Raw genomic sequence first — 288,358 nt, 5'->3', positions numbered from 1 at the left:
GACAGGTGGGTGACCAGCCTGCTTCTTTCAAGCTCCCAACTCCCTCGCATGCTCTGGCTAAAAATAATACCTCCCAAGAGACCTGCCGCTGTTGGCGCGGGCGGACCATGCATAAAACATATAAAACATCGGCCGCTCAGGTTTCCTCCTCTGAATGGCTCCATTCAGAGCATGCAGGGGTGAAAGGTTTATGGGAGGGATCACTTGGCTTCCTGGAAGGACTGGAGCAGACTGGCCTCTGCCTGGGCCCCAGCCTCCCTAGCACCTTGGCCCCAGTGGCAGCCTGCCCGGAAGGTTCCCAGGCAGGGGCTGGCTGGGGGCAGCTTTCTTCTCCCAATTGTCTTTTCCTGGACCCCCTTAATGAAGAAAGAGAACTGCCCTGGCAGGTGTCAGACAACCCTGAATTTGAATCCTGCTTCTTCCCCATTCCAGCTGTGTCCAAGCACACTCCACGTAGCAGGTGAGGAAATGCGCTCAGAGAGGTTGAGTGAGTTACACAAAGACACACAGCCAATTGTCTGACTCTGAGCCATTTACTGCTGCACACTTCAGTCATGGTCCAAGAATAGAGTAATTTAAGGGAATGGGCCATGGAGGGAAGAAATGTCCAGAGGAAACTCATATGGGCTCCATGATTCCTGAGAGACGTGGAGTCAGGACCTTCCCACAAAAACGGTTCTCTGCTTCCTTTCTCCCTGCCTCTTCCTCTCTTCCCTTTTCTTTAATTCATGGTGTTTCCTTTCTTGACTTTCTCTTTTATTCACTCAACAAAAAAATCCTTATATGTTCTTAATAATAAAAATACATGCTCACCAATAAAAAAAACTCCAGGTTTCCAGAAAAGTAGAGTTAAAGGATAAAAATTTCCCATAATCCCCCTGTCCCGGTTACCTGTCACCGTATAACAAACCACCTCAGATTTACTGGCAGAGAACAACCGTGTAATCATGCTCACAGACTCTCTGAGTCAGGAACTTGGACAGGGCACAGCAGGGATGGCTTGTCTCTGCTCCTTGATGTCTGAAGCCTCAGCTAGAAAGACTCAAACAGCTGGAGACTGGAACCATCTAGAATCTTCATTCACATGTCTGGCTCCTGGGCTGGGATGATTCAGCTGAAACTGTTGACCTAATAAGTGCCCATTCATGGCCTCTTTATGTGGCTTAGGCTTCCCCACAATATGGTGGCCTCCAAGGAGTTGTACTTGTTACCGAGAGGCTCAGGGCTCCAAAAGAGTAGGTTCTAGCAAATGAGGGAAACTCCATAGCCTTTTATGACCTAGTCTTAAAAGCTGTATAGTAAAGGGGCACCTGGCTAGCTCAGTTGGCAGAGCATGTGACTCTTGATCTCAACGTTCTGAGTTGGAGCCCCCTGTAGGGTACAGACATTCCTTTAAATACAGAAACGAGTTACATGGTGTCACTTCTGCCATATTCTAGCGGTTACAGCAGTCACGAGCCCTCCCGGATTCAAGGGAGAGAGGCCATAGGTTCTGATTCTCAGTAGGAGGAAGGTCAAAGGATACGAGGTCTTGTTTTAAAATCACCACACCCCCAGGGTGCCTGGGTGGCTCAGTCAGGTAAGCGTCCGACTCTTGGTTTTGGCTCAGGTCATGATCTCACAGTTCGTGGAATCGAGCCCCGCGTCGAGCCCCGCGTCGAGCTCCATACTGAGTATGGAGCCTGCTTGGAATTTTCTCTCTCTGCCCCTCCCCTGCTCACACACTCTCTCTCTCTCTCTCAAAATAAATAAATAACATTTTTTTAAATAAAATAAAAATCACCACACCCTCGTTCCAAGATAACAAACAATGAGGTCATGGCATATACTTCATTTTGTGTAGGTGAGCCAAAACTGCATAAACTATTTATGACCTAATTTCTTTTTTTAACTTCACTTTGGATTACAAGCATGTTCCCTTGTCATCGAAAAGTCTTTATAAACATCCTACATAATAGTTTTTCTGACTCTAAAGTAAATACGTGTTCATAATTGAAATTTTTTTAGTATTTTCTTTTAGAAATTTTTTTTAACATTTATTCATTTAGAGAGACAGAACCTGAGCAGGGGAGGGGCAGAGAGAGAGGGAGACACAGGATTGGAAGCAGGCTCCAGGCTCTGAGCTGTCAGCACAGAGCCCGACACGGGGCCCGAGCCCACAAACCGTGAGATCGTGACCCGAGCCGAAGTCAGACGCTCAACTGACTGAGCCACCCAGGTGCCCCATAATTGAAATTTTTGTTAATTATGAGAAGCCTAAACAAGAAATAAAATCACCACTCTCTCACCTACCACCCGAACAGTTTTGTCTTAGCCCGTTTGAGCTGCTGTAACAAAATACCACTTACAAACACCAGGACTGGAAACAACAGAAATCTGCTTCTCACAGCTCTGGAGGCTGAGAAGTCCAAGATCAGGGAGCCGGCCCGGGTGTGTTTTGGTGAGGACCTGCTTCCCGGTTCATAGCCAGCACCTCCTCTTAGTGTCCTCACTGGTGCAAGGGTTGCGGATCTCTCTAGGGTGGGGTCCACCCTCTAGACTCAAGTACCCTCCGAAGGCCCCTCCTCCTACCGCCATCACCTTTGGGGGTTAGGATTTCAACATACGATCTTTACAGGGATACGTTCGGACCATAGCAAGTTTTAATCCCAACTTCTTTTCCCTTAACATGATAGGACAAGGAAGCTCCCGCTTCATTCTCCTACAGCGTCCTTTCGAATAGCTCCCTCTCGTTCCGTGGTACAGGTATCCAGAACTGACATTGCAAAGATCGCAATGGCAGAGGCTGAAGTTGCTTTTTTTTTTGTTAAGTTTATTCTGAGAGAGAGAAAGAGTGCACAAGCAGGGGAGGGGCAGAGAGAGAGAGAGAAGGAGAGAGAGAATCCCCAGCGGGCTCCGTGCTGTCAGGGCACAGCCTGACGTGGGGCCCGACGCCATGAAACACAAGACCTGAGCGGAAATCAAGAGTCAGACGCTTCGCTGAGTGAGCCCCCGGGCGCCCTGAAGCTGCTTCCGATTTAGCGCTGTTGTAAGGGTCGGCAACATCGGACTCCTTGAGCACTGACCAGGTGCCAGGCGCTGCGAAGAGCACTGTCTTCTCAACAGCCTTGTGATCACCAGCCTTTTTCTGAGTGCTTTATGTGGATAACTCATTCAAATCCTCACTACCACCCATGAGTCAGGTGCCCCTACGTGCCACAGACAAAGGAACAGTTCCAGTAACGGTGGAAACTGCACCCTCACCTGGGTCTCTCTGACTCCAAAACCGGGTCTAAACCCACTGCACCAAGCACGCTGGGACTGGCTTCTACCGGGAGAGGCTGGCCCTCAGTGCGGAGGAGAGCGGGTCAGCTCCCCGCAGTGCCCGGGAGGGAACAGAGGCAGGTCCGTCCTCGGGAGGCTTGACATGACCCTACCTGGGCATCTGGAGAGAGGCTGGCTGGGAGGTGTGGACACAAGAGGGGCTGTGTCCAGCACAGAGCTTTCTTGGCCTTTGGTGGCTTTTAGGGACAAAGAGGTGCAGAGAAGTGAGTGTGGCTTGAACAGACCCAGCTCGTTCTCTGTCCCCTCTATAGGAATTTGGGGCCAGTGATAGTTTCCATCGCGGCAAGGCCTTTCAGATGCACCCGCTCGGCCTCCGAAGCGCTGTAAGGCCTGGTCCCTGCCCACCTCTCCAGCCCCATCTTTCAGTTCCCTGTCGCTCTGCACTCCAGCCTCACCCGCCTTAGCTCAGGTCCTTGGGGTCACGAGGCTTCCTCCTGCCACCAGGCCTTTGCAAGTGCTGTTCCCTCTGCCTAGAAAGCTTGTCCCTCCCTTCTACACCCTCATAACTTCCTCCTTGTTCAGGTCTCAGCTCAGGCACCCCCCAAATCTCCCAGAGTGCCTTTCTCTGACTCCCCACGCAGTGAAATCCTATCATGGAGCAAGTTCGAGTGTCACAGGGGATCGTGTCACCTGACACCCCGCTGGACTGTAAGCTTTATAAGGGCAGGGACCACATCTGCCCTCCTCATTGGTGTGCACCTGGCAAGGCCTAGCAGGTGCCCCCAGAGATCTGTCTGGCTTGGGGGTAAGGGCTAACAGCTACAGAGCCCAAGGGTATGCCACACTCAGCTCTCTGCGTTTGTATCAGCCTGTTTTAATCCTCACAAGCGCAACAGGGATCGTTATTATTGCCTTCCCCGGTGAGGCTCAGCAAGGTTGTCGCTTCCTCAAAGTTCACAAGTCGCTGAGGTTGAGGGACAACGGCAGGCTTGGCAGAGTATGGCTTTAAAGCTGACGCGTGGAAGGGGCGCCTGGGTGGCTCAGTGGGTTAAGGGTCCGACTTCAGCTCAGGTCGTGATCTCACAGCCCGTAAATTCAAGCCCCGCATCAGGCTTTCTGCTGCCAGCACAGAGCCTGCTTCGGATCCTCTGTCTGCCTCTCTCTCTGCCCCTCCCCACCACCTCCCTCAAAAGTAAGTAAACATTTAAAAACCTTTATAGAGCTGACGGGTGGAGCCATTGTCCTCAGCGGCCATCCCAGCTGGGCCCATGAGTGCCTGGAAATCCCAGCACCACCTGCCGCCAGCCGGCCACCGGAGTCAGGTGGCCGATGGCTTTGACGACGTGACTGTGGGGCCAGGGCGGCCCACACGTGGACAAGCCCTTCTTGTTTGCTTTGTCTCCGGTTCCCGCTCGGCAGCGCCTGCCAGGGCCTGCCAGGACTGCGCGTTTTCTATCTAATGGTTAAAATTCTTAGAAGTATTATTCTCTGCTTTGCTTGGCACGGCCACAGAACATACCTCTGATGCGGCAGGTAACTGGATAGGGTCTCGGTCACAGCAATTTGCTGAACACGAGGTTTTGTGCACAAAAACACATTACGGCACTCGGGGGTGTCACTCAGGAACACCGCCAGTCGTGGTCGGAATCTTGTGCATCAGAGAGGAGGGAGCAGGGCCAGGGGGCCCAGAAGAGGGAGGCTTGCACGGAGGATGTAGGAGTCCCAAAGATCTCAGCAAGGTGGGCCACAGGACCCACCCCAATATTAATATTCAGCCTAAGCCAGTCAGATGGGCTTGGGATGAGAACCCAGGCCTGACATCAGATGGGCCAGGGCTTGGGTCTTGCCTGACTGCTCCAGCTGTGTGACCTCTGAAAGACAATTAACCTCCCTGAACCTCAATTTCCTCAAATGTAAAATGAATAAAATCAGAGGCCTTACCTCCTAGGGCTTCTGCAAAATACACACAGGGCAAGAATTTTTTTTTTTCAGTTTACTTATTTATTTTGAGAGAGAGAGAGAGAGAGAGTGTGGGAGTCGAGGAGGAGCAGAGAGTGACAGGGGTGGAGAGAGAGAAGCACAGTCCAGAGCCCGATGCGGGGCTCGATTCCACGAACCTCAAGATCATGACCTCAGCCAAAGTCAATGCTGAACCAACTGAGCCACCTAGGTGCCCCGGCGTAAGATTTTTGACTTTTGGGTCACCGCTGTATCCTCCAGGCCCGGAGCAGTGCCTGACATGCAGTAGAGATTCACTCAATAGATATGAGTTTACAGACTCGAATTGCTCAAAGCTGTGTTCCCAGTGCCCAGACCAGTACGCAGCACGTGGTGGGTGCTAAAACCATATTTGTCGAATTGACTTAATTATTCCCAGCTGTCCCCGAATACCAAGCGGAGCACAGGGCAGGTAGTCCTTACTCCAAAGCGTTTTCCGGGGCGCCTGGGTGGCTCAGTCGGTTAAGCGACTGACTTCAGCTCAGGTCATGATCTCGCGGTCCGTGAGTTTGAGCCCCGCGTCGGGCTCTGGGCGGACGGCTCAGAGCCTGGAGCCTGCTTCGGATTCTGTGTCTCCCTCTCTCTCTGCCCCTCACGTTCTGTCTCTCTCTGTCGCTCGATAAGAAATAAACTTTAAAAAAAAAAAAAGCATTTTCCTGAATGACTGAATGGAAAGCATTCAGGAAAGGACGAAGGATATAGCGCTTAAATGACGTGAGCTGTTATTCATTGTCCATTCAGCAACTTTTCATTGAGGGCTTGTATGCGGTTGCTTTCTGATGCCAACTGGGTGTGCGACGATTCCATTTAACTCTGACTCTGAGTGCCCAGAGTTGGCACCGGACTCCACAGGTTAAGGACTCAGCCCCACGAGACCACCCTCACTTCCGATGCCAGCCACCACTGGGGTCCCCCAGGGACCCACACTTCCACCCCAGCCACTAAAATTCAGCACAAACCCCTCCTCGGACTCTATAATTCACAGAAGTCAGGAAAGGGGGTTACTTCTGATCGCTGGTTTATTTTAAAGGACACAGCTCAGGAACAGTCCAATACAAGAGAGGCACAGGGCAAGGTGGGGGTGGGGGCAGGCACAGAGCTTCCAGGCCCCCTCTGGGCACACCACGCCCCCTCCCCAAGCAGCTCAAGGTGTCTCCCAGCCCCGAAGCCCTCCGGAAGTTCTAGTTCAAGAGCTCTTATAAACCAGCCTCCAGTTCCCTCCCCAGAAGTCCGGGGTAGGGCTGAAAGTTCCCACTTCTAGTCACTATTGGGTCTCTCTGGTGACCAGCCCCCCCCCAAGCCTCCTAGGGGCCCCACCCTGTGTCACCTCATTAGCAGAAACTCAGGTGTGGTCAAAAGGGCCCATTAGGAAAAGACACTCCTGTCACTCAGGAAATAACAACAGTTCCAGGAGCTCTGTGCCAGGAACCAGGGACAAAAACCAAATCTACCACAGCGTTTATTACACCACAGCCTGCCACATGCTGTCACCATCCTGGTCACTGGATGAACAAGCCGGAGCGGTGTGGGGGGGGGGGGGGCAGCGGTGGGCGGGGTGGGGGGTGGTCCAGCCTCCTATAGGTTACAGGCCATCAGACTCGATCCCCAGCTCCCACTCATCACAAAGCTTCTTGTCAGGGGTAAGTCTCTGCGAAGTCCCAGCGCATTGCTGGCATTGAGAGAAAGACAAGAGAGGGACATTGTCCCTGCCCTCTCTGAGCTCACACCCCTTGGCTGGAGAGAAAAGAATGGCACAAAGGAAATCATCAGGAGAGGGGAGAAGAAAACCGGAAAGGAAGAGCAAAGAGGGAGGAGATGCAGAGTCTCTCTGAGAGCCAGGAGATGACCATGGGTCAACCCCAGGGTCAGCCAGTTGGTGACTGAGGCTGTGGACCTGGAAAGGGCTGCGGGTCCAACCGAGCCGGTCGGTCTCTGGAAAACTCCATGGAAAGAAAACATATCTTGTTATGGGGTGGTTGCCATGGCGTGGTATCCAGCTGACATTTTTGTGCTTCTAATTGAAAGAATTGCAAACACTCTGGGCATCACCAGTGTGTTCCAGAAACTGTGGGCAAAAAGAAGGGAGTGACGGCAGACAAAGAGACAGAGAGGAACCGAGGAAGAGAGAGACATCGGCCCCTCCTTGACGCCCCACCCAATGTGCTCTCCATCTGTCCTGTTGCCAGCTGGGTTCTCTGGAAAGCAGCGCTGAGAAGTGAGAAACACAAAGTCGTTATTTGGGCCAATAAACCCAGGAAAGGATGCTCAACCTCATTAGCCTGCAGGGAAATGCAAATCCAACCACAGGAGAGATCACTTGACACCCACAAGGATGGCCAGCATGAAAAAGACGAATAAGAACAAGTCGGGGAGGAGGAGTGCGCAGAAATCCGAACCCTCCGGCATTGCTGGTGGGAACGCCAAAGGTTGCAGATGGAAAACAGTCTGGCAGTTTCTCGAAAGGTTAAGAGTTACCATACCACCCCGTCATCCTACTCCTCGAGAAACAAAACTTGGACATGAATGTCAGAGCCACATTCTTCATAACTGAAGAAAAAGCGGACAGGGCACAAAGGCCCGTGGACTGGCGAATGGGTAAAGCGTGGCCGAGGCGGACGATGGAATATTACGCAGCCAGGAAAAGGGGTGAAGGACTGGTACAGTCTGCGGCGTGGATGAAAATGTTAGGAGAAGGAAGCCGTGAAATGCCCAGAATAGGCAAATCTATAGACAAAGTACCGTCGCGGTTTCCAGGGGCTGGGAGGCTAGGGAGGGGAGGCGGGAGGGGGGTGTGACTGGTCACGAGTCCTAGATCTCTTTTGGAGGTGATGAAAACGTTCTAAAATTGACTGTAGTGACCACCGCACCCCGGTTTGAATATACTACAAACCACTGAGGGGTTCCCCTGCCTGCAGAAGGAAAGGCAGGGCAGAGAAGCAGGACTGGGGGGCCGTCACTCCACAGTCCCGCCTGAGGAAAGCCCGCCAGCCCCCAGGGAGCTCCAGAGCAAAGACTGCCGGGTGTGACCAGGTTCCGGTACCACCCCCCTGCTCAGTCACTGGCGGGGTAGGGAGGGGGATCCCCAGAAAGGTGCGAGGTGGGCTGGAAAGCAGAGGCGGCGGCTGCGGGAGCTCACAGCTGGGGGCCCGTGATTCAACCCTGCTCCTTGCCGCTGGGCCGGATCCCCCTTCCCTGCAGCCCGTCATGATCAGCGGCCCCGAGTCTGCCACACCACTGTGACGCCACACCCCGCGGAAAGGGGCACAAGGACCCCTCCCACGGGCATGGCGCCCCACAGCTCCCAAAGGACATTCCCGGGAGGTATTCAAGCCACGCGGCCGAGCCCCCCGAGGCAGTCTGCAAGCACTCAGTGAGCCTCTGCTGCGTGCCAGGGTCCGGTCCTGACACTGGGATACAGATGCGGTCCCCGCCCGCACGGGGTTCACGTCTGTGGTGGTGCAGCAGCACCCACAAAATGTGTGGGCCCATCAGCCACGGGCTGTGTGGCCCCCGCCCTGCCCTTGCGCCCCAGCTCTGGCTTCCACCTGCCCACAAAGCCGCTGGAACTGCCTGAGGCCTGTACGCAGCCAAAGATGCCCCCCCTTATGTTCCTCCAAGGTCCCGCGATGGTGCTGGGCTCTGCGCAGGGGTGGGGGAGCACTTTCTCCCCAGCCCAGTGACACCCTGAGTCCCATGGGCCCGAAGCCTCAGCCGGGCGCCCAGTCTCACAAAATCTCCCTTGGCGGCCTCATGAGCTTGCACCTCCAACTTCTAGCTCCCTGCAAAACCCAGAACTCAGGACAGCCCAGAGGAGCAGACGGTGGGCACCCCATCTTCCCCTCTTTCCTGGCTCCTGCTTCCTTCCAAATATCCCATACCCAGGCCAAACAGAAGTTTCCCTGTATATGTTAATGGAAACCTGGAAACCTGTGAGTGTGTGCATGTGTGTATGTGTGTGTGGTGTATATGTGCATCACGGGTATGTCTCCAGTCAAAAATGTCCCATTCTTCCCAAGGCCAAGACTACACTGTATACGCTGTATGTTAGCTAACTAGACAAGAAATTATTTTTTTTAAATGCCCCATTCTTGGGGCGCCTGAGTGGCTCAGTCAGTGAAGCGTCCCATGAACTTCAGCTCAGGTCACGATCTCACAGTTCATGGGTTTGAGCCCCGCATCGGGCTCCACACTGCCAGCACAAAGCCTGCTTGGGATTCTCTCTCTCTTCCTCTCTCTCTCTCTCTCTGCCCTTCCCCCACTCTTTCTCTCTCTCAAAAGAGACAAATTTTTTTAAAAAAATGCCCCAGCCTCACCCATCAGACTGAGGGGGAACTAGAGCTCAGGAATCTGACTCTAATCCAGCGTCTGCCCCAGAATTATCAGGCAGGGAGGCACCGCTCACCCCACTGCTTATCTGGCCGGCCGCAGAGGTCACTCCTGGAGCACAGTGCTGGGGTGGAGGAGGGGTGCTGCCGACGTGGGGGTCTCTGTACGGGGAGCTGAGTGGCCGCAGCCCTCAATGGGGCCTTCTTGCCCCCAGACACAACCTGGCTTGTCCCCCTCCCCTGGCTCACCCATCTACTTTATGAGCTAAGATCTGGTCTTTGGGCCCCAAGGACAGTGGCAGTCACTGGGGGGCAACTGGATGGCCTGGGAGGCTCCTTCCTGCCTTTTCCCAGGATGGATGTGAGGGCCACCCAGGCCTGTGCAAGGCTCACTCAAACCCCCTGTTTCTGTGGTTCTGGACCGTATGTCCAATAGGGTCAAGAACATCACCTAGGGCAACCAGGAAGGGCTGTACTGAAAAGAGTCCAGCCCTTGGACTCTGACGTGGCCCCCCGAGTGCTGGGCCCCCACCCCAGGCCAGGGCTCTGGATGCTGCCTGTGCAGCCCGGCTCTAACCCTGGTTAGGAGGAGTCCTCGCAGAAGACCATCTGGAACCAGGGTGGAGAGGGACCCAAGTGCCACACACTGCTGAGAAGGTAGGCTGGGGTCTGGCTGGGGTCAGGAGATCTGGGTTCAAGTCTCCAGCTTGCCCCAGGGCCCCCTCTCCCTCGCTAGGCCTCAGTTTTTCCCACCTGAACTATGAGACGGCTTGAAGTTCCCTGCAGCCCTTTGCAGCAGCGATGCTCTAGGATGATAAGTAGACCCACAGGACATCCTGGCAGTGACCAGTCCCCAGGGATAGGCCAGCCCAGTGAGCTCTCCAGGCTGGTGGTCTGCCTCTCAGCCTAGCAGGATCCCCCCCCCCCCCGCAATACACCCAATGCATCAATCACTCCTGAGTCTCCAGGCTCTGAGAACCCCCACACTGCTCAAGCTCACAGAGGACAAGACACATGTACATCCGGGAATACTGACCAACAGTAACCTTGGGCTAACAGAGGGCTCCGTGCACCTCAACTGTTGCCACCCTCAGGGGCAGAGCAGGGTTCTGCCCAAGGGCACAGGGAGAGGATTCGGTAGGAGGAAGAGGAGACAAGCTTCAGACTTCTCAGAGATCCCCAGCCCCAGTGGCCCACTCTGCCCTTCCTGCCCTCCTGGCAGACATTGCTGTTAGATCACCCTCTTTCCTGCAACCCTCCAGACTGTCACAGTCCATCCATCACCCGCAGCACTTGAGATGAGACCTCAGCTTGTTCTCAGGGGTTGTCGCTTCGATAGGAATTAGAGCCTAAAGTCCTCACACAAAAGGAAAATTCCACAGTGTCAAAGATCATCCTTGAAATCTCCTGAATCTCAGAGTACAGGGTAGGTCAGGTTCTTTTTTTTTAAGTTTATTTGTTTATTTTGAGAAAGAGCGTGTGTGCACGAAAGGGGGAAGGGCAGAGAGAGAGAGAATCCAAAGCGGGCTCTGCACCATCAGTGCTGAACCTGACATGGGGCTTGAACTCACAGTCCATGAGATCATGACCTGAGCCAAAACCAAGAGCCACCCAGGCGCCCCAGGATAGGTCAGATTCTTAATGAAACTGACCCAGGTGGTTTTTCCTTCCAGCCTCGCCACGGATCGCTGTGCCATTGGTGGAGCGCAGGATGATGGGCTCGAATGCAGTTGGTCGGGAGTCTGGAGCATATGACAATGCCTGTCTTTGAAAGCTACTCTCCCTCAAGGCCGTGGGAGAGGCACTAGGGGCCGAGATCAGCAAACCGACAGCAGAAACCAAGCCCTACATCTTCCTGTTCTCTCCCTGGGAAGAGCGTAGTCGCTGGTGGGGCAAACCCGCCTGATCCGGATGAGCTGTTAGCTTTCTCTCTTGCAACCAAGGAGCACAGCGCTGAGAGGGAGTGGGGAGTTTGCATGGGTTAAATGTCACATGATGCGAATCCACTTAATTGGCCATCCCCACAGTATCTCATGGGCACCTGCCGGGCACACTTACATATTCCTTGTCTCAGGGACCTTGTGGTACAGACCTGTTAACACTGGAATAGATGTTTCTTGTTCTTAAGAGGGGGGTTCCCGGGGCGCCTGGGTGGCGCAGTCGGTTAAGCGTCCGACTTCAGCCAGGTCACGATCTCGCGGTCCGTGAGTTCGAGCCCCGCGTCAGGCTCTGGGCTGACGGCTCGGAGCCTGGAGCCTGTTTCCGATTCTGTGTCTCCCTCTCTCTCTGCCCCTCCCCCGTTCATGCTCTGTCTCTCTCTGTCCCAAAAATAAATAAAAAACGTTGAAAAAAAAATTAAAAAAAAAAAAAGGGGGGGTTCCCAAGTCCGACGCCTCTCTGGGAAACTCCCCACCTTCTGGGACCCAGTGAGAAGCTGAGCCCACCTTCCACGACAGAAACAAGTGCCAGGTGCTTGCGTTCCTAGACACCCTTGCAGCAAAGGTGCAAGCATGTGACTTGAACACTCTCTCAGGCAACCAGACGTATGTCTCCAGGCATAAAGATGCAGAGATTTAGAGGCACCTAGGTGGCTCAGTCAGTTATGCGTCTGACTCTCGATTTCCGCTCAGGTTACAATCTCCCGGTTTGTGGGATGGAGCCCTGAGCTGGGCTCTGTGCTGACAGCGTGGAGCCTGCTTGGGATTTTCTCTCCTTCTCTCTCTTTCTCTCTTCCCCTCCCCAACTCACATGCACACACGTGCACTTTCTCTCTCAAAATAAACTTTAAAAAAAATCTTTTTAAAAAAAAGATGCAGAGAATCAAAGACACTACTGGGTGGGGGCTGTGGTGATAGCAGGGGCACTGAATTTGCAGAGGCAGCCAGGAAGCAAAGCAGTGAACCCCACACATCAGTAAGAAAAGGACTGATGACCCAGCAGGAAAAGATAAAAATGAGCGGGCAAGTCATAGCAAAGGGAAGCAAGTGCCCAAGAGACGGGCAAAGAGATGCCCAACCACACCGGTAAGCAGGGAAGGAAAAATAGTGATGAGACGCTATTTCTCACCCGTCAGCTTAACAACAATGTGAAGGTCCAGATGCCGTGAAATGGCATCTCCTTAGAGTTCTGTAAAACAGATGCCAATATATAGACAGCTGGCAATGTCTATACCCTACAGCCAGCAGCTCCTCATCTAGGTATGTATGTACCAGATAGAGAGTTCCAGCCCTTGTGTGTAGGATGGAAATACTGATCCTTTCCGATCTGGGGGCAACCCTGGGGGAGAGGGTAACGGGGGCAGCCTGAGCCCCCTGCCCACTGCAACTCAACCAGCCTACTTCTGTTCTAAACTCTGTCCCGTTTACCCCAACGAGACGTACATGTTCTGTTTATGCCGCATGATGCGCAACAGGCAGGACACCGAGATGGGCAAAGGTGGCCATGACCGCATTGTCATAATAGGGGGACATAGAAACCATTTGCGTCTCTGTAGTGGAGACTGTAGTGGGCTGCCTAGACCCCCTGCAGTCTGAGACACTCATTGCCCATCTCCTGGGATTGTTGGCTGCTAATGGCTCATAACTGAGTTCTTCTCTGAGAATGGCCTTTGGTGGAAGGGAGCTGCCTTGCTTATAGGCCCTCCCTGGGGAAGCCTACCTCCAATGCCCAGCCCCTTTGTCTCAGTTCGGCACAAATCAGTAAGACTACCCCAGCTCCAGCACTCCCCACAGGACCCGTGGAAGCCTCTGAAGCATCTGTATTGCAGCCCACCTTCTCTTCCAGCCAAGCCTGCCTCCCACGGCCCCTCCTAGGTAGGAGTCCTGCGAGCACTCTCTCATGAACCACCTGCATGCAAATCTCCATCTCAAAGTCTGTTTCTCTGGAAACCTACTTGTAACAGACGTGGTCCAAGACCGGGCCCTCTAAATCGGGAGTTTAGAGCCAGATCACCCTACTTGGCAGATGGCAGTGAGGACCCCATCACTGGGGACGGGTGGAACACATAAGTACCTGGCATGGGGAAGTGTTAAAAATTTCACAGGGGGTGAAGTGGGATAGGAAAATGGTAGAAAGGGATGCGCCGGTTGCTACAACACCTCACGCATTCGGGAGAAGCTGGATGGGTCTTGTTAGGTGCAGTAAATACACTGGAGAAAGCCAATGAAAGACTGAAGGTGATTACTTACCAACTTATAGTGAAGTGTACAACTCTCATCTCCTGCAGCAAGAGGGCATAAAAAGCTCAGAATCAAGCCCAGGACTTACTTATAAAAATAGCAGCACTCCGAAGAAAGTAGAATTCTCAACCAGTTCTGACAAATCTGTTAATGCCAAAATTAGCACCCTGGGTGGGCAGGGGTGGGACCTTGGCGCTTAAGATAGAGTCCATGTGCTCAAGAAAAATGAAATCCTAGGTCTTCCTGAGCCCTCTGGCCTCACAGAAGTGGCCCCTCCTCCCCTTTAAAGGTGCTTCCCTTTGCTTAAAGATGGTGCGGAGACCTCTATCTTATAAGATAGGATTTACACCTACCTCTCCTGGCCCCCACCAATAACTAGAGCCTGGGTCGGGTGCTGGACCTGCTAAGGAGGGAAAAGTACTATACCCTGAAGGTGCTGCAGGATCTCGTCAGTCTACACTGGCAGGAGTAGATCCTGAGGGTTCTTAATTAAGGATGGGCTATAAAGTTGGCTAAAGGAGAGTGTAGTGATATGGGAGCACTGTCCCATGATCAGAGTGAACACCCTGGCACGGACCTTGGGAGATGGCACTAATGTGCTGCTAGAATAGATCTTATAACCCTGGAGAAAGTGATGGACCATCCAAAGTGAAGGACAAATGCCAGAGCTGTCATGGCAGGTGGTAGAGGAAGGAATCAGAATGCTCATAGACACCGGCATGCTAGAGAAGATATCCTAGGTAAAGGTGGAACACCACCAGCTGGCTATGTTCCATGGAAAGCCCAGAGGGCACCACATTTTCCAACATGATAAAGAATAATATAATGAGGTGGCCCCAGCGTCACTCAGAAGTTTACTGGTGGCAGACCTATGGAGACCAGGGCCAAAGGGAATAGACTCCCTCCTTGCAGTGGAGATGATGAGGTCTTGAGTAGATGCTTAACCAAAAGAAGCACAATGGTAATCATTGTAATGCAGAGCAAAACTGCAATGGCAAAGAAAGATTAAGGAAATTATTAATAGACTAAGACATCCCCAGGGGGAAGGTAGATGGGCAATTTATACAACCAAAAGAAATCAAGGATGGATTATCAGAAAGCTGACAGCTGCCATCCTAAGAAAGTCACAGTTCCTTGGCCAATTTCTGGACCTGAGCTAGTTCTCAGACCCAGAAACCACTGACTGAAGGAGAAGCCAGGTCACCGTGAGGAAGAACCCTGCAATGCCATGGCAAGAATAGATGGTAATTATTCCTCCAGATTTTCTCCAAAGGATCTATAGTCATTCACATGGATAACCATACACTCAAGGAAGAAGAGTGCTCTGGGGTGCCTGGGTGGCTCAGACAATTGAGCATCTGACTCTTGATTTCTGCTCAGGTCATGATCCTGGGGTCATGGGATCGAGCCCCATGTTGGGCTCCGCAATAAACATGGAAACTGCTTGGGATTCACTCTCTCTCTCTCTCTCTCTCTCTCTCTCTCTCTCCCTCTGTCCTTCTCTCCTACATGCGATCTCTCTCCCTAAAATTAAAATTAAAATTAATTTTAAAAAGAGAAAGAAAAATGCCCTCACATTTCAGTGACTTTCATATACGGGATCTGAATTGACATTGATACTCAAGGAATTGAAGGGGTATCATGCCCCACCACCACCACCATTAAAGGACATGTGGGGACCAGGCAATGATATGTGGCTTGGTTCACATCTGATTCACAGTGGATTCACTGAGCCCTAGACCCAACCAGTGGTCATTCCCCCAGCCCCAAATGTATGATGGGAAGAGACATACATGGTGGTTGTCACAGCCCCCCATTGGCTCCTTGGCCTACGATAAGAGCTAGCACAGTGGCGGGGGCCAAGTGAGAAGCCCCTGACACCACCTTCCCATTCTAGCCAAGGATAGCAAGTAAAAAACAAGACTGTGTCCCAGAGAGAATGACAGAGATAGGTGCCACCCTAGAAACCTAAGGGATGTGTGATCTCCATCATAGTCCCATTCAATTCCCTCGTCTGGCTCCTAAATGACAGGTGGTCCTGGAAGATGACAGTGAACAATTGTAAACTCAAGCAAGTAGGAGCCTCCATTGCAGCTGCTTGATGATGTGCAGTCTCTGCTAAACACAGCCCCAAGTGCACGGTATGCAGCCTTTGATCTGGCAAATGCCTTCTTTTCCGTTCCTTTCAAGAAAAGGATCAGAAAGATTTCCCATTTGTGGAAGAAGAGCAATAGTATACATTTTCAGTCTTCCCAGGGCTAAGTTAACTCTCCTGCTGTCTATCATAATACAGTCCGAAGGGACAGGCTGGACATCCCACAGAAAATCACAACGATCTACTCTGTCAGTGACATCATGCTAAGTGGATGAGCAAGCAATGGCATGCATTGTGGAGGCTTTTGTAAGATGTGTGTATTTCTGGGAGTAAGATACAAACCCTATCGTACATTCAGGATGCTGCCATACCAGCGAAGTTTCTGAGAGGCCACCGGTCTGGGACATCCCCTCCAAAGTTAAAAAGCAAATGAGGGGAACCTGGGAGGCTCAGTCAATTGAGCGTCTGACTTCAGGTCCTGATCTCAAGGTTTGTGGGTATGATCCCTGTATCAGGCTTTGAGCTGATGGCATGGAGCCTGCTTTGGATTCTCTGTCTCCTCTCTTTGCCCTCTCCCACTCAAGCGTGCATGGCCAGTCTCTCTCTCTCTCTCTCTGTCTCTCTCTCTCTCTCTCTCAAAAATAAATAAACATTTTTTTAAAAAAGCTAATGAGTGCTACCTATACCTCCTACAAAGGATAATGTCTGGTAGGACTTTCCAGGACATACTTGGGAATATTGCGTGATATGTTAGGTTGCTAGCCCCAAGTGGGACCCAGAGCAGGAAAATGCTCTACAGCAGATCCAGACTGTAGTGTAAGCAACTCTGCTTACAGTTGAGTCAAATAACTCAACAGACCCTATGGTACTAGAAGCGTTTGTGAGGGAAGAAAGACGCCATGTAGAGTTCATGGCAAGCCCCAACAGAAGAGCAAGAGTGTACCATTTGCAACAGAGAAGTCTACACATTTTATAAAATAGCTCCTGAAGTGCTACTGAGCCTAGTTAGAGATGCACCATCTGACCTTGAACTTCAAATGACCATGCAGCCCATCATGAGCAGAGTTCCATCAGACCGGCTAGGTCAAACAGCAATTGGCCATACAATGGAATGGGACATCTCAGATCAGGAACAAGCAAGGCCTGAAGGTCTGAGGAAACTGCATGAGTGGGGAACCCACACGACCACGTCATTCACCTCTGTTGCACTGGTTCCTCTCTTTTGGCTCACATCAATGACCTCTTAGTTGGGGGGAAACTTGACCAGCTGATGGAGAAGGAAAAAGCCCGGTTGTTATTCTACAGCCTTGGAAGTGGTGACACTCTTCCCAGTGGCAGAGCTTTGGGGGCATGCCTGATCATTCCATTAGTGCTGGAAAAGAAATAGCCTGAGGTTAGACTCTACATGGATCCACAGGCGGTGGTGAGTGGCCTGGCTAAGAGGCACTAAACAACTAAGCAGACAGAACAACTCGGCCAGTCAATGTCAGCCAGTCTCTGCAGTTGGCCACCCCAGTGCTGGTTAAATGGGCTCATGAATGGAGTGGCCGTAGTGGCAGGAATGGAGGCTGTTTATGGGCCCAAAACGAGCTTCCACTCGCCAAGGTGGCTCCAGCTACAGCCGCTACAGAATGTCCATTCTGCCGACAACAGAGACCAACACTGAGCCTTCAGGATGACACTATTGCTTAAACAAAACAGCCAGTCACTTGGTGACAAGTTGCCTACACTGGAGCCCTACCACCCTGAAAGAGTCAGCAAATCTTCTTGGCTGAAATCAATACATATTCTGCATATGGATTTGCCTTTCCTACCTGCAGGGGCCAGTCAATACCACTACCCTGGGATGTGCAGAGTGGTTTGATCTACTGACATAGGATCTTGTATGACATCGCCTCGATCAAGAAACCCATTCAACAGCAGAGAAGGTCTAATGGTGGGCAAATGACCATTGGATCCCTATCACAAACTGCACCATTGAGAAGGTACTGGCCTGAAAGGTGTAGCCGAGATCTCATATCGGAGAGCACATCCTGTGAGAATGGTACACCATCCTGCAAGATAAACTCTAAAGCAGTGACCACCATGCATGGAATGAATTCCCAACAGGTAAAGGAGGTGAGTCCAGGAACCACAGATGGAAGTAGGAGTGGCCCAATTACATCATTTACCATAACCTAACTGGGGAATTTGGGTTTTTCATTCCTTCAAATTTAGACTTCGTGGATCTAGGAGTTCTGATTCCAAAGAGGGCATGCTCCCACCAGGGGACACAGTAAAGACCCCATTAAACTTAAAACTACAGCCATCACCTGGTTACTTACGTTTCCTTATGCCAAGAGACCAACAGGCAAGAAGATGAGTCACTAAACTGACAAGTGTAGTTTTGCTGTTAGCAGAAGGACGTAGGGCTGCCCTTGTATAGTGAGAACAAAGAAAAATACATTTGGAAGCCAGGTAATCTACTGAGCGTCCCTTAGTATTTCCCAATTCTGATAGCAAATGCACACGTATGGTAATTATGGCCAGGGAAGAATATGATGACCAAGCGTATAGTCCCCCAATGATGACAGTCAGGGTCACGCCAGCAGGAAAGCCACCTAGACCAGCGGAGGTGCTAACAGAGGATGAAATGGACATAGAATTGATATGAAATGAACACGAATGGACAGTAGACATGGGAGATGATGAGACCCTGATATGGCCTCAACCCTAGCCATGGTGGCAGGGGCTACAATTTGTCCCACTAACTTCCCTTTTGTCATTTTCCCTGGAAAAGTCCTGGAGGAGCCCCTCCCAGGGGCGGGGCTTTTACAATATGAAGCAGGTGGATCCAAGCAGCACAAAAGCTGGACTGTATTGGATGCTGTGGTCACCTGAGCACAGAGGCGTTCACTCCCCCTCCCCAGCTGCCGGAAGTGTTGGCTGCAGATGGTCCCCTTATGAGTCCTCTCTGGGACTTGACCTTCAACAAACAGAGCTGCCTCACCCAATATCATGTCCCCTTCCTGAAGGCAGCCTTCATCCAATGACCAGACAATGAGGGATCCAACCGCCTGGAAACTTGTCTTGACGGAGGACAACTCTGAAAGTCTCTCCCGGCTCCAGCACTCCCCGTGGGGATCGGCCGAGGTCTCTCTCCCAACTATGTCACACTCCCACCTCTCTGTGCCCAGTTCTGCTGCCCTTGCTCCCTCCCACGTGGCGTTCCTGAGAACGCTCCCCGGGACTCGCTGCCACCAGCCTCTGCCTCCGCATCCGCCTCCTGGAGAACCTAGCCAAATGGATTCAATGGGGAAAATCTATGCACTGTGATTTATTCTGAAGTGGAAATCCATACAGATCTTAAAAGGAATGAACGAGAACCAGGTGAATCAACAACAATGTGAAAAATGTAATAAAAAATGTGCATGAAGTTCCTGTCATGCAAGATGCGTAAGTTCTTAAGATCTGTTGGAGAGCATAGTGCCTGTGGTTGTAACAGTACGGTTTTATGAACTTGAAGGTATGTCAGGAAAAGATCTCATGATAAATGTTATTTTTAAACAACACACAAAAGAATATCAGGAAATTTTTGGAGGTGATGGATAAGTTTAATACCTTGGTTGTGATGATGGTGTCATGATGTATGCATTTGCCCAAATTCATCAAGATTCACACACAATATGTGTGCTTTATTTTGTATAGCAAAGATACTTCAGGAAAGCTAAAATGAAATGAAACAAAACAAAAATCAGTTGGTGCCAGGAAGTCCCGTTTGCAGGGAGCCCTTATCCCAGATGATTTTACATTAAAACAGATTCTTTCCTCTAGGAAGAAACACCTTGCTTTGGCCTTGTGACACCCTGACCAGATGAACTGCACTGTGCTTGGACTTTTTCGGAAGAAACAGCAAGAAAATAAATGGCTGTTGTTTTAAACTGTATTAAATACGCACTGATTTGTTACGGCAAAAGAAAATGTAAAAAAAAAAATGAACTTGTGTGAAAAATAAACAAGAAACTGAGAGATATGAGCATGTAAAAATGTCATACACGAGAAACAGTATCATGTGCTATTTATTGCTGAACAAAACTGTAATAAAGGTATTAAAACACAGGCCGGCTCACCAAATTTATCATACTGGCAGCTTCTGTGGAGAAGAAGAGACTAAATATAATGGACTTCAGAAAGGACTTTAATGTTTTAAGTGATATATTTTATGTTTTACTCTTTTTTTAATTCTTTTAATGTTTATTTTCTAGAGGGAGAAAGAGTGTGAGCAGAGGAGGGGCACAGAGAGAGGGAGACACAGAATCTGAAGCAGGCTCCAGACTCTGAGCTGTCAGCACAGAGCCTGACACGGGGCTCGAACTCACGAACTGTGAGATCGTGACCTGAGCCGAAGTCGGACACTTAACCGACTGAGCCACCCAGGTGCCCCTTTATGTTTTACCTTTTAAAAAAGAAAATTGAAACAGAGATGTCAAAATTTTGTCATATGTTAGTTCTGGGTGGTGAGTATATTCGTTATACTGATTTACCTTTGCTTTCTGTATTAAAATGGTTTCCAAGCTTAAAAAAGTGCAATGCAGTATGATCAGCATTCTGAAAAGTATGAAGGTATGCAGTGTTCACGTAATCGGAGTGATCCTTGTCTCTGGGGGATCAGGAGAGAAAGACTCCATCAGGTGGAATCCCAAGGACAGCATTCCAGACCCAGCAGCATCCAAGCCCAGCAAATGCTCCCAGACCAAAACACACCATCTGGTGTGGCCAGACAGAAGGCATGGGTAAAACAGTGGCACAGGAGGCTGGGCAGCCCGAAAGGAACAGATCAGGCAGAGCCCCAAACACACACACACACACACACCTTGGTTCTTCCTAGGAGCTGTTACCCTGATCTGGGGACTTCACACAGATGCACTGGAGACTCTACAGAGAAGAATAAGTTCTAAACTGTGCAAAACGGGGCCACGTCTGGCCCAGGCGTACGTTTTTCTGGATCTGATGTCCTACAATAAAAACGCTAAATAACATATCCTGTCAACACAATGACCCACGTTGGACCATGACCCTGGAATCAGGCCAAGCTGGGTTCGTATTCTGGCTCCACCATCAATGATCCGATTGGCCTTGAGCAAGACAGTGACCTCTGAGCAGTGACAGTGGCCTTTCAGTTTCCTCATCTGCAAATGACAGATGGCAATAGACCTTCCTGTGGTTGGGAAGACGCAGGGAGGCGGCAATCGTGCAGCGTGGTCAGTGCCCGGCACGGAGCGGGCCCCCCGTCGATGCCCACGTCCAGACGCCCAGGGAGGACTCTCCCAGAGCCTCCTGCCAGGTGCCCTTCCCGAGAAAAAGTCGCTCTGCCTTGGGAATTCGTGAGGAAAGGAGCCCTTCCTAGACAGTCCCCAAATTCCTCACTCCTCAAACGGGAGAGGATAAAAGGGCTCCTTAATTGGTACCACAAAGACTTTTCCACAGAGAAAGAAATAGAACTTCTAAATTAAAGGCAGATTTCTCTGCAGGAGGGGCAGCTGGCCCGGAGCCGGAGCCATTCTCCGGGAGGGAGGCCAGGGTGGCGGGAGGAGCGTCTGGGGAGTACACGCACCCCACCCAGACTTGCCCGAGTGTCTTCATGTTTGTTATCTGATGGGCACCTCACAGGCGGGTGGCCGTGCCAGTGCTGCCCGGCCGAACCCGCAGCTGCAGGCTGGCCCAGCTGGTTCCCTGCGATGGGGCCCCGGGGAACAAGATAGGCTCTAGGGGAGTCCGATCCAGCGGACGGACAGAGAGCTGCCGCAGGAAGCTACAACCCCAGGCGGAGCCCGGGCTGGCTGGGACCCTGGGCGGAAGAGGGGCGTCAGCATATCAAGGTAGGCTCCCCGTGGGAGCAGGTACCAGTCGGAAAGCCACTGAGAGGTCCCTCGAAGCGTCGCTGGGCCTCCTGGATGGCCTCTGGTCAAGAAACAACTGGAGAACCGAAAGCCAGGTGCAGATTTCAGGAAGCTCGGGAGCCCCGTGTTCGGACCAGATGAACATTCAAGAATGCACTTACCGTGCATTCATACGTTCATTTGTCGAGAAACCCTTGGGAGCTCCACAACACAGCCCAGGGCCTGGAGATTCAGCAGTGACACGGCCTGGCCCTCCTGGAGGCTTCAGTGAAGTGAGGCACGAAGCCTGACTTGCATGCAGGCTGACATGGGACTCGGTCTCCCGACCCCTCCCATCTCAGGACACCTCTACCCCTAGGCCTGGCAAGAGTCTACTCCAGATGGTCCCCGCCGAGGGGAGGTCAGGCCTCCAAGGGCCAAAGCCGGGTAGATTTCAGACCAAGCTGTAGCTTTGCAGAGCGGAAATGCTGGGTCAAAAGTCCACCTTCAGCCTCTAATGCAATCACTGATCCAGGCAAGGATTATCAACGAATGTGTTAAAACTACACGGTGAATTGTCAGTGAACCACTGGACATTCACACTGTACAAAATAGACCCTACAGATTTCCTTGTGGCCCAAGAGGAAGAAATGGAACTGGAGAAGTCAGGCTGTCCCTACCCCCTCCCAGAGTCAGTCTTTCACTAGACACAGTGGGACAACCAGAAATCTTGTGTCTGCCCAGTGATAACGCTTGAAGCTGTCAACTATCTCATAATATGCACCAGCCAGAAGATGTTTACTGGGTCCATCAAACTGCAGATTTGACTTCCAGTTCACAGGATGTAAAAAGGGATAAAGGAACAAGATAAATAGTAACAAAAGAGGGACACCTGGCTGGCTCAGTCAGTTGAGCGTCCGACTTCAGCTCAGGTCATAATCTCGGGTTTCGTGAGTTCAAGCCCCGCATCGGGCTCTGTACTAACAGCTCGGAACCTGGAGCCTGCTTCGGATTCTATGTCTCCCTCTCTCTCTGGCCCTCCCTGGCTTGTACTCTGTCTCTCTCGCTCTCAAAAATAAACATTTAAAAATCGTAATAAAAAAAAGAAAAAATCCCACTGATCATCTGCCAGATGATGGACCCACTCTCTTCAACCAGCCACAACAGAGAGCATTGTGCTAGACGGAAAGCAATCCAAGGCACAGGTGCCCACAGGCACTGCAAGGTCCTGGACAATCTTCTGCTTCACAAACTGGCTACAACACATTGCTAAGACAACTGATTCCCTCACTAAATACGGACCAGGTATAAGATGATATTTAGATGTGATTTACTTCATCAAGTGGGATAACGTTATTTTAGCTCAATAGAAAATGCCCTCATCTTTTAAAGATGCACACTTGAGTAACATAAAAACTCTAGAATGTTCATAGTTCCTTGTGGTAGACACAGTTCCAAGATGGCCCCCAAGAGTCTCATCCCCTGGTGTACATGCCCTGAGTGTGAATATGATGGGATATCACTCCTGTGATTCGGTTACATTAGGTGAAAAAGGTGAAGGAATTTTTCAGATGTCCCTAATCAGCTGACTTTAATCAAAGGGCAGATTATCCTGGGTGGGCCTGACCTAATCAGTTGAGCCCTTTGAAAGAGAGCCTAGAGATCAGAGATAGAAGACGTCAGAGAGATCCGAAGCAACAGCAGATATGTCACCGTTGGCCTTGAACAAGCAAACAGCCATGTTGTGGAGAAGGCCACACGTAGGGAACAGAAGGTGGCCTCTGGTAGCTGAGGACTTCAGTCCTACGAACAGAAGAAACTGAATTCCACCAAAAATTCTCTAAACTCTGTAGAGGTCCCCAGGGTTCATAGGAGACCCAGCCCTGTCAGACACCTGGCTTTTAGCCTAGTGAGACCCTGAACAGAGGGCCCCTAGCCCAGGTCTGGACACCTGACCCACAGAAACTATACGATAATAGATTTGCATTGTTTTTAGCCATTCAATGCATAGTCATTTATGATGCTTCTTTACTCATAGTAGCCAAAAGCCAGAAATTACCCAAATACCCCTCAACCAGAGAATAAATAAACAAATTGCAATTCACCCCCACAGTTGGAATACTCAGCAATGAAAAGGAATGAACCTCTGGTACATGTCACGGCTTGGGTGAATCTCAAAAACATTATGTTGAGCAAAAGAAGCCAAACACAAAAAGACTGTAAGCCTATGTTTATATTCCATGATTCCATTTACATGATATTTAAGAGCAGGAAAAAAAAAAACTGATCTGTTGTGTTAGAAATCAGGACTGTGGTTGCCTGTGCACGGGACAGAGGAGAATTCACTGGAAAGGAGCTTGAAGAACTTTCTGGGGTGATGAAAATGTTTTAGATCTTCATCTTCGTTCGGGCATGGATTACACAAATTTTGCTCATTTGTGAAAGCTCATCAAACTGTATACTTAAGATCCATACCTTTCATCGGATGTAAATTACTCCGCAACTTAAACATAACACTAATTCTACCCCCAGGTGTTTAGAGCTTGGCAGACAGCTCTTCCTGGACCTGGAGGCAAGAGAACAAGCAGTGGGTGGAGGGGATGATTCTTCAAGATGCTCACACTCACATGTTTGCACACGTGTCTGCACACACACGTGAGTGTATGTGTGCGCACGCGCACACACGCACGCGCGCGCACACACACACACACACACACACACAGATGGTGGCATTCCAGGCCAACTCAGGCTCCCCTTTGGCCTTTGCCTCGTTTAATGTGGAAAAGGCAACTGCCTCCCAGCTCCCAGGTCACTGCCCTGTGTGTCCGCCTGTCAAGATAAGAAGTCGAAGGCAGATGCTGCTAATTACCTGGTCTGTCAAGGGGTCCCCTGGCCTCACATCTGGCGCCATCTCCAACATCCAGCTTGAGCCAATAAAAGCCACATGAAATCACAAAGGGCTAATTTGGTGGTCAGAGCTCTGACAGGCTGCGCATGAGGAGGTGTGAGGGCAGGACGGGGACACGGCTGGGAGCGCAGGGCAGGAGAGACGTCTCGCTGACCGTGCCAGCAGGACAGAGAAGTGAGAAGGACACCCTTTCCCCATAGCAAACTGCTTCTGCTCCGGCCGGGCCCAGGGCAGGTCCTCGGAGAATATCGGCTGCTCGGACTCATTTTACTGAGCAGCCAGGGAGGGAGGCCCTGCTTTCCAAGCCAGCCGGCGGCCGGACCCACCTTGGGAGTTTCGTGCTAGATCCGCAGGTGTGGAAACACCAAACGGGAGCCCCGGCATTCCAGCGGTCCAGCCCCTCGTGGGCACCCCGCTTGTGCCTCCAGCGGGTGTGTCGGAGAGCAGGCATCTATGCCCGATATCGCGGGGCGGGGAGACCGGCCCCAGGAACCACCTGGGGCAAGGCCGAATGGAAAATCACCCAGCAGCTGGGAGACTTTTGGAAAGCCCTCACCCCACTGCCCTGTCACTTTGTCTGAAATGCCACCATCGAAGAGAGGCATTTCTTTGAATTGTAAAGGCTCTGCAAGTCCGGGGGAGATGTCACCGCCTCAAGACTCATATCTCGGGGACTAACATTCTTAAGTCTTGGAGGAGAGAGGCTGCAAGTAGAGGAAAAGATCAGTGCCATCTGTGTGATGGACCTCAGTTTCCTCATCTGTGGAACGAGGCCGTGGAGTTGGATGACCTCCCAGGTTAAAGCGAAAAGGGGAGGCTGCCCTCCCCGTTCCTTATCTCTGCCGCGTTCATCGAGAATCGCCAACGGGCGGCCCCTCGAGGCAGAGTCAGCCAGCAGACATGTTTGGTTTGGCCTGCAGAGCCTTTGAAGAGAATGTGGGCCAACAATTTAAAGCCGGACAGATTTCACATTTTAAAAATGCCAAATGTCTTGCTTCTTTTGGAAAATGGGAAGCTCTGAGGGCACTGGGCCCACATTCCACAGGACAACAATTGTTCCGTGCTAGGGCCAGCCGCCCGGTGTAGAGAGGGCATGCAGCCTTCAGTTTGCTCCAGTCCCCACCATGCCTCAGTGTCCCCCACCCCCACCCAGCTCACCTGGCCCTCTCCTTTATTTGCCGGACCCTTGCAGGCACCCGAGCTGGCGAGCGCGTTCTCGATGGTCCCGGCCAGCAGCCCCTCACAGCACGGCGGACGGGTGACCCCGGGCCCCACATCCTCACGGGCTCTGCGCACGGTTCGCCTCCCTCTTTGGGAAGCCAAAATAGAGCTGGAGAGAGCGGGACGCTGAGAGCCCTTTGAAGGCCATGCCGTGGGATTATTTTGCTAAACATAAAAACCCAAAAGCAGCAGGGCCGCTAATGTGTTTTCGCAAATTCCGGCAAATTAAAAAAATGTGCGTGCAGCCTTCAATTGGGGGCCAGAGCCTGGCTTTCATGAAAGAATAAGTTGTTGGCCAAGACAAAGCAGCAGATTAGCTTTTATGGAATATGTTTCTCTCCAGGATGCGGCTCCCACAAGCAGGCTCCTCGTGTCTGTGACGAGAGATGCCGCTTCAACCTTTATCTGCAGCCAGTTGAGCCGCCGAGGCCAGCGGCAAGCCTGTAGTAGGACTTAAAATGGCTCGGCAGCAAATGTCAAAACTGTTTGATCTGCTTTTAGAAAATCACCTTTCAAGGCGCTGGAAGATACTTGACACTTTGCAAAGAGATTAGGAACTTTTCAGCTGACTTGGAAAAAGACACCAAGCAGGTTTGATTCCCGTGCAAGCAGGAGGGGGACCCCAGCAGTGCCCAGGGCCAGTAAGTCTGAAGCCAGTGGCCTCACTTTAAAGGAAAGAGCCAGCTCCCAGCAGGCCCCGGGCTGCCAGCTCCTGCCCTTGGCATGTGGGATGGTCCCAGGGAGTTTTCCTTCCTGGGCTCTCAGGGAGAGGCGGTGGGTCCAGGCAGGGTTCGTGTGCAAAGTAGCAACCGGTAAGTTGTGGGCATCAGCACGCAGCCAGCTGAAAGCATCTCCCCCGCCATCGCAGCCCACCAGCGGGTCCGGAGGCCCCGGAGAGATGTGCAGAACTCGGGGCAGGACCTGGGCTGGCTGGACCACAAGAGCGCAGTCAGATCAGTCTGTACAGGTGACTTGAGGCTGAGAGCCGTGACAGCAACTATCACGGTTCCCCAGCTCCCCCTTTCCCAACTGCAGCCCGGAGCCTGGAGCCTGCTTCAGATTCCGTGTCTCCCTCTGTCTCTGCCCCTCCCATGCTCATGCTCTGTCTCTCTCTGTGTCAAAAATAAATAAACATTAAAAAAAATTTTTTTTAACTTTCTGTCTTTTCCCTGATAATAGTGACTATTTTCTGCAGCTTATCATTCAGTTTCAGTCACGTGTTTCACATGGTTTAACTAGTTTCACACAACCTCTTTGTTATTGGCCTCATCTTATATCTGAGAAAATTGAGGCTTGAAGAGATTGATTGGCTTTCCTCGGGTCACAGAGAGTGAGGGGGACTCGAACTTGGATCTCCTACCTCCAACCACGCACAGAACCTTCGGACCACACCCATGCTCCCTGTTCTCATGCAGCCTTGCCAGAAAAGCCACATCGTCTAAAACCATGGCAAAGATCAGTGAGACCTCAAAAACAGGCTACATTCACTCACACACCACCAACAGCCCATCTCCATTGTGGAAATGATGCTTTAAAAATGTAGGCTCATAGGATTTCAGGCACAGCAACCACGGAATGAGAGATACTCTGAGAAAAAGGATCGTGCTGGCAACCCTTGAGGACCCCACATCAAGTCGGCCCCTTTCAGAAAGCTACACATGCCGCTAAAAGTCAGCAGGTAAGAATCCAGACAAGGGATCAGGGATGTGTGTCCCGTCCCTATTCCTAAAAGTAAATTGGTTTTTGACGTCGGGCAAGCTGCCGGGGCTTAGTTTCCTTACGTAGAAAACAAGGATGATAGCACTGCCTGCCTTTACCAGTCAGGATAGGCTAGGTAATGCTTCACTGATAGACAAGCCCCCAGATCTTGGCAGCCTGCCGCAGCAAAGGTGTATTGCTTGTGTACATGACATATACAGTGAAGGTTGACAAAGAACTGTGCTCTCTCATTGTAGTCATTCCTCAAGGACCCAGGGTGACAGAGGCCCCTCAATCTGGAACCTGGAACCAGCATCTCAGAGCAAGCCTTCACAGTTCCCTGCAGCAAGGGAAGAGAAGGCTGGAGGGCAAAACAGCAGCAATTAAATTCGTCAGCCCAATAACGAATGACGCCTGTCACTTCTGCCTACACTTCATTGAGCAGAACTTGCCACAGGACCCTGCCTAACTTCACAAAGCCTTAGAGTCACAGTCCCGCCTGCCACAAAGCAGGTTAAGCAGTGGATTGGAATGAACATCAGCCGTGTCCATCACACCTGCCCCTCAGGTTGCCGTGGGCACCCAACGGGCTTCCGAGGAAAAGCGATAGGGGAATCAGCTGAAGCCGTGATTCTGATCCCAGGTCAAGTCCTGCTTCAGAAAGTGATCTTGGGCAAATGCAGCCCCCCAGTTCCAATCTCCTCATCTGTGATGCGGAGATATTAGCAACTACCTCATAGAGCTATTGTGGAAACAAGATAATGCATGACAGACCCTGAGCACGGTGCTAAGTCCTTGACCGATGGTTGATGGCATGGATGAGACAAGATGGGTCATGAGTTGATAATTTTTAAAACGTTATGAATTCATGGGACTTTATTAAAATACCCTCCCCACTATTGTGTATGCTTAAATTTCTCCATAATAAAAAAAAATTTTTTTAACCTGGGAGAGGTTAAGTGATGGCACACAAAGGGAGGAGTAAGGAGTAAGGAGCTCTAAGAACTGATTCCTCCACAGAAGCAATAATTAAACTAGCAAAAACTAACAAAATCTATTCTTTTGGAACACTAGAATGTCCGAAGAAGAAGAAGAAGAAGAAGAAGAAGAAGAAGAAGAAGAGGAGGAGGGGAGGAGGAGGTGGAAAGGGGTCTCCTGCGTGGCTCAGTCAGGTGTCCGACTTCTGCTCAGGTCATGATCTCGCAGTCCATGAGTTCAAGCCCCACATCAGGCTCCATGCTGACAGCTCAGAGCCTGGGGCCTGCTTCAGACTCTGTGTCTCCCTCTCTCTCTGCCCCTCCCCTGCTCAAACTCTCTCTCTCTCTCTCTCAAAAATAAACATTAAAAAAATAAGAGAAAAATAAAGAGAAAAGGAAAAAAATTACAGCAACTAGGGTGTAGCAGTTTTGCTTACCTGCCTATCATCCCCCATCCTCCAGCTCAGTGGCAACCACAGGGATGGCAGCCTGCATTCCTAGTGTGATTTGCTGAAGTTGAAGGGCAATGCAGGTCTTGCTCTCAAAAATTTGTGGTTGTGCATTTTGATTTGCCTGGCAGTTCCCTGAGAGACCAGCATGAGGCTGACCTTTGCTTTGTGCCCCTACGGCTGGAATGTCTTTCTAGGGTGAACCTGTAGAAAGCACTATCTGTAGCCACTTGCCTGCCACTACCTGGGTAGGACAGACAAGGCAAGCATAAGTCTGGGAAGGAAGAGACTAGAGAGTAAGATCCTTGGGGCACTGAGGCCTTCAAAGGACTCCTATGTATAACAGGAAAACTGGAGTACAATGTGCGTTCCCAGGGCTGGGCATCTGCCCAGAAAAGATCTGATAGGACCGTGTGCCTCTCCCTTAGGCTGATCTTTGGGGCCTGCACAAGAAGGAGGTAAAAGCCCAGGCAGATGTGTATAGCCTGGTTCAGCACTGAAGGAGTGACCCGGCTTAGAGCCATTCTGCAAAGAGTAGGAAAGTATTTTTCTTCTTTTTGATTCCAGGCATTTAAGAGAATCTCTCAGGTCACTGGTTAACCTCTGAGGTAAAGGAAAAGAGACTTCAGTGACCATATACAACAAGGAATACAGTCTTGGCAAAGAAAAAAACAGTTGGGAAGAGTCATTAACAAAAAAATGGCTGCAATGCTCAAAAATCAACAACAGCACACGGGGTGGGGGGGGGCGGGTGCAGGGTGGGGGGGATTTGACTTAGACAGTTCCCATATTACAACATTCGAAATGCCCACTTGTAACAACAAAAAAATTACAAGCCATCCAAAGAAACAGGAATGTATGGCCCACTCACAGGATAAAACAATATTGCTGGAAACTGTCCCCAAGGAAGCCCAGATATTAGACTTACTTCATAAAGACTTTAAATCAACTATCTTAAATATGCTCAAGGAGCTGAAGGAAACCATAGATGAAGAACTAAAGGAAACCAGAAGAACAAAGTATAAACAAAGAGAGAATATCAATAAAGAGAAAACATTAAAAAAGGAGTCTAGATTAGGCAAATTCACTGAAACAAAAAGGAGGATGGAGATTACCAGGAACTGGGGCAGGGGGAAGGGGAAGGAGGAAATGGAGAGTTATTGTTTAATAGGTACAGAGTTTCTATCTGGGATAATGAAAAAGTTCTGGAGTAGATAGTGGTGATGGTTACACAACACTGTGAATACAGTTAATGCCGCTGACTTGTACACTTAAAATGGTTAGCATTGTAAATTTTTTTTAATTTTATTCATTTTTTGAGAGACAGAAAGAGACAGAGTGTGAGCAGGGTAGAGGCAGAGAGAGAGGGAGACACAGAAGCTGAAACAGGCTCCAGGCTCTGAGCTGTCAGCACAGAGCCCGGCACAGGGCTCGAACCCACAAACCATGAGATCATGACCTGAGCTGAAGTGAGACGCTTAACCAACTGAGCGACCCAGGCACCCCTCGTAAATGTTATGTTATGTATATTTTACCATAATAAAAATAGTCAATTAAACCAAACAGAGAAAGAAAAATTAAGAGATTCCCAACCAAAAAAAAGCTGAGGGACAGTTCGTCACTAGGAGACCAGCCCCACAAGAAATGCTTAAAAGGAGTCCTTCAGGCTAAACAATAGGACACTAGACAATAACTTGAATCTATATGAAGAAATAAGGAATTTCAGTAAATATAACTACAAAAGTAAAATAAAAGCCAGCGTTATTACGGTTTTTTTTCTAACTCCTCTTTTCATTTCCTACCTGATTTCAAAGACAAATGCATAAAACAATAATTAAAATTCTATGTTAATAGGCCCACATATATAAAGATGTAATTTGTGACAATAACAGCATAAGAGGGAGGGGACAGAGATGTACAGGAACAGGGATTTTGCATGATATTGAAGCTAAGTTGGAATCAACTCAAACTAGATGGTTACAAATTTAGGATTTAATTGTAATCCCCATGGTAAAAACAGGGGTAACCTTATATTTGGCAGTGGAGTCTTAGATATACCACAAAAAACCCAGGCAACAACAACAACAACAAAAACCCATAAATTGGATTTCACCAACTTTTAAAACTTTTGTGCAACAAAGGACATTATCAAGAGAGTGAAAAGACAACACACAAAATGGGACAAAATATTTGCAAATAATATATCTGAGAAGGGATTAGTATCAACAATATATGAAGAACTCCAACAACTCAACAGTAAGAAAACATGTAACCCAATTCAAAAAGGTGCAAAGGGATCGAGTTGACATTTCTCCAAAGAAGATCTACAAATAGTCAATAAGCCGATGAAAAGGTGCTCAATATCAGTGATCATTAGGAAAAGGCAAATCAAAATCACATTAAGATAACCACTTCACACCCACTAGGTTGGCTACATTTAAAAACAATAATAATAATTGGGGCGCCTGGGTGGCTCAGTCGGTTAAGCGGCCAACTTCGGCTCAGGTCATGATCTTGCGGTGCGTGAGTTTGAGCCCCGCGTTGGGCTCTGTGCTGACAGCTCAGAGCCTGGAGCCTGCTTCAGATTCTGTGTCTCCCTCTCCCTCTGCCCCTCTCCTGTTCATGCTCTGTCTCAAATAAATAAATAAATAAATAAATAAATAAATAAATAAAACATTAAAAAATAATAATAATAAAAATTAAAATAAAAATTAAAATAATAATAATAATAATGTGTTAGTAAGGATGCAGAGAATTTGGAACCCTCAGATTTTGCTGGTAGGGATGTAAAATTGTTCAGCTGTTGTGGAAAACATTTTAGCAGCTCTTCAAAAAGTTAAACATAGGAGCACCAAATGACCCAGAAATTTCACTTCTAGCTAGATACTTAAAAGAATTGAAAACAAGAACTCAAATACTTATACATGCATGTTCACAGCAGCACTATTTTTTGATAGCCAAAGGGTGGAAACAACTCAAATGTCCATCAGTGGAGGAATGAATAAACAAATTGTGGTATATACATACAATAGCATTCAGCCATAAAAAGCAGTAAAGTACTGATACATGCTATGACATTATGAATTAAATATTATGTTAAATGCCAGAAGGTAGTCACAAAAGGTCACATATTATATGATTCCATTTATTTGAAATATCCACAATAGGTAAAGTCATAGAGGCAGAAAGGTGATTAGTGGTTTCCAAGGGTTGGGGGGAAGGGGGAATAGGGAGCTTTTGTTTAAGGGGTATAGCGTTTCCACTGGGAAGATGAAAAATTCTGCATTTGGATGGTGGTGACAGTTGTACAACATTACAGATGTACTCAGTGCTACTGAATTCTTCATTTTCAAATACAGTAAAACCTTGGTTTGCGAGCATAATTCATTCCAGAAACATGTTTGACATCCAAAGCACTTGTATATCAAAGTGAATTTCAAGAACCATTGGCTCAGTTGTGATCATGTGACATTCGGCATCAGGTACTACTTGTATTGCAAGACATCTCTCGTTTATCAAGTTAAAATTTATTAGAAATGTTTATTTCATTTATTAGAAATGCTCCTCTTGTGGAACATTAGCAGAACAAGTTACTCACAATCCAAGGTTTTACTGTAATTTATGTGCTGTGAAGTTCACCTGAAGAAAAACAAGCCAAAAACAACAACAAAAAAAAACCCCAAAAAACCTAGAAGACAGATTTCAGTATTCTTTATTTACTGATGAGAAATCTAATGTCCCAGGGGCCAAGTAACTTGTTCAAGGTCACCCACACCTTTCTTAGCAGCCAAGGTCAGGAATCACAGCTTCCGAACCTAAAGGCAAGCCGTGGTCTGCCTCAGCTGTGTAGGTGGTGACAGGAAAATCAAGAAGATGGGGGAGAGGTAAGACACAATTTGTAGACTCCATGTGGATTTTATAGGTCTAGTGGGTTGTTTAGTTTTTCGGTTTTTTCTACAACTTTTCAAGGGCATACTCACCTTTCCAAGGGCGCACATATATTTCTTGCACAGGTGCCAGAGTGTTGAATGAACTACGTAAACCCAATCATAAACGCTGGCAATGACTTCCAGAGAAGCTGGCGAGCCACCATCATGGGATATCTCATGCACTGTGGCAAAGTCACCACCTACCACATCCAGACTCTACCACCCACGTCTCCCTCAAGTTACTGTTGCTGAGGGAGCCACAAAGCCAGTATTTTATGGATTAGGCTTTTCTTTTTTTCCTGAATCAGTCACCTCCCCTCTATTTTCACTGTTTGCGACCATACTATTAAGAGTTTTAAAGGTTTTCACATGCACTGGAGGGGCACTTGGGTGGCTCAGTCAGCTAAGCCGAAGTGCAACTTCAGCTCAGGTCGCGATCTCATGGTTGGTAAGTTTGAGCCCCACATCGGGCTCTGCGCTGACAGTTCAAAGCCCGGAGCCTTCTTCAGATTCCATGTCTCCCTCTCTCTCTGCCCCTCCCCTGCTGTGCTCTCTCTCTCTCTCAATAAATAAATAAATAAATAAATAAGAAAAAGAAAAAAACATAAATAAATAAATAAATCATCAATAAATCAATAAATGGTTTTCATATGCACTGGAATATTGTTGTTTTCCAGTTTTTTAAAGATATGTTTGAATAAACTGGAAAGTGTAGAAGAATGGACATCCATAAACCTCCTTCTGACTTTAACATATTTGTTTCTCTGTATTTTTTATTAAATTGCAGACATTATGACAGTAGTGCTTCAGCATGTGTTGTTGAAAAGTAAGGATACTAATCAACAAAACTAAAAGGCAACTGACGGAATAAGAAAAGATATTTGCAAATGGCATATAGGATAAAGGGTCAGTATCCAAAATCTATAAATAACTTACCAAACTCAACACCCAAAAAGCAAATAATCCAGTGAAGAAATGGGCAGAAGACATGAATAGACACTTTTCCAGAGAACACATCCAGATGGCTAACAGACAGATGAAAAGATGCTCAACATCACTCGTCATCAGGGAAACGCAAATCAAAACAATGAGATACCACCTCACACCTATCCAAATGGCTAACATTAACAACTCAGGAAACAACAGATGTTGTCAAGGATGCAGAGAAAGGGGAATACTTTTGCACTGTTGGTGGGAATGCAAATGGTGCAACCATTCTGCAAAACAGTATGGAGCTTCCTCAAAAAGTTAAAAATAGAACTACCCTATGACCCACCAATTGCACTACTAGGTATTTATCCAAAGGATACAATAATGCTAATTCGAAGGGATGCATGCACCCCAATGTTTATAGCAGCACTATCAACAATAGATAAATTATGGGAAGAGCCCAAATGTCCATCGACTGATGAATGACAAAGAAGATGTGGCATATATATACCTATATACAGATATATGTACATATCTATATGTACACACACACACACACACACACACACACACACACCACAATGGAATACTACTCAGTGATCAAAAAGATCAAAAAGAATGAAATCTTGCAACATTTGCAACAATGTGGTTGGAACTAGAGTGTATTATGCTAAGCAAAATAAGGCAGAGAAAGACAAATATATGATTTCACTCATGTGTGGAATTTAAGAAACAAAACAAATGAACACAGGGGAAGGAAAAGGAAACTAAAATAAGATAAAAAACAGAGGGAAGCAAACCATAAAAGACTCTTGAAGTATAGAGAACAAACTGAGGATTGATTGGTGGCGGGTAGGGGTAGGGGAGAGGGTAAAATGGGTGATGGCCATTGAGGAGGGCACTTGTTGGATTGAGCACTGAGTGTTATATGTAAGTGATGAATCACTAAATTCTACTCCTGAAACCAATACTACATTATATGTTAACTAACCTGAATTTAAATTAAAAAAAGAAAAAGTAAGGCTACTTTCCCATTATATCATTATCTCGTCTAACAAAAACAACATTAATTCCCTAGTAGCATCTAATAATCAATCAATATTCAAATCCTTATTTGTTCCAAAAATATCTTTTCTGGTTGTTTAAACCAGAACGCAAAGACCCCCTCTTGCATTTGTTGTGTCTTGTAGGTCTTTTTGGTCTAGAACAATCTCCCCTCAGTCTTATTTTTCCCCCACGACATTTACTTTGTTAAAGATACTAGACCTTTTATCTTAAGGGATAATGCACAATCTATATTTGTCTTTCTTATTGTTTCCTTGTGACATCATTTACTTGGTCCCTTTGTCCTTTATATTTTCTATAATCCAGAATTGGGGCTAAAGGCTTGGTTAGGAGCAGGTTCAACATCTTTAGCAAGGATCTCTCAAAAGTGAAGCTATGGCTTCGTCATGATATCCCATCAGGAAGCCCAGAACAACCCTACATTAGTGACACTAGATAAATTTGATGCCTGGGTAGAGGGGCAGCAGCCAGACCTTGCCAATAGGCAATTACATATTTCCTTTTGCAGGTAGACCGTGAGGTCAGCAGCTCGACACTGTGCAAAAATCCAGTGCTTGGTCAACTTTCCAACTAATGCTTGCAACATCATTGATGACCCTTGCCTGAATCAATAAATTTTATTAATGGCTGCAAAATGGCCATGTCCTAACTGCCTCATTCCTTTACTTAGTAGCTAGTACTGTTGCATAAAGAGGTACTTTCCCTCCACAACTGGGGCTACTTGGCCACACCGAAACACGGCTCCTAAAGGAAAAAGCAGCATAAGCGTTCAAACATAGTAAGTAATCTTGACAGGAAATGCAGAACCAGAAATTGGACAGCAGTAGTGGCTCAGCAGGGAGAGCAAAGCCCAACACTGTGAGGGATGGGCGGTGTGGAGGCGCTGGGTGTCCCCAAGACCCACCAGCCTCTTCCCTCTGTTTGACAGATGACTACAACCCCAGGTGAGCTGGCAGATGGAACAACGGTCAAAGCAACAAATTGTCAGAATAGGTCCCTGGGTTTCCTTTCTTTTTTGTTTAATATCTCATGGATCCTTTTTTCCGCTCCTGGGTAATTTGGCCACACTTTAAACTATTTCTGCCAGTTTTTAGGATTTGGGGAAGCTCCTGATTTCTCTGGTTTCTGCTCTCATGCAACAACAACATTTTTTAAATGGACTTGTCACTCTTTTTTGTTCATATTGAAGTTTTTTTCATCCCAAAATCATTTTCAGGCGATCTTGGCTGCCACAGTGGCTTTCCAATGTTGTCATTATTGTAGATGCCCAAATGCTCAAAATGAGTTTGGCCAAAATGAACATTTTCATTGATCGTTTCAGCAGCGCCCAATGGTGATTCTTTTTTTTTTTTTACAATTTTCTAAAACGAATCTCAAATCTATTTTTGTGTATTTATTTGTTTGTTTGTTTGTTTATTTATAGAAAGCAGGGGAGGGGCAGAGAGAGAATCTCAACCAGGTTCTATGCCCAGCACAGAGCCTGATGCAGGGCTCGATCCCACGATTGCAAGATCATGACCTGAGCCGAAATCAAGAGTCAGATGCTTAGTCAACCAAACCACCCCTACTTTTTCATTTTTAGATTGTAAATACATTTAAGCCCAATACTGCTTGCCTTATATATTTGGCAATGCTCCTCCCTTTCTCTAACATGTTGAGTTTGTGTTTAAGTCGTTTTCCTAAAGAGAAACAAAACAGCCAACAGTGACAACGGCATGAACAATCTTTTCTTGGCTATTCCTGAAAACAACATTTAAAATTGTAAATGTTATCTTAAGACTGGAATGTGAACTAAAGAGGTGAGAAATTGTTGCATGAATTATTTCCAACTTCAGCATTCTGTTCATCGGAGTCGTGGCTATCACTCTCTCTCCCTGTGTGTGCTCCTCACTGTTAGATGGCACTATGACTTCGGTTGGACAGATCATTGTCAGAAAAGCACTGAGCCCTTCATTTGGCAGCAAAGCCACTACAATGAAAAAATAACTCGGGGCACCTGGGTGGCTCGGTCGGTTGAGCGTCTGACTCCGGCTCGGGTCATGATCTCACGGTTTGCGGATGAGAGCCCCGCGTTGGGCTCTGTGCTGACAGCTCAGAGCCTGGAGCCTGCTTCGGATTCTGTGTCTCCCTCTCTCTCTGCCCCTCCCCTGCTCGTGCTCTGGCTCTCTCTCTCTCAAAAATAAATAAACATTTAAAAAAATTTTTAATAATAATTCAAGACGCAGACTTACTAAGGGCATCCTGCAGTGAGTTGGGGACGCCCGCACCAGGCTTCCTGGTCACCCTATTGGTGCCCACTAACTTACATGGGGTCAGGGTGGGGGCTGAAGGGCTTCCCAGGTGAGGGCCAGGATCCAGAAGATCCTCTCTCTCCTCTCTCTCTCTCTCTCTCTCTGTCTTGCCCTCCTCCCCAGGATCCAAACACCCTTCCTATTTTGGAGAAACGTCCCCCATGGAGTCTTGGGAGAGTCTGGGCTCCACTTCAAAGGACTCCAATCTTCTCTTGATTCTATGAGCTGCCCAATACTCTTCTGTGCCTTTTCTTTCATGCTTGTGTTTGCCAACGCCCGCTTCTGCTGCATAAAACCAGAACCCAGACTGAACTGGGACCCCTAAAATATAAATCATCTTGAAGGAAAGAAAAGTCTGATGTTATGAGCCAGACTGCAAGTGGGGGAGGAATAATAGTTCTTGCCCTGCTGGCTCTTATTCAAGCCCCTTGCAAGCCAGGGATTGTGGCAGCAAGAACTAAGACCCCCAGGGCTCAGGTAAGTCTGCCGTGGGATCCCGCTGACACCGTGTGGGGCCCATTCCCCTTACCCATTTCCCGTGGGACATGAGCAGTAGCTCCCAGATGACAGTCTAGGGAAGGCCAGGGGAGGGTGGCCCAGACCAGCACCAGATAGTGGCCTGGACACCAGTGACACACTGCTGGCAGCTGCCTGAGCAGAACAATGAGACTGGGCCTTTCGTGGAGGACCCACGGGAGGAGGAAATGGTGGCCCAGAGACTGAGGTGCAGGAAGACTGAGCTACGAGGCACTGTGAGATCAAGCTTAAGGAGAGAGGCTCTGAAGCCAGATTTCATGGAGTTTAATAGTGGCACTGCCACTTACCAGTTGTGTATCCTTGAACAAGTAACTTCCCCACTCTGTGTGTCAACTTTCTCATCTGCAAAGTGGGCTGATTATTGTGTACCCATCTCAAAGTGTTGCTGTGGTCATTAAATAAACAAATTCTTTTCTTTATTTTTTTAATGTTTATTTTTGAGAGAGAGAGAGAGAGAGACAGAGTACAAGAAGGGGAGGGACAAAGAGAGAGGGAGACACAGAATCTGAAGCAGGCTCCAGGCTCTGAGCCCTCAGCACAGAGCCGGACACGGGGCTCAAACTCATAAAGCACAAGATCATGACCTGAGTCAAAGTCGGACGCTTAGGGACTGAACCACCGAGGCGCCCCTAAATCAACAGATTCTTGAACAGCACTTGTGCCACATACATAGTAAGATCTCCATAAATGCCATCACCGTTAGTGATGGACAAGTACACTGTTTTAATACCTATAGCTCTGTGGAGGAAGGCAGGAAGAGGAGGGAGCTGTCTGATCAGGAAGCACCCACTGGATGTGTTAAGGGCCCTCATTTGAACCCACACTTCGGTGAAGCTTGAAGACCTTCCAAATACCTATGAACTCAATAGCTGTTTGCAAGCCCTGATGTAATCATGGGTCTAGAGAAAACAAAACCCTCATGCACTGGGGTGAGACTATAACTTGTTTGGCAGTATCTAACCTGAGCTAAAGATTTGCTCTTCTAGGACCAAACTCTTCTACTCCTACGTATATACCCATTCGATAATTGTGTAAATGGCCACTAAAAGATACATATAAGAATGTTAACAGCAGAATTATGTGGAATAGTCAAAAAAGGGAAACTACCCAGATGCCCAACAACAGTAGAATGGATAAATCAATTGTGAGATAGATAGATAATAGATGATAGATAGATAGAAAGATAGATAGACTATATAGTCTCACGTATATAGTGAGAACTGTATATATACAATGTATGCATCATGAAATACTTCTCCAGGAATTAGAACAAACGAAAATGACATTCAAACAATGTGGATGAATCTCAAACATAATGTTGAGCAAAAGATGGCAAACAAAATAAGATAACCCATCGCTGATTCCATTTACATAAAGTTCAAGTTCACAACCGGGCAAAACTGCTTTATGCTGTCAGAAGCCAGAGGAGTGGTTGCCCATGGGAGGTGAGATATCTGGCGGGGGTGTGAGAAAAGCTTCCGTGGTACTGGTGAAGTTCTGTTTCTTGATCTGCGGTCTGAGGGGTACGTTCACTTTGGAAAAATGCATCGTACTCAGGACTTGCATACTTTTCCATATGTGTGCTATATGTCAATGAAGACTGGCTGGAAAATATCACTTTTAATTCATTCATGTTCAAGCAGTATTTGCTTGGCCAAGTAAATGCCAGGCATAGAACTGACGACAGAGTTCACAGACTGGACCAAGGTGGTCCAGACACGGCCCTCTCTCCCGCAGGGTTCGGGTCAAGCCTCACACTGGGCACATGTGACCGAGCCTGTGCCCTTTCTAGACCTTCCCCGAGCCCAGACCTGGGTCCCAAGCTGCTGACTCCACAGAGGAGTTTTCCACCGTGAGCATGACCATCCAAACCGCCAGAGCAGGATCCTGAGCCAGAGCCGCCCCTACCCTCACCAGGTGTGTAAGAGTCAAGTTTCCCATCAGCTCCCTCCCTTTCTTTCCCTACATGCCCCACCCCCACTTGAGCTTTCCAGACCTCTTCTGCCGGGCCCCGCCCTCTTCACAGATCCCCCATGAGAGAGGGACTAGGATGGAATTGGACTTGACATTAAACAGATGTGCTTTCATGTACTGGTTCCACCTCGTTCTTGTCGTGTGACCTCAGGTGAGTCATTCCACCTACCTGAGACTTAGTTTCCAAAATCTGGAAAAGGAAATTCTCCTCGTACCTACTTCACAGGGTTGTTGGGAGGAGGAAAGGGGCTGACACACATGAAGGGCTTAGCACAGCACCTGGCACACAATAAATGGTAGTGACAACGGTTCGAACGTCCCAGGAACACATTAACTTAAATTTCATAGGGAAATGTCTCCACCAAAAGATGCAGATGTCCCAACCTCGCAGTGAAAGGGAGTCGTGACCAGAGAGCGAGGGCAAGAAAGACAGAGGATGAGGGCAGGGGGACGGGCCCTCTTTCTTCTCTCTGCCCTCCAAATCCATGACTTGGAGAATCACGTCATGGACTTATGTGGAGAATAGTCTGGGAGTAGCTAGTGGTATTCGGCAACAAGTGTACTTATGACCTAGTGTGGGGGTCTGCAAACTGGCAAGCCCAATCTGGCCCACCCCGGTTTTTGTAGATAAAGTTTTATGAGAACACAGCCACCCACACCCATTAACATGCAGCCTATGGCTGCTTTAGTGCCACGACGGCAAAGCTGAGTAATTGCAACAGAAATCGTATGGCCCACGAAGCCAAAAGTATTCACTGTCTCACCGTTTATGAAAAATTTGTGACCTCCGATCGGGGACCCGGTGACCCCTCTCGTGCGGGCAGAAATCTCCCTACTGGTCTGCAAGGGATAGAGCTCATGGCCGCATTGCCAGTTAGGGGTCCACCTCTGAGGAATCAAAAGATAAAATGTGGGCAATGCTCCCTGTGGACTACAGTCGAAAGCAAAGAACCAGAAGCACATGTAGCAGCATGGGTGATTCTCACAAACACTGGGCTAAGTGAGAGAAAAGAAAAAGTGAAAAACAGAATAATAAAAAAGAGCTGGCATTTTTCGAGCCTTTCGCATCTGCCAGGCAGCGCTCTGAGTGTTTCACAAGTGTGAGCTCATTTAATCCTCTGGACAGCTGCGCAAAGCAGGAACGAGTGTACCATCGCATTTCGCAGATGGAGACACCGAGGCGCCCAGTGGCTAAGGAGCCACTAGCAAGTGGCAGAGCTGGGATTTTGAACTCGGGCAGATTGAGCCCAGAGCCTAGACTCTTGGCCGCTAAGCTACACCGTACGGAACACAGTGTCTCTCTGTTCACTAATATCACGTAGAGTACAAAGGTAAGTTTTGTGTTAGGCGGTTTTTACCGTAATAAAAAAAAGAAACCCATATCCACATACAAAGCAACAATATGTATTCAAGGGTATTTACCCAACACATGGGGAGGCTGCCTCCATGCTGGCGGAATGGGGGCAGGGATGAGGGCAGGGAGGTGTAAAATACATACAAATGGCCTCGGCCCCCTGTGAACTGGGCAGGGTGATAAAGTCCATTCCGTGCACCTAAGATCCAGAATGTTTCCAGCTTTCAAGTTTTTAGAATTCTTGCACTCCCAGTCCAGCACGGGGGTCCGGTTGGAGGCTGTGGCCGGCACGGCTCGTCCCCCACCCTCCTCGACCTGCTCCTGCGGCCCAGCGGCTCAGCGGGCTGTCCCGGCAGCCGCTGGCGGTGCGGGAACCGGGGTTGGCACAGTGGGCATGACAGGGTGCCGCAGGCTGGCTGCCTTATCGCGCCGGACAGAACAAACAGCGTGAGGCCTGACACGGGCCCTCCCCGTGGCCGCAGCGGGCAGCCGGCTTTTTCTCCTGACCATCTTTGAGCTCGAGATCAGACACAGGGAAAGATTAAAACAAATATGAATTTAATCAAGGGATTCTGCTATCCTGGGGTGGAAACAGGAGCCTGCTGACATATAGAGGCTGGAGCGCTGGGGAGCCAGAGTCGAATCAAAGCCGCTTGCTTACCACTAACTGCTCAGATGATCCATATCATAACAACAAAAAAGAAAAACAATTATTTATTCTTTTTGATGTTGCAGCTCAGCAGCAACTTGCTTTTTGAAGAGAGCAAGGTCAAAACCAAGTTATTGTTTTTGCCTGAAACTTTGACAGGGACTCCGAGTTCTTCCGTGTGACCTACTTAGATGAGAGATGTAGCAAGGTTGGAAATGTTCATTCCTTCTGGGCCACGGATTAGGGCTTCCTTTCTTCTCCTGCCCTGCCTCCTTCTCTCCACCTCTCTCCCCTCTCTTCCCATTAAGGACCTGAAGAAGATGTCGTGGGGAACACAGAGGCCACCAAGCAAAAGTTCTGTCTCCTCCCGGAGAGCTGGGAGTCAAGGTCTCTGGCTGCACTCTTCCGGGGCAGGCCGGAGAAAAGTCACTCTTTGACTCCCTGCTCCACCGGCCAGGCGTTCGTAGGGCAGCTTCAGCCCGAAGTGCCAAAGATACGCCCGGGAACAAATCAGACGGGGCCTGCTAGGGGAGAGTCCGCCTTTCCCAGGAGAGAGGGGATTAAGTAACTGAATATAATTCAGGGGACCCACGTGACCACCGGGGTCCATGAAAATAATGGGCTCTCGTCCCCCAGGCCCAGGATTCAGAGGTTTCCACGGAGTGGAAGTGGCATTTAGGCTGAATCTGAAAGGATGAGTCTGGGCTGGCCAGAGGGAGAAGGAGGAAGAAAGTTGCAGCAGAGAGAATAGCTTTAGCTCAGGCCTGCAGGTGAGAGCATGCAGATTCCAGGAATGGAAGGCAGTTCTGCTCCAAGGGCAGAGCCCAGACACCACAGACTGGGCAGGGAGCAGCTCCCGTGGGGCCTTGTGAGGCCCCGGCCAGGAGTTTGGGTTTCCTCTTTATGGGGATGGGGAGCCACAGCAAAGGACTCTTCAGTAGGGAGCAATGTGGCCAAGGTTGCTTCAGAAGGAGGGGCGGCGGGGAGGCAAGACCGGGGTGAGGGATGATAGGAGAGGAGGCGGGCTGGGTGTGGAGGGTTGGGAAGGACTCATAAGTTACATTTTGAGCTTGAGGGGTCCAGCCGGAGCCATCCGGTCAGATGCACGGTCTAGGGCTCAGGAGACAGGGGGCCGGACACAGAGACTTGGGAGGACACAGCACATATAGATTTGAATTTTCACATTCTTTGACTCTTTGACCGGATGTTGGAACCCTGCTGGGCCCCTTTGGGAAACCAAAAAGCACCATGAGACACCACTTCAACCCTATCAGGCAGCCTCTTTCAGAAGCCAAGAGGGGTGCCCCGGTCTGAGTTCCCCCAAAGCAGAGCGTGAGACACGGATGTTAAGTACAAGCAGCTTATCAGGGAAATGGCCCCAGGAAGCATCTGTAGGGGTGTGGGGAGCTGAGGGAGGGTGGGGAAGGTGGCCAGTACAGGATGGGTTACTGAGCAGGTTAACTGCTGTGGGCAAAAGGCATTCAATCCCAACCAGAAGCTGAAGGATTCGTCCACAATTTCCCAGTGGTCCTCCACTAAGGGCTGCTCCTAGGATATGTGGGGCCTGCCCCACGTGGTGCTGGTCACCCTTGTGCATCCAGAGAATGAGTCCAGGTAGGTGTAGTTCTTTGCCGGAAGAAGTCAGAGGTGGGAGCTGTGAGCGGCAAAGGCATCGCTATGGGGCACCCACCGTGCCTGCTCCATGAGGCAAATCATGAAAACGAGTAGTTTCCAACGAATGAATGGATTTTAGCTATTAACAACAACAACAACACAACAGAGAGAACTTTCTCCAGGCTTCCCAACCCCAAGAAAGAGACATCAGAGGGTCTAAGAAAAAGCAAGAAATAGACATAAGGTGACCCCATTCCTACCCCCAACGAAGACAGGTCTGAAAACATTCCAGAGAAACACCTCCGCATCCAGAGAACATCAAAATGGTATATCACTGGAAATGTTAAAGGATGTTTACTCCATTTCCCGTAGGGAAGCAGGTAATGTTTCTTTCCTTTTGTTTTTTTAATTTGTTTTCATGTTTATTTTTGAGACAGAGCATGAGCGGGGGAAGGGCAGAGAGAGAGGAAGAGAGAGTATCTGAAGCGGGCTGGATGCTGTCAGCACAAAGCCCGACGATGATGCGGAGGCTGGATCTCAAGAGCGGAGCCATGAACTCCTGACCTGAGCTGAAGTCAGATGTTCAACCACCACCCAGGTGGCCCGGTAATGTTTCTTTCCACGAGGGGGTAGTATGCTAAGGGAGAATGGCCCTGAAGCTGGTGAGGGACGCTGAAGGCTGGCCTGTTGGAGGCCGCTGTAAGGGATTCAGTGGGATGACCTCATTCTCTGCTGGGAACTCTCCCAGGGCTCCCGCGGTGGACCTTACCGCCTCTGCACACACTGGCCCATCTTGCAACATCCAGCCCCACGGGTCTTGTCCAGAAGTACCAGTCATTTACCATCCCCTGAGGGATAACTGGAACTGATGGCAGATGGAGAGCCGGTGAAGGAGCACCCCAGCCCCTTGCCCTTGAAGGGGTAACGTGAGGGCATATGGCACTCACCACTGCCAGCACCCAGGGGCACTGAGCGCTAGGGGCTTACAGTGACGACTGGCTTGGTTATGCTCCCTTTGCCAGCCCACCCCCCATCTCGGTCTCGCTCGCCACGGCCACCAATGCCACACAGCCCATTCTACCCACCTCTCCCCCGCTCCTCATTCACATGTGTCATGTCAGCCGCTGGAAATCAACCACGGTGGGAATTTACACTGTGAAATTGGCAGACGCTACAGATCGGGGTGTTGCTTTTTGGGTTTGGGTGGGGTGTTTTGTTTTGTTTTGTTTTTTCCCTAAAGAACCAGTTTACCCGCATGCTATGGGCTCATTTTCCCACTTTCTTATTGTTGCTTCTTGGCACCACCTCCCAAATAAACTTATACTCAAACCCTTTCTCAGGGTCTGCTCCTGGGGAAACAAAAATGAAGACAGCTCTGAGCCTGCAGACCAAGGCAGTTAGTTATCTGTCTCACGCAAGTGCTGTCACAGAGGCAGTCATGTCCTTACCTTATACTCTAGCCTCTTCTCCCCCCTGCCCTCCTTCTCACCCTCTCCCTTCCCCCTACACACACAGCACAGCCCAAGCCATCCCCACTCTCCCTAACACCCTCAGTGCACATTCATTGTTTATACCCACCCGGCATCCGTTCCCTTTTTGCTATCGACAGCACCCTGGTTTCCTCCAGGGACGGTGCTAAGTTGCTTCAGTGGTGCCAGTCCTTCTCCCCTCTCCACATCTAAACCTTCCACCATCAGACTTTATGGTTTATCTCACTAAAGAAGCCAAGTTTACATCCCCGCCCCTTGGGTCTGGGCCCAGTCCTGTGGCTTGGGAAAAAGAATGAGGCAGAAGTGATGGTGTGCCCAGTCTGAGCCTCAGCCTTGTAAGAGCATCACTGTTTCTTGTCTTGTGGCTTTGCCATCAACCCAAGGAGGACATTCGGGGATGATCAACTGGTCCCAGGAGGAGAAGATGAGAGGAGTGGCGGGGAAAGCGGTCCCAGCTAACTGCCTCAGACAAGCTCAGCCTGGCCAGACACTCCAGCCAAACCACAGATGTGCACGCAATAAACACTTCCTGTTCCAGGCAGCCAGGTTCTGTGGTTGTTTGTTACAATAAAGGGAACCATCCCCACCCACTCAATCCATACGGTTCAGGTGGAGCTGACCCCCATCTCCCAGCTCCAGAGAAGACATGTGCCAGTCAGTATAATCTGCACCCTGGTACCCTGGCCTCAGTCACTATTTCATAAATGGGCCTGTGGTCCAAGCCAGGCCAACGAGACCCAACCCTGGGACATTTCCTGGAATTCCTGGGGAAGAAGTACTCGCTTCCCATTTGGGTTGCATAGATGGTGGGAGGTCAGCCAGCTGCTGCAAGCAGCCATCTTGCTACTGCAACGGTAAATGCCTTCTGGAGAATGGGGCCGTCACGTGCCAGCGAACTGGCTCTCCTCCCACAGAAAATAAAAATTTAAAAGGCCCTGGGGAGGCTGGGTGGCTCAGTCGGTTGAGCGTCCAACTTCGGCTTGGGTCATGATCTGGCCGCTTGTGGGTTCGAGCCCCGCGCCGGGCTTTGTGCTGACAGCTCGGAGCCTGTGGCCTGCCTCAGATTCTGTGTCTCCCTATCACTCTGCCCCTAACCCGCTCGCATTTTGTCTCCGTCTCTCTCAAAAATAAACATTTAAAAAAATTTTTTTTAATTAAAAAAAAAAAAGGCCCTGATTTGTAGTGTTTGCCAATTTCCATGATATAAATACTCCTACCACGGACAATTTCATGCTACCAATGACTTAACTGTTCGAGATTCCAGAAAGTCTTACCATTGGCTCCGGCACACCCCTGAAGTGGAACGTATACCGTGGAAAACAGAAGCAAAAGATGAAGAGATAGACAGTGTTCTGGAGATGTTATGTGAGCCCCTACACCTAGCCATTAGTCCCTTGGACTGTACTCATATGTGAGCCAACAATTTCCTTCTGTTTTTTCTTAAGGCAGTCTGATTTGGGTTTCTTTTACTTGCAACTGAAAGATGACTAATACACACACACACACACACACACACACACACACACACCATGAACCTCCCATGCCTTGAAAAGTAATAATACATCATTAAAAAAATAACAGTAGTGGGGCACCTGGATGGCTCTCAATCGGTTAAGGGTCCAACTCTTGATTTCGGCTCGGGTCATGATCTCAGGATCGTGACATTGAGCTCCACGTCAGCCTCTGCACTGGGCATGGAGCCTGCTTAAGATTCTCCCTCTCCCTCTCCCTTTGCCCCTCCCCCTCCTCATGGGCTCTCTCTCTCTCCCCCTCTCTAAAAAATAAACTAATTAATTAATAATAAATAAATAAATAAATAAATAACAGCAGCAAGGCAAGTATTTAAGCACCAACTATGTGCCAGGCACCTTGGAGACACATAGACACATCCTGCTAATAATTTCCATACCGCCCTTACAAGGTAGACGTCACTGGGTTTACTCTTCAGATGAGCAAACTCGCAGAGAAATTGAAGGACTTGCCAGTTGACATCAGAGCCTGTGACTCCACCCACCTCCCTCTGGGGCCCCTCTTACTTTAGCCGCCAGCCAGTTCTTCTGCCAAGAATGTTTCCCGCCTCTTCTCTACCTGTTGCTCCCTGACTCATCTTTTAAATAACTAAGTAACTTGGGTCAGGGCTTGGTCTCACTTTCTCCATACGTCACCCTGCTTTCTTCCGTGTGACTCCACTCTGCCTCCAGGAAGCCTTTAAAGCTCCAGACCCATTGCCTCTCTGTCACAAGTCCACTAGAAAATAAAATTCCCTTTCCCAAACTCATCCTCTGAAAATAGTGGGCCTGGGGGCTCCTGGGTGGCTCAGTCAGTTGAGCATCCAACTTCGGCTCAGGTCATGATCTCACAGTTCGTGGGTTTGAGCCCCGCATCAGGCTCTGTGCTGAGTGCTCAGAGCCTGAAGCCTGCTTTGGATTCTGCGTCCCCCCTCTCTCTACCCCTCCCCCTCCCCCGCTCATTCTCTGTCTCTCTCTGTCTCTCAAAAGTGAATAAACATTTTTAAAAAAATTTTTTTGGGGGGGTGCCTGGGTGGCTCAGTCGGTTGAGCGGCCGACTTCAGCTCAGGTCATGATCTCATGGTCAGTGAGTTCAGGCCCCGCGTCGGGCTCTGTGCTGACAGCTCAGAGCCTGGAGCCTGTTTCAGATTCTGTGTCTCCCTCTCTCTGACCCTCCCCCATTCATGCTCTGTCTCTCTCTGTCTCAAAAATAAATAAACGTTTAAAAAAAAAATTTTTTTTTTTTAATAGTGGGCCTGACTCTCATTGAGACCCATCCTTGAGCCATTTAGTGTGGTGGAGGGACGGATATATGAGTTGGCTTAGGCCAAGTTCACATGCCATGCCCTAGTTTGTCACATGCGTGCCCAGACCACACAGACTGAGGCCAAGGTCGGATGCCATGCCTTAGGACTAGGTGATGTGGGCTGAGTGTCACCCAGACCATATAGACTGAGTTTGAGGGAGTAGTGGTTTCCCCAAGGAAAATGAGGAAGTTCTTAGCAGAAGTGAGAGTGGATGCAGAACATAAAAACAACAAATTCCCAACATACACATCTCCATTCTAGACCACCACCCAAAGCTAGGCGGCCATTATTTCTCATCTGGTTTCTAACTAACGCCCTGACTTCAGCCTCCATATCTTAACCATCCTCTGCACAGCTCTGAATCTTTCAACTTCCACTCAAAAACAAAACAAAAAACTTCAATGACTCCCTACTGTCCAGTCCATAAAATCCAAGCTCCTAGACCTGAAACTCAACACGTGCCCTGCTCTGACTCTGATGGAACTTTCCAGTCTCCTTGCCTCCAGTTTCCCTTTTCCCACTTACCTGACATTTCAGCCAAACCTATCTCATGTTTTCTCTCCTCTGAGCCTTTAGCTCACCTGGAATGCTTACTGCTCCCCTCTCCCTTTCTCCAAGACCCCAAAATCAAGCCCAGCTCCATGGCCATCACCACCAGGAAGGCTCGTATTCTGCTGAATCCACACTGACTCCAAGTCTCCAACCCAGCCACCCCCTGCCTCTGCCCCTCAACTCATCAGCGGGTCCTCCTCAGCACCCTTCTCATGGTGTGGCTTCTGTTGGGGAGAGTTTGAGCTCCTGCGAGCAGGCCTCCCAGGTAGTCAAGCCAGCCCCACCATTGATCAGGACTCTTTTAATTGTGAGAAACCCACGTTGAATCTCTTTAAGTGCAAAAGGTCACTGCTCAGCAGTAAACACACACAGAACAGGGGAGCCAGCAGGCAGGATTCGAGGTACTTGTCTTTCTCTCTCTCTTTCTCTCTCTCTCCACTCCCCCCTTTCTTTTCTTATTTCTACTTTTCTCGACGTGATGGTCTCATTTCCTACTGTAGCTGGAGAAGAGGGCTTCTGGTGATTCTAGCTTACATCACGCTTAGAACTTGGGATCTCAGAGAATGGAAGACCACCTTCCCTGACAGTTCTGGCGGCAAAATTCCAGGCACGACACTGGCCTGGCTTAGGTCATATGACCTTCCCAGAGCCAATCAGTCCGTGGCCTGAGGAATAGGGTTCTCTGATTGGCCAGGCCTGTGTCACGTGACCGTGGCAGGCTTTGCCCCACCTTTGGAGGTTCTACTCGGAATACGCCCCCCAGGAAAGAACGTTGGTTGCCAGAAGACAAGGCGGAAGAGAGACAGAGAGAGAGAGAGAGAGAGAGAGAGAGTCGCTAACCTCAGAACCCCCGCAACACCCAAGCATGAGGACTGGTTCACATCGTGGATTCTCCACTTAGCTGTTACCCACAACTAGTGATGGCTGAAGAGCCGTGGATAGGGAGAACACCAGCTCACGCTTGGCCAGTACCAGTGTGCCAGGCACTTATTCTAAGCACTTCCACATGTTAACTCACTCATTTCTCATGACAACCCTAAGAGCTGAGGACAATTATTAGGTGAGAAAAGTGAGGCCCCAAAAGGTAAGCCACTTGCCTAAGGCCCTCCAGCTAAGAAGTTGGGGCCCAGGGGTGTGGTCCCAGAAACCTATGCCCTCCCCCCTGAAGGATACTTTGGACAAGGGGACCTTGGTGGTGGCCAGTGCGCCCACACACAGGAGAGCTAGAGAGTACACACATGTACAGGAGTACATTCCGGAGAGCCAGAGAAACCTGCCCCCACACGGTCATAACCTCCAACCTGCCCAGATTTTTCTTCATCAGAATAGCCCAGGAGCCTGGCTGGCGGTATCTGTCTGTCTCTGCCCCAAGAGAGGAGGCGTGATACGACACCCCAGCCCTCACCAGCTTGCCAGCCCCTCCTGCTCCAGCTAGTCTGGACTCCTCAGTCAGCTGGGGTTCTCCACCCCTGGACGCCCTGAGCTCCTCCCTCAGCGACAGGTGCAGCAGGGGGCAGGAGACAGGAGGCCGTGGAGGCCCCAGTGACAAGAACAGAAACCAGAGCCCCAGGCCAGGACAGCACTGGAGAGGAATGTGGAGGAGACAGACAGAAAGAGAAGAGGAGGAGACAGACGGAAGGAGACAGACAGAGGAGAAGACACACAGGAAGAGAGCAAAGGCAGAATGTAGGAAACAGAGATGGGGCTGCGTCCTCCCTCGCCCTTCCCACAGGCAACACATCTCTCTCTTGTCTCGGGGCTGAAAGCAAGAAGGGGAGAGGGAAGACCTTGTAAATGAGGCAGGTGAGAGTTCTGCAGCTACATGTCTCAGTTTCAATTCTCTTCGAGTCCCTGATGCAGAACGAGCACCTCCGGAGGGGAAGTGAGTGAAGATAGGTGCCCATGGGAAATACCCCTCCCTCAACCCCGCTTTGGGCAACAGGCCCGATGCTTAGAGGGCCCCAGAAACACCTTCCTGACAGGGCTCCAGAGACCAAAGCCCATGGCCACTGAGCCCTGCAAAGTGGCAAAAGGAGAACGCAGAGGGACACATGCCAGACCCTGCCCATGTCTCCCCAGGGATCTGAATTCTCTTCCCACTCCACATCACACAAAACCCCCATTCTCTCAGAATATCTGATACCTCTCGTGGAACAGGAACTTGAGGTCTGGCTTTGTCCCCAACCAGCTGTATGACGGTGGTTAACCTCTTCCCTTCCGAAGACCTCAGTCTGCCATCTCCATAGTGAGCGGCCCTTTGGGGGCTGGGGCTCTGCGGTCCTGGGACTCTGTTGGCCCTCACCAGCCTTCAAAGCCACTGGTGCTCTCAGAAGGATGCTGGTCAGCCTCCCGCAGCTGTCCACCCTACCCGTCTCCCGGAAAGCCCCCTATCCTGTCCAATGTCCCACCTCCTTCTAGCAAACTGTAGCTGGCCCATGCCCTCCGGGCCTTGCAAGGAGCTGACCACCATCCACAGAAATAAGAGGACCCGACGTGAGACGGAAAGTGAGAGCGGCTGATTCCTCCCTACTGGAGAACACAGCGGCACCAGGCCGGCCTGGCCTTTTGCTTGACGGCCCGCGTTTAAGACAGTGCGTAATGCGGCCACAGCATAGGCTTCCGCACCCCTGACTCCCTAGAATAGGAATGATTTGCAGAAGAGAGTAAGTGGAGGCCTAGAATGGCAGGTCAGAAACCCCTGCCCAGATGCCAAGAGACAGCCATGAAGGCAGGGGTGCCGGGTGGGGAGGGAGGATGACCCGTGGGCACACTGGCCTCCTTCTCACGGATGCCCCGAGGAGGGCGCTGGGAGCAAGTCGCGTCCCTTAACCGCAGCCTGCGCCTGGTGTCAGCCGCGTGGCGCTGCGCAACACCCCCCCACCCCCGCCTGTCCCCGAAAACCAAAGGCGCCCCTTCCAGAGAAGAAAAAGGAGGGAGCCTCATCATTAATAGCGCTGGCGGCAAGGTAAAGCCACCCGCCCGCTCCGGCGCACCCTCGCCCATAATTATGCCAGCGAGGCTTTCATCCCCACGCGCGCACGCCGAAAGTTTATTGTTGTATTTCGGCCTTTTGTTCAGTCTCCTGTGCCTTTTATGCAAGGGGAAGGGTGCTGAGGGGTCAAAGCATCCTCCCCCGGCTCCTCTCTCTGTCAGTCCTTTTAGAAAAACACCCAAAGCCATAATTTGTCTTAGAATTTCTTTTGAAACAGCTACAAGAAAGACTCGCGACTGCTCTTTTCCCTCTGTTTCTGATTCCAGCCATCCCTTTATCTGGCTTTCATTAGAGCCTCGGCCGCGCCTCTTTTGTGGGAGAGACTTATGGGAACCCAGGCAGTTTCCCAGCCGCTGTGATGTTGCTAAAGATTAAAAAGGAGCTTTGAAGCTGTACCAGTTCTCTCTGCGCCCCCTCGGTACAGGGCCTCAGAAAGACCCAAGCCATCTGGCAAACCTGACATAAAGACAAAATAAAGTGATTGAGACTGGCTCTTCAAAGCCACAATGGCAGATTTGTTGATTTGGGCGTTATCTTTCATGCAAGGCCCTCAGAAGTCACCAGAACACCTAGGTAATCTCGGGCAGGCCTCACTGGACTGGACAGGCCGAGGCTCAGAGAGGGACCCGGCAGCTCCTGGTGGGGCTGAGGGATGGACCGAAGGCTGCTGGAGGTGGGCCCCGGGAAACTGAACAGTTGGAGCTGGAACCGGGCCCTGGCCGTGGTTTACAGTGAGGACTGCCAACCTGGCCCCCGCCTCGTGTCCCATCTCAGGAGGGGTGCCTGACACCGGCCAGACGGAGTCAGAGCGAGAAGCTGATGTGAGGCTGTCCTGAGCAGGAGGGGAGCGGCAGGGAGATGAAAGGCCGCTGCCCTAATTGCAACCGACAGCCCGTTAGTAACGCCCTGGCAGCTTCCATATCGGGACCTGCTTCTCACGGCTTCCGGCTGGGCAAGGCCTGGGGCAGATGGCTGTCTGCCGGGGCCCACGGGAGGATCTCCCTTCTGACTGATGCTGGGACGAGCAAAGATCCTGGAGGGAAAGAACCAAAAAGCAGCCCTGAGCCAGTCCTCCATTAACACCCCACCTGACCCCCAAGTAACCTGGAGCTTGGCCCTTGCTGGACCTCAGTTTGCCCTCCTGCAAAAGAGACCTAGTGGACACTCATGGACAGAGTCTCTCCTATCCTGTTGGGGAGCAGTGTCCAGAGCCAAAGCCCTGGGTCATGGCCGCTCCTCTGGCCTGGATGGGAGCCTGGAGGAGATGATGCCAGAGCCAGCACTACACATGAACAGACGCCCCCCACAGACTGAGCTTCAGTGCAGGAATCTGGGGGACACCCACACACACACCTACTACTGATGTGACCTCACGCAACCCACTCCCCTCTCAGTGCCTCGGTTGTCCTCATGTTCAGGAGCTGGAAGTTCAGGAGTTGGAATACACTAGAGATATTCAGGTGCTGGGGAGAACTGGGGTTCCATGAACATTCCTGAGGGGGCCAAGGGGAGGTCAAGAGGGAGCTGAGCAGGTACTACTCTGGGGTCCTCCAAATAGAGCATTCATTTGTTATGCACACTGAGCTTCAATAAAATCTCCAGGATTTTTTTTTTAAGGTTCCGCTGATTAAAACACACATACAACTTAAAAGCCACAAGTTGAGAGGGTCTGCTCCTTCTTTCTGACCTCCCCGAATCTGTGATTCACATCGGACCGCAGTGAGCTCAACCAAGAGCTAAACTTCATTCTATCCAGTTTTAACCAAATGATGAGCTCCCAAAGTCTGACCATGGATCAGCAACCAAGTCTCTATTGAAAATCTACTCTGCACTCGCACCGGGGAGAATGTAACACCTGCGTGTCCTCAAACACCAGACCCAGAAAAGATATCTAAGGGATGTTCACATTCACAAGGGACGGGATAGATCAGCATCTGCTTTCTAAACCAGAGAGAGGTGGCCACTGATCACAGGCCTGGGGGACAATTCATCTATCCCCATATTCCTGTGCCCCCTCCCTCTAGCCAGATGCAGGACTGGGGCCCCAGCTCTTCCTCCGCTGCCCTGTCCCTTTCAGAGAGTCCAAAGAGGAAACGTCTCAGTTTCCTTTCCATCACAGCTGGCCCCAACCACCCTTCCTTCCTGTGAAGAGCACAGCTGGCGCCAGGGTGGGAGGTCCACAGCAGAGACTTCCTGGCACCTTGGTAGTGACGTGCCAACATGAGATTAGGCTTCATCTCTATGTCCTTCCAAAGAGAGAGAGGAAGCCCAGCTCCTGGAGAAGTAGGGCCACAAATGAGCACATGTGGGAGGGGGCATCCTGCCCACCAAACCCTAAAGGGAGTCTTCCAGAGTAGTCCCTCCTTTTCTAATCATGCCTCCCCAGCATCTGGTGAACTCCTACTCATGCTTCAAAACCCATCCCCAGTGTCACTCCTGCCTTCAAGCCCTTCTGAGCTTCCCTCTCCCTCAGCTCATATGCTGCTTCATCCACATCTGTCTTGGGTAACTCTGAAATTAAATGGCAATAGTTTTTTCAGGAAGCAGGCACACATCTGGAAATCAAAGGATCTCGGTTCAAATCCTAGCTGTCTTATTCACCAGCTGTGGGACCTTGAAGAGGTCCATTTTCCCCTCTGAGCCCCAGTTTCCTCATTCATAAAGTGGAGAACACAGAACTTACCCTCTAGGGTTGTGTTGAGGGTTAAAGAAAGCGATATATGTGAAAGAGCTGAAAATTCTGTCCAACACAGAGAGGCACTCAAAACGAGTGAGCTCCATTCCTTCCTTTGTAGAAAGTGACCTTCTCAAGGGCAGGAACCAGGTCTTCATTCACCTTCTCATTCACTCATTCATTCATTCACCCACTCATTCACTCGTTCATTCAGCCATCATCACTGAGCTCCTGTAGAGGAGCAAGCCCTGAACCAGAAGCTGGGTTCTGCAGCAAGTCACAAGACAGACACTTTCCAGGTGCCCATAAATCTCCCAGTTGGTCGTCCTCACCCATGTGTTGTAGAACCCGCTTTGGATGACACTGACTCCACCCTTCCCAGGCGGCCGGACCAAGGGCAGGTCTGCAGGGTCCAGGCTGGAAGTTGCCAGCCCCACCCCAGGATCATCAGCAGACCTCTCTCCTGCAGTAGGTGTCTTCTGGAGGCAGAGCCTTGTCCAACACTCAGGGAGAAGAGAAATGAAGACACGCCATGCTTCCACTCTCAGGGAGCTGCTGGTCTGGTGGGGAAGACACCCGTTTCATCCCTGGGGAGTTGTCAGCCTGATGGAAGAGACTGACATCGTTCTCAACCTTGGAAACTCCCAATCTGATGGGAGAGTCCTAATTTCCTGATTTGGGGAACTTCCAGTCTGAGGACAGAGAGCAGAGTCACATTTTCCCTGATACTGGTGGCTCTTAGTTTGATGGGGGAGACACATTTATCTCTGATTGTAGAATTCCCAGTCTGATGGAGGAGACACATGGCTCTTGATCTTGGACCAGTCTGTCACCGATGGAGGAGTGTGGAAGGGAGGGGTTGTTCCCATCCCAGGAGGGCACCTCCTCTGATGGGAGAGGCAGTCTGTGCCCATAGATAGCTTGAGAGGCAGATAAAACAACATATATGGAAAAAAGAGATCAATGTAGAGTCCCTTTGAAAAGCTAGCTGTGCAGTATCTCTATCTGTTTGTAGACTCAGAAGTGATATTCCTGGCTCTGCTGACACACCATCCTAATCCACAGGGCAGGACACAAATGACAGAATCATTGCCTCACAAGCATCCAGCCAAGCCCCCTCACCAGAGAATCCAAGCCAGAGCTGGCCTGAGGCCCCAGTCGCTGGCATCTTGTGCCAGTCTTTGCCAGGGGAGGGCTTTCTCACGATCAGGGACATCTGGGCTGGCCCAGCTCCCAGAGGCCACCGACATAAAAAGCGAGGGGCTCAGCGGAAACACCATCTGCACATCATAAAGCCGCGTGGTGGTTCCCAGAGGCTGCCTCCAGCTGCGCCCGTGCTGCCCGGGGAAAAGCAGAGGAAGGCACCAAGTGACCAGGAGGGGCAGGGGGAAGGATGGCCAAGAGGAGAGAGCCAGGCCGTAACTCCTCTCCCTAGCACCCTGCGCCCTTTGGAAGTTAACGTCACCTGGTTTGGAAGTTAACGTCACCTGCCCGGGATCACAGGTTCTAACCATTCCTGAAGGTGACCTGTGACGCGAGCAGTATGCAGTGGCGGTGATGCACTCAGATCTGAGGGTTGAACTGCCTAGATTCGAACCCTAGATTTACTCATTAGGACAGGAGACAGACTTCCCTGAGCCTCTTTTCGGGCCGGTGCCTTGGAGAGGACAGTAACCACACCCGTGTCCGGAGGTTGCTGCGAGAACTAAAAGAAGTAATACACGTATTGAGCTGTACCCTTAAGATGTGTGCACTCGTTACACTTTAATAAATTTGTATTACAATAGGTGTCCCGTGTCTGCTTTGCCCGATTTCAAGAAATGTCTGACACTATTGGCTCTTACTATTATCATTGTTACCTTCCCTCCCACACACTAGCCTCAGGCTTCTGGAGGAGCAGGCACCTGTAAGGGGCGGAGGCGTTGAGGATATTTCATTGGCCACTCTCTCCAAGGCCCCGCCCCCAGCACCACGGCCACAGCTGATTGGACAAGGGGTAGGACCTGGCCTAAGGAAAGTTTACCTATTGGCAGTTGCGCAGAGCCTGTCCGGTTCTCTGGGGAATTTGAACTCGGGATCAGGCGGTCAGGTGTAGCGGATGGAGGATCACATCGGGCCGCGAAGAGCTGAGGAAGGAGAAAGAGACGAGTGACTAAGAACAGCAGAGATGAGAGAGACACAAGGTTCCGGAAAGACAGAAAGAGATGACAGACGGGGGGTGGGCAGGCCTCCAGTGCCCGGGTTTGGGTGCGCACGTGATTTCCCAGGAGACAAGGCTGTGCTGCGTCTCCTGACTTTGGAGCCTAGGAGATGAGTTTGGCCAAGAAGCACAAACACACCTACACACACACACACAGGCCAGACATGCACACCACATCCCACCCTACCAACATGCACGCACCGCTTTCTACATTTTCTTTACAATTCCCTGCCCATGCCTGAACGACTTCCAGAATGGTGACTCCCAAAGGAGATTAATTCTGTCGTGTGGCTCTAGGAGAAAAAATACCGTTGCACGGAGAGACCTAATGGGGCGTTTCATAAAGTGTCTAAACTGTGGTGTAGGAGCCTTTGCGTAAAACTTCATTAAAATCACATTACCTGCCGTCTCTCGGTCCTGCTCTCCTCCATGCCAGCTCGGAGGGTTTGACCCTCGTGGCTAGCGAGACGGCTGCTGGCAGCTCCTAGAGCTGAACCCTCCCTTAAACACAGCCAGCGGGAGGGGTCCTTGGGTCTCGGTTTGGGCTCCCCTGAAGGGAACACTGAGATAAAGATTTGAGGACGAGCGGTTTACTGGGACGCGATCACAGGAAACACTGGTAGGGAATGGGGAAGCCAGCCAGGGAAGGGAATGAAGCCAATAAAGGATGTGTTCTGAAGCCAGTTATCTCTGTGGGCGGCCGGAGCCTGATCTCACCGGGGAGCTGTGAGAGACAGGGTCAAGCATGCACTCGGAGGGGGATCAGGTCGTTCATCCACCAGCCTCCGTCAGCCCCTGGTTGAGGGCTGCATCAGGATGGGGTCTAGAACTCCTCACATCCCGCACACTAGGCACCTCACTCGCCTCGCCGTGGTCCCAGCCCTGGCTGCTCCTTGGTGGCACTGATTCCCTGACACCCTGGCCTGCCGCCTGCATGAACCCGGAGGGCTCAAGCAGCCTGAGAGAGCCCTCCGGAAGAGTCCCAAGGACTGGCAGTTGGAATCTCAGCCAGCGTTCATGGAAAGAGCAAATGCCAAGAGCACTAATGTCGGGGCACAGACAGAGGCTGTCACATCGCCAAAAATCTCATTGTATCTCCAAGGTTCTGACCGGATTGTGTTTGTCCCTGGACCTATCACTGACACCAGAGGGATGTTCTGTGCCAACTGAATCAGTCTGGAGCGGTGAGATGGTGGGGCAGGGGCATGAGGGGGTGGTGAGGAGGCGTTCCCTTGTACTACATCCAAATGAATGGGAGTGGACCACAGCAGCTCTTGGAAATAAGGGAAATGGGTGCTGGGCTGCAACACGAACATGACACACAAGTGACCACCCCTCATGCCCAAGCCGCCAAATTAAGTGGAAGGTGACAAGGTCAAAGGTTCTTCCAGCCAAACCTTTAAGCTGGCCACTTGCCCTTATTAGAGTACAAATCGTTAATGGAGCGGTGACTTGTGCCAGACATCGTCCAGGCTCCGGGGAGGCACCCGCGAAAAGGTGGCGCTTCTGTTCCCTGAGCGTTCACGGGCAATGGTAGCCGCAGGGGAGGAAAGGACAGCAATTACTATTTCAAGTACGATTGCATCAAATCCACTCACGAGATGCTGCTGGTTGCAACACACAATTATTTGGTGGACCACCAAGAAAAACGAAAAGCCACCAATTAAATGATGTTATACCGTGGATGGCAATTCATCCCAATTTCAGAAATATGAAATGTAAAAAAAAAAAAAAAAATGCCCATCTTAGAATTGATGGGCTTGTGGTTATATTTTTATCAGTTTCGTTTGCGAAGGGTGTTTTCATAGACACTGTCTCGCTCTCTGCTCACCACAAACCTACTGAGGGCAATATCACTGCTATTTTCCACTCCATGAAACTGTACTCAGAGAGGGCAAGTGACTTGCCCGAGGTCACTGAGCTACTGACTGGTCAAAGTGGAAGTCAACCCCAGGTCTTTCTGGTTGCAGAGCCACGACACCACCAAGCCTCCTGGCGAGCTTCTTGGACTCTTGATTCTTCTTTTTACAAAATGTGGGCCCCTATCTCCCCTTCCCTCCTCCTCAGGACTGACAGGGAGCCCCACAAGCACCTCTTCTCTCTGCTCCCAGCGACACACAGGCCCACACTTGAGATATTTGCAGTCCCAGGAACTCTCTTCCTTCCAGACAAGAGACCACGGGCACACAGTACCATATTCCACTCACCACCAGCTCCCTTCAAGGGTCTTGCCATGGTGAGCGCTCTTCAAACCTGGGTCCCTGCTGGAGATTCTATTGCTTTTTTTTTTTAATTGTTTTAATGTTTATTTCTGAGACAGAGAGAGACAGAGCATGAGTGGGGGGGGGGGGGGGGTTGCAAAGAGAGAGGGAGACACAGAATCTGAAGCAGGCTCCAGGCTCTGAGCTCTCAGCACAGAGCCCGACGCGGGGTTCGAACTCACAAACGGTGAGATCATGACCTGAGCCGAAGTCGGCGGCTCAACCAATTCTATTTCTATTTCTATTCTATTTCTAAGGAGCCAGGCCCTTGCCCCTTGGAACAGCTTACACTACAATGATTTCCTAGTGGCTTCCGTGGAAGTTTCCTCATATAAAGGCCTAAATGGCTGCAGGCTGAGAACCAGGGCTGGCTTTATAGAGCAAGCCACCTAGGCAGTTACATGGGAGTTCACACTTAGCTTAATGCTCTGGACCCCACAGATTACATAGCAGATCCTGCTCCTGCTTAAAAGCATCTGAGCAAGGAGCCTGCCTTGTTACTCCCCACCCCCGAGACTCCTGAGGGGAGTCCAGGTCACCTCTGTGTGCTCTGGGAACAGGCAGTGCTCTGTTCCCAGAGCAGAGGGAGTGCTCCATTAGTACTGAAAGTACTGAAAGAAGTGTGTGTGTGCGTGTGTGTGTGTGTGTGTGTGTGTGTGTGTGTTGTGCACTCTGAGGTGCAAGTAACAGAAATCCAGTTCAAAGTAGCCAAACTCAAAGAGGGAGTTTATTTTCCCACTGGATTGAAAAGCGTAAGAGGCTGATGATCCAGAAACTCCCGTACTGTCAGTCACCAGGATATTTGCTCTAGGCCCTGCTTTTTCCACGCTGCCTTTATTCTCAGGCCTCGACAGCTCTAGGCTGACATGCTACAGCTTAGCAACCTCGGGAGAAACCTTCTCACCAAAACTTCCCATCAAAATCAAGCCTCAGTCACCCGCCCACCCCTTGCCAATCGTTCAACCAGGGGCTGTGATATTCTCATTGGCCAGGCCCCAGTCACATGCCTACCCCTGAGCCAATCACTGGCCCTAGAAGCTGTGATACTGCCATTGGCCGGGGTAGGTCACATGACCACTCCTGAACTAGTTACCGGCCCTGGCAGGTGAGATGCCCTCATTGGCAGGCTTGGGTCACGTCAGGGAGAGGAAGCTCCCCAGATGGAACTCAGGATACGTTCTCAGGGAAAAAAAGGAACTTGGTGCCAGACGGTCTTGTACAACCACTGAACCCTGAGGCTTCTGTCTTTGTCCTCGCTTGTCTCAACTGTGGGCAACCTGAGACCCCTGTTGACTAGGAAGGGTGGCCTTGGGAACCTGGCAAAAGAGGAAGTTCTGGGAAATATCACACACCAGACAAGCAAAAAGCCAAAACTGGGCAGAACAGGCAGGGGCTGAGGCCAGGTGGTCATTCTGCACAATTACCACCAGAGGGCAGGCTTGCCTAGAGATGATGGAAAACAGGCCGTGGTCAGAGGGCAGCCGTTAGGTGAGTCTGTCCCAACCCTCTGATCATAGCAGGTGCCTACTGCTATACTTACTGCCAAGCCTTATGAAGCCCAACCCTGTCCTAAGCACTTTCCATGCATCAACTCACTGAATTATCAGCAATGACGTTGGCACTTTTTTTTTTTTTTTTTTACCCCATTTTATAGATGAGGAAACCAAAGCTTTGGAGAAGTTTTAAGCAATGGGTCCAAGGCCTTACAGCCAGAAAGGGGAAAGTTATGCAACTGTTCTACTAAACCCTGAGCTTCCTGAGGTCAGGGGTTGTGTCTTGCTCTTGTCTGAGGTCCCCACAGACCCTAACACAATCACTATTTGTTTAATGAATATCTCTTAAAGTGAGAATGTGGGCTCAAGGACTGTCCAGATGTGCTGCGTCTTGGAAGATGAGTCTTAGAGGCTGTCAGGGACCAGAGGGACCACAGCACACCAACAGAAGAGGCAGTTGTAGATTGGCAGCGGCTTGGCAACTCTGAAGTCTCATTGTAGGTCACTATTTATGCCTGTTCCAGGGGTGGCTAGCTGTGCAGATAGGAGAGGAAGAGCACGGGGCCCCCACTGTGGGCTAAACACTATGCTAAGTGCTTCGAGGGAGACAGAGGTAAGTGTGACACAAACCCCTACCTCTGCTCCCCTCTTGGGAGAAGAAATCAGTCTTGGCCGGAAAGAAGAACCCAGAAGTAAGGTCCTGACTCCCATAAGAGCAAACTTCAACCCTCTAATCAAAAATGTGTTATGTACATGCTAAGTGCCAGGTGCAGCAGATACAGCAGTGAACACAGCTGAAAGATAGACACAGCTCAGGGCACCCAGGTGGCTCAGTCGGTTAAGCATCTGATTCTTGATTTTGGCTCAGGTCATGATCTTAAGGTTCATGGGATTGAGCCCCACATCAGGCTCTGCACTGATAGCACAGTGTCTGCTTAGGATTCTCTCTCTCTCTCTCTCTCTCTCTCTCTCTCTCTGCCTCTCCCCCACTCGTTCTCTCTCTCTCTCTCTCTCTCTCTCTCTCTCTCACACACACACACACACACACACACACACAAACAAATAAATTTTTAAAAAAGTTTAAAGGAAATGGGGAAAGTACAAAGCGCTATGAAAGAGACTAAAAGGAGACTCATTTAAGCAGGGTTTGGGGAGTTACCTTTCTGAGGTGACAAAAGATGAAAAGGAGCCAGCCATATGAAGAGTGTGGGAATGGCATATCTGGCAAAGGGAACAGCCTGTAGGGAGGTCCTGCATGGTAGGAAAATGTGGCATGTTCAAGGGACTAAAATTAAGAAAATTATTTCTGGAGTGTAATGAGTCAAAGTGGGTCACGGTGCAAGATGAATCAGAGAGGAGGGCCAGGGCAGAACAAAAGCTCAGGTTTTATCCAAGTGTAAAGGGAGACCACCAAAGGGTTGTGAACAAGGCACTGGTTCAGTCTAAGCTGATCTATGTTCATAAAGGTCACTCTGGCTTTCACGGGGACGGTGGTTTGAGAGTGGGGCAGAGTGGAAGCTGGAAGACATGGCAGCTCCTACTAAGTCAATGTCAAGAGCACACAGACGGGTGACTCTTTCCTCCTAACGGGGGCATCTAGAAAGGCTTTGAGGAGGGGTCTTTACCCCAACTGAAAACTCAACAGGCGAGGATGAAGGAGAAGGCTGCATCCCCCACTCCAATCTTTTCCCTTCTGAATAAAGGAGAAACTTCTGTTTTTCCTTTCCTGCCGCAGAAACCAGAAAGAGATGGCCATTCATCAATCAGTGCCTTCCGAATTACCTACGTGTAGGGCTAACCAATAATTACAACAAACCATCAGCAGTTCCAAGTGTGAATGGCTCAATGACATTGTAAAATTTGGCATAAATAGATCTGGCTGAGCCTCACACATTTTCTCATGGGGTTAACGATGTCAGCAGTTCCGAGTCTGATCCCTACTGGCCTCTGAAACACAAGATCACAGAAGAGAAAGAGGCAGAAAGGGCTTCCCTGGTGGCATTTCCCCAAGCAAATGGGCACATTTGCCTCTCGGATGAGCAGGGCAAGAGTCAACCAGGCCAACCAGAATGTGATTAGTCAGAAAGAGTCTCTCTGTCAGCTCTTTATCGGTGACCAGTCTCACAAGGGGCAAGAGTTCACGTTTTGTGAAGCCTGTTGTGTTTGTTAAATACGGTGTGTTTTTACTCAACCAGGTACTGCCTGCCAGCCAAGTTTATACGGCAATGTGCCTCCGGGCTCCGTCCATCTCAGACCAGTTACTGGTCCTCCCTGTTGTACACATCGTCCTCTTATCAGGTCCTCATAACTGAAGTCCCCTCAAAGCAGATAGAGAACTGAGTTTAGAAACTGTTTTTACTTCTACTGAATTGCTTTGCCTATCCACCATTCATTCACCAATCCTGTGGTAACAGCATCTTAATTTTTCTTGGGGACCTCAACTTAGGCCACATGGTTTGGTGGCACAAGCCTCCCACTAAGGCTCCAGGACTAGACAAGATTTGCCTTGTCATTGAATTCTACCACCAGCGTGACCAACCCCAGCCCCACCCCCACCCTTTCATGCTAATTGGTTCAGAGTCGGCACAAGATCTAAATTGGCCGGGTGAGATAACCTCATGAGTTTTTGCTGGACCACTAGGGAAAGAAACATTCTCTTTTCTCTGAACTGGGATTTATGAGGATGGCAGCCTGGAGCCATGATAGCCTGTCTGAAAATAGGACAAGTGCAGAGGAAGCAGAGCCCAAAGGCAGAGGAAAGCATGAATCTTGTGGCATCATTTGAGCTCCTGGAGGTAGCATTACCTGAAGCTCTGCCTCATTAGGGGTGGGTTTTAGATACCACCAAAAAAAAGCATTCTGATGATCACACAGACCCTGAGCAATGCAAGGGCGAGAACCAGAAATCCTGAATTCCGGTGCTGTGTTCTTACCCTGTCTTGTATTCCAGATGACTGTATCCAACCACATGCCCAAACTTGACAAATCTGCATGACTTTATGGTTTACTAAAAGATGGATACTTTTTTTTAAACATCTGATTACAACAGTGTTTCATCTAACTGAATCACAGAGTCATGGAAGGGCCCCTAGAGATCATATCATTGAGCGGTTTTCAAAGATTTTTAACAACTTCTCATTTCAAACAAAGTCATAAGCAGAGCTCCTGTATATAAGAAACAAAAGCAGTGTCTTGTTAGTGCAAATGTGTTTTATCTTTTTGGTTACAAGTTTTAACATTTACTTTTAGAATCAATGAAAACTCAAATTTTGATTTATTTGTTTCCAAGGTATAAAAATTGGTTATATAGGAAACCAATAAAGAAAATCAATGAGCGGTGCCTGGGTGGCTCAATCAGTTGAGTGCCTGACTCTTCATCTTGGCTCAGGTCATGATCTTACAGTTTGTGAGTTCGAGACCCGCATTGGGCTCTGTGCTGATGGTGTGGAGCCTGCTTGGGATTCTGTCTCTCCTTCTCTCTGCCCCTCCTCCATTTGTTCTCCCTCTCTCTCAAAAAAAAAAAGAAAGAAAAAAGAAAATCAATGAAAACAAAATTGGTTCTTTGAAAAGATCAATAAAATCAATGAGCCTCCAGCCAGCCTAAGGAAAAAAGAGCAAGGACAGAAATTACTAATGTCAGAAATGAAAAAGAGGACATCACTACAGATCCTATGGACATTAAGATGATAAAGAAATACTGTGAACAACTCTATGCCCATAAATTTGATAATCTAGATGAAATGGACAAATTCCTTGAAAGACACAATTTGCCAAACTTACAGAAGAAGAAATAGATGATATGAATAGGACTTTATCTATTAAAGAAATTAAACCAATAAACAAATAAAACCTTCCAAAAGAGAAATCACCATTCCCAGGTGGGTTCACTGGTGAAATCCATACAACATTTAAGAAAGAAATTATATGGGGGCACCTGGGTGGCTCAGTCGGTTAGGCGTCCGACTTCGGCTCAGTTCACGATATCGTAGTTTGTGAGTTTGAGCCCCGCGTCAGGCTCTGTGCTGACAGCTCAGAGCCTGGAGCCTGCTTCGGATTCTGTGTCTCCCTCTCTCTGCCCCTTGCCCGCTCATGCTCTGTCTCTCTCTGTCTCTCAAAAATGAATAAACATTAAAAAAAATTTTTAATTAAAAAAAATTTTTTTAAAGAAATTATATGAACTCTCTATAATCTCTTTCAGAGATAGAAGCAGAGGGACTACTTCCCAACTCATTCTATGAGGCCAGCGTTACCCTAGTACCAAAACTAGACAAAGACATTACATGAAAACTAAACACCAATATTTCTCATGAACATAGATACAAAAATTCTCAACAAAATATTATCAAACCCATAATGTATAAAAGAATTATATCCTATAATTGGGTGAGATTTATCCAAGGTTACAAGGCTAGTTAACAATCAAAAATCACTTAATGTAATTCATTGTATCATCAGGCTAAAGAAGAAAAATAACATGATCATATCAGTAGAAGTAGAAAAAGCATTTGACAAAATCCAACATCGATTCATGATTTTAAAAAAAACTTTCAGGAAAGTAGGAATAGAAGGGAACTTCTTTATCTTGATAAAGAAACCTATAAACCCAAAATAGATGAAAGAAATGGACATAAGACAGGAAGCCATCAAAATCCTAGAGGAGAAAGCAGGCAAAAACTTCTTTGACCTTAGCCGCAGCAACTTCTTACTCAACACGTCGCCAGAGGCAAGTGAAACAAAAGCAAAAATGAACTATTGGGACCTCATCAAAATAAAAACCTTCTGCACAGCGAAGGAAACAATCAGCAAAACTAAAAGGCAACCAACGGAATGGGAGAAGATATTTGCGAATGACATATCAGATAAAGGGTTAGTACCAAAATCTATAAAGAACTTATCAAACTCAACACCCAAAAAACAAATAATCCAGTGAAGAAAAGGGCAAAAGACTTGAATAGACATTTCTCCAAAGAAGACATCCAGATGGCCAACAGACACATGAAACAATACACAACATCACTCATCATCAGGGAAATACAAATTAAAACCACAATGAGATATCACCTCACATCAGTCAGAATGGCTAACATTAACAGCTCAGGCAACAACAGATGTTGGTGAGGATGCAGAGAAAGAGGATCTCTTTTGCACTGCTGGTGGGAATGGAAACTGGTGCAGCCACTCTGGAAAGCAGTGTGGAGGTTCCTCAAAAAATTAAAAATAGAACTACCCTACAACCCAGTAATTGCACTACTAGGTATTTATCCAAGGGATACAGGTGTGCTGTTTCGCAGGGGCACATGCACCCCAATGTTTATAGCAGCACTATCAACAATAACCAAAGTATGGAAAGAGCCCAAATGTCCATCAATGGATGAATGGATAAAGAAGATGTGGTATATGCACATATATACAATGGAGTATTACTCAGCAATCAAAAAGAGTGAAATCTTGCCATTTGCAGCTATGTGGATGAAACTAGAGGGTATTATGCTAAGCGAAATTAGTCAGAAAAAGACAAATATCATATGATTTCACTCATATGAGGAATTTAAGATACAAAACAGATGAACATAAGGGAAAGGAAGCAAAAATAATATAAATACAGGGTGGGGGACAAAACATAAGAGACTCTGAAATATAGAGAACAAACAGAGGGTTTCTGGAGGGTTTGTGGGAGGGAGGATGGGCTAAATGGATATGGGCATCAAGGAAGACACTTGTTGGGATGAGCACTGGATATTCTACATAAAGGATGAATCACTGGAATCTACTTCTGAAATTATTGTTGCACTATATGCTAACTAACTTGGATGTAAATTTAAAAATTAACTAATTAATTAATTAATTTAACAACAAAAAAAAGAATACCTAACAAAAACTCTACAGCTAGTTAACAGCATTCTTAATAGTAAGAAAATCAAAGCATTCCTTCTGAGACCAGGTACAAGACAAGGATGTCCCTTCTCACCACTCCTTTTCAACATCATACTGGAAGTTCTAGCCAATGCAATAAGACAAGAAAAGAAGATACAGCTTGGGAAGGAAGAAATTGTCTTTGTTTGCAGATCATCTATGTATAAAATCTGAAAGAATCAACAACTAAAAAAAATGAATAGTAAATGATTATAGCAAGGTTTCAGGATACAAGGTTAATATATAAAAGTCAATTATTTTCATATAAGCCATCAATGAACAAGTGGAATTTGAAACTAAAAACATAATACCATTTATATTCTCATGCAAAAAAAATTAAATACTTATGTATAAGTCTAACAAATCTACATGAGGAAAGCTATAAAACTCTGATGAAAGGAATCAAAGAACTAAATAAACAGAGATATTCCACAGTCACTGGCAGGAAGATTCAATATTGTCATGATATCAGTTCTTCCCAACACAATCTACCTATTAAGTGCAATCCACATCAAAATTCCAGAAAGTTATTTTGTGGATATAGACAAACTGATTCTAAAGCTTACATAGAGAGGCCAAAGACCCAGAATAGCCAACACAATACTGAAGGAGAACGAATTTGGAGGACTGACACTACTCAACTTCAAAACTTACTATAAAGCTAGGGTAATTAATACAGTGTGCTTAGGACGCCTGAGTGGCTCTGGGTGGCTCAGTCAGTTAAGCATTTGACTTAGGCTCAGGTCACAATCTCGCGATTTGTGCGTTCAAGCTCCATGTTGAGCTCTGCACTGACAGCTAGAGCCTGGAGCCTGCTTTGGATTCTGTGTCTCCCTCTCTTTCTCTCTGCCCCTGCCTCGCTTTCACTCTGTCTCTCTCTCTCTCTTTCTCTTTCTCTCTCAAAAATAAGCAAATAAACTGGAAAAAAAAGACAGTGTGGTATTGGCAAAAGAATAGACAAATAGATCAATGGAGCAGAATAGACAGCCCAGAAATAGATCCACATAAATATAGTCAACTGATCTTTGACAAAGGAATAAAAGCAAGATAATGGAACAAAGATAGTCTTTTCAACAAATGGTGCTGGAACTGCTGAACATCTTCACATAAAAAAAAATGAATCAGGACACAGGCTTTACACTCTTCCCAAAAATTAACTCACAGTGGATCACAGACCTAAATGTAAAAATGCAAAAGTATAAAACTGGAAGATGATATGGGAGAAAATGTAGGTAACCTTGGGTATGGCAATGACTTTTTTGATACAACACAAAAAGCACACAAATTCATGAGAGAAATAATTGATAAGCTGGACTTCATTAAAATTAAAAACCTCTGATCTGTGAATCACAATAAAGTCAATGAAAAGACAAGCTACCAACTGGGAGAAAATATTGGCTGAAGGCTCATCTGATAAAGGACTGTTATTCAAAATGTACGAAGAACCCTTAAAACTTCACAATAAGAAGACAAACAACCGGATTTAAAAATGGAGGGCCTTAGCAGGCACCTCACCAAAGAAGACACACAGATGGCAGGTAAACCTATGAAAAGATGCTCCGTATCATATGTCCTCAGGGAAATGCAAACAATAGTCAGGTACCACTACACCTGCACCACTACACCACTATGCCTACCACTGGCCACCTATTAAGGTGGCCAGAATCCGGCACACTGACAACATCAAATGCTGGTGAGGGCATGGAGCAACAGGAACTCTCATTCAGTGCAGGTGAACCTTCTTACAAAACTAAACTTACCCTCACCATCCAATCCAGTGATCGTGTTCCTTGGTATTTATCCAAAGGAGTTGAAAACTTATGTTCACACAAAAACTTGCACATGGGTGTTCATACTAACTTTATACATATCTACCTAACCTTGGAAGCAACAAAGATGTTGCTTCAGTTCAGTAGGGGAATGGGTAATCCAGACAATGTGCTGATCCAGACAATGTGGTGATCCAGAAAATGGAATATTCTTCAGTGCTAAAAAGACATGAGCTACCAGGCCATGAAAAGATGTGAAAGAATCTTAAATGCGTGTTATTAACTGAAAGAAGCCAACCTGAAAAGGCTATATCCTACATGACTCCAACCAACCATATGACATTTTGGAAAAGGCAAAACTATGGAGACAGCAAAAAGATTACTGGATGCCAGGGGTTGGGGGTAGGGGGGAGACACCTGAATAGATGGAGCTCAGAGAATTCTTAGGGCACACTCTGTATATCATGCTCTGTATGATAATGCCATAATGGATATACATCATTATATTTGTCTAAACCCATAGAGTACACAACACTAAGAGTGAACTCTAATGGGAACTACGAACTTCAGGTAATTATGATGTGTCAATGCAGGCTCATCAATTGTAACAGATGTACACTTCCGTCGGGGATATTAATAATGGAGGAAGCTATATATGTGTGGGAGCATGGGGTATATGGGAAGTCTATGTATCTTTCCCTCATTTTTCTGTGAACCTAATACTTCCCTAAAAATTTATCTTTTGGGGTGCCTGGGTGGCTCAGCTGGTTAAGCATCCGATTCCAACTCAGGTCATGATCTCATAGTTCGTGGGTTCCAGCCCCACATTGGTCTCTATGCTGATAGCTCAGAACCTGCAGCCTGTTTCAGATTCTCTCTCTCTCTCTCTCTCAAATATAAATAAATAAACATTTAAAAAAAAAATACTAGGCCCTCAAGAAAATAGGATGAAGTGAGGCAGGGAGGCTGGGAAGGAGGGTTTGGGAGGGAGGCAAGGAGGGAGACAGGGTGTGGGAGGGAGGGAGGAAGGTGTTTGATCAGGGGCTCCAAGTTGCTCTCTGTCTGGTAGAATCTGAGTCCAAATGACTTTTGAGGCTGTCAGCAATGGGCACCATGGCTTGGACTCACTGCCCTCCAGCAAAGAGCTCTGAGGCCATGAGAGCAGGGGAGGCACAGGGATCACCACACGGACAGATGCCATCTGTTGCCTTTCTTTTGTTCACTCAGAGGCAGACAGCTGGGGCGGCACCACCTGTGATCGTGAGCAACCCTGGAAGCTGCACTGTCAACAGCCTGTCACAGGGAATCACCTCAGGCCACTGCCTCCCCAAAGAGCTGCCCAATGAACCAGCCTCTGCCCCTCGGGGTCTCTCTGCACAGCGCTAACAGGCTGGGGCCTGACCATCCTGCCCGCGCCGCCAGACTCGGGCACCGCTGCAGTTGCTGGGGGCCTGGGCTCAAGGGATGCCTCCTGTCTCCCTTCCGCCTGGGACAGAAGGCAGGGCTCCCCCAGAGTATCCAGGAGAGCCAGCTCTTTCCCTCCCCCTTTCTGACCTTTCACACTTGGGGAGGCCTTCACTGTGCAAGAAGCCCTTGTCCCCCTCCCTTTCCCCGACCCTCATGCCAACCACACTGGTGCCCACGGCTGGTTCTGCCAACTCCTCAGAGAAGGCAGAGGGGTTCACACAAAAGAAGACAAGAGAAGCAAGTAGCCCACGGACAACCGGCCTTGGGAGTTCCTGGCCCCACCTCACAGCCGCATGAGGGGGCTTTGAGAAACACCAGGGGGCAGCGGTGGGGGTCTCCAAAGTCCCTGAGGTTCAGGGTTCAGCATGACGGGAGCATGGGGTCAGTTCCCAGTAAGCCCCTTTCATCTGTCGGACCTGTGAAGAGTCTCCACTGGGTCTCCCAGAACTGCGCAACCAAGGGAAGCCACGCTTTACTACAGGATCAGGTGCCCAGGCCATCAGCTGTGTCCCAGAGCTCTCTCCATAGGGGCGCCAAGTTCCGAAGGCCCAGCTGTGGTGGTCGCCTCGCATGCTTCCGGGTCCTGGGGCTGCTAAGGGCCCGGCTTGCCACAGCCTCACACCCCCCTGGGCAACAAGTCCTCTGCAGATGGGCCTGGCCCTGAGAGAGCTGAGCAGAGGCCATTTCCTGGGAAAGCCACCCCCCCCAGTGGCCAGCCTTCCTCACTGCCTCTCTCCTCCTCCTCCTCCTCCTCCTCAGGCTCTAGGAGGCCACCAGTTACCTCCTGTCCTCAACCAAAAGACCCTCAGGGGAAGAAAGTGGGAGGGCATCATCATCATCATCATAAAACAGTATAAGTATTCATTCACTCATTCATTCATTCATTCATTCATTCATTCATCCAAAAATTATTTTTTGAGGGCCTGTGCCAAGCCTGGCTCCGTGCTAGGCACAGGGGACACACCTGTGAGTGATACAGGCCCCAATCATGTCCTCAGGGAGCCAGGAGTCCCATGGGGGGGAGACAGTTGACAAACATGCACACAGACATGTAACAGATACATAACATTATGTCGGTGGCCACATGTGCTATTAAGAGAAGCAAAGTCTCTTGAGGAGGTGTTACTGTAGATCTCTGGTCTGGAAGCTTCTCTGAAGCAGTCACCCAGGAGACCAGAAGCTGGGACCCAGGAGCTGGGCCAGGAGCTGAGGGGACAGTGCTCTAGGCAGGGGAAAGAGCAGAGGCAAAGGTCCTGGGGCACAGGCAGGCTTGTGCATCAGAAGCAAGTGAGGAGGACAGTGTGGCCAGCCTCAGTGACAGGAGTAGGAAGTGGGTCTGGAGAGATGATGGGGCCAGATCAGGCCTGGAAGCCAAGGTAAGGATTCGGCTTTGATTCTGAGACAGTTTTTACCAGGGAAACAACATTACCTCAAGTATGTTTTCAAAGAATCACAAAATACAAAATTTTTTTCTGATGTTTTATTTAGTTTTGAGAGAGAGAGAGAAAGAGTAAAAGCTGGAGAGAGGCAGAGAGAGAGGGAGACACAGAATCCGAAGCAGGCTCCAGGCTCTGAGCTGTCAGCACAGAGCCCGAAGTGGGGCTCGAACTCGTGAACCGCGAGATCATGACCTGTCCTGTGCCGAAGTCATGCACTTAACAGACTGAGTCACCCAGGCGCCCCAAGAATCACAAAGTTTTTAAAAACTAATATCAGCATCTGGCATTTATCGAGCCCTTACTCTCCATGTGGTCTTACGCTTGGCATTTTGACCACATTATCTTCTTTCATCCTTACAACCACCTTATGAAGTGGTCGGCCTGATTCCCTTGCCTTGTTCCAAGAGAGACAACTGAGGTGCAGAGGGGTGAAGTGATACGCCCAAGGTCACACAGCTAGAAAGCATGAGCTCAAGACGAGCCAGGCCGGCTCCCTCCAGAGCCGTTGGGTTACTCTGGTCCTGATGTTAGGCTGCCTGGCTTCCAATTTTGACTCCCAGCCACCAGCTGTGTAACATAGCTGGCTCCTGTCTGGTCCTGACATTGCCACAGCTCCAGCCTCTGTAAGACGGACACACTGCATCCTCCTCCGGGGGCTGCAGAGAGGACACTGAGCAAGGGTGCGGGCTGGCGGTGGGTGGGAGGCAGATGGTCAACAGGTGTGATGGCAGTTACTCACCCCCAAAGCTTTGGGGGCTGTGGTTCTAGGGACCTGGTGAAACATATGAGGTCAATCCACCTTGGAAAGAGGAGACAGCCGTTCGGCCTCCACTACAGCTGCAGCAAAACAGACTGCGAGGGACGTGACGGAGGCCCCAGACAGAGGAAGGTACTGGGTGGGACTAAGCAAGGCACAGAGTCAGCCTTGCCCTCTCCGAAGACTGTCCTCTTCCTCTACAGCCAATCGGGATGCACGAGAGAGAAGTCTCCATCGCCTTATGGGGGACAGCTAGCTCCTGCCACGAAGCCTCCCCACACTGCCCAGGTCAGAGGCAGCGGTGCCCAGGTATCACGAAACCAGAAGTTCCTCCATTAAAGCACTGCTCCGTTCAGCACGGCAGTCACCTTTCATTGTTTGGGCTCCCTTTGTTCATTTAGCCTCATGGGACCCCAGAAATCCATAAACAGCAAACAACAACGATCTCCACTCTTTAACTTCTCTTCCGATCCTTTCGATGCACAAACATCCCTTCCTACGTGTTCGTGTGAGCGTGTGAATCCTCTTGCAGAATTTATCTCTATCTGACACTATTCCAAACATGCAGGAAGAAACCTGGAAGGTTTCTGGCCCTCTTTTAGAAGAGCAGTGTGGCCTCATGGTTAGAATGTAGGGTTTGGAGGTAGACCGGCATGGATTCAGATCCCGGAGAGGCATGCTATGTGACCTTGGATAAGCCACTTGACTTCTTCGGGCCCCAGTTTCCTCACTGGGACAGGGATAAGAGTGTTCCTCTCACCAGGCTAGGAAAAGGAGAAAAGGGAAGAGACAGTGTGTGCAACACTCTAGCCAAGTACCCTGCACAGGCAAGTTGTTCCTTTACTCTCACTTTAGTCCTTCTTATCGAGATATGCAGCAGGCTCAGAAAGTTCCCTCTTTGGGATAATATTTGTATATGCTATCAATTGCTGTGTAACAAATCCCCCTAAAACTTAGTGGTTTAAGTAAGCACACATTTATTATCTCACAGTTGTTTCTGTGGGCCAGCAGTCTGCCCATCACTTACCTGGGTCTCCTGCTTCAGGGTCTCTTGAATGCTGCAATCAAGGTATGAGGCAGGGCTGAGGTCTCATCTGAGTGCCCCATAGAGGAAGGATTCAATTTGAAGTTCAGGTGGTTGTTGGCAGGGTCAATGGCTCAAGAGCTGCTGGGCTGGAGGTCGCCCTCAATTCCTTGCACATGAGCCTCTCCAACATGGCAGCCTCCTTCCTCGAAACATGCAGGCCAAGATGGCAGTGCAGTTGGCTAGCAAGACAGAAATCACAATCTTAAGTCACTGAATCCCAGAAGAGACATCTCATCACCTTTGCTATATCCTAATGGCTAGATATAAGTCTCTAGGCCTGTCCACACACAATTGGAGAACATAAATACCAGGAGGCAGGAGTCTTCAGGGGTCACCTTGGAGTCTGCACTACACAGCAAGGTTCAGTTCAGCTAGCATTTTCTGGGGCCTTTTATGTACCAGGCACTGTCGTGGAGCTGGGAACTTACAAAGTGGGGAAGCCAGGGTGTCCATCTCCCAGGAACTTCTGTGAGATGTTTTCTGCTTCAGGCTCTTGTTTTTCACTGCTGTGAACACTTTGGGAACCTGTGTACGATCTCCGTTGAGGGGAGGAGGACAATTACTCACTCCATAGTGTGAATGAGTTAACTAGGCCCTTTTCCCTCCATCCCAGGCTGGTCAGGGAAAAGAAACACACACACACACACACACACACACACACACACACACACAGTGAGCTAGCTCTTAGGGGTATTTGCAAAGTAGGGGTCACTGTGCTGGCTGCTATGGAAACAAAGAGAATGAGACCAGACCCTTCCCTGGGGAAGCACACTGGGGGATGGGGAGCAAAGAGGGAAACTCATAGGTTCGGCCTGGAGTGAGGCATGCCACACTGGAAGCCAGATCCGCATGGGGAGTTAAAGCAAAGAGATTATAGCCAACAGCTGAAAAGTTGAACCAAGCTTTGCCCTATACTTAGTGGACAATGGTGGCTTGATCTCAGAGCAACCAAGTTCCCTTCCCCAACACAACCCCCTTCCCCCACTCTGACTCCACCTCGCAGATGCCAGGGGGGCTTGCTACAGGGAGGCAACAGACACAAACTTCCTTTGTTCGATGAACCTCATCTTCCCTGGCTAACCATGGCGGTCTGGTGGGGCCTGATGGTCACAGACTAACTCCTCTTGGCCATGGGGGTGGACTGGATACCCAAGCTGGATCAATCTTCCATTCCCTGGCCCATAAGACACATAACCCAACCTAAGCCAATCAGAGCCTTTCTCTGGCATTTCTTCCTGGGTGAAGCTGTTAGAGAAGAGACTATCTTCCTAGTTATGCAGGAAGCAGCTACTAGTAACCATATTTTTAGCCATATAGAGAGGGAAAAAGGTGGAGCCCTACGTACACAGAAACAAGACAGAGAGAGAGAGAGAGAGATACACCAGACAGTATCAAATTTCTGGTGCCTGTCTTCAAGCTTTACTTGAAAATCTTTTTACTTGAAAATCTTTTTACTTGAAATCTTTTTATTTACTTAAAATAATTCAAACTGGGTATCTGTCACACTCCAACCATAGGGTCCTGAACTAGAAGCATAACATTTTACCGTTGGGAGTTCAAGCTAAAGCTACAAATCTTCCTGGGAGATGTGATCCAGAGGTCCAAATTCTTACTAAAGTATAAATGACTAAGATCCTTTCTTGAGAGAAGGCTGTGATATGGGTTTATCTGAAAATACACAGGGCATCATAAGGTTAAAAGTAGAGGCTGTCAAGACATCCTTCACCTTATTCATGTGTACAAAGAGCTTGTGATTCAAATCAGAAAAACTTGAATTTGAGTGCAGGCTCTGCCACTAACTGGCAAACCTACTTCACTTCTCTGGGCGCCCATTTCCCCATCTTTAAAATGGGAATAATAATGTTTCTGCACTTCCTGTCTTACAATGCTGTCATATAGAAAAATATCAACATTATTTTGTTTCCCTGCAGCCAATGTCCCTAGATGTGCTATATTAAATACATCTTAATACTATATTTGGGTAAATGCCAATGAACAGAAATGTGAACAACATCTCTCCAGTAGGACTCAGCACCTGAGGATAAGAGTGAGTGAGAAAGTCTTAAAACAGCCTCAAGGGGTATATGTCCATCTACAGAGCAATGGTGTTAGTCTGGGCCCTCACTTGGTAAAGTCTGACATACTTTCATCGGTTTGTGTGTGTGTGTGTGTGTGTGCAAATTCATACTTTTCTAAATCGTCTCTTTCTTTTCATTTTTAAAAATTTCACAGGCATGTGATGGGGCGCTTGGGTGGCTCAGTCGGTTAAGGGTCATGATCTCACGGTTTGTGAGTTCGAGCCCCCCGTCGGGCTCTGTGCTGACAGCTCAGAGCCTGGAGCCTGCTTCTGATTCTGTGTCTCCCTCTCTCTCTGTCCCTCCCCAACTTGGTCTCTGTCTCTCTCTGTCTCTCAAAAATAAATAAATGTGAAAAAAAAATTTAACATGCACGCGAGAAAAAATGTCAAACAAAGAGAGAAGCATAAAACTAAAACAATCCACTTCAGCACCACTGGAGCCTTTTCATCCAGATCTTAACTTTTATTTCTATATATGGATCTTACCAAACACACTCGGCTTCATACTTCGTTGGTGTTGTTTTCGTTACAGTTTGGGAGGCCTTTACATATCAGCATATAAGTTTGGTGGGTTTTGGGGAATTTTGTTTGTTTTGTTTTGTTTTGTTTTGTTTTAAAGATTAGAATCCTTCAGTTACCAGCATCCTGGGTTTGCTAGATCTGGCATCCAGTACAGGGTTCAATACATATTGAAGACATAAACAAGGGGAAGAGGGAAAGAAGAGAGAAGTCAGGGGAGTGGGAAGGATGATAAAAAGAAAAGAAAAGGAAGGGGAAAAAAGGACAAGACGTAGGAGGATGGAGGGAAGGGAGAAAGAGCGGGAGAAGAGGGAAAGAGAGGAGGGAGGAAGGGAAGGAAGAAAGGGGAAGGGACACAGAGACAGAGAGGAAAGGAGGGAGAGAGCGAAAACAAAGGCAGATAGAAACAGAGGAAGAGAGGGAGAGAGAGACAGAGACAATGAGACAGAAAACAGCGAGAGAGCAAAGGAAAGAGGGACAGAGAGGGAGGGAGGGAGAGGAGACAATCAGACAGACTGAGTCTCAATCTCAGAGAGACAGAGAAAGGAGAGAAGGGAGGAAGGGAAGAGACACAGAGGGAAGGGAGGAAGAGAGGCGAGAAGAGGGAAAGAGAGAGGAAGCGAGAGAGAAGCGAGAGAGAAGTGGAGAGAGAAACAGAGATAAAGGAGGGAGGGAAGAAAGACAGAGATGGAAGGAAGAGAGGGGAAAAGAAGGAAAAAGAGAAAGGACAGGAACGGAGGGAGACCTGAGAGCAGAGGGCAGGGGGACTCTGAGCCATGGACGCCGCCCCGCCCCCGGCCCCGCCCCCAGCCCCGCCCCCGGGGCGCGGGCTGCGGCGCCACCTCCAGCCGCCAGGAGCCGCCACGGGCAGCCAGCAGCACCCTGCGCGCTCCGCGGACCCTCTCTCCCGCCTCAACGCCGGCCGCTCGCCGCCTCGCCGCCGCTCTCGGGCTCCGGCCGGGTCTCGCGCGCAGTCTTCTGGTGAGGGGCCTCGCGCCGCCCGGCGCACGCCGTCCCCCTGCCTCGGGGCGCGGGGTCTCGCGGGCCCCGCTCCCGCCCTCCGCTCGCCTGGCCCGGACCGGAAGCGGCGCCGCACGGCCTGGGCCTGGCGCGGGGGGCGGGCACCGGGGCCCGGTCCGACATGGGCAAGAAGCACAAGAAGCACAAGTCGGACAAACACCTCTACGAGGGTGAGGAGCTGGCCGCGGTGGGGGGCGGCGGCTCTGGGGAGTGTGTATGTGGCGGGGGTGGGGGGGGCGGGTTCTCGCTCCTTCGAGACCACCCTCGAGCTCCCGAGGCGGGCCGGGGGCCGCACCTCCCACGGGCAGGCCGGGGACCCGCGAAGGGGGCGCGGCCCGCGGGAGGCCGCGCAGACCCCCCCCCCCAGGCGGGGGCGGCATTCGAACCCGGGACCCCTAACCCCCCCCCCCCCGGCGGGGCTCTTGTTGGGAGGTGTGAGACGGCCCCCAGAGGCCCGCAGCGTTCGGGGCACACATTCGGCGAGTGACCGTCAGTCAACAGGTGCTTCGCGGGGCGCCCACTGCGCGCCCAAAGCCGCCCCGGCAGTGGCTCCCCCTTCTCCCCCTGCCCGTCCCCCTGCCCGCGGTGCCTCTGCATCGTGGATGCTGGCCGGCGCGTCCCGCCCGTAATCGAGGCTCTGTCCTTTTGTTTAAGAGTATGTAGAGAAGCCCTTGAAGCTGGTCCTCAAAGTGGGAGGGAACGAAGTCACCGAGCTCTCCACGGGCAGCTCGGGGCACGACTCAAGCCTCTTCGAGGACAAAAACGATCATGACAAACACAAGGACAGAAAGCGGAAAAAGAGGAAGAAAGGAGAGAAGCAGGTTCCAGGAGAAGAAAAGGGGAGAAAACGGAGACGAGTAAAGGTAAACGTGGCTGCGGTGCTTCGGCTTTGCTGGTGGTGCCACTTTTTAAGAGTTCCCGCCTCCCGCTGCCAACCTAACTTGATTCTCTCTCTGTGTCTGGCGAGACGCTGAAACGCCTTTACGGCTGTCTTGTTTTGAGGAAGAGCAGGGCAGCCTAGAAACATGAATCATTTGGGAGTTTCAGCAACTCTTGATTTATTTATACTTAGTTACACTCACAGCTGAGTCCTGATTTTCAAGAGCCGCGTCAAAGAGCATTTGCCCATCTAGGAAAAGTAGAAGTCGTGCTCGAAGCAGCCTCAGCTTTGTCAACAACAATAGTCGTTTCAAAAGCGAACGGGACGCGTCGGGGTTCAGACTTTGCTCCGAGGTCAATACTGTAATGCCAGATATATAATGAGCAGTTTGCATCTTAAAACGTGAATCCGTTGAAGAGGAAATCTGATCAGAGACCTTTAAGGGACGTGACGCCAGTGGTAAAAATTGGCATTTTCCTAACCATCACAGAAAAGGGGGGGGAAGGTAGCCGCTGTCTTGGTTCACAGGCTCGGCAAACGTGCCCGGAATTAGCCTAGACTTCTGCACTTCCCAGATTTAACCTGTCACTGAGTGGTTTATTAAATCAGTTACTGTACCTTGAAGATAGATTTCCATAAATTAGTTTTATAACTTCTATGTGTATATACGTAACAGAAGTGTTCTATTCCATGTGATTAAATACCTTGATAAGTCACGAAATCTTAGAGACCCTCTGTTTAGAATTTCCTAAATCCGTTATTTTCTGCCTCAGTTCTTAATTGCCTTTGGCTGGATTGTGACAATATATAGAACTATATAATGTTTTCTTTTGCTAAGTTATAAAAACTATTACGTGCGTGTGATTTTTTTTTTTTTAAGAAATTCAAACAATACAGAGTGAACCAAAAGGAGGAAATTTTTCCTCACCCTAGTCCCTCATACAGTCCCTCCCACTAGAGATAACCAGTTGGAGGGCACCTGGGTGTCTGACTCAGGCAGCAGCTCGTGAGTTCGAGCCCCGCGTCGGGCTCAGAGCCTGGAGCCTGCTTCCAATTCTGTGCCTCCCTCGCTCTCTGCCCCTCCCCGGCTTGCACTCTGTCTCTCTCTCAAAAATAAACATTCAAAAAAATTTTTAAAAAGTAACAAGCTGGGTTTTTTTCTTACTTGTAAAGTAGTTTGTGAACATAGTTTTTAATTTTTTTTTTAATGTTCATTTATTTTTGAGAGAGAGAGGGAGACACAGAATCTGAAGCAGGCTCCAGGCTCTGAGCTGTCAACACAGAGCCCGACGCCAGGCCTGAACCCACAGACCGTGAGATCGTGACCTGAGCCGAAGTCGACGCTTAATTGACCGAGCCCCCCAGGCACCCCAATGAACATAGTTTTCAAAAGTCAAGAGTACTTCAGAGCTTTTACACAAAAGCAGTCTCCTGCTCCAGTGGAGAGTTTTACTTCCAAAATGTTTTAGTTTTTTTCCTTTGGGTATTTGTGTCCTTTTTTAAATGTAGTTTATGTTATTTCCTGACTTATCAGTACACCTTTTACTGGTAAGTTACAGAAGGTGAGAACTTAAGTCAGCAGTCCAGTACCGCTTCACACCCCCGATTTCCCTCCCTCCATTCTTCCAGCGTGGATGTATCACAGTTGTTGGTTAAATCAGTATTCAGTGTTTCATTGTTTTTCACTGGTGACAAGTATAGCAAATATAGAGCCGAACTTGGTCTTTTGTTAATTGCTTTCATTTGTTTGGTTATTGTGTACCAAATCTTCCCAAACTGACAGATTTATGAAACCCGTCTGATTTCTGTTTTTCACATGGTCAAACAGTTCTCCTTTTCTTGAGACCTCTATCTTGGAGCCCTCTGTGCCCTCCTGCGCTGTCTAGTCTGGTTGAGTCCTCTAGGCCTTCTGGGATCCTCCTTTGCTTCTTTCCTGGATCCCATGTCTTCTTGATTTGCTCCCTTATTGTGGTGGATTCTTAACTCTAGGAAGTTCCTAGGAAACCATTCATAGGAGGTAGGTTTTGGAAGTCCTTATGTGTTTGAATATCTTTATTCTACATCCTATAGTCTCATATAGATGGATGGTTTGACTCCGCATGGAATGCCAGATTGAGACTTATTGTGTCCTAGAATTTTAAAAGCATCTTGTTCTCGGGGCGCCTGGGTGGCTCGGTCGGTTGAGCGGCCGACTTCGGCTCAGGTCATGATCTCGCGGTCCGTGAGTTCGAGCCCCGCGTCGGGCTCTGTGCTGACAGTTCAGAGCCTGGAGCCTGTTTCTGATTCTGTGTCTCCCTCTCTCTCTGCCCCTCCCCATTTCATGCTCTGTCTCTCTCTGTCTCAAAAATAAATAAACGTTAAAAAAATTTAAAAAAAAATAAAAGCGTCTTGTTCTCTAGTCCTTTTTTTAAAAATAATAAATGTTTATTCATTTTTGAGAGAGCAAGTGTGAGCGGAGGGAGGGGCAGAGAGAGAGGGGAACAGAGGATCTGAGGCGGGCTCTGCGCGGACAGCAGCAAGCCCCGTGTGGGGCTCGAACTCATGAACCGTGACATTATGACCTGAACTGAAGTCCCAACACTTAACCAACTGAGCCACGCCGGCACCCCTAGTTGTCCTTGTTTTTATAGCACCCTGTTCTTATTTTTCTATGCAGTATCTTCTTTTTTTTCTCTGAGGATATTTTTTTTTTTTCCTTTTAAGTTTTCTTTTGCTCCTTGCTTTGTATCTCCAGTTCTTCAGTTTATTTTCTTGGTCTCCTCCTTTTATGTTAACGGCATCCCTTAGATACCTGTTGCGCCTTCCTAGTCTGTATTTCAGTGTGAAACACAAAAGGGCTGATTAATAAATACTTTAATTAAAGTACTTAATTAAAGTATGAATAGGTACTTTGTATTTAGTTTTCTAGCTCTAGAGTCACTAAACAAAGACCTGATCATTCCATTGGGGAACCCCCAAACGTCTGTTCTCCAGAGAAAAGTCCCTTCTTGGACAAGGATTTTACCTGGCTGCTGGTATTTTGGGGGCCAGCCAGGGAAGGGGACTGAAGGTCCTACCACCCAGTGCTCTGCATTCAGTCCAGCATCTCTCCCCACTTCTGGCTGGTATGCTGTCTGGAGACTCTGGTCCCTTATGTCTCCAAGTGTGAGCTTTCCAGGTTTCTCAGGTTTGAACTTTTCTCTAGCTGTCCACTTCTGCATGCAGGAGGTCTCTTGCTTTCCGTGATCTGCACGCTCCTACGCTTGCCTTTCATCTCCCAAATGTGTGGGTATCTTTCATCCCCTGTCATCTCGTCTGTACTTTGTTCATCTCATTTAACTGGAAGTTGAGGTCACCCCTTTTAACCACTTCTGATTTTAGTTCTGGCACCATAATGCCAGCTGATACACTCATGTTCTTCATTTCTTCTTTTATCAATTGTCTCATTCCTTTTATTAACTGCGTAGTATTTTGTTATATTGATGTACCATATTTTATTTGATACTACATTTAAATGTTACAAGTAAAGCTTCATTGAGCCTTGTGTACACAAATCTTTGTATACTTTTGTAAGGATATCTTCAGGATAAGTTCCTGGAATTCTCCCCTGTGTTCCAGCCACTCTGCCCTTTCTTGACTGTGGCTCGAAATGTCATTAGCCTTCATTATATTTCGATTACCTTGTAAATTAAGATGCTTTTGCATCCATAGTCTTACTTGGACGTAACACCCTGCAGAATAGGACAAGTAGGTTGGTTTCCGTTTTATAAAAGGTAATGTGGAAACTCAGAAGTGAAGTGAATTTGCCCAAGGTCCCGTTTCCCCAGGACTCAGAGACCATGGGACATTCCAGATTCTCTGGGGTGTCATTGGTTCTGTAGAGGCTGTTTGGGCCATCCCTTCTTTGCAGGTCAGACCAGGGATGGGGGAGGGGGTTCTTCTACTAGTGTTGTCTAGGAAGGGAGACTTCCGGACGCTCCTCTCTGAGCTACGTTCTGGATCTCTAGGGAATTTTAGGAACAGCAGTTGCCTCTGGTCTCTTCTTGGGGAGAAGCAGCTGTGTAACAGACATGGGCCTGGAAGGGGCTGGGGTATGTGTGGTTCTAAGGGACTGGTGATTCTTTTGGCCATTCTATGTGGCAGGAAGAAGGAAGGATGCAGGGAAAGGATAAAACTTGCCATTTTAAAGCGTTTTTCTGAAAGGCATACATAACTTCTGCTTGTGTTTCATCAGCTACAACTTAACCACATGGCCACCCTAGCTGCTAGGGAGGCTGGGAAATGTCTTTTAGTTGGAGAAGGAGGTGGGGCTTTGTACCCTAATAAAGATCGGGAATCTGTTACTTAGGGAAAAAAAGGAAAAGGTAAAGTTTGGGGGAAGCACACACACTTACAACATAAAACCCTATAATTTTTCAAAGGTGTTGGAGTTAAATGAGTTTCTTCTCTTGAGTAGGAAAGGCCCTGGTTATATTAGTTTAAAATGGCCAAGCAGTTACGATCGATAGTATTTCTCTGTGTAGCATAGTGGCATTTAATACCAGCCAGAACATTATGAGTACAGCATCCCTTTGTTTTAATCAGGCCATGATCTAGATACCACCCCTCTGAAAGTGTGTTGGCTAGTTTTTCCCCCTGAGCATTCGAATGCTGAGTGATTGGCAAAGAATTTGTGTGCTGGCATAACTCTTAATGTATTTCCTAAAGATTCAGCTTTACATTTGCAAGTCCTTTATTTCCAATTTCCACATCATATAAAAAATATATAAGGCACCTGGCTCAGTCAGTTAAGCATCTAACTCTTAATTTCAGCTAAGTTCATGATCTCCCAGTTTGTGAGTTCGAGCCCCTCACTGACAGTGTGGAGTCTGCTTGGGATTCTCCTTCCCTCCCTCTCTCTCTGCCTTTCCCCCTCTCATGCATACACACACTGTCTCTCCCTCTCTCAAGATAAATAAACTTTAAATAAATAAAATAACAGCTGATGAATAAATGCTCCTATCATTTGGTCTAGTAATATAAGCATGAGAGGACAATGAAGTAAAACTGAGGGGCAATAAGTAAAATTCTGTGGGATGCCTGGGTGGCTCAGTTGGTGGAGCATCTGACCCTTGATTTCAGCTCAGGTCTTGATCCCAGGGTCGTGGGGCTGAGCCCTGCGTGGGGCTCTGCACTGAGTGTGGAGCCTGCTTAAGATTCTCTCTCTCTCTCCCTCCCCCTCCCCCTCCCCCTCCCCCTCCCCCTCCCTCCCCTCCCCCCCTCCCTCTCCCTCTCCCTCTCCCTCTCCCTATCCCCCCTCCCTACCCCCTACCCCCTACCCCCTCCCTCCTCCCTCCCTCTCCCTGTCTCCCCGCCACCCCCGCTTGCATGCTCTCTCTCTCAAATTAAAAATTTTTAAATGTCAGTGGATTTTTGGTTTGCTTCTATTTCTTGGCTATTGTAAATAATGCTGTTGTTAACCCGAGTATGTAAGTATCTCTTTGAGAACTTGCTTTCAGTTCTTTTGGATATATATCCAAAAGTAGAAGTGCCAGATCATCCTGTCTTCTCTTTTACAGATGAGAAAACTTAAGGCTCAGAGAGCTTAGTCACTTGCTCAGAGTTGCATAATCAGTGCCAGAACAGGAACTCAAACCCTGCCCCTTAAATAGGTCTGTAGTGTGAAAGAGTTGTTAAAATGGACACTGACCTCCACACCCTTCACAGTACATGGAAAATTAAAATCAGTGCCCTTAACAGAGGGGGCGTTCCAGTTCTGAGTCTCTTGAGAGTCCCTGGGGCTGGGTGGGGGGAATCACAGAAGATTTTGCTTAGGCGGTTGCATTTGAGCTGGTCTTGAAAAATCAGAATATAATGATGTTACACCACATGTTCAAGCAATGGGATAAACTATGTACTCTGAGCTATTATTGTAATATAGGGATATTCTTTTCATCTTGTACGATTACAGGTAAGGAATCATGGGGCACCTGTGTGGCTCAGTTGGTTAAGCATCCAGCCTCGGCTCAGGTCATGGTTTCAGTCCATGAGTTCAAGCTCCACATTGGGCTCTGTGCTGACAGTGCAGAGTCCACTTGGGATTCTCTCTCACTTTCTCTCTTTCTTTCTCTCTCTCTGCCCTTCCCCTGCTTGCATGTGCACATGCCCCCTCTCTCTCTCTCTCTGTCTCAAAATAAAAAAACAACAACCAAAAAAAAAAAATTAACATTCGAGCGTTTACTGTATGCCAGGCACAGTTCTGAGTTCTTTACATTTACTATTTTAATTCTTACAAATAGCTCTGTGGAGTAGGTGCTGTTAGTATCTCATTTTACTGCTGAGTTAACTAAGGCATAGAGGATGAGGTAGCTCATAACTAGAGAGAAAAAATGGATGACTGTAATCATTAAGCAAAATGGAAATTCTGTCAAAACACAACTCATTGATTTGTTTGGTATGACATCTGCCAAAGCCAGGATCTCCCAGCAGAAAATCCTCCCACTCTGGTTTCCTCTGGAGGTTGTCCTCTTTTTAAAAAAAAAAAAAAAAAAAAAGGTTTATTATTATTTATTTTTATTTATTTTTTTAGTAATTTCTGTACCCATTGTGGGGCTCAAACTTACAACTCCCATAACAAGAGTCACATGCTCATCCAACTGAGCCAGCCTGGTGCCCCTAAAGTTTGTTTGTTTAAGTAGGCTCCACACCCAGCGTGGGGCTTGAACTCATGATCCTGAGATCGAGTCAAATGTGCTTCCAAATGAGCCACCTACATGCCCCTACTTTTTTATAGTAATCTCTGCACCCAAAATGGGGCACAAACCCACAACCCCAAGATCACGAGTCACACGCTCTTCCAGATGAGTCGGCCAGGCACCTCTAGAGAAAGAAAGACTGTTATGAGTGTAAGAGTAGTGTTGCTTCTCTGATGGAAAGGCTGTTTATTCATTTATTTACTCAACAGACGTTTACCAGGCACCTCTTACATGCCAGACTCTGTTATTAGACTCAAATGATGAAGGTAAATAAAATACAGTTCCTGCCCTACAGGAGGAGCTCAGAGTTGGGCTGGGGAATCAGATGTGAAAGGAGAGCTAAACTTCATGGCCTGGTAAATTCTAGTAGAGGTATGAATAAAGGTATGTTCTGGGAGTCCAGGGGAAATTGTTTCTTGTTTTCCCTTGGGGAGCCGGGGAAAGGCATCATAGGTACAGACTAAATAGGCAGCACATGCTGTCTTCAATCTAAGGCCAAAAATGAGGTGTCACTTTGAGGTAGTAAGACTGATTTTTCAATTAAATTCAAAATCACCTGTTAAATTCTAAAATTGTTTTGCGGATTGGGAGCATTATTTGAGTATAGCTAGAAATCTCTGTATCTGTATCTATATCCCTTCCAAAAGTAGCTGAAAGACAGTACTTATCACTAAGGACTTCAGCTGTTAATTTGTGTGCTTTCACATTCCCATTCCATGCTGCCTCCTGTAATTAATTAATTCTGCAAGTATTATGCATAAGGCATTGTTGAGCTTGGAGGTACAGCACTAAAAATGACATGGGACCCTGCCCACAGGAACTCTAGTGAGGAGGCAGATGTGTTTATAGTGCAATGAGTGTTAATAATATTAATAATATGAGCAAAGATTTGCTTCAGAAGGGTCATTCACAAATTAATAACTTGCCATTGAGTTGTGAATAAATTAGAGTCTGAAATTAAGTACAGTGTGTTTGTAGTTACAGAAATAGCCGCTGTTCCTCTCTCCTGCCTGGACCTTCTTGCGCACAGGATATTTCCTCTGCCTGGAATGCTGTTTCCACCCACCCACCTCCACCCCCAGCCTGGCTAAATTCTGTCCTTCAGATCTCAGCTCAGATGTTACTTCCTCGTAGAAGTCTTCCCACACTTGTCCAGTCTAAATTAGATTCACCCAACAGTTATTCTCTCCATGGATTCTGTTTGGGTCTTTTTAATGAGTTGTTTAATGTGTGTCTCTGCTGTTACACTGTCAGCTTCCTAAGGGCAGGGCTGTGTGTGTGTGTTCTCCACCAGTGTTTATCTATACGGTAGAACCTTATTTTTTTATTGAATGCATGAATGAATGTACAGTATGGGCAAGTGCTTCGCTGAAATTTCACATATACTGTCTTATTTCATCCTCAGAACAATCTTCTGAGGTATGTATTGTATTGCAAAGATAAGAAAATTAGTCCCCTCCCCCAAATTATATAGTTTATCCATAATTTCATGGCAAATAAGTGGCAAAGCCAGAATCTGAGCCTATTTATAAACTGTAACTGTAAACCCTTCTTCCTTGGCTACCTAAAGTTAAATGGCTCCAGTATCTTTGTGTCGTTTTCTATATGTAATTGGCAAAATGCGTTAACTGTTAAGCATAACTGTATTAAGTTTTGGTTTTACATATCTGTGAGACTTTAGTAAGGGACGTTCTCAGTAAGATTCTTTAACTATGTTCTGAATCATGAAGAAAATTAGAAGGTTGGAATCAGAATTTTAAGTGGAGAGAGAAGTGTAGAGGTCAAAGCCTCTTGTTTTGTGGGTGAAACTGAGTGAGTGAGTGGGATAACTTGTTCAGGGTCACATTCTGGTAAACTAGAAGGCAGGTCTCCTAATTCCTAGTCTGGCAGTAACATGTTACTGAATATCCATGCAGTTTAGGGTGCTTTCCAAGTATAGGTTTTTGTATTCTTTTTCTCTTTTGGACTGTAGCCCAGAAGGTTATGTTCTCTTGCCATTCTGAATATTAAGGTGGTTAACGTAGACCAGGCTGACAGGATAAAGTGACCAGGTAGCACCATCCTTTGGTATTTTTTCAACTTTTCTATTTCTTGACCTCATTTCACCATTCCATTGATTCTAAGATAGATAAAATCAACAGTTAAATCTCTATCTTGTGGGTGATGAGAGGCCTGATGAGAATAAGTGAATTGCTTAAGAAGGTCACTGTGTGTTAAGGATGAGGCTGGGGCTAGAACTTGAGCCCATAGACCATGGGTCAGCAAACCATGGCCAGTGCACCTGGGTTTATAAATAAAGTTTTGTTGGAATACGGCCACACCCATTCATTTATGTATTGGGTAGGGCTGCTTTCACGCCACAACAGCAAAGGTTAGTAGTTGGGACCTTAGGACCACACAGCTAAATTATATGCTGTCTGGCCATCTACCAAAAAAAGTTTGCCAACTCCTGCTCTAGATTCCTGGCACTATAGCCCTGGTTCTTTCCACCTAGGAGAGTGCTTATTGCCTTGCAACTGTCCTCACTTCACAATTTACATTTCATAGGAAGGAATCTGTGTCTCTAGGGGGTCTTTTTCCATTGAACAGAAGGAAATTTTCCAGCCTACAAAAGATTGATGCCAGTTGTTCTGATTGATGGCAAAAAACCCACAAAACTTCCCAGAATCAAAATTTGCTGCTCTAGAGTATGGCATGAAGTCATAAAAATAGACACCAATCAACTTGATGATGACTGAGATCAAGAGCACTATGAGTACAGTTTATATAGCATTTTTCTCTGGAGCCTTTAAACCAGTCATATATTCTGTATTAGATGCTTTGGACACTGAGAATAGAAGCTCTGTATCCGTGATCCTGAAAGTGTGATTCCTATAGCAGCAACACCCACAAGGCCTGGAAACTTGTTATTAATGCAGACTCATAGGCTCTGCCTTAGACCTACTGGATGGGTAATCCTGGAAACAGGGCCAAGACATTAGTGTTTTAACAAGACCTTCAGATGATTCTGCTGTACACTGAAGCTTGAGATCCATAATGGGCACTCAGAATTTGCACTTCTGGCAACTTCCCAGATAATGCTGATGGTGCTGGTCAGGGAGCACACTTTGAGAACCACTGCTCTGGATACTAGGACAATAAATTAGGACATAAGCCAAGAAAATAGTTTTGGAGTCGATAAGATCCTATTGAGAAGCTTGATTCTCAAAGGCATAAAATAGACATTTTTAGACAATTTTAGTAAAAATTTAATTTAAAAAAAAAAACACAATAATAAAACTAGCACCTGGATACCAACCATCCAGCTTTAGCTTTTTTTTACCTTTTACTTGATTTTTTGGTTTTTGGCTTTGGCTTTTTGTTTGTTTTTGTAAAGAAATAGGGGCACCTGGGTGGCTCAGTCGGTTGAGCATCTGACTCTTGATTTTGGCTCAGGTCATGATCCCAGGGCCATGGGATGGAGCCCTGCTGACAGCACAGGGCCTGCTTGGGATTCTCCCTCCCCCTCTCTCTGCCTTCCCCTGTTCACCTGCTGTGTCTTTCTCTCCAAATAAATACTGAAAGAAAGAAAAGGAAAGAGAAAGAAAGAAAGGAAGAAAGAAAGAAAGAAAAGAAAGAAAGAAAGAAGTGGAGAGAGAGAGGGAAAAAGAAAGGGAGAGAGAAAGGGAAAGAGAGGAAGAGAGAGAGAGAGAGAGAGAGAAAGAAAGAAAGAAAGAAAGAAAGAAAGAAAGAAAGAAAGAGAGAGAAAGAAATTAGAATATAGATACAGGTGAAGCTTTCTGTGTATTCTTCCAGAATCCCATTCCTCTCCCTCTGTCTCCTCTCTCTCTGCCCTGGAGACCACCATTATTGTGAGCGTCCTGTGTATCAGTTGCATACTTGTTTTTGTAATTTTACCACTTCCACATACATCTGTAAATAATATACACTTACACATTTTCAAACTACAAAACCAATATTGTAACAGTATTCTCAACTTTTATCTCTAGAAATTATAGTTCTGAACACTCTACATCTTGATACAGTGTAACTGTAGCTTATAAATTTTACCTGCTGTGTAAATGTCCTAATTTATTAATCCATTTTCCTTTTAGTAGGCATTGGATTGTTCATAATTTTTTACTATTTCAGAATGTGGCAGTAAATATTCTTATACCTGCCTTCCATGTAGAGAAGTTTCTCTAGGGTATATGCCCAGGAGTAGAAAAGCTGAGAAGTAGGGTAAAGGCATCTTCAGCCTTAAAATATTAATTGTTCTCCTAATGGTTGTACTTATTTACCTACACATCTGCAAGGTGTGAGAGCCCTATTTCTCTGTTTTCATCAAAACTTGACATTTTCAGGCATTTTATTTTTTGTCACGTGGAGAGCTAGGAAATGCCTTGTAGTTTCAAACATTTATAATCCCCAGAGTTCTAGGCAGCTTGAGTTAGTTGGCATGTTTTTTGATATTTCAGGTTTCTGGGAATTACCTGTGATATCCTTTACTCATTTTCTATTGGGTTATCTGCCTTTTTACCTGAATAAATGCCCTTTGCACAGTTTTTGTTAATACTCTTGAGTTTTCTGTGTTTCAAGTACTTTATCTCAGTCGATAGCTAATCTTCTCTACTCTTGGGTCATAAAGATCCTTTACTTTTATCTGAAATTTTAAAGCTTTGCTTTGTACATTTAAGTCTTTAATCTGTGTGGAATTTCCTTTTGTGTACAATATGAGGTAGAGATCTAATTTTATTTTCTTTTTCATGTAGATAACCAGTTGTGCCAGCACTGCCCTTTTGTCCTTGATTTATAATGCCACCCCTGATATACCAAGACTTGTCTGTGCACGAGTCTGTTTCTGTGCTCTGTAATCTGCTCTATTGGTCTGTTTGCCCCAGTTAGTATTACAAATACTATCTGGTAAAACACATCTTATTGTGACTTTTTTCAAAACTGTGTGGATTATTCTTGATGATTCACTCTTCAAGATAAATTTTATGATTGGCTTGTCAAATTTCATGAAATTCTGTCTTACAATTTTGATTGACATAACATTTTATTTATTTATTTTTAAATGTTGAGAGAGAGAGCGAGTGCACAGGCAGGGGAGGGGCAGAGAGAGAGAGGGAGAGGGAGAATCCCAGGCAGGCTTTGCACTGTCAGTGCAGAGCCCATTGCAGAACCTGATCCCACGAATTCTGAGATCATGACCTGAGCCGAAATTAAGAGTCAGTCGCTTAACTGACTGAGCCACCCAGGCACCCCATCATAACATTTTATTTGTAGATTACTTGGGAGAGAATTGACTATCAATTCATGAACATGGTATATCTCCTTTATTCAGGTCTTCCACAGTGACCTCTCAGTAATGTTTCATAATTTTTCCCAAAAGGTATTGGACATCTTTGATTAGATTTATTCCTAGGTATGTTTTCTTTTGTGAATAGTATTATTTTTCTAATTGATTATTTCTGGGATATAGAAGCACTATATAGAAGCACTACCCTCCCCCCCCAGCTGTTATTCTCTCCTTTTCCAGTAGATGGCAATAAAATACATTAAGATTTCATTATTAAAAATCTGTTTTCTTTTAAGTAGTGTCTTGTTTTTGTTTTCACTGAAATTATTTGTTTTAAAGGTATTAATTCTGAAGTATTTCTAAATTGTTTCCCTTTGTTCCATTTAGGAGGATAAAAAGAAGCGAGATCGGGACCGTGTGGAGAATGAGACAGAGAAAGATCTCCAGTGCCAGGCCCCTGTAAGATTAGACTTGCCTCCTGAGAAGCCTCTCACAAGCTCTTTAGCCAAACAAGAAGGTTGGAATAAGTCTGAATTAACTTACTTGAATGAGGAAGCTGAAATTATTTTAAGGGTTGTAGCCCGGGAAGGTGACTGGGTTTTAGCTTTTAAGATTAAAAGCTGTATAATTGAATTTTTTTTTTTTAAGTTTTCTATTTTCTGTCACTGCATAAGAGCTTTAAAGTAGCTTCCATTTTGAATTGATACTCTAGTACTTCAATATATTTGTAAGATAAATGAAATTTCTGTATGAGACATTTAATGATGAGTATGAGGTAAGTCATATGGAAAGAAATCAGCTAAACAATACTCTTTAGAATCTTCCTTTTGAAAACACTCTTTTCCTTTCTCCTTTACTTTAGAAGTAGAACAGACACCCCTTCAAGAAGCTTTGAATCAACTGATGAGACAATTACAGAGGTAAATGTTCTTTCCAATATTTTTTAACTTGGAAATTAAAATGAGAAATATAGGATCCAAACCACTTCTCTATTTTTGATTATTTAAAGCCACGTTTTTATGGCCTAAATCCAAATGTACTTGATTTTAAAGTGGATGATAAATATTTTGCCTGGCAATAGAAAGTACTTTAAGAAGCTGACTTTTAAATGTTCTCCTTTGGTTTGTTTTAACTGGCAACCTGAAGAGTGTTACATAATATTCTTAATGGCAGATTTCTCTTTAAACTAACTTCTGATGTTGAAGCTTTAAACCAGGAATAAATAATACAGATATTTTCACTTTGCTAATAAATGAAAATACCTTCTGTATATTTGTTTAATGCTTATCATGCTGTGAATATTCAACAATAATTAAGTCTGGGAGAAGAAACTAAGAAGGATTTGTGGCCCTCTCTTAAATGCAAAATTTTGTTCTAAAAAATTCAGTATCTAGATTAAACCAATGTTAAGTTCTTAAAGAGGAAAAGAATAACTCAGTCTTCATTAAAATACTTATTTTTGCTACTTTTCTTTACTCAGAATTTGAGTTTTCAACCCAAAGACATTTATATTATTTGCAGAGGATTCGTGGGTATAGGCCATGCATTCTAAATACTGAATTTTCTTCTCACTGTTATACTTCTGTGTCAACCCCAGAACATATTATAAATCATTTTGTAAGTGAAAGCCTCTAGTGCTATCTGTATTCAACACCTGTTCAGCTTTGCAGTTAAGATCAGAAGTTAGTGGCCTCACTCCCTTTTTGGTGTTACAGAGTAATTGAGAAAATTATATCTCAAGTCTTTACACTTGAATAAGTCATTCACTGTTTGTCCCAAAAATATGAACAGGTAAGCATTAGGTATTCCAACTCTATTGTAATGCTCGACTATGAAGTGTTGGGGTTGCCTTTTAAATTTTTCTTCTTATGACATGATCAGGATGTAGGCTAATGATGTTACCTTAAAAGAATTCTACTTAACAAGGTCTCTCTTAGTCCAAGGATATTCACATTTCTCAGAACACTTTGGGAATTAGAACCCAGAGCCGCATTTTTTGAATAGTCTTTAGAGATCCGTTATCCTTAAGACTCAGCACAAATGCTGGTAAATAATGTAATTGATTAGGACCATATTAAAATGACTGATTTTAGGGGGTGTAGGTAATTTGCTCTGAAGAGGTCCTCCAGAGATGATTAGTGTTGTTATTCATAGTAACTACTGTGGACAGCACACAGTTGTATGTAGCAGTTCCAGACTGAGTATTTTTGCTTATTCTTTATTTTTTAATCTCATTGCTTAGGCATCCTGCTAGAGAAGAACAAATATCTAAGGTTATATTCCAACTCTATCTTTTATCACATTTATGATCTAGAACAAATGATTTGCCCTCTGAGCCTTAGTTTTCTCATTTCTAACTGAGAATACCACCACCTGTGTGGCTTTTATAAAGATTACATATAAAATAAATCAAGTACTTGGTCTGCATGTGGTAAATACATATTAAAAGCTGCTTTTATTATTTTTTAAACCATTTTTATTAATAGAAGTATTTGCAGTATGAAAACTTTGGTATGCCAAATTGCCAGAGGAAAAAAAAATCAGTCTAATGACCTAATTGTAGAGCAATGGTTCTCAACCCTGTCACTACTGGAGTTACCAATGCCAAATATTCCAACACTAATAGGAATACTCAATCATACAAGTACCAATGTCTGCACCAGCCCTCCTTCCCCAAAGATTCTGATGTCATAGGTCTAGGCTGAGCCTCCTCCTCCCCTCCCTACCCCCCAACTAGAATTTTTTTTTTTTTGTAAGGCTCCTCTATTGGTTCTGATGCACAGCCAGAATTGAAAACCTGTGATAGAAAGCACTGGTTCTTAAGTTTGGGGGTAATTTGAGGACCTTTTTAGTATCAGGTTTTTGAGTTCTCCCCTGTAGATGAAATAGAAGTTGGATCCATTGATTAAGAAAATATACATATTTTACATAGATGTATTAATCCTGTGGCCCCCCAAGAGTCCAAGCTTATAGTTATAAATCAGCATGGAAGATTGCAGATGTGCATTTATAGTCACTATTTCTGCCTTTTCCCCTATGGTTGATAAAAGTACATAGGGTTTACGTCCCAGAGGCCAAGACACTGGTCAGTTAGTCTAGATTTTTTATTTTGTTTCATTTTTCCCTATGTGGGAGGTGCTACCAACTAATTAGATATGTATATCTTAAAAGATTCTGTCTTAAAGGTACAACTAGTGTGTAAAACATCTTCACCTTGTTATTAGTTGTTAGTCTTTGAAATCATTCTTTCACTTTTCAGTGAAAAGTATGTTAGCATACTACACATTCTTTTTACATCTGAAAGTTTTCCTGTGACTTCTCCTAGACCAGTAGATTTGTTTGTAGTAGAAATAAGATTGCTCTTTGCGTATCTTCACAGAAAAGACCCAAGTGCTTTCTTTTCATTTCCTGTGACTGATTTTATTGCTCCTGGCTACTCCATGATCATTAAGCATCCAATGGATTTTAGCACCATGAAAGAAAAGATTAAGAACAATGATTACCAGTCCATAGAAGAACTGAAGGTAACTGTAGTTATTTATGTCGTGATTGGAAAATAGACGAACTTAGGATACAAAGTAACATGTCTGTTCAATTGAGAGTCTTGGATACTGTATGTACAAAATCTTGGTAGAAATCTACATGTTTGGTATTAGGAAACTTTCTAATTGACCTTTTATTTTGCAGAGAATTAAGTTTACCTTAATATCCAAAATCTTTGTATTTTTTTTTGTCTCAGAGCTTGTTGATAGGCAACCAGGCAAACTAAGCCATCTGCTATCTTTTATTATTTTGGGACATTTTTAGAAAAAATTTTGAATTTCATATGTTCTACAATATATATTCTCAACCTTTAAAATGAAAAAGTATCTGATTTTTAATTTCAGACTAGTGCAGATAAAATTGATACTTAAATTTGTGGCAGAGTAGTTTCCTTTTCTGTTTCTAGTCATGTCTCTCAAATAGAGGATAAGTTGGCCTGTCCAGAAAATAGTCAACAAAAGTTTAATTACATGTTCTAGTTTGATGAAAGTCAGTTGCTTTCTGAGTTCAGTTTGGCTAGACTTATTGAGCATATTTTCTTCAAAAGAGAAGAAGGAGATTAAAAACTTTAAAAGTGAAGGGGCGCCTGGATGATTCAGTTCGTAAGCTTCCGACTCTTGATTTTGTCTCGGGTCATGATCTCATGGTTCGTGGGTTCAAGCCCCACATCAGTCTCTGTGCTGACAGCAAGGAGCCTGCTTGGTATTCTCTCTCTCTTTTCTTCTTTCCCTCTCTGCTCTTCACTTGCTCACTCTCGAAATATGTAAATAAACTTAAAAAAAAATAAAAATAAAGAAGCTATAAGCCACCAGGATGATGTGTGTGTCTCATGTTACAATGGGAGTGTTTTCCATCTTTAAATAGCCTTGGTATATGTTGATTTCAATGGTAAATTTTTCATTTTGATCCTCAAAGAGAAGGAACCACGTGGTTTTTGAAATTTTCTGTGTCAGACCACCACAAACTTAACTGGTTTAGATAATATCTATTTTGCCTTTATTTCTTCTGCATGAACGTTGTAGTATTCACCTGATCTAAATACTAGACTCTAGTCAGTTACAGATTATCTTTACCTTTTCCTTTTTTCATCCACGTATCAGTTGAGATTTATGAATAAAACCAGCATTTAATTCTATCTTTGCTATCCATTTGACTACATAGATAACATTCCACTTACTCTGAAAAAACTGAATTACGTTCAGAGAAATGGAAGCTTTCCCAACTTTTCATCTGGTGAAAATTAGACTAGAACAGTTTATTTCAGCATATTTCTGACCTCCTTATTGCTTAATGGGAAAAAATTTCACAGGTTTTTTTTTTTCTTTTTGTGAATAGTTTTCTTCTGATCTTTCTCTTACGATGACAGGAGACCATAGAAATGGGCCCCCTAAGTGTTTTTGCACAAATGATTAAGATTTGTCATAAGTGGAATGAACTAATATTTTCAACGTTTTAGAGTTTTCTACATGAGTATGTTTTCTTTTGGGGAAAAATCCAGTAGTCCAATGTAATATTAATTAGCTTATTCAGCTTATTAGGCTGTTCAAGTTGGGTTTTTGATTTTTTTTGTAATTATATGGAAAGTATGCAGAAAGGTCATTCAGCTTTTTCAATGACCAAGTGCCATTACCCCGAAGTCCAATAAAGCCTAGCACATGACAGTTAAGATTCATGGAATCTACAAATGCCTTATCAGATCCAGTACTCTCTTGCCAGTTATAGGCCCAGTGGTCATTTAGTATAAGTAATAGCCATCTGATGTCCTCCCTCACTTGCCTTGTTTCCCAAAATGTATATTTAGTAATTCTTTGTTTTTTTAATGTTTATTTATTTTTGAGAAAGAGACAGAGCACAAGCAGGGGAAGAGCAGAGAGAGAGGGAGACACAGAATCCAAAGCAGGCCTCAGGCTCCAAGCTGTTAGCACGGAGCCCAATGTGGGGCTTGAATCCATGAGCTGTGAGATCATGACCTGAGCCAAAGTCGGGTGCTTACCACCCAGGCACTCCCTATATTTAATGATGCTTAATGGAATAGCAGCTTTTCCTACTATCTGTAACAAGGGTCCTTAACCTGGTGTCCCCCGGATAGAAGCCACAGATAAGCCTTTAAGGGGAACCTAGTAAAATGACATGAACAATTTAGTGTTCAACTCGGTGTGCATATATATGCTTGAGGAATGGATCCATGGCTTTCATCACATTCTTAAAGCTCTGGGATGTAGCAAAATTCTGAACTGATTAGAGACTTGGCCAGACACTGAGGATCCAATTTAAATCCAGTTTAAATTTAACACCAAATTTCTTGGGACCCTTGAGTCTGTCTTCTCACATGCTTTCAAATAATACTAAATCTACCTGTTTTTATCCCCTGTAAGGATTCTAAGCTGTCATCACTAGTTATTAAATAGTGAGATTTGAATATTTGGTTTGAATTTAGAGGAAGACAGTTTGTTTAGAGGGATTCTTTTTTGTTGGGTTTTTACCATTTTAACTCAGTAAGGCCTTGGTATAATCACTGCCACATTTATACAAAGTAAAAAATTACTTGACCATGAAAACATGCAGTGGAATTGAGCTCTCCAGCACATGTAGGTACTTTGAAATTTAACCCAAAAGTACAGTTTTGATAATTTGGCTATTCTAGTTACATGTTTCAACTCCTGGAGATTGTATGGTTTGTGGCACGTCGGCATGGTTTTGCAGCATTCTGCAAGTTCTGTTTAGCTTACGATAGTACCCACATATTAACATTAGTGTAAATGTGTTAGTGTCTTTGATCAGTTAATTTGAATTTCTAAGAAATATTGTGATAATTTAGCCCTGTCCCAGTTTTCATCAGGATTTGAAATTCTTTAATTCATAAACGGAAACTTGCGATGTTTGTTTTAAAACTAAGAGTAGTATTTTTTAATTACATGAACTCAGTTAAGATTAGTCTATTAAATGGAAGTATTTTCTTCTAACTCTTTTTCTGTGTAGTTAGATTATAGTGAAGAAACCCATTTAAAAATTTCCTCTTGGGGGCCACCTGGGTGGTTCAGTCAGTTGAGCAACCAACTCTTGATTTGGGCTCAGGTCATGATCCTAGGGTTGTGGGATCAAGGCCCTCATCAGGCGCTGCACAGAGCGTGAGGCCTGCTTAAGATTCTCTTTCTGCCCCACTCCTTGGCTCTCATGTTCACTCACTTGCTCCCTTTTTCTAAAATAAATAAATAAATAAAAATTTAATCTTGGGATCTAAAGGTTCATGTAATTAACTACAAAATGTCTAAGAATTTAGAAAGAAATGTATAATATTTAATTTAGCAGTATTTGTTAGTGAATCTTAAAACTTAGTAAATTGTTACTAATGTTGTAAAGAGTGAAAGAAAGGTTTTTTGTTGGTTTTATCTTTTTTAATTTTTCAAAGACCTATATGATTTCAAACAGACAGGAGGATGCTTTGTTTTGTTTTAAATGCATTTTTCTTCTTAATATTCTCTCTCCAGGATAACTTCAAACTAATGTGTACTAATGCTATGATTTACAACAAACCCGAGACCATTTATTATAAAGCTGCAAAGAAGCTATTGCACTCAGGGATGAAAATTCTTAGCCAGGTAAAGGAAATTCTTTGTCATAAATAATAACATAAAATCTATATACCTTTGTTTTTTGGTTAGAGTTGATAGAGATCCAGTCCAGTACAGTACTAGTTTTACAGGCAGATTTTATTAAAGTAGGAAATACTAAAGGAAAAAAGTTTTCACATAAAGAAGAAAATTAAAGCAGGAAAGTTCTCATTTGGAATTGATGCAAATAAATACTGGCATTCACTACTAATTATTTATTTAGAGGCTATTGAATTGGTAGTCACCAGATAGATTTATATTTGCTATGAAAGAAACGTCACCCTGAATTCCAGGGTAAGATTGATTAGATGAATTATGAGAGCTTTTAGGAGAAAAGCTGTCTACTTCCCTTTGTACAGATGGACCCTGATGCTTTGGTGAGGCACAGGAACTCCTTGCAGTAGAAAGAAATAAAATTTCAATGAGCAGTAACTTGCTGGTTGCCACCTCCCCACAGGAGCACTGTCCCTTGAAAGACCACAACTGCTACATAATAAGGTGGTCAAGGTGGGAGGAACATGTGCACATGCACAGACACTTACTTCATCATCAAGCTTCATGAGAGCACATAAACATGACCGTGTGTTCAAAACGGGTTAGTGGCAGAAAATGACACGGGCTGCCTCAGAGCTACAGTTTGAGGAAAGGCCTTGGGGTAAATTGAGGTGATTGCTGTGCACCTGCTGGGAGAAAAGGAGAGCTCACGAGATAAGTCGTGTTCTTTGAGGTTTTACTCAGCTCTGAGTAGGGTGGGAAACTAACAAATGATCCTGGCACCTTACCATGGCAGGAAGTTGGAGTTCTTTGAACTTGTGGACCTCAGGCAAGGCATTAACCACGCTGGGCCTCCAGTGTTCTCGTGTGTGGAGAAGAAGGTTTCAAGAGTGATCTCCCAAGATGATTGCTAGCATTAGGGTGCCAACTCCATAAGAGCTAGAATTAGGAGGAGACTACGAGAAAGGAGAGCAAGACAGGAGAGGGATTTTGCGAAGAAGGAAACGAGTGGGTGTAAGACAGGAAGAATGAGAAGGAAATCAGAATTAAGAGCTTGGGCCCAGACTCAGGAGAGTTATAGGATAGTAGGAATGAGTCATGTGTAGCCGCACATGGCTTTCCAGTTGTTGTAGTGATCATCTGTATCACACTTTTACGTTGAAAGAATTGTCGTGGTGTGCAGATATCTGAGTGTCTGTGTGCTTGGCTCTAAAAGATTTCTTGGATCCGTTTAACTGGGGAAAGAAAAACATTTGGATTGACAATTATTCTTGCGCAGACAGCATCAGTTCCTACCCTTTCCTAAAGACTTAAGACCCTGTAATGTAAGCCAGTTACACATCTTTGGCAAAATCTGTTTACCCCTCTTTGCAGGAAGGTTCAGAATCCAGAATGAAGCCATATTCCAGATTTAAAAATCTGCAAATGCTCGTTACTGCACTTGAAGTAAAAGTGCATCCTGCAAGTGCAGTCGTTAGTCACTCCAAAACTGGATATTGAAGTTTTAGGAGAAAGTTGAATTTGCAGTATTCCAAGTAAATTTATCAACTTTCATTTCCCATTTTTTTCTTTTCTTCAGATAATGTAGTTAATATAACATGCAAAAGATTCCACTGTCTCTTGAATTTTCCTGGGGATGGGATGGCTGGAAGCACAGAAAATAAACATTCTTCTCCACTTTCCCTTTTCTCTCTCTGTTGTCTTCCTTTTTTCAGATCTCTTCCTGTTGAGGAGCCCTACCCATCCTGTGTTATAGTTTCCTGTTGACTGTCCTCTCCACCCTAAGTGGGAGGGATCCTTACAACAGTGATTTTTAAACGTTTAAATTTAGACCTGAGTTAACTCTTGTAACAGCAGCGCTCCCAAGAGAGCCCAGTACACCCTTCTATGATTGATGTCTTTTAAAAGATCATTGGTTTTGAATGTTTAGTGTAAAGATTGTGCATTTATCATTTTTTTTCATTTACACACGAATAGTGACTATTAGTAGACCTTTTTACTTATTTATTTTTTAGTAGTAGACATTTTTATAAAGGACACGTGTAGAATAATTTGTTTGCTCTCCTAGATAAATACTAGCATGCTGCGTGCTAGTACAAACAAAATAATAGAATCAAGGTTCAGGGCCTGGCTGTGCCTTCGAGATGCTGAGTGACCTCAGGAGGCAGTGTTACCTTTCTCAGCCTAGTACTTCACTCCTAGAATCATGCCTGACATGTGGGAAAGCACCAAGGGTTAGCTGTCATTAATGGCAAAGAATCAAGCCCTTTTAGTCATTTAATATTGTTAAAGTGATAAGTAGTATGCTGATTGGGAGACATCTTAATTATTTTTAAAAAAGACTACTTTCAAAGGAAAATTAAATTCAACTTTTTCCAGTGATTTGTGTTGAAATTTAGGAAATTTCTCTAATTCTTTTAATTCTGTGCATGTTCTGGGTTTTTTTTAATTGTTTTTAATGTTTATTTATTTTTGACAGAGAGTGAGAGACAGAGCATGAGCGGGGGAAGGGCAGAGGGAGAGGGAGACACAGAATCCAAAGCAGGCTCCAGGATCTGAGCGGTCAGCACAGAGCCTGATGCGGGGCTCGAACTCACAGACCGCGAGATCATGACCTGAGCCGAAGTCAGATTCTCAACTGACTGAGCCACCCAGGTGCCCCTGTGCATGTTATGTTTTTTAAAATTCCAAAATGTTTTTGATGTGGGTTCTCCTCTTTATAAAATCTAAGAATGGAAATAAAAAGATAAGTGAGAGCTTCATGATCTGAACACTTAACAGTGCGCCAGACTCTGATTTAGATACTAGAGAGAGATGGGTGAGAAATTACCTAAATGATATACACAGGGGAAAACACAAACAGCCAATAAAAAGTTACAGAGACAATCATACTAATATTTTTTTAAGTATGTATTAAAACAGACATATTTTTAAAACTCAAACTGGCAAATTATTTTAAATACTGTTAAATTTGGTAAGGATTCAGAGAAATTGTCAGTCACTGACGTGTATGTATAATGTATACACTAACATGTAATATAATGTATATTAATAAAACTATTCTGGAAAGCAGTTTGGCAGTAAATATCAAAAGCCTTATACTCATTCTTGTTGACCTAGTGTTTTCACTTCTAGGAATTTTTTTTTTAAGTATACTTACATACAGTATCACATCTAGGCATTTATCCTAAAGAGATCTTCTTGGAGAGATTTATTTACAGTGATGTTCATGAGACTTCTATTTGTAATAGTGGAAACTTGGAGATAATCTAAATGTCTGATAGCGGGATATTAGTAAGACCATGGTACCTAAAATAAAGTAATATATATATATATCTATATATAGATATATAGATATATATATAGATATATATAGTTACTGAAAACACTTTAAAGAATACTTAATGATATGGAGGGCACATGCTTGTAATTTCTTAATGAAGAAAATGCATGTTACCAAATATTCAGTGTAATGCCAATCTGCTGATATGTGTAATGCTTAGAGAAATACTGGAATAATGATAAATTAACAAGGTTGTTTTTTTTTTCTCCTCTACCTAAATCTTTGTCTACAATGAAATATATTACTTTAATAGTTTTAAGGTTACTTTAAGATAAAAGTTCAGTAAAGATAGCTAGTCCAGGGACACCTGGGTGGCTCAGTTGGTTAAGCGTCCGACTTCAGCTTAGGTCACAATCTCACGATTCGTGAGTTCAAGCCCCGCGTCGGACTCTGTGCTGATGGCTCAGAGCCTAGACCCTGCTTCAGATTCTGTGTCTCCCTCTCTCTCTGCCCCTCTCCCGCTCACACTCTGTGTCTTTCTCTCAAAAATAAACAAACATTTTAAAAAAATTTTAAATAATCCATGTTCTTGAGGCTCTCATATTCTGCACTACTAATATAGCAGAGTGTGATGAGCCAAAGCCCCTTAGGAGACACTAGAGGCCTGGACTTCATCACTGGTTCTTGACCTTAGGTGAGTCATGTAGCATTTCTGGGCTACATTGTTCTTATTCAAATGACCTCTGGTCTTCTCCAGTTCTTAGTTTCTATTATTCTGCAAAAATCCTCCCTGCCGTTGCCATGCAGCCCTAAGGAGACTGCACTCCATATTTTATCCAGGGACAGTGCTCAGTTGGAAGGCAAGAGTAGTCGCTAGAAACAAACGTGCCTCCAGAAACCTCAAGCCCTTAACCACAAAGAAAATTTCACAGCATATCAATGCAGTGGAAAATTAAGTACATGTTTCACAAAATATAAACAAGGCTTCTTTGGTTAGAAGAACATTATGCTTTCTGGGAAAGAAACTACACTAGCAACCTTTCATTCTCCTTGAAGCATGTTGTTTTCACACGGAGTAAAATGCTAGAGTCATCAGTGATTATCCTAGGATACCAGAGTATAAGGGTTCTTAACATGTTCACATCATCTAGCTTTTGAAATACCTGATAATTCTTAAGTTTCACAAGATAAGCCATTCTGTGAAATCTAAAATTTTAACGTGCTGTTAAATTAAATTCTGCTTTTTAAATTTAGTACTGCAAAGAATACTTACTAGTATTTATTCATACTTTCTCTGAACGTTTTGATGATGTAGTCAGGTTGCAAAGCACTCTCTTATGTTGGAAATTAAAGATCTGAATTGAAGGAATAGACTGTATTTTTCTGGTCCCCAAACATTTCTCTTGTTATAATTATATTTAATTGCTTTTCTTCCCTTTTAAGTGTGAACTCACATTGTGAGAAAGAAATGCATTACTTTAAAAATCAATGGCAAACATACAATGAGAGTGTTCTTGAATATTTTTAGGAGAGAATTCAGAGCCTGAAGCAAAGCATAGAATTCATGGCAGACTTACAAAAAAGTCGAAAGCAGAAGGATAGAACCGACCAGTCTCAGAGTGGGGAGGACAGCGGCTCCTGGCCAAGAGAAAGGGAAGACTCCGGAGACCCTGAAACCCGAGCCTTCAAGGGTACCAGCAAGGAAAACAAAAAGTAAAGAATCTTCGGGATATTGAAGCTAAGCTGTCTTTTTCAGCCTAGGAGGGGGGAAAAATACTAATTCGGTGCCTGCCTTGGGAAATCCAAGTCCTGGTCTGCCCGTGGTTGGTTGGTTGTGGCATGAAAGTCCATTTTGGTGATGTGATACCCTCCTCTTCTCATAAAGGCACTATATGGAATCGTTTAAACACAGTTCAGAAAAATGGTTCTGAATGTATATTCTTATGAAAGTAGTTTTAAAATCAAGAAATTATCTTTAGGGACTGATTGTCAGTGAACTTATTTAAATAGAACTCTAAGAAAAAATTTGTATTCATTACCTCATTCCATAGACAGTAATTCAGCTTACCTGTAGTTAAAGCCATTCCTAAGCAGATGGGCTGTTGCTGAGGTGCGTGCTGTCCACCAGACATCGGCTGGCGGGACCAGTACCTCCCAGCAGTAGCCGGCGTGGCCGGACGCAGGTGCGTGCACCCGCTCTCACCTCTCGCCAGCGGCCCTCATGCCTCGCACCTCACCGTCCTCTCTGGAAGAGGGTTCTAGGGAGCGGCTTAGGATTTCTGCGGTTGCAGTGCAGAGAAAGTAAACTTGTGACGTATTTTTGTTCTGTTTTTAAGATTTGTACAATTTAAATGTATTTCATTTTAAGTTTTAAAAATCAGGCTTTGAAAAGAAAATTCCATGTCTCTCCGCTTTCAAAATATGTTTGAGGTAGAATCCATTTGTGTGATGACTGTATTGAGAAAAATGTTTAAGACAAATAGCACCAGATACCGAAAGGAGGGAAGTAACCAGGGTGTCGGGTTTGCTTTACTTCGAGTGTGGCACAGGCCCTCGGCAGGCCCCTAGGGAACAAAGCCATAGTTGGTGATTGTAGTGCCATTGTCACCCTTTGAGTTGTACCCCTATTTGGAACTCATTTTAATGTTTTCACCTTATTTTTTTTTTTTTACTTAGTATTAATGTGTGTTTTCAGGAAAGACAAAGATATGCTTGAAGATAAATCTAAGAGCAGTAACTTAGAAAGAGAGCAGGAGCAGATTGACCGCATTGTTAAGGAATCTGGAGGAAAGCTAACCAGGCGGCTTGTTAACAGTCAGGTGATTGGACTTTTCCTTTCTTTTCACTACCTTCTGACTGGTCGTCTGAGACATGCAGTTTTCACATTGCTTGTGCACTTGTAGCCCGTGTCTGCCATAGAGTTGTTCAGTACAGTACTCCGAGGAGGCAGATTTAATAACATATTTATAAAGGACATGATTAACCTTTTTCTCTATTATTGGCTTTTAGTGAAGTTAATGTGTTCTAAACTTGGCAAATGAGCATTTATACTCTGGTCTCTTGAATTCATTGTTTACCACATTGCTCTTAAAACCAAATAGATTAATACATAACTTCCAGCAGGTCACTTCCCTTCCCTGGTCTCCAGTATCCTCCTTTTTTTAACAGAGGGGACAAAACAGAGTGGCCTGAAGGCCCCACATAGCTCTTTAAAATTCTCATGTTTCCTTAACCTTCATTTCTGCAGCCCATTAGCACCTATGTATATGGAGCCAGGTGGGAAAGTTAATATCTAAGTGTAATGGTAGCAACTTACTATATTGGTTTGATTAAATTTAGGGCATTGTAGTGTGATATATATACATATGTATGTATGTGTACATGCATATGAACGTGGTACATATAAAACTGTTGAGGACATTTGGATACTTTGGGTCATTGCAGTGTGAATTTGAAAGGAGAAAACCAGATGGAACGACAACATTGGGGCTTCTGCATCCCGTGGATCCCATTGTAGGAGGTGAGTTCACAGATCACACTGTGCATGAACTTGCTGGTTCGCAGGCAGTAACCTGGGTGACGTTTTAAACCAGCAGGCCTAGTACTGTGAAATCCAACCGTATTGTCAGCCATAAAGAACTCGGCTAGGCATCGTGTATTTCATGCTAATAGCATGAATAGCTTTACTTCATCTTTAAGTAGATTCTATATACATCAAGTTTTCTTTAAACTACAAAGTCCCAGGGCACCTGGGTGGCTCAGTTGGTTAAGAATCCAACTTCGGCTCGGGTCATGATCTCACAGTTCAGGAGTTCGAGCCCCATATCGGGCTCTGTGCTGACCGCTCAGAGCCTGGAGCCTGCTTCAGGTTCTGTGACTCCCCCTCTCTCTGCCCTTCCCCCAGCTCGTACTCTGTCTCTCTCAGGGGGAAAAAAAAAGTCTGGAATTTCAATGTATTTAATACAGAATATCAGACCCACAATTAAAGCCAAAATTTTACAGTTTCTAACTCTGGCTCAAAGAGATTATGGTATGTATGCTCAGTTATTTCTGGAGGTATCTCAAAACCTTCTTATAAAACATCTGACTGACTTTTTAAATTTCAGTGACTAGAACGAATATGTATGCCATACAGTAGCATATAGGAATAATAAAATCCTGCTGACGTGATGGCTTTCACTGTAGTTGGTAGAAAGTTTGTAAAGGTTGGGAAGCATTGCTTTAGAACCTCTGTCATGTTTTTTATTTCCCTCAGGTATTTTAATGGTAGTAGTATAGGGAATAATTTAAAAATTTGATAGAAGAATTTTTTGTCATTCACCTGAGAGGAAAAATCCTATATTGTGATACGCAAATGTGAGCATGCTATTTTATAAATCCCCATTTTCCCCACCGCCATTATGAGAGAGATCACCGGGGATACAAAAATGAATGACGCTCCAGTTAACAGTCTCCAGTATTTACCTCTTGCTGCAGGCAAGGCCTGTCTCGGGTGCCGGAGGTGGAGCTGGGTGTACAGCAGGGAACAGAACAGAGATGAGTCCCTCCCCTTTTGTCTGTGGGGTGCGGGACGGAGGAGCCAATGAGAATAATCGCGTGAAGAAGAGCAGCTGTGACGGGACACAGGTGGGGGTCAGAGAAGGCTTCCTTATTCCTTAGCAAGGTGACGTTTAGGTTGGTCCCCAAAAGTGAGTAAGGAGTGCGGGGATAGGACGTAAGAGACTTTGAAGCAGTGGGAAGGGCCGGATGCATTTGAGGACTACAGACGGGAGCCTGTTCGTGTCTTTCAGCGTTTCCCTCCACTCTTGAGGTGCTGACGGAGTCCCTTCACGTAGAAGAAAAGTGCTGTCTGCAAAGCAAAACTCACTTTTTGCTTTTATGTGAACTTTTCGTTTCATGTGAAACGTACATGGTATTGAGTCAAAGTGCCACGAGATCGGGAACGTTGTTCTTTCTAGTGTAGCTGTGTGAAAATTTGGTAATTAAGAGGATAAGGATGCAATTAATGATTTAGGTGACACCTTAAGATCTGCCCCTTTCTTCATGTCCGGGGTCTGTGTCTGCCCTTGCTCTGCTTCCTTGCATTTGCAGCTCCTGGAGTCGGTGTGGCCCAGGCTGCCCCGGCTCCTCACGTTTCGGCAGCTCCCTGAGAGGCCTGAGCACTGGTCTAAGGTGGAAGCTCTGCCCCTGCTCACTTCCAGGTTCTTCTTCCAAATTCCAGACTGCTCGCCAAGAGGGAGAGAAGATCCAATTTAGGTGTTCAGAGTTTCTCGCAAGTGCTTTCATTCCCTCACGCTGATCACCTGTGGCATAGCCTCTGTTCAAGGGTGGTCGCGGTGCAAAAACCAGGACTCTTCACTAGAGATCGTGTCTTCTCCTCATACCAACCGTCCTTCCCAGTTCTGCTTGTATCAGAGTCCATCCAGTTACAGGGGTCTGCTCCTGGTTTACAGAGCACATCTTTAAGGACCGTTCCTCACTGCATTGAAAGTATGCCTCAGAGATCCTAATTCTTCTCCTGAATGTACCATGAGTTCTTGTCTTTAGTTGGGTGTTGTCCCCTAGTCTTTTACTAAGCTTTTCTACTCGTTTACTTTCATCACAGGTTTCAACTTTTAAATCCTTAATTTTTGTTTTTAAGTGAACTGCAACATGATTATAAAGTATTCCAGGAAGCAGGAGAGGGTAATGAAAAGGACCAGGTTTGGGGCCTGGCCACATTCCTACCTTGCTAAGCTGCGATTTTCTTACGTGAATAAAGCCTCCTGGACAGAGTCCCATGGATGGCACGAAGCAGCGTGCGTGCAGACACCCTGCAGATCACCCATCGGCTCCTTACCACGTGCACCTCCCCACACCGAGCCCGGTCTTCTGTTTCAGAACCAGGCTACTGCCCTGTGAGACTGGGAATGACAACCGGAAGGCTTCAGTCTGGAGTGAACACTTTGCAGGGGTTCAAGGAGGACAAAAGGAACAAAGTCACTCCGGGTAAGGTTTTTTCCTCAAGCAGTTAGCGGGGGGAAAGTGTAATTACCACTTACTGCTTTATTACTAACTCTTTTGGTGGCATTTTTGCAGTATGAATCAACTCTTTTATTAACTTCGGAAGAAACTGAAAAATCAGTTACTAGTATTCAAAATGACTTTTGTTCTTTCTTTCCTCGGGGGAGAAGTCACTTGAGTTGTGACTTCATGAGGATCCAGGAGGGGGAAATACCTACCTTCTATTTGTTATGCCAGTCATTGAAGTAGTAAAATTAGAAGGGAATAATCTTTAATAAAATAAAAATCAGTTTGACACAGAAGTTAAAGAGCAGTATTGCAGTACTTAATTTCTGTCAACAGTGTTATACTTGAATTACGGACCCTACAGTTCTTATGCTCCACATTACGACTCCACGTTTGCAAATATCAGCAAGGACGACTCTGATCTAATCTATTCAACCTATGGGGAAGAGTCTGATCTTCCAAGTGATTTCAGGTGAGTCACCAGTTCATCAGTCTGCTGAGTGCCATGTTGTTCTAAAATCCTAATAAACGTGTGTATATACAAGGGGTGTGGTCCAAACTGGAGGTATAACTTTTGAGACCCCGTGTATGTGTTAGTCCTGAGGTGAGTAAGGTCACCTTAGGGAGGAAGTGAAGGGCAGGAACAAGTCCAGGACTGAATGCTGAAGCCTCTGTCATTGAGAAAGTCTTCTTTTTCTTTGACGGTTTCCCCAGGAGCATTTCATTTCACTGTGTTCTTGATCTTGTTTGCTTCTCTCATGACGGTAAAGTTAGCACTGGTAAGGCTGTAAGTATGCTATCGTACCTAGACAGAAATTTTTACACAGTGGCGTATAAATTTAAGTCGTGTCTGGTGGAAACCGTTGGCTGGGATGGGAAGATGAAGCCGACAGGTGATTCATATGGAAGCGACTTTCCCAACATTCTCTCTTTCAGCATCCATGAGTTTTTGGCCACATGCCAGGATTATCCATACGTGATGGCAGATAGTTTACTGGACGTTTTAACAAAAGGAGGCCATTCTAGAACCCTTCAAGAGTTGGAGACGGTAAGAAGGCTGCTAAAGAACCGGGTAATTTATTATTGGCTTTCAGCATTAGTCACTGAGTGTTATGAAACCATGGGAGTCACCAGGGTGACAGCTGGGCTGCCTTCCCCTGAAAGACAGCCCGGCCTGGGTGTGGACCGCGGGTGGAGGACAATGAACGGAAACGAGTAAGCCAGCTACCAGGGTCTGTGAAGGCCAGAAGACTGTCGTTATCTCCCGATCTTGGGAACATAAGAATCAGGATGGGGCTGACTGCTCAGAAGTCAGCTGGTGCCATGTACCCTAACAGAACAGGGGGTCTCGCTCACTGGATTGAAACCGAGTTGACTTACAATGCTAGCGAATGTCCTTTTCTTTCTTATGTGGTAAGAACACAGTGGTGGGGCCCCAAGGAACAAAATAAGAAACTTCCTCTTTGCTGTCACTAACACTTGTAGACTGTCTCTAGTTCAGTTGGACGTAGTTGATAATCTGGCAGGCCCACAGCTCAGAGACTAGAACCAGACAGTGTTCCTCCTGGTGCAGAGGAGAGTCAAGCTCCACACCGTCCTTGTCACCATACTTAGAAGAACCTTACGTCTCTCAGGGTCCTAGCTGTTTCCAGTGGCTGTGGCTACTGTCGCCTTGTCCTCTGCCCTCACTGCACATGTGGCTGCTGGTCCCTGGGTGACTGTCAGCAGCGCTGAGTCGGCACCTCTGGCTCACTGAGAACAGCTGTACAGTCTTAGTGCTCGATCTGCTTTCTTCGCATGACCTAAAAACACGCACCTTCACATCAACTCAAAAATATTTTTCCTCTAGCCTTCCCATCAGTTAACCTGAATTAATTAGTAGTATTCAACTACAGTTGAGTATCTTTCATTTGGTTGATAGGGCAAAAGATTTCAAATGTGAAATTTCTCTATCCACTGATCCAGCAGATCTTCTCAGAATAGATCTTAGAAAAATTTAAAAAGTTATATATAAGGATGTGTTGTTTATAATTTTTAAAAATTGGGAATTGGTTTTAAAAAATCATAATAAAGCTTTTTTTTTTTAATTTTTTTTAATGTTTGTTTATTTTTGAGAGAGAGAGAGGCAGAATGAGCAGGGGAGGGGCAGAGAGCGAGAGGGAGACACAGAATCTGAAGCAGGCTCCAGGCTCTGAGCTGTCAGCACAGAGCCAGACACAGGGCTCGAACCCACGAATAGTGAGATATGACCTGAGCCGAAGTTGGACACTCAACTGAGTCACCCAGACAACTTTTTAAAAAATAACATCATTATTTTTAACTTTTTAAAATTTTTTAAACTTTTAAAACTTTTTAAAAGATAACATCGTTCCTAATGTCTGTGCATGATACCTTTGTCTGTTGTTAATATGTGCGTGATCTCTGAAGGCTGGTATTATGGGAAGCTTTCACATTCTCCATAGCATTTGAATATTTTACAGTAATCTTCTGCTACCCGAGACTATTGCTCTATTAATGCAAAATAGTCCCTAGAGTGCCTCCTATTTTCTCCTTGTCATAGACTTACCGGTTGTTGAAAACCGACTCCATTTACTAGGTACTTCTGTGCTATTTACCAAATACTTTCATACCTTCTTGCTCAGGCACAGAAAGATTAGTCTTGAAGTTACCAGTAATAGGTACTCTTGACTCACAAATACTCTCAAAATGCTACTTATTGTGTCTATTTCATTTTTGGTTTAAAATAAATTCCAGGGGCGCCCGTGTGGCTCAGTCAGTTAAGTATGTGACTCATGATAACGTCTCAAGCCATGATCTCACGGTCAAGAGATCGAGCCCTGCATCAGGCTCCTCACTGAGCATGGAGCCTGCTTGGGATTCTATCTCTCTGTCCCTCCCCAGCTCTCTCTCATGCGTGCTCTTTCTCTCACTCTCAAAATAAATAAAAAATTAAGTTCCAGTAATCCAGGGGCACCTGGGTAGCTCGGTCTGTTAAGCGTCCGACTTCATCTCAGGTCACGATCTCATGGTTCATGAGTTTGAGCGCCAGGTCGGGCTCTGTGCTGACAGCTCGGAACCTGGAGCTGCTTCAGACTCTGCCGCTCCCCACTCACACTCCATCTCTCTCTCAAAAATAAACATTAAAAAAATTTTTTTTTCAATGAATAATTTCCAGTAATCCATATTCTTATTTCTTGCCTCGAAACTCTTAATATTTTTTGATTTTCCTTGATATTTACCTTTTTAATATATCTTTTAATGAAAATTGGTTTTCTTTGTCCTTACAGCCATCACCTGAAGATGAAGGCCAGACCAGGACCCTTGACACAGCAAAAGAAATGGAGGTGATTATATTCGTCATTAAAAATATTTAAATGGAGGATAAACTCAAAGGCCTAAATGATAATGCTTTATTTTAAAAGAAAATTATTTATTATCTCCTTAGGTAAAAGAACTCTTTTTGCCTGTGGGGAGCGTAGTAGTAGCCAGTGCGGTGCACAAGCATGTACACAAGGGAGCCCAAACTAGTTACCGCACCGTGGAAATGTACACGTTGTAGGAACACAGATCAGAAACCAGCTGCTCTGGATGGCCAGGGAGATCCTCACAGAGGGGATGCCAGGTGGACGGGGTCTAGCAGGATGGCCAGGCAGTGTCCCAGCAAGCAGCGCCTGGCATCTGAAGTGGGCAGAGATGCCGAAGTGGGACAAACGGATCTGAGAGGACGGGGCACGTGTGCAGAGAGCGTGGAAAGTGTGTGACCCGGGGGTGTCAGGCAGAGGAGGAAAGGTGGGGAGGCTGCACGAATGAGGGTCTAGTGACAGAGGGCCATACGTGCAGTCCGAGACGCTGAGAGTCCACCCTTGAAGACCGGAAGTTCTAAGAACATGGGGAGGGGAGAGAGGCTGGAGGAGAGGACCGGTGAGAAGCTGTGGGGCTTGACAGCCATATGCTGATGAGTGTGGCAACTTGGAAGACAATAAAGATCTACAGTAAAGAGAAATACAGTAGAACTAAAGTCGACAGGACCTGGTGCGTGAGGTACATCATAGCATCGTGAGCGCCCATCCAGGGTGGGAACAGGAGCTCCCCTCAGTGGGAGAGCAGCTGCCTTCAGTTCCCCACGCGGCGGCGGTTCGAGACGTGGCTGCAGGGGAGGCCTAGGACTCCCGGATCTGGCGGCAGGCGTGCAGATCTGGAAGTCGTTGGCATAAAGGGAGAGTGTTACTGTAGTCATTCAGGTGAATGCGATTGTCCCGAGAGAACGCGTGCCCCGGCTAAAGGTTGAAGGACAGATCCGGGCGCATCCATGTTGTCACAGTGATAGCATTTCCTACTTGCTAAAGACTGAGCAACATTCCACTGTGCCTGTGTACGTGTGTTGATCTCATCCGTATACCTAGACATGGGATGATTGCTGGATCGTGTAGCAGTTCTTTTGTTGGTGGTTTGAAAAACCTCCGTACTGTTTTCAGTAGTGGCCGTGCCAGTTCGTATTCCACCAGTGGTGTAGGAGGGTGCTCTTTTCTCCACGTTCTCACCAGCACTTGCCATCTCTTGCTTTGTCGTCGTCGTTGATGGCCATCCTGGCTGATGTGAGGTGATATCTCATTGTCATTTTCATCTGTTTCCCTGATGATTTGTGGTGTTGGGCACCATTTCATGTACATGTTGACCATTTGTATATCTTCTTTTCAGAAATGTCTATATCAGTCCTTTCCCCATTTAAAAAATGTTTTTATTTGTCTGTGTTTATACTATTGTGTTGTTTGAGTTCCTTATATATTTTGTACATTAACCGATTATCAGATATATGGTTTGTAAATATTTCCTTTTATTCCATAGGTTGTGTCTTCATTCTATTGATTGTTTCCTTTGGTGTGCAGAAGATTTTTAGTTTCATGGAATCCCACTTTATTTTTGCCTCTGTTGCTGTGCTTTTGTGTTCATATCCAAGAAATCATCACTCAGACCAAAGTCAAGAAAATGTTCCTATACATTTATTAAAGACACTATTCTTTTCAAAACAAAGGGAACAAAAAAAGGTTGAAGGACAGAACTTTGGAGAAGACCCGTAGTTGAGGTAGAAAAATCACGGAAGAGGGACATGCAGGAAGGAGTCCAGCAGTGTCAGCCCCTGCCAATGAGCCCAGTAAGAGTGGCAGGTGTGGCATTTGTAACCGGCAGAGCAGTGCTGGTAAAATGGTGGGGTTGGAGGTAGACGTCAGGGGGCTAAAGGAGCGGAGGGAAGCTGGGACACAAGAGCGGACAGATGTGTGCCCGGTAACTGACACGGAAGAAAACCTGAAGAGGAGATCAAAGACAGATGCGGATGTGGTACCTGCCAAACCATGTTTTCAAGGAATGAGGAGCAGGCAAGGTCATGTGCTTAGTGAGGGGGCAAGAATGCGAGAAATCTTGAGAATGGGAAAGGCAGCTGGGTAAAAAGGGAACAGCTTACGGAATAGGGTCGTGAGGGCCCAGCCCCGATGGCAAGCCGCGAGCATTACTGATGGTTTTCCTCCACACACCTGCCCACGTGTAGCTAGAGAAATCGGGGGTTCAAACGATACACATCTGGAGTGCCATGCCAAAATCTAAAGGGAACCCTTGACTTCTGATAACTTGTTATCTGGGGCAATCTATTCCTAAAAAGCGGTGTTGAGGTTATGGAAACTCTGAGTCTTATAATTCCAAAACCAAAACCCCACCCTTTTTAGGATTTTGTTTCTCCCATGCCATACTGACAGCCTGGCTCTGTGGAAGGGAAGAGACCCAGGAAGTACCTCATGCACATCTGCTGTGGGTTTGCAGGTGCACGGACCGGGGGCCAAGACACTGCCTGTGAGCCTTGGAAGCGTGAGGCATTGTCACAGTCCCCGAAAGTTCTTCATGGTGCAGACATCGCCAAGGCCCTCATTCCTGTAGTCTTTTTAGGTGGCTGCCACATGGAACAGGTGATGTGTGATGACACATCATTTCACTAGAGAAGTGTGCGTGTTCTGGAGAGACATTTTTTATAGGTAGCAGAACTCTAACTGCCAAGTTAATAGGTGGGACAGCTTGGCCTGCACACACAAGCCATCTTACTGACGTTTCATTGCAGCACTGACGGGACTTAACAAGCTGAAATAATTCCTTTCTTCCTTTCCTTCTTTTTTTCTTTTTTTTTTAAGCAGATTACAGAAATAGAGCCAGAGGGGCGTTTAGACTCCAGTAATCAGGACAGGCTCACAGCGCTGAAAGCAGTAACAAATTTTGGTGCTCCTGTTGAAGTGTTTGACTCTGAAGGTGAGTGTCATTTCATGACCCAGGCAGTCTAGATTTAATGTCACATTAGTACAGATTAACATAGCCATTCACCACAGGAAATCTTGGCTGGCCATGCTTCAGTGAGTAGTAAAGCATGTCTGTGGTGGTGATCTCATTTGGAGGGGATCACTCCTTTGAGGAGAGAAGACTAGGCAATAAACAGCAAAACCCCAGAGCACAGGACTCCCTTTACTACACAAGGTGGAACCCAAGTATGTCTCTGTTTTCCTTAGCATGTTATTCTTCGTACCTTACAGAAGCTGAAATGTTCCAGAAGAAACTTGATGAGACCACCAGATTGCTCCGAGAGCTCCAGGAAGCCCAGAACGAGCGTCTGAGCACCAGACCCCCTCCCAACATGATCTGTCTCTTGGGCCCCTCTTACAGGGAAATGCATCTCGGTAGGTCGCACCTCCGGGAAAAGGAGACGTGGGGGATATTTAAAGGGAAAAACTTCTGAGAAGGGACACCGCTGTGAAGCAGTGCTAAAGTGAACTGTAGGTGATTTATTTTTTGCATTTACACAGTTGACCCTTGAACACGTGGGGGTTAGGGATGCTGACCCCAACCACCCACCCTGCGCAGTTAAAAATCCATGTGTGATTTTTGACTCCCCCCAAACTTAACTACTGTAATAGCCTTTTGTTGCCTGGAAGCCTTACCTGTAAACAGTCAGCTGACATTTCGTATGTTCTATACTGATTCATACAACAAAGCTAGAGAAAAGAAAGTATTAAAATCAGAAGAGAAAATATATTTACAGCCCTGTGTTATCGGAAAAAAAGGCAATGTAAGTGGATCTGCACAGTGCGAACCCCCATTGTCCCAGGGTCAAGTTTGTGGTGTTCCTATGACTTTTTTTTTTTTTAATCTAAAGGAACCACGTTTCAATACCTAGAGCTGTGTTTCTTTTTCTTTTTGTCTTCCTTCCCAGCTGAACAAGTGACCAATAATCTGAAAGAACTCGCACAGCAAGTCGCCCCAGGTGATATCGTGAGCACGTATGGGGTTCGGAAGGCGATGGGGATTTCCATCCCCTCCCCCGTCGTGGAAAACAACTTCGTGGATTTAACGGAAGGTACGTGCCTTGTGTCTCCGGGAAAATGGAAGGCTAAGGCTGTCGTGAGCAAAAGGGACATCTCCTTTCAAATAACACTGGAGAGGTTTTTGTCTCTGCATGTTGATAGTGTAAAAACTGCTTTTATTCTTGAGACAAGATATAAAGGAAATAACGGGTTCACACATTTGCAGACAGAGCCACAGTGATGCCCTAGTAGCACATCTAGTCTTTAACCTTGAACGTGGTAAAGAAGGGCTGTCCGCACTTATTCCGGATGACACCTTTACTTTTTACTTAAAAGGGGGAAGTGCTGAATGAAGCCGTAACTTTTTCTTTCAGATTTTGAAGAACCTAAAAAGACTGATGTTGCCGAGTGTGGACTGGATGGGATTTGAAGCTAACTGGTACTTCATTATATATTATGTACATAGTTTTTTCATTCTTCACTTGGAAATCCTTTTCAGAAGATAGTAAATATTTGTAAATTGTGTTTTTAATTAAACTTTGGAACAATTAATGTTCCAGAGATTGGACTTCTATTAGGTAATAAAGCTGAGCCGGGGACTGCGAGCTGTGTCGCGTGTTATCAGCTGAGCTGCCCTTGACCTTTCCCCGGGGCTGGGTCTGAGGATAAAGTGATAGAGAAACACTTAGGAAGTAAAACAGCCTTTTCAGGACCATTCGTTAAAAGCAGCAAGTCCCCCAAATAATTGAAGTCCCTCATCTTTCCACGTTTGCCACCCTCCTCAGAAATTACAACCAGCTAGTTCCTGACTTACAAAACATTTCATCTGGATGGTTTCTTCAAAGAATGGCCTTGTGAGGAAGGAATAGGATGGACTCTGACCTGTTGCCCTCCAGAGCAGAAAGGAAGAGTGGACCTGGGCACGTTTGGGTCAGATGGTGATAAGGCCGCTTCCTTGGGGGGCACAGACGGGACCAGAGCAAAGACATTTCTTTCAAATCCCCATCCAGTGAGATTTCCTATTGTTACATTGTGGAAACAAATACACTTAACATACTTTTAGAATCTGCTAGTACGTCCCCTGCATACCTGTTGGGAATGACACCGTGTGTGCAAGGACGAGGTGCTTCCCCTGTGCCACCCTCCCCCTCCCCCAGAAATCACAGCACTGACTTGTCTGGAGGTCCTGTTTGCTTTGCCGTTTTCCATTTTTGAGACAGTCACTTAGAACTGCTGTAAAAGGATAAGCTAAATAAGGGAATCATGGAGCTTCACGTTCACATTTCTTTTACCGTTTCTCACGGGTCACCCGTGCCTCAGCGTGTCCCTTGCCCTAATAGTCATCTAATTTTATCTGAAATGCAAAGGTCAGCTGCTCAAGCAGGCAGCTGAGCAGGAGACCGTGAGACGTGTGGCCCCCTCCTGTAACAGGCGCCACACTGCAGCCTTGTTCAGTGAACGAGGCGCATTTAAGACCCTGCGCGGACTGTATATAGCCCTTCTGTAAAACCCCCCAGCTGGAAGTCGTGTTAGTTTTATTGTCCTGACCTTGAAACTAACATTTAGCAAGAACAAGTAGGGTGAAAGAGAAGGGATTCTCTCAAGAGAGTTAGAAATGACCCAGTGTTTTAAAAACCTACTACAGGGGCACCTCGGTTTTGGCTCAGGTCATGATCTCGGCTTTGTGGGTGCAAGCCCCATATAGGGCTCTGTGCTGGCAGCACAGAGTCTGCTTGGGATTCTCTCTCTACCTCTCTCTCTCTCTCTCTCTCTCTCTCTCTCTCTCTCCCTCCCCCACTTGCACTCTCTCTCTCTCTAACTTTGAAAAAATAAAAGCCTACTTAAAACTGTATGCTAGAAGACCTTTAAAATTGTTCAAATACACATTTTATCAAGTGTTTTTAGAGTTTAATTTTAACCTTTCAGTTATAATTCAGGCAGTAATTGATTCTTAAACTTTAGATCTAGGTAGAAACCAAGAAAACATTAGATTCAAAACACTAGGACATTCACGTCTTCCAGATTGCTAATTTAATGAATGAAATGCTAAACAAAGTAGAAACACTGGTACTTTATGAAAAGAAAATACAACATTTTGAAACAAATGTTACAGATCTATAAATATTCAGGATACAGAGTAATTCCTAGTTGTTTGCACCTTCTCAAAACCTGTTTCTGTATGTTGACCTGTTATATACACAGTGTAGAAGCTGGTTAATGATCTTCTCTATTAGGAAATTTTCTTAATGAGTAAACCAGAGAACTTCAGGTGTGATTGTCACTAGAGTCAGGGAGGCCACCTTTAAGCAAGCCCTTGACCCTTAGAAAAGGTCAGTGTTAGCAAAGACGCTTGTCCTGTCCTAAGACAGAATGGCGCCTGTGAAGAAAGGGCTCAGGGATCAGAAAACAGGCAAATCAAAACTGTATGTGCTTTTTATGGTCAGTTATGCACTAGGGTCTGCACATGAAAAACTAAAAACTTACAAAATATTTTTATCTGAGCACAGTGCTTGAACTGGAAATAAAAATCTATGGTAACTACTTTTTAAACTCCTAATTGGGATTTCTGTTGCCGGAAGAGAAAAGTAATTCGAATATTGCAAGAGTAGAAATATGTCCACCTCAGAGAGGCCCAACACGGCTGTGTGTGTCTATATCGCATCAGTGACAGAACCTCCCTGACACTGCGGGAGAGCCCTGTTGAGCAGCCCTGGTCACTGCTGAGTTAGGTGGACGCATTTCAGTGTAGTGCCCCCTGAAACCAGCCCTTTATATGGAAAGTCGGTGCATAAAACAGTTTAAGGTTATTCCCCTTAACAGAATTTTCGCCACAAAATTCCTTTATCCAAGTTCTTATACTTCGTTCGCCTCTATTCCGGTTACATGCGGGCCTCAGAGCTGCACTAGCGCCCCTGTACTTGCGGGGGGGTTCCTGGAGGACTCCAGCTGGGAATCCCTGCTCTGTAGTGAACTTCAGCCATGTTAGAGCCCCAGGTGTGCTCTGGGGATGCAGTGGTGAAACTGATTCAGAAACAGGAACGAGCAGTTTGGCTCCTCCTCAACCTTGAAACGCAGTGAAGGCTGACTTCTGATTCTCTTAGACTTGCAGCACCAGAAGACACCTCTCGCAAACCTGGCTTTTTGCACTTGATTTGATTCCTCCCGTTTGCAACAAGTCTGTCTCCGCATCTCTGAGCGGGCTGGCTTCCCAGATCCGGGAACCTCTTCTGCACGCTTGCGGAGGACGTGCTTTTCGTCTTGAAGCTCTACGAGTGAGCTGTGAGGACTAAAGAAGAGAAAGGGAGCACTACAGGTTGTCTGCCTTCTGTCTACACAGACCCCCTTCCTTTCCAGGACGGGAACTGCGATGTGAGGATAGCAGGAGGGCGCTCCAAGTACACACGGTGGTCAGGGAGGGGCTGAGAGGCCGTGCCTTTCTTTCCGGGCTGTGCCGCTCCTTGCCTTCTTGCTGTGTGACAGCCGTGTTCTCAGCCCCAGCGGGGCTAAGCCGTCAGCGGACGTGGTTAAAAAGACAACACGCTGGAGGGAAGAGATTTTTGTCTGGCATCTAAGAAGTCATTAGAAAGGGTAAAACTCCACTAATCCTATACCCATTTAAATCAAACACCTGCCAGAGAGGACAAGTAACAAGCCTCTGTTGTGCTGTTCTCTCCCTACTGTGTGAAACCACAGATAGAAAACTGCATTTTCAGCTCTGTTTACCGGGGTGCCTGTGTTAGAAACGTACAGCCCTGTTGCCGCTCCGCTGGGAGAAAGGCGTGCCCAACCCATCCCGGACAGCTCGTCGTGGTTCTCTACCTAGAAAAGACCAGTCCCACCCATGCGGCTGGCAGGCCATGGCCAGTTGTGTGTCTGGCTCCCCCTCTGAGGTCTCCACAGTACCCAGGGGATCCGCATGTCCCAGCTGCCTGTGCGTGGCGAGGCTCGGTGGTAGCCTCGGGCTGGAGTCTGGTGCACGTTCCGAGAAATCCTCTAGCACAAGTCCAAGGAGGCCACACACAGCCACCTTGTCAGGGTAGTGATGGCCAAACCCCTGGAATGCCTCTGTGGCTGGCGTAGGGCCGAGTGCTCCCTGTGGCTTGCTTCAGGGACGGAAAATCCGCTTCCAGCATGTTCACCTCCCAGAAGCCCTCAATTCAGTCCCGACCCTTGGAACTTTGCCGTGTCTGTGCAGACAAAGTAAGTCCTCAGCTCGCCTTTGCCTTTGACGTTAATCAGTCCCCGGCACTCGCAAGAATAACCTAGTCCCTGGAGGATGGTGCATGTCTCCTCAGTAACCTGAAAAGGAAAGGACAACAAACTCTTGGGATGCAGGAGAAACGCCTGCTGTTGGAGGGATGGCCGGGAACCAGCCCCGAACACACACGTCTGGTGTCCCTCAAGCATGTCCGGGCTGGAATCACAAAGCTGACGGATGCCTGGGTCCCCCGCCCCTGCCGGGAAGTTCCTCCCCCGGGTCATGGGTTTCCCCAGCTGGGGTGTACCTGGATCTTGCCAAGTTCTCCAGTGCTCTCCATTCGGCTGGCGACATTGACCGTGTTTCCCCAGATATCATACTGAGGCTTTCGTGCCCCGATCACTCCAGCGATCACAGGCCCGTGGTTTATGCCTGAAGATGACATTTGCGGTTGGCAGGTCGGGGGGGCGAAGCCTCAGGCTCTGCCCCTACGGGAGGCCACAGAGTCCAGCGGCAGCCCCAGGAAGCACCGACCAGCAGCTGAAATGCAGGTTGGAGGGGGCTTCCCGAGCCTGTGACAGGACCTCTCACTCAGGACGTAGGAGAGGTGGATGGGCAGCCCTCTTCCCAGCTGCTCGCTCCTGACGTCAGGCTGAGGTCATCACTTTTCCAGTATCCGCTCATCTCCCAGCAAAGAATAAACGGGCTTTGAGTCCCAACCCCGTTAGCTAACACGGAGCAGTCAGGCTCGTAACTGCTTTGTTCTCAGTATTATTTTAAGGATTCCAGCCCGATTTCTGGTTCTCCGTTTTCTGTAGTGATACGTTCTGATGTAAACTTTCAAAGGTAACTTTGTTAACAGTATGCAAAGAAAGAGTAGTTGCCCAGTTGCTGGGGTTGTGCGGCCAAGAGGGATTTCTCAGACCTTTCCTACCATCCAGTCAGGTGCACCGACAGACCCGAGCGTGGGCTTGCCGGGCTCCGGGACCCACCGCAGCCTCCCACCCCGGCGTGGCCCGGCCCGCCCTACCCTCGGGCCCTCACCGACTCGCAGGCGGAAGGAGTTGAAGGAGTGCCGGTTGATGCCGTCCAGCTTGCTCATCAGGGCGATGCTGAACTCCACCATGATGCCGATGTGCGCGTGCTGCCGCTCCAGGTCCTGTGGGACAGGGGCCGTGGGATCCCGTGCCCCGTCTTCCCTCCTCCACGGGGTGTTAGCCACCTCACTCCCCACCAGATGCCTCCCCCGGGCTGAGTCGTGAGGTCCTCTGCCCCTCCCTCATAGGACAGGGCAGGAAGGGGTGTCCCCTCGAAGTCAGGTGACAGGTCTGGGAACTGTTGAGTCCCCCTAACGTGGGGCTGGGACCCGCGGCCACCAGCTCAGCTCGGTACCTGGTTCTCAGTCCCTGAGGGGACGCTGAGCCCCACGGCTGCCATGTACGTGCTGCCAATGGTCTTGATCTTCTCCACACTGCTGAACTTGGGCTTTAGGAGCAGCTGCGGGACGAAGGGACACAGAGCCGTATGGCCCAGCCGCAGCCCAGGCCCACCCCAGGGTCTGAGAAGGGGTGGGGTCCCTCTCGCCACTGCTGCGAAGTTCTCACGCTCGGCCTCCCCATGTGGGCAGACAGCCGGTCCACGCAGGGACACGGCCTCTGGCTTTCAGCCCTGCTCCTCCTGACTCCGGCTTCCCGGGGTTCGTCCGTCTGCTCCTCGGCCCCTCCTGGGGCACCTGGACTCTCCTTTTTAAGGGCCAAGCACAAAGCACAGCCCAACAGTATCTACCCAGGAATGTCGACTGCTTGCAGCTGAGAATCAAGTCCAAACCGACTGACTTCCTCTAGACCAGCTGACAGTGTAGACTTGCTGGAAATCAAACTACAGGAGCCCCTCCCCTCACCCACTCCAGGACCCCCAGGGGACGCCTAACACCTCAGGCTCCCGAAGCCTTTACGGTGAGTGCTCCCGCCTGCACGCACATCCCTACGATGTTCAGCGTACACGTCAGGCACAGGGAAAGGTCAACAACAGAACAGAACAACGTCCTGTAATAGAAGCTACGTGAATGGTCTCAGAAAGTCTTTACTGTATTCATTCATCCTGCTCCTCGTGAGGACACGAAGCGAGGTGAATGACCTGGCCGTTGTGACATGGCGTCAGGCTACAGCTGACCTTCTGACCACACGTCAGGCGGAGGGTCCGCTATTCCGGAACACGGCTGACCCGGGGAACCGAAACCGCAGATAAGGGACTGCCAGTTCTTCAAGGACCTAAATCTAATCTTCGCAGGCTGCCCGTCCCAGAGAAGATAACAACACTTACTGAAGAAGCGAGGAGAGGCAGATGTGCACCTTCGGCCGTGCGTGTCGCTCCGCGCCCCGCCCCCCCGCGGCTCGGCCCAGAGGCCCTACCTCGTCGAAGTCGGAGATGATCTCGTTCAGCAGACGCAGGCACTCCAGCCCCTCCTTGTTGACGTCGCACTCCGTGTAGAAGACTTTGAAGTCCGGCACCGACGCAAACATGACACACACACAGTCGTAGGACTGATGGTACCAGTCCTGGGTGGGGGCGGGGAAGGAAGCAGGCCACCTTAGGCCCCCCGGCCCCGGAAGGGACCGGGAGCAGACAGGGACGCGGCTCCTCGGCCGCCCCACCAAACTCGGGAGGGGGCGCCAGGCAGGTGCCGCTCCGCCCGGCTTCCACGGAGACCCATCTGGGGGCTGTTACAGAAATAAGGCCGTGAGTCCGCTGCTTGGGGCAGGCCAGGCCCTGGTTGGCTTTGGCCCTTCGGTACCCTGGGTCTCCTGGCTGAGGCTGAGAGCCCCTGGGGTGGGAGGAGGTCCCAGATCACAGGAGACCTGGCTTCCGCACCCGTTGCGGATAAGGCCTGCTTCCTGATCTGTGAAACGGCGACCCAGAACTGGCGGAGCGCACGCTTTCATCCGCATGGATTGTCCAGATTACAAATGCCTGGACGTACATCCGGTCCTCACAGCCACCCTGACCCGTGGGCCCCCTCGTACAGGGGCGAGGTCCAGGGCCCCGGGACGTGAGGTCCCGGGGGCTGCATCCGGACCCTCAGACGCCCTGCCCTAGTGACCCAGGCCCCGCTCGCACCGCACCTCATTTAGCTTGTCACCAATGAAGTGTGCGGCCACGTGGGCTGGCAAGACGTTCTCCAGAAGGAGGCGGTTCACGTTCTCCATGGTTTCAAACTCCTCGTGTTCCTTTTTGAACTTCTTCTTCCACAAGCAATCCAAGCGGCAGTAATAGTCAATCTGCAACAATGGGGGAGCATCAGTGTCCTGGCCGCGGTGAGCGGGGGCAGAATGACACAGGCCGAGAAGCAGCAGGGCGCGCCCATCACCCTGGGGCTGCGGAGCCGTCCCGTCCGCCCTTCCACCCTCTGTCCCTGGCAAATGGCTCCCACTCAACAGCCACCTCCCAGTGGCCTTAGAGTCCCAGTCAGCCGTGACTCAGTTCTCAAGTGACCCACGTGACCAGATGTCACTGGTGTCCTGATGGGAGGCGATAACAGGGAGGTGAGGACGCGGGGACCCCTCCCCGAGGGACCAGAGCTTCCCTGCAGGGCTGTCTGCCCCAAATCTGCGGAAGTTCCCGCCCCATCCCAGTTCTCTCTCCGAGCTGAGCAAGGGACGCTGGGGGCTCCCCAGGCGGTACCTGTCTGGAGAGCATGATGAGGGTGACGTAAAACAAAACCAGGTAGAAATTGATCATTGCCTTCGGGTCCTTCCACAGACAGAACGGGGAGCTGCTGGACACGAAGGGAAAAAGCAGGAGTCATCTCCAGCCTCCTGCCCAGTCCTCAGATGCGGGGGGCGGCGGGGGGCGGGCCAGAGCCAGCCTGCGGGAAGGCGTGAACGGGACAGAGATCTCTGCCATCCGAGCTCGTGTCCTCATGGCGGAGACGCTAAAGGCAGCGTCAACTTGTACAGAAAAGAGGGTTTGACGGGGAGGTGGGAGAGGCCTCACCGCGGCGACACCACAGCTCACACCCGGATGACCAAGGATAGCCACGGCAAAGTCTGCAGGAAAAGCACTGCAGGCAGGTGAGTCCTCAAAGTGAGTCGGGGACTTCCAGGTTGGCAGGTGGGGTTTGCGGGTGCCGCAGACCCACACGAGCAGGTTTTGTTCTGGGTCCCGAAACTCCAGCCTTCTAAGTTCAAGGGGAGCCAGGCCCCTCTCCTCAACCCACCGGGGCCGAGAGCCCCCAAAAGCACCCACACGCCAGCCCTTCGAGTGTCAGACAACAGTGCTTTCCAGAACTCTCTGGACCTCCAGGACACGGATGAAGGAGGCGGCCTGGACTAGAGCTGAGGCCTCCCCCCGGCCCACCCCCCGAGCGGCATAGAGACCGGATGACCCAGGAGGCCTCCGTGCGACCAGGGGCGTCCCCCAGAGAACCTGCAAACGAGTCCCTCTCCAGCTCTGAGCGTAGCAGCCCGAGACCGTCGCTTGCCTGTCACATGGCAAGCGTGCCGCCTGCAGGTCCACCCCACAGGCGTCCAGTCCAGAGGGGACCCAACGCAACCGTCCCGCAGCTCGAAACGACGGCGGAACCAAAGGGAGGTGCTGCCGTGGAGCGCGGTCGGGAGGGGCGCCGTGGGCCCCACCTGAGGGTGCCGTTGGTCTTGGTGAGGTTGGCCAGGCTGTGGCTGCAGCAGTCCCACTGCCAGCACGGGGAGATGTTGAAGAGCACCAGGTAGGCCACCAGGGCCACCGTCAGCAGCACCACCTTCAGCTCCAGGCTCATCCGCAGGAAGACGGAGCAGGCGACAAAGGCCAGGATGCAGCTGCAGGTGTAATACTGGGGAGGCGGGGGGACGTCGGTCACCGCGAGGCACCCCCCGGACCGAGGGTCGCCAGAGAGGGCCGCCTCTAGCCGCGGCACACTGACCCGGAGCCCCGGCCCCGCTCGGGGGACCCGTGAGGAGCCGGCCTGTCTGCGGCGCTGCCCTCTTGCCTTGACGACCCTTCTTAACAAAGCAGACAACAGAGTCTAAAACTTCACTGTATGTTTGCTTCTACTTGCGGCAAACGGGCTCCTCGAAAGGAAAGAAGGCGGCGGCATGTGGACGTGACCAAGGTGGTACGCACACACCCGAGCGGCTTCCCTGCCTCCGGCTCGGCCAGGAGCCTGCCCTTCCCGAAGTGCATCTCTGCCCACGTTCCTGTCCGCAAGATCATGCTGTGGCTCCCCACTGCCCCCAGAAGAGAGACACTCATGGTCCCCCCTGATCTAGATCAAAGCCACCCCTGGCCCCATCTCCCAACTGGCCCCGCTCCACCCCCCTGTCCCATAACCTTCTTGCCCTTCAGAGACCAGCTCCCAATTCACCACCACTCGGGATGAGTGCCTTCAACGTCTCGAGCTGTGAGGGAGCGGTCCAGGTGGGGACACGCGGTGCCCAGAAGTCCGGCCGCACTCACCGGGAGGAGCTTGCACGGGGCCAGCTCCCTGCTGCTCACGTCCCCATCCGCCAAGCTCTGGTTGCCTGCAGGCTGCCTCAGGGCCGGGAAAGGCATCAGCGGCTACAGAGGAGACAGGTCACCATGAGGGGTGGTCCGGGGACCTGGGACTCCAGGACCTGCCAGGACCAAGCAGGGGTGGGGAGGGGCCAGAGGGCTGGGCCCGAGGCCTCCGCGACATCTGCCAGGCCCAGCTCTGAGTGTGGCCAGAGTCACTGCCCCAATTCCCCAGCACGGTCCTCAGCTCCACAGTGGGGTCTGGGGGAGAGAAGGGTGTAGAATGAAGCCATACGCACACTGTCCCCAGAGCATCAGAAGCTGGTGGTGGGAGGTGTGGGGGGTGGGGGGAGAAGCTGGGATCAACATGGACAATGAGCCCCCTGCTCCCCAGGTGACACAGAGTGTGGTGGTCACAGAGTCTCCAGGACACGGAGACACCCTAGCTCTAGATGTCAGAGCTGGGAGGACCAGCAGGGACAGGTGCTGTCTGCAGCACTGAGCACGCGAGCAAGGCCTGAGAAGCAGGGGCTCAAGTGTCCTCCGGGCCTGTGCCCGGGCAACCACTCCTTAGTGAGGAAATGGAGTCTCAGAGAGAGAAAGACAGGGCCGCCTCAGGGGACCACAAAGAAAGGCGAGGATGCCAAAATGCTGGTGATTCAAGACATCGCGGCCTCGTGGGGCTAGCCACAGAAGCTCTATGGGGTCCCCAAGTCCTTGTCGGCAAACCGGGCCTGCCTCGGGAACCTCCCAGAGCCTGCCCGCTGCGCTCTGCAGGGGCTACACCAGATGCAGCTCTCAGGCAACAGGATGATGGGATTCGAGAATCTGAAGCTTCCCAGGGTCAAACACTGGCCCCCTTCCCCCGGGAAGCATGCTCAGGCTCGTGGGGTCCTTGCCAGGGCCCGCCTCCCCCACCCCCGGAACCCACCAGGTTGACGATGGCGATGCTGAGCAGGCTGCCAATGGTCAGGATGGCCAGGGACAGCCGCAGCAGGGGCTGGGTCTCCACCCTCTCGGAGATGGCCTGCAGTGTCCCTCGGGCGGGGCAGCACCTCTGTGGAGGCACGGGGTCAGGTGGCCGGCGCCAGCACCCGGACAAGGAGCCCACGGTGCAGCGGCCCGGCGGATGCGCAAGCTCCCAAGAGCTCCGCTAGTGACCGTCAGCAGGTGCGCTGTGCCCGTGCCCAGCCCAGAGCTCAGCACTCATGGGGTGCACAGACAGAAGGGACGTTCCCACCCTTCGGGCCGGGGACGGCCACAGCCACTTGGGGGCCAGCAGCAGCCTGGGAGGGCAGATGACTGGGAGAAGCGCCCGGCAAACTGTCATCCAGGCAGGAGGGGCGAAGTTGAGCACGGAGGGCTCCGGGGAAGGGTGGAGGCAGCGGGAGGGCCGGTGGGGCAGGGCCCGGCCAGGTGCCCGCTCGGGCTTTCCCACTCACCAGGAACTCGTGGGCAAAGCACAGGCCCAGCACCAGCCCCAGCACACAGGCCACCAGCCCGAAGGACACACCCAGGGCCGCCATCCTGGAGAGGAGAAAACCTTAGTTCTGGAGGACCGTCTGCCCAGGGCCAAGTCACAGGCAGGCCCCCCCACCCCCCAGCACCCCAATTCTCCAGCTCCCGGCCACTTCCTGCCCCTCCCAGACTACTGCCTACACGCAGCAAAGGGGATCTTTGAGAACTGTGGTCCAGCTGCCCACTCCCGGCACGCAGGGCCCGTGGTTACACAGACTTTAGACTCCTGTCCGGCATCAAAGTGCCATATAAAAGTGCTTCCTATTTGGTCTTTATTAGGCACATACTGAACCCCAATCCTCGCGGACCCTTTGGCCAGACCACCCTTCCCGAAACCGCCAAGTACCTGACCTTACTCCTTCCCTGTGACCTCACCCCCAACCCTTCCCCCCACCCAGCAGGGCCTTTGAAGCAGGAGCAGGAATCTCCACGGCTCCTGATACCCTGGCCGTGCGCCCGAAGAGGGCCCTGAGCCCACAGGGGACTGGGGAGGGGAGGCGTGTGTGGGAGGGGGAGGCCTGCAGCCGGACAGTCAGTGACAACAAAAATCAGCTCTAGTGATCCCAGGTGTGCGGCCACAACCCCAGTCCAGTTTCTCCCGTCTCAAAAACCAGCCCCCTCCTGCCGGTCAAGAGCGCCGGCAGGCCCTCTGGTGAGCCCTGTAAGGTCACCGCCCCTCCTGGCCCGACCCCAGTGGGCTGGACGGTCCCGCCACGCCAACTGACCTGGGCAAGAGCAGGACGTGAACGAGCAGGATGCAGACGAAGACGAGGCTGGCGCAGGCGAAATAGTGGCGGACCCGGGGGATGGGCGCCAGGCGGTACTGGGGGCGGTGGGGACTATCAGGGGTGGCAGAGGCCCCGCCCACAGGGCCACTTGCTCTGACCCCTTCATCGCCCACCCCGGCTCGGGTTAATCACCTTAAAAACACCCTCCTTGAGCTCCAGGTGGCGATTGGACATCATCACGACCAAATAACCCTCATGAGCTCCACTGGGCATGGCTCCTTGATGTTTAGAGCCGTCCCTGCCCCTCCCCCACCCCGCCCGGGGTCTCTGACTTGATTTCCCAGGTCCCTGAAGAACCCATGGCCCCAAGCCTGTGGATGGGAACCAAGTCTGAGCTCTGGGCTGGTGGTGGGTCCGTCCCCAGCCCAAGCCAAGGAGTAAGGCCGGGGCTGAGCCCCTAGCTAGTGCTGTCTGCCCCCCTACACCGGGCACAATCTCATGGTCTCCAGCCACAGGGCTCCTACCGCAGATGAGCAGACTGAGGCTGGGACGCTTGGACAGCTCAGTCGACTCGTGATGTTGGCTCAGGTCGTGACCTCGTGGTCGTGAGATCGAGCCACACGTCAGTGGGAGCAAGCCCCACACTTAGCGCAGAGCCTACTCAGGATTCTCTCTCCCTCTCTCCGCCCCTCCCCTACTCGTGCTCTCTTTCTCAAAATAAATAAATAAAACTTGAAAAAACAAACCAACCAACCCTGAGGCTCAGAGAGTCCAGCAGCCCACCCGGGTCACACAGCTAGTGGAAGGCTTGCCAGACAGGTTTCCTGATGACCACACCTCCCCCAGACCCCAAGCTCCTACGGAGCCGCCAGCTCAGGGAGCCCCAGCTAGAGAAAGACCCCCCAGTCCTGGATGCTGAGAGGGGAGAGAGGTCCCAGCCCTGGCCACACAGATCAAGGGTCTGTGAAGTAGGCAGCAAGTGGCCATCTGTCCCGCCACATGAGTTTTCAGTGGCATAACGTGTGTACCTGGGACACTGCCAGAACCCAGTAGGCGCTCAAGAAATAAGTAAACACTTGGTACAAAAAGCATGTTGTCGTGCAGCCAGAGGGAGAAGCACTTTTTCCTAACTATAAGGCTGATATTGTCAGACTAAGGCGTGCACTGGCCCTTACGGGCAAAGCTCCTAGCATCTGAATGGAGCCTCTCCCAGACCCAAGAGGGAGAATCACTGATGGGGGCGGGGTGGGGGGGGGGCATGTCAGGGGTGAGCCAGCAGGAAGAGAGTCCAAACAGAGCCAGACTGGGCCCGCCCCACCCCCACAGCCAGCCGGGGTGACTCCCCACCACCCTCCCTGAACAGACGTGGGAATGTTGGCTGTCCCACAACCTTCACCTCCGCAACCCCCCACCCCCAGGCCTTGGAGCCCTCGTTCCTGGGGCTGCTCGGGGGCCCTCACCTCTCGCTCAAAGCCCTTCTCCAGGAAGATGGACCCAAAGGTGTAGAAGTCATCAGACTTGGAGCAGCAGGGCCTGGGGGGTGGCAGACACAGGCCGTGAGACCTGGCCCGGGGAACTAGGGGGCCCCACCCTTGGGAGGAGATGGGGGAGGAGACGGGGCCCACCCGCAGGAGGCGAAGGAGCCACCGTGGACACAACTGGAGCTGGGCCACCAGACACCAGGGCGCAGGGTGGGCCTGGCCAAATGGGGAACCCCCATCCGAGGGGGACAGGACAAGGAGAGGCCTCAGAGTCTCACCTCGTGGAGCTAAGCCCCTCGATGGCCGAGAGGATCTCCTCGTCGTATGAGTCGTCCTCAGACCTCCCCTTGGGGGATGCACTCCTGGATAGGAAACCCGGAAACCCACAACTGCATCACCCCAGGACCACAACTTGCCCAAAGGCAGGAGTGTAGACGAGAGGGCTCACCGGGATGGGTCCCCAGATGCCTGCCAGAGGCCCCAGGGACACAGGAAGGTCCCACTGAGGCCCAGAGAGGGCAAGCGGAGACCCCACACCAGACAGCATCACCCAGCTGGCCAGAAGCTCAATAAGAAGCAAAGGACAGACCTCGGCCCCCAGGCTAAGGCCTCTTCCGCTAAACACACACGGGTCCCTCACACCAACCCCACCGACCTGACTGCGGGGTGGGTACACAACTCTATTATTGTAAAGTTCTGATTCCTAGAAACACTCTGAGCCAAGCCATGGCAAACTCCATGGTCAGGGTTGCCCTCCTGGACAGAGGATGGTCAAGGCAGCCTGCCTGGAGGAGGTGACGGGGGCAGGATTTGGCCAGGAAAAGAGGCCACAGGTTGACAGACAGGAGGGCACAGTGCATGTACCTGTCAGGGGCCCGGTGGCGCCGCAGGGGAATGGCCTGGAAGAGAAGGGAGAGAGGAAGTTATTCTGCAAAGCAGGACCCCTAAGTCTGTCCCAAGACTGGGTCTATCATCTCCCGCACTCTCGGATCCTCGGGGCAGGTGCGGAGCAGTCTGGGAGGGAGGGTCCTACCTTGGGCCTCCGTCCGTTGGGGATAGGGGTCTCGTTGCTGCTCACGCTCTCGCGGTGGTTGAGGTGTGCAAAGGGCCGTGCGGCCCCCCAGGACTCGAGGTAGCGGGTCATGCGCACGGACGCCCGCATCTTCAGGGCCACATCCCCCTTGGGCTTGGGGAGGTGCTGGCTGGGCGGGGGCGGCTGCTGGCTCTGCGGGCAGACACAGACACGGCCTGTCCAGTCCCCTCCCCTCAGCCCAGGAAGGGGCCACTGTCCGGATCCTGCCCAACCTCCCCTCCCCCAGCCCGACACTGAATGCTGCCCAGAGTGCTGGCCAGGCTGGTGGAAAGAGAAAACGACAGAAACACTACAGGTCTGCAATCTCCTTGGGGACTGGCTGCGGCCCAGGACCCTCTTCAGCTGGGCTGCAGGGCAGGTCCCGGCTCCAGCCCTGTCCTTCCCAGGCGGGCAGGACACTGGGGGTCACACACAACTGTGCACAGCCCCTCAGAGAGCCTTCCCCCGTGTCCCCAGGGAAAGATCGCGTTAAAGTCCTAAGCCCTAAGGCCCCACTGGGCCCGTGAAGCTCTGTGGAGCCACTGTCCTCAGGGCCTGAAAGCCCACTGGCCTCTCCCCGCAGAGACACCCTGGGGAGACAGTGCCCAGGAAAGCCACTGGCCGCCTACCCTGCCCACCCACATGTGGCCGGCACATGTCCTTCCTGAAGGAACAGCTGCAGGAAGAGGACTGTGGGCCAGGAACCTGAGAGACAGAGCGCCGGCCAACAAGGGGCCAGCCCCACCCCTTGGGGCAGCATTCCAGGGCATTCCCCTCATGTGGCCCCCACGCCACAGCAGGGACCGTTACTTGCCATGTGCCCGCCGTGGCCGTGGCAGGCCCGGGGTGTCTTAGCCAGGCCCTGCCTCTCCATGGCCCCCTTCCCCCACAAGGAACGACAGCTGGGGACCCCTCCCTGCTGGGGAGGGTTGGCAGGACTAGAGAAGAGCGAGAGCGTCAAGGCCACCAAAGACAAACTTGGGTCATCTGCAAGTCCCCTACCCTGTGAAGGTTCCTGCCTTCCAAGAGTCCCTGTCTCCTTGGGTCCCTGCAAACACCCACATGGACCAGCACCTATAGCCACAAACACTCGCTAAGCCACAGGTGGCAGCTTGCCTGGAAACTTCCAGCCTCCTTTCGGGATAGAAACATTTTTAAACCCTGAGAAATGTCCGTCTGCCCCACCGGAAGGAACAGCTGGAGTCCAGCCTCTGTGAAGAGTTTTGGGGTCCAGAGAATGTGCTGTGCCCTGCAGAGAGCGGCCTGCCCTGGGGTCAGGGGAGGCCACGTTCTCTGTCTCCCCTCCACCGGTGGGTAACTCTACCCACACAGCACCCGGCTGCTCAAATTCAGGGTCGCTGGCACTTTCCAGACGCCTGGGCTCCCCAAGAAATAAATGTCTATAAAGATCCATCAGCTCAGGGGCGCCTGGGTGGCTCAATGGCTTAAGTGTCCGACTTCGGCTCAGGTCACGATCTCGCGGTTCACGGGTTCGGGCCCCGCGTCGGGCTCTGTGCTGACCGCTTGCTCAGAGCCTGGAGCCTGCGTCCGATTCTGTGTCTCCCTCTCTCTCTGCCCCTCCCCCGCTCACATCTGTCTCTCTCAAAAATAAACATTAAAAAAAATTTGTTTAAAGAGAAAAATAAAGATCCATCAGCTCGGAGTAAAAATGCACCTATTCAGAAGCAGGAACGGGGAGGTCACTTGTGACCTTCAGCAGCCCACAGGTGACCCCACCTGCCACCTCTGGACACTTGTCCCCCAGGGGTCCTCACACCTAAGAAACGGTGTCAGAGCCCACAGAGGCCCAAGATGGGAAAGGGCCTCCGCGTCCACAACAGGAGACGACCCTGAGCTTGCGTGTGGTGGCCTCTGTGCACACACAAGGACACGTCTCCAAAATATGTCATCAGGTGAAGAAAGCAACAGGGTGGGGCACGCTACCCTGGGCTTGGCAAGGGCAGATGACCGTCTCTCAGTCTATTTACATGTGCACAGACCTGTCTGTGCAAGGAACTCAAGAATCTCAACCACGCCGGTCCCCTTTAGCGGGGACATGCCAGCTGCACACAGGATGTGAGGGCGACTGTCCACAACACCCCCTTCGTGCCCTCTGCATTTTCAACTCTGTGAATGAATGACATTCAACCAAGATGGGGGAAGGCAGGGCTGCTGGGGAAAATGTCGGATGCCCCGTGAGATCCTGCCCAAAACACGCTCATGCTAAAAACTTCTTCTTCGCTGTTTATGTGAAACTCAAGCTCACCTAGGAGCCCCGTGGTTGCCTGGCTGAGGCGGCGGCCCGGTGGGGCCGTGCCCACCGCTGGCCTGCAGGACCGGGGGCTCTGCTTCATCGGCTCACAGGCTCTCCGAGCACCTGCTCCACTGTCGGGAAGCACTCAAGGTGCAGGGACTGCAGCCTGGAGAAGAGGGGCCCCTCTGCCCCAAGGTGGCCCACGTGCAGCTCACGCAGACAGTAAATAAGCAAAGACGACAAACAGACGGGAGCATCTGAGTCCGCAGAGCGAAGAGGGCTGTGGGCAGACACAGCAGCAGTGGCAAGGGTCCTGGGGTACAAAGAGCCTGGCAGTGGAGGGACAGGGGCTGAAGGGCTCTCAGGAGGGAGGGACGGGGTGGGTGGAAGAGGGTGGGGCCCAGAGCTGTGGGGTACAGGGTGAGGGGCCACACTGTATTCTATGACAGCCCCGGGTACCCGGAAAGAGTTTCCCCAGAAGCTCACTCAGCACCCATGGCCCACATTAGGGAAGGAGACTCTGCTGAGCAGTTCCCATCCCTGAGGAGCAGGAGGGCACCCCTGGGGCCTGGGGAGGCTCACAGGCCGGCCCTCTGCTCCCCCACAGACTGTCGGGCCAGCTCTGAGGATGGCCAAGGCTAGAGAGAGAGGGAGCTGGAAAGAGCCTGTCGGGGCTGACATTCTTGAGCAAGTCCCAAGGATGATTCACCGAGGCCGCCAGACGAGCGGGCCTCCCGTGGCAGGAAAGAAGGCCTGTGTGGGCGCAGGGCAGGGCCAGGGCCTACCGGCCTTACGGCAGCCCAGCAGCTACCCCCGCCACGGGGTCCTGAGGAAAGTGGGGTCCCCCCACCCCCCAGCAAGTGACGGCACCAGCCAGTTAGGCGGCCACTGGGGGGCAGAACCCTAGGCTCCTGCCTAGTCCCGCTTTCCTGACTCAGCCAAAGCACATTTTAAAAATGTGTCTTTTCAAAATCGAGGAAATTAGTGACAACCCCCCAGAAAATAAAGTAACAGCGACTATCATTTCTGGGACGTTTATGAGGCGCCCCTTTAAGGTGAGGGCCTCATTCAGACTAGCTCCTCCTCCTCCTGAGGTAGACACTGCTGTTATTCCAATGGCACAGACAAGAACACTGAGGCCCAGAGGCACTGGAGCCTAGAATGTACTCCGTGACGGGGAGCTCACTCCTACCCTGGGCAGGCTGCTACCCCACGTCTCCACAGCCTGGAAGAGAAAAGCACTCTCCCCTCCATGGGGATCTTCCCCCAGGGTGTGGACCCTCTCCCCCGCACAGCCCCGGCTCCCAGGGTCTCCTGAGCGAGGCCCTCCCGCCCGGCTGCTTCTTCTGAGCCCTCGTACCCGGGGGTCGATGACCAGGTAGGTGTGGATGTTCATCTCCTTCAGGTGGGGGTCCCGCTGCTGCCCGTGCCCGTCCTCCACCTCATACGCCTTGTCCAGGTGGTTCAGCGTGGCCTCTGTGATGTGCACCCGGCTGGGGGAGACACGAGTCAGAGCAGCAGGGCCCAGAGGAGGCTGGCGTCCGCCGGGGGGGGGGGGGGGGGGGGGGGGGGGGTGCACCATGGGCGGGGCCGAGCAGGCCAGAGCCCAGACTGGCTCCCCCAACGCGAGGTCACTGCTCCCATCTCTGACCCCACCCTAAGCCCCCAACCCAGAGTTTGGCCCACGGCCTCTGACCCCGCCACCGTCCCGCTGCGCCTCACCCAGGGACTCCAGCCGCCTCCATCCTGTTGGCCAGAGACACGTCGTGGGACCACACGTCGTACTGCCACTTGCGCAGCCCAATGACACCACACAGCACGTTCCCTGAGTGGATGCCCACACGCATGCTGATGTCCACACCTGTGGCCTCTCGCACCTGCCTGGGCAGAGCAGTCCAGTCACCCCATCCCAGCCAGGGCTGCTGAGGGACCCAGACGAGCCACTTTCGCCCCGAGCCTCGGTTTCCTCAACTGCAAAGTGGTTCCAGTGCATTCCCTACCGCGCGTTGGGAAGCAGGACCCAGTGCCCCGGTTCCGCCCATGGTACCTACTTAATGGCCTCACACATGTCCAGCCCCATCTTCACACAGTTCCGGGCATGGGTGGGCAGGGATACGGGCAGGCCCGACACACAGTAATAGCAGTCGCCCAGGATCTTGATCCGCATACACTCATTGGCCTGCAGGGCAAGGCAAGCAGGGGTCTGGTCGGCAGATGGCTAAGAGCTGGGGTCCACACGTGCCAGGCGCCTCCCCATACTCTCCAGAGTGAGCCAGACTCCTTCGTGGCCAGACGCTTCCTCTGGGGTACCAGCCACCAGTAGCCGCTTCTGGGCCTGACAAAAGGACTGGGGATACGGAGGACTCTCCAGAGGGAACCCCTAAGCAAGCATCAGGGGCCAGAGCGGGTATTACCAGGGATGGCCACCTGAGTGCCTCTGGGAGAGGCACTGTCTTTGCTTCATCTGGTCATGCAATGCTGAAATGTCCGTGAGCTCCCTGCCCCACCCCAGGCACTGGAACACACAGGGAGCAAAACAGACAAAACTCCCCACAACGTGGGGCTCACACACTAGCGGCAGTTAGACACTAAACTAGACATCCAGCGGTGAAAGTGCTAAGGAGAAAATGGAGGGCTAAAGGCTGGCTAACCTCCTGGAACACAGGTGTCCTCGGCCTCCAGATCTGGTGCCCGTCCCCTCCCATGCCCAGCCTCAGTGACCAGGTAGGGCACCATCCCTCCCATTCAGTCCCTGTACCAGCCACGCCTTTATGAGCAGTCCCTTTACTAAACCTTCTTCCAATGACCTCATTTGAGTGAGTGCCAGTTGTTTCCTGCTGGGCCCTGGCTGCCAAGGGATGGGAAGACAGTGGCTTTTCTAGAAAGCAGCAGGAACCTTGGAGAGGGCCTGGAGGCCCAGCCTGGAGACTCGGGCTCAGGGCTCCAGCCACCCTCATCTCCGCCCCAGACAAGCACAGCGCTGCCCTCTGGAGCTGGGCTGTCCGTCAGGGACTTAGGGGAGCCCACATCCCCCAGGCTGATGCCCCACCCTGACACTTAGAAACCAGGGAAGTTAGGGGCCCCTGGGTGGCTCAGTCCGTTGAGTGTCGACTTCAGCTCAGGTCATGATTCACGGTTCGTCAGCCTGCGTCGGGCTCTGTGCCATCAGCTCGGAGCCTGGAGCCTGCCTTGGATTCTGTGTCTCCCTCTCTCTCTGCCCTTCCCCCGCTCGCACTCTGTCTCTCTCTCTCTCTCTCTCTCAAAAATAAATAAAACATTTAAAAAAAATTAGACGATAAAAAAGAAACCAGCGAAGTTGTGTATGTTGGGGGTGGTGGGGTCCTGAGCCCAGATGTGGTGCAGGTGCCTCTGGGAGGGTCGGCCCTGGCTCTCAGAAAGAGGCTACGGATCTGGAATCTGCTGATAGGACAGAAGTCTGGGACCAGCCCTGCCCAGGAACTAGACGCTCCAGCAGGAAGGCGTCCCTCTCCCCATCTGTACAAAGGACCTGCCTCCTGCGCCTGCCACAGAAGGCCACAAAGGACTAGAAACCCAGACCTTTGGCCCACATATGGCCCATCTACTGGGAACTCCCAACTGCTGGTTTAAGAGATGTCATGAAGGAAGGAGGCTCCTGAAGGAAGGCTCCAGACTAGACAGGCTCTCTGAGTCACTCAGTCCACAATACCCCGAGGGACAGTGCTCCAGGGCACCCCTGGCCAGTAGTGTCCTCCGGTAGTTCAGCCACCCCTCGTGGTGGTCATTCTCTAAGACAGAGGCCACTCCTGGGGGGCCAGTCCCTCCTAGAACAGAGCAGCTCTGACCATGAAAAAGTCCTCCTGCTGCGGGGCCCGAACTCACCTCCCATCAGGGTCCACACCACTGGTTCTCCACACAGAGTCACCCGGGAGGCTCTTAAAATCTCTCCCAAGTGTGGGCACAGGTGCTAGCATTTTATTTAACCTTTCAACCTAATTCAGGTGTGCAGCCAGCATAGACAGCCTCGGCCTTCAGTGTTAACACTTGGGTCTCTCCTTAGTGGCCACCACTAAGCCCGTCTTCACCGGAAGCTGGCCCAGCTGCTCCCCAGGCCCCCAGCTCCCTGCGCCCCTCTTCAAAGCACATAGCATATAGGCTGGGAGCAATCTGAGGGCAGGCCCAAGGCCCCCACTTGAGCTCAAGGCTGCCACTCGGCAGGTCTCGGGACCATTCGGTAAATTAACAAGTAACAGTACACACACACACACACACACACACACACACACACACACACACACGATCCCCCGACCCACAAATGTCTGCTCCCTGCCCCCCTCCCCCAGTCCCAGTGCTGCTCGTGAAGATAAACAGTGATAGCCCAGCCCAGCCCTGCTTAGTCTCCAGACCTCTCCCTGCTCAGCTGTACCTGGGAGACCCTCCTCACCCAATGCCCACCCCCACTCTGGCACCTGCCACATTCCCCAGGGTCCCCGGATCAAGTTCTCCTCATCTCAGCCCTAGGTCCTTGCATGTCTGACCCTGGGGCTTCGTCTCCCTCATCTTCTGTCCACTCACACTTCACCCTTGAAGTCCGTTCACTTCAAGGGCCCCCAGAGGCTTCCTTTTATTCCAACCTTTTGCACATGCTGTTCCCTCTGCCCAGAACCATTGCTTTTCCTCTTCAGGGTCTCTTTTTAGGTTCCTCAAACTCTAACGTGCACACGGTTCACCAGGGATCTTGTCAGAAGGCACCCTGTGGGTGAGGCCCAGCATTTTGCAAAGGCCTCCCAAGCTCCCTGGGGAGGCCTGCTTCTGATGCCCTCATGCGGTGAGATAGAGTCATCTCCTCCTCCAGGCAGCCCTCCTGAGCCCCTGTGCATCCCCCAACGTGTACTGGCAGTCTCCCCCCTGACCTCACACTCTGGGGACAGGATTCTGGCTGCCACCGCAGAGCCCTTGGAAGTGTTTGCTGACTGAATGCTACGATTCAGGCCTCCGCACACCCATGTCAGCACAGCACTGGGCACATGCCACCCGTGGGGACAAGAGGGGCAGCACAAAGGCCCGAGGGCTCACCTTGGCGATCTGGTCGAACTTGCCGAAGAGCTCGTTCAGCATCACCACCAACTCTTTGGGGGAGCAGTCGCTGGCCAGCCGCGTGAAGCCCACGATGTCCGCATAGAGGATGCTGGGGGCAGGGGTGCAGCCGGAGGGTCAGAGCCAGGTCCCTGGAAGCCCCTGAGCACCCGCCAGCCCTGAGCCCAATCACCCCGGCCACTCCTCAGCCTCCGTAGGGACAGGAGAGAAGCTCGGGGCCATAAAGAGGAATTAACGTTCCAGAGGCTTAGTATTAAGGCAAAACGCAGCAAGCCCCAGAGTCACAGGGCCATCGAGAACTGTCATCCCCAGGCCCCCATCACTGCAGACCACAGGATGGTGCTCTCACAGGCGCCTCAGAATGCCCTCCTCCCTCCCCACCTTTGCACAGACTTCAGAGCGAAGCCTGCTGGTGAGACGAGACTCCGTGCTCCCTCAAGCCGAGCTCCACACCCGACACTCGACACATACACACTACCCTTGTAGGGCTCCCATTCCACAGATGAGCAAACTGAGGCTCTGGTTAAGGCCCGCTTCGAAGCCAGAGCTTCAGTTTGCACCAGATCTCCCAGCTCGAAGTCCGTGAGTTCCAGACCAGCTCACAGACAACCTCACTGAGGTTGATGCATTCAAATAAGATTCTGGAGCCGCTGTGAATCTGCCAAAGACGGCTGTCAGGACCAGGGGACTTCGCCTCTTTTTAGGGGGCCTGTGCCCCCTTGCGGACCACCTGGAAGGACCCCTCTCTTCCTAAAGGCCCCACTTATGTGCAGAGCTTTACAATTTTAGGGGGCTACTGGATCTCTCCCGACACCAATCTGGTCTGATCCGACCCCCTGGGGAGACAAATGGGGAGACTGAGCTCAGATTCACCTCCCCCAAACCCCCTGTGGGACCCACCTGACGTTCTGGTGCCGCTTGACGTACAGGCTGTGGAAGTTGTTGTCGGGCATGTAGCGGCGGTCCCCGCGCTCCTTGAGCCGCTCGATGATGGCCAGCTTCATGCCCATGGAGATGTGGGCGGGCAGCACCGACAGCAGCAGGTTCTCCTGAGCACCGGTAGAGGACAGGCAGGGGGGCTTGAGGCCCCAGCCTAGGTGACTGGCCTCTGTTTTCTCTACGTTCCTTCCTGCTTTGCCTGGCGCACCCTCCATCTCCGCTGGCCTGTGTCCTGCCACCAGCCTCCCGTGTCCCCAGCAACCCCCAGGGGCGAAGCTTGCATGGGTGTCCAGTCATGCGGCCCATGCTCACACTGTTCAGTGAGTGTCTGACATCCACCGAGAAAGGACACAGGGCGTGGGGCCTGGGAGACAGCCAGGCAGGGCCGGGGAGGACCGGGCTGTGGCTCTAGGGGGAGGCGGGGTCCACACCTGCTGACGCTTCTTGATGCGCAGTTTACGACGGATCTGGATGCACTTGACGGTATAGGTGAAGAGGTCTCGGGAGGCGTCCTGCATCTGGTGCTTGTGGAAGGCGCCCGTGAGATTCCCACACAGGAAGATGACAGCGTTGGCCAGCAGCTGAGGGCAGGCGGAGGGCAGGCTCAGTATATGGCTTGGCCTGTGCCCTCGGGCTACCAGCCCCCTCAGCAGGCTAGTGATGGCACCCCAACCCCATTCTCGGACTTTTGTCCCACTCGGGCTGGCACCCTTCCCAGACAGGCAGGGAAACTGAGGCCCAGACAGGTGCTGGTCCTCTAGAGTTACTGTGATGATTAGACCAGGTCTCAGGCTGGGGACCCCGAGACCAGGGAAGCAGAAAGGCATCATCTCAGCTCGGCCCAGAGGACAGTCACAGAAGGCATGGCATCCCGACAGGTGCCCAGAGCTCTGGCTTCTGTCTCCCAGAGCTGACACCAGGCCTGGTCAGAGGAAAATACCTCTGCTGGCCACCACTAACTGTGAATGTTTCACTCAGTGCAAAGACACAAGACAGGGTGCCCAGGGATATGCTCCCAGCCCTGTCAGCACGGGACTCTGCAGGTGACGCTGAGCTACACAGCTGGACTGGAGAAGGAGGGCCGGATCGTCAGGGGCACCACAGGCCAGCAAAAAAAGGCCACAGGGCATGGCCCTGCCCAGGGGGCCGGCTTCCCCAGCCGACTGAGGGAAAGCCTAGCCTGGAGGCCATCTGTCTGCAAAACAGGGTGCTGAGGCCTCAGGACCAACTCGCCCACACAGGTCTCCGCCGCCCTTGGGACCAAACCACAGCCCCTGCCTCCACCTGCCCCACTCCTGGGCCCCTGTGCACACCTCACCTGCAGCCCTGCACGGACACTGGGCGTCGTGAAGGCCTCCATCAGAGCCCCGATCACGAGGAGGTGGGAGATGCTGGAGACTGCCCCCGCCACGACGGCCCCCTGCATGCTGAAGGGCAGCAGCGTGTACACCACGAACACGATGAAGAGGAAGAAGGGCACCTGGGGGCAGGGAATCGTGAGGCTCAGGGACTGGCCCCACCGCCCCCGCCCCAGGACACAGCCCCAGACCGAGCTGACATCAGGGCCCCTGCAGTCTCTATTCTTCTGGGGATGGCCCCCAAAACCCGAATCCTGAGCCCCCAGGGCGGCCCCTTCCCCTCCCAGTGGTGAGGGACAGTGACAGACTTGCAATAGAACGAGAAAAAGCTGAATTCTGCTTCTGGGTCAGACCCAGACAACAGTATCCATCACTTCCTATGAGCTGATTTATGATCTGGGGCCGAGGCCAGGCCTCCCCAGGAGTCAGACTCAGGCCCTCGTGGTCGAGGGAATTCCCGCCTGGCACCCACTGCCGGGGCTCTCCCTCCACAGGAATGGTGATTGGCAAAAGGCTGGGGCAGGGTCGGCTCACTGGCCGCCCCCAGCAGATCAGCCCAACCTGGGGATGGCCCGCCTGGGAATGAAATGGCACAGGGGAAAACAGAACAGAGGGCAATTGGGACCCGGCCATCCCGCTGGAGCCCCGGGACTGGCGCCCCCAGCCTTTCCTGGCACACGGGCCCGTTTGTGCCTTTCTGCCTCTCTGAGCTGGAGTTGTGTCATTTCCAACCAAATGAGGGTCTGCCTGCAATGCTCCAGCCAGACATTCACAGGGACACTCTTCCCAGTTCAGCCATCTCTCCAGCTCAGAGAGCTGACAGGGGCCCAAGATCAGCCCGGGGCCCACCCTATGTCACAGACCCATGGCCCGTGGCAGGAGGAAGGCCCAAGGCCAGCACACTGAATGCAGGCACGAGTTTCTGGGTGCACAGCTGGGTGGTTGCATCCAGCCCCTGGGGACACCAGGGTCCCCCCACCCTGTTACCTGTGCCCCCATGTGGGTTGTCTTTATCCATGAGTCGAACACCAGCACATAGCCCAGCATCATAAGGCAGACCCAGATGAGCAGCGCCGAGGCCCTGAGCCACCGCCGGACGAGGCACTCAACATAAACCAGCACGTAGAGAACCACAAACACAGCAAGTGTGAAGAAGGTCGTCCCCAGGACAGTCTGGTGTCCAGAGGGGTCCTGGGCAGGGCAAACATACACGGAAATGCCTCAGCTTTCCCCAGTGAGGCACTGCCTCCTCCAGGAAGCCTGCCAGGCTAGCCTGTCCAGCCTGCCCCGAGCAATGTCACCTGTGTTCTCCACACGGGTGACATCTATGCTCCATCTGAACACCAAGCTCTTCCTTACCTTTGGGCTTTGTGCTGTCTTGGCTAAGGTTGCCTTCACCACCATCCTTCACCAGTCGCTTCCTGTGCAGCCCTGAGATCCTGCACAGCCCAGCCCTGTGATGCTACCACTCCCCAACCCCTCCCTGTCAGGCCTCCTCTGCTTCCAGGGTGCTCTGTGAGGACCTGCGGGGGACAGATAGCACCAGAGTGCAGGAGCAAAGCCGTGGAAAGCCTCCTGGAGGAGGCCACTGCTCCTGTCTGTTACAGAATGAATGGAGGTTAGGAGCAAAGGCTGACCAAAGGCGTCCCAGACAGGGGAAGAGCTGGAGCAAAGAGACAGAAGTGTGACACTGGAAGGTGGTTGACAGGAAAGGAGAGTCACAGCTGGGACAGCACCTGGTTTCCCCCAGGAGCCCCTAAGCTCCACGGGCACAGAGGCTGATCTGGGGGCCAGCATACAGTAGGTACTCAGTAACCATTTGCTGAATGCAGAAACCAATGTCCTGCGGTTTCCAGCCACAGATACAGGCAGCACCGACAGCGCACCCACTGAGTGCTGGCTGCTGTACCCATATCACCCTGATAACACCCTGTAGTCTCTGAAGTTTTCTTCTAGAACTCTGCTGCTGCATACAGTGGCTACTAGCCATGTGTGGCTATTCAAGATTAATTTTACACCAGGGGCGCCTGGGTGGCTCGGTCAGTTAAGCGTCCAACTTCAGCTCTGGTCATGATCTCAAGGTTTGTGGGTTCGAGCCCTGTGTCTGGCTCCATGTTGACAGTGTGGAGCCTGCTTGGGATGCTTTCTCTCTCCTTCTCTGTTCCTCCCCGACTCATGCTTTCCCTCTCAAAATAGATGAATAAACTTAAAAAAACAAAACAAAACAAAACAAAACTCAGTTCCTCAGGGGTACCTGGGTGGCTCAGTTAGTTAAGCATCCAACTCTTAGTTTTGGCTCAGGTCATGATCTCTCGGTTCATGGGATTGAGCCCTGCTTCAGGCTCTGCAGTGCTTGGGATTGTCTCTCTCCCTCCCTCTCTGCCCCTACCGTGCTGATGCTCTCAGGAAGGAAGGAAGGAAGGAAGGAAGGAAGGAAGGAAGGAAGGAAGGAAGGAAGGAAGGAAGGAAGGAAGGAAGGAGAGAGGGAGGGAGGGAGGGAGGGAGGGAGAAATTAATTTACTTTTTTAAAGCTTCTGTTCCTCAGCCACACTAGCCACGTCTCAAGAGCAGTGGCCGTGGTGGGGCAAGGACTAGGTCAGAGATGACAGCAGGGGCGTCTGCCTCAAGACCAGGGTTGAGAAGGACTCTGAGGCCAGAGAAGGAGTGCTGGGAAGAGGGAGTCATGACACGCGAGCTGTCCCAGACCTAGGTCTTCCGTAGAAGTTTACTTTGGAGAAAAGGAGTGTAGTTTACTTGGCCAAATGAATGTAAGCTCGCAAAGCACCCCAGACTTCAAAATTAAATTAAAATTAAAAGCCTAACTATGCTCTCGAGCACGTCACAGATGCAGAGCTTCAGGCTGAGAGGAGTCCAGGACCTGCCAGGAGGCCTCGCAAGCCCAGAGCGGCAGAGCCGGGCCCCGAACCCGCCGCGGGCCGGCCGCCTCACTCACCCCGCAGACGAAGGCGATGACGATGAGGGCGACGCAGGCAGTGACAGCCACCAACAGGAGCGTGAGCAGCAGTGGCCCGTGCTGGCTGGTGAGACGGTACTTCTCGTAGAGCACGTCCTGGTTCGGGCCCTCCTCGCCCTCGTTAAGGAAGTAGCGCCCCTTGGCCGGCATCTTCCCCTCGAGGCCCACCCGCCCGGCAGTGCCCTCAGGAGACCCCACGGCCTGGGGAGCATCTGTCTGCAGACACCCTCCCTGGTGGGCCTAGGCCTCTGGCCTCTCGGAGCCTGGCAGGCGGGGCTGGGCAGGGGCCCCCTCAGCAGGCAGCCGTGTGGGCCACACGGGGCCCGCACCGCTCCGCGGCCAGGCCGGCTCACAGCACCACTGGCCTCTTCCTCTGCATCCGGGCCGGGCTGACCAGACACATGGGGTCCTCAGCTCTGCGGAGACACAAAGCAGACCCGGGTCTGAGTCATCAACCTAAACCCACACCTAACTCCTAGGTCCCGTTTCAGGCTCTGCACACAGGGCTGGTTCCCTGTATTTCCCAGGACTGCAGCAGCCACTAGCCACACGTGACTATTTAGAGTTAACTGGGTTAAAAATGAAATTAAGGGGCGCCTGGGTGGCTCAGTAGCGTAAGCTGGTTTCAGCTCAGGTCATGATCTCACAGTTCGTGAGGTCGAGCCCAGCGTCAGGCTCTGTGCTGACAGTGCGGAGCCTGCCTGGGATTCTCTCTCTTCCTCTCTCTGTGCCACTCCCTCCTGCTCTTTCTCTCTCTCTCAATTTCTTTAAAATGAAATTCAACGTTCAGTCCAGCCATCACACCAGTCACATTTCAAGTGCTCAAAAGCCACACACAGCTAGTGGCTACTATATCCGGCAGCACAGATAAAGAGCATTTCTATCATCTAGAAACTTCTACTGGACAGCACTGCCCTAACAGTTTGACTGTTTGACTTGCACAGGGAGGTGGAGGTCTCTGATCCATCCCAGCGAATTCTGTGTAGGGCGTGAGGCAGGGATCAGCCTTCATCCCTTTCTTCTACATGGGCATCTGATGACCCCAGCAGCTTCTGGAGAAGCCACCATTCTCTCCTCAAGGAGTTCAGTGCAGCCACCTTTGTGATAAGTCAGGTGACCATGCATGTGGGGTCTGTTTGCAGGTCCTTGCCCAAAGACCACACCCACCCAACTACTGGGGCTTTGTAGTGCGTTCTGTGTCTCAGACCCCCACACCTGCTACACCCAGACCCTCCCCCTTGCGTTCATGTTACATTAAGCTTCCACGAAAGACTGCCTTTTTTAAACACATTTTTTAAGTTTCCACCGACAAGAATTTGAAAAGTTTGCAAGCTCCACTTCGTAGAAAAGGAGCCCAAACCTCAGAGAGGGAGCACAGTGGACCCTTTATGGCAAAATTGGGAGCAGATGCCAGGCTTGCAATGCTCAGCCCAGATGGACTCCCTCTTTCCCAGCACCATTCATTCATTTGTTTATTCATTTATTCCAAAAAGGCAGTTAATTGTGCCTGTGGCCCCCTAGGCCCACTACGTACCTCCCGTGTGCCAGGCAAGCTCTCTCTCCCCCTGGAATGCCCAGTCCCCAAAGAGAGAAAGTTACCCAAAAAGGTGCAATCCCTACATGCAGGGGCTGAGGCCTGCGGGCAGCTGCCATATTCCCAGCGGGAACCCTGTGTCACAGGAGCAACCCTGGACCAGGAGTCCAGGCTCCCAGCATCCTCCAGGCCTGCCTGCGAGACCGGAACCAGGACAGGGCTGGTGGCAGAGGGCAGGGAGGAGGTAAGAGGCGGGAAGGCTCAGGGCAGTCACGAAGGGCACGAATGGCCACTGGCAAAAGCTGTGAAAGAAAGAGTCCAGAGCCCCTACAGGTAGAAGAGCAGGGTGCCCAGAGTCCCTGCGTCTGAGCAAAGCCCCCTAGTGAGTACCCACCTGGGATCCAGGAGCCACCTCAGACCCTGGTTGGGCCCACAGCTACCAAAGAGCCCAAAGCGCTTAGGCAAGTTACAAAGCTGATTTCTACACGAAATTCTGGTTTATGAATGAGGGCGGCTAATTTAAACGCTGGAGCCGTGCCACCCACTGGTTGACAACCTCTAAATCTAAACCAACCACTCTTTACTCCACACGGAGTGTTTCTGGAGTATTAACCACGTATGCCTCGCCCTATGTGGTAGGGTTTACAAAGCAAGATCAGGTCCCCACCCTGAGAAGCCCCCACTGCAAAGCTCCCCTAAACCAGCTCTTTGCAGTCACAACAGCAGAAACACTGTCAGGCCAGGTGCCCACACCCACATATTCACTCCCAAGTTCATGACCTGCAAAGGCCAAGGTGGTACAGCCATTTTACAGATGCAGAACGGAGCCCAGAGAGGTTGAGTGGCTGAGCTGCTTGCCAGAAGGGCTGGGATTCAAAGCCGGGTCTACCCGCTCCCGAACGAGGGCTCCTGGCCCGACCTTTCTGTCTCGCTGAACTGAGCCCTGTGAGCAAGGGCAGCTCCCGGGAACTGAACCACAAGTGCACACACTGCCCATCTCTCTGGCCGGGCACCAAACTCCAGTGCCTCGGGACTGGACTGACAGGCTGAGAAACCCCAAACACCACGGGGCCAAGGCAACGTCTCCCTGCAGCTGCTCTAAACCCCAGGCAAAGCCCTCAGACCAGAGCTGTGGGGGGCCAGGACACGCATGTGCACACACACACACACACACACACAGCACCTTTCACCCCACTACTGACCTGCCTATCCAGGCACACGAAGCCCAGCTGAGGCAGGGGTGAAGAGAGAGGAGCACTTGGAGGGTTTCCCGGGGAAAGGGGGGGAACCCTCGCCTGGTAAACACCGCTCTTGGGGATCTAATTAGGCCACTTCCTGGGCAATGGCAGGCGGGCAAGGGCGTGGACAATAGCCCTGGACACAGGGACTTCGGCCCATCCAGGGACCGGGTCCCACTCCTGGAAGAGCAAAGCAGGGCAGGGCTGGGAGGAATGACCGTGTTTATCGCTCCTGGTCAGAGGCCTGGGAGCCAAAGGCGGCATCTCCAAAGGCCAGCGGCTCCCTAGAAGCAACCCCCCCAAAGCTGGACACAGAGGCCCCCCCTACCAGGGAAGGCTTCAAGGCCTTTCTGCCCATTCACCAGTTCTTCTGCTGGTCACTGACAGCTGGCAACTAGGAGGGCCCCACAGAGGCCCTGAATGAAGGAACTCCTTTGCCAAGCCTCCAACAAATGACCCTTGGCTCACCCACCTCAGTGACGGGGAGCTCATCGCCTCTCGGGCGGTCTCCTCCAGAAGTGAGCACTCCTTCTGGCTGTAAGGCCCACCTGAGGCCAAGTGAAGCCGACCCCCGTCGCTCCCTCACCCCCACCCCAGTAGTTCTGTCCCAAGTCCAAAGACACCAACAGCAGAGACACTCATATGGGACAGTCGAGGTCCCTTTACCTGGAGGAAGCAGAGCCCAGGGGTCAGACCTCACGATCACCCTGGTAGGGGGAATAGGGCAAGCAGCCCATTTTACAGTGGAGGGGACCCCCAAGGTCCAGTTGGGAGGGAACACTATTTCTTCTGCTGCTGGGATTGTCTCTCCCACTTCAGTCCCTTGGCTCAGGGGCCACGTGAGCCGGGCTGGCTCATCATCATTGTCCCTCTCAAGCCCCAGTGACTGGTTTAGGGACAGTCATGTGACCACAACCCTCTGAGAACCCTCTTTGGGACTTCTGCTGACCCACCGAAAAGAGATACTCTCTTTTGCTGGTGGCCTACAGCTGCTGGTGGCCACTGGAAGTCACCACAGGAGACGGCCCAGTGAGAATGAAGCCGACACAGAAAACTGGAGAGAGACAGAGACTTGAAAATACCCCCCGAGCCCCTGGATCCAGCTGTGCCTGAAGTTCAAACAGCCTCCAGATATTTCAATCACACGGGACAATCATGCCTTTTTCGGGTAAAGCCAGTTTGTGCTTCTGTCACTTGCAACCAAGAGGCCTTCTGCCCCAGTTTACTGTATCTGGGAAACCCTCATGGCCTCCTGATGGGTCCAGGGTCAGGGGGCAGAGTCCCATGTAGCTCAGAGGCAAGAGTGGGTGCCCGCAGATACGACTGGCCCCAGCTAGGCCTCCTGGAAGGGGGCTGGGCCAAGGAGGGGAACTTCCCTTGCCCATACCTCTGTCACCACATCCCGGACTCCACAGCCCAGAGCCAGCCAGGCTGCACGGGACCCGGTCCAGCAGGAAGCTGGGGCAATGGGCCTCCCCACATCTCCTCCAGTGGCCTCCAGAGACTCCCTTCTGTGGGATGAATTAGGGAGCCCCGGGGCATACTTGCATAGAAATGGATACCAAAGGAATCAACCTCACTCCCCCAAAGCACTCCTGTTGGGCCCTGCGCTTCCCACAGCCCTGTGCCCCATGATAGAGGGGGGCGGGCAATGCCATCAACAAAGTCTACCATGTACTTACTGCGTGCCCAGCGCTGGGGGCTCAAACTCTGCACACCCGCCCCGCAGGGCAGTATGACTACTGCTTCCATTTTATGAACGTGGGAACACAGAGAGGTTCAGTCATTCTCCTGAGGTCACACAGCTAGTAAAAGAGAGCTGGGATTTGAATACAGGCCACCTAGGCTCACCTCTCATCCTGCCCAACACTCTCACGGTGCTGACATCCCCAGAGCCCATAACCTCTCAAAATGCTAACCCCTTCCTGCCCTCCCCTCTCAAAGCCTAGGACCGAGGGTGGGAGGAGGCAAAGTGTACTCCATCAAGGTTCCTCCATCTGCCTTGAAGAAGTAAAGTCAGAAAGCCACGTCAGGAAGCCTCCTCTAAGCCAGCAAGATCCAGGAGCACCTCTTCCTACAGGAAGCCCTCCAAGCTACCCACACACACCTTCTCCTCCTTTTCCTACAACTGAGGCAGGGCTGTGGTCTCCTTGCCAAATACTGACTGGGGGCTCCAGGTTCCTCAGCCAGAAGAACCGCCGGAAATAGGGAGGCTGGGACCTCAAATTATGAGTACAAGACCGGGCCCTTTGGGGTGCTCAGGATATCCTTCCCCAGCAGAACTGGCTGATCCCACAGCACACTCAATGCTACCACACCCCTTGGGGAGTTCTAGCCCACCTCCAGCTTTCACAGACACGGACAGGGCACCCACTTCCTCACCCAAGCCGCACTGGCAGGAATCCCCGCCTGGCTTCCTCTGGCCCAGCCCAGCAGGCCTCGGAGCTGCACAGGGCCTGGGGCCCCGGTGGCCTCAAAAGGAGGAAGTGGGGGCTTTGGGGTGTGCGGGAGGGGCAGGCAGGCGTGAGGAGAGGCCCCACCTCGGCCCCTTGGGCTCAGTCCCTGCACCCAATCCAGCCTGGGGTCCATGATGCTGCAGCCCAGAACCCACAGACACAGTCTTAGCCTCCTCGGCTAGCCCAGCACTCAGCTTGCTCCACGGGCTGTGTCACAAGCAGATTTTTATTTGCTGGGGGTGGGAGGGGGGGGTCTCATGTTAGGGCATCTCCCTCAGGAGACCCAGAGTTTTGTGAAGGGGACCCAGAGGGTGCTCTGCCTGGCAAAGTCCCGGCATAAAGGGGCACCACCCAAGAAACCTCATGGGACCGAGGGATTTCAGCCTGACTGCCATGCACGCCCTCCCCTCCACCAACACCAGAGCCGAGCAGCCCTCAGGCCTCTCCCCCTCCACACCATTGCTCACGCAGGGCCTGACCTCCCTCCCCATGCAGGTCTTTCCCAGGCCTTCCCAGAGTCCTGCCAACAGTCCCATCTGTCAGACATCCCAGCACCTGCCTCACCAAGGTGAGGCAGGATCTGTCATGGTAGGATCTGTGTCTATATCCTGCAGCTGGGCCCTGGTCATTGCATGTAGACCAAACGGAAGGACAGACAGATGGATCGATGGACCCACGGATGAACCAACCAGCTGGAATCTTGAACCAGGCAGAAAAAGCAGGGGAAAGCAAACAGGGCAGCTTTGGAAGAAGGAGGGAGAGCCCATCAGGGCAGAAGGAGGTGAGGGGCACCTCGGTGGCTCAGTCGGTTCAGTGTCCGCCTTCAGCTCAGGACATGATCTCACGGTTCACGAGTTTGAGCCCCTCATCGGGCTCTGTACTGACAGCTCGGAGCCTGGAGTCTGCTTCAGATTCTGTCTTTGGATTCTGTGTCTCCCTCTCTCTCCGCCCCTCTCCCACTTGCACTTGGTGTCTCTCTCTCTCTCTTTCTCTCTCTCTCCCTCTCTCTCAAAAATAAATAAACATTAAAAAAATAAAAATAAAATAGAAGGAGGTGAGAACATGAAGGAAGTGTGTCCCTGAGAATGGGAAGTGCTGGTCAAGGAAGCACAGGTTCAAACCCCAGCTCTGCTCCCATGGCCGTACGTCCCAGTCGCTCACACTCTGAGCCTCAGTCCTCCTCATTGGTAAACTCGGGTGCTGATACCCAAGTCGTGGGGAAAAGTGAGGTGCAGGTCATGATGGCCAGCAGGCTGTTTGCAAGGACAAAATAGCAAATGAGCCCAGAAAGAAGGCTGTTTCCAGAGCTGAGGAAGCCCATGGAGTCCAAATAGAAGAGACAGAGGCATGAAGCAGGCAGGGTCCCCCCACGAACCTTCTAGTTCATCTTGCCACCTCCTGGTGACAGCCTACAAGGCCACGAAGCAGGGGCAAAAGCCAAAGTGCCCAGTGACGTGAGCCCTCCAGCCAGCCCTGCTCCCCATCACACTTCCCCAGGACCCCCAGGCTGACTTTACACTAGCTCCCAGGGTCCACAGGCTACCCATCAGTCTCGGATCCAGAAAGTCCAGCTCTGCCACCAACCTGCTCTGTAACCCTGGGCAAGTCCCTTGCCCCATCTGGGCCTCGGTTTTCCTTCTTGCAAAGGAATGGATCTGTCAGACCTCTGAGACCCGGAGCTGGGCTGGGCTGGGCGTGGCGTCTGAATCATAAAACGACAACAAGCCTAAGGGGACAGTCTGGGTGTTGTCACCTGGCCCCAGAGGGCTTATTCTAGGGGTGGGGTAGGGATTATTCTTTGTACCTGAAATCCTCCCTGCCACTTCTCCTGTGGATTAAGTCTCAGCATTGTCAGTGTCTCCTTTAAAATACAAATGCCTCATTCACCCCTTACCTCCCAGGCTCCAGCTGGCAGGAAATGAATTTTGCTATCTCCTATGCCGATTCGAATGATGGTTAGTAACTGCCCAGGGAAAAATCGTCCATTCATTCATTCATTCATTCGTTTATTCATTCACCTTGAGAGAGATCCATGCATTCACTCTTTTAATGGATGTACACTAGCACCTTCTATGTGCCTGGCACCAGGCCAGATGCCAAGAGGAAACTATGCTCCAGGCACAAGTTCCCCGAAGGCAGAGACCTCAATGCCGGCCTCTCCCAGGTGTCTGTACAGAGTGGGGGTCCATGCAACAGTGCTTATTAACTAACTAACCGATCAACCAAGGATTGCCGGAAAGAACATTTTCCCTGGCTCTTGCCTGAAATCCCACCGTCAGTGATTCATTCCCAAAGTTAAGCACTGCCCTCACGAAGCTCCCTCCTTAAAATGAACACACTTTGGGGGCACCTGGGTGGCTCAGTCGTTCAACTCTTGGTTTTGGCTCAGGTCATCATCTTAGGGTTCATGAGTTCGAGCCCCACATCGGGCTCTGCGATGACCGTGCAGAGCCTACTTGGAATTCTCTCTCTCTCTCTCTCTCTCTCTCTCTCTCTCTCTCTCTTTCCCTTTCTCTCAGAATAAACTTAAAACATTTTTTAATAAATAAAATAAAATAAAATGAACACACTTTCATGCCCCCATTCAACACATTTCTGACCTCTTTCCTCTTGATAAGGAAGGACAGAAAGGGCTAGTCTACAGGCACCTTACCAGGTGCCAGTCCTGCCCAGGCTGGCAGGACAGAGGTCTAGCCACTGACTTCACACTTTGCCCAGGGCCCCACCCAGACAGCCAGTGGTGAGGAGGCATGAACAGGGTTGGGAGATAGGGGACGGGATCCATTTCACAAAGCCATAGATATACCCCAGAGTAACCACTGAACTGGAGTGAGCAAGAAGGATGTAACTACCCTGCCAGTGTCCTGTTTAAAGAGACAGCAGAGCCCAGAGGAGAGAGAACAAGCTGGAGTCATAATTTATACCAAGATGATTTCCAAAGAGAGCAAGAAACCATGAAAGAATGTTCATACAGTGCTGTAGTGGGTCAGTCCTTTCTGACCTGACACAGAAAAGACTAATCAACTCCCATTACATTTAAAAAAACTACTCCAGGGGTGCCTGGCTGGCTCAGTCAGACCAGCATGCCACTCTTGATCTCAGGGTTGCAGGTTTGAGCCCACTCTGGGCATAGAGCTTACTTAAAAACAAATGAGTAAATAAACTTATTAAAAATCTACTACATTAGGGGTGCCTGGGTGGCTCGGTCGGTCAAGCATCTGGCTTCAGCTCAGCTCATGATCTCACTGTTCCCAAATTCAAGCCCTGCATCAGGCTCTGTGCTCACAGAGCCTGTTTCAGATTCTGTGTCTCCCTCTCTCTCTTTCCCTCCCCTGCTCACACACTCTCTCTCTCTCTTAAGCTATTAATAGCAAAATCAAAAGATAAATGAGAAATTAGGGAAATATTTATAACTCTTATCATAAGGAGCTAACCTCTCTCATATGTAAAAAGTTCCCACAGATCAAAAAGAAAAAGACCAATTAAAAAAAAAAAAATGGGAGAAAGGTATGGATAGAAAGTGCACAGAAAGGTAACACAAATGGCTGTTAAACATTTAGGAAGAAGCTAACCTCACCCGTAATAATAAAAAAAAAAACACCACAAATTAAAACTACTACGGAAAATCATTTTTACCTATCCAATTGGCAAAGATCAAAGCATTTATACGCAACACAACAGGCAGTCACACAGCCTTGGCAGGAGTGATTCAGCATAACCCCCGGGGTGGGGCTGGCGATTTAGTCGTATGTAACAAAATCACTCCTGCACACACAAACTTTTGATGTAGCAAAAGTCCTTCAAGTAATTTACCTTACAAACACTTTCACAGATGTAAAATGACACATGTACAAGATTATTGTTGCAGCATTACAATAACAAAAGAAGATGGTGTGTCTGCCAGTTAGGAGATAGTGAAATAAATCACAACGCACCCTTCCTGTGGAATACTACGCAGCCGTCAAAAGGGTGCAGCCGTGTGAACTGAGCTGTCCCAGGGTGTTCTGTGAAAAATCCACATGGTAACAGCAGTGTCTGGAACGGGTAATGCCTGAACCAGGATACAGGATAACCAAAACTGATGCTTTGGTAGAATGAGTGAACCTTCAGTTTGTTTCTATTGTCGTAATGCAGCTTGTGGAATTAAAAGGAAGTTCTTGGGGAGCGCGTGGGTCAGTCAGGCGTCCGACTTTGGCTCAGGTCATGACCTCATGGTTCGTGAGTTCAAGCCCCACATCAGGTTCTCTGCTGTCAATGTAGAGCCCACTTTGGATCCTCTGTGTCCCTCTCTCTGGCCCTCCCCTCACTCTCTTTCTCTCTGTCTCTCAAAAATAAATATTAAAAACAAACAAACAAACAAAAACAGAAGTTCTTGGGGTGCCTGGGTGGCTCAGTTGGTTAAGCATCTGACTCTTGGTTTCAGCTCAGGTCACGATCTCACAGATCGTGGGTTCAAGCCCCACGTTGGGGTCTGCACAGACAGTGCAGAGCCTGCTTGGGATTCTTTCTGTCTTCCTCTCTCTCTCTGCCCTTTCCCTGCCCACATGCTCACTCACTCTCTCTAAAATAAACAAACATTTTTTAAAAGTTCTTAATACAAGATGCAAGATCTACTGCATACATAGTGCCTACAGCCAACAATACTATATTGTACACTTCAAATTTTTCCTACGAGGGCAGATCTTACATTGAGGGTTCTTATCACACTACTACGACTATTACTACTAGGAGTAATAATAACAATAATAATAATAAAGGGGGCAAAAAGAAACTTTCGGAAGTGAGGAATAAGTTTATGACAGATTGTCATGATGGTTTCAGAGAGGAATACTTATCTTCAGCTTATCGGCTGCATATATTAAATATGCACAGCTTTTTCTACGTCAATCATACCTCAATAAAGTGGTTTTAAAAATAAACTAAACACGTGAGGCAACTGGCTGGCTCAGTTGGAAGAGTGTGCAACTCTTGATCTTGGGGTTGTGAGTTCAAGCCCCACGTTGGGTGTAGAGACTACTAAAAACACAAATAAATAAACTTTAAAAAATAAACTAAAAAATAAAGACTCTATTAGAAAAATTCAAGGGCAACAGAAGGTGACTGATAATTAAAGGGACGCATACACAAACATGGAAAGACACGTTCCTGGCATCTTTATTGGCGTGGGGGTGTGTGGATCTACATACATAAGTATGTATGCAAATACATAAAAAAATAGAACCTGTTTACCGGGCGCCTGGGTGGCTCAGTCGATTTCGGCTCAGGTCACAATCTCACTGTTCAACACGGAGCCTACCTGGGATTCTCTCTCTCGCTCTCCCTCTCTGCCCCTCTTCTGCTCATGCTCGCTCTGTCTCTCAAAATAAATAAACTTAAATAGAACTTGTTTTAAGAAAAATAAAGGAAGGAAGGAAGGCAGACAGACAGACAGACATCCGTCTCAGGCCCATCGAGTGTCAGTTGCACACCCCAGAGAGTTATTTCTCATCTCTGTGCCTCAGTTTCCTCATTTGAAAAAAGGGAGACTAAGTTCTGACCCTGCAGAGCTTTGAGAGGATTTGATGGGGGTAAGACACGCAGGGTGTCGAGGCTCCACCCAACACAAAGTACCCAAGTCGAGATAACAAGTATTACCAAGTTGGCAGAAAGGGCTGTGGGGTCTGGAAGGCAGGGAGCAGGGCACCTGCCCCTTCCCCTCCCCGATGACCCAGTCGTGAGCTCCGGCCCCCTACTCTGCCCTGGGAGTGGCCTAGCCTAAAAGTGGTCAGCACCTAAAAATTGCTACCTGGGGCCCTGAGCAGCGACAGGGGCTGACGCCCCGGTGGGGTGCCTGGCGGGGCCTGGACAGAGAGGCGGTCCAGCCACCCAACCTGGGCCCTAGGGGAGGTGGACAGTGTCAGAGAGAACTGCCATCTGGCATCCCAGGCAGCATGGGGACCCCACCCCAAGCCTTGCAGGCCTGCTTCAAGGAGAGAAAGCAGAACACCTGCCCTCAGGACAGGCTCTGCAACCTCTGAACCCAACTAGAGAGACTCCCAGCGGCCTCTGGCCTCCCTCCTCTGAGAACCTCCACCTCAGTGAGCGCCTGTCAGGAACAGGCAGGGGCAAGGCCCACGCAGCCCATCCCCCCTCAGCCCATCCCCCCCAGGGTGGGGGTGGGGGTGTGGGTGGAGCTGCTCTCACTCTGTTTCCAGCTGGGGGCGGACTCTGGAATCCTAACCTACTTGTTCAAAGCCCCCTGGCTGAAAAGCAGGAGAGCTGGAATTCAAACCCAGACCTGCCCTACTCCAAGGCTCCAGCTCTTTCTTAACCCTCCGTCCACATTTCCTGAGGCGTGCTGCCCACCAGCAGAGCCACGAAGAGCTACACACACATGGCCAGCCCCACCCACACTGGACTCTGGTCACAGGCAGTGCAGGGCTTGACATTCTCCTCCTCCTCCTTTAAAGAGTCCCTGTATACATTAGCAATTAAAGGCTCTGAGAAGTCCTGCAGAAAAGAAACCTGCTGAGTTAAACACAGCTAAACATTCCCTGGTCTGTTTGGTTCAAGGGACCCTTTTTTGCATTAATTTCCAATGAACTCCTTTTGAGAAATGCTGACTGTGGAGTCTCGAAGATAGCTCAGAGCTCCTCACTGGGCAGCTGTGGCCCAGAGAGCCAACTATCTTCCCCTCTCCTGACAGCCTGGGGAGCTCCCTCTGGCTGGGGGCCCCGCTCTCCCACCTCTACCCGACCCTGGGTTGGGCTGGATGGACACACAAGGGAAGGACAAGCCAGTGCAACTGCTTGTGGGCCAGGGGACCAGCCCTAAGCTTGGCCTCTGGGGTAGGGGTGAAGGGAAGATGGGAAGAAGGCCTGGATGCACAGCGCCCTCCCTCAGGCAGTTTTAAGTTGGGGAGCAATCTGCCCTGCGGAATTGAGAAAGCAAGAAAGTGCTCTAAATACCAACCGGGAAAAGACCCTCCTGCGTCTCTTGGCCATGCTTCCTGCCTCTCGCAGGCAATGCAGGGAAGTAGCCCACCTGCCAGAGGCAGAGCAGTGCAGGGGACAGAGCCCTGGGCCGAATGTCAGGAGACCCAAGCTAGAGTGGGAGCCTTTACCCACTCTGGTCCGGTCCCACTGAGACTAGCAAGCTGGCCACAGAGAGGTCAGTGGGAAAACCAGACAGTAAGACATCCTTGCCCAGAACTCAGCAGGCCATGCTGGAGGGGCCATGGCCTCCCCCAGCCATCCCTGGAGCCCAACAAGACATCACTGTCTAGTCTGGGCCCCCGAAGCCACTGCCTCATCCACAGACCCTCCCCCCCATGTGGCTCCCACAGCACCAGACAGCAGAGTGCCCGGCTCTAATCCAAAGTGCTGAGATCCCACTTCCTCAAGGCTTCCTGAGAACCTGAGCGAGGCCAAGGGGGCACGTGATGGGCAGGGGGGGTTGCCTGGTGAAAGCCCAGCCCAGAGCCCGGAGGAGCCCTTCTGCAGGGGAAGCAGGCCTAGCCGACCTCCCTTACCCTCAAACCACAGGCTGGCCTCTGTAACTACACCCACACGGGGGGCTCAGGAGACCCTCCCTACAGTTCAGTTGTCCCTAGAGCTAGGCCCCCCATTCCTGGTTACTTACTCCTTCCTGCCACAAACTCCTGCCTTCCAGAGCCAGGCTCTGGCTGGGTACGGGAAGCCGCTGTGATGGATCCCCAGTCCACAGCAGCCCCATGCACCCCTAAACACAAGCTTCCCCTTGGGATAGCCTGCCAGAGCTTCTTGCACCTGTCTGGGTCCCCAAGAACACCAAGCCCAGTTGTGCTCACCCCCTGGCCAAAAACCTCCTCCAGGGCTTCCAGAGGCCTTCTTCGAGACTGCACAGTTTGACTTATTTCAGTTCCCCAAACAAGCCCCACCCTCTTGTCTCCGGGCTCTGGCCGCTTAAAAGCACAGCCTACCTCCCCACCCCGAAAACTCCCTCTGCCTGGCAAACTCCTGCCCAACCCTTCAGAGCCAGGCCCAGCCACCACCTTCCACAGGAGGGCTGCCCAATTCCCTCCTAATCTGGATTCAGTGCCTGGCTCTCCCTTCCCAGTGCCTGTGTCGAAACACAGGACACCTGGCCTGTCACTGCCCGGCTACCTGATGCCTCCCCCAAGGCTGACGTGTGGCTACTCATTGCTCAGCTTCCAAAATCTGACACCTGCCTGGTACACAGGGGACACTTAAACCCAAGCCCCATGGACTGAGACAAATACAGCCCATGCTGAGCAGGCACTGGGGGCTGGTCCCAACCCCGGTGTCCCTGTCCCCATCTGCATGAGCTCGGGCAGGTCACCTGCCTCTCAGCCTGGGTTTCTCACCTGAGCAGTGGGGAGCTTGCCAGTTTATTCTGGACGTGAAATGACCTCATGGCTATAAAAACTCCTCCTAAATCCAGAAACTTCACACACTTAAGGGGGCCAAACTTGTGTTACTTCAACGACAGGAAAGCAACCCCCCCCCCGCCCCACCCCCCACCGCCGTGGTGCCCGTGCTCCTCCATCCAACAAGTGCTCACTGAGCCCCTGCCCACTCCAGGTACCAGGTGACAGGCTAAGGCCATGATAAGCAAGGTCCCTTGGAAAGCGTGTGTTGTCGGGGAAGAGGAGACACATGTAATAAATGAGCCACATGAGGAAGAGAAATGCTAGGATGGGCAAGGAGCAGCCTGGGGCTGAGGAGTCAAGAAGGTAGGAAAGCCTCAGGGACCAAACATCAGAGGCGCTGTGTGACCATGGGCACATTCATTAACCTCTCTGGGCCTGTTTCCTCACTCAAAGAATGGGCTGGTAATGGTACCTAATGCTCAGGGACTTCACAGAGAGGCTAGTACACAGGGTCTGCCATCAGGTGGGGTCACCCCAGTGGCTCCAAACACAAGTTGGGGCGGGGGGGGGGGCGGGGGCGGGCAGCCTGAGAAACCTTGATTGATATCAACAGGCACTGGGAGACACCCTATAAATCCCGGGGTCCTGACACCACCCCCCCCAAAGGTAGCCCTTCCCTTGCTCCCCTGCCCAGAAAGCAGGGCCAGACAAAAGATGCAGAAGTGCTGGTCCCTGCCCTGGGCACTACCTGGGCTAAGGCACCCCCTCCCCGGGGGGCCTCAATGGTGGCTCCAGGGAGTCTGGGTGTTTCAAAAGAGGATGCCTCCCCATTAGTCTGGGTCCCCCATTAAAGCAGCGCCTCCAGCTGACTTCAAAGGGCTCCTCCTCCCCGAGCCAGATGGGGCCCGAGGGAGACAGGTGTGGGAGGCCGGGAGCAGGGACTGGCAGAGCCAGGAAGACCCTGGCACACACTGGCAGGGGATGTGCAGGAGGGGGGGGGGCAGCCTGCCTACTGCAAAGATGGGGAGGCTGAGGCTAGGTGGGGGAGACAGGTGGCCCCTCGTCCACATCCCCACCACTTAATGAGGCGTGAGGAAACCGTGCCTCCAACAGAGCTCTGATCAGGAAAATGCACACCAGCCCCAAAGCTGTGAAGCCCGTTGGGGCTGTTTTCCCATCTGTGCAGGGAGGGGCTGTGCCCCATGCTCCTGGGCCTCTCCCTGCTCAGCCAGCCAATGACACCAGGAGCCATCCACCCAAGTCAGCTGGTCCCAGAAGCAGTGAGACTGAGCCACTAACCAGGGGCAGGAAAGGTCCCTGCAGGGGATGGCAAGGGCCGAATCCTAGAAGACAAAGAGGTCCCCACCAGCATATTCTGGGTCCTAAGAGGTGGTTGGTGGCACTGCCTACTACATGCATCCCCTGGGGGCCTCCTGTTCCCTTGAAGCCAGGCCTGCTGTGCTGCAACCCCAGGAGGACACAAGCTCCTCCCTGGGCCATGAGTACTTCTGTCCAGGAAGAAGAGGGAGGAGGTAAGCCTGGGGGGCCAGGTACATGTCTGAGAACTGGGGTACCCACGACAAAGACCTCAATTTGTTTCTTTTCCTTTGGGCACAGTCACGGGTAAATGCTTCCAGTGGTTGCTGTAGGGAGGGGTACACACAGGGGAATAACAGAGAGAACGGACAGAGGAGGGTGCCCCCGGTGTCCCCTGGCACCGGCACCGACGGGGGGATTTTCACAGAGCCCGGGCGGAGGGAAAGCTGCCAGGCGACTGACTCCAGAGCAGACCACTTGAGCCTCCTCAGCCCCCGAGCTTGAAGACCCCGAGGAGGGGGCCTCCACATGGGTGACACGGGCCAGGATAGGGTATGAGGTAGGGAAGCCCTGAGCAGAGGGGCTGCATGGACAGGGCAAGAGAGAGGCAAGCAGCGTGCTGACCCCAGAGTACACGAGAGGCCACGAGAGGTGGGACTGGACCAGCACGGTGGGCTGGGACCAGAGGACCCCAGAAGCCAGGAGAAGGGGTTCAGATATGACACCAGACGGGAGAAACTGGTCAAGTGTGTGCATCGGAGGAACCCAGGAACCCCACAAACCCCTTCTCCAGGGCTCAAGGTCGGCCATCCTACCCCATCTGGACTGTCGGTTTCCCCTCCCATACAGCACTTGGCTGGTGCTCAGGCAATGCCCTGTCTGTCAACGTGATCAGCAGATGGTGGGAGAAAGGATGACCTAGTATCATGGGGAGGAGGGTCACCAAAGAGGAACTGAGCCCACCTCTGACCCAAGTCTCGCCCTACCTCACCCCAGCGCCTAGAGGGCTTCCAGGGGAACATCAGGGAGTGGAAGGTGCTTCAGCCCAGGTCTGCACCCAGGATCTGGCAACAACACCCCAGGCATGATGTGGCCAGCTGTGAACTCCGTGGGCAGCGGCAGGTCGAGCCAGATGCCGACGGTTGCTGGGTGGGCGCCCTGCCACCCTCCCTGGGGGGTGGGGGCTGGAAGAGCCCTGTGGGTGAGTGGAGACTGAAAGCCAGGGCAGGGGCAGAGCTGGAGGGCCACCGGGCGGGGGAGCAGGCTGGCAGCACTCAACACACACAGGCCGCCAGGGAAACCCCAGACATGGGTGTGCTGGTCTCAGACGGCTGGGCAGAGTTTTTCATGCATATTCCAGTCCCCCAGCAACCTGCCTGGGCACTGCCACCTCATAGAGGAGGGGACTGAGGGACTGTGAGACAGCAGTTAGCCCAAGGGCTGCAGGCTACCAGGGAGGCCTCTCCCACCTGAAACAGGACAGGCGGAGGAGAGCCCCCAACACAGCTACACGACAGCAATCACACCTCCCCCGGAGCCGGGGCTCTCCTGCACCAGGTGCAACATGTCCCCCTTTGTTTAAGCCTATAACCGCCTGGGCAGGAACCACGAGAGACACAACTCACAGATGCAGGAAACTGGCTCAAATAACCTGGCTCACCTCACATGCTGCTGGAAACAGGCAGAGTGGGGCCCGGAAGCAGGGGGCTGGACCCAAGGACCTCCAGAAGACCCCTGGCTTCTCTGGCTGTTCAGATGTGATGGTCTCATTCACTGAGCCAAACTAACTCCCAGCTCGTAGCTACGCAGATCTCTTCAAGCACACGAAATGCCTAACAGGCCCACTACCCACGCTTCCCTCCCATCCCTGAGACCCGACCCCATGCAAGGCTGGAATCAGCCACTCTGACTCGAGCGTCCAGCGTGACCCTCTCTGCCTGCTCCCTCAGCAGTCCCAGACCAGTCCCAGCTGGGTGAAGCACTGCCCTCTGCCCAGGCCCTGGAAGATGGAAAGTTGCCACCAGCGGAGTGTCAGTGTGCCCCACACCCCCTTCCTCCAGGACAGGAGAAAGGTCAAGGACACTGAGGGATGGGCCACCTATCACCTCTTGATGACCTCCAGTATGGGAGGATGGCAAGTCATGGAAAATCCAAAGGGTCAGATCATCTACCGCCAGCTGAAGCAGGACCCCAGCACGTGACCCAGGAGGCACGGCCCAGCCGCGGGGGAGCCCTGACCCAGCCCCCGCCACCTTGCAGTGGGTGCAGACAAGGGTCAGGCCAGGCCTGCAGGGTGGAGGACCCAACTCAGAGGAACCTGATTCCTCCTTCCCCAAGGTGAGGATCATGTCCTACTAACTCTTCAAAGCCACCCAGAGCCCCTGCTCAGCTTTGCCCCACGCAGCCTCTCCAAAGAAGGGGCACTGTGCCCTGACCCCCTACAGGCCTCAGACATGGCGGCTCTCCATGACAGGCAGTGTATACACCTGGACAGCCCTGGGGACTGACTCGCTGTGTGACCCGGGACAAGAAAGTGCCCCTCTGGGCCTCTGTCTTCTCCTCTGCAAACTGGGGGGCAAAAGGCACCTACCACAGGGTAGGGGTGAGGGGAGCAGGAAATGGGTTAAACCAAGAGTTATAAACTGTAAAGGGGGGTGCATGTCCTCACAACCACATCAAATCTGACCGGTATCTCCTCCTGAAAAGCACCTTTGGCCTATTTAGAAGCCCTGCTCCTGCCCCTTCCTTCCCACCACTCACTGCCTAGGCCCTCCCTGCACCAGCCCCCATTGCTGTAGGACCCACAGGAAGACCTCCTCTCTTGAGACCCACTCCTGGCAAAGGGGCCCTTCGAGGCCACCCCTCCCCTCCCGGCCCCCAGAAAACGGCTGCCAGTAAACGGCCACTTCTTTTCACTAAAACATTACAGGAGGCTCTTCCCCCACACAGTTCACACCTTCCCTTCTGAGGCCCAGAATCCGGAACAATCTGACAGCCTCCCCTCCTCTGCACCCACACCTCACATCAGAAGCCACAGGAAAGCCCCAGAAGGCCCCTAACCTGGAGGTGGGGAGACCCACAGCTTGGTTAGGAACAGACCCTCCCAGAAGAAACCCTCCCAGACTTTCGATTCCGTGGACACATGCACATCCGGCCGAGCCGGTCACTTCACACTTCCTCTTAAGTCTGCTCACTTCTCATTTCCGTATCTTCTTTAGCTTTGTCCCAGGCAAAGGGACATCATGAAGTCACAGATCTAAGGTCCTATTTATAGGGTTTTTTTTTTTTTTCCTTTTCCTAAAACACATTAAAATAGATACCTAACAAATTTTAAGCATGTTCATCCACATACGGCCTAAAACCACCACAGGGCCCCCATCTGAGAAAAGCTGGTCTAGTCACTCTCTAGGCGGCCACCCTCAGGCCGTCCACCCGCATGTCTGTGGCAGACAGCCCACGGCCACACAGACATCGGAGCAGAGCCCGCCTGGACTCTGGCCAGGCCTCGGGGCCAGGGGCCCCGTGCATGGAGGCCCAGCCCAGCCCTCTGCTTTCCTCACCCCTCCGCTCCCCTCCCCCAAGCGCTGGCCAGAGAGGAAGCACCCAGTGCCAGCTGCCCTGAACCCCAGGTAGTGACACAGAAGCGAAGCACCTGATCTGCCCTGTGTACATGTGTTTGGAGGAACACAAAGAATGATCCAGAAGGACCTAGTCCCAGTGGTGCACACTGGTCCCCAGGGGCCTTAGACTGGGAGGGGCTGGAGGGAAAGGGAGACCCTTCCACTTCCCGGGACGTCTTGCTTCTCTGTCTCTGGGGCATGTAGCACTTTCAGAGTTTGTCTGGGGGCTATTCATTTTTACTTCACAAAAGAAGTTCGATTGCCCTCCCCCGACGATCCTTCCGTCACTGAGAACAGAGAAGCGGGCTTGTAAGTGTGAAATTACAACCCTGAAAGGCAGAGCGGGCATCTGCAAGTCCAGAGTTCCCAGACGTCCAGGCCCACCCCCCCCCCACCCCGCCCCGCGGTCATGACGGCACCTCCTCGTCAAGCTGGGCAAAGCCCATGACCAGTGGTCTCTGGTCCTGTGTCCGGGAGCCACCCCACCTCCCGCGGCCCAGACCCTGTCCGGCCCCCGCCCAGCCCGGGCCGCTGGGACAGATGGCGCCCCGTCCCCACAGCCCGCTTTACCTGGCTCTCCTCCGGGGCCCCCGGACGGCCAGGCCAGGGTCTGAGGAGCCCGCGTGGAGGTGGGCCGTCCCTCGCCGGCCCCTTCTCGGCCCGCGTCCAGGCTCACACATGCGAGGCCGCCTTCACCCGGGCTACCTAACGAGAGCAAGTCGCATCTGGGACCCACAACTTCCTGCTCCGCAGCAGCCGCCTCACAAAAGCTACAGCCGAACCCTCAGCTCAGCGCCTCCGGGGCTGTTGGGGGGGGGGGGGGCCGCTCCCAGCTGCAGCGGGGCCCTCAACACAAGTGGGGGGAGGCATCGGGCCAGGCTCCTGGCTCCAATGACTTCATGGAAATTGGAAGCTTTAAGCTGGAACAATTTTCAACAAGTGAAAATAAAACAAGCACCAAGCCTCCGTTAGAAGGCCCGAGACGACGGCTGGAGGCCAGGAGCAAATGCATCCTTGATGAGCATTAAAAGTGAGAGAGCAGCCTGGCACAGAGCCTCATGCTGGTTCTGCCACTCACAGACAGGCCATGAGCCTCAGTTTCCCCACCCACCTAGCGAGGGGGCTTCATCCGTCTCTGAGAGGTCAAAGGTCTCCAGCCTCATCTGCTGCCTTTCCATCTCCCAGCTGCCCCCATGCCTGGAGCCCCTATTCCAAGCAGCTCGAGCCCCCAAAGAATCCCAACAGCCCTGGGCCCCAGGATGCCAGGAATCAAGCCCCTTCTGCTTTGCCAGCCCTCAGTTTCCCCCACGGGGATCATGTGGTGCTCAGCTGTGAGGCGGCAGTTATGAAGGGCTGGGAAGCAGGGAGCGGAAGCCTCCCAAGACAGAGGAAGAAGGCACTGCTGGTCCTCAGTCACCCGCTGAGCATGTGACCTGGGGGCCTGGGATCACTTTCTACCTTTTATCCTGACAGCAGAACCTACTGTTTGGTAACAAAGTGGAGAACAGAGCCCTATTTTCCCAGCTGACACTCCCACCCTCCCCAGACCCCCCTTTCAGCTCCCTCCTCAGAGGGGGCAGTGGTCAGACCCTTCCCTTCCAACCTGCTACATCCCCAACCCTGGCCACTGGGCACCTGACACCCCAGCCCTCAGACAGACTTCAAGGTCCTGGCAGACAGGATCTGTGCACACAGGCTAATGTGCTTTACAACCAGCATTTAGACACTGACTGTGTGCTGGCATTGGGGACAGCCTCACATAACTGCCCATCGGCTCCATGAGGAAGGTCCTGCTATTATGCCCCTTCTACAGAGCAGGAAACTGAGGCTCAGAGACGCCACTCACTTGCCCAAGCACACACAGCTAACAAAAGGCACAGCCAGGATTCAAACTCAGGTCTATCTGACTCTGTGGCTTGTGCTTTCAAACACTCACCCGTGACCATCCTGGGGCCAAAGAAAGGCTTCCCTGAGGACAGGCTACTCCAAGCCCCACTACCCCCTCCTCAATGGGTACCCTCACCAGAGACCTCTAAGCCCTGGTACTCAGCACTCCTAAACTTGCCGAACAAACTCCCCCAAAGGAGGGGCAAGCTCAGGCTTTCTCAGCATCAGCACAGGAACTGGTGTCTGTTCACTCCAGGTGCCAGGGCACAGGCATGGCCCCGACCCTCTTCTGTTCCTCTCAGGAACACCTGCCCTCCTCCCCATGGGCAGGACCCCTCTCTGGTGCTGCGGACACAAATGTGACTTGGACACAGCCCCCATCAGCCAAACCCCCAGGCTGAGACATGCCCACAACGGCTTGCCCAAAGGTCTGGGACAACCACCCATAAAGACAAGATACGTGGTCCGGAGCTCAGGGCAGAGAGACCTCAGCCACCTGGGAGCCACAGGCTGTAGAAAGTGGCAAGGCCACGAAACAGTGGGCAAGAGGGCGTAACACCGTAGCAAAAACAAGGCAGACAGGGCTGTCAGGCGGCCAAAGGACAAATAACGCAGAGCCCAGAGCCAACAGCTTGGCCTTGTTTGACACCAGATGACAAGCCCCTCCCTCGGGAAGAGACCCCATAGCGCCCATCGCGTTTCGGACTCCAGGCAGGCTTCTGGGAAGGGGTGTGAGCAGGGAAATACTTTTTCCTTCCCCTAAAGTCAGGGGGCTCACCATACCCGGGAAGGGGTCTGAGCAACCAGGCTGGCGATTTACCAAGCCGGCCTCTTGGCCCACGGATGCGGGATGAAGAGGCTTCAGAGCAACAGAGTCAGAGACCCCCTGAGCAACCTTGGCAGCCCAGGAACCCACCTGTAAAGTCACCCAACTCCTCAGAAGGCTGGGAGGCTTATGTGAGAAATGCATATAAGGCACATAGTAAGCGCTAAGTTAAAGTCAGAAGCGGAGGGAGGCCAGAGGGTGTTCTCTCAGTTCCAAACCCCAGATCCCACTCCACTGCATGCCTGCCCTGGTCAGAGGCCTTCTGTGGCTTCTCTGTGCCTCCTGAGTCAAGTCCTGGCTCCTCCTCCCGACCCCCTACAACTCATCTTTCCATCCTCCCTGATTAGGAGTTAGAAGGCCCTAGCTCCATCCTGTAACTTGTAACCAGTTGCATGACTTCAGCCAGCCCCATCTCCCCTGGAAACCCAGTTTCCTGCCTGTTGAGTGAAGGAGTGAGCAGAGCGTGTCCCTATGTTCCCAGTCTGGGAAAGAAAGGGATCCCAGCACATCCCCGAGCCCACATTCCACACCTCGTTCTTTCATGTCCTGACTCAGACCACCAGGGCACAGCCAAAATGAAATGGTCAAAAATGCCACCCATTGGGGCACCTGGGTGGCTCAGTCGGTTGAGCGTCCGACTTCGGCTCAGGTCATGATCTCACGGCTTGTGAGTTCAAGCCCCGTGTCGGGCTCTGTGCTGACAGCTTACAGCCTGGAGCCTCTTCAGATTCTGTGTCTTTCTCTCTCTCTGTGCCCCTCCCCTGCTCACACTCTGTCTCTCTCTGTCTCTCAAAACTAAATAAACATTAAAAAAATAAAAATGCCACCCATCTTGCCAAGACAAGTACAAAGGTCACCTCTTCCAGGAAGCCTTCGCCAGTGTCCCATCATTACCGCCTTTGGGCTACACAGTGCCACAGGCCTCTCCAGAGACGGTTTACAGTGCTACCCTCCTTCTGCAACATCCACTTCCACTCTGGTAACAGCTCCTTGTTCCTGTGGGGAACCAGCCCTCCAGGGGTGGGCCCAGGACCACTGTCCAGTGAGGAATGGGCATGGAACTTGATCGAAGTGGCCCAATGAGATTCAGTTCTGGGACTTTCGTTGGAACTATGTGGGAACAAGATGCGTGCCATCTCGGCCACTCTGGTAGTCAGCCTCCAAACGAGGCCGACTCAGTGTTCATGCCCCTCCCGTACTACCTTCAGAAGCAACAAAATAGTGTAGAAATCACAATGTGTGACTTCTGAGGTCATGAAAGACACAGTGGCTTCCACCCTGGCCCCCTCTTGGCTCACTGGCTCTGGGGCAAGCCAGATACCATGTTGTGAGGACGCTCAAGCAGCTCTGCGGCAGGGAACTGAGGCCCCTCCCTCCAGCCAGCCCCACACCGCCAGCCCTGTGGCTGAGCCACCTTGGAAGCAGAGCCTCCAGCTCCGGTCACAGGTAGAATGACTCCCTGTGGCCACAGCGGGCCTGCCTGCTCGGGAGCGACCAAGTATCACCTCTTCTCTCCCATGAGACGCACCTCTCCCCAGCACCAGGCACTCCAGAGGCCCTCAGGGACATTTCTGCCTAATTGATCCGCACTCAGATTCTCCCAACAAGAGCATAAAGCAGAAACCCAGCACCCCCTCTGTGGCACCAGCAGGGCGTATGTCCCCTTTTCGCCCACCTGCCTGGGAAGACAGAGCAGGCTGGCTTAGCACTGGGAAGGCCCGTCTACTGGCCCCAGCTCTTCCAGGCTCTTGGGCAGGAGGGCTGTGGTGTGATACCCATGGAGGGTGCCTCGCTGAAGCAGACACAGCCCTGTGGACCCATTACTCACCCTACTCCCAGAATCATCTTTCACACTCGGCGGGGCCAGGGGTGGGGGGGGGTGCATTCCAAAGCATCAACTCACCTCCAGCCCCTCTGCCTTCATCTCTTCCTGGCTGTGGGCTCAGGGATGTGCTGGGATCCCTTTCTTTCCCAGGCTGGGAACATAGGGACACGCTCTGCTCACTCCTTCACTCAACAGGCAGGAAACTGGGTTTCCAGGGGAGATGGGGCTGGCTGAAGTCATGCAACTGGTTACAAGTTACAGGATGTAACCAGTGGTCCTGAGGGGCGACTTGGGGTGAGCCTCAAAGCCACTCCAAATAAACACATGTGCTAAGTAAACAGCACCTTAGCTATTAAACTCAGCTCCTCTCAACCACTGTCCTTCCTTGTGCAGAAATCTGCCGCCTGTCACAGGGCCAATGCCAGGACAAGGAGAGATGAACAACACTACATCATGTTGGTGGCACAGCCTACCAGAGCCCAGGGGGCTGGCTCCCACGACCCCGACGGCCCCAGCCCCTGCCAGACCCAGGCGACGGGGCTTTGGAGAAGGAAAGGGGCAGCCAGGGTCACAGTGCGTTGAGCAACAGCAGAGAATCCTCAAAGAACAGATGTGAAAGCTACCGCCCTGCCAACCAAAAGTCCTTATTTCCTTTGAAAAACTTGGCAGCTGGGCCTCGCCAGCAGCCGCCTGTCCTCCCCCACGCCCGGCTTTGCTATGAACTGCTAAGGGGCAGGGAGGAAGGCCATGCTCCCCGCCACAGTCCCCGGGAAGGGGGTCACCACCGTGATGCCGCAGTGGGAAAACACCAGCCCACGGACCTGCACGTCGGGTGCCATCTCTCATTTAACAACACCACAGATGTGCATATAGTTGTTTGCACAAAAGAAAATCTAGAAGGATGTACGTAAATCTTGGGCGTTATCACCAAGTGACAGAACTTAGCAGTTTTATTTTCGGATCTGTCTTATTTATGACTTTTTTCCAATTTTCTCTAAAGAAAAGAAACTACCCATGTTATTAAAAGGTACCAGGTAAAACCACTATGAAGAAAAAAAAACAGGAATAAAAAAATATATAACAACATCCCGAGCTGGAAGTACTACCCCAACGCCAGACTCAGCCTCACTTGTAACCAGGTGGAAAAAGGAAAGGTTTATAATTTAAAATGCTACTACCTTAAAGCCACGGGGCGTCATTGGCTGCCAGCATCACAAAGGAGATGCAAACCTCCCAGCAGAAGTCTGCAACCCTGCCTCTGTCTCCAGCATACTCTTGTGCAAACCGAAACTGAATTAGATCAAGCCTCCAGATCCAACTACATATTTCCAGGAGGTTCACAGGAAGAAGGAACGTGTTACACATGATAGAGGCTCTACTGTAGGAAAAGGGACCCAGCTTCTGCTTCAATAGATAGGTAGATAGATAGATAGATAGATAGATAGATAGATAGATAGATAGACAGACAAATAATAAAAAATAAAAAATAAAAAAAATCAACATGGCACCTAGGAGAGAATGAATGAGTATCAATCCTACAGAGGAAAGAAGACTTGAGAACAATACCATGCAATGTCATTATATAGACTTTATTTGGACTCAAATTTTTATTTTTTTTATTTTTATTTATTTATTTTTTGGACTCAAATCTCTAAAAACTAAAATACAGGGGCACCTGGGTGGCTCGGTCGGTTAAGCGTCTGACTTCAACTCAGGTCATGATCTCACGGTTCATGGGTTCGAGCCCCACATCAGGCTCCATGCTGACCACTCGGAGCCTGGAGCCTGCTTCGGATTCTGTATCTCCCTCTCTCTCTGCCCCTCCCCTGCTCATGCTCTCTCTCTCTCTCTCTCTCTCTCTCAAAAATGAATAAACATTAAGAAATTAAAAAAAAATAAAATATATATTTGATGTGTATAGAACAATTGGAAATTTGAACTTTGAATGGACACTTACAATCTTAAGAGACTATTGCTAGGTTTTAGGGGTGGTAATAATACTGGGGGGGGGGCTAGTCCTTATCTTGTAGTAATATATATGACAACTTTAAATTTTCTTTGGTGTTTGTTTATTTATTAATTTGGGGAGAGAGAGAACATGAGCAGGGGAGCAGCAGAGAGAGAGGGAGAGAAAGACAGAATCCCAAGCAGGCTCCACAAGGTCAGCACAGAGCCCAAAGTGGGGATCTCACCAACCGTGAGATCATAACCTGAGCCAAAATCAAGAGTCAGATATTCAACCGACTGAGCCACCCAGGCGCCCCTATATACACTACAATTTGTACAGAGTAAGTGATAGGTCTGGAGGGGACAGCAAGTGGGAGCAGGGATGACTCCAGGCTGGCCAAGAGCTGGAAAGGGTGGCAGCTAGCGGATGGGTATGTGGGGGTGGTCATGCTATTCTGTCTTCCCCTGTAGACATGTAATTTTTCCACAGTGAAATGCTGAAACAGCTCTGGCACCTGTCGTCTCATTTGAGTGTCAGCAGTGAAGGGGTCCACTCACGAGCGGGGCGGGGGGGGGGGGGGGGTCGTCTCAGAACTAGAACCTAGTGACAAAACCAGACTCACGCCTGCTCCCTGCTAGAAGGGGGATGGGGCTGGGCGGAGACAGCTCCCCACCCCGCAAACCACCAAACCAGGGTGAGCTTCCAACCTGAACCCCAGACCGCTCTGCAGGAAGCAGGGGCGGCTGCAGGGTCCCAGGCTCCAACAGTCACCACCAGCACCGGGCACAGGCACACGGCCTCCTTGGCCTCCGCCTCCGCTCACCTCCCCCACGGGAGCTTAAAGGCTTCCAGTACCAGCCAGCGACAATTAACCCCTCTCCCCGCAAAGCCCCTCCCCGTCTCATCCTCTGACCACAAAGCAGTTTCCAGGGGGCGGAGCGCCCTCCACGCCCCCAGACGCCGCCTTCCGCAAACCTGCATCCTGTCTGCAAAGCCGCCCGGGCCTCATTTTACCCTCCCGGAGAGAATCCCCCCCCTTGTGCGTACACACCTCGCTGCCGGCTCTTCAGGGGACCGCTCCTACTGCAAAGCTATCAGGCACAACCTCGATGTCCAGCCACAGGGCACAGAGAAAATCCACCAGGGCGGCTCGTGTAGCAGATGCTGGGCCGGCCTGAGGGGTCTGAGAAGCCCGGCGATGGCACTCACAAAGCGTGGGGGCGCGTTAGACACACCGAACTTTCCTTAGAGGACAGTGAAGAAACTTGTCATGAGCAGTTTGTTTTCTTGTCCTTTGTTTAAAAAAAAAGAAAAAGTCCTCTGGAAGGACATATGCTGGTACGTTAATGGGTTACTTCAAAGAGTACAGATTCTAGTTTTTGTCCTCACTTTATTGCTTAAGTTTTCTGATCTTTCAACAATAAGTGTGAATTATTTCTGTAATTAACATAAAAAATTAAAGCCACTTAAGATGCCAGCTGATTTTGTCCTCCTCCTGGGAATACAGCACAGAGCCTTGAGCTGAGGAGGAAGAGGCTGAATGGCTATGGGCCATCTGAAGGTCATATTGCCTTGCTAAGCCTCAGTTTCCCCATCTGTTGGGGAAACTCACCAAGTGAGCTCCTCCCACCATCCGCATGGGGCCTGCTCCCTCCTCTGTGAGATGGGGACTCTAAGGCATACATACCTACAAGGTCATGTGGACAATGCCTGCCCAGCCTTGCCCTCCTGCAGTCCCTGTGGACAGGCTTGCCCATTTCTGACCTTCGTGTATGCCTTCTCCTCCTGGGCACCTACTGACCCGCACCCAGGCTGGTGGGGAACCAGGGGCTTTGGAGGCTGGACACTGGGGTAAACAGTATTCACAGCCACATATGCAGAAATCCACCCTGCTCAAGGCTGACATGCTGGCCCCTTGAATCCTTCTGATCACCCTCCAGAAAGGTGGTAAAACCCCATTTTATGGAGGAAGAACTAGGGGTCCAGGGGGGATAAATGACTACCCACCTACACACACCAAGCCGAGATGAAGACTGCCGGCTGGGAACCCTTCAGTGAGTTCCTCCAGCACTCAAGTCATGGGGCGGGGGGAGAGGGGTGGTGGGGTGGGGGTGTCAGCCAACCATTCCATGCATCCCTTTGGAAAAGCCAGGCACACTGCTTAGGGCTGCAGGTAGGATTGAGGGAGGCCCGAGCTATGACAGGGCATAGCAGGCTGAAGCCACAAAGCCTCAAGCTCCTCTCCCTCCTCCCTGGCAACCCACAGCGCCGCCCCCGCCCCCCCCCCCACACATACACACAGTGGTTACTTGAGTATGGGCCCTGTAGCACCCACTGGATGGAGAAGGGTGTGGGAGGATGCTCTGGCCACTATGCCGGAGGGGACCCCAGCCTTGGGCACGACAGGACGGCAAACTCAGAACCCCAGAGGCCAGACAGGATATCACAAGTGAGACTGGCTGGCCTCGTGGGAATGTAGGCAGTGCTACAGGCCCTGTGAATTGGCAAACGAGACTAGAAATCTGCGTTTTTGTGTAGAATCCCATAATTATGGATTCTGGCAACGAATCCAAACTAATTTGTACACAGTTCCCCTATCAGCGCTCTGGACTCACTGCTGTGTGACCCGGAGCAAACCACTTAACCTCCCTGGACTTCAACTGTGTCATCTATAGAGTGGAAAAATCACACAGGTTACTGTGACAATAAGATACACTTTGCCCATACTAATGACAATAAAAGGCAACAGTGACAATAACAGCTAATGTGTCCTGAGTGCCAGGCACCATTCTAAGTAACATGAATCAATCTCATTTCACTCTGACCATTAGATAGGCATTTTTTAAAATTTTTTTTTAACGTTTATTTATTTTTGAGACAGAGAGAGACAGAGCATGAACAGGGGAGGAGCAGAGAGAGAGGGAGACACACAGAATCTGAAACAGGCTCCAGGCTCTGAGCTGTCAGCACAGAGCCCGACACGGGGCTCGAACTCACGGACCATGAGATCATGACCTGAGCCGAAGTCGGACGCTTAACCGACCGAGCCACCCAGGCGCCCCGATAGGCATTTTTTTTAACTCTGTATTTTGAAATAAGTACTACTTTCAGAAAAGTTATAAGAAAGGCACAAGGAGTTCCCCTACACTTTTTTTTTTTTTGCAGTTTTGCCTATTTCTGTCATTTTGTCTCACTTTATTATCTGTGTGTATAGGTGTTTCTCATCAATATTTGAACTGTGTCCCTCTACCACTAAATACTTCAGTGCATATTTCCTAACAACAAGGACCCATATAGATAGTTACCAGGATATTTAACATTGATACAATGCTTTTTATCTATAGTTCATATTCAGTTTCATCAACTGTCCCAATAATGTCCTTTACACGATTTTTTTTTTTTTTCCAGCTTGGGTTTCACATACTGCGTTAGTTGTCCTGTCTCTTTGGTCAACTTTAATCTGGAACAGCTCCTTGGCCTTCAAGATAATTGCTCTTAGTGTCCCCATTTCATAGATGAGAAACCAGCTCAGAGAAGTTGAAGCACTTGCCCAAAGTCACACAGCCAGGAAATGTGGAGCTGAGACTCAAGCCCCAGAGGTCCCCTCCAGAGGTTGCCTTCTTGTCTGACAGGCACAGGCCTTGCAAATAATAGCCTTTGTTGTTAATAGCTGAAAACAGTGGCTCCCTCTGCAAACAGCTACCTCACTCAGCAGGTGGTCATTAACTGAAGGAGTGGCCTCCTGCTGCCAGCTCTGTGCACCTGGCAATGGCCCTGGCCCAATTCCCACCACCGCACCCTGTGGCGCTCCATTTAGTCCCCTCTATAATAAGCTGGAAGACAGAGAGGGCAGTGGAAGGCTGAGGGTGGAAGGGAACCAGGACTCCTGCCTTTCTTCTTCCCCCTCTTAAAGTGACAATTCAGGCTCAAATGTCCATGTCCAAAAGGCAGAGAAAGGCAAATGTCCCAGAAACAAAGCCTGAGGTCAAAGGGGTCCCCAGGCCAGGTCCCTGACCCACTGACCCAGCACCCCCTCCCCCCACCAGCACTGAATGGAACCCCTGAGGTCACCTGTCTAAGAGGGGGCTGATCCCACACACTCTGCTTCCTCAGTGAGGACCCTCAGGGATATGAAGTCATCAAGTGCTCTCTGGGCCCAGAGCCCCTATCCTCAATTCCAATCTAGGCCAGGCAGCAGCTTAGGAAACCACTCTCTTTGGCTCCCAAATGGATGTGGCTCAGGGCCTGGAAGCTGCCATCACCCCTAGCTCCCATCCACCTGCCAGCCACTTGCTGGCAGTCCTCTGGTCTGCCAGCCAGACCACCAACAGGTGGTCGTGAGCCACAGGTACCCTCCGGATTCACAGTGGGAGAGACAACACTGCCAACAAGAAGTTCTGCAACAGACCAGCTAGGATGTGGTCTTCTGCTTGAGTTCCAGGCAGTTCTGTTAGTTCTGAGGCTAATCCGTGCTGAAATATTCAAAATCCTTCCCATTGGACACCCTATTAAATTTGCAAGTTTATGTCTGCCCCCAGACCAGACCTGCAAACTCTGGTGAAAGTTCCAGAGGCAGCAAGAACTGCCAGAATTTCTCCAGAGCAAATGAAAAGGGAAGAACGTTGTGCCTTTCTTCCTCATTGCAGACAACTTTGAAAATACAGAAAGCATGAATGAGAAAATGATCTATCACCAGATTCCCCCAAAGATGTCCCAGTGTGGCCTCTCGCTGTCCATCCTTCTCCACTGTCCAGTGCACAGACTGGCCCGCCTGCTGTGTGAGGCTCTCCCTACAGAGGTGTTTGGGGTCAAGGTGCAACCACTTCGTCTCCCCAGTGGGCTAATGGACTTAGGAGGGCAGGTCCCCTGCCTAACTCAGCTCTTTGCCTCCTGCCCAGGCTGGCCACTTGAGGCTCCCTTACGGGAGTCAGCCATGGACCACTATAAGCCACTGTCCCTCAACACCAGTTCCTGTGTGCCCAGGTACAGAGGAAAAGAATCCAAGAGGTGGGGATCAGCAGCAAAGCCCCACAGCACCCTCAGGTAACAGGTAGGAACAGGAGGAAGGGAGAGGTGGCCAGGCAATGTGTTTTCCCCTTGGGGAGCATTTGAGACTCTTCCTGTTGGGGTGGGGACAGGCTCCTGATGTATACTCCAACAGATTTCACCAGAGCCACGCCAGAACAGGATGGAAAAACCAGGAGGCCAGGCCCTAGTCCCAGATCCAGGACTGACTTGTTACGAGACCTTTGATGACCTCAGCTTTCCCACCTATAGATGGGGCTAGTCATTCCAGCCCTAACTCACAAGATCAAACGATACAAGGGATATTCCGGGGCCCTGTAAGCCATCTGGCCTCAGAAATCGGAGAAATCCCACCTCTCCCTGCCCTCCTCCATAAAGGGCCCAAGAGCTCAAAAGCCTGAGAACATCGAGGGCTGAGGGAAGAGAACCCAACGTGTGTGTGTAGATCCTGAACATTCAGCACTAGGGGAGGCACCTAGTATCCACCTCTGCTGCCCCCACCCCACCCCAGGCACAGCTGGCCACTTCTATGCGGCCTCCTAGCTACACCTGGGGTCTGCCCTGCACAGCCCAGGTCCACACCAGACAAGTTCTCCTCCACTATGAGGGCAGCTGCCCATGTGTCAAAGCAGGGACTGAATAACAGCCCAAAGCCCCCTCAGTCTCATGCCCTGAGACCACTGCAGTCCTGTTGGTCATTCATTCGTACCTCTGTTGAGCATCACCCCGGACCAGGTCTGAGGGTGCTTCAGTACGCTGGTCCAGATCTGGATGTTCTCTGCACAGCCCAACCACCCAGGACAGCTGTGTTCCTCATCTGAAAGGCTCCAATTCTAGTAATGGGGCCTAAACTCTCATGTCCAGCCTTGACTCGGAAAGCACATGAGTTCTTGGCCTTTGAGGGAGGGGACCCCACATAAAAACCAGAGAGAAAAGACGTCAAGCCCCACCAAAAAAGGCTCCAGCATCTGGGCCCCAACCAGGGTCAACCCACTTTCTTCAGTGAAAGGGTTAGGTTTTAGGTTTCCCCCAGTGGGGATCCAAGGCAGGGGCCAGCAGCTGCTTGCCTTGCTGGCTTTCCCATCCCCGCCTCCCATTAATTGGTGAGGGGTCCTGCTCACCCTGGGCTGTGGCTGAATTGCAACCAACCCCATGCCCGGGTCTGGACCTCACTGAGCCTTCTCCCCTTGAGGTATTTTTACTTTAAACAGCTCTAATCGTCCCCAGAGTCCTGGGCCTTGTCCAAGTCTGGGAAACCTAACCAACCAGCCCCCTCTGTACCATCAAAAGCCAACCAGCTTGCCAACAGAGATCCGAAGGTGACGGCCCGGGGTGGAGGGCGGGGAAGGCCCACAGCCTTGTCTCTCTGGCAGGTCTCAGTTTTGCCATCCGGAAAGTGGGGCTGGGCCCCAGCTCCTCCCAGCGGGGTCTCTGTCTGGGAAGCGTCTCCCGCCGCCCCAGCTGGGAGGGGGTAGAGGGCCCAGAGAGGGAGCATCCGAGAAGACCCACCCCAAACCTCGGGAGGAGGAGGAGGAGGAGGAGGAGAGCGCAGGGAGCGGGGATGACTCCGAGCGTCTGGGGGCCGCGCCGCCCGGCCTCCGGCCTCCACTCCCCCTCCCTCGGAGGCTCCGCCGGCCGACACCGCCCCCGCCCTACACCCCCCCGGGGTCTCCGCCTGGGTGGGGCCGGGCCGTCGGGCGGCGAGCAGCGCGCAGACACCCCGTGCGACACCCCCCACGACGCGGGGGCCCGGGGACGCGAACGGCGGCGCGCGCTCCCCCCACCCGGGGCCGCCGCCGCCGCGCCTCCCCCCCCGCTGGGGCCGGACCTCAGCCGCCGCCGCCTCGGCCTCGCTCACCTGCCGCCGCCTCTCCCGCTGGCGCTCTGGCCGCCGCCGCCGCCGCCGCCGCCCGAGTGGCCGCGCCGGCCGCGGGCGGGATCCTGCAGCGCGGGCGGGGGCGGCGGAGCGGACGCAGGCGCCCCCAGCTGGCCGCCCGAGCCCCGAGCCCAGAGCCCCGGGCCGCGGCGGGGTCCGACGCCCGGTCCCCATTCAGGCGCCGCGGGCCACCGCCCTGCTCGATTTTCATCAGAAATGCCGAGGACGACCACCGTGGCCCCCCGCGCCCCACCCCCCGCCAGGCCCCCTCAGAACGTGAGCAGGAAACCAAACCTTTTCCAAAATTACTGTTTTCTCGAAGTCCCGCACGTGTTTGGACGCACCTGGTGCTGCTCCACCCCCAGAGGGAAACACTTTCTAGCAAACTCGTTCAACTGTTTCTGCTCCAGATCGGTCCTCCCTCCCTCCAGGAACTCCCCTTTCTAGAAGGAACTATAGACTTCGGGCTAATGCACTGCTGCCAAGATGAAGGAAGCTTAGGTTGAAACTTTCTGCCTCTCTCAACTCCTAGGGGGTCCGGAGGTGGGAACCGCCCTGAGCACCGGGAGACAAAGCCGCCTAAGAAAGTAGGTATCCTCAGAAGGTAGGCGGCTAACCCCATGGTGACCCCACTCACAGCTGCCTACAACCCAGGGTGGGGCCCCAGAGTTGGCAGCAAAAACATCTGCCCTGTTTCCGAGGCACCCAGGCTGGGTGAGCAAGAAAGCGCTCCTGAGTCACAGCTGGGAGGGACAAAGGAGACCGACTGAAGGGGTAATCAAGACCAGAAGAGCGCTTAACTGACACCTTCATGAGTCCACTTGTCCAAACAGCACTTATGCCTGTTAGGGAATCCTAGGTGCCCACTTGGCTGAGAGTGGGGTCACGTGGGCAGGTGTGAGGCCCGTTTCTCCGGTCCCAACCCTAGAGGCCATAGCCACAGTTCCACAGGAAAGATTACTGAGAATGTGCAGTTTAACAAACACGCAGGTGATCCTATGGTAAGCAGTTGGAGAAACTCTGGTCTACTAGGTGCCCCGTGATGAAATCTAGGAGCCGGGTACATTAGTGACCCTACAGAGAAGAGACACCCAGGGTCTGGTGGTTGTGCCTTGACCCTGCAGGAGGCCTAGAAGCCAGCCCAGAGGACACCTGCTTTGGAACTAGGCCGAGGAAAGGAATCGGATGGTGGGATGCTGAAAGGTGAAAATCTGATTTGCACCCCAGATGGTCCCCAGATGGTCCCCAGCTGAGACTCCTAGCTCTTAAATGCATCAAAAGCGCCCTGATTCCCTGAGCTCAGTTCCCACTGCCTCTGGGCGTCCAGAGGGTGGCACTTGGCCTTACGGGCCGGAGCTGGGCCGCTACCCTGGCGAGGTCACTGCTGCGTGCCAAGTGCTCACAGGTGAAGATCTGAGCAGCTGGAGCTTCCCTGCGCGGGAAAATGGGAATCCCCGCTGGGGGCGAGGTGGTGGGCACACCTAATCTTCATCAGCCCGCTTCTGCACCTCGCCCCGCCCACCCTGCAGCTCCGCCCCCGAGCAGAGCCCAGGAAGTAAGTTTGCCCCAGACCTCAAGATCAGCGGGTGCCTCCGTTCCAGGCTGGTGTGACCTGCGGGCCAAGGACAAGCCTGAAGAGAGTGAAGGGTGAACCCTGGGCCCCGGGATGGACGTGCCGGGTTCGCCCTCAGGCCTCTTCCTTCTGCCTCTTCAAGCACAGTGCTGGGGGCCCTGGGCCCTTCGTGGCACATGGGGGGTGTGGGGAGCGATGCTGTGACTTCCCACCCTGTGGTGTGTGTGTCATGTTTTTGCAATTCTATGACCAACTCTCCTTACAGCAGACAGGAAAACGGAGCTGGGGAAAGCGAGTTCAACACAATGCTTGCATCAGTGCGAACCATTAACTTACCACTAATTGCTGAGCGGGCTCCACCCTCTGTTCTGCGGCCAGCTCCCAGTGCCCCCTTGCATGTTGCCCTCGGTTAGTGACTGGAAAACTGGAGCCAACGTCAGAATGGAACGGAGGCCTGGCGGAGACACACATTGCTGGGCCCCACTCGGAGTCTGATTCAGCGTGTCTGGAGTGGCTACCAAGAATTTTAATTTCCACCAAGCTCCCCAGGGGTGCCAGTGTGGCTGGCTGTCGGGCCAGCCTGGGAGGCAAGGCTCGAAGGCATTGATTTCCAAATACAGTTGGAGTCCCACTCCCAGAGGTTCTGATCCTGGGGAGGGGTCTGCAAATATGCGTTGTTTAAAAATCCAGGTGAGTTTATTTAGTGACAAGGAGGGCACTTCAAATCCTAGAGGAAAAGGAGTGACTTCTTCAGTGTCTAAGTGTCGCATGAATTGCCTACCACTTGAGGAAAAACTGTCAGTGGGACACCATCAAGTCATGATCTCACACAGTTCATGGGATTGAGCCCCACGTCGGGCTCTGTGCCAGCAGTGCGGAGCCTGCTTGGAATTGTCTCTCTCCTTCTCTCTCTGCCCCTCCCCCACTTGCGCTGTCTCTTTCTCAAAATAAATAAATAAACTTAATAAAAAAAAAAAAAAAGAGAGAGAGGGGTGCCTGGGCGGCTCAGTCAGTTGAGCGTCCGACTTCGACTCAGGTCATGATCTCACAGCTCGTGAGTTCAAGCCCCGCGTCGGGCTCTGTGCTGACAGGCCAGAGCCTGGAGCCTGCTTCGGATTCTGTGTCTCCCTCTCTCTCTGCCCCTAGCCCACTTGCATTCTGTCTCTCTCTCAAAAATGAATAAACATTAAAAAAAAATTTTTAAAAAACAGTATCAGCTACCAACCTCACATCATACTAAGACAACAGTAACCAACCAATCGATTAAAGATCTTTTTTTTGAAAACAAACCTTGTGAAAAACATTTTTTAGTAATTTTGGAGCAGAGAAGTCTGCATAGGGAATCAAATCCACACTGAAGGGCTGTGGTTAAATTTCAGTGTCTCTATCCAGGTGAGGGGGTAGTCTCCAAATGTCCACATCTACTGTGTCTGTGATCTTAATTATCCACTCTGTTGGAAAACTCCAGAGCACGTTTGCCTGAAGAGTCCCTTATTAACTGGCCCAGGGGCAGTGTCCACCGTGAGAGGCCAGCGCCTGCTGCTAGAGAACCATCAGCATTCGTTGCCTGAATGAATTTCTGGGGCAGGCAACAGTTCGGGGGCCTTGTCGCACTTGTGCAGAGAGAAGACTTAAAAACCTAAAATAAATCACTGTCACAGAAGCTGTGAGTCACTTATTTCAGCAAAACCAGCCCTTCTCTTTAGCAGGCAACGGGCACTTCAGCCAAGGCGGACAGCGCACAAGGTTCCCGAGGGTGGTGCTGATCGCTTCGGTCCTGGTTCAACCTCTCGCTCATCACTACGTAGAGCAAAGCTGGCCTTCCCAGCCTGGTGGTCCTCGTTCCTCACCCCTAAGAGAGGAGGAGCTTCCTTCCATGAGGACCTGTGGACGGGCTATGCAGCTAAGGAGTTTCAGTTAGCAGGGGGTTATGTACTTCACGGTAGAAAATGAAACAACCCGAAGATAAGAATTGGAAATCGTCTCCTCCATGCCACTCCCTGAGGTAACAGATTTTTAAGGCTTGAGATAGACTCTTTCTCTACCCTTCTCCCTGGCAATCCAGTTTTAGGTTAGAACACCAGCCAGGTCAAATCATTATGGCATACACCTTGAACTTACACAGTGCTGTATGTCCATTATAACTCCATAAAACTGGAAAAAATGCAAATTGGCCAGAAAAGATGGTGGATTGAACCCATCATCTACATTTACTGTTTCCTTAAGCCCACTAGAATGGGTGTTAGGGTTCTAGCGCCCCTAAGAACGGAGGAAATGAGAAGAAACAGCAGTATGAACGTGAAAGGAGGAAAGCGAGTGGATCGGTAATACTGCCTTGGGAGACACAAGACACACAGCCCTAAACCTGCAGCTGGGAAAACTAAGAGGCAATCCCAGTTACACTGGGGAAACTCCAAAGGCTCAGAGACTGGAAGTGCCAGCTATCTCTGGCCACAGGGCAGAGCTAAATCGAAGTTGGGGGAGTGGAGGGGCACCTGGGTGGCTCAGTCGGTTGAGCATCTGACTCTTGATATCGACTCATCATCTCACAATTCATGGGTCTGAGCCCCCCATCAGGCTCTGCACTGACAGTGCAGAGACTGCTTCGGATTCTCTCTCTCTGCCCCTCCCTCTCTCAGGCTCTTTTTCTCTCTAAAATAAATTAATTAGGGCATCTGGGTGGCTCAGTTGTTAAGCATCTGAATTCAGCTCAGGTCATGATCTTATGGTTAGTGACTTCCAGCCCCACATCGGGTGAGCTCAAGCCCCGCTTCTCTCTCTCTTTCTCTCTGTGTCTCTCTCTCTCTGCCCCTTGCTCACTTGTGCCCTCTCTCTCTCAAAAAAAAAAAAAAAAAAAAAAAAGCCTAATTAATTAATTAATTACAGGCCAGAGGTTGAACATTTAAGGAGTGAAGAATCCCAATCTCTGGGGGACCTGGGTGGCTCTGTTGGTTAAGCGTCCAGCTTCAGCTGAGGTCATGATCTCAAAGTTTGTGGGTTCAAACCCCACGTCGGGCTCTGTGTTGATAGTGCAGAGCTTGCTTGAGATTCTCTCTCTCTCTCTCTCTCTGCCCCTCCCTGACCTGTGCATGCTCTCTCTCTCTCTCTCTCTCTCTCTCTCTCTGAAAATAGATGAATAAACTGAAAAATAAAGACAACAGAACGAAGAAGTTCACAGAGACAAGGCAGGCAGGCAAAAAACTGTATCATTAATATCTGCAGAGATTCAAAAAATGTATTGTAATCACGAAACCAAATAGGATACTGTTTTTTAACGAGGAGCATCTGAGGGCAAAAACAGAACTCACATGAAAAACATGGGAGCAGAAATTAAAAACCAACAGAAAGGTTGGAAGTTCAAGTTGAATAAAAAGTCAGAGGTGGAAAATAGGTCAGAAGAGATAAGAAGACTAGAGGCTCAGCCCAGGAGACTCACTATCTGAGTAATTGTGGAGTCCAGAGAAAACAGAAAGGAGGAAAATAAAAATAAGAATTCCAGGTTTTCCCGTCATCCAGGACATGTGGTGCCAGATGGAAAGCATCCATGCCACCAACTGCCTGGTACAATAGGCGAAAATAGACCCACCTAATTTCCGTAATAGTGACAACGCCAGAACATTGGGAACCAAAACGAAGACCCTAAAAGTTTCAAGAGAAAAAAAAAAAAAAAGGTTACAGTTCATTTTCTCATAACAACACGAGGAAGGATGAAGCAATGCTTTCAAATTCTGAAGGAAAAATGTTTTCCAAGCCAGAATTCCGTGTCCGGCAGAACTATCAGTTGAGTCTAAATGAAGAACAGACCATTTGAGGTGTCGAGTGCCTGTGCATCCTTCCCCAGGGAGCCCCTGGGACTGTGCACTAATGAGAGCTTATCAACAAAAGAGGGAGACACGGGATGCAGAGAACGGGAGCTGACTACGGGGTGTGTGAAGGGGACCAGGTGCTGGTGGAGAGAGGGCAGGGCGGTGCGTGTGCACCGGGCATGGCTGCTCAGAAGCTCCAGGCATGGAAGGGGTTGGAATCCCTGAGCACCTGAGCATTTGCAGAGGCTTAGAATAATAGTAGCATTTGGGGTGCCTGAGTAGCTCCGTTGGTTTAAGTGTCCAACTCTTGATCCCAGCTCAGATCTTGATCTCAGGGCTGTAGGTTCAAGCCCTGTGTTAGGCTCCATGCTGGGCGTGGAGCCTACTTGAAGAGAGAAGAGAAGAGAAGAGAAGAGAAGAGGAGAGGAGAGGAGAGGAGAGGAGAGGAGAGGAGAGGAGAGGAGAGGAGAGGAGAGGAGAGGAGAGGAGAGGAGAGGAGAGAAGAGAAGAGAAGAGAAGAGAAGAGAAGAGAAGAGAAAAGAGGGAAGGGAAGGGAAGGGAAGGGAAGGGAAGGAAATGGCAGTGTTTAGGGTGAATTACTAAAGTACATGGAAAACTAAAACCAAAAAAAAAAAAAAAAAACCAAAAAAACCTCGAGAAAACAAACGAAAAAAACTTGTACAGAAAAAAAAGGAATCTTTTTTAAGTATACAGCTTAATTGATAAGAGCAGCATCTACACAGTCACGATAATGTAAACACTGAATATCGTGCTAAACAAAATCCAACGTAATTATTTCGGGAGGCTGGGGCACGAAAGGAGTTTGGGGGTGGTAAGAAGTCAAATCATAATTTCTTTTTTATGTTTATTTTTGAAAGCTAGAGCACGGGCGAGCAGAGGGGCAGGGTGGGGGGTGGGCAGAGGATCTGAAGCAGGCTCAGTGCTGACAGCAGAGAGCCCAATGCAGGGCCAGAACCCAATAAATGTGAGATCATGGCCTGAGCTGAAGTCGGGCTCATAACTGACTGAGCCAACCAGGTGCCCCAAAACATAATTTTTAAATTTTATTTCTGAGTAATCTCTACACCCAACGTGAGGCTTGAACTCACAACCCTGGGACTAAGACACACATGCTCCACCGACTTAGCCAGCCAGGTGCCCCAAAACATAATTTCAATAACTGAAAAGCAAGAAGTGGCATTAGAGGTATATCATTTAGAGACATCGAGGTAAACACTCCACCCGCCCCAAACCACCGAAAGTTGGAAGTGGCTGCCTCAGGACAGGGAAAAAGCAGAGGGAAGGAAGGGATGGCAAACAGACTTGTAGAACCATTTGACTTGATGACAAAACTGCTGTCCTGCCCCATCCACCTGCTCTTCACCAAGTCCCCACGCCCCTCAGCCCAGCCCTGCCTGCCAGCCTTACACACACCTGTCTCCACAGGCTGCTCCTGTGTGACTTTCCCCTTACCTTCTGTGTTCCGGTGGCGATGTCTTGCCTATTTATGTGAAAGCACCGTTGTCTTGAATTGGATTTTAAAAACCAAAGACGCATGATGTAATGTACCTTACAACTATTTTGAGTCCTTGTGCAAAGCCACATTCCTGAAGATACCTGCCAGGTGATTTAAGTACAGAAATGGTTTGCATTTTTGCACGGGTGAGCAACAGCTCTTTTGAAAATTGATACACCACTTAAACAGGTCATTTGATACGTTTAACCCTCTCCTGTTTCGTGTGAATAATGTTGGCATTAAACCTTGACACGTTTCTAACGGGTTTCTCTTCAACCCTGTAATCCCATATTTTCACATAGGAGTCAGTTACTCGCTTTAGAAACATACACACATAGACACAAGTTTATGCCATTTCCTAGATGGATTGTATCATGGATTAGTTTGTTTGGGTTTTTAAATGGCTTCTTAGACAAGCAAAAAGTATAAAACGTTTTTTAAAGGTGAAGAATGTTCCCATTTAAAAGTTGTTGCATTCTTAAACTGACCTAACCTGGTAAATGTAGAACGTCTCACAACAGGCTTTTCTGAACACTAATGAATAGAAATCACAGCAGAAATTCTACAAACACATAATGAGAGCCTACGAAAATGATTTCAAGGAAAATCTCTCCTAAAAAAAACACCACTCTGTTCCTAAGGATTAGGGAGATCACTGTCTGGAATTTCCCACAGCCACCTTCCATCCTCTTTTTCCAACAAAATTTTCCAGCAGATTTCCCAAACAAAATTCAAGGCAGCTCTCTGCCTTCTCTGACCCAAATAACTGGCTCCTTCTTCTCGCCAGAGTCCGCTCTCTTTGCTCACCATACGAGTCATTCTACTTTAAGACAGATAACTTCTCTTTAGAGACTTTCAGTTGCTGCTTGCCGTTGTTAAAGGACCTAAAACCTAAAATATCAAGTTTTGGGGGGCAGATGGTGGAGAATGGTCAATAACTGGTTTTTCAACATCACTTTTGTCAACGGCAACATTTTCTAAAAAATTTCACATGACCACATTGTGTTTACATTTCAATCTTAGCAAAAGTACCAAAGATGAAACACTTCTCAAAGCAACTCATGAAAAGTCACCTAAAAGAAGAGAAAATGGGGGGAATTTTTGTTTTTTCCTCAGAAAGCTCAGTTCAGAAGTAAAGTGCCATCAAATAGCAATACTTTAATAAAACTCCTATTCAAGATAAGCTCAAGTACTGGATATTTCATAAATCTATCAGTTTAGAAGGGCTCTGGGGTATCTGACATGTTAATGTACTAAAGCTACCTGCAAACAAAAGTCAGCATCATAAAAGGAATGAAATAGACCTCTGTGTAGACAGGGAAAGAGCTCTCTGGAGGGTAGGGGGATTACAGAATACCACAGTATGTTACCACTTATGCAAAAGGGGAAGAGACTCCCTGACATGTATGTGCAGATAGGTTTATGTATGTAAATACATTTTAAAAAATCTAGGCAGCCACATCCGCAAATATTAAAACGGTAATGGGGCGCCTGGGTGGCCCAGTCATTTGAGTGTCTTGACTCTTGATTTCAGCTCAAGTCATGAGCCCAGGGGCATGGGAGTGAGCCCCGTGTTGGGCTTTGTGCTGAGTGTGGAGCCTGCTCGGGACTCTCTCGCCCTCTAAAAATAAAAATAAATAAATAGAGCAGGTAGCTCCAGGGAGCTAGGTGGGATTAGAGGGTGAAGGGTAACCAGATCCTTACATTTAGATATTTACATATTATTTACATTTCTTCACAATGGAGCATTCACACCTTAGTTGAGAAATTAAGTAAATGCACTGTGTCTAGGTAGATGGACAAAGTCGTCCTGTATATTCAGTTCATTCTCTAATTTACCATTTGAGCAACTTCTGGGATGCTAACAAGATATTTTGATTATACTCTTAAAAAAAAAAAGGACATTTCCAGTACATGTGCAAGAAGAGACCAGGCTGGGGAGGGGGGCGGGAGAGCTGGCTTTACCAGCCAGTTGTCTAACTGCTGAGCTACTCTTCACTCTAAGTCAGCTTGTGATGATCTGGAAGCAAACTATCCAGGATTTTCTTCACCACCACTCAGCTGGGTTCCAGGCAACCACCGTCAGTCCAAGTCCTAGGGCTGACGCTCCCCCCTTGGGAAAACACGCTCTGGTTACACTTGGTTATTAACCCCACTTCTTTCTCTGTTCTTTGGAGAACCAAACATTTTCATTATTCTATTTTTAGTCTGTGTAACTCGTGGCTCCACAAAACCTACCGTTAAAGTATCTCAACTTCTTAGTACAGCAAGCATAACCCCTTGCATCAAAGCAAAGGATACAAATGGGGCGGTATTTGGGAGCAAGCAGACTGTGGGGAGTTGGCTTCAGTCTTGCAGTGGCTGTGGAGACCCGTGCAGGAGAGAAAACAGCATCTTAAAGCATCTCCCACTCCATGACTGGCATTACAAAGGCTGGAAGCCCACAGAAATGCTATCTATGTACAGAAGAACCTCTCATTGGTCTAAACAGGGCCGTCTTTAGAATTACAAGATAATTTTTTTAATAGCCATTCAAGTCTTACATAAAGGCTCATACCAGCGGTTTTGAAGATAAATGAAAGCACAAAGCCTTTATTGAATTGCAGATTATGAATAATAAGCCCAATGGTAAGCACTGGGGGCAGATGTGCGTAGAAATGCAATTTATAAAATTTTCGAGGCAAACAATTGATGTCTTTGAAGAAATCGTCGTGAGCTTTAAAAAAAAAAAAAAAAAAAAAAAGCAAAAAGCGAGCTTCCAGGTGTGCAATTCATAGTATTGGTAACTGGTGCCCAGCGATAATGACCTCAGGAAATGTTGAGATTTCATAAACCATTTGTATCAAATCTCTTTTTCTGGTAAATTCCTTAGTGCCTCTGCAGCGGTAACTAGACAAGAGTGGAAAGCTTTCAAGATGACTCAAACCTCCAGCACCTCACAGGAGTCCACATTTCTTAACACAGAAGGCAATGCTGATCAAGGGAGGAAATAAACGAAAAGGTTATTAAAAACAAACACTGGTGGGCCAAACTTCTAAATATATACATCTATGTATATTTCACTAAAAGATGTTTATCTCCATAGCCCTTCACGTTTTATATCCAGAAACTATACTTTCACCACACTGTGCAATAAGACAGTGCTTTTTAGTGGTGAGTGCAGTGAACACTTTGATACTCTTGTAATAAGTCTTTGGAATATTTTAGGATTATAGGACTTTCAAGAGACTCTTTTTTAAAAAGTGACTCCTTAAAATTTAAATATGTAAAAACCAGAGCAGGAGCTTCCATTTTGGAGATTTCAGTTTAGGGACAAAGAGACAGGTTATGACAGACTGCAACCAAATATAAAAGGTAATCACAAAATGATTTAGGCAACAGCCACGAACTGCACAGAACCCAAGTTGAAAGGGGAGATAAATTTCAACTCAAAGAATCTGGCTGATAACCAATAAATAATTTCATTCTCTTTGGAAGGTACAGGTCACTAATCCATGAGAGACAGCTTCACCAAGTCACTGGCTTCGACAGTTTCTCCTAGGCCTCTGTCTCCCCTCCCCACCCACCACATGATTCTGGTAATGCCCAGCTTGTGAGACTTCACAGGCTCTCATTATTACAGCATCTTGAAGGTAAAACAACACTCCTAACAAATTTATCCAGACTGTTTTCTTAGCGGAGACCTGGCCTGTAATCAGGCCACATGGAAACTGCTGCTTTGACCAGGAGTCAAGGCCGTGTAGAACCACAGAGACTTATGTTAGAATGCAAAAATAAAGAAAATACCAACAAACACTTTCGCTGAAAATACACAAATTAAGAGACTGTCTGTTATTGTCTGTTCTTAGCGATACGGCTAACATTTCTCTCAGCAAATCCTGGAGATTCCTCAAGTTCATAACCACCAAAGGGGATGTGCTATCTCCATCTGTCTGGTTCAGTCTCTTCTACGGTGTTCCCTCCTTCTGGCTAGTAGACTGTGGACTAGGTTACACTTAATAGGGCATACACTTAAGTAGAAAATGTAAAGGCCAAATACTTAAAATCAAAACCCTGCCTAAGAGTAAAACAAACATTAGCAGTGTATTAACTGAAAAACTGCCCTTAAGTAAATATTTAATTCTGGATGTCAAATACATCCGCAGAGTTTATATAAAGCAATTCTTCTGCTTAATTCTGTCAACATTCAATTTATACAGATATTTAGGTCATTATCTTTGATGAAAAAAAAAAAAAAAAAGGTGCTCAAGGCATAAAGTTAAAACAGCTCACAAGAAGACGGTAAAGAACAAGGCTTCTGGGTCACATCAAGTTTCCGAGCCACGCAAGTAACTTCCACGGTCAACTCGGACTAGTTTCTCAGTTATGTTAAATATCAAGTAGCGTATTAAAATTTGTTCTTTTAATGTTCATTCCGCCCATAAATATTTTGATAAAATAGAGTCTTGAGGTTCAGAAGCTGAGGCAAGATACAGACATCACTTCCAAGAACTGCTTTTACACATCTTTGTTCCCACTGTGATGCTGCACCATTCTCTAAATACGTCACTAGATGAATTAGGTCACTGATGAAAATTAGGATAAAGAGTAACTATTAAATATAACTTCCTACTCAATTAAGTTCAATAGAGCCATTTATGGAATATTTTCCTCACAAAATACTTGATGAGAATGTTACTCTCCACTAACCAAAGTCAGTTAAATGAGCTCAGAGAGCAAGAACTGATGGATAAGAATAAACTCTTCTAATCATTAATTTAACATTTCAATATTTATCACAGGAAAATTAGGAATGTCTTTTTTTTTATATGTTACCACTTAGTTCTTGAAAAGTTAATTGAGAAGCAACCAATCTCCTATCAACATTCCTAGTCAGTGACTGAAACACTAAGAGATCAACAGCATGTAATAATCAAAGGAACTGATCAGTTTTGAACTGTACATCTACATTAAAATAAAATTGAAATGTAACTATGAACAAAAAAAAATCAACAAAACTTATCAATAATACCCAATAATGGTGATTTCTAGGGACTTCTACAGAGCAACCTTGGTAACTACATCCTAGTCAGTGGGGACGTCTTTGCAATGAACACATTGCAGTAAGAGGGCCCTGCAGCTCACCGTGGCCATCCGCTCTCCTGGCAGGCCTACAGCTCTGGAAACCCCAAACACGAGTCCATAGGTTAAGACAAACACAACTCACACTAACCATGACACAGGGGAGGGAACGACAAAACACATGGAGGTACGAGACTTCAGAGGAGAAAGACTATTAGTAACGCTCTCCCTCGCATGCATGTTTTTACCCTGTGAAGACTTTACCCAGGAATATCTGGAGCCAGAGCAAATAATCCAAGTATTAATGACAGGCTCAAAATGCAAGTAAAAGTAAAACACACTCAAAATAGGACAAAAAAAAAAAAAAAAAAAAAAAAGGCTGTTGAAGCCTGGAGGGCAACTGTATGTAAAACCAGTAGATCCTGAGAGCAAAGCTAGATTTGAAAACCACATGCAACATCTCCAAACAAGACAAAGACGCTAAAAACCAGGCTCCTTCGCGGACACCTCAAAACTGCAGGAAAAAATGCATTTACCTTTGTCATCAAAACATAACCATTCAGGTTTTATGCTGACGTGTCTATGACCCATCAACACTTCTGAAAACCAGTACTGAAATGTTTATCAGAACTTTTCAAGGAGCTCCAACACCGACCAGGCACACATACATGACTCCCCGAGAAATGTCACCACAGTGAGGCAGAATTGGTGAAATCCCATTCTACAAGTACGAGCAAAGGAAGGTTATGACTCATGAGTATGGATGGACTGTAATATTTAAATGAAACATTTCTGATATACTCACAAAATCTTCATAGAAAGTATTAAAACTCAAAAGAGAAAAAAAGACAGGAGTCAAATACAGAGATGAAATGTACAAAACAAATGAGCAGGCAAACTAAAAGTTCTTGAAAGTATTTTACTTCAGATTGAAAAATGAACAGCTTCCACACTGTTCATTGCAAGATACACAGTATTCACGAATACAATGCTGGTCATTTGAGGATATGTACACACCTCAATTTCTCCTTCATGCTTTTTCTTTTAGAAAGATACTGTTTACCAAAAAGAAACTTCAGCAGTACAGGAAAAACTATTTTCCCAATAAATTTACGAAAACCTAAGATTCCCAATGGAATCAAGATTATCTTCCCGCTACCACCACCTTAATATAATCACATGCTTATTGGAACGCTAATATCTGCACCCTAAGAGTACATTTACTTTCAACAATGAGGGTGATTCTTAAAACAAAACAAAACAAAACAAAACAAAACTTCAGTGTGGTAAATGTAACAATGGATCTCTGCAAGTATTAAGTGTCTGAAATAGGCAGCTAATACTGGATTTAATATCATTTTATAAATAATTGTTCCCTTAGCAGTAAACATAAGTCTACACATTCACAATAGTCCTAGAAAATAAATACTGTGATTAAGCACAATATGTTATGACAAACTAGTTTCAAAACACAAAAGCTCAACATCTTGATAAAAATTCTGATCAGAATAAAATGTGACTCTAAAATTTAAAACATTGTCAAAATAACATCACATTTAAAATTTTCCACGATTTACACAAGTATCATGAGTTTCCAGTTGTGGAACACATTTTCCCATTGTGAATTAAAATACGAACATATTGAAAACTGTCAATTTCAGTGATAACATCAGTTTTGGTCTTACTTTAGCATTATTTTCTTTATAAAAAGTTGCACTAAGTGTCCATTAATGGTCTGATTGGTCTTCAGTATTTCATAAATGTATATAAAAGAAATTCCTAAAAGCCAATAGTACTTTATATGTATATATATAAAAGAATCTCATTTCCCAAATGGCTGTAATTAACAGAGCCACATACACTGATGCTAAACACAAGAGCCTTCACATTGAAAGAGAGCATTTTCAGAAATGTCACTTACATCCTATTATATTCAACATTCCCGAGTTTCAGACTCAACATGTGATGGGTAACAGAATTATACATCTCATTTGCGCTCAAAGCTGACCACAACCAAAATTTACAGTATGATTGAAACAAGCCAATGTTTTAAAAAGTTTTAATTAAAGATAACAATTCCATGGAAGGAGAGGATAAAGAATGGGATGACAAGAAGTATTTGGTCTTAATAAGGCAATACAAAATAGATCCATTATCAAAGACCATTTAATTTTTAAAGATCAACAATACCAAAAGCATAAAGTGGAGTATAAGAAAATAGTTTTTTATAAGTATGATTTAATTAAAGCTGTTTACAGTTATTCTCTCCCACAGTAGTTAAGCATGGATTTAGAAAAGAAGAAGAGACGAGAGAACCAAGCACACGCTGCACACAGGGTTGGGAGCCAGCATGCAAAGTCTGTGGGACTCGGGGTTTCACCGCAACAGGAATGGGACCAGACGCGGGCGGCCTTTTTTTTTTTTTTTTTCCCCTATTAGGAAGAAAAACAAAACAAAACAAGACTGCAAAGGAAACAAACACAAAGTCATGTAATTGCCCATTGCCCAAGACGACAGCACTATAGAAAACAGTTGCAAGTTAATTCTTAGAGATGACTAGAGCTTTTCAGTGTTTACACAAAAGTACATAGTACGTTTTTTTCTTTTTTTCTTTCTTTCTTTTTTTTCTTTTTTCTTTTCTTTTTTTCTTTTTTTTTTTTTTTTTTTTTACAAAATAAAACGTCATTTGCCACCATAAACCTTTTCTTTAGAGGAAAAATTTTTGCAGCAGGTCACAAGGGTTCTAGAGTAAGTCATTTCAATGCTGAGGAAAACAAATTGAGTAATAGAACTAATCACTTCCCTATATATGGATGTTAAGATGACAATTCAGATTATTTTTGAAACTAATCCTGAGAAAAATCTGTTTACAATTTAAACAGTAATGTTATGTAAAAAGTATTAACAAATCCACTATTACAAATATCAATTTCCTATATGGTCATCTATATATACACACAATAAAATGGTAAATATATGCAAAAATATTAAAAAAAAAAAAAAGAAAACATGCACAGATCACTTTCCCCTTTGGAATCTGGACTTCCTATAAGATACTTTTGTTTTCTTTCCCCACCCCATCCTCTGAAATTGGTTTTTGTTCCTATCACCCTACCCACACTGAATATTATTCCCTATAACTCTGCATAAAGCCAATGAGAAATATATTTATTTTACATTCAAGCTTTAAATCTTAAAATGACCCTGTTGTAGCATATGACTTATCAAATGAGCAGCCTTTTTTTTTTTCCCCCTTTTTTGCTTGCTTTTTGTTTTTGCAGTTGTCAGTCTTCATGATCCATTCCGTGGCGAGCTGGGAAAAAACGCAGTTGCTAAATCAAAGTCTGAACAGTGTAAGGCTCCCGAGCGCCAGGAGTCCCTATCCAACTGTCCTGAGCATGAGACCATTGCACACAGAAGACAGTCCATCGCACAACGCCGACTATCTACAAAGGTCTGAGAGGGGAGCATCCCTCTTGTGTTTCCTCTTTTTGCCATGGTAATACTGATTATTTGATTTGCCTTGATGCTGTTTGTTTGTCATCAAGGAACCATGGCTTGTTTGAGTTGTACCTTGGAAGCCTTTGCTGGAAGAACGAAAGAGCCTTGCTGATCCATGCTGCAGAGAAAGAAAGCGGTCAAAGAGACATCAGTATTGTGAATTCAGCGGAGCACTCACTAAGACCTGACTCAGGGAGCTTTCAAATGAGGAATATGCCAAGTTACCCTGCAGGCAAAAAACGATACTTCAGGGATTCACTCTCCTGAGCTCTAAAACTTTTGTTTCTTTTTTTTAATGGAAACACTGGAAAACACAGACCATTGCCTTCTTTGCCTTGCCCTCTTCCCTCTTCAGAGTACATGGAATGTGAAACTTTTCTCAAGGAACCTATCCATCAATATACCACATAATAAACAGCATTACCGAAGAAGCTCTTAGACACAAAGGTGTGCTGCCAGGTCAGGGGTCATCACGGCCCCCTGATCACGGTCAGGTCATGGTCATCTTACATCCTGCTATCACCTGTCACTTAATTGCTGTTTCTAAATGGATGTGTATTTGGTGCACATGACCAAGGCTGTATAGGTAAAGTGGATTCTGGGAGTCAGACATGAGGTGACCAACGTAACAGTCCATCTCTACTCCAAGAGGCCTTCCCCAGGGTCTCCACCGTACTGAGAGAGGGTGAGATGGCCTTGGGTCAGAGCCCAGTATGAAATGGCTTCTTTCCTCATTTTGATTCCTTACTCATGATTAATAAAATTTTAGACAACTACAAAACTGAAAATAGAGTATTCTCTGTGGCCTAAGTCAAAGCTGATGTTCATCAACAGCTGACCCACTATCTGATCATTTCAACACAAGGAACTAGGTACTGAATATTAAAATATAAAAAAGGTGAGGGTGCCTGGGTGGCTCAGTCGGTTGGGCGTCTGACTCCAGCTCAGGTCATGATCTCGCAGTCCATGGGTTCGAGCCCCGCGTCGGGCTCTAGGCTGACAGCTCGGAGCCTGGAGCCTGCTTCTGATTCTGTGTCTCCCTGTTTCTCTGCCCCTCCCCTGCTTGCTCTCTTTCTCTCTCTCTCTCTCTCTCAAAAATAAATAAACATTAAAAAATTATTTTAATATCAAAAAGGTAAATAAACATTAAAAATAAAGAAAAGAAAACATAAAAGAAGGATATATTACTCCCAGATGTGCACAACATTGCCATGAGGTCATGCAAAAGCTTATAGTGGGCTTACTTCAAATACAACTGAATCTTTTAAAAACTCAGTGCAATTGTTTAAATGCTGAATCTGTACTAAGGTGGGGTGGCCGGGACGTCTTATGAGGACCAGTCGCTAAATGCCCACAAAGGTTTACATTACAGTGGCGTCTCATAATGATCTTCAGGACACCCTGTTACAGGAAGCATTGTGCCTTGGAACCTCTTAGAACAAAACAGGTTTGTTCTTCCAACCTAGAGTTTTCTTCAAATCCACAATGTGTATATATATTCACGCTTGAGAAATTCTAAATAGTCTGTATTGAATATGAACAATTAAAAACACACAAATTCCACACACCTGAGATTTGTTGGTGCTGTTGGAGGTGTTACTGGTCTGGGTGCTCTGCATTTTCCCAACCGCCTGGGATGATTCCAAGGACACATCCTGCGACCCTACCCGGTTCCCAGTGGACGGACGGCAGAGCAGCTGTTTCGGGGTTTTGCATGGTGTCGCATCAGAATCCTAACATAAGTCATACGAGTTATTATGTGACGTATTAGTAATTCGGATATTCATCTTTTAGACTAAATGTAGCCATTTGGGAGTTAAGGGAAGCACCTTGACAAATTGACAAAATTAACCGCTTGAGTTGTCTCCACAAATTTCCCTCCAAACATCTTAAGTGGCTTATTTTATCAGAAGATTTCTGTTCGTTGTTAAATCTATTGTCTAGACCTGACCTTGTTAATAAGCCTGGAAGGGGCTCACAGAGGTCCAAGTTTATCTGCACCTCCACTGATAGGAAATGAACCACAGTACAGTGCAAAGAGCACGGCAAAGATAAGGCCCCAGGTCCCGGACTCAACGTCTTCAACCAAATACAAAACGACTGATTCAAAAGGCTCAATTTCTGTGCGTCTGTGATAAACAATCAGTGAGTGCTCCAACCGAACACCCCGCGTGGTTAAGAACTTCCCGGAGACGATGGGCTGAGCCCCACCTGTTTCTGGGCTGCCTGGGACACAACTGTGCTACTTCTCTGCTCAGGTCTACCCTTCACCTTCACACTCATAGTCCCTAAAGCTCGCTCTTGAGGCTGTCTTTGTGTCTGCCCCACTGTGTCTGTGACCTCTAGCTCAGCTCCGTCCTCTAGAACTCTCCCCTAGGAAGGAAAAAGGCACGCAGGTAGATGGTGCATATGAGGATTCATGATTCCATTATGATCCGTGGTCATCGCCAACAACATAAAATGATGTCCCTTCCACAGTTAGATTACTCTATATGTCACAGACTTAATAAAGTCAAAATTCAAATAATGGGTAAGCCCATTTTATATCTCAAGGAAGCACACTCACAATTAACCCTGATGAGGAACAGTAACTGTAGGTATAACTGTAAGTTAGAGTCAGAAAGCAGAGGTGGGGCTGCCGAGGGATTCGGGGAGGGAGGAATGGTTAGAGGTGGCTGATGGGTTTCTTTCAGGAGCGATGGCAATATACTGGACTTAGTGGCAATGGCTGCACAACACTGAATATACTGAAAACCACTGAACTGTGTATTTTAAAATAGTGAACTTTATGTTATGTGAATTATATACCTCAACTTAAAAAAATTCAATCAAGAAGTTCAAAAACATTACTGAGTGGAAGAAGCCCTACACAAAGGAGTATACATGATAATGATTCCACTTATGTGAAATTCTGGAACAGGCCAAACTAATCTGTGGTATTAGAAAATCTTAAGAGTGGTTACCTCTGGGGTGGAATTCGGGACTGACTGGAAAGCATCATGAAGGACCTCTCTGGGATGATGGTAACAGGCTGTACTTTGTTATAGTTGGGGTCACACATGTGCACACAGTGTTAACATTCACTGATGCACAATTTAGATTTCTTTGTACGTCAATTTTGTATCAAAAGAAAAAACGAACCAAATACTGAATGCTGGTCAGTGATGAGCACACTAGAGCATTTTAGGGGAAGTGTACCGATGTTTGTAGTTTACTTTGAAATGTATCAAAGGATAAGATGAATTAGTGGATAGAAGGATGGATGGATGGCTAGCTATGGGATAAGTACGTAACATGTTAATGGCAGAGTCCAATGGCGATGTATATGAATGTTCCCTAAAATTCTCTCACTTTTGCTGTATGCTTCAAAATTTTAATCCAATGTTGGGGACATGTACAATCAATAAAGTTATTAAAATTTCCCAGTAATAAATAAGAAAAGGAATTAAGTTTAGCCCTCTAGACAGCTATCCCCCCAACAGAACTCCTAAGCATAGGTTCAGAAAAGCCACGTCCTCATACTTACGACATCACTAGAGCTGGACTGTGTGGCAGAAGAGGAAGACACTGGACCTGATGAAGAGTTTGAAGAGTGTTTACTAAGAGATTCCGAAGTTTTACTTCTACATTTTCCAAGGGCTTCATTTTCTTCAGATAGATTATTATTACATTTATCTAACTGCTGAGTATCTACTATCAAGGTAACACCATTTCCTGAAAGAGTGGCAAAAGATTGGAAAACGTTTCTTCCCATTAAACACACACAACACAGAAGAGCCACTAATGCTCGGTCAATCAATCAATGAAAAACTCTTACCATTGCATGAAGGCTCAGGCCTATTCTGCAAGCCCCACTGTTTTGATATCCAATCTCTGTATGTGGCAACTTCGTCCGTTACTCTAATTATTCTACCTAATATGCTGCATGCGTTTAAAGAAAAAAGAGAGTACATTAATTCGGAGATATGAAGCCACAACCAATTTTGACCCAAAGGGCTGTCTTTAGTTAAGCCTTTACCTCTCCGTTTCATTGTTGGGATAGTATTTCGCTATTGGTGATACAGCATGACTCAAAACAACATAGGCATAATCAAAGGCCTGTTTCACTTGCATGGCCCCATATGAACTCCTTCCAACATCATTACCTTTAAAAGAAACATATATAGAAGATAGTAAGCGTGACCAGTGCTTAATAAGAACTAAATGTGCACAGGCCCTCTTCCAGAAGAGCAAAAGCAATTGCTTTCCTTATACAGTTGCACAAAGAATCTGGGCAGGGCGGGTGGCCATCCCCACAACTCCCCAGGCTCTCAATGTGTGTATCCTGCAGTAAGTACATTATGGCATATAAATTGCCTCAATGTATTCTGGCCCCACAGGGACTATCTCACATACAGTCATGCAAACAAAGGAGTTAACTGCCTGCTCTCTCCTAAGAGTGAAACCAAGCTAAATGAGACATCCCTGTCTTTTGCTTCTATTAGCTATCTAAATATCTCCAGCACTAAATTATAAGCTCCTGAAGCAAGGAGCATCTTGCTGAAAATCTTTGTGCCCTTTATGTAGAGAAGCTTCCTGATAAACATTTCCTCCATGAATGAACACACAGAACTATTAAGGTTTATAATATGGCACAATAAGCCAGAGAAGGGCCCCTAGATGACTACTCTCTTAACTCCCTTTCCTTAATCATTTTCAAAGTTAACACAGTGAAGCAAATGACTAAAAGCATCTCCACTGAAGTCTGGTAATACAGAATCTAAATATCCTACAATGATAGCAAGAAAAAATACTGCCCAGAAAAACTAGGATACAAGCATACAAACACAACCCCATGACAGCAAGGAAGGAATCTGCTGTTCCCTTTCAAGCCACCATGAAGCTGGAAAAGGCACAGGGAGACTGTGCAAAATTAAAAGAGGAAAGAAGGGGCTCAAAAGGAAAACAGTCTCTTTGAACCCTTCTGCTCATCATTTCTGAGCGGTATTACCATGTTTATGGCCTCTTAAGGCTTCAGGAAACTCGCTCAAAGCCCTGACTGACAATGGGCTAAAATCAGGGCCAACAAGGTCACGACAAAGAAGAAAAAGGCCTGCAAACTGGAGACGCGCACAAGCCACCCAAACCAACAGCTAGTATCTATACTCCTTTGCCTCTCAGGGCCAAATGGCCTCTACTCCCAGCTCACTGGGAGTATGCAGCGTGTTTTTCTGGCGTGTGTGTTGTGTTTTCATGTTTTCTTGCAAGATATTTTGAGGAAAAATAATGAGTACAATTAGAAGTTAATCTTTTATTTTCACCTAAAGAGAGTTGTGGAGGGGCGCCTGGGTGGCTCAGTTGGTTAAGCATCAGACTTTAGCTCAGGTCATGATCTCACGGCTCGTGAGTTCAAGCCCCACATCAGGCTCTGTGCTGACAGCCTTGGAGCCCGGAGGCTGCTTTGGATTCTGTCCCCCTCTCTCTCTCTGCCCCTCCCCCATTTGCACTCTGTCTCTGTCTCTCAAAAATGAATAAATGTAATAAATGTTTTAAAAAAAAAAAAACCTATAAAGAGAGAGAGAGAGAGAGAGAGAGAGAGAGAGTGAGTGAGTGAGTTGTGGGGCTTTTAAAAAAGATTTATTTATTTATTTAAGTAATCCCTACACCCAACATGGGGCTCGAACTCCTGACCCCAAGATCAAGTCATACGCTCCACCTACTAAGCCAGCCAGGTGCCCCTCTTCTAAAAAGAGTTTAAAGTACAACAGTGGCAATGCCCTTTCTTTGAATGCCCACAAATTTACCTAATTTCAATACCTGGTTGTAAAGGATCTTCAATATAAAGCATCGATGGCCTGTAGCCATCAAGCATATTTTTCTGTACTTCATCTTTGGCCACATACGAACCACCATCCTTTATCCGGATGCCAGTCTTTAAATAATTGAAGTGTCGTCCATATAATTCAAAAAATTCTATTAAAAGAACACCATAGTTTGTATTGGGGATGCAAGCATCTTCCCTGGGATGTAACTAAAACCAGGAAAAAAAAAAAAAAAAGAAATTATATTGGATTTTCTCTCAATTATCAAGGTGGGTAAAATAAGAGACATCCTCACTTCTATAAAACAATACTATTAGAATTCTGGTTAGGCTAGCAGCCAACAGGGAACTGGAGTAACGGCAGGCTGTACAGCTTCAGACAACAGTAAAGCCCCACTGGTACAGAACTGGTGGGGGACAATTTATTTACAAAATTCAAGGCTGAATTTCACAGCTGCCCTAGGATGCTAACAGGGCTGGCTTGGCCCAAAACGTCAGGGAATCATTCTGACTCATGAGCGGAGTCGGGCCGTTGACAGCACTGCGGCTCATGAACACATTCACAGACAACATTAAGACTTCTAAATCACTCCACCCAGATAGCAGATCTCCATTCCAGCTAAACTTCCAAGATTTGTTGCTTAGAAGATACTATTTTTGACATTTATACTACCACTTACACTTACAAAAAGCACGCCATACCTATGCATGTTAAAATTTCAGTGAAAATTCTTAAAACCACTAGAACATATGGGGTTAAAAACAAACCAAAAATTATTTCCTGAGATTTAAAAATAGTTATTTATAAAATTATAAAGAGTCCCACTTTAAAGTGAAAAGTCATAAGTAATTAAGGGAAGCATTCCAATTAGAGCTTGATTTAAATTTTTTTCCAAAATGATTTCCTGATGGATTAATTTTATTTTAGTGTACACGAGGCATGATATATAATCATACAACTTACCTGAAGGAAACTGACTGCCATTAAAAAGAGACTATAAGAACCAATTCCACCTGTAAATACTTCATTAAGGTCCCTCTGTAATAAGAATTGTTTCAATACTAAAACCAAGTACGGTAATACAGGATATTTCTGAAAAAGAAAAGTGTATTTTCAGTGAATTCCTACATCAGTAATCGTGCTAAGCATCAACAGGAGCATAAACTGGGTCCTTATATTAACAGACTTTAGTGGAGATATCCAACACACTTAATTTTCTATTTTAAGAGCAAGCTATAAAAAAGTATATAAATAATTAAGGATTTTCTCCTCACAATGAAGGATCTAAAACATGTAGATGTAAATAATGGCATCCAAGCACTCACTATGGGACAGAAACACTAGCAATATGTATTTGATGACACTGATCTATGGCCATTACCATATGATAATTCACTTGTAAACAGGTTAACACCAACAGTACACAACAATTCTCAACTTGTAAAGTACTACATCAGTGGGATTTTAAAGAATCACTTTTCTTAGGTGGCCCTCTACCAAACAGACCAGGGTCCTTCAGAGGACGGTGCACAGCCCAGGAGCAGGGGCACTCAGGGTCCTGCCTGCCGCCTTCCATGTGGGCAGGTGACCACGCTTTACAGAGATGGTGAGGACACCTGAGCTGGCAAACATGAAGAGTGGGAGTCCATCCTTCGCTCATGCACATACTCATTAAGTGCTCTCCACCAGCCAGGCCCTAGCTAAGGACGCTGAGGGGAATACAGCAGGCCCAAACATCTAGAAAGAAGTCTTAACAGCCATTACCGAGGAGTGGTAGAATTACTAGTGACTTGTAGTTTGTTCTCGACACTCTGAACACATACTGATACTGCTTCCAAAAGAAAAAAGTCTCTACTTTTGCAAATCATGTCAAAGTCGGCAAGCATGAGAAATAACTACAAATCTATGGAGAAATAATCATTTTTAAACGTTATGGTTGAAGTTATAAATAGTCTCTTTAAAGAACAATCAGGCACATTTCCAACAGAATTTGATCTGCATGTATCCTTTGACTGTGAAATTCCACTTCCAGAATCTTCCTACAAACATTTTACAAGTGTAAAGAAAGATGGCAGGTATGGAAGGATGTTCAAGCACTTTCTACAATAGCAAAAAACCCTAGAAACATCACTAGAGGAATGCTACACAAAGCATGACATGTGCTGACAAAAGACTATTGTGTCGTCAAGGAAAAGAATGAAGGAAACCTCTCTGTGCTGATACATTAAGTATAAGACAATGTGTACACAGCATGCTATTCCTTTTGCTAAAAATTTCAAGAGGATAAACAAGCAAAAAAGAGGATGACTGGGGTGCCTGGGTGGCTCAGTCAGTTAAGTGTCTGACTTCGGCTCAGGTCATGATCTCACAGTTTGTGAGTTCGAGCCCCATGTCAGGCTCTGTGCTGACAGCTTGGAGCCTGGAGCCTGGTTCAGACTCTGTGTCTCCCTCTCTCTCTGCCCCTCCCCCAATAGCACGCGTACTCCCTCTTGCTCTCTCTCTTAAATAAACATTTTTAATGTTTTTTAAAAAATTAAAAAAAAAAAAAGGTTGATGATGGCAAATCCCATGAAACCGATCTAAGCATATAAGGTATAAAGTGACTTGCTTTTCGTTTTCCTTTGATAGTGGTAAATTTTCTATCATGCACATTATTCTCAATTTTAAAAAGGTTTCCTTTCTGGGAAAAAGAAAATTTACATACACCCAACACCTCCAAAAAGAGTGGGATTATGGACAGTATTTTTCTTTTTCTGCTTTTCTATACTCTGCACATTTACATGAGAATATAATGTTTACAACATGACAAAGTAGTTAAATTTGTTTCTTACATGAGGAGAAAAAGGTGAATCTGTAGAGTTGATAAAAGTATTGTGAACGGACAGAAAAGACATTCTACATAAACCAAAGCAGTTAACATTTTTAGCTTAATGAGAAAAAGGCTGACACGTCTAAGCACGTGAATGCTTTGAAGATGTTGACAAATTCTACCCCATCTTGACAGAACCAATGAAAACAGACATTCTATCACTTCAAGACAAAGCCAGGAAACCTGCAGGAACTACCTTACAGGTGATTTGGGGGCCTACGGAGGTGCTTCACCTAAACTCTTAAGAGATTAAAGCAGATGACAAGAATCAACCGTTTGGCACGATTTCAGCCCTTGTCTCCCTAAAAGGAAGGATCTAGAGCAGAGAAGTTCTTTAAAACGCTTTCCCAACCCTTAACCTTAAGTCACGTTATAAATTACTGATTATTACAAGCAGATTCAAGGAAAGTAAAACCATCCCACAGAAAAGAGGCAATTGTCAGCAATACACATAAGTATAGTTTAGCAATGCATATCAGGACACCACGACAGAATCACAAAGCAAAACTCCACTCCTAGTAGTTTCACTGCGTAAACACTATGCATTCTCTGACCTTGGTAAAGTCTTTGATGAGGTCAGCTGCTCGCACGCCATTCTGTACATTAAAGCTGATATCAACTTTCACTTCAGTAAAAGAATCTGTCAATTTAATAATAGGTACCTAAAAGAGAAGAAAGGCAAAATTAAAATATGTGGACCAAGTTAAATAACACACCAGGGGATGGGAAAGGTTACTAGACTTGAGGTCTTGACCTCCTCATAAGGACAGAAAAAACTCTTGAGTGTTCTGATTACTACGTACTACACAGTCTGCTTGGTCTTCTAGATACTTCACATATTTAGCACGGAGCCTCATACAATGTATATTATCATTTCTATTGGTTGAGAATTTCGAAATCAGGTAACAAAAAACCTTTCTCAACCTTTTGTACTTTGGACCTTTCTCAACATTTTGTACTTTGGACAACAGTTTCCAACTCGGTCCTTATGATTAATGTCAGGTGTATCGGCAAATTGTTCCTAATAAGAAATCTGCTCTCTTAAGTCTGTTAAGTATTGGTATTATTGGTCAGTTTTGCAAACAGCCCATAAAACAACCTACCAAGAGAAGTTAAAACCTGAGAATTATTCTCAAATAAAAAATCACTGGATGGTTTATAGAAGATATTAGAAATTCTCTTAAAAAAAAAAAAAAAAAGGCTTGGGGCACCTGGGTGGCTCAGTCAGTTAAGCTTTCAACTCTTGATTTCGGCTCAGGCCATGTCTTGCGGTGGTGGGATCAAGCCACATGTTGGGCTCCATGCTAAGCTTGGAGCCTGCTTGGGATTCTGTTTCTCTCCTTCTCTCTCTGCCCCTCCCCCCTCCACCAAAATAAATAAATAAACTTTTTTTAAAATTTTATTTAAAAAAAGGCTCTATTTGCACTGTGTATCAGAAAACTCAGGTCAGCAAACTCTATGTACAGAACTGGGTTTTCAAATTAATAGCTTTTTATAAGCTGTTTTGTTCTAAGAAAACTTAATATACAAAACTCCCAACTTCTAAAATAGATAAATTTATTTCCATAATGAGCATCTATGAAAGTTTTTTAATGGCCGTTCTAGATAAGAGTTAAAATATCGAGTTGCTTCATCTACAAAATTTCAATTACAGCTGACCCTTGAACAACACAGGTTTAAACTGCATGGCTCCTCTTTTACACAATTTTACACAATACTGTACTGTATTTTCCTTATGATTTTCTTAACATTTTCTTTCCTCTAGCTTACTTTATTGTAAGAATATAGTAGTATATGATATGTATAACATACAAAATATGTGCTAATCAACTATTTATGTTATCAGTAATCCAGTCAACAGAAAGCTCTTAGCGGTTAAGTTTTTGGAGGGTCCAAAGTTACATGTGGATTTTTACCAGTGTGGGGAGTTGGGTCCCCTAACCCCCATGTTGTTCAAGGGTCAGCTGTATGAAGAATTTTTTAAGGACACAAAGTAAGAGAGGACAGCAACATCCTCTGTGTGACTATAAACTGTTAAATAGATATCCAAATTTTTCTTTACACTTCTTAAATATAAATACACTTAGGGGCGCCTGGGTGGCTCAGTCGGTTAAGCGGACGGCTTCGGCTCAGGTCATGATCTCACGGTCCGTGAGTTTGAGCCCCGCGTCGGGCTCTGTGCTGACAGCTCAGAGCCTGGAGCCTGTTTCAGATTCTGTGTCTCCCTCTCTCTGACCCTCCCCCGTTCATGCTCTGTCTCTCTCTGTCTCAAAAATAAATAAACATTAAAAAAAAAAAACTTAAAAAAATAAATAAATAAATATAAATACACTTATATTTAAAAACTCTACAGTATTATGTATGATAAAATGGAGTACTGTATTTTAAAGAAATATATAACCACAACGACTTCATCTGTTTCACACAAGGTAGTGTGATCATTAATGAAACCAAAGAATCATTCACTGAGAATCCAACTATGCTCTCCAAAACTAAATTTTAATTTTGTAAGCTTCATGCATAAGTAACTAGAGATTTTAAGATGAAATGCTAGAAGAACTTACAGTTGCTTTGTCTAGAACTTTGACCGAATCCTCATCTGCAACTTTATGTTTCCGGAGAGCTTCTTCCAGGGTCCAGAGGGGAAGGTTCTCCCACTTCCCAAATACCACAAGATCAATGTCACTGGACACAGAACACACACACGAAAGTTGTTTGAAGAAGAAACTGTACCTGTTTTCACTTGCATTCGGGCTTACTTACAGACTTCAAAGTGCAATTAAAACCTATTTCTCACACTGCCCAATGAAGACTAAATGTGTTGTTCGTAGTTTTTTAGAGCAGAAGTGGAGGGTGGGGACTTTAACAACCTCCTCCTCCTAGTTGTTTCACAGAAGCCAGGCCTCAGGAAATGGTGATTCTGAAAGAAGTTAAAACCTCAAAAAATACCAGTGAACGTTTCCTGTTCATAAAGGTTTCTGGGACTAAAAAACTTAAGACGTTCTTACATGGATGAGATTAACTAATTAACTCTGATTTAGATTATTAAGTGTAAAAAGCAAGTTGCAAATGGTTTATCTAGGATGCTACCATCTGTGTAAAAAAAGGAAGAAAACATACACACATTTCCTTTTCTAGGTACAAAATGTTCCTGGAAGGATGTGCAAGAAACTGGTACCAAGGAGCAGGGGACAGAGGTGGGATCCACACTTTTCATTGTAATTTTTTGTGCCCTTTTCAATATGAACTATGTGAATATACTGCCTATTCATAAAATTCAATTAAATTTTTTAGAGTGACACAGGGTTTTGCTGAAAGTCAGAATCTAAATAAGGAAAAATATTCATGAACTCAAAGTTGAATACTTTATGGCCTCTGTAGGCCTACGACAGCAATGGGCAGAATAGAAATTGCGAGGATCCATCCACATCAACACATTTTTTGTTTTCAATTTGGGTAAAGTAGATCAAATCAAGCTCAAATAAAAAATCATGATGGATGCCTATAGTTAAAATCATACTGTACTGCACACTCAAAATTTTGTTAGGAGGTTAAATCTTACATTAAGCGTTCTTACCACAACAAAAGCAAAAACAAATACATGATGAAATTTCAGTTTGTAGAAAACAGGTATTTACACCTTGGGGAAGCCTTATCATCCCCCAAAGGTCCTGCCCTGCCCCAGACTTCAGGGCCATGACTGCCGTGATTGAAGAAGACTAAAATTAATAAGGGACCTTCCTCAGAGAAGCGCTGGGTCAGGATGTGGGAACAAATCTAACAGTAGGAGTTCGCAATAAGAAATGACAGACCGGCCATTCCAGAGTAAATGCGGCTTTACAGTATAATCGGGTGTTTTGCCAGAATATTACATCAACCTCTGTGTTAGTGGGTTACGTTACAGAAGTGAACAGGCAGGGTAGTTCATTGTTAACTGATTCCATTTGCTACATGTTCCCTTTACATCTGACAGGATACAGATATCAGTTTGAGAAGATCATCTGAAGTGATGTTCTACCCCCAAGGTAATTCAAATAAAATACAGATAAAATGAATTTTCATTCTGTAAATCTGTTTTGTTCCTACTCACCTACATTCAACAGCCAAAATGAACACATTCTAGAAAAGGGCACAATATCCTGAAAGCTTCATAAATGTACTAACCTAGTAGGTAAATACAGGCCAGTTTTAAAACTTCCAAATATCTGGACCTGAAATAGAAAAAAATTATTATATTAAGGTATTTATCAGATGAAAAGCCACCATGCTTTAGAGAAAGGTTGGTTTTTTGCTCCCCTCTATTGGTATTTTTTGGTACTACAAGGGCACTTTTTAATAACACCATGCTTTCATGAAGCAGGAATACTGTATGTATCTCATAGGCAGACATTAGGAATATAGTTTAAATTTATAAGGTTAAAAGAACAAACGTACAGACTGAAACAGAAAACTCTCAAAAGTAATATCCAAGTTACTCATGCTCCCTTATAATCTAGAGACATGTTCGACAAATTCTTACTTTTGATTCCCTAAGCAGGACTCTTGTCATGGGTTACTGAGTTAGGGTCAGACTACTTCAGCTGCAGGCCAGCTCCATGCAGAGCACCAGGCAGTGTCATCCCAACAAGAAGCTGTGGCATAAAACTAGACACATCCTATCCCAACCGTGGAGAAGAGTGGAAGATTCAGTGTAGGCGAGTAATTGCAATAAAGGATGAATGGTGCAAAAGCTCAGCCTCTGAGGTGAGATGCACCCAGGAACCTAATCACAGCTACATGTTTCTCACCTGTAAACAAAAATATGGTTAAAACCCCCCACCTCTAAAGGAGGAAGACTCATTTAAATCAGGGTTTCTCAACCTCAGCACTACTGACATTCAGGGCAGATAACTTCATGAGGGACTGTTCTGTGCATTGTAGGATGTTTAGTATCAGCCTTGGCCTCTACTCACTATATGCCAGGAGCACCTCACCAGTCAATGATAATCAAAAATGTCTCCAACATCGCCAAGTGACCCCTGGGTGGCAAACTCACCCCCCAGCTGAGAGCTACTGATTTGGATCACATAGGAGAATCATTGTGAACACACAGAAGCTGCTCAATAAAATATTAGTGTCCTCTCCTCTTCCCTTTACCTACAGTATCTCATTTAAAGCTTTTCTGTTTTGCCACCTGGACAAAAGAAACTTCCCTGGCTTCCCCTTTATCATCCCAAGACAAAGTCTAAAGAAAAGCCATTTAACACAGAGTAACAGATTCTAATTTCTTTGAATGAATAAAACTGTAGAACAGGCCCTCAAAAAAACCTCTAAAAAGTATTTAGTTTCAACAAGAACCACAAATAAGCAAAGAGGAAATCCTGGGCAAGAGTCCTATTCACTAGGTGGGTCTGCACGGGGAGACAAGGAGGGGCCAGAAAGAAGAAAGAAGGAGTGTCAAGATAGGAAAACAGACTGATGCCTGCATTAGCCTAAGAAAACGAGCTTCTTATGACCTAAGAGATTCCTACGTGACATTTTCATTCAGCTATGAACACTTACAACGGTAGGCTGGAACAAAACAGTAATGGGATTTTGATCTATCAGATCCAAAAACACAGCTACTACAAAAAAAGGCCTGCCTTGTCTGTCTTCTCTTTGTACTAATGCTTCCTAAATATAGTTTACCTCTAGTCTTGCTCTTCAGCACTGCAAAGAAATAGTTTTAACTAAGTCATCCGATTCACTGCAAATAATTAGGAGGCCCGAAATTCTTTTTTTTTTTTTAATATGAAATTTATTGTCAAATTGGTTTCCATGCAACACCCAGTGCTCATCCCAACAGGTGCCAGGAGGCCCCAAATTCTAAAGGCTAGAGAAGACTATCGCCCCTAAGTGTACAGACGCCTGCACGTGGGCTCTGAGACACCAACATGTGCCCTCCCCCGCTACGGACAGGGATGTTGCCCTCAGCACGCAGCAACCAGACAGATACTCACGTCAGCGCTGGGCCAGAGCTCCTTAATCACGCTCTCGATCCTGTTCACCACCTCCATCCGCATCTTTTCTTCCTCCGGTCTCGGAGACATGTATTCATAAAAATCACTGATTTCTTCATGCAGACTGAAGGGGGAAAAAAAAGCAGAAAAGCTAATGTGGGCAGGGCCAGTCTAATGAGAAATCACTATCTTAAATAACCTTATCTAATTAAGTCTTATGACTCCGCTGATGACTTTATGTTCATAGATTTCTACCTAAATGTTAATGCTATAACTGATGCTAGCCTAAAGTGGGAATATACAGAATTTAATAGAAACTGCCAAAATAGTTACATAAAAGAAGAAGTTCCAATAAGTCTTACCAGCCGCTCTCATAGCATTTATTATCTGCCTGTGCAGAACCTTGCCGGGTGTATGCATGCTGGTGATTTAAAAAAAATTTTAAATGTAATACGTAAGGCCTGGCCTCTGCCTTTATACTTCCAATCCAGCAGACACACACAGAATCCAGATGACACAGGCAAGCTTCCTGGCCATGGGGACCGGCCATCTTACCCCTCTATAATCCATTCCTCACAGGAACAAAACAGCCTATCTTTTGTAATGTTTGCTTAGTGAATCAAGAGTCAGATGAACAGGAGAGTCAGTGAGCATCAGCAAAGACCTGAAAAGAATGGCTGGCGGACAAGGCTCCATGGAGGAGCTAAACACTCCCCGAGACCAAGAGGAACAAGGCTCATCCAGGAGGCACTGAGCAAAGTGGACAGGCTGAGGACAACAGAGGAGGGAGAGAAGCCACCAAGGAATGCAGGCACCTGACCACAGTAGGCTCGGACTTTCCTAGGGGAACAAGGAGCTACTTCAATGTTTCTGAGAAGAACCAGGGAAAGACTGACTTCGAAAACGCAGCGTTTTAAGAAGATTCATCTGGCACCCGTGCAAACAATGGACTGGCAAAGAGACAAGACTGGATGCAGAGAGTAGTCCATAAATTACTGCAACTGCAGAAGGGCTGGATGAAGGCCTAAGGGAGGTGCTGGAAAGGAATGGGCTCCAGAGACATCACACACACACACACACACACACACACACACACACACACACACACACGCAATGGCTGGGCTGCAGAGCTCAACCAACAGTAGGAAAAAGGGAGGGAGGAAGGGTGCCTGTGAGTGCTGAAGCCTGACAGGCTGGGGAATCAACGAACAAGATGAAAGGAAAAACCAATGAGGCTGGCTACAGAGTTGAAGGCAGTCAATTAATACCAGAGGACAGAAGAAAATGAAGGCAGCAGGTACAGCTCTGAGCAGTGACCTCTGGGAGGGAAAGCGAGGATGAAATGGAGGGAGATCTGCTAAACTTGTGTTGAATGGGGGCGAGCCGGGAGGCCGGCTCCAGGGGCAGGCCTCACAGAGAGGGTCTCCTCTAGTACAACTCTGGTGGGCCAGGAGGCCAGGAGAAAAGCACTTAACAGCAATGGCTGCCAAGTGCCTGGAAGCAAGAGGGGCACCCTGGGGAGGGGGGTGGCCACGTAGGGTGGCCTTGTAGTAACACAGTCTTGAAGGATCCCGGTCTAGAGCAGCTACAGGACACACAGCAAGCTGGAAACACCAGGAAACTAAAAATGGTTTTGAGGAAGGGAAAAAAAAAAGATGTCTAATTCCCAACCCCCACTTGGCTATAACATTTTAAACATGGCCAAGTAAGCAATCAACAGTTTCTGCTTCTTCTAATGTTTTATTTTTAGGCTAACAGTCAAAAAACCTTGAGTTCTAGACTCAGGCTTTGCCTGAGGGCAGTTGTGTTCCTTCAAAAAGTGACTGGCGCTTCCCAGCCTCGGTGTCCACAGGCACAAACTAGGGGCTGGGAACCAGGATCCTTTTCAGGACTTAATGTCAAAACCTGGGCCATTCAGTAAGGAATGATTTGTAGCAGTGTTCTGCATGCATACTATGCAATACTGCAGAAAAACTGGGTTTTAAAACTCCAGAGAGTCCTACACATGAATCCAGAGACTCCCAGTGGGGTCGACTCTTCCCAGGTACGCTTTTGGGTACCTTAGGATCTTCACCTTCTGATTTTCTATAAGGGTTATCCCCTTTTCTCTAAGGTATCCCTTTCAGCTTTTTTTTTTTTTTTTTCTCCCTTTCAGTTTCTTGAAGACAACAGCTAAAATAATCAGCGTAGAAAGTTCAGAGCTTGCACTGCTCTTCTGCATGGGTCTTTGGAAGGATGAGGACCACAGAGAAAAAGGAAAACAAACAGATTTCTTATCTAACTGGATCGTTTGCTATAAATGATCAAAGCGTATTTGTGGTTCAAAAGCACTAGGGGATACTTCCATTTTAACCAATGAGGAAAAAGACCTCCTAAATGTGACTGTATCTACTCCACAGAGGCCCACTTCCCGTTTCTAAATATAGACGAAAAATACGTAGCCCAACTTCCAGTTAATCTTCAAATCACAAGAAACTGAATAAGGATTTATTCTCTAAACATTACTGAGTGCCTGTGTTCAACACACTAGAAGGAAAGAAGGCTAGTCAAACATGATCCTTGCCCTTGGTAATTTCCATCTAACGAAAAGAAATATGCATTTAAAGTAGTTTTGTGATGAGTAATATATAACTGCTGCACTGTTCCACCACAGGCAGGCTTCAGATGACCAGAAGGAGAGCTTGCCAGTGACAATAGCTGCAGGGAATGGAGTGAGTTGCCTTGCAGGGTAGTGAGGTCCCTGTCACTGTGAGTGTAAATAAAGAAGCTAAATGATCATGAGGCAAACAAAGGTCTAATAAGACATTCTTTTAAGATTTATAAGCAATCTCTACACCCAACATGGGGCTCAAACCCACAACCCCGAGATCAAGAGTTGCATGCTCCACTGACTGAGACAGCCAACTCTCCCAAGACACTTCTGAACTTGTAAAAAGTAGAGATTCTAAAATTCCCATTTATCACTAGATTTTAAGTTTCTAATTAGCATATTAAGTTATGTAAGCTTAAAAATTTTTTTTTAATCTTTATTTATTTTTGAGAGAGAGACAGAGTGCGAGCAGGGGAGGAGCAGAGAAAGAGGGAGACATAGAATCTGAAGCAGGCTCCAGGCCCTGAGCTGTCAGCACAGAGCCCGACATGGGACTCGAACCCACGAACTGTGATATCATGACCTGAGCCGAAGTCGGATGCTCAAACGACTGAGCCACCCAGACGCCCCAAGTTGTACAAGCGTTTAAAATAAGACCACCCTAGGGGTACCTGGGTGGCTCAAGTCGGTTAAGCATCCGACTCTTGATCTCAGCTCAGGTCTTGATCTCAGGGTGGTGAGTCCAAGCCCTGCATTGGGCTCTGTGCTAAGTGTGAAACCTACTTAAAAAAGAAAATCTTTAGGGGCATCTGGGTGGCTCAGTCAGTTAAGCGTCCAACTTCAGCTCAGGTCATGATCTCATGGTCTGTGAGTTTGAGCCCCACTCTGGGCTCTGTGCTGACAGCTCAGAGCCTGGAGCCTGCTTTGGATTCTGTATCTCACTCTGCCCCTCCCCAACTTGCACTCTCTCTTGTTCTCAAAAATAAGCACTAAAAATAAATAAAAGGGGTGCCTGGGTGGCTCAGTCAGTTAAGCGGCCAACTTCGGCTCAGGTCATGATCTCGCGGTCCATGAGTTTGAGCCCCACGTTGGGCTCTGTGCTGACAGCTCAGAGCCTGGAGCCTGTTTCGGATTCTGTGTCTCCCTCTCTCTGACCCTCCCCTGTTCATGCTCTGTCTCTCCCTGTCTCAAAAATAAATAAAACGTTAAAAAAAAAATTTTTTTTTAAATAAATAAATAAAATTAAAAATCTTTAAAATAAGACTACTCTGAACATTAATATTCCATGGAACCATCTCCCTATTTAGGAAAAACTGGTTCCACAGGTTATCCGATTTCTTTTATTGATTTGCATGTGCAATATTGGACGAGGGAAAGAGGAACATGGAAAAAAGGAGGGCCATTAAAGCTAAAACAAACTTGAACAATAAGAACACAAGAACCCATCTCACATCAGCCAAGGCCATCTCCTTCCCACACTGAATACAAACATGACTTCCTCTCTTGCCTATATGTAATTAGCTGCATGTAAAATACTTAAAGACCTGAGTGTGAAATCTTAGTACATTTAGGAAATCAACTTCCAGTATAGCTTTTACATAATCTTGAGGGGACTCTATCTCTATGGACTTTTACTGGCATGGCACCATGTATATCTAGGTGCTTAAAGAATCCGGAAGGAACAGAATCCCATTTTTGGAGTGCCCACTACATGCCTGGCACACTTTATTAAGGTCAGCACAATGACCTAATAAAGACTGGAGACTAGAGAAACTCTGTAAGCTTGCTCTCACAAATTAACAGAACTTTATGCCTCTGAAATCCTCCACTTACACAGGGGAATTTTCAGTTCCTCCCACATCTGGATCAAAACTCAGTATGATTAATTAGTAAATACAGCTGAAGGCCTCATATCCAGTTTTACAGTTTCTCATTTTAATTAGAAAATATAACTCTTGATCAAAACTCATGTATGACCAAAGCACAGTGCCCTCTATTAGGACATCAGTGGAGGATGATGTGAGTTGGAAAAGTGAGCAAGAAAGCACACCACACCTCCTCTTTACAAAGGATAAGTATGTAATATAAAAGCAATATAGGGGCGCCTGGGTGGCGCAGTCGGTTAAGCGTCCGACTTCAGCCAGGTCACGATCTCGCGGTCCGTGAGTTCGAGCCCCGCGTCAGGCTCTGGGCTGATGGCTCGGAGCCTGGAGCCTGTTTCCGATTCTGTGTCTCCCTCTCTCTCTGCCCCTCCCCCGTTCATGCTCTGTCTCTCTCTGTCCCAAAAATAAAAAAATAAAAAATGTTGAAAAAAAAATTAAAAAAAAAAAAGCAATATAAAGTAAGTGTCACTATGTAACTGGAAAGGATGCCATGCTCCAAAAAAGAATGAGAATCAAAATTAATTTGCTGGGGTAAAATTTACACTGACCTCAAAATTAATGGTAACACAAAAGTTTAATGTGACAAAGAAAGAGATATAAACAAAAAAAGTTTCTGTATTTTATTTTATTTATTTATTTATTTTTTAACATTTATTTATTTTTGGGACAGAGAGAGACAGAGCATGAACGGGGGAGGGGCAGAGAGAGAGGGAGACACAGAATCGGAAACAGGCTCCAGGCTCTGAGCCATCAGCCCAGAGCCTGACGCGGGGCTCGAACTCACGGAGTGCGAGATCGTGACCTGGCTGAAGTCGGACGCCCAACCGACTGCGCCACCCAGGCGCCCCAAAAGTTTCTGTATTTTAAAAACTACAATGCACAGACAATTTAAGTCAAAATAGAGAAGTGAAAAAAATCATTTTTGCTCTGAGATAAGCTCTACCAGAGGAGAAATGCTAGCCTTTCCAAATTATACAAATTCCATAATGCTTATCATATGGCAGGGGGAAAAAGGTTTAAAAAAAAAAAAATGGCCCTCAGAAAGCTCAATTTCTTGCTATAGAAAAGGGAAGAACTTGTTTTCACCTGGACTGCCCAGGGGTGGATGTGAGCAGCTGAGGAGTTCAGCACCCTTAAAGCCAGAGGCAGCCTCCCAGATTCATCCCAGGCCAAGGCAGGCAGAGGAGCCCCCGTTGGCCCCCACTGCAGCTCACCCCACATCCGTTCATAGGCTAACACCCGTTAACTGAGGGACACCTGCTGGCCTGCAACACGCCTGGGCCACCTCCACACATCAAGGTCCAGCTTTTCAGTTTTCAGAATTGAAGTCCTCATTAATTATTAACTTCAGACTCACATGAAGGCACTGGCAAAGTTCTATTTAATTACCGTCCATAACAAGATACCCACCCCCCTGCAAAAATGTTCAGGTTAATAATAACTAATTTTGACAAAGACATATGGAAAAGGCACCTGCATGCTATGTGTGAAGGTATAAATGACCACGACCTCTCCAACAGTTGTTGTATTCATTGATGATAAATAACATTTCTATGAATAATTTTTAAAATTCCCCTTCTTCCATTAAAATCAGGATTCTGAAGAGACACCTGCACTCCCATGCTCGCTGCAGCATTACTCACAATAGCCAAGATATGGAAACAACCCAAATGTCCACGGACCAACGGATAAAGAAAATGTGGTCTATACCTATGACATTATTTAGTCTTTAAAAAGGAAATCTTCAAAGTTGCAACATGGATGAACCTCAAGGACATTATGCTAAATGAAATAAGCCAGTCCATTTATAATGTGTTACCCAAAATAGTCAAACTCACAGAAACGGAGAATAGAATGGTAGTTGCCAGGGGCTGGGAGATGTTCAATGGGTATAAAGTTTCAGTTAGGCAAGATGGATAAGCTCTGGAGTCCTGCTGTACAACAGACCCATAGGTAACAATACTGTATTATGCACTTAAACATGTCTGAAGAGGGCAGATGTCATATTATGTTCTTACTGGAAAAAGGGGGAGGGGGACACAAGGAAACTTTTGAGGTGCTGGATATGTCTATTACCTTGATTGTAGGGATGGTCTCATGGGTGTATGCATATGTCCAAACTCATCGGGTTGAATATTTGCATTAACCAAGCATGGTGTTTTGTATACCCACTATACTTTAATAAAGCTGATTTAAAAAAAAAAAAAAAAAAAGTCACTTTCTGGGGTGCCTGGGTGGCTCAGTGGTTAAGCGGCTGACTTCAGCTCAGGTCATGATCTCATGGTTCTTGAGTTCAAGCCCCACGCTGCGCTCTCTGCTGTCAGCGCAGAGCCCGCTTCGGATCTTCTGTCTCTCTCTCTCTCTGCCTCTCCCTTGCTCATGCTCTCTCTCTCAAAAACAAACAAACATCAAAAAAAAAAAAAAAAAAAAGTCCCTTTCTTTTCGTCCTTCAGAAGCATTTCCACGAGGGAATGATGATATTCACCACAGTATTACCTGGAATACGGAAAAACTGAGAAACAACTCAATGTCCGTCAATGGAATCCAATTAAATAATCACAGCAGTACTCACTGACCTTCTCTTAAATTATAGCCAATAAGCCATAGAAAAGAATGAAGTAGAGCTATATGAGCCAATAGAGGAAAATCTGAGATTTGTTAAGTTTAAAAGAAAAAGCATAATGTGTTTCACAAGATTCATTTTATGTTCATTCAAAAGACACACACACACGTTTCTATCTTCATTCCAAATCTTCTAGAAGGAGAATTGTTAACAGCAATTACCGATCACCTTAAGGACAGGGCATGACAGGACAGTTAGGGAGACTAAAGGTTTTTTTCACATCATGCTGTACTAGTATGTGCTTCTTTCTAAACCACCAGTGTATATTTGTTTGTCTGCTTTTCTAAAAGGGTTATTATCAATTTAAAGAGCTTATAGGCCATTTGTCACTTTTTAAATATTTTCCCAAGTGTGTGTGCGTGTGTGTGTGTGTATTTCCCCACACCCCCAACCCATAAAACAGGATTTATATACCATACTGTTTACTGTGATTAAATCTGGTAAGTGAATTGGGGGTGGGTGGGAATTCCCTTTTTTTAAATGTATACATTTATATAGTCTACCTTGCAAAAAATACATGCATATTAATTCCCATTATGTGTGCGTGCGCATGCATGCGTACACATATATTTAAAAAAAAAATTTTAAGTAAGCTCTATGCCCAATGTGGGGCTTTGGGCTTGAACTCATGACCCTGAGATCAAGAGCTGCATGCTCTACCAACTAAGCCAGCCAGGTGCCCCACGGTTGTATATTATTATTACTTTTTTTAAGTTTATTTTATTTATGTATTTATTTAGAGAAAGAAAGGCACAGAGGAAAAAGGAGAGAGAGCGAATCTGAAGTAGGCTCCGTGCTGTCAGCACACAGCCTGATGCAGGGCTCAATCTCAAAAACCCATGAGATCATCCATGAGCGGCAACCAGCTGGACACTTAACCAACTGAGCCACCCAGGCGCCCAGCCCACCACTGTATATTTTTATAACAAGATCTTTATAACAATTAATATTCGCTGAAGAAAACTAACATTTAAAGGAGAAAAAGACTCAAGTATCTAGCCTCACACATCAAAAGGTTATATACCTGGTCACTGGAGACCCTGAGCAACTAACTGTAGAAGGAACTCAGGGGTCAGCCTGTGAGCAGCACTGACCCCTGGGGACAAAGAGGGACCCCAAATTCACACACACAGCAACAGACACATGACACAACATTTGGGAAGCTACTACATGCCTGACACAGTATGTGTATTGAGTTTCTGTTGGTGTCTGACTCACCCTTTCTAGGGATTTACAGACTTAGATGTGTGTGTATACAAGACAAGTTTCTGGAAGAATACACAAAAACTGCTGCAGTCCTCTGGGGAGGGGGGACTCTGAGGTGCTGGGATTTATATGCTGTACAGTTTGATTTTTCTGAAATGCACGCAGGCACCAAGAGACGTAACTAACAGCAAGCCCCGGGGCGATCCTGGTGCAGTCTGAACATCTTCAAGGAGGCTCTAGAAGTCGATTTTTACAAAGAAATTGCCACACACACACACACACACACACACACACACACACACACACACACACTGGTGCTCCTGCATTTCCAGCTGCCAGCTAGACACCCCTACCTAGAGGTCACCACAAGATCAACGAATCCCAAACTAAATTCCTTATCTTTCTCCAAAACCTATTCCTTCTCCTTGTGTTTTCCTCCTTGAATTACTGTTTCCCCAAATGGAAACTTCAGTCTTCCCTGGTTCATCCTTCTTCCTCATCCTCTGGAGCTAACAGGTCTCCATATGCTGTCCCTCCTACAAATACACACAAACAAAAAACTTCCAAATCAGACTGTGTGCTGCCTTACAGCTCCAGCCCTTTCTCTCTGTCTCTCAGTGCTCAGACTCTACAGCAGCCTCCAAACTGGCCTCCCTGCCCCTGGTCTCTCCCTTCTTTAGGCCATCTTCCACTCCCTCAACCGACTTGCTTCACCTCCAAACTCCTTATCAGGACACTTCCTACCTTTTTAGGCTCTTCTCCCCAGTATGGCCACCAGAACTTCCAGGCCTTCTCAAGAACCCTAATCCTGCCCGGGCAGGCCTGTGTCTGGAGGACCTTCTCACTCAGCCTTTGAGAGCTCAAGTGTTACCTCCTCGATCAACTTCCCAGACACGACATTCCTTTGGCTCCTCTTCAGTGCTTCTGAACCACTCTGGTCCAGTCCTGCTTCCCGCCTAGCAGTCAACCCCAGAGCCATTACCTGCCTCCAGGCCTCCTCATTCGGACTCGGCTCTCCTGGCTTCGTTCGGCTGTGTGCCCAGATCCAGGATGCAGCACAGAAATGCCTCTTTAGGAAGGGACCCTCAGATCACTGGTGTACATCTATCCACACCCACGTCCACATGGTGATAAAAATGGCGATTATATGCCTTAAAATGAGCTCAGTACCAGGATCCAAGGGGAGAGAGGGACACCCACACACTGTGGGTCAAAATGTCAGAACAAGAAAGGAGGGCAATTTGGCCCAAGAGCTAGAGATGTCCATCAGAGGTAAAGATGGCTATTCTACTTTGTCAAATGCAGCCTAAGGAGATAAGTCTGCACATGCACTGAGATACGGCTACAAGAAAATATCCACGGTGAACATGTAGGTTTTTTTTAAAGCCAAGGCTTAGAAGTATTTCAAAAGTGGAATACCTTATTATCTTAAATTTTAAGGTCTGCACCATGTGTATGATCTTCTACAATATTGATAAGGATACAGCAAGGTTGCTTGAAAAAAAGCCATGCCTAAGTTAGGAAGATCACCAGTATCAAAGCTAAAGAAAAAGCCCTCTATCTCTTCTATTTATTGACAAGAAATATATTCATACCCCCAAATAATTCTCACTGTACTCTAAAGACGTAAAAGGAGGGAGAGGGGCATCTGGATGGCTCAGTCAGTTAAGCGTCTGACTCTTCATTTCAGCTCAGGTCACAGTCTCCCCATTAGTGGGTCTGAGACCTGTGTCGGGCTCTGCACTGACAGCGTGGAACCTGCTTGGGATCTTCTCTCTCCCTCTCTCTCTGCCCCTCCCCACACTCTCTCCCCCCCCCCCAAAAATTAATAAATAAACATTGAAAAAATAAATAAATAAGGGTGCCCGGGTGGCTCAGTCGGTTAAGTGTTCGACTTCGGCTCAGGTCATGATCTCGCGGTTTGTGAGTTCAAGCCCCACTTCAGGCTCTGTGCCGACAGCTCAGAGCCTGGAGCTTGCTTTAGATTCTGTGTCTCCCCCCTCTCTCTGCCCCTCCCTGCTCATGCTCTGTCTCTGTCTCTCCATAATAAATAAATGTTAAAAAAAATCAAAAAGAAAAGAAAATAAATAAAAGGAGGGAGAAAATATGGATGATGGCATAAAATTATTCAAAAGGGAAAATGGTCTACGGTCTTACTTCTGCAAACTTTGCAGGCATTTAAAACTGTTACTCATAGTTAAGGAGTGTCCCGTTTGCCCTGTCAACCCCTTCTTGGTTAGGACATGGGAGTGAAAGTGCAGGGAACAGATCCTGCCTCTGTGTCCTAGAGTATAAAGTTTTCATTTTTCTTCATCTTTTCGGAAGCGCTCATACCTGCTTTCCTAGAAATGAGAGCATTCCTTTCGATGCCATCGTCTGTTGCTCTCGGTTTCTGGAGCACAGCTTTATTAGGCCAGTGTTTCACAAGGATGGCTTTTTCATTTCATTTCCTCTTTGTCCCTTTGCCCTTTACTGCTCTGAAGAGAGATAATGAAAACCATCTGACTTCTTTCCCCAAGACTCTTACTTTTGACACCCTCTCCAGGCACTACTTTCAAGCAATTATAAGGTAAAGGAGAAGAGAGAAAAAAGGGAAGGACTTGCTTTATCTAATTCAGCCATTAAATTCTTTCCCCTTCCAGTAAAAATTCTGAACAACTCCGTGACTCTGAGTACATCTAAGAAAATCGGGACAACGCTGGGAAGCTCAAAGAATAGTTGATAGCATTCCCCAAACAAGATTAAATATCTTGAAGTAAAAGTTTAGTTATTAAGTTTACTCCCCAAAGGGGAGGTCTTCAAATATTTGCTGAGTGGAAAAAACAAATAAATGAGGTTGAATCTTTCCTTATTGGCAAGGTCCAAATGCCAATGAAAGTAGTTCACTCTACAGAAGTTTGTTTGTTACAGTCTTAAAGAGAACGATAGAGTGTGGATGTGTTTACATGCAACTCTAATACCAAAATTTTATTTTTTATTTATTCATTTATGTATTTATCTTTGATGGAGGGGCTGGTGTTTAAGAACAAACACTGCTCTATAAATATATAAGCACTGGGAATGTCTTCCCCTGTGCTGGGGTTCTGATAAAAAAGGCACAGAACCAATACAGGGGTACCTCACTTTCAAGGACCACTACTCATGAAAATCCAGATATCTCAAACATATTAGAGGTGACTATTTGGTTAATAAAGAATTTATATCAAACAGGGTAAACTCCTGATGCACATTTAAAGTACTGTAACTATGGATAATGCTTACCCTGGCTAATGGACCTGGGAATTAGCCTAACATGGAGAAAGGCTTCCATAATCTACTGCTTTTTTTCCTGAACTGTTGAGATTTTTCAGATAAGTATTGGTATTGTTCACAGAACTTTTTTTTTTTTTTTTTGAGAGAGAGTGAGCATGCGAGCCAGGGACAGGGGCAGAAGGGAGGAGAGAGAGAGAGGGAGAGACAGAGAGACAGAATCTTAAGCAGGTTCCATGCTCAGCCCAGAGCCTGACACAGGGCTCAATCCCATGAACGCTGGAATAAGGCCTGAGCTGAAATTAAGAGTTGGATATTTAACCGACTGAGCCACCCAGGTGCCCGTATTGACAGACTTTTAAAGTTGAAGTGAAAAAAATGAAAACAAATGGATTTCACAAAGAAGTTTACACATTCACAGAAAACCTACTGTACGTCAACCTAGGGTAACTTTATGAGGTCCTATATTCTTTCAGAATTACCAATATAATAAACTCTGAAACAAAGTATGGGAATTTACAGCTGTTTGGAAAAGTACATGGGGGGGGGGGCATAAAAATCACCTATAGCTCCACCCCCTCTAACAGCAGCAAACACAGTCGGGGGTGAGTATGCGCCAGACATATACATTGCCAAACACCTGCTGCAAATTGCTTTCTTTACTCCACACAGCACGTTAGAGTCAGTGGACAAACACAGTGGTCATCTGATACTGTAAGGAAGAATCTTCAATTACCACATATTATTCCAGGATATGACTATACCATAATTTATTCTACCAGTCCTTTATCGCTGGGCATTCAGGCTGCTTCCAATTTTTCACTACTATAATTAACATGATAATGCTACCTTTGCACATAAATCTGTAATCAACCCTAATTTTTCTCTTAGAATAAATTCTTAGGGGGGAAAAAAAAGAATAAATTCTTAGGGGGCACCTGGGTGGCTCAGTGGGTTGAGTATCCAACTTGAGCTCAAGTCATGATCTCATGGTTCATGAGTTCGAGCCCCGAGTCAGGCTTGTGGCTGTTAGCACAGAGCCCGCTTTGGATCCTCTGTCTCCCTCTCTCTCTGCTCCTCCCCTGCTTGTGCTCTCTCTCTCTCTCTCTCAAAAATAAATAAACCTTAAAAAAAAAAAAAAGAATAAATTCTTAGAAGTGGAATCCCCTTGGTTAAAAGTTATGAACAGTTAAAACTTTTGAAGAAAATTTCCAAAATACCCTCTACCAGAATGGACGCTGATGAAGCCTCCCACAGAAATACATGAAGACCCTTCCCCAACCTCCACAGCAACGGGAGGTATTTTGGGTTTCGTCTTTGATTCCTAATACGGTTGGAAATGTTCTCCATGTTTACTGAACATTGTATTCTTTCTTTTTCAACTCATTTCAATAAGCTATTTGATGGAATTAACAGAGTAGCTTAAAGAATATCAGTTGGAATCCGACCTGAGTGGGGGCTTTACGTCTCCAGGCCCGTGTCCCATCTGGGCAGTGAGGATCATGGCACTTATCTTGGCAGGTTTCTAGAGGGATTCAACAAGAGCACGGGCAGGATTTAGCACAGGGTTGATGGCTTACTTAAGTACATAGTCAACCCTCAGTACGTATCATCTATCACTAATTATCATTAACAGATATTTGTTGACTACTACAAAGTGGGAGGCACTAAGCTAGGCACTGAGATACTACATTGAACAAGGCAGACATACCCCCAGCCGTCACGAAGTTTATGGCCTATTGGGAATTAACCTCTTTTTTTTTCTTTAGTTTTCACTTTTCTTTTTTGTGTTGTGTTTGTCTTATTTTCTTCCTGATGCATTAGTGTTCTTTCCATATTATGGCTATTAACCTTTTGCCACAGACAGCAAATACACTCCCTGTTAGTTTCTCCATGTTGTGAAGTTGCTTCGGTTAAGTTGCTTCATAACTTACACTTACGAACCTTTATCTAAGAGGAAGAGACAGCTAAGGTAAATGAACCTAACTAAAATAGGAAAGGTCAACTCACACGTAACCTCACTGCTGGCAGGCACAAGAGAGTGTAGAGGAGGTGGTGTCTGAGAGCCCCACGCCCTGTCTACAGGAAGTGGCTCCACTTAACGCGGCCAGTTGCTGCCACATAGGAATCTGAATCCATGGCTGCCAACACTTCCCGTTTTTTCAAGATAAGCCAGAAACCCTGACTTGTAGGTAAAATTTATATTTTACAATCCTAGCACGGGGGCCCCTGAACGGCTCAGCTGGATAACTATCTGACTTCGGTTCGGGTCATGATCTCACGGTTTGTGAGTTCGAGCCCTGCGTCGGGCTTTCTGCTCTCAATGCAGAGCCCACTTCAGACCCTGTCTCCCTTCCTCTCTGCCCCTCCCCAGCTCATGCTCTCTGTCTCAAAAATAAACACATGAAAAAACATTTTTAATTAAAAAAGATAAAATTCCTGCACAATTTTCAAAAGATAAATTACACAAGACAAAACAGCGTAGGCAAAACAGAGCACGTGCGTGCAGTCTGCTCCAGTTATTAGGCTATCGGCCTGTAGTCTCTGCTTTTCAGCCCTCCTTTTTCTATGTCTCAAAAGACTTTTCTTACTTTGAGATTAGAAAAATATCTGACTATAAGGAGAATGAGAAGACCAGCCACAGACTGGGCGAAAATATTTGCAAAATACACAATGTGATAAAGGGCTGGTATCCAAAATACACAGTACAAATAACTCTTAAAACCCAACAATAAGAAAACAAACAACCCAGTTAAAAAATGGGCAAAAGACGAATAGAAATCTCACCAAAACAAACAAAAAAAAACAAAACAAAACAACAAAAAACCCACCACAGATGCCAAATGAGAGTATGAAAAGACACTCGACATACGTCATCAGGGAAATGCAAATTAAAACAACAAGAAGACGGTTCCATACACCTATCAGAATGGCCAAAATCCAGAACACTGACAACATCAAATACTGGTGGGTGGGTGGAGCAACGGGAACTCTCGTACATTGCTGGTGGGAATACAAAATGGTACAGTCACTCCGGAAGGCAGTCGGGCAGTTTCTAAACACACTCTTACCATAAGATCCAGCAACCATGCGCCTCAGTATTTACCCAAATGAGCTGAAAACTTGTCCACACAAAACCTATAAACAGATGTTCAGAGCAGCTTTGTTCACAATTGTCAGAACTTGGAAGCAATCAAGATGTCCTTCAGTAAACGACCAGATAGAAAAACTATGGTACATCCAGACAATGAATATTATTCAGTGCTGAAAAGAACTGAGCTATCAAAGCCATGAAAAGTCATGGAAGAAACTTCAATGCATCTTACTAAGTGAAAGAAGCCAATCTGAAAAGGCTACATACTTTATGATTCTAACTACATGACATTCTTTCTGGGAAAGGCAAAACTATGGAGACAGTAAAAGGTTCAGGGGTCACCAGAGGCTGGGGGAGAGGAAGGGATGAACAGACAGAACACAAGATTTTCAGGGCAGTGAAACCACACTGTATGATATTATAATGGTGAATACAGGTCATTATACATTTCTCCAAACCCACAGAAGGTACACCACCAAGGGTGAAAACTAATGTAGACTATGGACTTCGGGGGATACTGATGTACCAATGCAAATTCATTGATTGTAATAAATGTACTCCATGCTGGTGGGGAATGGGAAGAAATCTCTGTACTTTCCACTCAATTTTGCTGTGAACCTAAAACTGCTCAAAAAAACAAAGTCTATAAAAAAAGTTGACATTATTTCTTCTAGTTAGTTTTTTTTCCCCTGTTTAACTATCACTTACTTATTTGGAATTTTACTGAATATGGTCAAAGGCAGGGATGTAATTTTTTTTTTTTTTCAAATAGTTAACCAAGTATGCAGCACCCTTTACTGAATACTCCATCCTGTTCTTAATGACTGAGTACGCATTTGCCACCCCAGTCTGCCCAATACTCTGCCTCCACCTTCCCCCAGTAATTCTGTCACCCCGTGCCGCACCCACCTTGGGAACAATTCCTCTCCTGATTGTTCCGTGTGGTTCTGGCGAAACTGCACAGCAGAGACAGCTGGAGTCCTGGATAGAACTGGCATGGGTGACCCTGTTAGTGCAGCATCCCATGGTCATGGCCCAGGGACGGGCACATGACCCCAGCAGCACACACGGCGTCCTTCCTTAAGATTTTACATACTGACAGCAAAAAAGGTCATTTTCTTCCTTGACCTCTGCTGTAAAAATAGAAGCCTGGAACTGTCAACAACCACACCTCCTTTTCCTCTAAGCTGCAGAAAGGAAGCCCATCAGCAATAGGACAGAAAGGAGCCAACCCTGAGAAACAAGCAAAGTCAGGAGAGACAGGGCATTTGAGCCTCCTCTGGAGTCACCGAAGCCAGTTATCACCCCAAGGGTACTCCAGGTACTTGACAAAATAAATGCCTTTGTTTGTTTTTTGCTTAAACCAAGATGATTGATTTTCTTTCTCTTGCACTTGAAAAAGTCCTGATTTATACACAAAGCCTTTGTCTATATATTAAACTCATGCATAGTTGGGTCAGGTGTTAGGCTTTCTTTTCAGATCTACTGCTATTTCTATCTATTCTAGGGCTCAGATTACTCTTTAAAATTCTTGTATAAATCTATAAATACCTGATAGTACAAAACCAATCCTCCCCCAAACTCTTAGTTTTCAAAGTGTTCCTCGCTATTCTTGCCTGTTTATTATCCTGGATGCTCTTCAAAATCATTTTAACAAGTCACTCTCCCCCGTCAGAAAAAATTCACTGGGATTTTTCTTTGAATTACATTAATTAAAAAATTAACGAGTTGGTTTAACATCTTCAAGTATTCTATGTCACCACTGTAACGTTTTTCGTTTTCTTCATATTTCTGGCATTGTTTTAAATTATTTTGGGAGTTTTGATGCTGTAGTGAGTAAAGTCTTTTTCTTTTTTTAAATTATATCCTCTGTTACACAGCAAAGCTATGGACTTTTGTATGTTTATTTCATAATCGACCAATTTTCTAGTCCTACTTCACGGGCTAGAATTACCAAGATAAGGCCAAATAATATAAATAATTAACAGACAAATTTCATTTAAGCCTCCCTCAGTAAACTTATTTTCAATAAACATGTGTTATACATTTTGCCAGTATAAAGCAACATGGTAGTATCTTTCTTTCATTATAACAACGATGATGATGACTAAAATAAAATAAAAGCCACAACTCTAAGTATGTGGCTTCCCTCTAAACAAATTTTACAAAGAAGCCAGTAAAATACAGTAAGAAACAAAAATTCTTTAAATCAAACAGAAACCCACAACCCTAATAAAAAAAAAATAAAAATAAAATGTTGGTTCCTCCCCCCACCCTATTCCTAACTAGGTAATTTTCTTAACAGAATAGCAAACAAAACAAAATAGAAACAATACATCTGATACTTTCATTGAGTGGCCAACCAGCATATCACAGGAAGACCTGTTTGCTGGATGTGCATAAAATTTAAAACATCTGATTATAAAAATGATCTGGACCCCATACTGTTTCATCAGGTTAAATCTCTCAGACCAAATTTATTTTAAATACAGTAGCTCTCTGTTTACCACCTAACTTCTCTTGAAAATCTGCGTAAGTCCTTAGCAGTCCCACCTCTCTGCAATGCACTGTGAAGTTCTTCGACACTATTTCTTCCACTCCAAAGTGAGGCCTGAGAGGACGGCTATTTTAAGAGTATTTCTAATATGTCTACACTGGGCCACACAGAACTTTATCACAATAATGCTTACTCACTAACCGTGTTAAAGACTCTCACTGAATTTATCCCTAATCCCTGAAAACAGTTTAGAGTTCTTAAGAACTACAGACAAAATAGATCTATTAGCCTGCGAAATTAAAGCGTATGTATTATATACACTTTGCATACGTACACATTTTTTGGAAGACATGAGTACTTTGATAATTTTAAAAGGGCTTGTAATAGTAATAAAATAACATTGCGATTATTCTTCACTCACAGAAGATGAAATATGTAAGTATTGCCAGACTTTCATCTCTACATGCTAAAGCTTTAATAATGGTAAAAATATGCTATATCACCATACCAGACATGATTTAAAGCTTTTCTGGGGCGCCTGGGAGGCTCAATCGGTTAAGCCTCTGACTTTAGCTCAGGTCATGATCTCACTAGTTTGTGGGTTCGAGCTCTGCTTCGGGCTCTCTGCTATCAGTGTGGAGCCCGCTTTGGATCCTCAGTCTCTCTCTGGCCCTCCACTGCTTGGCATGCACGCACGCACATTCTCCCTCTCTCTCTCTCAAAAATAAATAAACGTAGGGGCGCCTGGGTGGCGCAGTCGGTTAAGCGTCCGACTTCAGCCAGGTCACGATCTCGCGGTCTGTGAGTTCGAGCCCCGCGTCAGGCTCTGGGCTGATGGCTCGGAGCCTGGAGCCTGTTTCCGATTCTGTGTCTCCCTCTCTCTCTCTGCCCCTCCCCCGTTCATGCTCTGTCTCTCTCTGTCCCAAAAATAAAAAAAAAAAAAAAAAAAAAAAAAAAAAACGTTGAAAATAAATAAATAAATAAACGTTAAAAAAATGTTTAACTTTCCTTTTGGTTTCATAACTCTGGACCATCATGTGCACACCCGTAGCTGTGCAGCATCCTTTGGATCAGCCTGGGGTCTGAATATGCCCTCTGGGGCTTTGCTATCAGCTCATTCTTACCTTGCCATTCTGACTGCCTCCCTTTCTCTCTTTTCAAGCTCCTATTCCACTTAATACAGGCATTAAAAAAAGTAAACTCACGAGAGCTTAAGGGCTCGGCTTCTCCAAAGAATCAAGCTCCCAGATCTGGTGCAAGGCTTTGAGAGCTACACAGACAGGACCAGAGTGCCCTGTGGAGGGGCCTCGCCTTGACAAAGCATCTTGCTTCTGTATGGTACTCCATATTTTTCAAAGAGCTCTTATCTATTCCCTCTTTCAATCACCTACAATAATTCTGTGAGGCAGGCTTGGCAGAAGTTACTCAAGCTAAAAGAATTTTTTCCTTCTTGGATGGAGAATAATTTCCCTAAGCTCACACAGAAAATCAACAGCAGAACCAAATCCGAAAAACAGGTCTCCTCACTGGAACACGCCAACCATTAGGATCAGAGAGGTAAACTTACTTTCAAATCCCAGCTAAAAGTTTTCCAGCTGAGTGACCTTTCAGAATTTACCAACTTCCCTCCGTCTCAGTGCCTGCATCTGTAAAACAGGGACGGTAATACCCACCCAGCAGCTCAGTGAGGCCCCCAGCCTGCTGCCTGGCACCTGGTACACTTTAGAGCCCTACTGACCCCAGGTTTCAGCTGCCTGGGGTCTTCATGAACTCACACACACACACAAAGGCGATGACAGGGTACCCAAACAGCAGTCACTTAATATGGCCCAATCCTTCTCAGACCTTGTTCACCTTCCTCATCTTACCTACATTCCCACAGACACTTATGGAAAGCAAAGATGTGCCAAGAACCATGCCAGAAGTTAGCTGGATCACTTAATCTTTGTTACATAAGGCACACATCCCATCTGGGATTCCAGCATCTGCTACTCTGAGCTTACTATTCTTCCTTTCCAGCAGCCTGACTCCCTTAGCCCTTGGCCCTTTGCCTGGAGCAAAAGCTAACTCCAAAGTGTTTCAACAAATAACCCAAGTATCACAAGAGTTCCACAGCACCTCTAATACCCACTAATTCCTTCATACCACAGATCAACAAACCACACCCACAGGCCAAACCCAGCCCATCCACTTCCTACTTCTGTACAGCTCACGAGGTAAGAATACCTTTACTTTTTTTTTTTTTTTAATATTTATTTTTGAGAGAGAGAGAGAGAGAGAGAGAGAACACAAGCAGGGGAAGAACAGAAAGAGAGGAAGAGAATCTTAAGCAGCCTCCAGGAAGCTGGGGCGGGGGGGGGGGTGGGGGGGGGGTGCTTAATCTCATGAACAGTGAGATCATGACCTGAGCTGAACACAAGAGTCAGATGTTCAACTGACTGACCTACCCAGGTGCCCCAGAATATTTTTACATTAAAAAAAATTTTTTAATGTTTATTTTTGAGAGAGAGAGAGAAAGCCGAGTGGGGAAAAGGCAAAAAGAGAGGGAGACACAGAATCCGAAGCAGGCTCCAGGCTGTTAGCACAGAGCCCGATGTGGGCCTCGAACCCACGAACTGCATGATCATGACCTGAGCTGAAGTCGGCTGCTTAACCATCAGAGCTACCCATACGTCCCTGTTTTTACATTTTTAAGTGGTTTCAAATCAAAAGATGAATAACATTTTGGGACAGGTATGAGTTAAATGCAATTCAAATAACCGTATACAGGGGCACCTGGGTGGCTCAGTCGGTTAAGTGTCCGACTTCGGCTCAGGTCACGATCTCGCGGTCCATGAGTTCGAGCCCCGAGTCGGGCTCTGGGCTGATGGCTCGGAGCCTGGAGCCTGCTTCCGATTCTGTGTCTCCCTCTCTCTCTGCCCCTCCCCCGTTCATGCTCTGTCTCTCTCTGTCTCAAAAATAAATAAACGTTAAAAAAAAATTTTTTTTAAACAAATAACCGTATACATACAAAGTGTTACTTGTATAGCCATGCTCATCCATTTACATATTTTCCATGGCTGCTTTCATGTAGTACAACAGCAGAGTTGAGTGGTTGAGACAAAGGCGTAGAACCAACAAAGCTTAAAGTATTTACTACCTTTACAGGAAAATGCTGCTGACCCCTGCTCTATATGTAAACTCTATAATATATCCAACAATAACTTGATAGATCAAGTCTACCAACTTACATCAAGTACTGCCGTGCACTACCTTGTCCATGACTTTGGGGGGGGGGTAAATAAATCTATACAGTTAGACTTACAGTTTTTATTTATTATTTTTTTTTAGACATAATTTTTAGAAGTACTATAGTAACAATGGTCTCCTCAACATTTTCGGTGCTCCCATCCCAGTTCATATCAAAGAGTCAACTAAGGTCATACTTGTTACTTATTAAAAAGACTTACGGGCACCCAGGTGGTCAGTTAAGTGCCTGACTTTGGCTCAGGTCATGATCTCACCCTGCATCAGGTTCTGTGCATACAGCTCAGAGCCTGGAGCCTGCTTTGGATTCTGTGTTTCCCTCTCTCTCTCTGCCCTCCCCAGCTCGCTCGCTCTCTCTCTCTCTCTCTCTCAAAAATAAATATTTTTTAAAAATTTGAAAAAAACTTAGTGTTAAGTGCTATGTGCTTGCCTATACAATGACATTTAATTATAAACTAAAATTTAAAATACATATTTCAAGTAGCCATTAGGATGACACCTATCAAAAAAAAACAAAAACAAAATAATAGGTGTTGGCAAAGATATGGAGAAACTGGAACTCATCTTGCGCATTGCTGATGGGCATGTAAAATGGTGCAGCTGCTGTGGAAAACAGTATGGTAGTTCCTCAAAAAGTTAGATATAGATTTACCATATGATCAGCAATTTCACCTGAGGGTATATAGCCAAAAGAACCGAAAGCAGGGACTCAAACAGATACTTGTACACCCACGTTCATAATAGCATTATGAGCAATATTCCAAAGGGTAGAAGCAACCCAAGTGTCCATCAACAGATGAATGGATAAACAAAACATGGTATAATATGTGCAATGGAATATTATTAAGCAACTAAAAAGCAACTAAAAAAAATTCTAACATGTGCTACAACACAGATGATCCTTGAGGACTTTATGCTGAGTGAAATAAGCCAGGCACAAAAGGACAAATACTGTATGATTCTACTTTTCTTAAGGATCTAGAGTAATCAAGCTCCCTATCACTGACAGAAAGTAAAATGGTGGTTGCCAGGGACAGGGGGAGAATGGAGAATAGAAAGTTAGTATTTAATGGGTACAAAGTCTCAGTTGGGGAAGATGAAAAAGTTCTAGAGGTAGACAGTAGTGCTGATGACTGCACAGCAGTGTGAGCATACTTAATGCCAGTGAACTATATACACTTAAAAATGGTTAAAATGGTGGGGTGCCTGGATGGCTCAGTCAGTTAAGCATCTGACTCTTGATTTTGGCTCAGGTCATGATCTCAAAGTTCATGAGTTCGAGCCCCACCTCAGGCTCTATGCTGTCAGCATAGAGGCCGCTTTGGATCCTGTCTCCCTCTCTCTCTGCACCCCCCTTGCTGCCCCTCCCCACTCTCTGCCCCTCCCCCTCGTTCTCTCAAAAATAAACATTTAAAAAAAATGGTTAAAATGGTAAATTTTAAAGTATGTGTATTTTAACATAAGTTTTAAAAATTTAGCTAACCAAAAGACTTGTCAATAAAATATGACATACCCAATACGATAGATATAAAAAGGAATGAAGGGGGCGCCTGGGTGGCTCAGTTGGTTAAGCATCTGACTTCGGCTCAGGTCATGATCTCACGGTCTGTGAGTTCGAGCCCCGCGTCGGGCTCTGTGCTGACAGCCCAGAGCCTGGAGCCTGTTTCAGATTCTGTGTCTCCCTCTCTCTCTGCCCCTCCCCTGTTCACACTCTGTCTCTGTCTCAGAAATAAATAAACGTTAAAAAAAAAAAAAAAAAAAAAAGGAATGAAGTACCGATTTATGCTACAATATATAGATGAACTTTGAAATCACCAGTCACAAAAGACCACTTATTGTATGATTCCATTCATATGAAAGGTCCAGAACAGGTAAATCCACAGAGACAGAAGCAGATTATTGGCCGTCGGAGCCTAGGGGGGCGGGGGGAAGGGAAGTGACTTCTTAACGGGTATGGGGCTTATTTGGGGATAAAATGTTCTGAAACTACACAATGGCAATCATTATACAACACTATGAATTACGTGCCACTGAACTGTACTCTTAAAAATGTTAATGACGGTAAATTTATTTTTGCGTATTTTACCACTATTTTAAAAATAAAATAAAAAATTGCACTGTTCAGGGGCCCCTGGCTGGCTCAGCTGGTAGAGCATGTGACTCTTGATCTTGGGGTTGTGGGCTCGAGCCCCATGTTGGGTGCAGAGATTACTTAAAAATAAAATCTTTTTTTTTTTTTAATTTTTTTAACGTTTATTTATTTCTGACAGACAGAGAGAGACAGAGCATGAGCAGGGGAGGGGCAGAGACAGAGGGAGACACAGAATCCAAAGCAGGCTCCAGGCTCTGAGCTGTCAGCACGGAGCCCAACGCGGGGCTCGAACTCACAGACCGCGAGATCACGACCTGAGCTGAAGTCGGACGCTCAACCGACTGAGCCACCCAGGCGCCCCAAAAATAAAATCTTTAAAAAAAAAAATGCACTGTTCAAAAAAAAAATTGCCAACAGCTCACTTAGACAGCAAATAGCTAAACAGCAAAGACACATCACTGAGAACTAGGCCCTAGCCTACTACTAACACAGCAGTATGTGTTATGTCACATAAATGCTATTAGTCTGGCCAAAAAGTGGGGGGGGGGGGGCATTTTCTTAATAAATGTAATTCTCTGGTTATTTCTTGACACAAATTTGGAAAACTATTATATTGTTAATAGGAAGATTTCATCACGTCCTGGAATTAGATTAGAGCACTACTTCATGTCACACACAGACGAGAACAGTTTGATTTTAGGTGCTATATATAGGAGTTCACGCCAGTAAGAAATGAGCTACACACTGGAACACTGGAGAGAAGGCGTGAAGGTGATCTCCTGACAGGAGGCAGCCCAGGGCCCCAGTTCATGTCTCAGCCGTTTGCCCCCAGACCTGTCCACAGAAGGGAGAGGGTTCTTCCTCCAAAAAAAAAAAAAAAAAAAAAAAAAGCATCAGGGAAACGCTAGCTTCAAGTAGAAACAAACGCCAAACGCATTTAGAAGCAAAGGAACATGAAGGTTGTTGCTCTGCAGCTCTATCTCACTGTAACTCACTTCCAATATTTAAAATCAAACCGGCAGTCTCGCACTTTCAATAGGGACAGCTCAGTTGAGAATTTAAGTCAGAAGACATGGTCTTCAAGGGTTGTCACGTTAACCACATAAAACTAATGTAATAAAAGCCAACCTGACAGATTCTTGGCAGCAAAATTATTTGTAAACACATATATCATGAGCTCAGATTAAGAATAGAAGCTTTTGGGGCGCCTGGCTGGCTCAGTCGGTTAAGTGTCCGACTTCGGCTCAGGTCATGATCTCACGGTTTGTGGGTTCGAGCCCCATGTCGGGCTCTGTGCTGACAGCTCGGGGCCTGGAGCCTGCTTCAGATTGTGTGTCTCCCTCTCTCTCTGCCCCTCCCCCACTTGTGCTCTGTCTCTATCAAAAATAAATAAAAATGTAAAAAAAAATTAAAAAAAAAAGAACAGAAGCGTTTATTTTGGTTGTATTCAAGGGAAGAAGCAGTAAAGTAAAAACACTAAAAATAAGCAATATGAGAAACCAAAGTTACAAGAATAACTAAAGCTAATAAATGCAATTAAGAAAAAGAGGCAGATGCCCAGCTAAGGGGAAGGGACCCTTTACCACCATCTAGGACAGAGGCAATACAGAAAGCAGGCAACAATGAGATGCCCTCTAAATGGTTACTACAGAAAAAGAAAAGGAAAACAAAAAAGCAAAACAAGCTCCTCCTGCCAAACTTGAAGGTCAGGATCCCTACCTTAATTGTTTAAACTTGAGGGGGAAAAATTAAATTCACCAGCAGCAGAGGAAATAAAACAGTGTTTGTCAAACACTGAGAAGTGCGTCTCAAACCAGGTCTGCGGATACTTCTCCCAGTCTATACACTCTGTGAGAATTTTTAAATTGTGTGTTTTCATTTTAATATTACCCTAAAAACATTAGCATAAGCCTGTTCTGGATCATCCAGACGCTTCCCTGGAAACAGAGAGCTGCCCAGGGATTTCCCGGCCCACGTGTGCTGTTGTGCCTACCACGAGGCTTAGGCCAAATAACAGGATGTTAATTGGTCTGTACCAATAGTCAAGAACAGAGTAAGAACTGATAAGTGCATAACGCACATATCCAACTAAAGGTCAAATGGCACCCCCGCACAGTTTTATTGTTTTCAGACTTGAGAAAAGTGGGGAGGGAACAGAGGAGTCAGGTGGCCAGGTAAAAAAGGCATTCCCAAATTCCCAATGCATTCCCAACACCACAGCAGATAATACTATAGTCGCAGTAAGTGTACCAAGTTGAGTAAAACATCATCTGCCCATAAAATTGATTTTAATTTTATCGGTTGTGTCATTTTATCTATATGTAATTTGTTAATCTGTCTTGTTTTTAAAATCTTTTAAGCATAAGAAATTCATCCTTGCGTGTATTCTTACATTACAATAAAAATAACTTAAACTAGGGGTGCCAAGAGGAGTCAACTGGGGAAGGACAGTCTTTTCCACAAATGGTGCTGAGGAAAGATTTGAATGGGCTTTTCTTCAAAGAAGATATACACATGACCACTAAGCAGAAAAGATACTCAACATCATAAGCCATTTGAGAAAAACAAATCAAAAGCATTTCAACCCATTAGGAGAGCTATTATGAAAAGGAAAAAGAAAAAAGAAACAGAAAATAACAAGTATTGGTGAGGATGTGGAAAAAAATCAGGACTTCCCTGTACTGCTGGTGGGAATATAAAATGATTTAGCTGTGGTGGAAAACAGTTTGGCAGTTCCCCAAAAAGTTAAACATAGAATTATCATATGATCCAGCAATTCCACTCCTAGGTATAAATCCAAAACAACTGAAAGCAGAAACTCAAGATACTTATACACCAATGTTCAAAGCATTAATCACAATAACCAACAGGTGGAAACACGGCAAATATCCATCAACAGATAAATGGATAAATGAGATATGGTATAACTATACTGCAGAGTATTAGCGTAAAAAGGAAATTCTGATACATACCACAACATGGATAAAACTTAAAAACATTACACTAAATGAAATAATAAGCCAGATAACTAAAGGACAACTATTGTATGATTCCCCTTATATGTGGTACCTAGAATAAGCAAATTCATAGAACAAGTAGAATAGAGGTTAGTTGTTACCTAACAACTGGGGGGGGCAGGGGTGGGGGGGACGGAGCATAACTGTTTAATGGGTATAGAGTTTCTAGTTGGGATGATGAGAAAGTTCTGGAAATGGATGATGGCAATGGTTGCACAACAATGTGAATGTATTTAATGCTACCGAACTGTATGCTTGAAAATAGTTAAAATGGTAAATTTTAGGGGCGCCTGGCTGGCTCAGTCAGAAGAGCATATGACTCTTGATCTCCGGATTATGAGCTGAAGCTACACATTGTGTGTAGAGATTACTTAAAAATAAAATCTTTAGGGGCACCTGGGTGGCTCAGTTTAAGTGTCCTACTCTTGACCTCGGCTCAGTCATGATCTCACGGTTCATGAGACTGAGCCCTGCGTTGGGCTCTGCACTGACATCACAGAGCCTGTTTGGGATTCTCTCTCTCCTTCTCTGCCTCTTCCCTGCTTCTGCTCTTTCTCTCTCAAAATAAAGAAACTTTAAAAACAAAAAAATAAGGGGCGCCTGGGTGGCTCAGTGGATTAAGCATCCGACTTTGGCTCAGGTCATGATCTTTCATTTCATGAGTTTGGGCCCTGCATCAGGCTCTGTGCTGACAGCTCAGAGCCTGGAGCCTGCTTCAGATTCTGTGTCTCCCCCTGTCTCTGCCCCTCCCCTGCTTGTGCTCTCTCTCTCTCTCAAAACATGAATAAATGTTAAAAAAATTTTTTTAATATATATAAAATAAATAATAAAAATAAAAACAAAAAAATAAATAAAATCTTAAAAAAAAAGTAAATTGTATGCTATATATATTTTATCATACCACAAGAAAAACTTAACACCAGATATGTGCCAAAAATATTGTTTTGGTTTTCTTTTAATGTTTATTTATTTATTTTGAGAGAGAGAGAGAGAGAGCAGGGGAGGGTCAGAGAGAGAGGGAGAGAGAGAGAATCCCAAGCAGGCTCCACACTGTCAGCACAGAGCCTGATGTGGGGCTCAATCTCATGAACCATGAGATCATAGCCTGAGCCAAAATCAAGAGTCAGATACTTTACCAACTAAGCCACCAGGCAGCCTTCCGTCAAAAATGAGAAAATTTGAGAGACACTGCTACAGTTAGAATTAAAAATTGAACTATTTATGTAATGTTTAAAAATACAGACATAATCAATATATATTGCTAGGAACATAAACACAGGAGCATAAAAACATAAATGAAAAGGACATATATCTACCTGTCTTGCAAGAGTGGTTACACCTGAGAAAGGAGGGAGGTATATGGGAGGCGTACCAAAGGATGTTCAAGTGTATCCAAAAAGTTGCATTCCTTAAAATTCAAAACGGAGGGAAGAAGGGGAAAAGGAGAGAGGCAGGAAAAAGAAAAAAGAAGTCAAATTTGTTAAATCCAGTAATCGGGTTCATTATGTTACTTTAGATCCTCTCCACACCTTTAAAGTAGTTAATAACAAAAATATGAAATGACTAAGAATCAAAAGTTACATAATGAGCCGCTCTACACAACAAATGAGCAGACGGCCCACTGACAGGCCGACTTACCATCAACAGAACCTTCTACTTCCCTCCTCTCTCTCCACAGATCTAAGATGCCATCAACAGCAATCAGAACTGCCAATCAGCATTCACTAGCCAGACTTACCTCGCACTCTGAGCACACAACTGGTCCTACGATTTTTGCCTGCCTGCCTCCCAACTGCCAGTTAAAGAAATGCTAGTTCCCATTAGCAGTAAAACTGCAGCCATTTTTACCAACGAACAAATAAATTCCTAGCAGGCTAGCAATACAGTAAAGACTCTTTCATCATTACTTACTGCGAGTTATCTGAAAGCTGTCATTAATAAAAACTGAAAACAACTGCAACTTTTGCCAGTTATATCAAGACTGTACAAATATGATCAGGGTAGAAATAACCCTAGAGTCAGCCCCCACCCAACATATCCAGGCACACACACAGACCAGGTCTCTTCTCCTCCTTTGTAGCTGAAACACTATTTCTATTTCACTACTAACACTATTTCATACTGTGCAAGTATGGGAGATGTGAAAGCATACCGGCTCAAAATGAGACTAAGAGCCAAACGGGGAAAACTCCTAGGTATCTACCCACAAGAACTGAAAATGCAGCCCACACAGAAACCTTTCCTAGCAGCATTATTCACAATAGCAGAAGAGTGGAAACAGCCCAAGTGTCCAGGACTGATGAATGGATAAATACAATGTGCTCTATCCGCACAATGCAATGTTACTCTGCCACATAAAGGAATGAAGCTCCAGCACCTGCTACAACATGGATGAACCTTGACAACATTATGCTAAGTGAAAGAGGACAGATACCACATATACTGTAGGATTCCATTTACAAGAAATGTGCAGAACAGGCAAATCTATAAGGACAGGAAATAGACTGCGGACAGCCTGGGGCTGGGGAGTTTTGGGGAAAGAGAGAGAATAACTGCTAATGGATATGCGGTTTCTTTGGGGGGAATAATGAAAATGTTCTACTTAATTCTGGTGATGCCTGCACACAACTCTGGGAAAACACTAAAAACCATTTGAAGTGTACATCTCCAATGGATGAACTATATGATTGTATGATTTTTAGTTCAAAAAGGCTGCTATTTAAAAAAAAAAGGGGGGGGGGGCAGGACAGGCTGCCATCACAGCCCTAAAAAGATTCTGCCTTAATTTGTATGCATATAAGAGGAATAGAAGAACCTGTAAGTCAATAAAAAGATGTATACATCCAGTAAATTAATGACTTATACAAACCAAAATAAATCAAAACAACTTAACATTTTAGTTAGTACGCGGACTAAGGTAACAGGCAAATTGTTGCAGACCACATTACATTAGGACCCAAAGTGTCTAGAAATCCCAGGGTCACCACTTATCTGAGGCCATTCAGAACTTTTAATATAAAAACTACCTAATACTTGAGTCCCAATAGCTTCTTACATGTCACTACAAAGTCCACAAATCTGTACCTGCCCATCTCAGCTCCCTCCTGGGCACTGCTGGTTTCACAAGACAAAGCATCCACAGAAGATAAAAACAAAAACAAACAAACAAACAAACCACAGAAACCTCTTTTTACCATTAACTTTCTTTTATTTATCTATTTATTTTTTATTTTTTTAATGTTTCTTTATTTTTGAGAGAGAGAGTGTGAGCAGGGGAGGGGCAGAGAGAGAGGGAAACACAGAATCCGAAACAAGCTCTGAGCTGTCAGCACAGAGCCCAACGCAGGGTTTGAACTCATGAACCGCAAGATCATGACCTGAGCCAAAGCTGGACACTTAACCGACTGAGCCACCCAGGCGACCCTCTTTTTACTATCAACTTCCTTACCAGTGAACACATATTACATGTCCTTAAATTTCCCATTACTTAGGGAACTTTGTCTCATTCCATGGAAAGGTACATGGACCCAGATAATTCTTTGGCATTCTTCTTCACTGGACAACACAATCGCCCATTTCTGGAACTGCTGACTCCCTCACCTTACCTTGCTCCCAGTCATCTGATCTTCTGGCCAAGGACAAACAGCCACTGTTCTAAGTCAGTGGTGCCAAGTCCACCATCACCTCACTATCAGATATGAGTTGATAAGCATGAGAAAAATGAAAACATTAACACACTAGTGCAAATCCAACATAAAATGACAAAACAACACACTGACACCGATGTCAAAACACCAACACCAACACCATAAACCCACGGGGCAAAATCTCACAACCCTATACCAAGACAAAAATAAGTAAAATGATAAAAGCTCATCTACTTGGGGGGAGAAGAGAGGAGCCTGGGTAGCCCCCAGAAAGTGGTAAAGTTCCTCCCCTTCACTGTTAGCCTCACAATCTTCCTGGCAACATAGAAGAAGAAACCCAGCGATCTTATTTTGAGGAACACAGATGGAGAAAGTAGCTGAAAAGCAAACAACACTTTGCGCAAGTATGCTTCCAGCGCTTTCTTCACACTAGAAAATCAAAAGTGACTTGGAAGTCCAACAATAGGGGAGAACTAAAGTAAAACTTTGTATATTCACATAGGAAAATATATTAACCCCCTCCAAGAAAGGCTGCATTTGTAGACTATGTAAATACATGGAAAAGACCATGCAAAATGTAAACTAAGGGAAGCACTAACACTATTTGTGTTGGTGAAAATTATTTTTAAAAATGGATCTTTTACAATGACACAAATAAGAATTTATGGAGACTAATAAACAGTTGACGCTTTATAATGAAAAGCTTCTTTGAAATGGCCAAGTTATTATTTTATGGTCAAATTGATCAAATACACAAGAAAACTTACCATATACCCAACCTAAAGTTTCTAATGCTATTGCAAAAGGCAAGCACCAAAGAAAATGCAGAACACATCAAATTCTCTTGATATTTCTTGCTGTTTTGACACAATTATTCTGGCTACCATTATCTGTTAATTGTCTTCACATCACTACCCTAATTCAGCATTTTTTACAAAATGTTTCCAAGTCAGCACCCAGCACACTGGCACTGGGTACACAGTTATTAGCAGACGTTGTTCGGGGTCTACATGGCAAACCCAAAATACTCCTCGTATTTATGACAGTTACAAACAAAAAGCTGACACATGCTCTGCCATTTTGTGCCTTCACTCAAATACCTGCAAGTTCAGTGACGCCCAGCAAATTCTCCTGAGTCAGTTCAATCAGCTCCTGCAGCAGGGCCTGGCTGGAGGACGATTCGGCACTGAACCGTACAGCCCCTGCCCCAGCAATCACACTGCGCACGTGCACACAGAGCCATGCACAAGAATGCTCCCTGCAGCACTGGGAACGGCCTCCGTGTTCATCAATAGGAGAATGGCTTAAAGAACTATGGTACAGCTATACAGCTGCACAGAAGTGGACATGAAAATAAGCAAAAGTTACAGAATAGTATTTATTTTCTTTGCTCAGTCTACCTGATACGGAAAAGTTCTGGAAGGATCCACAGGACACTGGGAACCATCACTATCTCTGAGGAAGACTAGGACTAGTCTAGGCTAGTCCTAGTCCTAGTCCTAGTCTAGGACTAGGCTAGGACTCAGAACGGCAGTCATATGGGACTCCCGACTTTTCTGTAACGTTTCAGTTTTTACAAGGAGAATAAATTCATGCCTCATTTATATAATTAAAATTTAAGAAAAATCTCTGGGTCATAAACTGCATGTGCTTTATCTAGTATTCCATTCAGGGAATTCAAATCCATATGAACGCAGGCAGCTCGAATCTAAGTGCAAAAGGGCATTGAAGGCACAGTGTCTTCACATGTAAATACACAAACATTTCCCTCTATACTCCTCCAATAATATAATCTTCCTCGCTTAAAAACAAACCCAGACCCCGTCCTATACAAAAAAATATTTTTAAAAAGGTGCTTTTAGTACAAGACCAAATTTTTTAAAATTTTACACACCATCTCAAATTCTTTAAGAAGCAGTTTTATTTTTAGTCTAAAAAATAACAGCATTATAAGGCCTGAGCCAAGCTTCACTTCATTAAAATGATATCTGCTGCCCATGTAATGGTTCTGAAATTGTTTCATTCACTTGGTCTGGTTTTAAGCAACACAGAAAAATTAGTATTCCACCTTGAGTGTGGCCTCGGAGGACTTCCAGTACCTCATAGTCCTCCTGGACCAGGAAGGAGTCCTTGAACAGCAGCGGGGTCTGAGGGTTCTGAGCTCCCTAAGGGATTTGGGAATCAGCCAGGTTTGGGAAGCCATGCTTTAAAAGAACCTTTAAGCAGCACCTCTCAACTTGTGCTGAATATGATCATTATTTTTTAAAGTATGATGGGAAAGCCACCCTTCCCCCCTACAGACCTATTAAATCAGAATCTCCGGAGAGCGGGTTCCAGGCATCAGGAATTTTTTCCCCTCAGATTGAGAACGCTGCTTTGAAGTAACTGGTTTAGGAGTCACTGATCTCAAGCTCATTAAGCAGAACACCATTATCTGCATGGGTTGTAGAAACAGTGGCATGCCAGGGGAGGAGGTAAGACACCAACGCCGGTTTTATTTGAAATCAGGGTTTGGACTGATAGGGCCCAGACTACTGATACACAGAGACCTGTTATAAAGTAGGACTAAGAAGCTCTGGTTTCAGGTAAAGATAAAGTCACTCCATTAGCTGTGAAACTTGGTAAAGTCATTTAACCTCTCTGAGGTTCAACTGATCACTTTTTTAAAAAGGACTGAAATAAGTGACCTCTGAAGATCCTTTGATCTCAAATCCCAGTAGCTACAAATCAGTCAAGGCCACAAGCAGGGTGGTCCTTAAATAAATGCATGAATATCTTCTATAAGTATCAGATTCATCATATATACATTTCTGTCTTGTCTACATAAAAATCCTATTCCTCATCACACCATAAGAAATCCTAACTGAACATAATTATGTTCTATCAGATCAACCATAAAAGAAAATTAGGGGGGTGTCTGGGTGGCTCAGTCAACTGAGCGTCCAATTCTTGGTTTCGGCTCAGGTCATGATCTCATGGTTCATGAGTTTGAGCCCTGCATTAGGCTCTGCACCTACAGCACGGAGCCTGCTAAGCATTCTCTCTCTCCCTCCCTCTCTCTCTCTCTCTCTCTCTCTCTCTCTCTGTCCCTCCTGCATACTCACTCACTCTCTCTCGGACCCTGCTAAGCATTCTCTCTCTCCCTCCCTCCCTCTCTCTCTCTCTCTCTCTGTCCCTCCTGCATACTCACTCACTCTCTCTCTCTCTCAGAATAAGTAAACATTAAAAAAAAAAAAGAAAAGAAAAGATAATTAAACTAGTCAAATAAGTCCCAAGATAAATAAAAACATTTGGCATAAAAGAAAATTTTCAAATAACTCTTTAACCTTTTCCTTGGCAACATTCTAATTTTTAAAAAATCTTTCCATTTTAAAATATTGTATTAAAATACACATAACAGGGCGCCTGGGTGGCTCAGTCGGTTAAGCGACTGACTTCGGCTCAGGTCGTGATCTCGCGGTCCGTGGGTTCGAGCCCCGCGTCAGGCTCTGTGCTGACAGCTCAGAGCCTGGAGCCTGTTTCAGATTCTGTGTCTCCCTCTCTCTGACCCTCCCCCGTTCATGCTCTGTCTCTCTCTGTCTCAAAAATAAATAAACATTAAAAAAAATTTTTTTTAATAAAAAAAAAATACACATAACATAAAATTTACCATTTGAACCACTTTTCAGTGTACAGTTCTATGGCAGGAAGTACATTCACAGTGTTGTGTGACCATCACTACTATCCACCTTCTTTTTATTATTTATCTTTTATTATTTATTCTTTTTATTTTTTATTATTTTTCTATTTTTTTTTAATTTTTTACATAGTCTCCACACCCAGTGTGGAGCTCAGTGTGGGGCTTGAACTACTCACAAACCTGAGATCAAGACCTGAGCTGAGATCAAGAGTCTGACACTTGACCAACAGAGCACCCAGGTATCCCTACAGAACTTTTTAAAAGACCACTTTATTGATTAGAACTTTGCAATCTTCCCCAAGTGGAAGTCTGTACCCATTAACACTAAAATTCTCCTTTCTCTTCTCCTAGCAGCCCCTGGCAACCATAATTCAACTATCTGGTCTCTATGAGACTACTCTCTAGGCACCTCACAAAAATTGAATCATTCAATATCTGTCCTTTGTGACTGGGTTTTTTTCATTTGGCATGTTATCAAGGTTCATCCATGTTGTAGCACATATCAGAATTTCCTTCCTTTTTAAGGCTAAATAATATTCCATTGTATGTATATACCACATTTGTTCCTCCATTCATCCATTAACAAATACTTGAGTTGCTTCGTTCTGATTTTTCTAACCATATGTCATTTTGAATGAAGTCACATACGGTAGAGATGAGAGAACCTTACATCACCAGCGTCTCTTATAAATAAATAAATAAGCAAGCAAGCAGACCACACTCTGCAACATAAAACAGACCTTCACATATTAAAAATAACAGAAATTGTACAAAGTATGCTCTTGAATTACACTAGACATCAGTAACAAAAAGATAGCTGAAAAATCCCAAAATACAATATTTGGAGATTAAACACAATACATGGAGATTAAATAAAACATAGGTCAAAGAAGAAGTCTCAAGAGCTATCTCTAACTAAATGAAACTACAACTTATCAAAACTTGTGGAATGCAGAGAAAGTAGGACTTAGAGAAAATTTATAGCACTGAATGCAAATATTAGAAAAGATGACAGATCTAAAAATCTAAGAATCTAAGTTTCTACCTTATGCAACTAGAAAAATATGAGCAAATTAAATTCAAAGTAAGAGCAAGCAAATAAATAAAGCTGGAGCAGAAATCAATAAAAATAAGATCAATAGAGAAAAATCAATGAAGCCAAAAGGTAATTCTTTGAAAAGACCAATAAAACTGATAAATCTCTAGCCAGGTTAATTGAGGAAAAAAAAGAGAAGACACAAATTACTATTATCAGAAATGAAAGAATGGTCATTACTACTAAGCCCAAGGACATTAAGAGAATAATAAAGGATTATTATGAACAACTCTATGCCCACAAATTAGATAATCTAGATGAAACAGACCAATTCCTTGAAAGAGACAATCTATCAGAATTTACACAAGGTGAAAAGAACAATCTGAATAGGCCTATATCTAGTAAGGAAACTGAATCAATAACTAATAACCTTTTAAAACTGGAAACAGATGGGTTCACTGGTGAAATCTCCCAAAGCTTTAAGGAAGAAATTATCTCAAGTCTCTACAATCTCTTCCAGAAAACAAGAGAGAAAATGCTGTCTAATTTATTCTATGAGGCAAGCATTACCCTAGTCTCCAAACCAGACAAACACATTAGAAGAAAGAAAAACTACAGACCAATAGCTCTCATTAACACAAATGTAAAAATCCTGGACAAAATACTGGTGGACTAAATCAAACAATGTACAAAAAAAAAAAAAATTATATACCACAACCAAATAGGATTTATTTCAGGTATGCAAGACTGGTTCAAGATTCAAAAATAAATTTATGTAATCCATCCATACATCAATAGACTAAAGAATAAAAAAAAACACCCCACAATCCTATCAATAGATACAGAAAAAGCATTTGAAAAAAATCCAACACCGAATCAAAATTCTCAACAAACTGAAAACAGAGGGGAAGTTGCTCAACTGGATAAAGAACATATACAAAAATCCTACCGCTGACATCATACTTAATGATGAGAAATTAGATGCTTTCCTGCTAAGATTAGAAACAAGGCAAGATGTCTGCTCTCACCACTTTTTAAAAAAAACTTTTTTTTAATCTTTATTTTTGAGAGAGAGAGAGCGAGCAAGCAGGGGAGGAACAGTGAGAGAGGAAGACACAGAATCCCAAGCAGGGTCTAGGCTCTGAGCTGTCAACAGAGAGCCCAATGTGGGGCTCAAACTCATGAACCACAAGTTCATGACCTGAGCCGAAGTTAGACGCTTAAACCGACTGAGCCATCTAGGTGCCCCTCATTCTCACCACTTTCATTCAACATCATATTGGAAGTCTTACCAGATGCAACAATACAAGAAAAGAGAAGTGTACAGATTGGGAAGGAAAAAAATAAAACTTCCTTTGTTTGCTGATGACATGATGATATGTAGAAAATCCCAAAGAAACAACAAAAAAATTCCTGGAATTAATAAACCATTAAGGTTTCAGGATACAAGGTTAATAAAACTCAATTATTTTTTGTTATATACCAACAATAAACAACTGGAATTTGAAATTTAAAATGCAATACCATTTACATTAGCATCCGAAAAAAAGCAGAAATACTTAGGTATAAATCTAACAACATACGTGTAAGATCTCTATGAAGGAAACCACAAAACTCTAAAAAAAATCAAAGAAGATGTAAAGAAATGGAAGACAATTCCAGGTACATGGATAGGAATCAAGATGCCACTGTCATTTCTTCCCAACTGTATCTACAGATTCAATGAAATCCCAATAAAAATTCCAGCAAGATTATTTTGTGTATTATCAATAAACTGATCCTAAAATTTATATGGAAAGGGAAAAGATCCAGAATAACCAATATAACACGGAAGAACAAAGTTGGAGGGCTGTCACTACCTGACTTCCAAGACTTAGAATAAAACTAATCAAACAAAACAAAGTAATCAAAACAGTATGGCTAAAGAAGACAAATAGATCATAGAACAGAATAGAGAGCCCAGGAGTGCCTGGGTGGCTCAGTCAATTAAGTGTCTGACTCTTGATTTCAGCTCAGGTTATATCTCATGGTTTGCGAGTTCAAGCCCCACACTGGGCTCTGTGCTGACAATGTGGAGCTGCTTGGAATTCTCTCTCTCTCTCTCTCTCTCTCTCTCCCCCTCTCTCTGTTCCTCCCCTGCTTGTGCTTCTTCTCTCTCAAAATAAGTAAATAAAAAGAATAGAGAGCCCAGAATGAGACCTACACAAAATACAGCCTACTGATCTTTGACAAAGGAGCAAAGGCAATAAAAGCAAGAAAAGATGGTCTTTTTAGCACGGTGACAGAAGAACTGGACATTCACATGCAAAAAAATGAATCTAGACACTGATATTCCACCTTTCATAAAAATGAACTCAAAATGGATCACAGACCTAAATGGAAAACACAAAACTATAAAATTCCTAGGACATAACTTAAGAGAAAATCTAGGTGACCCTGTGTTTGGCAATGACTTTTCAGACACAATACTGAAAGCACAATCCATGAAAGAAAGTATTGCTAAGGTGGATTTCACTAAAAGTAAAAACTTGTGCTTTGCAAAAGACACTGTCAAGAGAATGAAAAGGCAAGCCACAAACTGAGAGAAAATTTTTACAAAACACATATTGATAAAGGACTGGTATCCAAAATACACAAAGAACTCTTAAAACTCAAAAATAAGAAAATAACCCAATTTAAAAAAACAAGACCCGAGCAAACACCTCACCAAAGAATATACAGAGGCAAATAAGCATGTGAAAAGATACTTGACATCATACGTCACTAGGGAACTGCAAATTAAAACGAGACACTACTACACACGTATCAGACTAGCCAAAACCCAGAACACTGACAACATCGAATGCTGTAGCAAATATGTGGGATGGCAGAAACTCATTCATTGCTGGTGGGGATGTAAAATAGTACAGTCACTTTAGAAGACACTTTGGCAGTTTCTTAAAAAACTCAACACACTCTTACCATAAGATCCAGCAATCTTCCTCCTTGGCATTTACTCAAATGAGCTGAAAACTTATGTAAACACAAAAACCTGCATACAGATGTTTTATTCATAATTGCCAAAACTTGGAACAACCAAGCTTTCTTTTTTTTTTTTAATTTTTTTTTTCAACGTTTTTTTATTTATTTTTGGGACAGAGAGAGACAGAGCATGAACGGGGGAGGGGCAGAGAGAGAGGGAGACACAGAATGGGAAACAGGCTCCAGGCTCCGAGCCATCAGCCCAGAGCCTGACGTGGGGCTCGAACTCACGGACCGCGAGATCGTGACCTGGCTGAAGTCGGACGCTTAACCGACTGCGCCACCCAGGCGCCCCCCAAGCTATCTTTCAACAGGTAACTAGATACATAAATTGTATTACATCCGTACAATGGAGTACTATTCAGCAATAAAAAATAAATAAATAAAAGTAAAAAAAGAGCTATCAAGCCAGGAGAAGATATGGAGGAAACCTGAATTCATAGAATGGAAAGCAGACACATACTACATGATTCTAACTACATGACATTCTGGAAAATGTAAAATTATGAAGACAGTAAAAAGATCAGTGACTGCGGGGCTCAGGGAGAGAGGGGAGGATGAAGCACAGATTTTTAAGACACTGAAACTACCCTGTGCGATGGTATGATGATGCATACATGTCATTATACATTTGCCAAAACCTACAAAATGTACAAAACAAAGACTGAATCCTAATGTAAAAAACCATGGACTTTAATGGTACTGCATTGATAATGCAGCTCATCAGTCATAACACGCAAGATGGTAATTATAGGAGAAATGGGATGGAAATAGGGGAGAGTGGGAGCATGAGGATTCTGTACTTTCTGCTCAATTATTCTGTAAATACAAAAGTGTTCAGGGGCACCTGCATGGCTCGGTTGGTTAAGCGTCCGACTTTGGCTCAGGTCATGACCTTGCGGTTCGTGGGTTCAAGCCCCATGATGGGTTCTGCAGACAGTGCAGAGCCTGCTTAGGACCCTCTGTCTCCCTCTCTCTCTGCCCATCCCCCACTCATGCGCACAAACATGCTCTCTCTCTCTCTCTCAAAAACAAACATTAAAAAAAAGTGCTCAAAAAAAATTCTAATACACACACACACACACACACACACACACACACACACACACACACAGAGATGCCTTGTGGTGGAGAAAAAATAGAGGAACAGCTACCTCAGGACAGAAAAGTCCTTGACTACCTCTATGTTGCCCAGGCCTCAGAGATGACCTTATGTACTGACTTCCACAGAAAGGGCTACGACAAACTCCTAAGGAAGCTGAAGCCATACTGTGACCGGGGGGTTGGGTTCTGGTCATCATCTTGAACCTTCTTTTACAGAGGCCATGCAGCCCTTTCTTTACACAGCTGCCACCATGCTTGCTATGTGGTTTTTATACGTAAATAGCGGCTTTGAAAATAAATATTTGATTGGGGGGTAAAAAAAATCACTTGATTTACTACCGATAGGAATCCTTCCTATAATGCTGTATGGGTTATGTTAGCCTGAGGGGAGGAATGATTCACATTAAGGTAAAAGAATATTAACACAAGAGGAAGAAATACAATCCAAGTTTAATTTCAAGCAAAAATAAATGTGTTACTCCTGGTTGCTGGCATTAAGGCTGTGAGAACTCCGTCCCTTAAACAGAGGCTCACAGGCCACTGGATCCACCATGGTTTTCTTCAGCTAACACAAGTTGAAAGCAAAGGTCAGGTATGGCTGCGGGCAAAGGGCTCCCTTGGCCAGTCCCAGCCACCGACCAATAGCCAAGCACAGCTCACTACAGGGAGAATTACTGCTTTTTCCACACATCGTGCACTAGTCAGCCCAAAGCCATTTCAGCTTTTTGGATGCAGCCCACATGCTTCTCTCTGCTCATTAACAGAACCAGTTAGAAGTTATATCTCCTCTTCTCACTCCTATCCTGTGTCCCCAGTAAGAATTGTACCCTAAGGATAACTTAATAGCTGAGGAGGAAAAGTTCCTCCTTTTAGGGGTGTTCCAGCTGACAACTGATAAAGGTTCAAGAGAATATCACAACTTTACAACCCTAATAATGAACTAGTAAATATATGCAATGATCATTAATGGCTACTAATATCACAAAAGGAAAGACACTCAGACATTATGTATCTTATGGGAAAAGTACAGATCATCATCTATGAAGTATACTTGCAAAAAAAAAACACAATAAAAAAAACATAAATAAGCCGCTAGATCTAATTACAAATTTATAGAAAATACAGGGGGACAAAGGAACATATTAAATCGACACCACAGGAATGCAATCAGCAAAACTCAGCAGAAGAGTCTACAGGAAAAACTCAATTTCTTCAACAAATAAATTAATGAGGGAAAGAGATGGCAGAGAACACTGTAGTTCAAAAGGCATTCCAACCAGGGCACCTTGGTGGCTCAGACTGAGCATCGGACTCTTGATTTCCACTCAGGTCATGATCTCACAGTTTGTGGGATCAGGCCTTGCGTCAGGCTCTATCTATGTTGACAGCATGGAGCCTGCTTGGGATTCTCTCTCTCTCCCTGTCTGCCCCTCCCCCCACTCGCGCACACACTCTCTCAAAATAAATAAACACTTAAAAAAAAAATGAAGGCATTTCAACCAACAGCAATGCAAAACCTCATGTGGATTCTGATTTTAACCACTAAAAAAACACAGCACAACTGGAGAAACACGAACATTGGATATTTGATGCAACTAAGGAATTAATGTTCATTTGTTTAGGTGTAATCATGGTATTGTGACTATGGTTTCTTTTTAAGTCCTTATCTAGAGACACATACAGAAACATTATACAAAATGATGTGACACTTGGAATTCACTCCAAAATAATGTGGGGTGGGAATGAATGCAGGGGGTGCTGGTGAAGTAGGCTGGTCCACAACTGATCACCACTGAAGCTGCATGATGCATACATGGAGGTTCATTATTCTATTCTCTCCACTTCCACATTGCTTGTAATTTTCCACAGTAAGTAGATTTTACCAAATTAATTGGAATAATCTCAGATCTCAAAATTCCTTTGGTTGAGGTCAACCATTACAGTAGAGCCTGCTGACTATCTCAGTTATACTAAATACCGTATAGCCAACCTGCTCTTTCAGAGCTTATCATTTGAAACCTATACAATCAGTTTTTCTTTTCCAACCCTCTACCACCTAACCGATCTTTCAAAACGTGAGCAAAAATCTCTACTCAAAGCTTGCCCTTACATCACTAGTCAAAAGCAACCTCTCTCTCATGCACTGCCTATCCAACCAGACCATAATTTTCCAGAAGACAAGGAATATGTTTTACTGTCATTACTTCTCACAAAATGTCTAGCACAATAGTCTGCACATAGCAGTTGATTATCCGACCAAAAAACGTGTGGATCAGTTCTGGCCTGTGCAGAGATGAGTGGCAAAACCAACAAGTAATATAGTACCAAAAGCAGAGGACACATTTACAAAGTCTACAGGTCATGAAGAACGGATGAACACACTGTGGTAGATCCATACGATGGAATACTACTCGACGTTAAAAAGTAACAACAATATTACACACAACAGTATGGCTGAATCTCCAAAACGCTGTGGTAAGAGACAGAACTTAGGCACAAAAGACTACAGAGTATACACCATTTCATTTACATGAAATCCTGGAAAAGGCAAGTGGTTGCTTAGGACAAGAGATGAGGTAAGGGGACTTGCTCTAAGAGCATCAGGGTACTTTTTCAGTGATGGAAATGTTCTGTACCTCTTCCTGTATCTTGATTGTTATAGTTACACAACTATATATATTTGCCCAAAGTCCCTAAATGGTACAATTAAAATGGGTGGCTTTTATTATAAATCATGCCCTAGTAAAACTATTTCACAATCATAAAACTAGATTTAAAAATTATAAATATTTATAATAGGACAGACCAAGAACTCTTACAAATCAATAAGACACACATGAAAGAAAGGGAGGCAATGCTCTTTCTGCCATCTTTCCGTGCCCCATAATGGTGTGCATGAATGTCCCAGCAGATGCGCTCCAGAGCACTAACAGTACTAAGAAGAGAGGCAAACGCCAAGTTTTTATTAGGTCATGCTCCAAAGTCATCTTCCAGTTTCTAACTGTGATGATGAAGCATGATTACATTGGCAAATTTGAAAATCACTGATGATCACAGAGCTGGGAAAACTGCTGTGAACCTCATAGACAGGTTAAACAATGTGAAGTGATCTGTCCCAGATTTGATGCACAACTCAAAGATCTAGAAAAACTCCAGAATAATTTGCTCCCGTCCCACCAGTTTGGTTTCACTGTACTGGCAACCTTAGTTGGCATCATGGACCGTGAAGAAGCAGGACGAAAACACACAGAAGAGAAAATTCTGGGTTTTTTTTTCTAGGGATGTAATACATAAGCACAGATAAAATGCCTCAATGGAAGATAGAAAAGAAAGGAAGGAAAGAAGGAAGGAAAGAAGGAAGGAAGGAAGGAAGGAAGCAAGGCAAGGCAAGGCAAGGCAAGGCAAGGCAAGGCAAGGGATGGGTGCCTGGGTGGCTCAGTCAGTTAAGCACCGGACTTCAACTCAGGTCCTGATCTCAATAGTTCGTGAGTTCCAGCTTCGCGTGGCACTCTCTACTGTCAGCACAGAGCCCACCTCAGATCCTCCATCTCCTTTTCTCTCTGCCCCTCCCCACTCACACTCTTTCTCTCCCTCTCTCAAAAATAAACAAACATTAAAATTTTTTAAAAAGAGCACCTGTGACACAAGAACAGACACTCAGATCAATGGAACAGGACACAGAACCCAGAAATGGACCCACAAACATATGGCCAACTAATCTTTGACAAACAGGAATAAAGACAGTCTCTTCTGCAAGTGGTGCTGGGAAAACCAGACAGCGACATGCAGAAGAATGAACCTGGACCACTTTCTTACACCATACACAAAAATAAACTCAAAATGGATGAAAGACCTAAGTGTAAGACAGGAAACCATCAAAATCCTCAAGGAGAAACCAGGCAAAAACCTCTTTGATCTTGGCTGTGGCAACTTCTTACTTAACACGTTGCCAGAGGCAAGTGAAACAAAAGCAAAAATGAACTACTGGGACCTCATCAAAATAAAAAGCTTCTGCACAGAGAAGGAAACAATCAGCAAAACTAAAAGGCAACCAACAGAATGGGAGAAGATATTTGCAAATGACATGTCAGATAAAGGGTTAGTATCCAAAATCTATAAAGAACTGATCAAACTCAACACCCAAAAAACAAATAAGCCAGTGAAGAAATGGGCAAAAGACACGAATAGACACTTCTCCAAGGAAGACATCCAGATGGCCGACACATGAAAAAATGCTCAACGTCACTCATCATCAGGAAAATACAAATCAAAACCACAATGAGATATCACCTTACAACTGTCAGAATGGCTCACATTAACAACTCAGGCAACAACAGATGTTGGTGAGGATGTGGAGAAAGAGGATCTCTTTTGCATTGTTGGTGGGAATGCAAGCTGGTGCAGCCACTTTGGAAAACAATATGGAGGTTCCTCAAAAAACTAAAATAGAACTACCCTACGACCCAGCAATTGCACTACTAAGCATTTATCCAAGGGATACAAGTGTGCTGTTTTGAAGGGACACATGCACCCCCATGTTTATAGCAGCACTATCCACAATAGCCAAAGTATGGAAAGAGCCCAAATGTCCATTGATGGATGAATGGATAAAGAAGATATGGTATAGATATACAATGGAGTATTACTCGGCAATCAAAAAGAATGAAATCTTGCCATTTGCAACTACGTGGATGGAACTGGAGGGTATTATGATAAGTGAAATTAGTCAGAGAAAGACAAAAATCATATGACTTCACTCATATGAGGACTTTAAGAGGCAAAACAGATGAACATAAGGGAAGGGAAACAAATAATATAAAAACAGGGAAGGGGACAAAACAGAAGAGACACATAAATATGGAGAACAAACTGAGGGTTGCTGGAAGGGGTGTGGGAAGGGGGATGAGCTAAATGGGGAAGGGGCACTAAGGAATCTACTCCTGAAATCATTGTTGCACTATATGCTAACTAATTTGGATGTAAATTTTAAAAAAAAAAATGTAGGTTTGGAGTTTGATCTCAATAGTGACTAAGGCTTTTTAAAAACAAAACAAAAAGCAAAACAAAAAAAAGAGGGGCACCTGGGTGGCTCAGTTGGTTGAGCGTCCCACTTCAGCTCAGGTCATGATCTTGTAGTTCATGAACTGGAGCCCCACATGGGGCTCACTGCTGTCAGCCTGTCAGCATAGAGCCTGCTTCAGATCCTCTATCCCTTTCTCTCTGCCGACCTTCCCCCGCTTGCACTCTCCCCAAAAATAAATCTTTTTTTTTAATTTTAAAAAAGAAAAGAGCTAGGCTAGGAAAATAAGAAATTCAAACAAAATTAATAAATAGCCAATTAATGTGAAGGTATATACAAATTACATCAGTAAAATACTATTTTCCCCTATAAAATTGGCATAAACTGTTTTCTTTATATTGGTTTTAGTAATTTAATATTTATTATTTTTTATTTTTTTTAAACGTTTACTTATTTTTGAGACAGAGAGAGACAAAGCATGAACAGGGGAGGGGCAGAGAGAGAGGGAGACACAGAATCTGAAACAGGCTCCAGGCTCTGAGCTGTCAGCACAGAGCCCGATGCAGGGCTCAAACTCACGGACCATGAGATCATGACCTGAGCCGAAGTCGGACGCTTAACCGACCAAGCCACCCAGGCGCCCCTAGTAATTTAATATTTAGCACTGGGAGGGTTTAGGGGAAACTGGGACTCTTACACACAGCTGACCCAATCTTTCCACAAGAAAGGGTGCAAAAGCCTTACAAGATACAAACACCCTCCAGTCTAAAACTATGTGTCAAGACAATTCACACAGAAAGCATAGTCTTTAACCCATGGTACTGAGATAACTGCATCTCCACAGGCAAAAGAATGAAGCTGGATCTGTACCTCACACCATATACAAAAGATGAACTCAAAATGGATCTAAGACCTAAATGTGAGGGTCGGTAGAACAGTCAATTCTTTAGGGTGCCTGGGTGGCTCAGTCATTTGAGTGTCCAACTCTTGATTTCAGTTCAGGTCATGATCCCAGGTCCCACACTGGGCAGAACCCATATCAGGCTCAGTGTGGAGCCTGCTTGAGATTCTTTCTCCCTTCTTCTGCCCTTGTCTCCTGCTCATGCTTTCTCTAAAAAAAAAAAAAAAATACTAAGAACATGGAACTCTTGGGGCGCCTGGGTGGCTCAGTCGGTTAAGCAGCCGACTTCGGCTCAGGTCATGATCTCGCGGTCCGTGGGTTTGAGCCCCGCATCGGGCTCTGTGCTGACAGCTCGGAGCCTGGAGCCTGTTTCAGATTCTGTGTCCCCCTCTCTCTGACCCTCCCCCATTCATGCTCTGTCTCTCTGTGTCTCAAAAATAAATAAACATTGAAAAAAAAAAATAAAAAAAAAAAGAACATGGAACTCTTGATCTCAGGGTCGTGAATTTGAGCCCCATGTTGAGCAGAGAGATTATTTTTAAAAAAATAAACAAAATTAAAAAAAAAAAAGACCTAAATGTAAGGGCTAAAACTATAAGACTCCTGGAAGTAAACCATAGGGTTAATTTTCATGATCTTGGATTAGGCAGTGGTTTCTTGGCTATGACACCTAAAGCACAAGCAAGAGAAAAAAATGATAAACTGGAATTTATAAAATAGAAAAAAACAACAAAAACCCCTGTACTTCAAAGAACCTATCAAGAAAGTAAAAAGACAATCCACAGAAAGGGAGAAGTACCTGCAAATCATTTATCTAATAAGGGTCTAGTATCTAGAATATTTTAAGAACCCTTATAACTCAACAAAAAGACAACCCAACTAAAAAAGGGCCTATAAAAGCACATGAAAAGATGTTCACCATTAGTTTTTGGCAAATGCAAATCAAAACCACACTGACATACTACTTTACACCCACTAGGATGGTCATAATTGAAAACACAGATAATGAAATAAGCTGATAAAAACATGGAGAAACTGGGAACTTCATACGTTGCTGGTGGGAACAAAAAATGTTACAGCTGCTTTATATGATCCAGCAATTCCACTCCTAGGTATTTACCCAAGAGAAATAGAAACGTATGTCCACATGCAAACTTGTATATAAACGTCCATCGCAGCGCTATTTCTAATAGCCAAAAAGTGGGAACAATCCCATTACCCCTCAAATGACAAATGGACACACAAAATGTGGTGTATTATACAATGGAAAATTCAGCCACCAGAAGGAATTAAATACGGACACATGCGACAACACGACGAACTGTGAGAACATTACGCTAAGTAAAAGCAGCTAGACACAAAAAGCTACATATGATAGGATGATTCCATTCCTTTTTTTAAGGGCTTTTTTAAAGTTTATTTACTTGAGAGAGAGAGCAGGGGAGGGGCAGAGCAAGAGGGAGAGAGAACTCGAGCAGGCTCTGCACTGTTAGCACAGAGCCCGACATGGGGCTCAATCCCATGAACCGTGAGATTATTACCTGAGCCAAGATCCTGAGTCGGACACTTCACTGACTGAGCCACCAAGGCAACCCAACATGATTCCATTCTTATGAAATGTTCAGAATAACAAATCCATAGCGAGAGAAAGTCTGTATGGGTTTGCCAGGGGCTGAGGGTGAAAGGTAGAGTGGGGACTGATAATGGGTATGGGGTTTCTTTCTGGGGTGATGAAAATGTTCTGGAATTAGGTAACAGAGATGGTTATACAATCCTGTGTTATTCTAAAACCCCTGAACTGTACATCTTAAAAGGGTGAATTTGATGGCATGTGAATTACATCTCGGTTAAAATAGTAGAAAATGAAAGAAATAATCCTGTCTGGAGCAAAAGGCTCATCTAAAAATGCGATTTTTAGGTCCACCTGGGTGGCTCAGTCGGTTTGAGCGTCCAGACTTCAGCTCAGGTCATATCTCATGGCTTGTGAGTTCAAGCCCTGCGTCAGGCTCTGTGCTGACAGGTCGGAGCCCGGAGCCTGCTTTGGATTCTGTGTCTCCCTCTCTCTATCTGCCCCTCTCCTGCTCACTCTGTCTCTCTCTCAAAAATAAATAAAAACATTAAAAAAAATTTTTTAGCGTGATTTTTATACAAAACAAAAAATTGGAAACAAAGTAAATGTCCAACGGGGGGCGGGGGGGGGGGGGGATCAGTGAAATAAATTAAGGTGCATTAAATCCATGGAATACCATGCCCACACATAGCAGGTACACAGAGCCCTACTAAAGGTAATGAGGTATTAAAAATTGCCTTAGAAATAAATTTTAGGGTGCCTGGGTGGCTCAGCCAGTTAAGCATCTGACTTCAGTTCAGGTCATGATCTCACGGTTTGTGGGTTTGAGCCCCGCATCGGGCTCTGTGCCGACAGCTCAGAGCCTGGAGCCTGCTTTGGATTCTATGTCTCCCTCTCTCTCTGCCCCTCCCCAGCTTGCACTCTGTCTCTGTCTCTCTCAAAAATAAAATAAAAAATGTTAAAAAAAAATTTAAAAAAAAGAAAGAAATTTTACATGAAAGATGTTTGTCCTATTAATAATTTTTTTTCAGTCAAAAAAAGTAGGCCCACAATATTCTAATGCCCTTCTCCCAAAGAAGAAAACAATCTTAGGGTAAAATCAGTTCTAACTTCTGGACTCCAGATTGTGAGACAATAAATTTTCATCATTTAAAACAATTTTTTTTAACTCTTTGCACTAGAAAATAAATTCTAAGTATACTCACAATAGAAGTCCATATTAACAAAAAGAAAAAAGGAAATATATGTATACGTACACTAAAAATTTTTAAATATTCACACCAATATATTAACAGTAGTTTATATCCTGGCAATAGTATTATGGAGGCTATTTTTTTACTTCTTTGGTTTAGGTATATTTTCCAGTTTCTTGGCAATTAGTATTAATTAGTAGTATTGAAACTATATGTTGATTTTGTTTATTTATTTTTAAATGTTTATCTTATTTTTGAGAAAGAGAGAAAAGGAGAAGGGGGGGAGGGTCAGAGACAGAGAGGGATCGAGGATCCAAAAGAGGATCTAAAGCAGGCTCCGTGCTGACAGCAGAGAGCCCGATACAGGGCTCCAACTCATGAACTGTGAGATCATGACCTAAGCCAAAGTTGGAGGCTCGACGGACTGGGCCACCCAGGCACTCCTTTATGTTGATTTTAAAAACAAGTATTCTAAGGGGCAGTGGTATTAATACCTCACACAAAGAAGTAAAAAAAGGATGAATAACTAACTTCAAGGAATAAAGATATCAAAATTTCGAACATCATCAGACACCTAACACTTCATTAAATACCAATCATTGGAAATTAACTTTTAAACCTCTATGACCACGATCCTAACAGATTCTTATTCTTGCTTTGGCAGAAATTTATAACACTTGACGGTACTGAAAGTAATGTTATTTTAACAAAATCAAAACACTAAGGGAAAAATGAGGGACCAGGTCCCAGATTTCAGTCCAGAAAATGGTTCTGATGAAACACAGTTTACTCTAGGATAAATTTGAAGATAAAGTATTCACTCTGCACAGTCTGAACAACACATTGTTCAGATATAAAAATACTGTAGAAAAACTTCACCATTGGGGCACTTGGGTGGCTCAGTCAGTTAAGCGTCTGACTTTGGCTCAGGTCATGATCTCGCAGTTCATGAGTTTGAGCCCTGCGTTGGGCTCTGTGCTGGCAGCTTGGAGCCTGGAGCCTGCCTTGGATTCTGTCTCCCTCTCTCTCTTCCCCTCCCCCACTCACACTTTGTCTCTCTCTCTCTCTCTCTCTCTCAAATAAAATGAACATTAGAAAAAATATTAGGGGTGCCTGGGTGACTCAGTCAGTTAAGTGTCTGACTTCAGCTCAGGTCATGACTTCACAGTTTGTGAGTCTGAGCCCCACATCAGGCTCTGCACTGACAGCTCACACAGCCTAGAGCCTGCTTCGGATTCTGTGTCTTTTTGTCCCTCCGCTACTCACATTCTGTCTCTCCCTCTAAAAAATGAAATTTATATTTATATTTATATTTATATTTATATTTATTAAAAAAACCTCACCATCAACAACAAAAACCAACACTAACAATAGTGTTTACTCCCCAAAATATAGCCAAGCCAACAGAAAATAAAGCTTACTCATAACATATGAAAGGACAGGACTCTAAATTCTGAAATCAATTCTGCAGTTGTTTTTTTTTTTAACATGTTTTTTATTTTTTTTATTTTTATTTATTTATTTTTTAAAGATGGGACTTTAATTTTTTTTAATGTTTATTTTTGACAGAGAGAGAGAGAGAGACAGAGACAGAGACAGAGTGTAAGCAGGGGAGACACAGAATCCAAAGCAGGCTCCAGACTCTGTCAGCACAGAGCCCGATGCGGGGCTCAAACTCACAGACCACGAGATCATAACCTGAGCCAAAGTTGGATACTCAACAGATTGAGCCACCCAGGCGCCCCTTTTACGTGTTTTTTTTAAAATATGAAAATAAAGCTCTACTTCATACTAGTTTCTAACTAGTTTCTAAGAAAAAGCAACATGTAAAGGAAACACTGCAAAGTACTTCAAAGATAAAACAAAGAAAAAGTTAAAATGAGTTTTACTTAAAAATTTTTAATTAAGGACATTCTCAATACTGCCAACAAGTTTTTAAACAAAAGTTAAAGTTAAAATTAGGTGAGGTTATTTATGAGGTTAATATGATAAAAACACAATGAACCATCACTACCTATAACAGAACAGCTAAAATAAAAAACAGCGATAACACTCAATGCTGGCAAGGATGCAGAGAAACTGGATCTCACAGGGCTGGTAGGCATGTAATATGATACAAAACTCTAAAAGAGAGTTTAGCAGTTTCTTTCAAAACTAAGTATGTACTTACCATATGACCCAGCACTTTTAGGCATTTATCCCCCCACCCCCATGAAACCTTATGTTCACATAACAATGTGTATGTGAATATTTATAGCAGCTTTATCTGTAACAGCCCAAAACTGGAAACTTTTGGGTTATGTCCTTCAACGGGTGAATCATTAAACAAACAGTGGTACATCCACACTTTGGAATACTACTCAACATTAAAAAGGAATGAACTATTAATACATGAAACAATTTGGATAGATCTCAAAGGAATTATGGTAAGAGGAAAAAAGCCAAAGTAACATACTGTGTGATTCCATTTATCTAACACTTTCAAAATGACAAAATTAGAGAGATGGAGAGATTAGTGGCTGCTCAGGGTTAGAGATGAGGGTGGGTGCGTGCAAGAGAAAAAAGGGGTAGCATGACGGATCTTTGAGGTGATGGTACCTTGATCATGGGGGTGTCACACGAATCTACACATGATAAAATTGCACAGAACTACACACACACACAAACACAAATGAGTGCATGTAAAACTGGGGAAATCTAAGTAAGGCTACGAATTGTAACAATGTCAATTTCCCGGTTTTGCTATGAAGCTATAGTTATATAAGATGTTACCACTGCATGAAACTAGGTGAAGGGAAGATGGGATCTCTCTGTACAGTTTTTTGCAATTTTCTGTCAATCTGTATTTCAAAATAAAAAGTAAAACAAAACAAAACAAAACAATCAGATGGGGCTACGCATGAGAAGCTTGATACAGCAAACAGAAAAAATTTAACACAGCATTTGGAACATGGTAAAAACGCTATATACCATGAGCACTCTGACTTCATTGAGTACTTTTAATAAATGAACTAATTTGAAAACACGGGTTCTGCAGACTATTCAAACTACTTCAGCAGAGAGAATGATTGAAACTAGAATTCCTGAGTTTAGTTATCAGATACCACATGAAAAATCTCTTACATACATGGCAAGATTTTTTTCAGATTTGAAAGTGTTCGAGTAAGAAGCCAGTATACAACATAAACATCTCCATATTGTTTTTTCCTCAAACCTCCAGCTTCAATCTCCATGTGGCTCGAAGCCCTTAGTATACAAAAGTCTCTTAGATCATCAAATAACTTAAAAAATGAAAACAGATATATCACTTGCTGTTCGAATCCAAATTAATGTAAAGCCTAGCTCAGGGCCATCCTCAATTTCAATATTCTCTTAGGGGAAAAAAAAAAAAATCCATGTCATGTTCAAAATGGTAAAATGAATTTGAAGATGCTGGTGTCCTGAAGCAGCTGAGTCCCTAGCAAATATTCCTAAGGACAGAAAGAACATTCTATCGGCAGTCCTCTGAATTCCTCAAGCAGGCTCTGAGCTGTCCGGTCAGCTCTGTAGGAAAAGAGCAAAGACAGGAGTCTCAGACCAGCTGCTGGGAACTAGATTCTGATTCTTCAAATTAGCACCCTCTTTGGTTTATAGCCCCCTTCAGGATTACTCCACACCTATGTGTGTGTAAGTGATTATACATCCAGTCTCTAGTGCCGTGGGTGTGATCCTGAAATAGTTTCCTCCACTAAATATTACTCCAACGGATTCAACAGAAGGAAGAATAGAAAGCTGAGTGAAATTACACAACAGCTTGCTTTTCTATTTTCCATAGAAAAAGTGGCTGAAATTTTTCTCAGCTTCAGCAGGTATAAGAATATCTAACTACAACCATCTGACCAGTCCCATATCAGCAAGGGAGCCCCTAAATTTTCTTCCCATGGGTTCTTCTGGACTCCTAACACTAGGATTTATTAGTAGGGGTTTCATGGAAGTATTCGTGATATAAAGCCATCTGTCACACCAGGACCAGCACTGTTCTAACACGCACTCCGCCGCCCTCCTCCCCCCTCCCCCTGCTACCCACTGCCTTGGACTTTTCTAGTATCCCCTTCCTATCCTTCCTTCACTGCAATATATACTAAACCTTCTGCGGGAACCCAAGGTAGACTCCAAAAAGCTCTATTTACTCACTAGTCTTTTGTTTTTCAACAGCTAAAAACTTAATAGGGGATGAAAAAGATACCACATCCTGAAATACCAAGGATTCTGACAGTGACAGTGTTCACTGATCACAGATTTTAGACAGAACACGAGTTGTGGCATGAAGTGTCTTAGTCGAACACACCATACCAGATTTGGGGGAATTCTCAAATACAAACTGCACTGTTAGTATAGAATCAACACTGTAGAAAACCTAATGTCTTTTTTTTTTCTTCCAAGGTTTTATTTAAAATCCAATTAGCTAACATAGAGTGTAGTATTGGTTTCAGGAAAACTTCCTGTCTTACTGAAATCACATTTCAGTACCAAAATGCAGCAAAACTCAAAGACCCGAAGATTCTAGTTCACTAAAGAATTACTGTGGGCTACATTTGTGAACGCACAAAAATTAATACAGCAAGCACTTGGAAAAAGGCTTCTAAATTCTCTCATACTCAACCCACGTTAATCTATCGCATCACTTACTTTGGAGCCTAGCATCAACACCAACCTATTGATCACACAGTATAGAAACCAGCAGAAAGAGGCCACGATGCCAGTGCTGAAGAAGCATCTTGGACTTACTGTGATACGGTGTACGATGCATGTGAGGAAGGACCTGGCCCACTGCAGGGAAGACTACACCTTGGCTTGGCCCCCGAACTTCAACTCCCTGTTAGACAGTTCCACCTAAACCCCACCGTATTTTTCATTCCAAATCAACAATCCCATCCTTTATTGGCAATAATAAAAGCAACGTTTCCCCACTCTGGTTCAAATGAACCCGGGAGGCAGAATCCTCTCCACCCTCACCTTACAGCATTTCTCACACTCATTCATTCTTTACCAGTTCCCATCCCCATCGCCGCAGTTCAAGAAATTATTCCTTAAGCCCAAGTTTTCCAATGGGGTCTTCTTGATGTCCCACCGTCAGATTCCTGCTCCAAAACATTATTTTGAACATGTCATCGAAGCCTTGAAAAAAAATATCTACAGATCTGGCAGTGCAGCCAACACAAACCTATCCTGATGAGCTTGGAGAAGCTCCAAGCACCTTCCACAAGAAGTTTCTAGAGACAGGGGGCCTCGGGACCAAGGGCTCTGAATCTCCATACGTTAACTGCGTTCACTTTTTGTCATGGCTTCTTTCTCCATGGTAATCAACAATTAAATCTTCGAAAAGGGTTTCGTGGCTCATTTTCATGGACAACCAGAAGGAGCAGGTGGACTGCTTCCTACACCACAGCCAGCCTTGGAGGAGAATGAAGTCCAAGAAGTAGAATACTGAAAGCAACTTTAAAAAGAGGGGAAAAGAAAAAAGGAACATGAGCAAACCCCCTAGCTCTGCGGGTACATGGAGAAGGCTGAGATGGTGAGCTTATACGGATTTAACTTTGAAAGAGGAATATGAAAGCTTCAGGATGAAATCCAAATATCATACTCTACATTTAAGAAATGTCCATCCTAACTAGTGACCTAGTGGGTAAGAGGAAACATATACATAAAAGGAAAAATAACCACAAGCAGGCTACAGCAAGAGCGTGAGGCAAGTACTTCAAGAGTCCAAAGGAGGAACACCAAGAGAATCAAGGACCTGGACGATGGAGAAGTATCTTAGGATACTGAACTGTATCTTAGGAATGTTCAGGGAGTACGCTGACCACTTTGGCTGAGGCAGAGATCACAGAGACCAAAGATGCGAGACAGTATATGTATACAGCTGTCCTAGAGTTCCAGTCCGTTGTTCAATGTGCTGCCTGCCTTCTCCTCCCCTACCTGGACTGTCAGCTCAGAGGCCAGGAACCACTACAGTTTGTTGACCTATCAGCTAAATGTGAGTCCCAAGAACTCAGAATGTTAGTAACAGTTTTAGCAAATTTAATCTCAGCATAGCATAACATTGAGATGCCCTGTGAATTCAGATTTTTAAATACCTGTACTAAAAATAGCAAAACTTCTGGAAAAGTCAAGACATAAGGACCCACAAATCAAAACAAGAATTTTTAAACACCCAGACATTCTTACAAAAACACTCTTACGAACTGCCTGATAGAAAATTTTACTGCTGATATCCTCTAAAGGAAAAGGCAAAAGAATGGAAGGTCTGATGAAGTGATAAACAGTTTTAAAAACAGGTTTACAATCAGTTTTTAAACAGTAATCTATCTGGGAAATGGAAATTCCTCCCCTTAATCCCTTTGGGGGCAATACATTTGAATCAGGAATAAGAACATCCTGCCTCTACACAAGTTCAAATGTGAGCCTTTTACAGTATCCCCAACATTACATAGCAGGTAGAGGAGAGGACAATTTCTAACCCGTCAAAAAGAAGAGCAGCCAGTATTCTGGATTTCTTCTCTATCTCTGCTAGACATATATGCAAAAGCTTCGGTAAAATGAAACCAGGGAACTCCAAGGTTTTAGTTGACAGTGATTGCCTAACTGGAGCTTTTCCTGTGAAATGAAACTACCAGAACCTTCAAAACATCAATTTGCTTGTCGCTAAACCACAGGTTTATGCTCTGTCTTGGAAATGCTAACAGGATGGAACCCATGAGCCTTTTATTAAAACGTGATGACCATGGAGAGCGCCCTTGAAGCATAGCAACAGAGGACTCAACCCTAAAAGGTTCCCCTCTGGAAAGTGAGGACAGGTTTGACATGTAACCCCAGCGTGCCAGTCCTAAAACGCTGGACTGCATTTTCCATAAAAGGTGGGAGTTGTAATAGTAGCATATAGCAGACACCAGCCCACTAGAAGCAGATGGGAACCCACCAACTCATTTTACCCAGACCTCCAAAAAGGTACACAGAACTGTCTGTGCTTGCCAAAGCAGGGCAGATCTGAATGGGTGAATCTAAGAAAACGTTTCACAAAAGATTACTAATGGTAATTTCATGTGCCTACTGTAGCCCCCAATGTAAAACTGGATCTGAAAAATGAAAAGCAATTTGAAAGCTCATCCTCCATACTCAAGCGACACACACACACACACACACACAACACACACACACGGCCCAAATTTTTATTTTACAAAATATAAATGACTCAGGAACCTATTCCAGCACAGGGGCCCTTCTAGAAGGGAAAGCTAGCTGGAAACATTCCCTGCTTATGTACATAGTTCACTAGGGATCAGGTAAGATTCCATTTTGTAACAGCTGAACTTTAAACAGAAAGTCATTAATGGTGCAACATTCACTCATTAGCATAAAGTTACCCCCTACAACGAAAAGCATTGGCTGTATCTGCCAGGATGACAACTTTACAGTAAGAAGCTGGAGCCAAGGTCCATGAACTCCTAGAAAGTTCTATCGGCCTCAGAAGAGCTCACCATCTCCACCAGCCTAAACTTAGCTGTCACCTCATTCCTCAATCCCCACAGAAAAAAAAGCATCGCTAATGCAGGATTTTTTTTTTTTAATAAAAAAAATTAAAGATGGGCAAAAGGGTCAACAGCAGGCAAAGCCTTACGGGGCTGAAATGATTCCTGTTTGGGATTGGGGGAGGGGAGGAGCTTTCTGGATGTTTCTATTCTTGGCAAGGAAAGCACCTCCAGGTCCTGTACCATCAAATGGCACTAACACAGGAATGTTCTCAGGAAATCAATGATTTGTCCATGCTAATAGATTTCATCTTGGGGTGTGCTGGTGGGGAGCAAGATGGGGAGGATTGGAGGGGGAGAATGGGGAAGGTGTGTGTGAATAGGGGGGATGGGAGCAAAGAGTAGATGGATAAGGGGGCCGGGGAAGGTGTGGACTGTTAAGAGGGAGAGTGTGGATGACTAAGGGACGTGAGGGGAGGGTGTGGATGGCGGAGGTTATGTCCAGAAAAGGCCTGGAAAGCTGGGGGGGGGGGGGGGGGGGGGGCGGGGAGGTGTGGACCGCTATGGAGTGGGGGAAGGTGTGAATGGTGGAGGGATGGAGGGATGGCTGGCCATCAGCCCCCTCAGAAGCAGCAACGAAGGCAGGCCAAGAGGGGTGGCCTCGCCCAGGCTCCCCCTAATCCACCTTCTGTGGGCGTGTGCCCGGATGCGCGTATGCAAGGGCCAGGCCACCAGGCCGCAGGGCTACCACTCACCCCACGACTCCCTGGTTGTAGTTCCTCCGCTTCCACGGGGTCCCGCTGTACACGCCCCCGCTGCCGTCGGCCCGGCCGCCCCCCGCGGCCCGCCCTCCGCTGGGCTGCAGCAGGCTGTAGTTGAGTCCGTAGGTGCTGGCCTTATTGTCGCGCTTCCTCTTGTTGCTGCTGCCCGAGGCCGGGTCCGCGGGCTCCGCGGCGGGGACGGCGGCGGAGGAGTGTGGGGACGAGGACACGGAGGGGGACGGGGACGCCGAGGAGCCCGCGGCAGCCCGGCGGGCCCAGGCCGCGGGCTGGTGGTGGTTGTTGTTGTTGTTGGTCGTCTCCAGGGGCAGGAAGTCCCGCTGCTCCGCGGACTGCGCGTGGCCGCCCAGCAGGCGCTCCCCGGAGCGGTACATGCCGGCCTGGGCCGGGGCCGGGGCCGGGGCCGCGCCGCCCGGACTGCCGGTGCTGCTGCCGCTCCCGCCGGTGGCCGTGCTGCTGCCGCCGCCGCCGCTCGCGCCGCCGCTGCTGTGACAGTGGTGGTTGAAGTAGAGGTTCCTCAGCCCCTGGGTCGTCTCCCAGATCTGCATCCACAGACTGTTGGACGGTCCGAGCTGCTCTGGCTGGAACCAGGCGATCCTCGGATCCATCAAACGGCGGCGGCCGCTGCCCCCGCCCCTCCCGGCCGCCCGCAGGGCCGCCGCCGCCGCCGCGCCTCAGGCGCACGCCCGGCCTCGGCGGCTGCTGCTGCTGCTGCTGCTGCTGCTGCTACTGCTGCTCGGGGCCCGCCGCGGGCGGCGCGGTCGCGCAGGGAGCCCGGCCGGCGCCGGCGGCGTCGCTCCCGCCCTCGGGGGCTCCGCGGGCCCACCCCCCTCCCTCCGCCCCTCCGCCGAGCCCCTGTCACTGGGGTCCCCGTGCAAATGGCGGCGGCGGCTCTGGAGTAGGGCAAGCGGCAGCGGCGGCGGCGGCGGCGGCGGCGGCGGCGGCAGCAGCGGCGGCGGCGGCGGCGGCAGGACGCGCCTGCTCCGTAGCGTCCTCGCTCCTCCGGCCCCGGGGCGGGGCCTCCGCCCGCCCCGCCCCGCCCGCTCCGCCCACCCCCCGCCCCGCCCCGCCCCGCCCCCGCCCCCGCCGCGCCGCGCCGCCCGGCTAGCCCCGGCGGCCGCGGCGTGCGTCACAGAGGCCGTGGTGCGGCGTGGCGGGGGTTGCAACCGCCCGACTCAACCGTCCCCGTAGCTCCTGAGGAAGGGGCCGCTCGTACCTGGGCGTTTAGGCGCCCGTGAAGCGTGCGCCGCCCTCGGTCTGGGTTTCCCGGTCCCTGAGACCGGGCGAGGCCGGACGGACACCGGCTCCGCAGGGAATGGATTGTGGGAGGCACCGCCCCCTCGTCGTCCCCTCCCCCACCCAGGGCCTCCGGTACCTGCCCCCCCCAACGCTCTCGCGACCCTCTCGAGAACTCCGCTCCAAGTCGGGTTCGGGCATGGGCGGGGGGAGGGGAGAAGATGCGCCCCACTCCCGAGCATGTGCTCGGGACCCTGCGTGGACGCGGGCTGCGCGGGCTCCCCCACCGGTCCCCGCGCCATGCGTGCAGCACCCCAGGCCCTGGCGGAGCATCCCCCGCCCTAGCTTAGACTGGAGAGACCTGCGCCAGCCCGCATGGATGTACGCGCATCTTCGTTGGGTCTGTAAGCCAGGGGCTCAGAACCACCGTCACACACCCAAAACCCGTTCTGCACACATAACGCACACAGAAGCGCGCACAGCTGCACAGGCATGGAGATTGGCACACAAGCTGCTCGGCGTGTAAAGAATTCTCACTTGCCATCAGGTGCACCGGCAGCCATAGAAAGCTCTCCTCGGTTCAGAATTAACTTCAAAAAAAAACAACCCCCAAACCTTTTAAGCCCAATATCGTTGGCATCAGTAGAGATTTTCCACAAAGTGGTTATTTGCATGTCTTCCCAATTCCTGTGGTAAAAACTACAAGGAAAAGGGAATTTTAAGTATTTTAAATATTGAGAAAAAATAAGTGAGCATGTTTCCTGTGTGCCCTCTGAGGTTGGTCCAAAGTCAGAAGGAGTCCCTGATGCCTGATTTTGACCTTCTATTTTGGGAGCTCAATATCCTGGAAAGTTGTTTGTTAAAATTTTTTAACGTTTATTTATTTTTAAGAGACAGGGTGAGTGGGGGAGGAGGAGGAGAGAGAGAGGGAGACACGGAATCTGAAGCAGGCTCTAGGCTCTGAGCTGTCAGCACAAAGCCCAACACAGGGCTCGAACTCAGGAGCCATGAGATCATGACCCAAGTAGGGCTCTTAACTGACTGAGCCAGACAGGTGCCCCCCAATATCCTGGAAAGTTTTTATTGTTGTTGTTGACTGTTGTTGTTGTAGTTTTGGGCAAAGATGAAAAAATATTTGTCAAATTATAAAGCACTGCTCTACCGTTTTTCTTGCTGAGAGAATAACATACCCCTCCAAAAAACCCTAAAGAACTTTGGTTCATCTTATTGGTTGTTGATTTACTACATACCAGTATTAAAAGTGTTCTCAGAATGAAATTTGCTGTATACTGTGAATTACAAAGCCAGGAAAATAAGTAGTGGTACTTTTTAGGCTATACCTACTGACAAATTATATAAAAATAAAGCATTTTAGAAACAGGTTTATTTTGACAACTTCAAATTTGTTTTAAAAATCAACCAAGAATGCAGCCACTCTGGAAAGCAGTGTGGAGGTTCCTCAGAAAATTAAAAATAGACCTACCCTATGACCCAGCAGTAGCACTGCTAGGAATTTACCCAAGGGATGCAGGAGTACTGATGCATAGGGGCACTTGTACCCCAATGTTTATAGCAGCACTCTCTACAATAGTCAAATTATGGAAAGAGCCTAAATGTCCATCAACTGATGAATGGATAAAGAAATTGTGGTTTATATACACAATGGAGTACTACATGGCAATGAGAAAGAACGAAATATGGCCCTTTGTAGCAACGTGGATGGAACTGGAGAGTGTGATGCTAAGTGAAATAAGTCCTACAGAGAAAGACAGATACCATATGTTTTCACTCTTATGTGGATCCTGAGAAACTTAACAGAAACCCATGGAGGAGGGGAAGGGAAAAAAAAAAAAAGAGGTTAGAGTGGGAGAGAGCCAAAGCATAAGAGACTCTTAAAAACTGAGAACAAACTGAGGGTTGATGGGGGGTGGGAGGGAGGGGAGGGTGGGTGATGGGTATTGAGGAGGGCACCTTTTGGGATGAGCACAGGGTGTTGTATGGAAACCAATTTGACAATAAATTTCATATATTGAAAAAAAAATCAACCAAGAAAAATGAAAAGCTGAAAAAAGTAAGCATTATCAAGGTCCCACTGTCTAGATATAATCACCTTGAAGACTTTGTTAAACATTTCCAAAAATCTCTCCCTGCACATGTTACATGACAAGATAGCTGTTTTTATTTTTATTTATTTGTTTATTTTAAGCATTATTCAGTCTTTAAAAATATTTTTTCAGGCATCCAAGAACACATTAAATGCCACTGATATCTAAGCAAAAAAGTATTCAAAGTGTTCATGTCAGAAATTAATATTTGTTATATCTGAAAGCTCATTTCTTTAGACAAACCTCAAGAACTACTAAAGTTTTGGCAAAATGATCAAATGAGTTAATATAAATAAAAGAACCTTGTGAAGTGTGGGCTGAGAGGCAAGACATTACTGTTTGTTCACCTGCAGGGAATGCTGACTGGTTAGCCCCATAACAACACATCCATGTTTCAGGGCATTCATTCAGTAAATCTTGGTTGAATGTCTATCATCCATGCAGAACTGAGCTAATTGCTTTAGAGAGGATCAAAAAGCAACCAGGGTCTTTGGCTGCCTTCCATGAATTTACTGTCTGGTTATGGAGGAAAAAAAGGTAAATATCTAAAGTCAAACTGCAATTTATTCAATTAATTCCAACAAATATGTCTTGAGCAAATTATGTACCAGTGCTGGGGATACAGCAATGAACAATACTGATGAGGTTCCTGCTTTCATGGACTTTACTTTCTAGTGGGAAGGCAAGCGCATATAAAGTCAGACAGTGGATAAGTGCTATGAAGAAAAAGAAAGCCAGCAAAAGGGATAGTGACAGTGTGCTATTTTTAGATAGGCTAATCAGGGAAGGCTGCTCTGAGGAAGTGATATTTGAGCAGAGACTTAAATGAGGCAGTGGGCCATGACCATCTAGGGAATGATCCATCAGGCAGCGAGAATAACAAGTGCAAAGGCCCTGAGGCAGGTATGTACTTTGTGTGCAAGATGGCAAGGAAATGTAATTAAGTGTTGAATGTATGCCATGCTATAAAATTGTAATGAATGTTGAATGTGTACCATGGTATAGAATTATAAAGTATCTCTTGCGGAAGTTTCCTCAAAAATCATCCAGTTTAAAGTAAAACAGAAGGAAATATTATATACACAAAAATGTATTCATTTCCCCCAACAAATCTGCAGTGTTTTGTCTCAAAATAATCTACAACTGCATCCAAAGAGATAGACTACACTAATTTCAATAATAAATTTTGATTACTCAACCTTTTCATTTTGCTATTTAGAACAAAAGAACAGACACTTATTACAGTCTTTAAAACCATCTGCATTAAATTGATGAGCCAAAAAAACACAGCTATCACAAACCCAGACATTTTGCTCCATAATCTAATGTCCTATTCATTCTCAGTATTCTTATTCTTAGGGGGGAAAATGTTGAGTCGATGGTTTCAACTTGAAAGATTCACTGAAACATTAAGTTTCTGCAGAGTCAAAACTGAGTGGAAAAATGAGAAGAAAGCCAGTTATCAAGCAAATTTAAATATGACTTCATTGATTTATCAACTTGGATAAAACTGAAGGGAAATTTCACACACATACTACTGCACGGTATTATTAATAATTGTCATTATAATTAAATCTTAGGCAGTACGTGACTATATTACTTCAGAGTTAACAAGAACCATGAATAGTAAGTCATAAATTATTAGTATCTTCAGTGTTTGGGCTATGACGTATTTGCTCCAGGTGTTAATAATCGGGCTTAGGCCCCATTTACGAACTTTCCCCTTTTGCACACAATATACATCATTGTACCATGTTTTTTTTCTCCTTCATGAATACAAATAGGATTTCAAGTAGGAGAATCTGTTTCAATGACATTTCAAAATAATAGCCAATGTGGAAGCCCGTGTCTTGTTCCAGTCAAAATTTCTTCTTTTTTTTAAGGTTTTTTTTTTTTTTTTTGGACGTGGGGGAGGAGGGGGAGGGGAGGGGAGGAGGGGAGAGGTGCGGAGAGAGGGAGAGAGAGAATCCCAAGTAGGCTCCTTGCTGACAGCCCCGAGCCCAACGTGGAGCCCGATGTGGGGCTCAAACCCAGGAATGGTGAGATCATGACCTGAGCCAAAAACCAAGAGTCAGATGCTTGACCAACTGAGCCACCCAGGTGCCCCAGTCAGAATCTCTTCTATTCCTTAGAAACAAAATTGCTCAAGTTCTGTGCCATCCTATGATCTCTGGAGTGCGTGTATGTGTATGTGTGTGTGTATGTTTAAGAGCTTTATAGTATAATTTCTATATTCTAAAATTCACCCATTTGAAGTGTACAATTTAATGAATCATTTTAGTGAATTTACAGATCTATGCAGCCATTGCCACAATCTGATCTTGGAATGTTTCCAACCCCAAAAAGATTGGTAGGGCTCATTTGTAGTCAATCCATTTTCCCAACCCCATGCCCAGGCAAATATTAATCTACTTTCTATTTCTATAGATTTGCCTTTTCTGGATAACCTCCATTTTGGTTGGTGTTTCTATAGAATTTGACCATGGCAGTGCTAAAGCACCCACAGAGAATTGCTTGCCTAGCCTAATGGCAACTAAAAACAAAACAAAAACTGCCAGAATTTCTGACCAATCTGTAAAAAATTCCAGACATTTTCCAGATTCAAGTTTATACAAGGCTGGTAAGGCAGCTCCTTCAACCATCTTTCCTATTGTACGGGAAATAGCATCCTTGGCCCTGAGCTTGCAAAGCAGGCTGTCCCTGGACAGCCATTCTCCAGAGAGGAAGCCCAGAAACTCAGCCAAGATCCAGCGCTCAAACAACCCTTTGCATTCTACCATTTCTTTTTAACATATCACTGCTGTGGGAAAGAGAGAATAAGGGGGATAAGGTGGTCTTGCCTAAGAAGGTAGTCACCCACAACTGCTTTTGTCAACTGTCATTGAGCAGCCGAAGCAGAGAAATTCCATTTCTAAAGACAAAGGCTCTTACTAACCATCAAAATCTCACTCCAGAATATTCTCTTGCTAGAACATACATAACTTGAAATGCAGTCCAGACCTTCTCCTCCAAAAAGTTATTTGGTATGATTATTAATTAATGTATCAACTTGACTGCCCATTGAGTGCCCAGATTAAACATTTTTTCCAGGTGTGTCTGCAAGGATGGCCCTGGAAGAAATTAGCATTTGAATGGGTGGATTTGGTGATGTAGATGGTCCTCCCCCATGTGGGTGGACCTTATCCTATCAGTTGAGGGCCCAAATGAAGCAAAAGATAGAGGAAAGAATTTGTCCCTTTTTTCTTGCCTTGCTGATTGAACTAGGACATTTCATGTCATCTTCTCTAGCCCCCTGAGCAATATTTACACTGCTGGCACCCTTGGTTCTCAGGCCTTCAGACTCAGACTCCATACCACTCCATACCACTGGTTTGACTGGGTCTCCAGCTTGCAGATAGCAGACTGTGGGACTTCGTAGCCTCCGTATCTGTATGAGCCAATTCCTCATAATAAATCTCCACATAAATCTCTACATATGGGTATATATTGTACAACAAATCCAAATAGGTCATATATATGAAAATGAGAAGTGGGGGTTCTCCTGTAACAAATGCCTAAAAATGCAGAAGTGGCTTTGGAACTGGGTAATGGGGTAGAGAATGAAGTTTGGAAGTTCATGCTGGAAAAAGCCTACACGGCACAAACAGACCTTTATTTCTTTATTTGTAAGATTTTATTGTTAAGAAATCTCTACTCCCAACATGGGGCTCAAACTTACAACCCCAAGATCTAATGTCACACACTATACCGACTGAGCCAGCCAGGTGCCCCATGAATATATCTTTAAAAGTAATTCTGGCGAGGGACGCCTGGGTAGCTCAGTCAGTTGAGCATCCGACTTTGGCTCAGGTCATGATCTAATGGTTCATGGGTTCAAGCCCCATGTCGGTCTCTATGCTGACAGCTCAGAGCCTGGATCCTGCTTCGGATTCTGTGTCTCCCTCTCTCTCTCTGTTCCTCCTCCACTCGCACTCTGTCCCTGTTTCTCTCTGAAAAAATAAAAGATGAATAAAATAAAAATAAATAAAAGTAATTCTGGTGAGAGCTCAGAAAGAGAAGATGAGAACTGTAGAGAAAGCCTCAGTCGTCTTAAGGAATCCCTAAGTGGTCAGGAGCAGTATGTTGGTAGAAATATGGGCAGTAAAGGCCATTCTGATGAGGTCTCACATGGAAATAAGGAACGTCTTACTGGAAACTGGAGGAAAGGAGTTGCTTGCTATAAAGTGGCAGAGACATGGTTGAACTGTGTTTGTCTTCTAGAGTTTTGTGGAAGGTAGAAATTGCAGGCAATGAAACTGGATATTTAACTGAAGCAATTTCTAAAAAAAGGGTTGAAGGTGTGGCTTGGCTCCACCTGGCTGCTTATAGTAAAATCCAAGAAGAAAGAAATGACTTGAAGATAGAATTGTTAAGCTAAAAGGAAGTAGAACTTCATGATTTGGAAAATTTTCTGCCTCACCATATTGCAAAAAATGAGAACATTAAGGATATGGCCAAGTAACCATTTGAGTTATTGGCTAATGAGTGTGGGTGTGAACCACAGATTCATCAGCCACCCCAGGAAGAAAACTGCCAGCAATAGGAGAGGGGAAAGAATGAAGGAAGGAAGGCTGTCAGACCTCAGGGGTTTCACAGGATGAGCCCATAGAACTATTTAGCTGAGATCACACGCTATTCTTTAAAACAAGGGAAGAATGACCCAAGAGGCAATTCGGAGACTATTGGGGCTGTCTTCTTGGTTTCAAAATTTGTATTACTTAAACACATAGATGCATACAACACATGACTTCACATTTTAATGATTTCCAAAATAAAATCACTTCTTCAGCACTCACCCGCGTAACTGGTGCTCTGCCCTCCCTGTCCAAGCACCACCTACTCTATTATTCATTTCCACCTGATTCCCCTCCAGGACGTTTTGTGGCAAGCATCTTCACCACAAGAATTGCTACAGACAGAATTGAGTATGTTTGGAACATGTACATCATGCTTTGATTGCCTCAAAAGGCAGCAGAAAGGCAAATTTTATTTCTGGACATATGTAAGTCAAGCCACAGGGGCCTTTTCTAAGGTAAAATGCACGACACAGGGTGCCAAGCTTTTCCCTTATTGTATATCTAGCCCAAAAGACATTTCATTCGAGAAAAAAATTGGATAATTTAAGTTACAGAGTTACCCTGAAGTCTTTGGACAGTCTAATAGGCTTTGAAAAATGCAGCCAAATAGTAAGGGGCAATTTCTGTATTTGTTTGGTGGAAGTGAAAAAAAGCCAACTGAAAATTTGCAGGCTGAGAACAAATGGACAGGACCCATTGCACGGCAAGGAAAAGTGAGTCAGAGAATAAAGCACAGACCTCTGGGAGGTCACACACCATATGCCACAAATGGAAGCTGCTGAGGTTACCACCTATCAAAAACAAAACAAAACAAAACAAAACAAAACAAAACAAAACAAAACAAACAAACAAAAAAAAACCACTGCCACATCCCGTTAGTGGAACAGTTTCAAATTTGTTGCCCTGGTCTGCTTTGAAACTAGTCTATATAACACATTTACAATATAATGCAAGTCATGTATCCCAAGTCTGGAGGGAATATTTGAGACTCGGTTATTCATTCTCAGTCATTGTGAGGGACTGTGGCCACAGCAACACAAGATTATTGACCTCGTTCAAAGTTCGAACACTGGACCTGAAAACACACAACCAGAATGAATGTTCAATGATTAATCAACATCTGTGAATTGATGGCTAAAAAGCAGTGAGTTATAAGATAGCATTTCTATCTAGCTTTTTAAATCATAATTAGTTGTATGTGCATGTGTGTGTGTGTGTGTGTGTGCGGGCGTGTGTGTGTAAAAGATTACAATTTCTCACAGGTGACAAAAGCTGTATCAGCTTATTCAATCTGTTCAAGCCACACATCTTGCTTGTGGCTGCAAGGTCATAACTTTGAATGCTGTAAAGATCAAAAGCTGCACTCAGCCTCTTGGCCAAAATAACATCCTTCCTAGGAAACATTCGGATACTTTAACTAATTGGTGTCTTTGCCATTCATTCATTCATTCATTCCACCGTCATTTTTTTTTTTAGTTTTTTTTTAATGTTTATTTCTGAGGCAGAGAGAGACAGAGCATGAGTGGGGGAGGGTCAGAGAGAGAGGGAGACACAGAATCCGAAGCAGGCTCCAGGCTCTGAGCTGGCAGCACAGAGCCCGACGCGGGGCTCAAACTCACAAACCGTGAGATCATGACCTGAGCCAAAGTCGGTCGCTCAACCGACTGAGCCGCCCAGGCGCCCCTATTCCACCATCATTTAACACTGGGGTATAAAGATGTGTCCTGGTGGCACATCTTTGGACTCCCAAGGGGTAAGAAGGAGGAAAGAATGATCAGGGAAATGATCTGGCTCAATATATTTCAAAGTGCAAAAAGTGCACATCCCTCCCATCCCTATTTGTAATAGTGCTGCATTCACGTGTAGCAACCACTTCTGTTCTAAAACTGTTCAAATCCATTTCACTGCCATCAGGAAGCTGAGAAAATTTGACTCCAATGGAGGATTATGCTTATCTATATAGTACTATATGACCTATAATACTATATGATTTTCCCAAATCACTAGGAATTCCATATCTTACTATCAAATATGAGAAACCCCTAAATAATGTTCTCTTACTTTTATTTCTTTTGTAGCCATTCCAACTCATAAAATATGCAAGAAGCAAGAAAAAAGGAAAGTGCATAAGAAAGTTTCTTGAAATGTCCCTGTGGAGTTGGACCCGCCTTCATGTGATACCGTATAATGTGCTTCCAGGGTTGGAGTAGGAAGATAAAAACTTCACTCATTAGAAGTCACACACACATTTGGAAAAATTTCAACTTCAAGCACCCATTTGAATTACAATACACAAAAATCTGTGTTTCTCAGATTGTCAAAGATTAAACAGTATAATAATACCCAGTGCTGGTGAGGGTATGGGAGAAACTAGTCTTTTTCACTGTCCATGGAAAAATAAAGTGGAGAAAAAGCTTTAGAGGACTATCTTGGTCCTATCTATCAAATATAAAATGTGGATATCCTTTGACCCAGTGTATTAACTTGGCTCCAGCTGCCGTAACAGAAAACCAGAGACCGAGTGGTTTCGACAACAGAAATGCATTTTCTCACAGTTTTGGAGGCTGGAAGACCAAGATCAAGATGCCATCAAGGTTGGTTTCTGGTGAGACCTCTCTTCCTGGCTTGAAAGTGGCATCTTCTCCCTGTGCCCTTACATGTGCACATGCAGAAAGAGAGAGAGATCAGGCGTCTCTTCCCTTCTTGTAAGAACAGCAGTCATATTGGATTAGGGCTCTACCCTATGACTTCATTTAACTTTAATTACCTCCCTAAAGGCTCTGTCTCCAAGTAGAGTCACATTAGGGGTTAGAGCTTCAACATATGAATGGAGAAGGAGGTCACAAATAGAGTCCCCAGCACCCAACAAATCTACTTTTAGAAATTTATCTTATGTGGGGCACCTGGATGGTTCCGTTGGTTAAGAGTCTGACTCTTGATTTCAGCTCAGGTTGTGAACTCACAGTTTTGTGAGTTCAAGCCCCGCATCAGGCTCAGTGCTGACAGTGTGGCGCCTGTTTGGGATTCTCTTTCTCCCTCTCTTTCTGCCCCATCCCTGGTTGTGCTCTTTCTCTCTCTCAAAATAAATAAATATTTTTTTAAAAAAAAGAAATTTATCTTACATGTTTGCATGTGTGCACAAAGATCTCTGAATAAGAATCTTCCAAAGTTGCTTTGTGTGCAGTCGCCAACATAAGCATACATCAGGAGGGGGCTAGTTAAACAAATTAAGGTACATTCAGTCAATAAAATATTACTATGCACCTGTTAAAATAAATGAACCAGCACTAAACATGTTGACATAGAGAAATCACTAATACATCATTAAGTGGAAAAAGCAAGGTGCAGAGCAGTGTATAGAATATGATCCAATTTCTATTAAAACAACAAAAAAGCTTAAGCACCAATATTTTCTGGAAGGATTTGTAAGAAACCATTGAGAGTCATTACCTCAGAGGTAATGGGGGACTTGGAGCATGGCGGGGAGGGGCTGTCCCTTCTACCCTTCTGTACTCTGTGTACTCCACCTGCCTACACTGCTGTGTGGAGGTATGTGACTTTTGTTTAAAAATTGGGGTAAATTTCACATAGCAAAAGCTTCACCATTTTAACCAATGAGAAGGATATGATGCAGTGGAACTTAGTTCATTCCCAATGTTGTGCAACCATCACCTCTATCAAGCTCCAAACATTTTCATCATTCCAGGGAGGCAGGTACTCCTCATCCTCCCCTCCCACAGCCCTTGGTAACCACTAATCTGCTTTCTGTCTCTATAGATTCACCTATTGGGATATTTCATATAAATATAATCATATAATATGTGGCATTTGTTCCTGACTTCGTTCACTTAGATTAATGTTTTCAAGGTTCATCCATGTTGTAGCATGCGTCAGTAATTTATTCCTTTTAATCCTTTTTTTTATTTTTAGAGAGAGAGAGAGAATCTTAAGCAGGCTTCACACTCAGCAAAGAGCCCAACATGGGGCTCGATCCCACGAGTTGGAATGAGTTGGGCCAACATTCAAGAATTGGGCACTCAACCAACTGAGCCACCCAGACACCCCAGTACCTTATTCCTTTTTATGGCTAAATAATATTTCACTGTATGAATATACTGCATTTCGTTTTTTCAGTCATCCATTAATGGCCATTTGGGGTGTTTCGTTTTGGCTACTGTGAATAATGCTGTAATGAATATTCACATACAAGCTTTTATTTTAATACCTGTTTTCAGTTCCTTTGGGTATATACCTGGGAGTGGAATTGCTGACTCATCTAGTAATTCTGTGTGTAATTTACTTGAGGATGAATGTTGCTTTTTATTGTGTTTAAATATTTAATTTCAAGGGCACCTGGGTGGCTCAGTTGGTTACGCATCCACCTTGGGCTCAGGTCATGATCTTGCAATTCGTTAGTTCAAGCCCCGCATCAGGCTCCGCGCTGACAGTGAAGAGCCTGCTTCAGATCCTCTGTCCCCCTCTCTCTCTGCCCCTCCCCAAATTGCATGTGCACGTGCTCTCTTTCTCTCTCAAAATAAATAAATTTTTAAAAAATACTTAAAAAATATTTAATTTCACACCACAAATTAAACTGTATAGGACAAGATATTTAAAGATCTTTTAGTATAGTTTTGTATTAAATGGACATTGTCAATGGACATTATTTATCTAAATTAAAACAGCAACTTGGATTTAACAATATATTTTGCCCTAGGGCCTACTAGATATCTTGTATAAAATGGACATCGATGTTCTTGCTGTCGAAAAGTGTCTCTCAAAAGTATTCTTTTGATAACCCCAATATCCTTAGATAAAATACAATGCAATAAATAGTAATTATTCTAATTTTAGAGATATTGTTTGCTCATTCAGAAAATAACTATTGACCACACCCATTCGGGGCTGTTATTTCAAAAAACATATAAAATAACAAATGTCAGCAAAGACATGAAGAAACTACAACTTCTGTGCACTGTTGGAGGGGACAGGAGATGGTGCAGCTGCTATGGAAAACAGTATGGAGGTTCCTCAAAACATCAACAGAACTACTCTATGATCCCGCAATTCCATTTCTAGATATATACCCAAAAGGATTGCAATCAGAGACTTCATTATATATGTATACTTTCATAGCCCCATTATTCACAGGGTGGAACCAACCCAAGTGTCCATCAACAGATGAATGTGTAAACAAAATATGGTGTGTATCTCTTGATAGATAGATGATAGATAGATAACATAGATATAGATAGCTAGAGATAGCCGTATAGGAAAATAAACACACACACACACACACACACACACACACACACACACACTGGAATAATATTCAGCCTTAAAAAGGAAGGAAATTCTGATGCATGCTAAGACATAAATAAACCTGGAAGACATAATGGTTTTTGTTTGTTTTGTTTTGTTTTGAGACAGAGAGAATCTTAAGCAGGCTCCACACTCAGCACAGAGCCCAACCCCACGACCCTGGGATCACGACCTGAGATGAAATCAAGAGTCAGACACTCAACCAACTGAGCCCCCCAGGTACCCCTTGAAGACACAATGCTAAATGAAATAAGCCAGTCGGAAAATAACAATTATATGGTTCCACTTACATGAGGTACCTGGAGTAGTTAAATTCATAGAGAAAGGGAGTCGAATGGTAGTTGCCAAGGGCTGGGGGGGGGAGTTAATGTTTAATGGGGACAAAGTTTCAGTCGGGGAGAGTGAAAAAAGTTCTTGAAATGGATGGTGGTGACAGTTGCACAACAGTGTGAATTTCCTTGATGCCACTGAACAATACACTTTAAAAAGGTTAAAATGGTGAATTTATGTTATATATATTTTACCACAAAGAAAAGGAACATACACATACACACAAAAGTAAATAAAAATAACTACTGAGCCCCTACTAAGGGCACTGAGGGTCTAGTGGTGAACAAAACATATAAAACACAGTCCCTGCCTTTATAGAGCTTACTATCGAGTAGGGGAGACAAATAATAAATAAAAAAATCAACACACACACACACACACACACACACACACACTTATAGCCATATACATGTATATCTTTATAAAATCATATAGTGTATTTTTAAAATACAGGTGAGCATTTTTTTCTGTAATGTTCTTTTCTCCACAGTCTTAGACATCTCTCAGTGTTAGTCCATGTGACTACTTGCCTCCTTTTTTAACTCCACACAGAACTGCACGTGGAGACAGGGCTGTAGTGATATAGCCATACCCCTGTGAAAGCGACATGTAGGTAGCTGGCCATCTTTTGCTGGTATAAACACTGCTCTCAGGAAGATCTTCCTAGAAGCTCATGTCATTCTACCTCTTAAAAGCAGGTCGTTTAATAACAACTTTATTTGTATTTTTTTAATGTTTACATTTTTCTGTATTTATTTATTTATTTATTACCATGTATATAGATTTTATTAGGATTCCAGTTCAAACAAACAAACTGGAAAAAAAAAAAGATTAAATACAGTCATTTTCAGACCATGAAAAGTGATAAGATTTGCTGCCAGTGGATCTGCACTACAGGCAATACTAAAGGGTGATCTTAAGACAGAAGGAAAGTGAGGTGCAGGGAGGAACAAGGAGCAATTAAAATGTTAAATATGGGAAATAAAATGAATGAAATGACTAAGCAAAGTGAAATTAACAAAGGTGACACATACAAAAATCAACTGCATTTCTAAATTCAAGTGGCAGTTTGCAAATAAATTTTATGAACAGAAACCATTCATAACAGATTCAAAATATCAGATTCCTAGGAATTAGTTTAACAAAATCTGTGAAAAACTTCCTAACAGAGTATAATAGAATATAGTGGTAAAATTTTTAAAGTCCTAAAGAGACAGAGATATATCTTGATTCTAAAGTAGAAGACTCATTATTGCAAAAGTGTTCAATTCTCTCCAGATTGCTTCTGCTTTCAAAACAATCCCCAATTTTTTTCTGTGGAATTTTGCAATATGATTTCAAAATAGAAATGCCAACATATAAGAATAGCAAAGACAATTTAAATAGACAAAACAAGGTGGGGAGACTTGCTGTACTAGATATCAAGATTTATTATAAAGTTACAGTAATTAAAACAATATTTTATTAGTATCAGATTAGACAGATCAAAAAAACATAGAACACTTCACGAATTTGCCTGTCAACCTTGTGCAGGGGCCATGCTAATCTTCTCTGTATCGTTCCAATTTTAGTATATGTGCTGCCGAAGACAGCACTTATCTTTATTTTTGAGAGAGAGACAGAGCGTGAGCAGGGGGAGGAACACACAGAGAGGAAGACAGAATCCGAAGCAGGCTCTAGGCTCTGAGCTGTCAGCACAGAGCCCGACTTGGGCCCGAACTCATGAACTGTGAGATCATGACTTGAGCCAAAGTCAGACACTCAACCAACTGAGCCACCCAGGGGACCCTTTAATGTTTATTTTTGAGGGGGTGGGTAGAGAGAGCGGGAGATCCAGAATCTGAAACAGGCTCCAGGCTCTGAGCAGTCAGCACAGAGCCTGACTCAGGGCTCGAACTCATGAACCGCGATATTACGACCTAAGCCGAAGTTGGACACTTCACTGACTGAGTCACCCCGGGGTGACTTATCTTTATTGTTTAAATGAATCCCCAGGGGTGCCTAGGTGGCTCAGTCGGTTGAGCATCTGACTTCGACTCAGGTCATGATCTCACAGATCGTGAGTTCGCCCCGCGTCGGGCTCTGTGCTGACAGCTCAGAGCCTGGAGCCTGCTTCGGATTTTCGGATTCTGGGTCTCCCTCTCCCTCTGCCCCTCCTCCGCTCATGCTCGCTCTCTCTCTCTCTCTCTCTCTCTCTCTCTCTCAAAAATAAATAAACATTAAAAAAAATTTTTTTTAAATAAATGAATCCCCAGACCTATCCAAGTAATCATCAAGGTGATCCCCCTTGACAGATGCAGAAAAGGAGGCTCGGTTTAGATAAGCAAGTTCTTATAAATTTTTTTGTACTTGTTGTCTCTCCTAAACGAAAACACTGTTCTTCAAACCAGGATTTATTATTGCTCTGATTTTCCAGGGTCTCATTTCATCTCATTCCTGCTGTGTAAGAACTTAGCAAGTGGCTTTTCAGCTGTACTTTCACCCGTAGTTCAGCAAGAATTTCCATCCACACACTCCTAGATTAGATCTCAAAACTTAGCCTTGAAGTTCACTGTTTGGAGCTGAGAACCCACCGGCAATTTTCAGTTTGAGGGTGAGAGATTTCCCTCTTGAACTTGCCTCCCCTGTAACTGGCAGTGACATGACAAATGTGGGGCGTGTCATCAGATTTTCCCACAGAATTTTTTTTAATTTTTAATTTTTAAAGTTTATTTATTTTTTGAGAGAGAGTGTGTGTGCAAGCAGGGGAGGGGCAGAGAAAGAGAATCCCAAGCAGACCCTGCACTGTCACCACGGAGCCCGATGCAGGGCTCAAACCCATGAACTGTGAGATCATGACCTGAGCCAATATCATGAGTCCCACACTTAACTGACTGAGCCATGCAGGCACCCCTAGAATTTTTAAATACATTGTCTTCCCCGTTCAAACAACTATATTGTTCTGATCCTAAGTAGACGAAATATAATTTAATCTCAAATCAAATTAATTTCTATTAAATAGAGATATAAACTGACTTAAGTAATCTTTGATATCTGCAGAAGGAAATTAATTTGATAACTGGAAATGAGAATTATCTTCTATCCTAAGGCGAGAAATCTAAGATAATCGCCTTGCACATTGACTAACGCTATTCCATGAATGGCTAATGCACAAAGCTATTACATACCCCGAATGTAAATTTATGAATTTATAAATCTCACACATGCACAATTTTCTCCCCTCAAACACAACTTTAATATATGCTTTGTGTTGCTTTGGGTTCTCCCAGAAGCAGACACTGAGCCAATGTGTCAAGTGCAAGGAATTTATGTGGCAGGTGATCCCAGGAGACATCAGCGTGGGAGAAGGGAAATCAGGTAGCGAAGGGAAGGCAGCAATAAAGGTTTGTTTTCAAACAGGGTCCCAGTGTGAGTGACTAAGACTTAATCCTGCTGGAGAACTCTGGGATCTCAGAGCCACCCCACAGAGGGGGCAAGAGTGCTGGGTATTTATTTACACACTTCTTCCTGCCAGTCAATGATGGAGGGATTTTTCTCAGGGCGGCGGGTCAGGGGGTGGGTGAGTTTCATCCACTCCTTACACTTCTGAGCTGTCATGTTGGGGCCAAGGAGGACCTAGGGGCCAAAGAAAGACCTCAGGCAAGGAAGTGGCAGGGGACTGGCTGCTGGACGTCAGGCCAATGTGCACCAAGAGGGTAAGGATGAGGGTAGATGTGTGCAAAGCAGCATTGCCACACCTTTCTTCCTGAAACTTCTAAGTAAACTTAATGGCCTCTTTTCTTCTTTTTCCCCCAGAATTTATTCCGCCGTCCATGTCATTACACAGATCACAGAGACTCACAGGTCTTTCATTCTCTACGGGGACTCTGCAAGCACCCCCCTCGCATAGACAGGGAGGAACAGGGACTTGCTCACCTCTTCATCTCTAGCAGGAAAGAGCGTGGTGAGAGCTACAGGACACGTGGCTTCCAGATGCCTGGTGCTTTCTAAAGCCGTCTTTAAAAATCTAGAACACAGGAAGTTTTCTCAGGTTGCTGGTTGTCATTTTTCTTTCCAAATGTTAAAAGAAGAAATTTGGGCCAATTTGGGGAATTAAAAATACAAAGTTCTTGGGGTGCCTGGCTGGCTCAGTCGGATGAGCATCCGACTTCGGCTCAGGTCATGATCTCACGGCTCGTGGGTTCAAGCCCCACGTCAGGCTCTGTGCTGACAGCTCGGAGCCTGGAGCCTGCTTCAGACGCTGGGTCTCCCTCTCTCTCTGCCCCTCCCCTACTCACGCTCTGTCTCTCTGTCTTTCAAAACTAACAAATAAATATTTAAAAATTTTTTTAAAAATACCAAGTTCTAAATGTATATGAGCCTGGGTGGCTCAGTCGGTTATGTGTCCAACTCTTGATTTCGGCTCAGGTCATGATCTCACGTCATGGGATGGAGCCCTGAGTCGGGCTCTGTTCTATCAGCGTACAGCCTCCTTCAGACTCTCTTTCTCTCTGCCCCTCCCCTGCTCACGCATGCTCTTGAAATAAATAAGTAAACACATAAAAAAATAAATGTATATGTCAAATGGTTTTAAGTACTAAAGAAGAAAAATACATCAGAGAAAGGGTGTATATATATATATATATATATATATATATATATATATATATATAGTTTTTCTTTTTACCCTTTAGCAATTCAAACTCCAGGATCTTGTGCCTAGTCATACAAGTAACAGAATATTCACTGCAGCATTATCTGTGGTAACAAAAGACTAGAAACAATCTAGATATCCATCTACTTAAGAACATTTGTATAGCATTTAACATGTTAGGCACTGTTCTGTGTCTTACAAATATTCACTCACCCTCAACAACAAACCTATTCAGTGGCACTGTCATTATTCATTATTACCTTTTTCAGATGAGAGAACTGAGGTGCAGAAATTAGGTCACTTGTCCAAGTTTACACAGTGAGAAGGGGGTAGAGTCAGGATTGGAGCCCACACTGTCTGGCTCCAGAGTCTAATCGTTTAGATTCGAGATCAGGGCTGGCTTCCTCTCTAAGACAAGACTAAATTATGGTTCCAACCCTTCAATGGAATTCTATAGAGCTGCCAAAAAGAATGAGGGCAGTTCTGTACATGTTGATACAGAAAGATCTCTAAGATATTAACTAACAGCATCAAGGTATTGAACAGTGTGAAGAGTAAGCTACCAATCACATTCCAAAACAAGAGAAGAACAAATATATGTCCTTTGTTATGCGAAGAGAATTTCTGGAAGGCTAAATGCAAAACCAGTAGGGGTACCTTTGGGGGAGGAAATGGAAGACACAAAAATTTTTCACGGACTTTTCTGGCATCAATTATTTATCAGATACATGTAAACCTGTTTTATGATATGTATGTTAAATATAACGTTAAAAAATTAAAGGAGGGGCACCTGGGTAGCTCAGTCAGTTAAGCATCCGACTCTTAGTTAGGTCATGATCTCACTGTTCCTGGGATCAAGCCCTGCATGGGGCTCCATGTTGTCAGCACAGAGCCTTCTTGGGATTCTCTCTTTCTCCCTCTCTCTCTCTGCCCCTCTCCCACTAGTGCTCTCTTTCTCTCTCAAAATAAATAAATAAGCTTTAAAAGCATAATAAAAAAAATAAAACTTATTTTAAAAAATTTAAAGGAGTTATAACTTCTTTCAATAGAGCAATGGGAAAAGGTCATGTTTTGAATTTTCCAGAACTTACTCTACCTTATAATTCAACGTGAAAGACCAAAAGTGAAAACTTCCATATCGTGCATATGGCTTTAAATTTTGGAGGAAGGGGACAGTTTATCAGGATATTTTATCGAACTGTGAGATGCATTAAATTCATGTGCAAATTTTAGTGAAAATAATTGCATAATATAGTTGATTTTGTTATTAGAGTGTGTAATGTTTTAAACACTGAGACAATTTTAAACATTTTCTGACTTTGTACACTGATGTTTGTAATAAAAAAGGAAAGGGGTGCCTGGGTGGCTCAGTCGGTTGAGTGTCTGACTTTGGCTCAGGTCATGATCTCATAGTTTGTGAGTTCGAGCCCCGCATCCGGCTCTGTGCTGACAGCTCAGAGCCTGGAGCCTGCTTCAGATTCTGTGTCTCCTCCTCTTTCTCTGCCCCTTCCCTTTCTTATGCTCTGTCTCTGTCTCTCAAAAATGAATGCACATTAAAAAAAATTTTTTTTTAAAGAAATAAAAAAGGAAAAAAGTCAGGCAATGATTTCAAACAGTTTTGTAAAATCATTTCAGCTCCATGTCCTGTACCTGTTCTACTGTCTGTAATTTAAAATCTGGTGGCCCTAAAAATGATCCACTATTCCAATTAGTTCAATAGCATTCACTAAAAAAATTCTTAATTTCTTTTGATTTTACTTGAATAACTTTGTCTTTTATGTTAAATAAACTCCAGAAATTGGTCCCTATAAATGAGAGTAGCAAAGTGTTTTTCCTGATTTCATACTAAATGGAAGTAATTAAAGAAGCTCCTTTATTCAAAAGAATTTGTGCTTTTCATGGACAGGCATATATTGCTGAAAATGTTAAAATTTTAGGGCAGCTGTGTTCTCAAAATTAGGATCCCTATATAAGATTAGAGAGGATAAAAATACATTTAAGCAAATACTGGAAACCACTTGCTTATAATTTCTCACTCTGCATAGAAAAAGCATAACTCAATTTAATTCTGTTCATTAAATTAAGAAAATGCTCAATTAAGTGAGCCAAAATAGTTTCAATTAAAGATACAAATTTCTCTAATAGGGCAAAATTTGAGAATCTTCTACTATATAAAGACATAACATTTTTTTGGTTAGATAGTAAAACTAAGGTGAACTTTTTTTTTTTTCTTAACTAAGGGAACTTTTAACTAGAAAAAGCATATAACCCAAGACCTGGAAACTCTCAATGCTTCTTACCAACAGAAGTAGTAAATGGGTTATGAGGATAGGGGGGAAAAAACCAACATCCTTAAAAAGGAAATTAAAATTTTCTAGGCAAATTCTTTCTCAACTCAAACTACAGGTATGTTCTACCACACTTGGGCCTTAGTTTCCCATCTCAAGAAATAGACCATTATATGATTAGTTCCAGAAGCTAGAAACCAGGTGTCCCCTTGGGATTTTTTCTTTTTTTTTTTTTTTTAAGTGTATTTATTTTTGAGAGAGAAACACGTGCTCACGTGGCGAGGGTAGGGGAAGTAGAGGCAGAGAGAAGGGGAGGGGCAGAGAGAGAGGGAAAGAGAGAGAATCCCAAGCAGGCTCCACACTCTCAGCACAGAGCCCAATGTGGGGCTTGAACCTATGAACAGCGAGGTCATGTCCTGAGGTGAAATCAAGAGTTGGACCCTTAACTGACTGAGCCACCCAGGCACAGGATTTTCTTTTGCTCTATCGTCCACATCCAATGCATCACCAATTCATTCATTCTTTCATTCACTAAGAATAAATGAGCAATGGTGACTCCAACCCTCAGCTGCCGCCTGGTCTCTTTTTGCCCTTGACAAGTCCCCCTGAAGACTCCCCCCCACACCAGCTTCACTTCCCCATCTTCCTCAAATCTGACTTCAGACCTGGAATCACTTTGTAGAGACAGCTGTTGCTAATATCACCAGTGACATCCATGTGCCTCAACAGTGGGACCTTCTTCATCTCTCCTCTCAGTGGACCTTAATCCATATTCCACATGATTGGCTCTGTCCACGTTCTGAAAGCAATCTTGTGGCTTCCCTGCCTTTTCACTCTTCTGGATTTTCTCCTACCTCTTAAGTTATTCCTTCTGTGTTTCTCTTCAGGTTCATCCTCCAACCAGGACATCTTCAAGTCTTGGTCTCAGTCCTCCTTTTCTCTTTTTACCTCTTTCTAGACTAGCAGTTCTCAAAGTGTGTTCCACAGATCCTTTTAAGGGTCCCACAAGGTCATAACTATTTTTGCAAAAATATGAAAATGTAACTGCCTTTTTAAAAAAATTTTTTAATGTTTATTCTGAGAGACAGAGAGAGTGTGAGTGGGGCAGGGGCAGAGAAAGAGGGAGACACAGAACCCAAAGCTGGCTCCAGGCTCTGAGCCATTAGCACAGAGCCCGACACGGGGTTCAAACCCATGAACCGTGAGATCATGACCTGAGCTGAAGTCAGACGCTCAACCAACCGAACCACCCAGGCACCCCAATTTTTAAAGATTTTTAAGTAATCTCTATACTCAATGTGGGGCTCGAACTTACAACCCTGAGGTCTAGAGTTGCATGCTCCACTGACTGAACCAGCCAAAGGCCCCATGACTTGCCTTTTTTGCTGTATTGACATATTGATCTGTAGACACAAAAGCAAGGGCTCATAAAACTGCTTATGACTACTATGAATCAGGGCATTGGCACCAACTCTACTAATAGTAATTGTATTCTTCCCTATCATGCACTTACAGAAAAAAGAGGCAGCTGTACTTAAGAATGTGCTTGATGCTGTATGTTAAGTATACTGGAATTTTATTTATTTTTAATGTTTATTTATTTATTTTGAGAGAGAGTGAGAGTGTGCATGCCAGAGCAGGGGAGGGGCAGAGAGAGAGGGAGAGAGAATCCCAAGCAGGCTCCACAATGTCAGCACACAGCCCAATGCTCAGCTTGATCCCAATGAACCATAAGATTGACTCAAGCCAAAATCGTGAGTTGGACGCTCAGCTGACTGAGCCACCCAGGCACTCCAGTAGACTGAAATTTTTTAAAATGTGCTTAATGAATTAGTAAAAAGTATTAAATTTTATTAAGCCTTGACTCTTGAATACATCTCTTTCCATATAGATTTTCAGTTTTTCTAGCACTTTTACTAAAAGGACCATTATTTCTCTATTGAATTAGTCTGGCACCTTAGTGGAAAAGCATTTGGCCATATAATTATCGGTCTGTTTCTGAACTTTCAATTTTATTCCACTGATCTTTATGTCTTTCCTTATGACAATATTGTACTGTCTCAATCACTATAGCTTTACAATAAGTTTTAAAAGCAGGTAGTAGAAGTTCTCCAAATTTGTTCACCTTTTAAAATGTTGTTTTGGATATTCTAAGTCCTTTGCATTTCCACATAAATTTTATTTTTTTAATTTAAGTTTTTTTAATGTTTATTTTTGAGAGAGAGAGAGAGAGACAGAGAGAGAGGGAGGGAGGGAGGGAGGGAGAGAGAGATACCAAGTGGGGGAGGGGCAGAGAGAGAGGGGGAGACACAGAATCCGAAGCAGGCTCCAGGCTCTGAGCTGTCAACACAGAGCCCGATGCAGGACTCCAACTCATGAGCCATGAGATCATGACCTAAACTGAAGTCAGATGCTCAACTGACCGAGCCACCCAGGCGCCCCTCCACATAAATTTTAGAGTCAGGTTGTCAATTTCTACAGAAAAGCTTGCTGAGACATTGATTGGGATTGCCTTGAAGCTATACAGCAGTTTGGGGAGAGATGTCATTGTCCAATCCATGCGCTTTTTCCATTCATGTAGGTTTTCTTTAACATCTCTCAACCATGTTTTGTAGTTTTCAATGTACATCTATTATGTATCTTCTATAAATTTATTCCTTCATACATTTTTGGATGCTAACACAAATACGATTATTACCTGAATTTCCTTTTTGGATTCTTCATTGCTAGTATATAGAAATACAACGGACTTTTTAATGTTGATCCTGTATCCTGTGATCTTACTAAGTTTACTAATTCTAGTAGCTTTTTTGTATGTTCTTAAGAATTTTCTAAATACGTGACAACTGCAAATAAAGTCAGTCTTGCTTCTTCCTAATACATATTCCTTTTACTTATCTTTTTTTTTTTTTTTTTTTTTTTTTTTTTTGCTTTATTACACTGGTTAGGATTTCCAATATAATATTGGATATAAGTGGTCAGGATGAAAATCCTTGCCACATTTCTGATCTTAGGCAAAAATAATTCAATCTTTCATCATTGAGTATGACGTCAGCTGTAGGGTTTTTGTAGATGTTATTTAAATGGTTAAGAAAGTCTTCTACTGCTAGTTTGCTAAGAGTGTTAGATTTTTTTTTTCAAATGCTTTTTTTTTCATCTATTAAGAGGGTCATATGGTTTCCACTTCCATTCTGTACAAATAACAGAAAATGTGAATCAACTGGTTTAAGCCATAATGACTTTTTTATCTTATAAAAAATCCAGTGAAGGGGGTGATTAACTCCCTTCTGTGGCTGAAAGATGGCCCCAGTAAGTGCTGCTTTTGTGTTCCATCGTTTGCAACATGTTGTTCTGATTGAAGTATAGGAGGAAAATCTCGACTCACAGAGATATGATTAATATAAGCCAACCACGGTAATTCCATCCCCTTATCAGTGGTAGAAGCAGAAAGAGGTATTTGACCCAATTCTGCCTGCTGACATGTGAGGATACAACAGACTGGCTACATGCTGACCAATTCTGGCTCCTCTTTTGGGGCACAGACTAAGACTCCATTTCTCAGCCTCCTATGCTGTTAGGTTAGGGTGGGGAACTGGTTTTGGCCAATGCAATGTGGGCAAAAATAATAGTTGCCACTGTGGGGCTTAGCCCTAAAATGCAAGTGAGTTCCTTAGGTCACTCTCTCCTTAGTCACCCATAAGGCTAAAAGAAAATGATTCCAATATCATGGAAGCATGTAAAAGAAGGATCCTAGATTCCCAAGAGAGCCACCCAGCTTGCACAGAACTGGAATGTGAGTGGGAAATAAATTTTTATTGTGTTGAGCCACATGGTCATTGGGATTGTTTGTTACAGCATATAACATCAAGTACTATGGCTGATACAGAGGGGAGGTTTGCTGCGGGGGGTTCTGAGACAAGTATTCAGCCCTTAAAGAGACAAAACAAGGAGAAAGTCCCTTTCCTGGCTCTGGACACTGATGTCTCCAGCCGTCTTCCAACCACAAAAGGGAGCTACCCTGTATGCTGAAGAAGGAAGAAAAAAATGGGGAAAGAGACTGGAGATCTGATGATGCCAATGAGCTTCTGAATCAACCAGCCCTCACTGGATTTTATGTGAGATAGTAAGCTCATTACAATTTAAGACAGTAGATCCATGTTTTCTGTTGTTTACACTCAAAAACATCTTATCTGATACAATAACAGAATAAACTCATCAGTTTTCCTCCAGCCTACTCCTCTTCTGGTGTTTCCTATTTTGGTGAAGGGTTACACCATCCAACAAGTTACATAAGCCAGAAACTTGAGTCAACCTTGATGCCTTCCTCCATCTTGCTGTTTCCCCCCTTGTGTCTAATCCATTACCACCTGCTATTGTAACTTTCTACTTCATCAACACCACCCTGATCAGAACCAACACCACCTATTTCCCAGACCACCCCAGTAACCTCCTGGCTGGTCTACCTGTTTCTCTCTGGTTCACCTCTAATCTTTTCTTCACTTCGTAGCCAGAGCAGAGGTTTCCAAGATTGTAGTGTGATCATATCATCCCTCTTCTCTGTTTCTGCTGAAAAGTATTTGAAGGACTTTATTTTCCCATTTGCTTGTAAGATAAAGATGCGCCATCTTAAAAAACCCTGGCAGTCTGGACCCCACCTGCCTCACTATCATACCCAGCAACGAACACCCACCACAGGGGAGCTTCTACTGGCCCCTCATCCTTGTCTCACTCTCTCTAGCCCCAGGATCTTTGTACATGCTGTTCTCTCTTCCTGGAAACTATTCTCCCTGCTTTTTCCCTTGGTTAACTGCTTCTATCGTCTCTCAGGAAAGTCTTCCCTGGTCTCCCATGTAGCTTCGTAGCATCACGTACCCTCCCCCTTGGTAGCATTTGTCATATCTAATTTTACATAGATTGTATGTCTCCTACTAGCCCTTAACCTCTGCGAGACAAGGGCTGTATTTGTTTACCTTGGTGTCCTCGGTATCTAGCAGAATGCCCAGCACGCAGTTAGGAGCTTCAATAAATCTGAACAAGAATGAAATGCTCTTAGGGCACCTGGGTGGCTCGGGTGGCTCAGTTGGCTCAGTCGGTTGAGCATCCGACCTTGGCTCAGGTCCTGATTTCGTGGTTCATGAGTTCAAGCCCCGCATCGGGCTCACTGCTGTCAGCCTGTCAGCACAGAGCCTGCTTCAGATCCTCGTCCCCCTCTCTGCCCCTCCCCTGCCTGCACTCTTCCAAAAAATAAATTTAAAAAGAAATTAAAAAAAGAATGAAGTGCTTTATGAAGAAAGGGTAAGCGCTCTTAGTGTCTAGAATAGTGACCCCTGATCTTGTCTAAAGGGTTAGAGAAAGTTTCCCTATGGAATTGCTAATCAAACTGAGTTTTTGTTTGTTTGTTTGTTTGTTTGTTTTTTTCAAGATTTTATTTGTAAGTAATCTCTACAGCCCACGTGGGGCTCCAACTCACAAGCCTGAGATCAAGAGTGTTCTACTGACTGGGCCAGCCAGGCACCCCTGGGAGTTCTGAAGGACGATTAGGATAACTAGATGAAAGGGGAAAGGGGGAGGGGGCCTGGGGCAAGGAGGAAGAAGCCCGGTAGTGGGTATGCATATACATGCTCACACAAATGAGTAAAGGACAGAATGGCTTAAGCTTAGAGTGAGGCAGAGAGCAGAACAGGAGACCAGAGGGTCAAGCAGGACCAGACTATGCAAGGAGTTATGGGTAGGATAATCCTATAATTTAATGTCTAAACTGGAGTACTTTTCAGCCTTTTAAATATTCATTTTCTAAGTTTTTATTTTAATATAATTTCAAACAATGAGAAGTTGCAAGGATGGTTCAGAGAAGTCCATGTACCCTTTCCCGATTTACTGTTTGTTTACCTTTTGTCCGTTTGCTTCATGATTCTCTCTACATTTATATATAAATGATTATTTTTCGGGATCACTGGAGAGGAAGTCAAGGGACATCCTGCCCCTTTACAAGGACATTCTCTTTCATGACTACAGTGATAGAAACAGGGAATCTAACACTGATAAAACGCTATCATCTACTCCACATTGCAAGTTGGACATGGTCAGTTGTCTCAGTCCATTATAGCTCTTTCTATCCTGGTCCCAGCCCCAATTCTAGATCTCACAGTGTCTCATCAATTTATTTTAATCTTCATCCAGGGCCGTTTTGGCAGTCAAATACAGTGCCATCAATAATTATGCTGGGGGACGCCTGGGTGGCTCAGTCGGTTAAACATCTGACTTCAGCTCAGGTCATGGTCTTGCGGTTCGTGGGTTCGAACCCCACATCTGGCTCTGCGTTGTGGGCAGTGCAGAGCCTGCTTGGAATTCTCTCTCTTTCCCTCTCTCTCTGCCCCTCCCTGACTCACACCTGCTTTCTCTCTCAAAAATGTAAGTAAAAAATAAAAACTTAAAAAAAATAATAATTACGCTGGTCTGACAGGCACAATCCTAGTCAGGCAAACCTGGCCATGTGGTCATGCTACTTGCAGGATATAGCAAAGGACTTGAAACTTTGTATCTTGTGAGTAATGGAAACCATTGAAATGATTGCACATAAAAGCAAGTTAGAAACTTGAGTTACTTTATGTTTCAACTACTTTCACTTCATTCATTGGGAAGAAAAACTAAAATGGTGGTAAATATCTGTGTAATATTTATTAAGAAACAATTGCATCTAGAGTTGCTCAGAATACCTTCTAACTTAAACCTTGAAGAGTAACCAACTGCAGTACAAAATTGCAATTCTCAACCTGATGTCCATAAATCAGGTAAATAAATCAAATAAATCCAAAAACATTCTGAATCCCTAAGCAAAATATAAAGGTATGTGCATGTGGTGATTTCAAAATATGTCTACTGGGGCACCCAGCTGGCTCAGTCAGTAGACCATGTGACTCGATCTTGGGGTTGTAGGTCCAAGCCCCACATCAGGGGTAGAGATTACTTAAAAATAAAATACTTTGAATACTTACAAATAAAAAACTTTGAAAAAAAAATATATCTACATCTAACAATTCTTTAATACATCTCACTTCAAGAAGTGCAACTTAGGGGTGCCTGGGTGGCTCAGCTGGTTAAGCATCTGACTCTTGATTTTGGCTCAGGTCATGATCTCATGGTCTGTGCGTTCAAACCCCGCATTGGGCTCTGTGCTGACAGTGCAGAGCCTGCTTGGGATTCTGTCTCCCTCTCTCTCTGCCCCTCCCCTGCTGGCACACCAGCTCGCTCTCTCTCTCTCAAAAATCAATGAACATTAAAAAAAAATTTTTTTTTTTAAAGCGCAACTTAATTTTCCTCTACGTGAGTATGGATTGGACTTAGTGACTTAACATCAAATAAAAATGTGGCAAAAGTGACTATGTAACTTGTGAGACTAGTTTTCTCCTCCTCTCTCTTGGAACACTGACACTGGGGGCAGCCAGGTGCTATGTCATGATGACACTCACAGTGAGGAATGAGGCCTCCTGCCAACAGCCATGTGAGTGAGCCACCTTGGAAGAAATCTTCCAGCACCGGTCAAGACTTCGGTTGACTGCAGCCATGGCCAGCATCTTTGCTGCAAGCTCGTGAGACCCTGAGGAAGAAACACCCAGCTAAGTGGCTCCTGAATTCCTGGCCCACAGAAACTAAGAGATAATAAATTTCATTATTTTAAGCTACCAATTTCAGGGTAACTTGTTACACAAAAGATAATTAATGCAGTGCATTTAGTTGAGGAGTCTATGGTTTTCATCAGATTCTAAGTGAAATTAATGACCTGAAAAAGGGTGAGAATTACTACTGTAAAACAAGTACTAGATTTCTAAGTCTTTGGTCCTCATCCTAGAGTTTCTATGGGCTTATGTATGTATTTATTTATTTTCCTATGAGTTTATTTTGTATACAGTTTGGGATTAGGTTCAACAAATGAGAAGATTAAACTCTCCAAACCACCGGAAGACTCAAAAGAATGTTTAAAAATGCTGTCTCGAGAACAGGCAGAGAAAAGCAAACCTTACCCCAACCTATCAAACTAAGATCTAACAGAACATCTAATAGAAATGAAGTAGTTTTCATTTTCAAAAAGAAAAGGCTACCATTAGACCTAACGATGATTCTGACATAACAATACATTCATAAATTACTGTTACAGAAAAAAGCCAAGTTATAGAACAGTATGTTCCCATTATAGAAACAATGTATTATTTGATGGATGTATAGATGGATATGTCCAGAAAAAGTTCTAGAAAATTAACAGGCATTTTCCGGCTATACGCAGCAAAAATTCATCGTGGCTATCAAAAAAATAAAGTTTAGGGGCGCCTGGGTGGCGCAGTCGGTTAAGCGTCCGACTTCAGCCAGGTCACGATCTCGCGGTCCGTGAGTTCGAGCCCCGAGTCAGGCTCTGGGCTGATGGCTCGGAGCCTGTTTCCGATTCTGTGTCTCCCTCTCTCTCTCTGCCCCTCCCCCGTTCATGCTCTGTCTCTCTCTGTCCCAAAAATAAATAAAAAACGTTGAAAAATAAATAAAGTTTATTATAAAATTCTAGGGCAGGTCACAAAATTGACAAGAGGGGAGGCGGATCAGGGTCTATAAGTGGACAGTAAATACAGACACAGGGCACAATGGACCCAGTGCAGTCATAAGGATGGTCTAATAAGCTGCCCCAGAAAAGAAGACACCATTTGTCCACAGGCTTCACAACTTTCCAAGTCCTATGGTGGAATCATCCAAGAGGCCAAGAATTTCTTTGGTAACAGACAATCTATGAGTGTCATGGTCTACTTAGAAGACTTAAAGCATTAGTAGGACAGAAACAATGAAAAACTTTCTTTTGAAGGGACAGATGTATGGGCTACACATGTACTAGAAATCCATACTTTACAAAAATCAAATGGCACAGACAAGGAGTCTTCTGCTCAAAGTGGATATTTTAAAATACTATAGTATGATTTTATTATTGTTCCTGAAAATAAAGAATTTCTGGATATTGTGAAGTGAGTTGTAAAATTGCTCATGTCCTATCTATTGGCTAAATACAATCAAATATTGGTCCATGCAATTTCAAAAAGGCAGGAAGCAAGCCTCCAGCAGAACTGGGTGAACAGGAATGCCGAAAAGATAAGGGCCCTTCCCTATCCTGACAACTCAAAGGTACTTCTTCAAAAGGCTAAATAAAAGCAAGAGATAAAATTGCAAATAAAGAAATGTAATTAAAGGACTGATATTTCAAAATCAATTCTATTTTAAAATAAAATAGGGCGCCTGGGTGGCTCAGTCGGTTAAGCGTCCGACTTCGGCTCAGGTCATGATCTCACAGTTCGTGAGTTCAAGCCCTGCATCAGGCTCTGTGCTGACAGCTTAGAGCCTGGAGCCTGCTTCAGATTCTATGTCTCCCTCTCTCTCTGCTCCTCCCCGATCATGCTCTGTCTCTCTCTCTCCTTTAAAAATAAATAAAAACATTAAAAAAGTTAAAATAAAATAAAATAAAATAAAATAAAATAAAATAAAATAAAATAAAATAAAATAATTTCCATCTTAAAGGTCCCCCCCCCCGAAGTTAAAAAAATGAGAAGTAAAGCAGTGATTTTCATTTCCTTTGGGCAAACATGCCATGGTAGGTTGAACACTTAAAAATATCTCCTAAAACAACAGATCTCACCTGAGTTTGTACTTCAACACTTAAAATAGTGCTCATTTCTACTGGACTATTCTGGATGATTTACAAATAAATATATTTTGAAGTAGACTGTTTGAGGTGGCTGGGTGGCTCAGTCAGTTAAGCATCTGAGTCTTGATTTTGGCTCAGGTTGTGATCTCAGTCATGGGATGGAGCCCCACGTTGGACTCTGCGCTAACAGCACGGGGCCTGTTTGGGATTCTCTATTTTCCCCTCCCCTGCTTGTGTGTGTGTGCATGTGCACTCTCTCTGCTCTCTCTCTCTCGAAACAAATATTAAAAATAAAAATAAAGATTTTTTTTCCCTATAGTCATACAGGAGAAAACGATAGTTTCTATTATACTGTGCCGTGAATAATTTTGCATGCTCTACTGAGCTATTATGTAAACAGAGCCACAAAGTATATTTAATCTTTTCCCACCTTTCCCTGTTGTTCAAATAGCAAAATTAAATGTAACGATACAAGCCAAACTACCAACGCCTTAGACTCTGAAATTTCTGGATGGCATGTTTTCTATGTAAGACCTCCCCTTCTAGTATTCTACGGGACGACTGCTTTAGAGGTTGCTTAATAAAACAGAAACTCACTAACATTTATTCATTCAACAAATATTCATCAAGACCCTACTAGGTATTAGGGCCTGTGCTAGAATTAGACATTTTATTTTCCTTGAAAATAATTATAGTCTGTAAATATCTGAAGCAGAGAGAAGTCTGAGGCTGTTCTTCATTGAAAGAATCCTTCTCTCAAAACCACAATGAGATACCACTTCACACCTGTGAGAACGACTAGTATCCAAAAGAAAACAAGTGTTGGTGAGGATGTGCAGAAAAGGAAACCCGCATGCACTGTTGGTAGGAATGTAACTTGGTGCAACCACTGTGGAAACGTACAGACATTCCTCAAAAAACTGAAAACAAACTACCATATGACCCAGCAATTCTGCTTCTGAGTATATATCCAAAGGAAACTAAAACACTACCTCAAAAGTATATCTGTACATCTCATGTTCACTGCAGCATAATTTATGATAGCCAAGACATAGAAACAACCTAAGTGTCCATCAATGAATAAAGAAAAAGTGTGTGCATGTGTGTGTGTGTGTGTGTGTGTATACACCCCCGACACACACACAATGGAACACTACTCAGCCACAAGGAAAGCAATCCTGTCATTTGCAACATTATGTATGGACCTTGAGGACATTATGCTAAGTGAAATGAAGTTAGAGAAAATTAAATAGTGTATGATCTCACATATATGAGGGATCAACAAAAAAACCTGAGCTCATAGATACAGAGAACATATTGGTGGTTGCCTGAAGTGTGTGTGTGGAGCGGGGTGGGGGCAGGGATGGCAATATGGGTGAAGGGAGACAAAAGGTACAAACTTTCGGTTATAAGTCATGGGGATGTAATGTGACGGTGACAATAGCTATACTGTATTGTGTATTAGAAAGTTACTAAGAGAGTAAATCTTAAAGGTTCTCATCACAAGGAAAAAAATTGAAGTGTGTGAAGTGACAGATGTTACCTAGATGAGAAAGGTAAGCCCTACACTAGGTACTGGGCCTTTTAACAGGACAACTGAGATCAATTGTGGGGAAATTTC

At 46.6% G+C, this 288,358-nt stretch overlaps 3 protein-coding genes and 2 non-coding genes across 19 annotated transcripts; 2 read left to right on the top strand and 3 right to left on the bottom strand.

The window, feature by feature from the left end:
- Positions 1-75,759: 75,759 nt before the first annotated feature.
- On the top strand, positions 75,760-113,095 carry BRD7 (bromodomain containing 7). Of its 4 annotated transcripts, none has more exons than XM_042968528.1 (17): positions 75,760-76,009; positions 76,494-76,702; positions 89,101-89,230; positions 89,576-89,633; positions 92,093-92,237; positions 95,745-95,855; positions 100,673-100,857; positions 101,840-101,963; positions 102,589-102,664; positions 105,025-105,132; positions 105,490-105,625; positions 106,090-106,225; positions 108,441-108,497; positions 111,333-111,444; positions 111,723-111,866; positions 112,400-112,543; positions 112,865-113,095. In XM_042968528.1, exons 1-17 carry the CDS (start codon positions 75,961-75,963, stop codon positions 112,918-112,920), a joined length of 1,980 nt encoding a protein of 659 aa, XP_042824462.1. In that variant the 5' UTR covers positions 75,760-75,960; the 3' UTR covers positions 112,921-113,095. The 4 variants fall into 4 exon arrangements, with proteins under 4 accessions (XP_042824462.1, XP_042824461.1, XP_042824463.1 ...); XM_042968527.1 differs by having other exon boundaries at positions 111,330-111,444; XM_042968529.1 differs by having other exon boundaries at positions 75,761-76,009; positions 106,090-106,201; positions 111,330-111,444.
- A 1,403-nt stretch (positions 113,096-114,498) lies between these two features.
- On the bottom strand, positions 114,499-158,863 carry ADCY7 (adenylate cyclase 7). 7 transcript variants are annotated; one of them, XM_042968160.1, is made up of 26 exons: positions 158,661-158,861; positions 139,555-139,991; positions 137,589-137,792; positions 136,562-136,723; positions 135,675-135,824; positions 135,205-135,353; positions 134,284-134,395; positions 131,280-131,407; positions 130,951-131,109; positions 130,589-130,721; positions 126,936-127,127; positions 126,767-126,801; positions 126,181-126,264; positions 125,882-125,954; positions 124,419-124,516; positions 123,618-123,702; positions 123,107-123,232; positions 122,140-122,241; positions 121,323-121,516; positions 120,370-120,463; positions 119,811-119,966; positions 119,100-119,246; positions 118,081-118,185; positions 117,733-117,847; positions 116,996-117,120; positions 114,499-116,789 (listed from the first exon to the last, which is right to left on the bottom strand). In XM_042968160.1, exons 2-26 carry the CDS (start codon positions 139,723-139,725, stop codon positions 116,643-116,645), a joined length of 3,246 nt encoding a protein of 1,081 aa, XP_042824094.1. In that variant the 5' UTR covers positions 139,726-139,991; positions 158,661-158,861; the 3' UTR covers positions 114,499-116,642. The 7 variants fall into 7 exon arrangements, with proteins under 7 accessions (XP_042824094.1, XP_042824097.1, XP_042824096.1 ...); XM_042968163.1 differs by having other exon boundaries at positions 120,370-120,460; positions 158,661-158,860; XM_042968162.1 differs by lacking the exon at positions 158,661-158,861 and adding an exon at positions 152,611-153,187.
- A 22,072-nt stretch (positions 158,864-180,935) lies between these two features.
- On the bottom strand, positions 180,936-257,300 carry TENT4B (terminal nucleotidyltransferase 4B). 6 transcript variants are annotated; one of them, XM_042968381.1, is made up of 15 exons: positions 256,514-257,300; positions 217,137-217,233; positions 214,582-214,658; positions 201,583-201,706; positions 199,769-199,815; positions 198,169-198,289; positions 196,159-196,266; positions 193,699-193,827; positions 192,731-192,944; positions 190,953-191,079; positions 190,752-190,855; positions 190,461-190,507; positions 188,503-188,667; positions 187,007-187,052; positions 180,936-181,345 (listed from the first exon to the last, which is right to left on the bottom strand). In XM_042968381.1, the coding sequence occupies exons 1-15, from the start codon at positions 257,143-257,145 to the stop codon at positions 181,293-181,295; spliced, it is 2,091 nt and encodes a 696-aa protein (XP_042824315.1). In that variant the 5' UTR covers positions 257,146-257,300; the 3' UTR covers positions 180,936-181,292. The 6 variants fall into 6 exon arrangements, with proteins under 6 accessions (XP_042824315.1, XP_042824312.1, XP_042824313.1 ...); XM_042968378.1 differs by having other exon boundaries at positions 190,461-190,648; positions 256,514-257,295; XM_042968379.1 differs by lacking the exon at positions 187,007-187,052 and having other exon boundaries at positions 190,461-190,648; positions 256,514-257,298.
- On the top strand, positions 234,130-234,214 carry TRNAR-UCG. Its single transcript has one exon. It is a non-coding gene; the product is annotated as a tRNA-Arg (tRNA).
- Positions 257,301-271,631: 14,331 nt separating the features above from the next.
- On the bottom strand, positions 271,632-271,738 carry LOC122234439. Its single transcript, XR_006212227.1, has one exon. It is a non-coding gene; the product is annotated as a U6 spliceosomal RNA (small nuclear RNA).
- Between the last annotated feature and the right edge of the window lie 16,620 nt (positions 271,739-288,358).

The sequence above is a fragment of the Panthera tigris genome, chromosome E2, assembly GCF_018350195.1.
Source record: "Panthera tigris isolate Pti1 chromosome E2, P.tigris_Pti1_mat1.1, whole genome shotgun sequence".
Classification (NCBI taxonomy): Eukaryota; Metazoa; Chordata; class Mammalia; order Carnivora; family Felidae; genus Panthera; species Panthera tigris.
The sequence above is the reverse complement of the archived record's forward strand: the minus strand, read 5'-3'. Positions and strand labels throughout refer to the sequence as shown.

Bases quoted from the DNA above. Each gene is read 5' to 3' on its own strand.
- BRD7 (XM_042968527.1), top strand. From the start codon at position 75,961: ATGGGCAAGAAGCACAAGAAGCACAAGTCGGACAAACACCTCTACGAG. The intron at 89,634-92,092 runs GTAAATGTTCTT...GTATCTTCACAG, and splicing joins CTGATGAGACAATTACAGAG to AAAAGACCCAAGTGCTTTCT. The intron at 106,226-108,440 runs GTAATTTATTAT...TTGTCCTTACAG, and splicing joins GAAGGCTGCTAAAGAACCGG to CCATCACCTGAAGATGAAGG.
- ADCY7 (XM_042968160.1), bottom strand. From the start codon at position 139,725: ATGCCGGCCAAGGGGCGCTACTTCCTTAACGAGGGCGAGGAGGGCCCG. The intron at 135,354-135,674 runs GTGTGGACCCCG...ACCGGTGCTCAG, and splicing joins GCATCAAGAAGCGTCAGCAG to GAGAACCTGCTGCTGTCGGT. The intron at 125,955-126,180 runs GTGAGACTCTGA...GCCACCCCCCAG, and splicing joins GAGGGGCTTAGCTCCACGAG to GCCCTGCTGCTCCAAGTCTG.
- TENT4B (XM_042968377.1), bottom strand. From the start codon at position 257,145: ATGGATCCGAGGATCGCCTGGTTCCAGCCAGAGCAGCTCGGACCGTCC. The intron at 190,649-190,751 runs GTAAGAGTTTTT...CCACTCTTTCAG, and splicing joins GCCTGAGCCTTCATGCAATG to GAAATGGTGTTACCTTGATA. The intron at 188,668-190,460 runs GTAAGTATGAGG...GACTTATGTTAG, and splicing joins AGTCCAGCTCTAGTGATGTC to GATTCTGATGCGACACCATG.